General features: G+C 55.3%; 15 protein-coding genes and 2 non-coding genes across 61 annotated transcripts; 9 read left to right on the forward strand and 8 right to left on the reverse strand.

The window, feature by feature from the left end:
• The first annotated feature begins 16624 nt into the window (after positions 1 to 16624).
• On the forward strand, positions 16625 to 39793 carry Tcf3 (transcription factor 3). 6 transcript variants are annotated; one of them, XM_075975467.1, is made up of 18 exons: positions 16625 to 16763; positions 18987 to 19118; positions 21810 to 21882; positions 28180 to 28253; positions 28348 to 28426; positions 29302 to 29369; positions 29847 to 29979; positions 30578 to 30627; positions 31796 to 31898; positions 31974 to 32131; positions 32217 to 32346; positions 32668 to 32726; positions 32821 to 32899; positions 33537 to 33610; positions 33800 to 34085; positions 35240 to 35372; positions 35520 to 35755; positions 39076 to 39793. In XM_075975467.1, exons 2-18 carry the CDS (start codon positions 19047 to 19049, stop codon positions 39216 to 39218), a joined length of 1950 nt encoding a protein of 649 aa, XP_075831582.1. In that variant the 5' UTR covers positions 16625 to 16763; positions 18987 to 19046; the 3' UTR covers positions 39219 to 39793. The 6 variants fall into 6 exon arrangements, with proteins under 6 accessions (XP_075831582.1, XP_075831584.1, XP_075831586.1 ...); XM_075975469.1 differs by lacking the exon at positions 35520 to 35755 and adding an exon at positions 38718 to 38944; XM_075975471.1 differs by lacking the exon at positions 35520 to 35755 and adding an exon at positions 38721 to 38944.
• A 2777-nt stretch (positions 39794 to 42570) lies between these two features.
• On the forward strand, positions 42571 to 46592 carry Uqcr11 (ubiquinol-cytochrome c reductase, complex III subunit XI). 4 transcript variants are annotated; one of them, XR_012910854.1, is made up of 4 exons: positions 42571 to 42726; positions 44808 to 44958; positions 45549 to 45598; positions 46444 to 46592. XR_012910854.1 is itself a non-coding variant. In XM_075975474.1 (3 exons), the coding sequence occupies exons 1-2, from the start codon at positions 42677 to 42679 to the stop codon at positions 44926 to 44928; spliced, it is 171 nt and encodes a 56-aa protein (XP_075831589.1). In that variant the 5' UTR covers positions 42571 to 42676; the 3' UTR covers positions 44929 to 44958; positions 46399 to 46592. The 4 variants fall into 4 exon arrangements, 3 of the variants coding, with proteins under 3 accessions (XP_075831589.1, XP_075831588.1, XP_075831590.1); XM_075975474.1 differs by lacking the exon at positions 45549 to 45598 and having other exon boundaries at positions 46399 to 46592; XM_075975473.1 differs by lacking the exon at positions 45549 to 45598.
• A 2071-nt stretch (positions 46593 to 48663) lies between these two features.
• Positions 48664 to 55591, forward strand: Mbd3 (methyl-CpG binding domain protein 3). Of its 7 annotated transcripts, none has more exons than XM_075975483.1 (7): positions 48664 to 49018; positions 52578 to 52737; positions 52893 to 53114; positions 53514 to 53604; positions 54053 to 54230; positions 54850 to 55050; positions 55130 to 55591. In XM_075975483.1, exons 1-6 carry the CDS (start codon positions 48909 to 48911, stop codon positions 55043 to 55045), a joined length of 957 nt encoding a protein of 318 aa, XP_075831598.1. In that variant the 5' UTR covers positions 48664 to 48908; the 3' UTR covers positions 55046 to 55050; positions 55130 to 55591. The 7 variants fall into 7 exon arrangements, with proteins under 7 accessions (XP_075831598.1, XP_075831599.1, XP_075831591.1 ...); XM_075975484.1 differs by having other exon boundaries at positions 48670 to 48922; positions 52977 to 53114; positions 54865 to 55050; XM_075975476.1 differs by having other exon boundaries at positions 48772 to 49018; positions 54865 to 55050.
• A 4117-nt stretch (positions 55592 to 59708) lies between these two features.
• Mex3d (mex-3 RNA binding family member D) lies at positions 59709 to 66732 on the forward strand. Its single transcript, XM_075975485.1, has 2 exons — positions 59709 to 60800; positions 64622 to 66732. Exons 1-2 carry the CDS (start codon positions 59984 to 59986, stop codon positions 66010 to 66012), a joined length of 2208 nt encoding a protein of 735 aa, XP_075831600.1. The 5' UTR covers positions 59709 to 59983; the 3' UTR covers positions 66013 to 66732.
• A 14269-nt stretch (positions 66733 to 81001) lies between these two features.
• Plk5 (polo like kinase 5 (inactive)) lies at positions 81002 to 98704 on the reverse strand. 4 transcript variants are annotated; one of them, XM_075975486.1, is made up of 16 exons: positions 98525 to 98704; positions 95141 to 95238; positions 87388 to 87495; positions 87086 to 87202; positions 86571 to 86700; positions 86391 to 86478; positions 86209 to 86304; positions 85452 to 85650; positions 85242 to 85368; positions 85022 to 85098; positions 84423 to 84492; positions 84030 to 84107; positions 83610 to 83766; positions 82485 to 82614; positions 82297 to 82407; positions 81003 to 81514 (listed from the first exon to the last, which is right to left on the reverse strand). In XM_075975486.1, exons 1-16 carry the CDS (start codon positions 98697 to 98699, stop codon positions 81320 to 81322), a joined length of 1956 nt encoding a protein of 651 aa, XP_075831601.1. In that variant the 5' UTR covers positions 98700 to 98704; the 3' UTR covers positions 81003 to 81319. The 4 variants fall into 4 exon arrangements, with proteins under 4 accessions (XP_075831602.1, XP_075831601.1, XP_075831603.1 ...); XM_075975487.1 differs by lacking the exons at positions 95141 to 95238; positions 98525 to 98704 and adding an exon at positions 88688 to 88894 and having other exon boundaries at positions 81002 to 81514; XM_075975488.1 differs by lacking the exons at positions 95141 to 95238; positions 98525 to 98704 and adding an exon at positions 88688 to 88883 and having other exon boundaries at positions 87388 to 87611.
• On the forward strand, positions 98041 to 104546 carry Adamtsl5 (ADAMTS like 5). 5 transcript variants are annotated; one of them, XM_075975490.1, is made up of 12 exons: positions 98041 to 98406; positions 100046 to 100239; positions 100333 to 100424; positions 100613 to 100673; positions 100779 to 100887; positions 101813 to 101940; positions 102389 to 102500; positions 102936 to 103022; positions 103107 to 103270; positions 103380 to 103569; positions 103659 to 103730; positions 103877 to 104546. In XM_075975490.1, the coding sequence occupies exons 2-12, from the start codon at positions 100108 to 100110 to the stop codon at positions 104176 to 104178; spliced, it is 1449 nt and encodes a 482-aa protein (XP_075831605.1). In that variant the 5' UTR covers positions 98041 to 98406; positions 100046 to 100107; the 3' UTR covers positions 104179 to 104546. The 5 variants fall into 5 exon arrangements, with proteins under 5 accessions (XP_075831605.1, XP_075831607.1, XP_075831606.1 ...); XM_075975494.1 differs by lacking the exon at positions 98041 to 98406 and adding an exon at positions 98584 to 98769 and having other exon boundaries at positions 100167 to 100239; XM_075975492.1 differs by lacking the exon at positions 100613 to 100673 and having other exon boundaries at positions 100167 to 100239; positions 100330 to 100424.
• Positions 104547 to 109276: 4730 nt separating this feature from the next.
• Reep6 (receptor accessory protein 6) lies at positions 109277 to 114911 on the reverse strand. Of its 2 annotated transcripts, XM_075975495.1 has the most exons (6): positions 114671 to 114911; positions 111620 to 111713; positions 111399 to 111537; positions 110246 to 110414; positions 109683 to 109763; positions 109277 to 109452 (listed from the first exon to the last, which is right to left on the reverse strand). In XM_075975495.1, the coding sequence occupies exons 1-6, from the start codon at positions 114783 to 114785 to the stop codon at positions 109415 to 109417; spliced, it is 636 nt and encodes a 211-aa protein (XP_075831610.1). In that variant the 5' UTR covers positions 114786 to 114911; the 3' UTR covers positions 109277 to 109414. The 2 variants fall into 2 exon arrangements, with proteins under 2 accessions (XP_075831610.1, XP_075831611.1); XM_075975496.1 differs by lacking the exon at positions 109683 to 109763 and having other exon boundaries at positions 114671 to 114909.
• A 397-nt stretch (positions 114912 to 115308) lies between these two features.
• Positions 115309 to 123439, forward strand: Pcsk4 (proprotein convertase subtilisin/kexin type 4). 5 transcript variants are annotated; one of them, XM_075975499.1, is made up of 15 exons: positions 115309 to 115746; positions 116007 to 116111; positions 118402 to 118494; positions 118574 to 118702; positions 118912 to 118988; positions 119085 to 119173; positions 119375 to 119547; positions 119634 to 119846; positions 120763 to 120863; positions 120939 to 121042; positions 121115 to 121232; positions 121455 to 121637; positions 121781 to 121905; positions 122571 to 122693; positions 122819 to 123439. In XM_075975499.1, exons 1-15 carry the CDS (start codon positions 115435 to 115437, stop codon positions 122869 to 122871), a joined length of 1998 nt encoding a protein of 665 aa, XP_075831614.1. In that variant the 5' UTR covers positions 115309 to 115434; the 3' UTR covers positions 122872 to 123439. The 5 variants fall into 5 exon arrangements, with proteins under 5 accessions (XP_075831614.1, XP_075831615.1, XP_075831613.1 ...); XM_075975500.1 differs by having other exon boundaries at positions 115342 to 115746; positions 122571 to 122644; positions 122819 to 123438; XM_075975498.1 differs by having other exon boundaries at positions 115369 to 115746; positions 120939 to 121232; positions 122571 to 122644; positions 122819 to 122995.
• A 2794-nt stretch (positions 123440 to 126233) lies between these two features.
• Positions 126234 to 128355, forward strand: C6H19orf25 (chromosome 6 C19orf25 homolog). The gene is made up of 2 exons (XM_075975508.1): positions 126234 to 126566; positions 127088 to 128355. Exons 1-2 carry the CDS (start codon positions 126437 to 126439, stop codon positions 127285 to 127287), a joined length of 330 nt encoding a protein of 109 aa, XP_075831623.1. The 5' UTR covers positions 126234 to 126436; the 3' UTR covers positions 127288 to 128355.
• Positions 128310 to 148771, reverse strand: Apc2 (APC regulator of Wnt signaling pathway 2). 5 transcript variants are annotated; one of them, XM_075975503.1, is made up of 15 exons: positions 148682 to 148771; positions 143157 to 143315; positions 142955 to 143045; positions 142687 to 142867; positions 141264 to 141372; positions 141051 to 141164; positions 140861 to 140938; positions 140615 to 140713; positions 139764 to 140151; positions 139248 to 139343; positions 138761 to 138900; positions 138351 to 138428; positions 138120 to 138236; positions 137310 to 137524; positions 128310 to 135113 (listed from the first exon to the last, which is right to left on the reverse strand). In XM_075975503.1, exons 1-15 carry the CDS (start codon positions 148733 to 148735, stop codon positions 130118 to 130120), a joined length of 6915 nt encoding a protein of 2304 aa, XP_075831618.1. In that variant the 5' UTR covers positions 148736 to 148771; the 3' UTR covers positions 128310 to 130117. The 5 variants fall into 5 exon arrangements, with proteins under 5 accessions (XP_075831618.1, XP_075831617.1, XP_075831620.1 ...); XM_075975502.1 differs by having other exon boundaries at positions 141051 to 141167; XM_075975505.1 differs by lacking the exon at positions 148682 to 148771 and adding an exon at positions 145853 to 146044.
• Positions 148772 to 150063: 1292 nt separating this feature from the next.
• Rps15 (ribosomal protein S15) lies at positions 150064 to 150877 on the reverse strand. Its single transcript, XM_075975509.1, has 3 exons — positions 150644 to 150877; positions 150291 to 150525; positions 150064 to 150206 (listed from the first exon to the last, which is right to left on the reverse strand). Exons 1-3 carry the CDS (start codon positions 150733 to 150735, stop codon positions 150093 to 150095), a joined length of 441 nt encoding a protein of 146 aa, XP_075831624.1. The 5' UTR covers positions 150736 to 150877; the 3' UTR covers positions 150064 to 150092.
• Positions 150878 to 154513: 3636 nt separating this feature from the next.
• On the reverse strand, positions 154514 to 176703 carry Dazap1 (DAZ associated protein 1). Of its 6 annotated transcripts, none has more exons than XM_075975513.1 (12): positions 176535 to 176703; positions 169094 to 169134; positions 168592 to 168758; positions 168344 to 168409; positions 164917 to 165024; positions 164305 to 164353; positions 161619 to 161701; positions 159513 to 159666; positions 158463 to 158492; positions 158170 to 158310; positions 157391 to 157567; positions 154514 to 155358 (listed from the first exon to the last, which is right to left on the reverse strand). In XM_075975513.1, exons 1-12 carry the CDS (start codon positions 176561 to 176563, stop codon positions 155186 to 155188), a joined length of 1218 nt encoding a protein of 405 aa, XP_075831628.1. In that variant the 5' UTR covers positions 176564 to 176703; the 3' UTR covers positions 154514 to 155185. The 6 variants fall into 6 exon arrangements, with proteins under 6 accessions (XP_075831628.1, XP_075831627.1, XP_075831626.1 ...); XM_075975512.1 differs by having other exon boundaries at positions 154514 to 155361; XM_075975511.1 differs by having other exon boundaries at positions 164917 to 165027.
• Positions 176704 to 181494: 4791 nt separating this feature from the next.
• Positions 181495 to 184049, forward strand: Gamt (guanidinoacetate N-methyltransferase). Its single transcript, XM_075975516.1, has 6 exons — positions 181495 to 181795; positions 182625 to 182770; positions 182858 to 182921; positions 183186 to 183253; positions 183343 to 183453; positions 183764 to 184049. Exons 1-6 carry the CDS (start codon positions 181615 to 181617, stop codon positions 183902 to 183904), a joined length of 711 nt encoding a protein of 236 aa, XP_075831631.1. The 5' UTR covers positions 181495 to 181614; the 3' UTR covers positions 183905 to 184049.
• Positions 184050 to 185400: 1351 nt separating this feature from the next.
• On the reverse strand, positions 185401 to 192004 carry Ndufs7 (NADH:ubiquinone oxidoreductase core subunit S7). Of its 2 annotated transcripts, none has more exons than XM_075975517.1 (8): positions 191892 to 192004; positions 188835 to 188871; positions 188263 to 188331; positions 187971 to 188094; positions 186718 to 186897; positions 186602 to 186648; positions 186044 to 186132; positions 185401 to 185561 (listed from the first exon to the last, which is right to left on the reverse strand). In XM_075975517.1, exons 1-8 carry the CDS (start codon positions 191905 to 191907, stop codon positions 185464 to 185466), a joined length of 660 nt encoding a protein of 219 aa, XP_075831632.1. In that variant the 5' UTR covers positions 191908 to 192004; the 3' UTR covers positions 185401 to 185463. The 2 variants fall into 2 exon arrangements, with proteins under 2 accessions (XP_075831632.1, XP_075831633.1); XM_075975518.1 differs by having other exon boundaries at positions 185401 to 185756.
• A 136-nt stretch (positions 192005 to 192140) lies between these two features.
• Trnan-guu (transfer RNA asparagine (anticodon GUU)) lies at positions 192141 to 192214 on the reverse strand. The gene has a single exon. It is a non-coding gene; the product is annotated as a tRNA-Asn (tRNA).
• A 121-nt stretch (positions 192215 to 192335) lies between these two features.
• Positions 192336 to 192408, forward strand: Trnaf-gaa (transfer RNA phenylalanine (anticodon GAA)). Its single transcript has one exon. It is a non-coding gene; the product is annotated as a tRNA-Phe (tRNA).
• A 3626-nt stretch (positions 192409 to 196034) lies between these two features.
• Pwwp3a (PWWP domain containing 3A, DNA repair factor) lies at positions 196035 to 214762 on the reverse strand. Of its 9 annotated transcripts, none has more exons than XM_075975525.1 (15): positions 214588 to 214701; positions 213247 to 213349; positions 212880 to 212998; positions 212258 to 212343; positions 211241 to 211311; positions 208185 to 208970; positions 207169 to 207273; positions 204672 to 204742; positions 203453 to 203529; positions 202892 to 202952; positions 200866 to 200941; positions 200423 to 200473; positions 199720 to 200156; positions 198510 to 198598; positions 196035 to 196916 (listed from the first exon to the last, which is right to left on the reverse strand). In XM_075975525.1, the coding sequence occupies exons 3-15, from the start codon at positions 212934 to 212936 to the stop codon at positions 196859 to 196861; spliced, it is 2025 nt and encodes a 674-aa protein (XP_075831640.1). In that variant the 5' UTR covers positions 212937 to 212998; positions 213247 to 213349; positions 214588 to 214701; the 3' UTR covers positions 196035 to 196858. The 9 variants fall into 9 exon arrangements, with proteins under 9 accessions (XP_075831640.1, XP_075831641.1, XP_075831642.1 ...); XM_075975526.1 differs by having other exon boundaries at positions 213234 to 213349; positions 214588 to 214698; XM_075975527.1 differs by having other exon boundaries at positions 213234 to 213349; positions 214600 to 214679.
• Positions 214763 to 246539: the final 31777 nt, after the last annotated feature.

Consider the following 246539-nt stretch of genomic DNA (forward strand, 5'->3'; position numbering starts at 1 on the left):
ATCCCTACTCCGTGGGCAGCGGAATAACATATACAGTAGGTGTTTAATCAATGCGAGCTGAGACAAAGGTCACTCTTTTGTTTTCCCTTCCTTCCTTTCATTTTTTGAGGCAGGGTTTCCCTGTGTAGCCCTGGCTGTCCTGGAACTCGCTCTGTAGCCCAGGCTGGTCTCCAACTTAGAGATCCGCCTGCCTCTGCCTCCTGAGTGCTGGGATTAAAGGTGTGCGCCACCACCGCCCATGCCACAGGTTTCTAAGTAGCTCCTACAACTACTTGCCCAGTGGTGAGACATTGCTTGAGAACAAACCCGGACACCTCCATCCTGCTGACATTCCCAAGACACTCCACGGCTCTGTCTGGCCTCACCCTGCTTCCTGAGACCACCCAGGGAGGATTCCCGAAGCCCTGTTGGCTGTCTGATGGGGTGAGAGCTGCCATTGTGAGGCACTGGGGCCCTACTGTTACTGTTACCATTACTATCACTGTCTTTATAAGTTTTTGTTCAAGACAGGGTTTCTCTGTGTATCCTTGGCTGTCCTGGAACTCAGTCTGTAGACCAGGCTGGTCTCAAACTGACAGAGATCCACCTGCCTCTGCCTCCTAGGTGCTGAGATTAAAGGCATGCGCCATCACCACCTGGTTAAAATAAATATTTTTTTTGAAAAATAAATAAATAACAACAGGGCGTGGTGACTGACACCTTTAATCCCAACACTGTAGAGGCAGAGGCAGGCAGATCTCTGAGCTCCAGGACAGTCGGGGTTACACAGAGAAGCTCTGTCTTGAAACAAGAAAGAGGAAAAGAGAGAGAGAGAGAGAGAGAGAGAGAGAGAGAGAGAGAGAGAGAACCCATGGAGCCATGTTCTGAGTGGAGACCACAGTTCTAGGTGTACAAACTCAGGCAGCTGAGGAGACTTCTCTGTGCTGCTGCCCTCACCCCATTGCTCTTTCTCCTCCCCTATGTAGCCCAGGCTAGCTCCTCCTTCAGCCTCACAGGTGTGTCCCTGGCCTCTGTGTCCCTCACCCTGTGTCATCAGAAGCAAAGACAGCCTGGTGGCATGGCACATACCTGTCGTCATCGGAGCCACAGAGAGACCCAGGCTCACGGAATCCGAAGCATCGAATGGATTAAGAGATGGTGTGGGACCTGATCTTCCTGGAAACGCAGACGCACCGCAGGTGTTGTGGAGTGCTGTGACCCACGGTGAAGAAGACCCTGAGGTTGGGGTGAGACAAGCAAGAGAGGACAGGGAGGCAGAAGCTGGCTTAGCCAATGAGAGAGGCTTTTCTCCCCAGGGCACTAGGAAGCCAAAGTGGCTCTGGAACAGGGGAGGGATGAAATCGGATTTTTTTTATATGTAACTATGTAACTATGTAACCTAGGCAGGCCTCGAACCTCTGTATGATTCAGCCTCCTAAGTGGCGTGGCTGGTATTTGCACCGCACCCGGTCAAATTCTTCTGTGTGAGCGCGTGCTTCTGTGTGGGCCACGACCCACACATAAAGGGCAGTGGACGACTTGATTATTGCCACTTTTATGTGAGTTCGAGGACTTGAACTCGGGTTGCCAAGCCTTTACCCTCTGAGCTTTCTGTCACGTGCATGCGTGAAGTGTTCCTGAAAAGGGCGTTGGATCCAGTGGAACCAGGGTCACAGATGGTTGTAAGCTGCCATGTGGGTGCTGGGAACCAAACCTGGGTCTTCTGGGAGTGAAGCCAGTGCTCTTAATCGCCAAGTTGTCTCTCCAGCTCAGCTGCTGTTCTTAAATATCTCCTGGTGACAAACCCACCAGGCAGATGCTTAGATGCCGTCTTCTGCAGCATGCAGGCAGCAGTATGCCTCCCTGGGGCAGGATAGAAGAATGGCCTTGGAGACCACTGAGTCAGATGGGTCATGATGGCTGCCCCAGTCCTCTCCAGACACATACAGTGCCCAGGACGCTGCCCCTGCTGTGGTCTTGGCCTCATTCCCGCACAAGTGGGACATTCAGGTGGGGTATTCCCGCCACCCAACCTGCTTGGTTATCTCTGAAAACACCCCTCGCCTGCATCGCGGCCCCACCACCCGCCTGCCTCCCCTCTCAGACAACATCTTCATTACAGGACCGAGTTGTTTAAATAAATGAATTAATATTGACGAGCCATCAGTGACCTAATAAATGATTAGTTAAGGCACACATACATCACACCGTGGGGATGCCCAGAGCCCTTAATTACTGCTGCGGCGGGGCTAGCAGCCCTGCTAGTGCTCAGCAGTTGGGGTACCCCAGAATCCACTAAGGAGTACCCCTGGGGGGCCCTTAGGGCATGGATAGGAAGTCCACACTACTATCCCATCCTGGATACATCTGCACCAAGTTCAGGACCCATGTGTTGTCATCATGACCCCTCAGCTTAGCCACCTTCCAAGGGACTGATAGGATCTGGTTTACAGGTGAAACCCCTGCCTAAAAACCTTAGTGAGGGGCTGGGGGCGTGGTCAGTTGTCAGGGTGGAGCCCCGCCTAGAATTCCCCAGTGAGGGGCTGGGGGTGTGGTCAGGGTGGAGCCCCGCCTAGAATCCCCAGTGAGGGGCTTGGGGCATGGTCAGGGTGAAGCCCCGCCTAGAATCCCGCCCCCCCGTTAGGGGCTGGGGGCGTGGTCAGGGGGTAGAGCCCCCCCCCCCCACAAGCTAGTGCAAGCCCTGGGTACTTCCTCAACGTCTAATCTCTCTCCGTCTTAAGTACACACCAGAGGAAGAGCCTCCTCCGCATGTGCACAAGATCGCAAACAGCAGGACCCTCTTCTCTCAAACTCTCTGTCCTGCTGCCAAGAACTCAGCTCTTCTTATGCAACAACATAAAATTCCTCCTTCAGGGGCTAGTGCCGTGGCTCACAGAACCATCTGTAACTCCAATCCTAAGGAATTCAGTGCCTCTTTCTAGACAGTACCCTGGGCACCAGGTGTAGTTGTGATTCCTTACATACACACTGGAAAACACCCGGACACATAGTGTTTAGACTCCCTCTTTCAGGAAGCGCTCCCAGACCCCAACTGCCTTGGAGGTTCCAGGTCTTCTCTTCCACAGCCTCTCCTGGTGTTTAAATGGCTCCCTCTTTCATCAGTTGCTGGGGGTCCACTGTGACCTTGGTCTTCCGGATGCTTTAAAAACCGATAGGGCCAGGCAGTGGTGGCGCACACCTTTCTTCCCAGCACCTGGGAGGCAGAGGCAGGCGGATCTCTGTGAGTTCGAGGCCAGCCTGGTGCACAGAGCAACTTCAGGACATGCAGGGGGAGGGGGCTGTGACAGGGGTTTGGGCTCAATGATAGAGCATATGTTTGCCTGGCATGAACAAAGGCCTGAATTCCACGCCAGCACCATAGAAACCACGTGCTGAGGCTGGTCTCTTGTTGGGAGGTGCTTTTCCTTGGAGTCCTCCCGGGTGGGTGGAGGACAGTGTAGAGGCTGCTGACTGGCAGGGGCCCTGATTTCTCCTGAGCCTTCTCTGTCCCTCATTCCTATTCGAGATCCCTGAGTCTGAAGGGGACACAGCGATGGGAAGGGAACGCCTGAGAGGCATACACGTCTTCACAGCTCCGATCCTTGGCTCTCTCCAGTCATTTTGGCTCCAGACATTGGTGGCTGCCCCTAGGAGGCTCTTCCTGGCTGGTGACAGTCCACCAGGAACCCCAGTGAGAGAGTCTGTGAGGGACTGGCACGCAGTTCAGCCTTTGGGTGGGCTAGGAACCTTAGAAAATTGTGGAAGAATTCAGGGTCCCCTTCAGATCTAAAGGGGGGGGCGTCCAAGGCTGGACCAGGACTTGTTGTCCAGCTGCATATAGGGCCTTCCAACCGTCTCACCTAGACAGTGTAGGAGACACACAGAGCCACCTCCCGTAAGGACATCAGTTCCCACCATCCCAGGCACACACAGTCCAACGAGGCCGGAGAATCAAACAATTGTTTGAGGATTGTTCTAATACCCCCGGCTTACCATACACCAAACACCCCATAAAGGCATGCATTAACGCCACTTTCTGGCCAGGCTTCTTTGGAGAAAGAGGCAACCCCTCTCTGCCTCAGTTTTCAAACTAAGGGTCCTGGGGAACATGGGATCTGGGGAGGCCCCCAGAAATGAGCCCCTAGTACCCTGGGGAGCCTTTTACAAGAAGCCATCCTCTTTCCCAGGCCCCCAGGCTGCAGTTCTCAGCCCAATAATCTAATCTTGTTTCCAAGGCTCCGATCAATAACCCCTGGGCAGCGCCAAACCGAGGTTCTTAAAGGGCCAGCAGTCTGCCTGGCTATTGGGGATGGGTCCCTTAGCCTCGGCCAGCAAAAATTGTCCTCCACGGCTCCACCCTCTGGCTACGTGGTCCCAGGCAAGTGGCCTGGCCTATGAGAAATGTCAGGGCCCGTGGGACTCATACTCTGTCTATGAGTCTGCACAAAGGGGGAAACTGAGGGAAGAGGGTGGGCATTACTTTTGTCCCTACCCTGCAGCTTGTGTCTTCCTCACCCCTCATGCCAGGGTCTATACAAGGTCAGGCCTTGTGCTTTTCAGCTCCCTCAACCGAAACCAGGACAGTCCAGACACCTGCCAGCTCCCAAAAGGGACTGCACACCTGCATCCCTGTCCTGGTCTCTGGAGGGACCCTCTGTGCAGAGAGGGAAGGGTAGAAGCTTCCAGGACCAGCAGCTGTGGAAAGTTCTGGAAGCTGAGATGCAATGTTGCTCTAGAGTTGGGCCGATAGAATCTTCTAGAAATAGCAGTGGTAGCCTACTGGGAACAATAATAACAAAATCTTTTGGATTGTTCTAGAAGTATCCACAGTCGTCCGCTTGAGCAATAACAGTGATGGAATCTGCTAGAAGCAGCAGGTCTGTTGACGGCTCAGGAGCCATGGTGTTCCGCTGGCTTCCCAGTGACCCTGTGAACCTGCTCACCCGACAGCAACTGGGATTAAGACTGAGCCTCCCTCCAGCCAGACCACTGTCCACACGGCAAGTGACCAGGCCTGGACATAGAGTCTAGAGGCCAGAGAGGCTGAATGTATGGGGAAACTGAGGCCCCGGGGAGCCACTGAGATGCAGGCACCCTCTGACCCTGCTGACCCCTGACACCCTGGCTGACCACCCACCTCATCATCTTCCAGGTCCAGTGTTGGGGTTGTAAGGATGAGCTGCGGTCGATGGCACAGCTGACCCGGTGGCTGCCGTTACCAAGGAGATGGCCTATGGCCACCAGAGGTGACAGCGGACACGGGAGGAAGAGAATGTGGAGAATGTGGCCAGAACAGGCCGGCCCATATCAAAGCGCCCAGACGGCTCCCTCCCTGTGTGACGCCCGTCACTGAGGACTCTGGGAATGGGCACCCACGCACCTCTGGTGGCCCACTGACCAGATAGAAATGGGTCCCAGTCTGCAGGCTCGGTCCACCAGCAGCTACCCAGAGGCACCCGGGAGATGACGTGCTGCCTGATTTTCTCTGATAGCCTGAACTGCATTCAGCCCAGAAATCCACACAAGGTGTTCTAGATGGAAGGCTAGTGTCCCAGGACCCTGCAGAAGGAGCAGATCCCTCCGCTGGCCCCAAGCCTGGTTCCCTGCTGAAAACCACTCTGTGGCGCTGAGTCAAGTGGATTTCCATTATCACCTCAGCTGCTGAGCGCATTCCGTGGCCAACCATCCTCAGGGTTACTATGCTCACGATCGAGATTATGGTGAGCCAAGACAAGGGACATATGAATCTGTGGGGGAATCTTGGGGCACATGAGCTGAGGTAATGGATGTGCCCACCACACACATAGCGACGTTCCCAGCACAAAGATCGCCCAGCACAGAGGACACGCGGGCATGTACTGTGAGCACGGCTTGACATCCAGGACACAAATGCTGCACAACATGCGTGTGCGGGCACCAACACACGGTGTAAACACAAGGTCGCGTGGCTGTGCGCCCGCCTGTTAAGATACCCTCGAGCGTGGTGAATCCCCATGTGAGCGTCGCTCTCGGCATGCAGGAAGCACGCGTTCACTATCTGAACACGAGAGATCCGAGCCCACGGGCTGCACGGGTGCCTTGGGCACACGGACGAACTGCGTGTGCGTTTCTGAGTGTCGCGCGCCATCTAGTGGCCAGTATCTGAACTGCAGTCAGTTCCATCCGGGGAAGCTGGGGGAGGGAGGTGGTCCCAGTACGACCTCCACCTCCCTCCTGGGGACCTGTGTGTGGCATAAGAGCGGGAAGGAACGGAGTCAAGACTAGGGTCTTCAGGGGTCAAAGGCAGGGCAGACACCGCCTGGGTCTGGGAGGGCTCTGGTTTGGGGGAGTCAGCTTCGTATCACCGAGACTTTCCTGGCCCGCCTCTCCCCTGGAGAGGTGGTAGGTCTCTGACCTGGTTAGTTTTTGTCACCCTGACACAAGCTAGAGTCATTTGGGAGCAGGGACTCTTAGCTGAGGAAAAACAAAAACAAAAACGCGCGCATCATATTGGACCGTGGCCATGTCTTTATCTTGTTGAATGACCGATGTGGGAAGGTCCCGCGGGTCCCGCCCCAGCCGCCCACTGTGGCTCTGGGCTGTGCAGGACAGCAGGCCCAACAAGCCCCGGGAACAGGTCCGTGAGCAGTGTCCTCCGGGGCCTCTGCCTCAGCTTTGCCTTGAAGCTCTGCCCGCCTTCCCTCATGATGGGCTGGAGCTGTGAGCTGAAGTGAACCCTTTCCTCGCAAGCCGCTTTTGTCGTGGCCTTTATCACAGCCACACAAACCCTAAGACAGGATCCCATTCTCAGGGAGCCCATAGCCACGTATGCAGACACCAGGAAGTGTGTTGGGTCAGGATGCAGACAGGAGGGCCTGGATCCTGCTCCATAGCCTCAGTCTACTAAGAGTCCAGGGGACTGGATTACTCTGCAGCCTCAGTGGGTATGGACCAACCTGGACTAAAACGACCCGGGGGGGGGGGGCTTTTCAAAAAGAGTAGGTGTGGAGGCAGGGACAAAGGCCCTGCTGTGTGACTTCCCCTCCAAGGCCTAGGTAGATTTCAAGGGCTTGAGGCTGGGCTGCTGAGGGGCCCCAGACTTCTGTCCTGAATGCAAGAGGTGGGGACACTTGTGGGACATGGGGTCTCCTTGGAAGTGGGACCCCCCAAGGTGTCTCAGATGGGTTCTGAATTCTGCTTCTTAGCTTCCCCAGAGTTGGAGTTTTCAGAAGAGACAGCTTGAAAAATCTTCAGAACTCTAGTTCCCCTGGTGGGAGCACAGGTGGAGATCCCAGAACCAAAATGGGAGGCCGGCCCCTGAGAGCCTCGGGGAAAGTGTGACTGTAGTCCCTGTAGGGCCAGAGACCCCACAACTCCAGGCCGAGCACTTGCAAATTCCTTTGCTGCCCAGCAATCTGCAAACCTGCAAATGAGGCATAATTAAGCTAATTATGCCACACACGCCCCCTCCCCAGGGATTGGCTCTGTTGGCTGTAAGAGCTTAGGGTGTTGCTGTAACGAGATGTGGGATGTAGCTCCCTTTAAGGGGCAGCACCTCACCCCAACCCCTGCCCCACTGTGGGAGCTGAAGTGGGAAAGAGAACTCGTCCCACCTGACTGCGTCCTCCCTGACATTGCCTGGCGTCAGCCCCACCCAGGCTCAGCCTCACCTAGACACAGCTTCCGATGTCTGTGAGGTGACCTATGAGTGTCCCCATGCTTCTCCAAAAGCCAAGAATCAGCCGGGCAGTGGTGACAGTGCACGCCTCTAATCCCAGCACTTGGGAGGCAGAGGCAGACGGATCTCTGTGAGTTCGAGGCCAGCCTGATCTACAGAGCTATTTCCAGGACAGCTAGAACTGTTACACAGAGCAACAGTGTCACAAATAAAAAGAAGAAGAAAGAAAAGAAAAGAAAAGTCATGAACCATAAAGGAGGAACAACCCTGTCCCTTAGCGCAGAGAACATCCTGCAGACACCAGACTCAGATTGCACAAGGTCCAGGAGTTCAAGGTCATCCTTGGCTAGGCTGAGAGTCCAGGCCAGCCTGAACCTGTCTCACGTGAGAGGGTAGGAGAAGCCGCGCCGAGGCCACAGCAGCCCTTTCCATCAGGCCCAGCGCCAGCCACCGACTGCCACTTCGGCTCCCCTCCCCCTTCCGTGGGGGCGGGCGGCCCAGCTGCTGGAGGCCACACACCGCACAGGGCTCTTAGCCCCTGCAGCTGCTGCGCTCCCTGCCTGGGACCCCAAAGTCCACTGTATCCAGAAGCTGGGGCTGTGTGGCCTCCAGATTCATTCTTGAGAGCTTTGATTTCCTCCTCAGTGAAATGGAAGCCTCCATTGTCTTCCTATTCTCCCACTGAGTGCAGGGGCTGCAAAGGGTGCCCAAGCTGCCGGGTAGGAAGTAAAAACAGCAATAAGGGCCAGAGAGAGGGCTTAGCAGGGAGAGGTGCTTGCTGTCAACTCTGATGACCTGAGTTCGATTTCCAGAAATAACCTGGCAGTAGGAAAAAAACATTTCTGCTCATGTTCCATACACATATATAGGTAAAATGAATAATTACATTTTTATTATCTAATAACCCAGCAGGTGGTGCTGGCCAGGGGGTACAAGTGGCAGGGTTGCTTGGGGCCAGAAAATACAAAGGTCCCATGTTCAGCAGAGACCAGGACACCCAAGAATCAGGAAGAGGAAGGACATAGGATCACATACCCTTGGAGAATGACCTTGAACTCCCGACCCTCCTGTCTGTCAGTTTGTTATTTTGAGACAAGGTTACAATCTATTTGTAGTCCAGGCTTGCCCAGAGCTCACGGCAATCCTCCTGCCTCAGCCTATGTCACAGAGTTTATATGCTAAGCTGGGACTTGGAGCTCTACCTGGGGGCCATCTATCCAGGATGTTCAGGAAGGGACCTGGAAATCCCTGTCCCCGTGACAACAGCCAGAGGTCAAGGAGGTCACAGGGATGCAGGGATGATGCATAGAGGTCTGATGTTAGCCTCTCCTTCCATTGCCTTCTCATAAGATTATTTATTTATTTATATGTACATAAAAGTGTTTGCCACTTGAGCACAGTATTCTTGAAGGCCAGAAGAGGGCGCTGTATCCCTGGAAGCTGGATTTACAGCTGGTTATGGGCTGCCTGCTGCAGGGGCTGGGATTAGAACTCAGGTCCTTGGAAGCGCAGCAAGAGTTCTCAGTCACAGAGCATCTCTCCAGCCTCCCAGCCTTCCTAGGCGATCAACAGTGAGACCTGAACCCTGGGTCCTACAGCCCACTTCCTCTTGTGTGGCCACAGGGGCCCTCCCTACACTCACAGGCTTCTAAAGGGACTGCCCCTCCTCAGTCGCCAGGCACCTGCAGCCTCCACAGCCGAGACCAGGACCCCTGTGACTTCCCACAGCCCCGTGACCTGGCTGTCCTGGATTCTGTTTCTTCCTCTGAATGAAAAACCAGCAAAGGCGGGCCACACCTGTGTCCCGTGTCCCCAGCACTTGGGAGGCTGTGGCAGGAGGGTACTGCCTTCCAGACCAGCCTGGGCTACATAGAGAGACCCTGTCTCAAAAAAGGGAGGGGAGGAAGACAGTAAGACGGGGTGTGCAGTCAGTAAACCCTAGTTTCAGCCCCCAACCCCACTGGAAAGCTGACTAGGGCGCTGCACACTTGGGGAACAGGGCCGGAAGGCCCCCAGGCACTTGCTGGCTGTTCAGTCTAGCAGCCCTGAGGAGCTCAGGGCTCAGTAAGAGGTCTAGTCTCAAAAGCCTAAGTTGGAGGTCCTAGGTGAACTGAATTTGGTGGCCGGTGAGAACAGAGGCCCACAGGTTATCTCCTCCCTGCTACACTGACGTGGTGGAGCATGCGCGTGCACACACGTGAATAGTAAAGACTTTTTATTTATCTGTTCATTCATTCATTCTTTACTTACTTAGAGACAAAGTCTCACTATTTAGCCTTGTAGCCCAGGCTACCCAGGAACTCACTCTGCCTCTTGAGTACTGGGATTGAGGGCACATGGTGAATATATATATATAATTTTGTTTTTTTTTTTTTGAGACAGGGTTTATCTGTTTTGGAGCCTGTCCTGGAACTAGCTCTTGTAGACCAGGCTGGCCTAGAACTCAGAGATCTGCCTGCCTCTGCCTCCCGAGTGCTGGGATTAAAGGCGTGCGCCACCACTGCCCGGCCTGAGTGCTGGGATTAAAGGCGTGTACCATGACTGCCTGACCAATTTTTTAAATGTATAAATAAGACGGTGACAATAAAGGAAGCCAACCAATGTTGACCTCTGACCTCTCCAGGCCTCATTGTGCCCAGGTCAGGTCTTCCCAACTGTCATGTCTCTCTAGGTCCTGGTTAGCTACGGTTTGAAACATTAAATGTTTAGTCGTTTTGTTGTTTATTTGAGATAGAGTCCAGCTCTGTAGCCCAGGCTGGCCTGTGACTGGGGATCCCATTGCCTCCGTCAGCCTCCTGAGAGCTGGAACCACAGGGTGAGCTACCTCCGCACCCTCCCCCAGCTCCATCCTCTTTGGTAGATCTGGGTTTGAGCCTTTTTTTTTTCTGCCCTGGCAGAGGGCAAGGAGCCCGAGAATACAGGGAGCTCATCTGACAGCAGACATTTTCAGCCCACCAGTTCTGTATGCGTGCATGTGTGTGTATGTATCTGCATGTGTGTTTGCATGTGTAAGTGTGTGTGTGCATATGTGTGAACTTGTATGTGAGTTGCAAGTGTGTGCATGTGTGAGGTGTGTGCACGTGTGTGTGAGTGTGTTTGTGTGCAGTGTGTGTCTGTGGGTATGTGCACGCACGTGTGTGCAATGTGTGTGTGCACACGTGTGTATATGCACATGCTTCTTGGGTGGCATCCCTTATAAGGGAGCCATCAACCTTATTACTTATTTTTAGCCATTTAAAGGTTTGTTTGTCTACGTCAGACAGAACATCAGTTGAGGTCAGGGGACAATGTGCGGGAATCTGTTACTTCCACTGTGCGGATCCTGGGATTGAACTCAGGTCATCAGGTTTGGCAGTGATCACCCTGACCAGCTGAGCCATCTTGTCAGCCTCCTCGCTGGAATTATAGAACTCTTTGGTGGTGTCATAATAGCAAGATGTCTGCCAGCAACCACAGGAGGGGGGCTGGGAGGCCTCAAGGCAGTGGCAGGGAGAGGTATGAGGCCTGCAGGGGACTGAGGGCTTGGGTGAGAAGGATGTGAGGTTACGGGCACATGGCTGCCTCTTGGTGTTCAGAACTGAACTGAACTAGGGTTGTGAGGGAGGCTGGGAGGCTGGTTACAACAGGGTGACCCGCACTGAAAGGGGACATCGGTCAGTTGGTTGGTTGGTGGTGACCATCGTTGATGACCTCCTGTCACCAGTGGCTCCCAGGCCCTGAGTCTCCATCTTGAATTCAGCTCGCACTGCAGATTTGGGGTGCCTGTGCCCCGTTTACCCCACCACATGGTCTTGGGAACTTTCTTGTTCTCTGTCATTCTTCACCCTGATATCACGGCCACAGTTCTGTTGACATGCGGTCCCTTGGGCCTTTGTGTCCCCAGGATCTTTGAGTAACCCCACAAGTCCTCAGCACTAGGAGGTGGCTGTCAATGACTTCTGACCTTTGCTCTTTGCCCCACAGAACCCATAGCCCAGACACCTCTTCCCTCCTCTGTGTAGGCAGATGAGCCGAGACAAAGAGAATCTGACATAGGAGCCCAGCCCACCCTCAAGCGAGGGACCTGACTGTGGTGCTTGGTGTCCCCACATGAATGGGGATGGTTCGCTTAGTCCCCCAGAATAAGTCCCGAGAAGAAGATGGGTACCCTGATATTGTCCCAAAGCAGATACCCACAGCTCTGCAAGTAGCGGTCAGCAGAGATGTCCCATGGGTTGGTACGTTTCTCGTGCCCTGCTGTGCTTCCCCTGGGGTCACTAGGCTGGACAGTGCTGTGGGGGCTGACGGGGAGGCGCCGGTGTTTGTACATGCAGTCCTGGAATGCGGCAGAACAGGCCCCAGGGGACCTGAGTCAGGGCCTGAGGTAGCTGGCCAGGAGCTAGGCTGCTGTCTTCCTGGGTAGGTGACACCATTCTGAGGTGCATGAGGAGGAGCTGGGGGGCCATGGCAGGGGTCTCCTCAGCCCACCATCAAGATGAACTGGGCTTGGGCTGGAGAGATGGCTCAGAGGTTAAGAGCATTGCCTGCTCAAAGGTCCTGAGTTCAATTCCCAGCAACCACATGGCGGCTCACAACTATCAGTAATGAGGTCTGGTGCCCTCTTCTGGCCTGCAGACATACACACAGACAGAATATTGTATACATAATAAATAAATAAATATTTAAAAAAAAAAGATGAACTGGGTTCAAATTCAAACTGTGTTGGGGTTGGGGTTCACACTGAGGCCAGGGCAGGGTCAAAGGGCGGGACTACAGAGAGGGCTTTGCAGTTAAGTGCATTCATAGCCTTTACAGAGGACCCAATTCAATTCCCAGCCCCGCAGGAAGGCTCACGACCATCTGCAAGGCTAGTTCTGGGAGATCCGATGCCCTTTTTGGACTTCTGAGGGCTCCTATACACACTTGGCGTATATACATACACTACAGAGCGCACATCTCTATAAAAATAAATAAATACTAAGAGAAGAAGAAGAGGAGGAGGAGGAGGAGGAAGACCAGGGATGGGGCAGGGCTGTGCTACGTGGGTAGAGGTCCGACACATGGAGGACACGTGAAGCTTGGGGCTCCATTCCCAGTGCCACGGAAGTCACATATGGTGGCGCACCCGTCGTCAACACCGAGGAGGTAGGGACTGTGGGATCAGGAGCTCAAAGCCACCCTTGGTTACTTCACGAATGACTGTCTAAAATAAAAGGAGAAATCAAGCCCACTCTCCCCGCCGCCGTTCTTCTGAAGAGGCCTCTCTCTCAATCTCTCTCTTTCCTCCCTTTTACCTTTTTTTTCCCCCCAGAACTAGCTCTTGTAGACCGGGCTGGCCTCGAACTCCCTTTTACCCTTCTTAAAAAAAAACAAGGCCAGCCTGTGCTACTGAGATTGTCTCTAAACAAAAGAAAAACTGGGGCTCAGCCTGGTGCGAGGCTTGTGTAGTGTTGGGGACCCACTGTAACCCGCTCCTCATGCAGCCCTCCTGGCTGACCCCTGGCTCCACCTCCGCACCACCAAGCCCTGCTTCCAGTCCTCCCTTTCCCAGGACCCTAAGCCAAGCTCACGCGGGGAGGGTTCAACTCTCCTTCAGATCCACTTTGCCGCCCTCCCACTTTTCCTGTCTTGATTCGGGGCTTTCTCAGACCCTGCCCAAATCCTGGGCGGGGGAAGTCCGGAGTCCAGGGGTCCTTCACCCTACACTAATCCGCAGTTGGCTGCTAGATTCTGCGACCAGATGCCTGGCTTTCTTACATCACCGTGTCAGTAGCTCAGCACCCACTTCTGGGGATGGAGCCCACAGCCCCAGCTCACACAAGCCCTCAAGGCCTTGCTGGGGGATTTTAGGAGACCATGCCCTCATCACCTCGATGGGGGAATTCTAGAGGGGGCTCCACCCTGACCACACCCCCAGTCCCGCATTAGGGGGATTTTGGGCGGGGCTCCACCCTGGCCACACCCCCGATCTTCACTGGGGTCCTCTAAGCAGGAGCTCTCCCGCTGAGCAACACTCCCAGCCTTCTTTTAGCTTTTCAGACTACCATCACCCAGAAGTTCACCAGGCTGCCCTTGAACTTGGGCTTCTTCCTCAGTCTCCAGAGCAGCGGAGCTGAAGGGCCTGCACAGAGGCCCAGCTGCCCAATCTCCTAGTTTGTCTGCCCTCTTCGCTGACTGGAATTTGTCCTTGATGCCAGCGGAGCACTCCACAGGCCTTCGAAAATGACTTTAGATTCCAGGTTGTACACAACAGTTCCTATGGCTGGAATGGGAAGGGTTCCGAGGTAGGTGGACAGGTTCCCCAGCATCCACAGAACAAAAGGCACAGTCAGGAGTGCGGGGGCCTGCAGGCCGTGGGCCGCCCTGCAGGGGCCCTGGCTCCAGCCCCTGGCTGCTTGTCCTCCTGCCAGGGCACACCCAAGCCTCAGGACTGGGCAGAGGTGACAGCCCAGAGAGGGCTCCCCGCCATGGGCTGTTCCACCCTTCCACCCGGTGACTTAGCCCCAAGATGGGCCTCCCGGGGGAAGACAATGGTGGCTTGTGGGTGTCTGGAGAGCTTCCCTACAGGTGTGTGGCCCTGGGGGTGGAGTGGGGACCTCAGTCTCTCTCTAAGGACAATGGACTCACTCTCTGAAGGACCTGATGGCTTGTGATTGGAAGGCGCACCTGGAGCAGTCGAAGTAGGGGGCTTTGGATGACAGGGACTAGAGGGACTACAGCCCCCCCCCCCATGAGGCCCGCGCAAAGCATGCTGCATGCCCTCAAATTCATGGAATCAGGGTTGAGCCACGGGAAGAACTTAAGGCTGCAAGGACAATGATTCAATCAGAGACCCAAGTCCCCAAGCAGGGACACGAGGGAGACCGGGTAGGAACTAGCGGAGTGACACCTTCTATGAGCCCGTGACTGTACCCACCCATTTTCCTTATGGGTAAACCGTGTCCCAGCAAGTAGGATTCTGAGATATGGCAGAAAGAAAAGGATTGGAGCTGGGGCATCAGGCTAAGGCTAAGGAGGCAGAGAGCTCCCTCAGGGTATATGAAGTCCGGGTTTCATCCCAGCTCCGCACAACCAGGTGTGCCCCAGCTTGTAGCATGTGTGGCATGTGTCAGGCATGTGTGGGGCGACAGGAGTTCAGAGTCCCCGGGCAGTGGTGGCGCACGCCTTTAATCCCAGCACTCGGAAGGCCAGAGGTAGGTGGATCTCAGTGAGTTCGAGGCCAGCCTGGTCTACAAGAGTGAGTTCCAGGACAGGCACCAAAACCACAGAGAAACCCTGTCTGGAAAAGAACAACAGCAACAACAAACAGTTCAGATCATCCTTGGCTATGCAGGAAGTTGGAGGCCAGCCTGGCTTACATCAGATCCTTTCTCAGCTCTCTACCCCTGCCAGCCGGGAAAGGATCGGAACCTGGAGTTCTGATTCACAGCAGCCCCTAGACCCGTGTGGTGCTGGGGCACGTCCTTGGTATCTGGACGCCACCCTTCTGGCTTCCTTTGAGCTGTATTCATTGGACTGACATGGGGCACAGCCAGAGCAGAGGCTAGGGAGGAGGGACAGAGGGACATTTCTCTCTAGAGACCTTAGGGGAGGTGGAAAGTGTTTATTCACTCATTACTTCTTGCAGAGCTCTAACTGGTCTGCAACTATAGCTGCCCTCAGACTCAGAGACCCGCCTGCCTAAGCCTCCCCTCCAGAGAGCTGGGATTAAAGGCGTGCGCCACAACACCTTGCTTCATTATTTATTTTATTTTCATTTAAAAATTTTTGTTTTGCTTTCCGAGAGAGGGTTTCTCTGCGTAGCCCTGGCTGTCCCGGAAGCCTCAACTTCAGAAATCTGCCTGCCTCTGCCTCCCAAGTGCTGGGATTAAATGCTTGCGCCACCACGGCCAGCATTTTTTATTATACATATCCCGGAACATCTGTTTTCAAGAGAAGAAAAAGCTGATCCACGTGGGGGTCCCTCAGCAGGAAACAGAATGACCCATAGTTTCCTAACCTCTCATTAAGGATCTGATATCCCCTCCCGACTTTGATATACCCGCTCGCAACACATAAGACCCAGGGTCGACCCTAGAAACGCATATAGAACCCACTCGACGTGGCGGCGCCGGCGGGCATACCAACCAGAAAATAAATTCCAACCTCCGCCCTTCCACCTCCTTCCCCTCGAGAGAGCGTCTCGCGGACTCCTCTCTCTCTCCTTTCTCTCCCTCTCTCCCTCTCTCCCTCTCTCCCTCTCTCCCTCTCTCCCTCTCTCCCTCTCTCCCTCTCTCTCTCTCTCTCTCTCTCTCTCTCTCTCTCTCTCTCTCTCTCTCTCTCTCTCTCTCTCTCTCTCTCTCTCGAGAATCCCGCCTCTGCCGTGGGGGCGGGAATGCAGCCGCGGGTTCATGATGAATGGTGAAAGCCGCTGCCAATCAAAGCTTCCCGTCTGTCCATTGGCTACCTGTGATGGGCCTTCTCGTGCATTCTCATGGTTCTTCCCGCTTGCGTCATGACGCTTTGCTCAGTGTCTGTATTCCACCGCGTAGGAAGATAGTCCCTGAGGCTTTACCGCGGTCTGGTAGATAATACCTCCGCCGGAAGCACTTTAGTATTAGATGCTGGTTGATTCTGGGTGTCATGGTAATCTCTGTGGGTGTTTTGACAGTGGACTGTTGTGAGGTGGTGTATATTAGTGTCGCCTCAAGAGGTAGTGGAGGGATCCGTGGCGTGCATCCGGTCGGGGCGCGGCTGCGGCGGCTCGGGGGAGGTGGCTTTCGGATAGTGGGGGCGTGGCTTCCACGGGGCGTGGCTTCCGCGGGGCGGGGTGGGGGGGCGGAACATGGGTCCCGCCGCAGGAAGATGAGGCTGCTCCGGCGGCTGCGGGCGTAGCGGGCCACCGCGGGCCACCGCCGCGCGCCGCCGCCTCTGCTACGGTCCCTTCCCGCGGGGCCTGGTTTGCGAGAAGCTCGAGAGAGGCCAGGCGACGCGAACGCGAGTGGGGAGAAGGAGGAGGAGGAAGGACGCGCGCCCCCGAGCCCTGCGCGCTCCCGCCGCCCACGCGCGACCCTCGGGGACGCGCCCGCCACCCTTTTGTCCCCGGGGTCCCCGAGGGCGGTGGGCAGCAGGGAGCCCGGTGCACCCGGTGCATGCCCCCGCCCAGCAGGTGAGCGCACGCGGAGGGGCCCCGGGCGCGCGCGTGGGGCGCACGGGGACGCGCTCATGGTGGGGACCCCCCCCCTTCTCTGCTTAGTGCATGGAAAGAAAAAGTTGCCTCCGGGTCTCTGTCGGGTCTGCGGGGAAGCTGGGGATGGGGTGAGCCCCCGGGGGAGAGTTGCACGCGTCCCCCTTACACAGGGCCCAGGGCCCAGCGGCGCATTGTTCTCTGCCTTCAACTTTGCGCGCCTGGAGAGGGGGCGACGTGGAGGGGACGCGCGTACTTGGGAGCAAACTTTGCCCAGGCCTCTTTTGTGACGGTTCTCTTCGAACGGTCACCCAACTTCATCAGATAGGGGTTCGCTAACTCATGGGGAGTTTGGGAGCGGTGTTTCCTTACCATCTACTCTCAACCTCCACCCTCAAAAAGGGGTGCCCCGATCGGAACTGGAGTTAGGAGGGGAGAGAAAGGACCATCTCTTTATTCCAAGCTTAGGGGTGCCCCAACTCGTGGGTATCTTAGGGGAGGTATCCCCTTACCGCCGACCTCCACCCCATCATTTGAAAACATACCTTTTAATCCTGACTGGAGTTTGGAGGGGTGAGGTTTATCCCCCCCCACTCCACAAACTAGGGTTCTCTAACTCTTGGGGATTTTGAGGGAGGTGTCCCTTTCCCACCCACCCTCTGCCAGGGAGGCCCCCCAACCCTGCATTCGAGTTGAAAGTTTGGAAGGAAGAGCAAGGATAATCACTTCGTTAGCTAGGGGTTCCCCAACTCCTGGGGACCTTAGGAGACACCTCTCCCCCCAATACACACTCAGAAATGGGCCCCCTGATTCAAGCTAGAGTTCTGAGGAAAAAAAGAGCAGGTCCTTTTGTCTGCTACAAGAAAGGGACCCCTGGGTACAGAGAAGGTGGGGAGACATGGGGACCCCAACATCGGAACATCTGCTCTGTGTTAATGTGGGGCGCGGCACAGCCTGGGTTTGGAACACAGTGGTGGCCTGCCTTTGAGCCTCAGAGAGCTTCCAGCCTCCCTCCCTCCCTCGCTGCTGGAGTGGGGGGAGGGAGGAAAGGGAGGGTTGTCCCCCATTCTTCCCTCTTAACAATCCAAGAAGTCTCAGGTAGTCTCACTCCACCCTTCCCCACAGTGTTTGTGGTACCTCTCCCCCTGGGGTTACCTAGAAAAATCGGTTTCAAGTACCCCACAAAAAAAAAGTGTGGTTTCGTACAACTTAGAAGAAAAAAAAAGTTAGTTTCACAGTCCTCCAAAAAGGATAAAAAAGAAAAAGAAAAGAAACAGCGGGGGAAGGGGTACTCCACGCTGTTTCATGTGCCCCTGTCTGAGTTGGCAAACAGAAGAATTAGGGTCCTTGAACTTCTGGACTCGGGTCCTCCTCAGCCCCAGAACCTCCTTCTCCATCCACCTTGTGGTTTCTCGGGTCACCCCTGCCTTCTCTCCTTTCTGGGGAACCCTGGGAAAAAGATAATTTCTTTAATGTGTGGTGAGCTACTGGGCTTTCCTCTCCTCCCTGGGCTGTGTTATGGGATGTGGCCTGGCAGGTGGATACTCCCACCCCTGCTGGTGGAACAGAGCCCCCGTACCTAAAGGGGAATCCCAGTTCTTGGCACCCCCTGCCCCCAGGGTGATGTTGGTAAAAGGGTGTTTTCAGACTTTGTTCTGAATAATTCCCAGATATGTCCTGACAGTGAGACAGACTGTTTGGCTTGGTTTTGTCTTTTAACTTTTCTGAATGAGTTTAGGTTTTGGGGGTGAGGGAGAATTTGTGGGTCCCAGGCAAAACATCCATCTGTTCCACCAGTGAAGTCTTGAAGTTTTGCTTTGAATTTGGGGGTGACGGGTTTTGAGTGTTCTGTGACAGCTGCTGAATGAGAAGTTGCCACCAAATTTATGGAGGAGACAGGGCCCAGGCCTTTCTCCCCTCCTTGATGGGGCCCATGGACCCCAGGGGAGTTGATAGGAGTGTTCCCAGCCCCCCAACACTGTTTTAAGATGTGAAACATCATGCTCTGATGAACTTCTGGGAGTGGAGATAGTTCTTATGTGTACCCCCTCTATTGTGGAAGGTTCTGCAGGGGATCCCCCAAAATCCAGGTTGCCTGCTGCCTCCCTCCTGGGCCCCATTGACCCCCCCAGCCCTTGCCTGTAGTCCCTACTTGTCCACGGTCTCATACCTCTCTCCCCACCTGTCTCTGGTGTCACCACACAGGGCTGTTTCTAGGCCTGGGGAACCCACCCCAGTTCCCACGCCTGTGGCCCTGGCCGGACGATGAACCAGTCTCAGAGAATGGCACCTGTGGGCTCCGACAAAGAGCTCAGTGATCTCCTGGACTTCAGCATGGTGAGCTGCCCCCTAATGCCTTCCTCTGCTCCCAGGCTGGAGAGTACTGCCAAAGGGGGAGGGGTGTGTGCCAGTCGGCATGGGGCCCCCAGCTCCCAAAAGTGGGAATGAAGGATTGGGACCCCCCAACAGGCATGGTGACACCCACAAAAGAAATGGACCCACCTACCACTTCAAATGGGGGAACTGAGCCCAGGGAGGAGGTCTCCAGCCTCTCCTCTGCCTTGCTCATTGCAGGAGCCCAGTGTGGTTGTGGGGGGCTGGTGGCCTTGACTATAGTCAGGAAAGTGACCATCAGAGTTAGAAATGGTGAGAATGAGGTCCCAGGCTGTGCTGACCGATGCTGGGAACCTCAGAGACACCCTGTTCCGTTAGCATGTCATCATCAGCCGTGATTGGGGAGAGGTGGGCAGTTCTTGCCAATTCTGTGGAAGTCCTTTCTTTCCAGCTGTGTGAATGCCCAGAGAAATTGCCGGCTGGCAGAAGTCAGAGCACAGAGACACCCAGGAATGAGCTGGTGGGCATCCCCACAACTAGGCCCCTAGCTCAACCGTATATGCAGCAGGCACCTTGTGGGACACTGGGCCTGGGCTTCAGGACCCAGCATCATTTTCTGAGCTTGTGGAGTCTTGCTCTCAGCCCCACCCCCAGGAGCACCACTGTGCCCTGAAAGCTCCTTGGCCGACTTCCGGCCTGAATTCCCCTGCTCCTCCCCACAAGGCACCCAGGCCGCAGAATTATGCCAAAAACAAGCGTGCCCATACCGAAACAGCACCAGGCAGCAGGCCTGCGGAAATGCAGCCGTGGGTACGGAGCCCCCAAGGCTCCGGAAGGCCCTGCCGATATTTTTAAGGTCCATCTTATTTTTGCCTCCCTGGCTGAGTAGGCAGAGGCCCGGTCTGCTTGTTTTTTTTTTTTTTTTTTTCTTTTTTGTTATTGTTAAACTGACAGGTCACGGCCTAGTGGCCCGGAACACACCAGCTTGGGGGTGCAGCTCAGCTTTGTTGGACCCAAGGGAACACCCCAAGCCTCCGGGCCACCTCCTCTTTAGTCCAAAGGACCCAGGGTTTCCCCTGATGTAGGTCAGAGAGCATCCTGAAGCACAGAGGAGAAACTGAGACTGAAGAAGGTAGGAGTCACCAGGCAGGAGTCACCTCTTGTAACAAGTGGCCGTGTTGGGTGGTAGGTTCCTGTTTGGAAGGCTTTGTTTTTGAGCTGGGATCTCATGTAGCATCCAAGTGTTGGGAAGACGGGGTATGTGCCACCTTGTCCTTCATTCTTAACTTTTCTCACGTGTGTGTGTGTCTGTGTATCCCGTTTGTGCCCTTTGCGCTCGGGTCAGAAGAGCAGGGTATCAGATCCCGGAACTGGAGACAGATGCTTGTGAGCCACCATGTGGGTGATGGGAACCGAACTCAGGTCCTCTGGAAGAGCAGCCAGTGTGTTAACCGCTGAGCTGTCCCTCTGCCTTGCCCCTCTTAGGTGTTCTGAGACAGAATCTTACCCTGCAGCTTGTGCTGGCCCCAAACAGAGCCACGCTCCTTGTGTGGTGGGGATAGGGATGGTGGCCCCTGCGCCTTCCCGGCTGTGGGGCTGCACTGTCAGTGCCTCGTTGTCTAGGGAAGGTATAGAGGATGGTGTGGGTAGCCTGGACCTTCTCACCACTCCTGTCTCTTGGGCCCCACACAGGTTGGGGGTTGGCTGTCTGTGCCTTGGAGCCTTTAATATGTAGAGACTGAGCACTCTGGGCATGGAAGAGCTGGGAGGGGTCAGGATCCTGCGAGTAAGAGGCTCCCTCCAAGACCCTCACGCACATGACCAGTTCTGCCACCTAGTGCCCAGTTCCCTCTCCCTATTTGTTTGAGACAAGGTCTCATGTGGCTTCTAACTCCCTATGTAGCCACGGATGACCTTTTCTCCTGCCTCTGCTTCCCAAGTGCTAGGGGGACAACCTCAGTTTCCCCTTAGTAGGGGCTGGGCCACACTTCCTGGCAGTGTGTGTCTCAAGTGGGGGGCCGCCGTGGTGTTTGGGGACTCTTGCCTGGCCACCCTGCTGAACAGAAGCGTGTTGCAGTCATGCTGGGGTGGGAAGAAACACGTGACCTAGAGTAGATGGTTCAGGTGCTGGCATAACCCAAAAAAAAAAAAAAAAAGCTACAGAGAAACCCTTTCTTGAAAAACCAAAAAAAAAAAAAAAAAAACAGACAACAAGATGGCCCTACACTTTTTTTTTTTTTCGAGACAGGGTTTCTCTGTACCTTTTGGAGCCTGTCCTGGAACTCCCTTTGTAGACCAGGCTGGCCTCAAACTCACAGAGATCCGCATGCCTCTGCCTCTGCCTCCCTAGTGCTGGGATTAAAGGCGTGCGCCACCACCGCCCGTACACTTTTTAACCCCAGTACTCAATCAGGAGGCAAAGGCTGTGAGTTCGAGGCCAGCCTTGGCTACACAGCAATTTCCAGGCTAGTCAGGGCTATACAGAGAAATCCTGCCGAGAAATGACATCCAGGATTGGGCTCCCACAAAAACAAATTGTAAGTCATACCCTCTAGCAAGTGGGACCCCATCCCTCCCCTTTAGCCTAGTGTCCTTTCAGCTTCAGAGTTGGCTGCAGTCTTCTGCCACAGGGTCCCCCGTCCCCAGAGCTCCAAGTTCTGCTCTGCCATTCACTGTTCTCCTCTGTCCCCACAGATGTTTCCACTGCCTGTGGCCAACGGGAAGGGCCGGCCTGCCTCCCTGGCCGGATCCCAGTTTGCAGGCTCAGGTAGGACTGAGGGGCGCATCGTCTGTGGGTCGGCCTGTGGACAGTAGCATTTCCTCACACGTGCCCCTCCAGAGTATGGTTGTTATAGAGCCCGTTGGGTTGGGCTGACTGGAGCCTAGGCCTCTAGGCCCACAGTGCGGCCTGGCCTCCCCAAGTAATTGCATTTTGAACATATATTAGGTGCTTGATATGTACATGGCCGAACCTGATTAGAAGGGACGGCAGGGGCTGGGGGCTTCCTAGGACCCAGGACTTGTGAGGTCTCAGATCCCAGCTGGCTGGCTTTTGCTAAGCGAGGGTCCTTCTGGGCCATGTGGAGGGATACATCTGGGAAGCTGGTATGGGTGGTTCTTGCTTACCCCTCCCAAAAGCAAGGCCATCAGTCTTGGTCTTCCCCTCGGCCTGAGGAAGTGGATGGAAGGCCATCTGGGCACTCCTGAAGGCCTGGAAATCCCCACAGGCTCCCGTCACCCCGGAAGCAGCCCCCAGTCCTCAGTGCCCAGGCTTCCGGCCACGATAGGGGGGGTAAGGTCAGGTTGGCAGCTATTGTTAGGGTGGGATGGGCTGCCCTCTTGGCAGCACGGCTCTCCAGAACCTTTTTCCCTGGTTGCCAAGGCCTGCTCTGGGGCCTGGAGGTGACTCCCTGAGGAGGGCACAACTGACACGAATCTCACTGGCAGGCAGGCTCAGCAGGATGGGACCTTGAAGATACCACCCTCTGGTTTCCATGGTTCCCGTGCAGCCCTCTAAGCTCCAGACCTGCTCCCACTCATATGCCCTTGGACCCTCGGGGACCAGGCTTACGTTCAGGCCCTGAGAAGCCTGGCATGTGACCTCTCTGTCCTGGGGACACGATTGTGTGGCCTAGAGCCCAACGTCCACAGGGGATAGAGACCGCATGGGCCATTTGAGGGGACAGCACTTCTATCAGTCTGGACTGCAGGAAGGGTGTTTGCCCTATTCTTGAAGATTGAATACAGGGGGATGGGGTGCATACGGCAGGTCCCCAGCACTGTCGGTACAGGATGGGTGGCAGCTAAGGATCACAGACCTGTCAGTCTCTTGGTGAGTTCCTTCTATGGCTTGAGCCCGCCTGTGTTTGATGAGTTTCTTTTTTCTTGGTAGTGTTTCCTTTTGGAATTACTCTTCACAAGCAATGCTGACTTGCAGTGTCTTTTCACGTAGGAACCTGTGTGATACATGTTGGCTTGCAGATGCTCTTTGCATAGGAAGGGGCTTAGCTTCTAATCTCTCTCTCTCACATCCCTGACCCCACTGCTGCTGCATAGATGGAGTCCTCTTGAAGTGTGCCTCGAGGTGCTCAGGATACATCCCTCCCTTTATTACTGCCTGGCCAGGTGTGAGGTGCACACCTTTAATCTCACCACTCAGGAGGCAGAGGCCAGCCTGGTCTGCACAGGGAACTCCAGGTTTCCAGGGAATGTAGTGAGGTCCTGTCATAAAAACAAAAATCCACCAAGGCTTTAGAAAAATTTCTACCATCATTTCTAAAGCACTGTGTGTTACAGGGTGACTTCAAGAGGTGTTCTTGGAGTTCTGGGTTCTCCCGGGTGCAGAGCATTGAGGCAGTGGTTACCCCGTGGTGGTGATCAGGAGGCTGCAACGTGGGTGCTTTGCCTGCATGTGTATCTGTACCTCATGTCTGTGCCTGGTACCTCTTGTGGCCAGAAGAGGGTGTCAGGTCCCCAGGGTCTGGAGTTGCAGACGGCTGCAGTGGGTGCTGGGAGCTGAACCTGGGGCCTCTGCAAGCTCAGTGCTGTCATATGGCCCAGTGGGTTTATTCTGTTTTATTTGCTGCTGGGGATTGGATCAGGAGTCTCCAAGTGGAGGGCTAGAATTCAGTTGCTGCCAGCCATGGTGGGACAACCCCAGCACTAGGTGAAGGAGGGAGGGGGATGAGCAGTTCAGGTCATTCTCTGCTAGATACAAATGGAAGGCCAGCTTGGGCTTGTGAGTCTCTGTCCCGCCAGCCAGCTCTCAAATAATAACAGGGAGACTTAACTAATTATGAAAGCCTGGCTGATAGCCTAGGTTTGTTCTAGCACATGCTGCTACCCTCTTCCATCTTGTACTTCCTGTTTCCTCCATGGCTTCTGTGGCCTACATTCCTCTGCTTTCTCTGCCCGGAAGTCCCTCCTCTACCTCCTGCTTAGCTATTGGCCGTTCAGCTTTTTATGACACCAGTCAGAGCAACACATCTTCACGCAGCGCAAAAGTATCCCACAGCAGCCTTCCTTCCCAACCTGTGGTGTTTATTTATTTATTTATTTATTTTGGTTTTTTTCGAGACAGGGTTTCTCTGTGGTTTTGGAGCCTGTCCTGGAACTAGCTCTGTAGACCAGGCTGGTCTCGAACTCACAGAGATCCGCCTGCCTCTGCCTCCCGAGTGCTGGGATTAAAGGCGTGTGCCACCACCGCCCGGCTTCCAACCTGTGGTGTTGACTGGTGTTTCCAGAGCTGTCCTGTGCTGTGTTGGTCCCACATAAGACTGGGTCTGCCAAGGTGGTGGCCAATGCCTGTAATCCCAACACTCCAGGGGCAGGGGCAGGGGCAGGGGCAGGGGCAGGAGGATCTCTTGAGTTCAAGACCAATCTGGTCTACAGAGTTTGAGGACAGCCAGGGCTACACTAAGAAACCCTGTCTCAAACTGCAGTGGCTGACCGGTGTCATATTGGGTCTTAGAGAATCCTAGGACGCTTACTGTCACCATGGCAAATACGGTGACCAAAACCAGCGTGGGGAGGACAGTGTTTTGTGTGGCTCATCATGAGGGGCAGGAACCTGGAGGCAGGAGCTGAAGCAGAGGCCGTGAAGGGGGCACAGCTTCCTGGTGGCTGGGGGCTCTCCGTGGCTATTCAACCTGCCTTCCTCCTTGCTTTTCTTGTTGGGTTTTTGTTGTTGTTGTTGAGACAGGGTTTCTCTGTAAGTTAGACTGACTTCGAACTCAGAGACCCACCTGCACTGCCCTGGATGCTGGGATTAAAGGTGTGTACCACCACCGCCCAGCTCCACTGTGTTTACTGAAACAGGGTCTCTACAACTGATGCTCTCCTATCCAGCCAAGCTGGCTGGCCCCTGGGCTCAAGGGATCTTCCTGTCTCTACCTCTCCAGTACTAGTAAGCATCATGCCTGGCTTTTTAGGTGGGTTCTGGGACTCGAACTCAAGTCCTCGTGTTTGTGAAACGCACCTCTGTGTCCTCTCACTGAGACAGCCTGGTCAGTGGGCCAGCCAGTCCCTCAAAGATCAGCCACTCCCACTCAGGAGAAGAATGTGGGAGTGGGAGCCTGTCATCCCAGCACTCAGAAGGGGGCAGGGAGGTTTGTGAGTTCAGGCCAGCTTGGCTATGTGAGCCCCACTCCTCAAAACAGAGCCATCTGTCCCCACCCTGTTTCCAATGTTCCATAGCTGCCTGTAAAGTTGCCTTCCTGCCTCTGTCCCTTTGTCCTTGACTGTCTCCTGGTCTGTTGTATTGATCTTGCTGTGGAATCTTTCTCCTTGGAGAAGAATCGATATTTGCCATCGACTCCTTTCTACTTTCATCTTAATTCCTCTTTGAAAAGTTCTTATCTTTCTCTGCCGGACTTTAGGAGTTTCGGATTCATGTGTTCACTGGTCATTTCGATTTGATGGGGGAGGGTGTGTTAGGATGGAGTCCAGGACCTCAAACATGCTAGGCAGACACAAACTGCCTAGTCTGCCCTCTGCCTGAGTCTTGACTTTGAGGGCCTGTGGGCGTGGTCAGGGTGGAGCCCCATTTAAAATCCCCAGTGAGGAGCTGGAGCCATTGGTGGGGGTGGAGCCCTGCCTAGAATCCCCAATGAGGGGCTGGAGCCATTGGTGGGGGTGGAACTCCGCCTAAAATTCTCAGACATTCTCTCTCTCTCTCTCTCTCTCTCTCTTTTTTTTTTTTTTTTTTGGTTTTTCGAGACAGGGTTTCTCTGTGGCTTTGGAGCCTGTCCTGGAACTAGCTCTGTAGACCAGGCTGGTCTTGAACTCACAGAGATCCGCCTGCCTCTGCCTCCCTAGTGCTGGGATTAAAGGCATGCGCCACCACCGCCCGGCTCTCAGACATTCTCTACTGAGTTTTTTTCTGAGTATATATCATGACCATATTATTCATGCAGCCATATATTTTCTTTTTTGTATTTTGTTTACTTTCACTATTTTCCAATGATGTACGAGTGTGCACATGTATATTCGAGTGCGGTACCCTGGGAAGCGAGAAGCCAGAGGCCTAGAGAAGTGAACTCAGGACCTCTGGAACCACCGAGCCATCTCTCCAGCCCTCGTTTTGGGTCTCTTGAGATGTGTTATAAAGACCAGGCTTGTCTCAAACTTGCTTCTGCTCTCGTGGCTTTGTCTTCCGGCGTTGTGAGTGGAGGTAGTAGGAGGGAAGGCAGGTTCCTTTGTCGTGCTTGCTTGGGCATCGTCCCTGTTGAGTGGACTGTGGAAGTGAGGAAGAAATGGTGGCGATGGGTGAGTTCCACCGTACTGTACACCAGGGCAGGTGATCGTCTCCACGATGGGCCTCATAACGAAAGCCTTGTCATGAATACAGCTGTAGACAGACAGCACATGACCAGGAGAGCCGTGTGCCAGAAAACTTTATTTATAAAAGCAAGTCGGAAGCCAGAGTGTCAACAGTGCTTCAGAAGAATAGAACTCTAAATATGGGCCTTCTTCTAAGTTGTCTGGGTGTCATTGAGCCCGGCTCTGGATGGAGGTAGCCATTTCCTGGTGCTCTTCCGTTAGAATGTTTTAATTAGTGTGTATGAATATTCATGATAGTTATTAAGATGCATAATTTATCAGCTGGGGTGATTTTAATAACTATTAATGGGGTGGGGGAAGGGCTCCCGAGTTTTGTCATTTCCAGAGGGAAGAGACAAGGCTTGTGCTGGAAGATCTTGGGTTCTCGGGGGATCTTTAACATTGCCAAGTTCTGGGATGGGACAATTGTATGCTGAGTTCAGGGGTCACCCAGGCTGGGTCTGGGCTTCCAGAACATCCTGTATGACCCTGGGGTTTATGTTGAATAAGGATTGGTGGGATAGGGGGCTGGAGAGATGGCTCAGTGGTTAAGAGCATTGCCTTCCAAAGGTTCTGAGTTCAATTCCCAGCAACCACATGGTGGCTCACAACCATCTGTAATGAGGTCTGGTGCCCTCTTCTGGCCTGCAGACATACACACAGACAGAATATTGTATATATAATAAATAAATAAATATTTAAAAAAAAAGGATTGGTGGGATCACAACAATGTGGGTGCTGGCTGCCCATCCACCCCAGCCTCACCGGGACAGTGAAAAATTTTGGGGTGTAGACAACCCCAGACTGCACCTGATGCTAGTGGTAGTTCCTGTAGCCCCCGAGGCTGTATCCCAGCCCCCCATTCCCTGCACACTGAAACTTTACCAGGAAACAAGAAGGTGTAATGAGAGGCGAATATTCATGAGGTGGAGAGATTAATATGCATAATCATGCAAATTAACCACAATTAAACCCGATTCTCCAGGGAGGGGATGATGAGCACAGAGGCTCGTAATAAAGTCTCTAGGGTTTGAGAGTTCCTGGTGCAGAGCCTGGGCGGCATTGGGGGCTCATGGAGTACGTGGTGGGGGGGAGGCCCAGGAGGACCCCCAGCCCAGAATGTGGATGTGGACACTTCAGTCCTCCTCTGCCTGTCCATCCAGTTTCACGATAGGGAAACTGAGGCACACTGTGTGACCATGTGGCCAAGTTGGGTGGAATCAAGGCTGGACCCTGTGGTCCCTGTGTGTGGGGATAGCCTAGGGGTCAGGAAGGAGAGTTTGCTGTGGGTGGAGAGGCCGTTAGCTGCTCCTGAGGTGTTGGGGAAGATAAGGGCCCAGCCCTGGTTTACTCCGCCCCTCAGGACAAGGTCCTCTGGGCTCCAGGCTCGTTAACCCCTGTCTCACCACATAAACCCTTGACCTTCCTATGAGGCTGCAGAGCCTGAGCCAGGTGTGCCACTGTCCCTGTCTGACAGTGTCTGCCTTTTCCCACTGAGCTGGTTGGCTCCCAGGAGGAGACCCTGCTTCTCTGCACTTTTGCCAACCTCTCTGACTCAGATGCCCAGTCCTGCACGATCACACACAGACCTGAACAAGAGCCCTGGCTGTGGGATTGAGTCGGCACAGGCTGCGCAGGATGGAGGCGGCTGAGCTCATTGTTGTTAGGCATATCTGGGGGAGGGGGACCCTAAGCCTTCTGAGTCCCCTGAGAACTGGGCTAGGCTTCCCTTTGCCTTCTGCAGGGCTTGAGGACCGTCCCAGCTCAGGCTCCTGGGGCAGCAGTGACCAGAACAGCTCTTCCTTCGACCCCAGCCGGGTGAGACACCTTTGCAAGGCCCAGGTCCCCTGTTTCCCTTCCCTCTGGGACAGCTGTCTCACCCGCACCCCCCCATTCTGCCTGTCTCCCCTAGACTTACAGTGAAGGTGCCCACTTCAGTGAATCACACAGCAGCCTACCTTCTTCCACGTTCCTAGGAGCTGGGCTTGGAGGTGAGTGTGGCCACTCTCTGCACAGTGGGGTGCGGTCACAGTCCTGGCTTCTGCCCCACTTGAGAGTGAGCCTTGCCTGTTTGCTGGGGGGCTACGGAGACCAATCACCGGGCAGTGGGTCAGAAGGCCTGAAAAACCGCGAAGGTTTAACTCAGGAGTGGGATGTTTCTAGAATTCGGAATTGGTCAGCACTGACCCCTGACCCCAGCTCCTTCCACCATGGCCCAACGTGGCCTCTGCAGTTGTGGGGTGCATGTTCCCTTTTGGGCTTCCTTCTCCTGCCTCTTCCTCGGGTGTCCTGCCTGACAGGATGGCAGGGCCAGAGGGCAGTTCCCACAGAGGCCAGCTGTGTCTGTTCCAACCCATCCTGTGTCATCTCCCTCCCCCCCCAGGGTGGACCCTGGGAGCACTGAGTGCTGGCAGGGTCAGCAGCCCTCAGAATCCAACCACTCAGGAGGCTGAAGCAGGATGATTGGGAAGTCAATCAGGGCTGGAGAGATGGCTCAGCAGTTAAGAGTGCTTGTTGCTCTTACAGAGGACCTGGGCTCAGTCCAGGTACCCGTGTGGTGGCACACAGCAACCATAACTCCAGTCCAAGGAATCTTCTAATCCCAAGGAACCCCTCTTCCAGGCACATGCATGGTGCACAGACATACAGACATACACGCAGTCAAAACCCTCAACCCATCTTACACAAAGAAAAAAAAGAACAGAGAAGTTTGTAGATAGTCGGTTCCCCTTGTCCTCCTGTATCTAGGGGGACTGGGCAGCTGGGCTGTCCAGGCAGGGCCCTGCCAGAGACCCACCATGTACAACTCCCCACTGTCTGGGGGACCCTCCTGGGGTCTGTCGTGACTTCCTTCTATCCCTTGCAGGCAAGGGCAGTGAACGGAGCGCCTATGCCACCTTCGGGAGAGAAACCAGTGTTGGAGCACTGAGTCAGGTAAACTGAGGCAGAAGGGCTATCCTGGCCTGATCTCCAAGGTGACCCTTGGAGTTGAGACTGCTGGGGGAGCTGCAGTTGTTAAGCAGCAACCAGGACCAAGCTGTGCACCAACCATGGCCCTGTTCACGTCACCTCTCCAGTCCCCAAGCCGCTCAGTAGCCCTAACCCATGTGAGGAGCACAGTTGGCATTGTACGGGGTATGGTTCTCGTGCCCCAACTTGGCTGCTTACACGAGGCCACTGTCAGCGGGGTTCATACCCCAGCGTGGGCACCTGTGCCCCTGGCGAGAGGTGGCCGTGAGATGGCATGATGGGTAAGGAGAAGGCACGTCGTGGGTGCTGTGTATCGGCGAAACCTGGGGGCTGGCCTTACCCATGTAGCATTGATCTTCACAGCTGAGAGGGTCTTCAGGTGGGGATCAGGCCTGGGTCTAGACATCAGCCCCAGCTTCCTGGTTGCTCATCCCCCCCCAGGCTGCCTTCCTGCCAGGCGAGCTGGGCCTCAGCAACCCTGGACCACTGTCTCCATCTGGTGTCAAGAGCGGCTCCCAGTATTACCCCTCATATCCCAGCAACCCTCGGCGGAGAGCTGCAGACGGTGGCCTGGGTGAGTTGGAGCTGGGGACGTGCATGTGTAAGGGACAATATGATAGGCTGACGCCTAGGCTGGGTGCCGCTGAGCCTCGGTGGCCACAGAGGGCTTCACAGTGGGTGCTTTGATTTGCGCCCACAGGGCATGCTGGTGTCTCTGTGCAGGGCCCCCCCCATCTTAGTCCCAGTGGGTGGGACTCTGGGTTTTTAGATTTGTTTTCTGAAACAGGGTTTCTTGGTGTAGCCCTGGCTAACCTGGAACTCATTCTGTAGACCAGGTTGGCCTTGAACTCAGAGATCTGCCTGTCTCTGCCTCCAGAGAGCTAGGATTAAAGGTGTGCACCACCGCCGCTAGGTTTTTATGGTTGTGTTATGAGTCTGAGAGAGACATACATGGATCTACATAGAAAAGAGAAGACATGATTTCCTGTGTAGATTAGGAGTATGGGGGTCATGGGAGAGGGTAGAAGGGGAGAGCGAAGAAAATACATAGTGCAGTACAAACAGTAAAAGAAAAAATGTTGGAAGTGTGCGCTCCTGGGTCCTGACCCCAGCCTAGTAGTGTCCATAGAAGGACATGTGGGGAGTGTGTCCTCTATTCTTGCTCCCTGCAGATACGCAGCCTAAGAAGGTCCGGAAGGTCCCGCCTGGTCTTCCCTCCTCTGTGAGTATGGGCAGGCCTGGAGCCTATAGTCACCGTGTATGGTGAATTCTCCGTGCCAGAATCTGTGGCCACATCCCATGGGTCACCAGAGGGTTGGCATGTATGGACTGAGCAAGCGTCTGTTCCCCAGGGAAGTCCTTCCTCGGGCCTCATTCCCTCTAGCTTAGGAGTGGTTTTCTGCCTGTAACCTCTAACAGTAGGGTCGGGGGAGGTGATGGGGGATCCATGTGAGCTGGTCCCTCCATGTCCCCCCTGTTCCCAGCCACACCCACCTACCAAGGCTGGAAGTGTTCCCACCCACCGGCTTGGTGTTTGGCTGGTTGTCCACCCTGGCAGATGGCTGTTGGCCCTTGGTGGTTCACGGTGCTATGTGCCTATGATTTAATCACCTTAAGAAAGGCGGTGTGCTGGGTTCTTCAGCCTGGCCGCCTCCCCCAGCACTTGGGAGGTAAGGTCACAAACTGTAGGCTGGCCTGTGCTACACAGTGCACTTTGTATACTAATGCCTCAGGCCCCTGCTTCCTCTGTGTGCCCAGAACCCCGCAGCTTCCTTTGATGTCAGTACTGGGGCCAGCAGTGGTGGAGGGCATAGGTCAGGGCTCCCTAGAAACACACATATTGGGGGAGCAGAACTAAGATCAGAGACTATGACCAATAAAACCCAGTTAAGCTAGGTGGAAGTTAACCCAGCAGCCAGCTTAGACTTGCTGCCTGCTCCCGTGCCAGGGCAGGCATGAACAGCTGATCCCTCCTGAATCCTATGCCAGGGCAGACATGAACAGCTGATCCCTCCCGAGTCCTGTGTCATGGCAGGCATGAGCAACCGATCCCCTCCTGAGTCCTGTGCCAGGGCAGGCATGAGCAACCGATCCCCTCCTGAGTCCTGTCCCAGGGCAGACACTGGTGGCAGGATCCCCCCTCCCCCCACCCACACCCCATTTCTTCAAGCTGTCAGAGTTTCAGCTGTTGCCAGCTGGTCAGGGTTGATGCTGGTATGGTAGGTGGGATTTTGCTTCTGAGAGCAGGGGTCCTATGTTCCCAGAGGAACAGGGAGACTTCCAGCACTGGCTCATGCTAGACAAGAGCTGAGCATGGAGGGGACATTTTGGAGGGTACGGCTGGGGGAGATGGCTCCACACCCTCCTCCAATATTGCCCTCCTTCTGCAGGTGTATCCACCCAGCTCAGGTGACAGCTTCAGCAGGGATGCTATAGCCTACCCCTCTGCCAAGACCCCCAGCAGCACCTACCCTTCCCCCTTCTATGTGGCAGGTGTGTGGGGCTCCCGAGGGCGGGGGGATGCTCTACAGGGCTGGGTCCTTAGGCTCATCTTCCTCCTCCACACAGACAGCAGCCTGCACCCCTCGGCAGAGCTCTGGAGTCCCTCCGGCCAAGCAGGCTTTGGGCCCATGTTAGGAGATGGCTCATCCCCTCTGCCTCTTGCACCAGGCAGCAGTTCTGTGGGCAGCGGTGCCTTTGGGGGCCTCCAGCAGCAGGAACGCATGGTAGGTGCTGTGGTCGGGGGACCTGCCTGCTCCGGCCCACTCCTCGACCATCACCGTGCCCCTCACCTACTAATTGTCCCTTCAGAGCTACCAGCTGCATGGATCTGAGGTCAACGGCACACTACCAGCTGTGTCCAGCTTCTCTGCCGCCCCTGGCACTTACGGTGGCACTTCTGGCCATACGCCTCCTGTGAGCGGGGCAGACAGCCTCATGGGTGAGGTCAAACCCAGTGTTTCCGGGTAGGAGCCAAGAGGCCGCATCAGGGCTCCATGGAGATGAGACACTTGCTGGGCCAGAGCTAGAAAACATGGTCCCCTCCTTGAGGCACCTCAGATTGACCCTGGAATATTAGGAGCAGGCCTCGATGACAAATGGCTCTTCCACTTGACTCTGGGGGAAACCAAGGCAGAGAAGGAACAGGTGTCAGTGTTAGGCAAGACATGACACTGGGGGTGGTGGGTGTCATCAGAGGGAGGGTCCCACCATTCGTAGGATGGAGGCTCCCAGAACAGGACTTACCTGTCTCTCTCAACAGGTACCCGAGGGACTACAGCCAGCAGCTCAGGGGATGCCCTTGGGAAGGCACTGGCCTCGGTAAGCAGGGGCCTGGACTGGTGGTGGCAGAGGGGGACTTTTGGTAGCCTCGTGGTGGTCCTGACTGCCCCTTCCTCTGTCTCCATCACTGCAGATCTACTCCCCAGATCACTCCAGCAATAATTTCTCACCTAGCCCCTCAACGCCTGTGGGTTCACCCCAGGGCCTGCCAGGTGTGTATGGGATGGGCACGGGAACCATGTGTGACCTCAGGGCTGTCCCCAGGCTGGAGTCCTGGCCAGGTAGTGAGAGGTGGCATGAGGGTAAGGTGGGCCTCCACCTGTGATTTGTCCAGTTGTTGACCTCAGGCTCAGCTCTTGTGAGGAACACCACGCCGGGGTGGGTGGTGGCGGTGGCAGGGCATCAACTAGGTGAGATCAGGTGGGAGCCAGGAGCCTCTAGAAGTCCTGGGAGGTAGGAGTTAAAAACAAAACAAAACAAAACAAACGCTCTCCCTGGTGTGGTGGTGCATGCCTTGATCCAGCCACTCAGGAGGCAGAGGCAGGTGGATCTCTGAGTTCAAGGCAGCCTGGTCTACAGAGCGGTCCCACTCCTGTCCTCAGCTGGGCCTGTCTGGTCGCCTCTGGAGCTAACCACCTTCACAGCAGTGGATCCAGGTGTGGAGGGACAGAGAGTAACTGTTTTGTCAGGACTGGCTCCTCTGAGGTCAGGGGTCATGTTCCCCAGGCAGGAAGGAGTTGGGGTTCAAAGATTGAGCGGTGTCTGCAGTGGCTGTGTCGAGCATGTTTGAGTGCATCCAGCCTTGGGTCCCACTGCCTGGGTTCCTTCATGGCTTTCCTTCCCCTCCAGGGACATCACAGTGGCCCCGGGCAGGAGCCCCCAGTGCCTTATCTCCCAGCTACGACGGGGGTCTCCACGGCCTGGTGAGTGTCCCCTCCCTGCTGGCCAGGTATCAAGTGCCAGTCAATCCCATCACCACAGAATTGGAATATGGAGCCCTTCCGGGGGGAGAAGTCACTCAGTGTGCTGCAGGGGCAGCTTCAGGAGGGGCAGGGACGAGTTGCCTGCTGCCTGGCCGGGGCTCAGTGAACCTTCTCTACCCACTCACACAGCAGAGCAAGATGGAGGACCGCTTAGATGAGGCCATCCATGTCCTTCGCAGCCACGCTGTGGGCACCGCTAGTGATCTCCATGGACTTCTGCCTGGCCATGGGGCGCTGACCACAAGCTTCGCGGGCCCCATGCCACTGGGCGGGCGGCACGCGGGCCTGGTCAGTGGAGGCCACCCTGAGGATGGCCTCAACAGCGGTGCCAGTCTTTTGCATAATCACACCAGCCTCCCCAGCCAGCCCAGCTCCCTCCCCGATCTCTCACAGAGGCCGCCTGACTCCTACAGTGGTGAGTCCCAGCGTCCTGGGCTTGATCACCGAGGGAAGGACAGAATTCCTGTCCCTCGAGGCTGGAAGGGTGGCTCAGTCCAACTTAAGCATTCAGTTACAGACCCGAACTGGACACACAGTGGTGTGTCCCTGGGCAGTTAGCCAGCCTCAGGTTCGTGAGAGCCTGTGCCTCAAAACATTGTTCAGTTGGTAGTTCTCACACCTGAGTGTGCACCTTGTAACCCAGCACTGAGGAGCGGGAGGCAGGAGGATCTCTGGGAATGGGGGGGCTCCAAGTTCAGTGAGACTCACCTTGGGATTAAGTGACAAGGGCAGGATACTTGATAGATGTGACTTGTGTGTGCACATGCATGTATGCACACACGTGCACACGCAGACTGTCAGACCCACCAAGGGGCCAAGATTGTCCAGATCCTCATTGTTGCTCGCAAGGTTGGGACTATTGTGTCTGGTTCAGTCTGGGGACACTGAGGCACAGGATGGGGCCCAGGATCCCAGCAGGGCCAGGCTGATTCCTTTGGCAGGGAGGGTGCCTGCTTCTCAGATGAGGGCCTAGGACAGGTGTGGTTTCCATAGTGGGTGTCAGCAGGGTCATGGGGACAGTTCCCTTCTAACAGTTTTAGGGGATATTAGGGCCAGCAGGGCAAAGTTTAGGGCAAGTGGAAGGGAAATGGGATGGTGTCTTAGGGTGACCGTTCTGCTGAGTCCAGGAGCTGACGGAGGGAGGGAGATTCCAGCAAGACTGCAAAGGCCCCAGGGCAGGATGGAGCCTGATGGGTTGGAGGCAGAGCAAGGGGGATGGAGGAGGCCGCTAAGACTACAGCAGGCCAGCATGCAAGGGACCCTGTGGGCTGTGGAGAGCTTTCGGACGGTGGAGGACAGGGCAGAAATGTCCCACTCTGGAGTTCACAGTGCGGGTCTCTGTCTCCGCTGCTGCGTGTGGTGTGGGACTTGATTCTAGTCTGGCTTCAGCATCAGACTAGATCTTGAGTGGGGAGGGAGCCCCTCTAACCTTGGCCTGAGGCAGCAGTCTTGGTGGCTTGTTTTATTTCCATCTTTATTTATGTCCCCACAAATCAGCTGCGCCCTGGCAAAGGGCCCCTCAGGGGAGCTTGGTGGCTGCTGCCACCCCTCATCCCAGGCTTGTTGCAGGACTCGGGAGGGCAGGCGCCACGGCAGGAGTCAGTGAGATCAAGCGTGAGGAGAAGGACGACGAGGAGAATGCATCAGTGGCCGACGCCGAGGAGGACAAGAAGGACCTGAAGGCCCCACGCACGCGCACCAGGTGCCAAACCCCTCCCCTCAGGCCTCGCACACATCACACGCCACACGTGCACATACATCACACGTGCACACAGACCCCAGGAGGCCCCTGCAGGCCACCGCGTCTCCTCACTGTCTCCCTCTGGCCCCTGGCTCCCCTCCCCCATAGCCCAGACGAGGACGAGGACGACCTTCTCCCCCCAGAGCAGAAGGCCGAGCGGGAGAAGGAGCGCCGGGTGGCCAATAATGCCCGCGAGCGCCTGCGGGTCCGCGACATCAATGAGGCCTTTAAGGAGCTGGGCCGCATGTGCCAGCTGCACCTCAGCAGCGAGAAGCCACAGACCAAACTGCTCATCCTGCACCAGGCCGTGGCCGTCATCCTCAGCCTGGAGCAGCAGGTGCGAGGTCAGTGGGCGGCCCGCGCCCTGCGCCTCCGCGATGCTCCCCTCCCTGCTACCCCAGCCAGAGTACAGTGACTGTCCCTCACAACCAACCCGCACACCCTCTGGTCCCGGACACGGTTCTCTGCAGGCTGTTCTCTGTACTGACTTCCAGCGCTGACTGTCCCTGCTCGATTCTCCATGCACCAGTGACCAGCCCTCAGCTTACACCAACTGTCCCCACACCTGCTGACCCCATCCTCACCAACTGACCCCACACCCAGTGACCCCATCCTCACCCACTGCCCCCATCCACACGGACTGACTCCATCCTCCCTGACTCCTCCATCCTCCCTGACTCCTCCATCCTCCCTGACTCCATCCTTACTGATTCCATCCTCCCTGACTCCTCTATCCTCTCTGACTCCATCCTCCCTGACTCCATCCTCCCTGACTCCATCCTCCCTGACTCCATCCTCCCTGACTCCTCCATCCTCCCTGACTCCATCCTCCCTGACTCCATCCTCCCTGACTCCATCCTCACTGACTCCTCCATCCTCACTGACTCCATCCTCCCTGACTCCTCCATCCTCCCTGACTCCATCCTCCCTGACTCCTCCATCCTCCCTGACTCCTCTATCCTCCCTGACTCCTCCATCCTCCCTGACTCCATCCTCACTGACTTCATCCTCACTGACTCCTCCATCCTCACTGACTCCATCCTCCCTGACTCCTCCATCCTCCCTGACTCCATCCTCCCTGACTCCTCCATCCTCCCTGACTCCTCCATCCTCCCTGACTCCATCCTCCCTGACTCCTCCATCCTCCCTGACTCCTCCATCCTCCCTGACTCCATCCTCCCTGACTCCTCCATCCTCACTGACTCCATCCTCACTGACTCCTCCATCCTCCCTGACTCCATCCTCCCTGACTCCTCCATCCTTCCTGACTCCTCCATCCTCCCTGACTCCTCCATCCTCCCTGACTCCTCCATCCTCACTGACTCCTCCATCCTCCCTGACTCCATCCTCCCTGACTCCATCCTCCCTGACTCCATCCTCCCTGACTCCATCCTCCCTGACTCCTCTATCCTCCCTGACTCCATCCTCCCTGACTCCTCCATCCTCCCTGACTCCATCCTCACTGACTCCTCCATCCTCACTGACTCCATCTTCCCTGACTCCTCCATCCTCCCTGACTCCATCCTCCCTGACTCCATCCTCCCTGACTCCTCCATCCTCACTGACTCCTCCATCCTCCCTGACTCCATCCTCCCTGACTCCTCCATCCTCCCTGACTCCTCCATCTTCCCTGACTCCTCCATCCTCCCTGACTCTTCCATCCTCCCTGATTCCATCCTCCCTGACTCCATCCTCCCTGACTCCTCCATCCTCCCTGACTCCATCCTCCCCGACTCCTCAATCCTCACTGAGCCCCCCACTGATAACTCCCCACTGCCCTCACTGACATCACTATGTTTTCCACATCAGCTGTTCCCCGTATGACTGATCTCCACACACTGACTGTTCTCATCCTGACTTGCTCACACCTCGACTGTCCATGCCTGCTGATCCCTCATATGGGTTTTCTCACATGCTGACTCCCCAACACCATTCACCCTCACTGGCACCACCCCAACTGCCCCTGCAGGACTCTGTCCCTGCGTTAATACCCCACCACAGGTGGTTCTTTCCGCTAGTCATCCGGGTTGACTGTCCCCACACTGGCCACCCTCCATCCCTGTCCCTAACGCTCCTTCCCTATAGTGCGTCACCCTGGCTCCACTGGCCTGAGGACTTCTTTCAAATTGTCCCATCCAAGACGCTTGCTGGCCCGGCCTTATCCCAGAGCCTGGCTGTTAGGGGCCAGTGACCCCCACTCCCCAAGGACCCAGAGGTCCCATCCCTGTTCACTTTGCCAGGGACCCAACCCACCTCTCTGAGAGCATCTTCTTCCTGACTCAGTTTCCCCATCCACCTGCCCCAGAGCCGGTGAGGGAGGACTTCAGCTTGGCCCCTTCTGCTTCCTTAACCTGCACTGCCCTGGCTGCCGCCGTTAACACTTTCTCTCCTGCAGCGTGAGCTCTGCCGAGCCGGCTCCACTTTCTCCTTGTTCCAAGGTCTCTGTGTCTGTGGTGGCAGAGCGTGTGGTCCACCCTGTGTCCCACAAGTCCGCCTCATCTGCTCTGTCTCTCATGCTCTTCCCTCTGCCCTGGCTGTCCCCTGCCTTTGCTTGCCACCTGCCGCCCTGCACCTCGCACCTGCCGCCCTGTGGACAGGACTGGCCACACTGCCACCTGGGGCCTTTTGTCCCATAAGGCCCTGCATGGCCTCAGGGGAAGGAAAGGGTTCATTGGGCACACAGCCTCTGTGCCCACATGCAGTTTGGTCTGCGCGCTTGTCCTGAGGTCTGGGGCCACTACTGCCACCCAGAGGGATATGGTCCATCGTGGGCAGCAGGGGCATGAGCCGCAAAGGGCACGTGCTGGCCTTCACAGCCTAGGTGACTGCCGTCTGCACCCCTAGGGGGAGACTGAGGCGTGGGCTCAGCTCAGGCAGGACAGGGTCTCAGCCTTGTGCTCGGGCATTTGGAGCTGCTGCCATGGTGTCCGTCACAGTGGAGATGGGCACTGCTCCTGGCCCAGCTAGGATGGCCATGGCTCTGGGGTGCGGGGCTCAGGCCCGAGTGCTGTTTGTTTCCATGAGCCTTCTAGGCCTCAGCCCAGCCCTGAATCCTGTCACCCAGAGCCACTGCCCTGTCAAGTCCCACCTTCCTCCACATGTGTTAGGGGAGGGTAAGGCCTCTCCTTCCCAGAGTGACCACCCGGCCTCCCAGAGACAGACGCCCTTTGGGGTTGACCACATTGAAGAGCTGCCACCACTCCTTACCACGCACATTCCCCAACACTGGCCGCACCCGTGTCACTCACATTAGCACACAGCGTGCAGCGCCCCCCCCCCTGACGGAGGCTCGGTGCTGTGACCCAGCAGTACGGACGAGGTGCTGTCCCTGGAGGAGAAGGACCTGAGGGACCGGGAGAGGCGCATGGCCAATAACGCACGGGAGCGGGTGCGCGTGCGGGATATTAACGAGGCCTTCCGGGAGCTGGGCCGCATGTGCCAGCTACACCTCAAGTCGGATAAGGCGCAGACCAAGCTGCTGATCCTGCAGCAGGCGGTGCAGGTTATCCTGGGCCTGGAGCAGCAGGTGCGAGGTAGGCTGCGCCCGCCCCATCCTACTCTGCCCTGGCTTGTTGCTGGCCAGGGGTGGCCACAGCACAATCCCAACCCTCCCTGTCTCCAACTGTGGACAGTCTCCCACTGCGCTCTCCTCCACTTCCCCCAGAACGCAACCTGAACCCCAAAGCAGCCTGCTTGAAGCGGCGGGAGGAGGAGAAGGTGTCTGGCGTGGTCGGGGATCCCCAGCTGGCGCTGTCGGCCGCCCACCCTGGCCTGGGTGAGGCTCACAACCCACCCGGGCACCTGTGAGCCAATGCATGGATCTCCGTGGGACCAGGGACCACCACACTCTGCCTGAAGTGCACCAGGCGTGGCGGAGAGCTCCGGATCATCACGGCAGCAGCAAGGCTCCACAGACGCTGCGGGGCCTCGGGGCTCCATGGCCGCCCTGTGTCCTGGCCCCAGGAGCCAAGCTGAGGGGAGCTCTCCCCCATCCATTAACCGAAACTGGAAACAAAAGCAGCATGCTCACTTTTCAGAAAAGAAGAAAGATGCCTTAACTGTGGACGAAGGAAGGATTGGACCACACCCTGGCAGGGGCAGCCGGGGACTGGTTCTGGTTCAGAGCCACCAGCACATCGTGCCTAAGCGTATTTTTTTTTTAAGGAGAATAAAAGAACATTAGTTATCAGATTTTTTTTAATGTAGACAAAACTTAGCAAGAACGAGGCCTTCTGTGTCTTATTACTTTTTTCTTTTAGCTTTCTTTTGCGTATGTTTTGTAAGCAACAAATTTTTGTATAAAAGTCTCCTGTCTATTGCTGTTTCTAGAACTCAGAGTCATGTTCATGGTCTGCAAGGTTATTAAAGTAGCATTTAAAAGACCCAGTGTTGATCAAAGGGTCATCCCGTTCCCGCTGCACGTGAGCCCAGGGCCTATTTGTGCCCGGCGTGTGCTCAGCAGCGGAACCATGGTCTCTGCCTCTCTTCTCAAAGGCTCACACTCCTTCCTCACTGCCCTGAATGCTTGGGTGACGAGTTGTGGGGTCTCTAAAGGGACAGAATTGATAGAGTATTAGTGTGGCTTACGGGCTGTGACCTGGGTTGTCCTAGTCCTGAAGCAGGATGTCTCAGCAGTCCCAATCCAGCGCTGGAGTCGTCAGACTGCCCTGGAATCCTGAAGAAGTGGGCTCTCACCAGGGAAGGAGTGCCTCAGCTGCAGGGTAGACGAACCCGCCAGCGAGAGGGCCAGCAGGCAGAGAGCAAAGGATTCCTTCTGTGCCTTTTATGCAGACTGCCACCAGAAGGTGTGGCCAGGTTAGGGTCCAGTCAAGAGATCTCTCACAGGTGGGCCCAGCTACTAGGGTTAGTTGAGATACAAAGCTACCTGTACTTAGCTGCCATACACACAGCCACAGCTGGCTCTTGGGCAGATGGTGCAGGTTTTGGCTTCCCTATCTCGGTAGAGTGGCCGCAGGTACCCTCCAAAGTGTCTTCACCCATTTTTCAGATCCTGGCATCGTCATTTCTTCCTATCCTAGCCTCTGGGGTGGGGGATGTTGGGACTACCAAGTACCCATTACAACAGTTCACACCTGCTCCATGCTGACTTTGGTCCCTTTGGAAACCCCAAAAATCTCCAATGAGGAAAATTTGTTGGGAACCATGGTAACACCTTGTTATGGTAAACCTTATCCACCACTTTGGCCTGCAGACTCTGCACCTCTGGAACAGCTGGATTGGAGGGAACACAGCCTGGGTCACTGGCAGGCAGTGAGGGCTCATCCAGGTTCCCCTCTGCTGTATGCAGGGCAATCAACCTGTTTTCAGCCCAAACACCCACGAGTCCTGTTGCCCAGCTGCATGACAGCAGAAGAGGGACTGAGGTGGCTCAGTTGGTAATCGGCTAGCGCATGCATGGAGCCCTGGGTTCCCTGACGGCCTGCATAACAGTCGGGATCCCTGAACTGCAGTTAGAGGGCTGTCACTTTATACAGCTGTGGAGTGTTAGAAGAGTCAAATTCCCAGACTGCGTGGCAAGCACCTTACCACTGAGCCCCTCCCTCTACCTTACTGGGTTTGGTTTTGGGGTTTTTGTTTTTGAACCTGGTTCCTCTGTATAACAGCCCAGGCTGTCCTGGAACTCCCTCTGTAGACCAGGCTGGTCTTGAACTCAGAGATTGCCTGCCTCTGCCTCCCTGCTGCTGTGATTAAGGGTGTGCACCACCACCAACCAGCCCAGTGTCTGTCTGTCTGTCTGTCTGTCTGTCTGTCTCTCTCTCTCTCTCTCTCTCTGGTCTTTGGAATGCTCTGTAATCAAGGATAGCCTTGAACTCGACTCCGGATGCGTGCAAGGATTAAAGGCATGGCTACCCAACTTAATTTTTAATTTTTGTTTTAGTTTTAAAGTGTATGGGTTTTTTTTTTTGCTTGTCTGTTCATGTGTGCACCATGTGTGTGCAAACAGCACTGGAGTTCTGAGTGGTTGTCAGCAGGCATATGGGCGCTGGGACCCAAACCTGGGTCCTCTGCAGGAGCAGCTGGTGCACCGAGCCTCCTCTCCTGCCCCCACCTTAGTTTTGGAGACAAGGGCTTTGCCTGAACAGAGTAGCTCAGCGGTGAGCCTTTCCCTTCTATGTCTATGTCCTCCTCGTTCTGGGGTTAACACAGCTGTAGCGAGGCCCACCCCTGAGATCCCAGCACTGTGGGCTAAGGACAGTGGCAGAATAGAATCCACAGCCCCCAGGGAGAACCATGGGAGCTGTGGGATCCAGGAAGGAGTCCAGAGCAGGCCAGGCACCCACGAGCCAGTTGCTAACCACTAGACACACTTAAAAGGTGGGGCCCAAGGGACAAGGGACTGACCTTCTTATGGGTTTCTGTGTCCCTCCATCCAGGTGGGACAGTCTCAAAACGCTTCCTGGGGGATGTGTATCTGAGGATGTTCCCACCTTCCGCCTGGCAGTCTGGCGTGTGGTCAGGGAGCTTACTGAGAAGTTTTGATATGCCCATTCTGGGAGGTCAGCCAGGACAGGAACTTAGGTAGAAAGGGTGACCAACAAGGGCCTGCCTGTGCGCCAACCATGGGAACCCAAGGTGGCCTGTAAGAAATGCCCGAGCAAGTGGAGGGTACCTCAGAGTCTTCGAAGGCACAGTCCAATCTAAGCCTTTCCCCGTGGCGCCTCTGCACAAGTCCCTTACTTGCGTAGCCTGTTTCCTTCGGTTTAAATTGGTGAAGGGCAGGGCTGTGGCTCAATGGTTAGCCTGCTCTTCTAGAAGGCCCTGCCTGTATCGGGCCTGGTGGCACAGGCCCAACACTTAGAAGGTGGAGGCAAGAGGATGAGGAGTTCGAGGCCAGCCCTGGATGTAGGAGCTGAAAAACAGTAGTGTTGTCTTTTGAGACAACGTTTCTCTATGTAGCCATGGCTGGCCTCGAACTCACGGAGATCCTCCCTCCTCTGCCTTCCCAAAGCTGGGATTAGAAGCGTGCGCCACCACCGGTGTGTATTATTAAAGTTATCAAATTAGTACCCGAATCAAATTAGCCCGAAGTCACCCGTCCAGGCTCAGAACCAAGGAGTCCCAAGCATTTTGTTAGACACCCCGCCCACAGAGGCGGGATCTAGCGATGTCCGAGCCCTCCCCGGAAGTAGATATCAATGTCTCCGAACCGACTTGCACCGCCGCCGGAAGAGCTAGGTCCGCACATGCGCAGCGCTCCAGGACAGCTGGAACAGGGTGACCCTGAGTGCTGAGACCCTGCAGCGATGCTGAGCAAGTTTCTGGGCCCACGCTATCGGGAACTGGCCAAGAACTGGTGAGGAGGTCGCCCGCCGTCCCACCCGTGTGCCCTGGGGACATAGGGGGGAAATTACTGGGGCAGCTGAAGACTCCAGGACACAGTGCAGGTGGAGGATATGAGGTCCGCCGGAGATGCTTCGAGCCTCGGTTTCCCCAGCCCGATCTGGGGATCCCTTTGCGGTACGGGTCAGTACCCTGCGCTCCTATGGCTCGGGACTCCGACTTTCAACCTAGCACCTTGCAGCCTTTTGCTGATTTTGGCCTCCGTTCATTCTTTCGTTTATTTATTTATTTTTGAAACAGTGTTACTGTAACCCAAGTTGGCCTGGAACTCCCAGCCACTCACCACCCCCTGAATGTTCTGTTTGTATGTATGTCTATGTAGCCGCGCTGGCGAGAAGAGGGCATCGGATCCCTGGACCCAGAACTAGCCATAGTTGTGAGCACCTTGCTGGTGCTGGGAATCAAACCTGAGTCCTCTGGATGAAAAGTCATCCTTCCGGTCCCTTTTTTTCTTCTTTAAATTTTAGTTTATTTACACTTATATGTATACGCGTGAGTTTCAGCTCGCCTGCAGCTGGAGACGTGGTTCTTCTGCAAGGCAGTGAGCCCTCCCAACCACTGAACCTCCCAGCCCCCACCTCTTGGCTTTTAATTTTTTAAACTTTGGCAACGGTGGCAATGAGATTCAGGACCATAGTGCTGTTGTCAAGCTCACATCCCAGCCCCTTAAAACGACTGTCATCCAAGAGTGTCGGGCCCCAGCTGTGGCTGAGTGGGTGGATCAGCTGTTCAGCAAGCGCGAAGGTCTGTGTTCCAGCCCCACACTGCACACATAGGAGATGGAGGCAGGGGGATGACGGATTCAAGGCCAACCTTGGATACAAAAGATCCTATCCACAGCAACAAAGGGTGTGCATATAAAAGTTATCCAAGTTAATACTACAGTCCCAAAGTCAGCCTTCCAATGTCTCACGCAATTCTGGGGTCTCGGGCCAACCCCAGTACCACAGGCCTGTCCTCCCAGTACTGGGGCTCTGCAGGCAGGAGAACCAGGAATTCATGGCTGTTGTCGGATACATGTGTATTCCAGGCCAGGGAGGGACACATGGAACCCTGTCTCGATAAACAGATGATAGGCAGTTGGTGGATTGACAGGTAGGTAATGGGTGCGTTGATGCCTACAGCGACACCACACCCGACTGTATGGTACTGGTGACCTCAATGGAAGGCAGCACAGATTTTGTGACTGCTACAGGCCGATGTTAGGAATTTTTCCTAACGTGAGTTCTCTGCCAATGCAAATTCCCAATCAAGCCAAATCAAAAGAAGCCAAATTAAGAAATACCCAGGTTTAATGGGAGTCCTGCGCTCTCGGGGGGGGGGGGGGCAAGGGGGAACTGGGAGGCTGCGCCCACCAGGAGGAAGGGAAAGAGACCACGTGTTTCTCCTTTGGGAGCTCACACAGTCTGTGGGAGTGGTCCTGAGCTCTGAGGGGTCAGGACCTTGCATGCTGGGATTTGGAGTCCAGACCAATACAGCTCTCAGGGCTGGGGGCTATGCTCCCAACTTAACAGAGGTACCGTTTGTATCTGAAGCTTGGAGATGACACCTAGGTGTCTTGGTAGGGGACAGGGGAGGGGAGGATTTAGCAGTGTAGCTGGGTGATCTGCATAGTTGAGCTTCATAGGCGATCTCCAAACTCCACGTGGTCCCATTGGGCATAAGCAATTGGACCTGTGTGAACTGGACTCCCAGCAGCCCAGGTCTGTTGTCCAGTACAGAAGGTCTTCTGATGAACCTGCCCCAAATATCCACCTGACCCAGCAAGGGTTCCATAGCCGTCCAGTGCTTAGAACCCAAGTTCTTTTTAATTTGTTTTGTTTGTTTGTTTTGTTTTTATGGTTTCTCTGTATAGCTATGACTTTTGGAGTTTTGGAACCTGCCCTAGAAGACCAGGGCATCCTTGAACTCAGAGATCCACCTGCCTCAGCCTCCCGAGTGCCCTGTAGACAAGCACTGAGAAAGCCCTTGACTGACATCAGCGTGGGGTGTCACGGGAGAAGGGTTCTCGTCTAACTGCCTCTGTCCCTCCAGGATCCCCACTGCCAGCATGTGGGGTGCCATGGGTGCTGTGGGGCTGGTGTGGGCCACAGACTGGCGTTTGATCCTGGACTGGGTACCTTACATCAACGGCAAGTTTAAGAAGGATGATTAGGAAAACCCCGTCACACTCAGGATCTCCCTGGTGAGTCTGAGTGTTGGGCCTGATTGCTGTGGGGTGGGGGTTCTGGGGTAGCCAAGAGGTAGAGCCGGGGATCCCTCAGACCTTCCCACACCTAGGACTCCCTCAGCTGCTGAACTGGCTAGCAGCCTAGCTTGGAGCTGGTGCCCGAGGCTGTCCCTTGCCCCAGGCCTCTTGGGATAGGCTGAGGGTATGCAACATCGAGCCACAGCAAACTGGCTGTTTTGCTTATGTTGAAAGTTTGATGCCCACAAGGCAGTCCTGTGTAGACCACGTGTTTGTGTGTGTGTGTGTGTGTACGTGTACACTTACATGTGTGCACGCACTGGTATGAAGGCCAGGAGTTGAGATGGGAACCGAACCTGAGCCCGCCACTTTGGCTAGGTTATCTGGCCAACCAGGAGCTCCCCGGAATCTGCTTGTCTGGTGCCATCTCTCTCCCAAGTGCTGGGCTACAGGCGTGCACAGCAGTGCCTGGCTTTCATGAGGGACCAGAGATTCGAACTCAGTTCCTCATTCTTGCACGGCAGACTCCTCTCACTGGGCCATCTCCCTGCCCCTCTACGTTTTCAAACTTTTTTCCCCCGAGACAGGGTTTGGAGCCTGTCCTGGCACCTGCTCTGACTACTTCATTTTTTGCAAGGTGTGTATGTGTGCATGCATGTCCACAGAGACCAGAAGAGGACTCCAGTGCCCCTGGCTTGGAGTCCCTGGTGGTTATGAGCTTCTCTGTGGTGCTGGGAACTGTGTGTCATCTGTACCTCACTCTGTGATTGGCTATAGCAGCCAGCCATCTGGGTTTTCTGGCCTGTCAGGTCCACATCCTATGGCAGACGCCTTACCTACTGATCATGTCCCTAGTCCTCCTTCCTTACCTTACAGCTCACCCGATGTCCTCTTCTCCAGGCTCACACCTGCTGTCAGCTCACCCGATGTCGTCCCCTTCCCCAGGCTCACACCTGCTGTCAGCTCACCCGATGTCGTCCCCTTCCCCAGGCTCACACCTGCTGTCAGCTCACCCGATGTCGTCCCCTTCCCCAGGCTCACACCTGCTGTCAGCTCACCCGATGTCGTCCCCTTCCCCAGGCTCACACCTGCTGTCAGCTCACCCGATGTCGTCCCCTTCCCCAGGCTCACACCTGCTGTCAGTTCACCCGATGTCGTCCCCTTCCCCAGGCTCACACCTGCTGTCAGCTCACCTGTTGTCATCCCCTTCCCCAGACTCACACCTGCTGTCAGCTCACCCGATGTCGTCCCCTTCCCCAGGCTCACACCTGCTGTCAGCTCACCCGATGTCCCCTTCCCCAGGCTCACACCTGCTGTCAGCTCACCCGATGTCGTCCCCTTCCCCAGGCTCACACCTGCTGTCAGCTCACCCGATGTCGTCCCCTTCCCCAGGCTCACACCTGCTGTCAGCTCACCTGTTGTCATCCCCTTCCCCAGACTCACACCTGCTGTCAGCTCACCCGATGTCGTCCCCTTCCCCAGGCTCACACCTGCTGTCTCAGGAACAGTTCAGCCTCGTGAAGGATGCTGAGGAAGCTGGACATGGCCAAGTCCCGCAGCTCCCGGGGAGCCTCTGCGCAGATGGACATTTGGGCTGCCTTGATGGGTGTACATTAAACCTTGTTCTCACACCTCTGACGCTCGGTCTTCTCATGCCCTCTGCCTGGTTCCCCCTCGTCTTCAAGGCTTCCCCACATCAAGGGTCCTTTCAGCACCCAGCGTTTAGAGAGCTGGGAGAGTCTTCACTGGCGAGCAGAAATCCTGCCACACTTAAGGAGCTTCTAGATGGAAAAGCACAGTTTGTTATCCGGGGCTGCCCAACAAGTCACTCTCCATTTTAATGGCTTTTAAATTAGTGTTCAGGGCCCCTGTGGTCACCATACCCAACATAGCAGGGCTTCTTCCTTCAGGTTTTGTTTGCTTTTGAAACAGGGTCTTAGGTAGCTTAGGCTGGCCCCAAACTCAATATGTACCCAAGGCTGACCTTAAACTTACCTGACTATCTCCACTTTACAAATGCGGGGATGACAGGTGTAACCCCCATGCCTGCGTTTGTGGGGGTGGAGAATGGCCCCCAGGGCTTCCTGTATGGTAACACAGAACTGAACCGAGGACGCTCCAGTCCTGGCACGATGGTACACATTTTCACCTAAGTATTTTATTTTCTGTGGGTTCCGGATAGAGTGGGCTGTGCACTGACTTTGTCTCAGAGTCCTGAGTACAGTGCACCCACCTGTCTGATACATGGAGAGGCCAGCCTGTGCTACTTGAGACCTGGTCTCAAAAAAGGTGGGTGGTAAAGAGCACTCGTTCTTGTGGGACACCCAACCCCTATTCCCAGCACTTCACGGTGCTCCAGGCTCAGGAGCCCCCTGCCCCCCTGGCCTCTGAGCACCAGACACACATGATGCACAGACGAACATGTAGGCAGAATATCCATACACATAAATCTTTAATAAAAACAACCCACCTAGGCCTGGTGATGCAGGCCTGGCATCCTAGCTGTGCAGGATGCTCAAGCAGGGGGACTGGAGTTAAAGCCAGCTTGAGTGACTTTTGACTTCAGGGGTGGTCAAGCTGTGTCTTCCATGCTTGGAAGGCTGACGTACGATGGGGGGAGTGAGAGCCTGTCCCAAACCAGGCTAGGGACAGGACGAGGCTCTGAGTGTGGTGGCACACACCTGCCATCCCAAGGTCTGTACGGTTGGAAACGCCCTGGGCTACTTATTATTAGTTTAAAAAAAAATGAAGCAGGCAGTAACCTGCTTGCCACGCAAACATGAGAACATTGTCAGCACCCACAGAAAGCCCAGCAGGGAATCTCCCTGGCCAGCCAGTTTAGGCAACGGTGAGCTACAGATTGAGAGACTTGTCTGGGAAAATCAGATGTTTCTGGACAGGCAAAGTACAATTATTTTATTTTTTTGGTTTTTCGAGACAGGGTTTCTCTGTGGTTTTGGAGCCTGTCCTGGAACTAGCTCTTGTAGCCCAGGCTGGTCTCGAACTCACACACAGAGATCTGCCTGCCTCTGCCTCCCAAGTGCTGGGATTAAAGGCGTGCGCCACCACCGCCCGGCTAGTACAATTATTTTTTGAGACAGGGTCTACCTGTCCTGGAACTCACTATGTAGGCCAGGCTAGCCTCAGACTCGCACAGATAGGCCTGACCCTGTTTCCCGAGGGCTGGGATTAAAAGGTGTTCGCTAGCACCACCCGGCAAGAATAAACTTAAAAAACAGTTTTTGGAGCCGGGTGTGGTGGTGCTCGCCTGTCAAACAGTGTAGAGGCTGGGGCAGGAGCCGCAATGTAAGCAGGACTGGATTGGAGTTGCACCAGATCACAGCCACAAAGGCCAGGAGACAGATGGGAGTCCCGCCAAAAGCACACTGCGCAGGTGCAGGCGAGCGCGACCCCAGGACAGCCCGCCTGGCGGAAACGGTTGCAGCGTGGTAGGGACCAGGTGCAGGACGCCTAAGGCGTTCAGAGCGCAAGCGCGGGCACGGTCACGCTGATTGGCTGCCCCCGCCGATTGGTCTAGCGGCCACGGGGCGTGTCCTGCCAATGCGGCTGGGCGGGGCCGGAGGGCGGCTCGGCCCGGAGGCGCCCGGGCTGATCCCATTGGCTTCACCGCCGCGGGGCGGGCCTTGCGAGCGCGTGGGGGCGGGGCCGAGGCTGCGGCTGCGCAGACGCGCCCCACGCGCGGGCGGGTGGGCGGAGCGGCCCCCCTAGCGGGGGCTGGGAAGCGCGGGGAGGGGGCCGAGCGGGTGGCAAAGCCGGCGCGCGCCCGGCTGGGGGCGGAGGGCGGAGGCCCGCGGGTCGGAACAGCCGCGGCGAGCGGCGGTGCCGGCGGAGGGAACCGAGGCGGCGACGAGCCTGGGGGTCGCGACTTGCAGCGGCGGCGGCATCGGCGACGGCGGGCCCGGAGGCGGGCGGAGAGCCGGGGCGCGATGGAGCGGAAGAGGTGGGAGTGCCCGGCGCTCCCGCAGGGCTGGGAAAGGGAAGAAGTGCCCAGGAGGTCGGGGCTGTCGGCCGGCCACAGGGATGTCTTTTACTATAGGTGAATGAGCGCGCCGGCCGCGCAGGGCCCCAACGGGCGCCTCCCAGCGGCCTCTGCGGCGGCCTGGGCGCCCCTACTGCGGGCCGCGGTCTGGGCCGGGCGACGTGCGTGCGAGAGTGCGTCCTACGTGCTAGATGTGCCCAGTGCGCACGCGCCAGCCTGGGCTCGCCGCTCAGTGCGCGTGCGCCCGACCCAGCACCTGCCCTCCTGCTCGTGAGGGCCTCTCCGCGCCGCTGTCACTCAGCGCGTGTGCGCCACGCGGGGCTTTCGCTGACCCAGTACGCGTGCGCGCCGCCCGCGACTGCAGCCTCGCGGTTTCGCGCCCTCCTGTGGCGCGAGCTTTTGTCCTCTGAGGAGTCCGGGACCGTGCTCGCCGGGCTAGGGGCGCCCAGCCCGGGCCATACGCCGCTGGGAAGCAGGGGTGGGAGGGGGCTGGGCTGACCCTTTGACCCTTGAGGGGAATTCGCGGGGACCTTAGCGGGGTTCCGGGGAGCAGGGCGAACTGCTCCAGGTGGCCTGATTCCCCTCAGCTATGTATTTTTGCCTTTTTCTTTCTAAATGCCATTTTTGTGGTTCTTCTAAAGCCGTCTCTTACTCGTTCCCCCAGAAGTGACATCTGCCATAGTGACTTCTGAGTACTGTGAACATTTAGCCTTTGTTGCTTTTGTGTCCAAGACTTTTTTTTTTTTGATGCAGTGTCTAGGTAGTAGTCTACGGAAACCAGGCTGCCTTGCAACACTCAAGGAGGGCAATGCCAGTTGTCCCAATTGCAGCCGGGCAGCCTGCACCTGCTGTTTTCTTCCCTCGGCTTTTTTTTTTTTTTTTTTTTTTTTTTTGCGCGGTAGTGGGCATAGAACCCTGGGCCTCGGGCATGCAACTGGCCCCTTCCCCCATTTCAGTCAGGATTGCATGGGTGCTTTGTGCGGAGACTCAGCCGGCCCCTTGCTCTTGTATAGTCACGGGTTTAGGTAATAGATAAGGTTGAAGCCAGAACCGACTCAGGTTCCCTTTGGGTTGAAATGAAGAAGGCCCTTGGTTCACAAAGGTCTGAGGGGGGCTGCAAATGGTGTCTCCAGGTCACATGTGCATGCGGCCCCGCCCCCTTCTCCCTGACTTGCCCAGCCTTGTTGGAGCTTCCTAAATTTTGTTAACCCCGGGGGGTTCTGTCTTCTGGAGTCCTTCAAGCCACGATCTCAAGTCTGCTACCTTCTTCCTGGAGCACTCAAAATTTTCCTCAGCCTGCAGCCGGCCTCGCCTCTAGAGAGCTGAGCTGTCACCACCTCTGTCTAAAGCACAGAGTGGTGAGAAACATAACTGGTGCTTGTTGGGGCCTGTGGCCCTCCACTTGTGGGAGGTGGTCCAAAGCCACCTTGTCCCCAGGCTGTAGTTATCCTCCTTGTCTCATCCTCCTTTGCCCCAGGATAGCTACAAATGTCATCCAAGTCATTTGTGCATAACATCATCACTGTCACGATTCTGCCCCGTTCCTCACACATAGCCAGACACCATGTGAACTCTTAGGCCTGGTGTTACTGCAGGTCCACACTGCCTGCTAAGGGCAAGCTCGAGCTGCCCGGTCGGTGGGTTCAGTACATTTTCCCTCGGTAAGCTCTCAATAGACTTCTGTGTTGGGATCTGCAGAGCCACGCTCAGAGAGGAACAGTGTGTTACCAGGGCATACCCACATGGGAGGTCGCTGCCACAGCCATTCTGACTTGAGTTTCTTTTGTATTTTTGAGACAGGATCTTGCTGTGTAGCTCAGACTGGTCTGGAACTTGGGGACCCTCCTTCCTCAGCCTCAAATTAGAGGCATGTGCCACCCTGCCTGGTTTGTTGATATGTTTTGACCTGTATGCCAGATTTTGCTCATTAAGAGGCAGTGGGCTTTTAGCATGCTCAGACAGGTGGGGTCACCATCAAATATGATTGTGGAACATTTATCATTTTAAAATGAGTGCAGTCAGGATCAGGAAGCCTTTGCCTTACACTACCCCGTGCTCCCTCCCACCCCTTAAGCAGCTGCCAATCAAAGTCCTGAGCCTGGCTAGGGTCCACAAGGTTGGATCTGAAGCTTGGGACATTATGTGGGCTCAGTGCTAGCTAACCCAGTGGTTTTGGGATTCCAGGCAGTATGGGCTAGGATGCCTCATGCTGGGATTTGCAGACTGGTGACATGCCAAGCCGCTGGCCAGCTGTTGATGCGATTTCCTCACACTGGGGAATCTCTCCTGGCAGAGGATTCCGAGGGCTCTAGGATCCTGAGTTGTCTGGGCAGGACAGTCACATGCATGAGGTTCCCAGCAGACAACACTGTCTGAGCTATAAAGAGTTACAGTGAAATGTAGCAACTGCCTGAGTGCCATGCAGTCCTACCAGAGGCTCCCTGCAGCTGCGGGGCTGAGACTGGTTGGATTCAGAGCTGTGCACACGCTAGTGCGCTGGTGCATGCTCACCACTGTGCCACAGCCAGCCTGTCACCATTCCTGACTTTATTGATAACAAAGATTATGCAACTGTAAGACCAATCCCAGAACATTTCCAGCCCTAACAAATCTACTTGTTCTGGAACGTTCCCTATCCATGGGGTCTCCCACATGGTGTGGCCTTTTATGCCTGAGTATGATGTCCTCAGGGCTCCTGCATATTGTATGTCAAAGCTTTGCTCCTTTTGCTGGCTGAGTAATGCTCCAGCGTGCGGTGAGCTATGCATCTGGGACTACACAGGCTGCCCCCATCTTCTGACTCTGTGAGTGTTTAGCACGGGGTTGGGTGGGATCCAGTTTCCAGAAGACACAGAATTTAGCTGGGGCAGTTAGGGGTTGTCAGACCTACCCCTGTCCAGTGTGCTTGGGCTCAAGAGAGTATGCCCGTTACACGTGTGCCATTCCCACACTTGGGAGTTGAAGGCAGCAAGTTCAAGGCTAGTCTGAAGTACGCAAGACCCTGTCTTAAAGCCGGGTGGTGGTGGCGCACGCCTTTAATCCCAGCACTTGGGAGGCAGAGGCAGGCGGATCTCTGTGAGTTCGAGGCCAGCCTGGTCTACAAGAGCTAGTTCCAGGACAGGTTCCAAAACCACAGGGAAACCCTGTCTCGAAAGACCAAAAAAAAAAAAAAAAAAAGACCCTGTCTTAAAACCAATCAAAAAAAGCTGGGGTTCACTCAGTGTAGTCCTGAAGTCGTGGGTCCTACCTTCAGCAACAGGCGATGGCCACTCAGGAGCTGGAAGCAGCAGGATCAGGAATTCTTGGCTATATATTGAGTTTTGAGGCCAGCCTGGGCTACATGAGACCTGTCCCCAAAATAAGCAAATAAATACATTCCTGTATTGATGATTTCTGGGGAGCAAGAACTGGTTTCTGGCCTAGGCAGCTCCAAGCCCTCAAAGGCCCCTTTGGGCTTTATCACTTTTATTAGCTCAAGGCCCAACTTTTTAGGGCTGTTCTTACTGCTTGCTTTCCTCAAGATCTCTTGAAACCCTGAAGCATGGTGAACACTCCCTCCCAAGGGTGGTGGGTAGAGGGTGGGTCCTGCTCGGGCTGATCAACCTCCCTCCCGCAGCCCCAGCGGGAAGAAGTTCCGCAGCAAGCCACAGCTGGCTCGCTATCTGGGCGGCTCCATGGACCTCAGCACCTTCGACTTCCGCACGGGAAAAATGCTGATGAATAAGATGAATAAGAGCCGCCAGCGCGTGCGCTATGACTCCTCCAACCAGGTCAAGGTGAGGGCGGTGACGTCAGCAGGGCCCCCCCCCCCCCCCCCCGGGTTAGCCACCATCCCCGTCGAGTCAGTACCTCCACTGGCAGAAGCATGGCGCGCATTTGGTTTGGTGGGTGGGAGATCTGCCCGCCTGATCGCCCACCTAACACCATTCAGGCTCTGGCTAAACGCCTCCCTGCCCCCTCCAACCCTCCATGGACCCTGGTCGGAGCTGCCCGCTGCAGAGTCTTCTCCCCCCAGGGCAAGCCTGACCTGAACACCGCACTGCCTGTACGGCAGACTGCTTCCATCTTCAAGCAACCGGTGACAAAGATCACCAACCACCCCAGCAACAAGGTGAAGAGCGACCCACAGAAGGCGGTGGACCAGCCGAGGCAGGTGAGGCTCACCCTTGTAGGAAACCTCGAGTTTTTGTACTAAAGCTCCTCCTTTAGGGGTGGAGGGAGCCAATGATGAGCGAGATAGGCAAGCGCCCTGCCCCAGAGCAACCCCGGCCTCTAGATCGTTCTATTTACTCTTTAGAGAGAACCACAGGCTAGGCATGGTGACCCACACCCTTAGCCCAACACTTGAGAGTCTGTACATTTTAGGGCCGGCAAGAAAGCCTCTTTAAAAAAGACAAAACAAAACAGCGTAATAAAAGCCAAGGCTTCTCTCTGTTTTTCAGGCCTATTTGTAAACACCCCTAGGGCCCCTGAAGGCTGGTCTGGATGGGTGGGGTCACAGGCAGGGCTCCGCCTACCTCTGCTTCCAGTAACCTTGCCTCTCTCCCTAAAGCTGTTCTGGGAGAAGAAACTGAGTGGCTTGAGCGCCTTTGACATCGCGGAGGAGCTTGTCAGAACCATGGACCTGCCCAAGGGCCTGCAGGGTAAGCTGGGGCGGGTAGCCGCTGCCCTCTGGACGTTGATAAAATGGGTGGGTGCCCTGGTAAGGTTTGTTGTTTTGTTTTTTTAAAGATTGTGTGTGTGTGTGCGCGCGCGCGCGGGCGCACGTGCGCATGAGTGCCTGTGCGGGTTTATTTGCACCATATGCATGCATGTAATAACGGAGGCCTGAAGGCATCAGATACCCGGCAACTGGAGATAGTGTGTTGTGAGCGCTGATGTGGGTGCTGCGAAGTACTCCCGGGTCCTCTGGAATAATAATAGTAAGCACTGTGTGCTAGCCATCCCTCTAGACTCTGGGACCCTGGCATGCCTCAGGCTCAGAAGCCTTTGCCTGGGGATACAGGCTTTGGTGGGGCCTCTGGATTGCCTTCTTGTCTTCTGACAGAGGCTAGCCTGTGAGGTGATCCTGCCCACACTATCCTTCCGCAGGGGTGGGCCCGGGCTGCACAGATGAAACGCTGCTGTCCGCCATCGCCAGTGCGCTGCACACCAGCACCCTACCCATCACAGGCCAGCTCTCTGCAGCCGTGGAGAAGAATCCTGGTGTGTGGCTGAACACTGCGCAGCCACTGTGCAAAGCTTTCATGGTGACTGATGACGACATCAGGTAACTGGTGGCCCTTACACCACCACCCCCAATTTTCACAGTTAGTCATGGCGGGGATGCAGGGCAGACCAGCAACTTCCTGGGTTCTCAGGAATGTGCTAGAATGGCTGGGGTCAGGTGGGACCGGGGTAAGACAGTGAGGTTTAATCTTGGCTCAGTAACCATGACTACCACAGGCCTGGGAGAATCAAGAAACTGACAAGCTGGGCGGGGTGGGGCTGGGCCTGAGTACAACCCTCAGGAAGGGTCCGAGGCTTGGCTGGTAATGGCCAGGGAAGTGGAGGACTTTACGTGGCTTTGATCCCCTGGGACAGGACTTCAGGACAAGAGGCCCTGGACCTTGAAGAGCTGGCCTGGGTTTCCTGCCTCACACCAGGGTGGGTCAGGACAGACATGACCCTGTGGAACTAGATTCGGGTCCCATAGTGGCTCCAAGGTCCAGCACTTGCCACTCTGTGTGGACGTGGGCCTACAGCTGACTGTAGCCTGTGGCTTCCACATAGCTTGGATGTGAGAAGCTGAAAATGTTAGACCAGCCGTGGCTTGAGCTGATGGGGAAGCTGTGTGGAGTTTCTGGAAGGGTTGGTGGTGGCACGCCCATGCCCGTGTGCCCTGTCAGAATGTGTGTCCCCAGGAAGCAGGAGGAGCTGGTGCAGCAGGTGCGCAAACGCCTGGAGGAGGCGCTGATGGCCGACATGCTGGCCCACGTGGAGGAGCTGGCCCGTGACGGGGACGCACCACTGGACAAGGCCTGCACCGAGGACGACGAAGATGAAGATGAGGAAGATGACGAACCAGAGCCTGAGCGTGTCTAGCGCAGGTGGTGCAGGACGGGGTGATAGGGTGCCGGCCCTGTTCCCTAGTCAGGCTGCTAATGACTTCCCTTCTGCTGTTTCCAGATGTCCCGGCCAAGTTCAGGTCGCAGATTTCCCTCAGCCTTGCCTGGACCTGGTGGAGGCCAAGCCAGCAGGCAACAAGCCTCCATCTTCTTCCCAGGGCCTTTTCCAGCTGCCGGGTCTCAGTGCAGGGAGCCCCCTGTGGGGCTTGGACTCATTTGCCCCTGTGCTTCCTGGCGAGAAACCCCACACTGAAAACTGAAGGTCGGAGCCCCGCTTGGGAGGTGGCCTCATCGTTACCTTCCTGCGTCCTCACCATAGGAACAGGCCCTGCTTGGCACCAAGGACACCAAGGAGCTACAAGCTTTGTTGGGCACTGGAGGGAGGTTTTGGTTCCTGCCTTTCAACGTCGGATCAGGGTCTAGGCTGCTGCCAGTCTCGGGTTGCTCAGCCTCCCCGAGCTGAGGGCCAGCAAGCAGTCAGGAACTCGGTTTCCTTCAATAAACCTATGGTAGGAGCTTCTCAGCCTCTGACCTCTGACCTCTCACTCCATGAGCCACAGCTCCAACGAGGGTGCCTGGTGAGCCCACAGTGCCCGCTGCTTCTGAGCCTGTGGGGTCACCCATCAGACCCTGCAGCGGTCCTGCAGAGCACACCAGGGTCTCCTCCGGGCTGGACAGCGTCCAAGACTAAGAGCTGGTGCCTCTGCCTGTCCTCACCCACAAGGACCACCCTTCCTGTCACTGGGTTATACCAGGGCAGCCTCCTCCGACAAAGTTGCCACTCTTGTGTGGGTCAAACTTTAGACAGCTCTGGGTTCTCTGGTACTGACTGTAGTGACCTGTGCCACCCCAGAGGACCCGGGGTAAGTTTCCTCCGGGACAGGGACTAGTGCCCCCAGCATCTGTGGGTGGGATGAAGGTGTGGCTTCCCCAAGGCTCCATCCCAGAGAGCCCACTGGCCTGGGGTAGACAACTCTGGAATGCCATTACCCTGCTGCCCCACCAATGAGAGGACTCCCATCTTACCCTCCACTGTGAGACCTGCTTTCCTTGGGCAACTCTGTATCCATCAGATAGGACCAGTCCTGCCCTGGTGACACTGTTCCGCCACAGGACCTAGCCGCCCAAAGAAAGGCACCCTGTGTCTAGGCTCTAAGTCACCGGTGGCCCCAACAGGCCAAGAGACAGTACAACCTCTGGTGGGACACCCTGTGGTGGGTTTTGGGCTAAAGGCCCTCAGGTCCCATGAGAGCAGGGATGGATCCCTGCTCCTAATCTGCAACGTGGTTGAGGGCTCAGCCTGGTGACTAGGTGGTTCAAGGGCACCTCGCTGTCCCAGGAGGTGGGGATGGAGTCTCTGCACCCGAGCAGGTGCATGGAGCACCCTCCAGTCCTTCCCAACTGCACAAGCCATGTGCTGGGAGCTGTGGGGGAAGGGTCATGATGATACGGCCTCTCGTGATGATGGGATATTGTGGAACTACATGGAGGCAGTTAAGTATCTGGTCCTAGGCTTGGGACCCATGTCATCATACTAATCAGAGGGGAGAGATCCTTAACACTGATTCCTGCAGCCATTTTCAAGTGAATCAAAGGACTCTCCAAATTTAGCTTTACTATTATATGTGAAGCCTGAAGTGTCAAGAGCACTCACACGCTCGGAGCCTTGTGTGCTGGCTTCAGCAAGGTGTCCTGCAGGGGGACACACCTTTAATTCCAGGGCACTGGGGTGAAGGTCAAAGGACTGTATTGTGCTGTGTACATAGAGGCCAGAAGAGGGCGCCAGAACCCTAGGGCTGGAGTTGAGATGGTTGTGAGCCACTGTGTGGGTGCAGGGAATTGAACCTGAGTCTACTGGGAAAGCAGCCATTGTTGAGTTAAGAATCATCACCTCTCCAGCTCTCCATATTTAGTTCTTAATTTGGAGATGGGGCAGGGAACCTAGGGCTAAGGGCTTGAGGGGATGTGCTCTCCTGCTGAGACACCACCAACCCCCACCCCAGCCAAGTGCCCAAGCAGGAAGTGCCCAGTTTAGTCAGTTTGTGTTATTTTACTTTATTGGTTTGTTTGTATGTTGTTCATGCTCCGCCCCCTCACTGGTGTGCACCTGGATACAGGTGGCTAGCAGCATTCTGGGGTCATTCCTCGGGTGTCGTCCATCAGATCACTCTCAGAGGCAGGCTGCACAAGCTTCTACATACTGTGTCTTGGGGGTGTCACACACTTTCAAGTACTTCAGACCCCGTGAACACAATCCCACTCCTGGAGTCACTCACACTCCAGACAAACCCCACACTTGAGCCCCACACTGTCCCTTTCTGCCAGCGCTGGGATGTTTGTAGACATATCTCACTCTAGCCCAGGCAGTCTGGAACTCCGAGAGACCCCTGCCCTCCCTCCCTCCCTCCCGAGTGCCACCACACACGCAGTTCACGCTTCAATTTTTTAACTTAAAAAAATGTGTACTTGCCTGAATTTATGTCTTTGTATCATAAGCCAACAGGAGCCCACAGAGGTCCTACGGAGGTCTGACAAGGGCGTTGGTCCCCTGGAAATGGAATTACATGCAGCTGTGAGCTGCTATGTGGGTGCTGGGAACTGGACCTCAGTCCTCTGCAAGAGTAGTAAGCACTCTTACGCAGCAGTCTCCTCTCCAGCCACTCACACCATTGCTCTCTAGCTCAGCTCGGGGTTGAGGCTGGAGCTGCTGACCAGGGATCCGCCTCCCTCCCGGTGCTGGGATTACAAGCAAACTGTGGTAATTTGAAGTCACTTTTGTGTTGTCTCCTCAGTCCCTCTCCCCTAATCTCTTGATTGAGGCGACCCTGGACTCCTGGCATTGTGACACTCTGACTCTTCAGGCTCTCCCCCCACTGCTCACCTCCCTTCCCAGAACATTCTTTCCTCCGTGCTCCATCAGCCCAGATCCAAAGCCCTGGGGGGAGGGCAGAGGTGACCCGCTTGACTGCCAGCATCCCAACGCAGCCTCTGGCTTTGAACACCTGCCAAAGCTGCTGGAAGTTTCTGCCAAGTGAAGAAGCTACAAGGCCAGTAGCTGAGCCCTGGGCGGGGGTGGGGATACACATCAGAGTTAGGAAAAAAAACTTAGTGCTTTTCCCCCAAGGCAGGGTTTCTCTGTGTAGCCCAGGCTGTCCTGGAACTCACAGAGACCCACCTCCCTCTGCCTCCCACCTCCAGAGTTTGAGTGCTGGGATTAGAGGTGTGCACCACCACTGCAGCCCAACATTGATTTCTTAATGTTATTGTTGTTGTTTTTAAATAGGATGTCACTGTGTAGCCCTGGCTGGCCTGGCATTTAAAGGTGCCAGCTTTTTTTTCAGCCTGCCAGCTCTTGACCAAGAGTGAGGTGACATCTGGGCAAGAGACAACACGCTGGAGGTACCAAGATACTCCTCAGGGCTGCAACCTGCACTGTGTTCATGATGGTTATACAAGTAACCGAAAGCCATAGACAGGACGACACACACACAAACAGAGGAGGCCCTGTTGTGGCTGAGGGAGCTGAGGAGCAGGGACCCAAGCAGGTCCATCCTGTTCCTTCAGTTCATCGTGAGAAATCACACAGGAACGCCGAGGTGTGTGCACCAGCTGGGGACAGGATTCCCATCCTGCAGAGTCCAGGCACCTCGGGTAAGAGTGGGTCTCGATGACTGTGGGCAGTGGCTGGTGGGAAGCTACTTACCCCAGAAGCCCCCCCATCCAGGGGATGATGTATAAGTCTGGGGGTATACAGTCCCCTCCATCCCCAAGGAGGATGAGGTGTTAGGACAGGAGACTTGACTTGGGAAAGGACCCTGAGGGGCTGGCCAGGCACCATGGCAAGAGGTGTCCGACCAGGGGCCTGCTCTAGCAGGATACCAGAAGGCAGGGTCATCTAAAGGGTCCCCAGTTCATTAGATGTACTTGGATAGAGGCCCCGGCTCAGGGAATATCAGCTAGAAGTGCCTGGCAGGCAAGAGAAAGGAATGGCCACCCTGTGGCGCAGAGAAAGGTGTCATGACTTTAGGGGTGATATGGGGGACGGGAAGCGCTATGGTACCCCAAACGAGAGAAGTCTCTGAGTTCTGGAGGGCAGAGCAGAGAGGGAAGGACCTTTGCGCTGATAGAGTGAGGTGCGAGAGAGAAAACACCTTGTGTCCGCGAGGTGCTCACTGCCGGCGGGTCCCTAGAGTCCCCAGGCACAGCGGGAGGAATTCTCTGATTTCGAAGGGCGTGGACCGACTTGGGAAGCTAGACACGGGAGAGGAACGCCACACTTTGCGTGCAGAGGAGACTCCATCAGTATCTTAGAGTGGAATGGGCAGGGGGAAACGGTGACTGCGACGTGATCCCGGACAGAGGTGCCAAGGGTGCCTTGGAGCGCACTGGGAGGAGGATGGCGAGGCCAGGGGTGATGGGGAGGGCCCCTGGTGCACACCACCCTCCCCAGACACCTCGGGACGCAAAGACGAGGCTCTGAGTCCTCCCAACTCCGGCGATCCACCTGCGGCGCCACCCGCACGTGCGAGCGCGCTGGGGGGTGGGGAGGAGGTCGAACACGTGACCTCGGGTCCGGTCCGCGCATGCGCAGCGGCGGTGCCCATTGTTGGCCGCGGTGACGTCGCGGGGCGGGGCCGGGGCGGGGCGGCGGGAGGGCGGAGGGAGGGAGGCACGAGCGTCCCGTGCCACCGCCGCCGCCGCGCCCCCGCAGCCGCCGCCGCCGCCGCCGCCTCGGCCGCCCAGGAGCCGCCGTCAGCCCCACCACAGCGCCACCGCCCCGCAGCCCCGCGTCCCCGCAGCATCCCCGCGCCGCCGTCCCCGCCCCGCCGCTGGATGCCGGCGGCCGGCGGCCGAGCTCGCAGACGCGGAGGGCGGCGCGGGCGGCGGCGGCGGCGCGGGCCCGAGCGCTAAAGCCATGCCGGGCTCCAGTGGGCAGCCCGACGCGGGCGGGGCGGGAACCGGGACCACCGCCGGCGACCCTGGGCATCCACACCCTGCACTCGCGGGAGCCGAGGATGCCGCGCCCCGGCCGCCACCCGAGCCCGACGACGCGGCCGCTGCGCTGCGCCTGGCGCTGGACCAGCTGTCCGCGCTCGGGCTGGGGGGTGCGCGCCCCGGAGATGAGGAGGGGACGGCGACGCGCGGCGCGGACGGGGCGGCGGAGCGCGGGGAGGACGGGCCCGCACCCCCCGACGAGCTCGAGACGGCCGTGGCGTCCCCGGTGACTGGTGAGCCCTCGATGGGCGTGGGACCCTCGATGACCGGTGCACACTCGATGGTCCTGGCACCCTCGGTGACTGGTGCACCCTCGATGGCCCTGGCACCGTCGGTGACCAGTGCACCCTCGATGGCCGTTGGATCCTCTGTGACCTGTGCGCCCTGCATGGCTGTGGCACCCTCGGTGACCGTGGCACCTTCGATGGCATTGACACCCTCGGTGACCGTAGCACCCTCAGTGACTGTGGGACACTCGGTGGCCCTGGCACCCACGATGGCCGTGGCTTCCTCTGTAGCCCCTGGCGGGCTACCTCTTCTGGACCCCGACGTGAGCCCCCGGCCATCTCCCCCAGACGTGTTCGCCAGCTTCGCGCCACACCCGGGCGCCCTGGGTCCCTCGACTCTGCTGGCTGAGCAGTTGAACGTGATCGGCAGTCGCAAGAAGAGCGTGAACATGACCGAGTGTGTGCCTGTGCCCAGCTCGGAGCATGTCGCGGAGATCGTGGGTCGTCAGGGTGAGTGGCTGCCGTCGGAGGGGAGGGAGTTGCAGGGTTACTGCTTATCCTCATTGATAGATGCCAGGGGGGTGTGTTTGACGGGGAGGGGGGGAAGGAACAGCTCCTACTCATTCTAATCCTGAGTGGATGTGACCAGGAGACCCCGGGACACGCCCCGCGTGGCTTCTGGGTGGGCCTCGGTAGATTCCTTGGCGCCTTTGTTCAAAGCCGCCGGCTGCTGCAGAAGTTGGGTACAGCCCAAGCTGTGGACACTGCCGCCGCCATTGTCTGGGTTCCTGGGGGCAATCACAGTCGGTGTGCCATAGCTGGGGACACTCTAAAACACAGGCCCCCCAGAAGTGGCAGCCAGGGCTGGGCGGTGGGTGCTCCACCCCCCACCAGCACCATAGACGTGGGGCGGGGCCAGTTCAGATTTGGTAGCCCAGGGAAGGTGCCAGAAGGGTGAGGAGGGATGTGTAATAGCTTAGAAGGTGCACCCCTCATCTCCCTAGGGGTTCAGAATAGGGTGCTGTAGCCTGAGAAAAGAACTCTAACCCTAGGCCGTCCCCTGAGCTTGAGAAACTGGGATTTATAGGACCTCCTGGCTGCAGCGCTCCAGTGGGGTGTAGCCCCTTGGAGCCCATCTTGACATACTGACCCCCAGTAGGCCTAGGGTGTAGGAATCCTAGCTACCCAGAATATAGGGGTCCCTGCTGCAGCACTGGGGAGCTGGGGAGTGTCTCTGTTGTCCTCCCCATTGTTCTCTTTGTTCCAAAGCCAGGCTGAGATTCGCATGGTGACATCAGGCCAGCCTTTGCTCATTGGCCCTTGAGCTACTGGGGCGGGCAGGAGGGTGGTGGGCAGTTCCTGGCCCTTCACACACCCACAGTAGGCTGCGCCCGGCACCCCCGACTGACAGGGGGGTCCACCTGGTTGTAAGAACTTTAGGGTGGGGCTCAGGCATCCCTGGACCCTCTGTAGCCCATGGGGATATGTGTGGTTTGAATTGCAAGGTCAGCTGTCCCCCTCCAGCAGGTGGGGGCACCTCACGACCTCGTTCCCTAGTTACAGGTGGGTGGGGCAGAGCCAGTGTCTTCCTGCCCTTTTGCTCATCCTCTCCGTCCTTTCTGTGCCTGCTGAGAATGGATGTGCTGGGCCTGGGGGCTCATGGCTAGAAGTGGCAAAGGCAGCCTCTGCCACCCCGCGCTGTCTTCCCACATAGTCTTCCTCCTGGTGCGTCTCCCTGACCGTACCGAGACCAGCTTCCCACATTTGTCCAGTGTCTGTAGATTTGTGTGGAAGCCAAGGCTTGTAGTCTTTTGTCCCAGACCTGACTACTGCCTCTTCCTGGAGGTGGGTCCTCCTTACACAGCTGAGCTAGGGGATCAAATCCAGGGCCTCTGTGCTCAGTCCCTACATGTAATTGAGACCCAGATTTTGGGATGTCATGCTGGGGTGCCCCTCCCCCTGACACTAGTGTGTGGTACACAAGTGTGTACTGAGTAAATGGACTCAGACCCCGGGAAGGCACCCTGAATGCCTGAATGTGGAAGGCGATGCCAGCCCCACTTCTGACCAGCGCCCCATCCTCCTTGCTGTGATAAAACATTGACCAACAGCAGCCTGAGAGAAAAAGGTTTGCTTTGATCTTCCAGGAAGGGAAGGCAGGCAGGGCCTGGGGCAGTGACCACGGAGATGCCCCCAGGGCTCTCTCAGCCAGCTTTCTTGTTGTACCCAGGACCACCACCCTAGGGGTGGCTCCACCCACCATGGGCCGGGTCCTCCCCGTCAATCATTCATGGAAATGCCCACAGATCACACCCACAGACCAATCTGATCACTGTGGTTGTCGGTTGAGATCCCACTTCCCAGGTGTGCTTAGCTTGAGTTAACACGTCACCAATCGCCGTCCCCTGCCTGGTTCCTGTTCCTTGGTGTCCCCGTGCCCACCCACAGTGCTCTCCGCGGGGCTGGGTCAGGTGCACGCTCTCCCCCTGGGCACAAAAGATGTTCCCGTACTTGTCCCCACACCTGACCAGAGCAACAGGGACCCAAGGTGTCCCCCTGGCACCATGCTGTTCATAGCCTCAGTCTTTTCAGATGTAGAATGAGTTGGAGGGTATTTGGGGCCACGCCCCTAGTCACTCATGGGGTTGGGGGGAGTCCCCTGAACCAGGACCCAGGCCAGTGTTTGTTATTGCAGTCCCAGCTGTTTGTGTGTTTGTAGTTCAGGCTGACCTCCATCTTGGGGCAGACCTTCCTCAGCCTCAGACTGGTGTGTGCCAACATATCCTGCTCCTTGTACCCTCTTGGTACCTAAGGCTACCATCTGGGCCACGGCATGTGGGCACAGCCAAGGAGTAGCTGCCGACCGGAGTGTGTGTGTGTGTGGGGGGTCCTTTCCTCATTTCCTGCCTCCCCTTCTAGGTTCACATGTCTGTCCCTAGCTGCCACTGTCTCCCTCAGCTCTTTATATAGAACGGTATATGAGCCAGGCTGTTGTCCCGTAAGCCCCTGGTGTTCAAACACCTGAAGTCAGGGACAGAAGACCCTAGGTAGTGGGGTTCCACCACCACACCCAGTCCCTTCCTGCCTTCCAGTGTATAAGAATTGAAGCCATGGCAGCCAGATCAGGGGCAAGCCTGAGGCACTTTGGGGGTCCCATGGAAGAAGACATGTTAGCCAAATAGGGGAAAGAGGCCCTCAACTCCTGACACTGGAAATGGCAGAAAACTCTGGCCACACTTGTGAGAGAGGTGTGACTTCCATAGCTGAGACCCCGTTCTGGTGGCCATGGTGCACACTTGCCAGGGCTTGCTGGGCCCACTGCGGCAGCCTGACGCCCCCTGAGGAGCGCCACCCACGGTGTTCCTGCTCCAGCTCCCAGGTGCGCTGCCCCCAGGGGATTCCCCAGTCTACAACCATAGACAAAGACCTGGACCTTCAGCCAGGCTGTGATGGCCCACGCCTTTAATCCCAGCACTCTGTGAGTTCGAGGCCAGCCTGGTCTACAAGAGCTAGTTCCAGGACAGGCTCCAAAGCTACAGAGAAACCCTGTCTCGAAAAAACAAAAAAACAAAACCCCAAACAAACAAAGACCTGGACCTTCTGGAGTGTCCCAGAGTTAAGGCTCAGGAGTCTGCCATCGGACTGAGACCCTGGTGTTCCCGGTGGCCTGGGACACTCCCATCCTCTGCACCTCAGCCCCCACCCCCACACTGGCGTTAGAGGGTCTGGACCTGATGGTTCTCAGGTTAGCTCAGGCTGGCCTCAGACTCACTGTAGAGCCCCGCTGTGAACTCCTGCCCTCCTCCACTTTAACAATGCCAGAGATGGGACTGAGTGTCGCCAGGCAGCCTGAGCTGGCCTCGAACTCCTGGCAGTCCTCCTGCCTCAGCCTCTCAGAAGTGTGCCACGGCATTGCGATTAGCCCAGTGAGGATGGCGGTAGGCTCCTGACATTACTTCTGAGTCCTGTTATCCTGATTATTGCTTTTCCGCTAAGGCGGGGAGGGACACAGTCAGGCCACAGCTGGTGTGGATTCTGAGGAGGCTACACTCGGTTTCCTTCCTTCATTCATTCCTGGGGAGCAGATTCAAGACAGTGTGGCAGTCAAAGGCGAAGTGGTGGGAGTTGGTTCTCTTCTTCCACCGTATTGGTCTTGGTGATTGGGGTTCCAGGCTTCAGGCATGGTAGCCGACTCGGCTGTAACCCTGCTGCGGTGCTTGCTCTTCTGGCCGATCCTCTGTGCCCAGAGATGGAAATGAGGCTCAGGGTAGGAGGTCTGTGTAGTGTATATACGATGGGCACACCTGGGTCACGTGTCTCCATCTTCCTAGGATGCAAGATCAAGGCCTTGCGCGCCAAGACCAACACCTACATCAAGACGCCAGTACGCGGGGAGGAGCCGGTCTTCATCGTGACGGGGCGCAAGGAGGATGTGGAGATGGCCAAGCGGGAGATCCTGTCAGCCGCTGAGCACTTCTCGCTCATCCGAGCCACGCGCAGCAAGGCAGGCGGGCTGTCGGGGGCCACCCCAGGTCCCCCCAACCTGCCCGGCCAGACCACCATCCAGGTGCGAGTGCCCTACCGCGTGGTGGGGCTGGTGGTGGGGCCCAAGGGTGCCACCATTAAACGGATCCAGCAAAGGACGCACACGTACATCGTGACCCCCGGTCGCGACAAGGAGCCAGTGTTTGCAGTGACCGGGATGCCCGAGAACGTGGACCGAGCTCGGGAGGAGATCGAGGCACACATCACGCTGCGCACCGGCGCCTTCACGGACGCGGGTCCCGACAGTGACTTCCATGCCAATGGTACCGACGTGTGTCTGGACCTTCTGGGAGCTGCAGCCAGCCTCTGGGCCAAGGCACCTCACCCGGGACGGAGGCCCCCCGCCGCCACCAGCAGCCTGCGTGGGGACAGTGCCCTGGGCGCAACCAGCACCCCCGAGCCCTTCTACGTGGGTAGCCGTGGTGGGCCGCCCCTGCCGGACCCGAGTCCCAGCAGCCCCTATGGAGGCTCGGGCAATGGGGGCTTCACGTTTGGTGGGGATGGGCCTGGAGCCCCCACGGGGACAGCCACCCCTGAAGATTGTGATTTTGGTTTTGACTTCCTGGCGCTGGACCTGACTGTGCCTGCCACAGCTACCATTTGGGCACCCTTCGAGCGAGCTGCGCCCCTGCCAGCCTTCAGCAGCTGCCCCGCTGTTAACGGGGCACCCGCGCAACCTAACACAGGCGCGCGGCGCAGCAGCGGGGCCACCACCACACCGCGCCACTCGCCCACGCTGCCTGACCCCGGAGGACTCAGCCTGGAGCTGCCGCTGGCACGTCGAGGCGTCCCGGATCCAGTAGGTGCTGTGCCGTGGCGACCCCCGCAGAGCGCGCTGCCACCCTTCTCGGGCAGCACCACCTTCTCCACGGCCCCCTCTCTGCCCAGCCCCGCCCCGGTGTCCTCCACCCTGGACGCCGGAGCCTCAGAGGGCAACCACAAGCCATCTACCACAGCGGCCAACTCCTCAGCGTCCGCAGCAGCCCCGGGTCCACCCGCCGCAGCCTTGGCTCGCGAATGTGTGGTGTGCGCAGAAGGCGAGGCCATGGCCGCCTTGGTCCCCTGCGGCCACAACCTCTTCTGCATGGATTGTGCTGTCCGCATCTGCGGGAAGAGTGAGCCCGAGTGCCCCGCCTGCCGCACGCCGGCCACCCAAGCCATTCATATCTTTTCCTAGTGCACCCCTACTCGACGGGGGGCCCTGGCTTCCCCGAGCGGGAGGGGGGAGAAGTAGGGAGGGAGAGGGGCCCATGCGTGTCACAAACAGCTTTAACTCCAGCAGCAGTCACCGAAGCCATCGGCTTGCGGCCCAGCAGCAGCGCCTCCGCCTCGCCTCCGTTCTTGACCAGTGACAGTATTGAGTGAGCCGGTGACAATACAACCGGAGAATCCTGTTTGCACTTTTTAATTAAGACATCCCTCCTTGTTTCCGGGGTGATCTTAAAACAAAACAAAAAAAAAATAACACGATATTTACAACTCTCACTGGATTTAACAGTGTGGATTCTTGTAGAAACTTCCAGAAAAAGGCAGGTGGCTTTTTCCCCCAACACACACTCCCTTTTTTTGGGGCAAATATATACCATTTTGTACATCAGCCACGGGGTGGCCAGAGGAGGGTAAGGGGAGGGTATCAAGGGGTGTCCCATCAACAAATTTGTAACTTTTGTTTTATTGTGTTTTTTTTTGTTTTGTTTTTTAAATTAAGACTCAGTGTTGTGGTTTTTTGTTATTGTTTTTTAAAAAAGTTTTTAAAGTTTTTTTTATTGTTATTTTTACTTCATACTTCCTGTGTATATGTAGGGAATTTATATTAGATATACGTACTTTATGGAATAAATTTTAAGAACTAAAATATATTTTATTTTAAATAAAGCAACGAACCTTTAATCTTTGACAGCTAAATCACCGATTATATATTTGCTGAACTGATTTAAGGGTTTAAAAAATTGTATCAAGAGTTTTATTTTTGGACTTGACAGCCTTCTTAATAAAGTTGTTTTCCTATATGTAAGCGCTGGCGTTCACGTGGTGTGGGAGACGGAGACCCTGAGGATAGGGGTGTCGATCTGTGCTTGGCTCCATTGCCCCCCCAGCTGTGAAATCCTGGCTCTCATTCCTGACAGTCTGGAGTGAAGAAATGGAGTTGACCACCAGGCGGTGGTGCACACCTTTAATCCCAGCATCCAGAGGCAGAGGCAGGCAGATCTCGAGTTCAAGGCCAGTCTGGCCCACAGAGCCATTCCAGGACAGTCAGGGCTACACAAAGAAATGTCTCAGAAAACCAATACAACAAAACACTGGTTCTGGCTGCAAGAAGTACTGGTGCATACCTGGTTCTTTGTTGCATAACAACAGGTCCCTTTATGAAGGCAAGCTGCCCCTGGGGGCTACCTGCCTAGTAAGGAAATGGGGGACCCACTGTCCACCTCTGGAACTGCCCTGCCCACCAGGTCAGCCCAGCAGGATGCAGGGAGTGACCAGAGAGTTGGATGGTGCTGGTCAGTGGACCCCACCCGTTTATCTACAAAGAACCTGGCATGCGTGATGTGTGGAGTGGGTGTCATGCAATTCTGACACCAGGCAAGGGCCAGAGAGGGGCCATGGGAAGTGGGCGGGGGAGACAGCACACTTCTGATAACCCAGGATACGGAGTTTGTGACAAGTGAGGACAGCACCAGAGTGCAGCTGGGTGAGCCTATGAGTTTATGGGGTCCCTAACTGGAGCAGAAATGGCTTAAAGACAGGTGCTTCTAGCAGGGCGGTGGTGGTGCACACCTTTAATCCCAGCACTCGGGAGGCAGAGAGATCTCTGTGAGTTCGAGACCAGCCTGGTCTACAAGAGCTAGTTCCAGGACAGGCTCCAAAGCAACAGAGAAACCCTGTCTCGGAAAACAAACAAAGACAGCTCTTCACACAGCCCATTCCAACATGGTGGGAACCGGAACACACTGCACAGCCTGCAGAGTTGCCTGCACCTGATCAAGTCAAACATGCCCTCTCCCCAATTGTTCCCAGCTTCGGGACCCCAAAGTGCCCCAACTTCTGCCTTCTTCCTGGCTGTATTCCAGCTTTTAGTAACTGATACACAGCCGGAGGCAGGGCCCGCAGAGAAGCGTGGCACGCTGAGACACTGCACCTGACACCACCGCCCCGCCCCACCCCGGCATCCTACCCTGGGAGCCAGGAGACTGAGGTGTTTGAATGAAGGCTATCCTTGGCTCTGCCACACACAAAGATAAATCCCAAAACCTTCCACTAGGACCCTATGTCCTAGAGGTGCTTCCCAGAAGCAGTGAAGAACCTGGGGTTCCCTGGGTGGTCATGGCGAGGTCTCAGGTCTGAGTGTCCTTGGGCTCATACCCCATACCTATGGCTTCAGACTTTCCGACTCTCAGTGTTGGCTCCTAATCCTCTGGTCTCAGCCTCCTAAGAGTACTTGGGAGGCTGAGGCAAACAAATCTCTGAGTTTGGGGCCAGCCTGGTCTACAGAGCCAGTTCTAGGACAGCCAGGGCCACACAGAGAAACCCCGTCTCAAAAATTAAAAGAAAAGAGCCGGGCGGTGATGGCGCATGCCTTTAATCCCAGCACTCGGGAGGCAGAGGCAGGCGGATCTCTGTGAGTTCGAGACCAGCCGGGTCTACAAGAGCTAGTTCCAGGACAGGCACCAAAGCCACAGAGAAACCCTGTCTTGAAAAAACCAAAAAAAAAAAAAATTAAAAGAAAGAACCTAGAGGCCATCCTGGCTCAGGATCCCAGATCCTGGGCCGGGGAGATTGGCGTCTGTTGTGCCCCTCGCCACCCAGGAGGCTGAGGCTGGATGTGGGTTGGAGCTGTGCCTAGGTAGAGTGCTTGCCCAGGCTGGCCGGTGCAGGCCCATCATCCCAGCACTCAGGAGGCTGAGACTGGAGCATTAGGAGCCAACAGTGAGAGGTGACACTGGATGTGCCCAAGGACACAGACCGTGGCCTTTGAGATAGCAGAATCAGTCTGTTCTTCCCTGGTGTTTCAGTGACTCCCCTGAGGCTCTCTGTCCCCACAGCCCAGAAAACACCAAAGGCCATGAGGGGGCAGCGGGGAGCGTGGCTGCAGCTGCAGGGTCACCCAGGGGCACAGGACCTGGTTAAACTGCAGAGGGGGTGCATGGGGAGGGAGAGCAGGTAGCCAAGAATCGCCACCATTGGAAAGTGACCTGCAAGAGGCCTAGGGTAAGAAACAGGAGAGGACACAATGGCAGCCGACGACCCGTGGCACACCACTTATGGAGTTTGGGTGTTGGGTGGATCTACCACTAGTCCCACCTTCTTTTCACTTAAATTTAAAGACTGGCTTATTTTATGCACACGCATGTGTGGCTCATAGTGGTTGTTCAGAGGTCACTTACCTGCTGAACCAGCACCTTAGTCTGTTATATTTGTTTGCTTTCTTTTTTTATTCATTTTATTTTGGTTTTTTGAGACAGGGTTTTGCTGTATTTTTAGAGCCTGTCCTGGAACTAGCTCTTGTAGACCAGGCTGGCCTTGAACTCACAGAGATCCATCTGCCTCTGCCTCCCAAGTGCTGGGCTTAAAGGTGTGAGCCACCACCACCCGGCTTATTCATTTTTTTTTAATATTTATTTATTATGTATACCTGCAGGCCAGAAAAGGGCACCAGACCTCATTACAGATGGTTGTGAGCCACCATGTGGTTGCTGGGAATTGAACTCAGGACCTCTGGAAGAGCAGCCGGTGCTCTTAACCTCTGAGCCATCTCTCCAGCCCCCCCCCTTCAAGTTTCCACAAAGCCTTTCTGTGTATGAATGCAGGAAAACCACTTGTGTGCTTGCGGAGATCAGCTGCCATCTTCACCGTCAGTCTTGTTTGCTGCTCTCAGGAAGTCTCCTGTCTCCACTGCTGTCCCAATGTCGGATTCTGAGATTGTGCTCCTGCATCCAGCTTCATGTGGGTTCGAGCTGCGTGGCAGCCAGGCTCTCCCTAAGTGTTCCTCCTCTGACGCTGCACACACGGGTCATCTGGGGAGACAGCCCAGTAGTAAGAGCCCTGGCCGCTCTTGTGGGTTCAATCCCCCAGCACCGTCTGTAATTATAGTTCCAGGGCATCCGACACCCTGTTCTGATCTCAGTGGGCACTGGGCATTCATGTAAACAAAACCACACACATTAAAAAAATAAATAAATCTTAACCCCCAACACTTGGGAAGCAAGTGACTCTGTGCATTCCAGGTCAATTGGGGTGACACAGTGACACCCTAAAAACAAACGAGCCAGGGAAAGACTCGGTGGGTTAGGACACTCAATGCCAAATCCAAAGACTGGCGTTGGATACCCAGGACCCACAGGTGAGGAGGTTACTGCTCCTACAGATTTATCCTCTGTTCCACAGGTGTCACCCCACACACACACATAAATAAGCAAAACTAATAACTTAAAACACTTAGTAACGACTTCAGAAAAGTACCCAGTCTTAGGGCCCAAGAGCATGTCACCTAACAGAGGCGAGGACACACTGCACGGGAGCATCCTTGACCACAAGGGAACAGGAGCCCCCACATGGAATTGTTCTCAGTGGGCCGGGCGGTGGTGGCACACGCCTTTAATCTCAGCATTCGGGAGGCAGAGGCAGGCAGATATCTGTGAGTTGAAAGCCAGCCTGGGCTACAAGAGCTAGTTCCAGGACAGCTAGGACTGTTACACAGGGTAACCCTGTCTCGAATTGCTCTCAGTGGCTAAGGTATAATAAAGCCGGTAAACCACCCTGGTCAGTTATAGGATCCAGCCAGTCTCTGCACCCAGACACTCAGGAGGTGGAGGATCAGGAGTTCAGGTCCAGCCTGGGCTACATAATGAGTTGGCAGGATGACTTGGGTTCCATGAGACCCAGTCTTGTGACATGGGGACATTGGGGATGAGAATATTTGAATTTTTCTTCCTCCCACCGAATCTCTGCCAACAACAAGTCCTTTATTTCTTCTTTATTGTTTTCTTTCTTTCCTTTGGGACGGGGGTTCCTCAGTATAGCCCTGGTTGTCCTGGAACTTGCTCTGTAGACCAGGCTGACCTCCAACTCACAGAGATCCTCCTGCCTCTGCCCCGAGTGCTGGGATTACAGGCGTGCGCCACCACTGCCTGGCTATTTTCATTTCTTCTTCATCTCTAGATATATTTGAAATTTGATCTAGTAATATTGTTTCCTGGTGGAAGTTCCCTAATGTCATGCAGTATCCTTAAACCCACTAAGGCTGCTGCGTCCACTAGGGCTCAAATGTAGTGGGGGAAGCCTTTTGCTCGCTCAGTATACTAATTTCACGATGAATGGTGGAGAAAGACAAATATTTCTCTTGGCCTGTGAGGTGTCAGCCAGGCAACCTGAGTTCAGTCCCCAGGACACCACCGATTTGTGACCGCCCCACAGGCTCCCGCGCGTGCACATACACACAACAACTTATTTATGAGTTCTGTGTTTAAACGCTCACCGCCCAGGGGCCAGCCTGGTGTAAGTGCAAGTTTTAGGACAGCCAGGGCTACACAGAGAAACCCTGTCCCTGGACCAGGTGGCTGTCTTCTGTCGCCCCTGTGTGGCTAGAGCCGCACATAACACCCTGTCCGCAACCACTGATTGCACTTCCAGAACCTGCCGCGAGGTGGCGGCGTCGCCGCGCTGGTCCCACCAAGCAGCCAGGTCCCCAGGGGTTCTCTTGCTACAGACTCTGACAGTGGTAGCCGGAATGGGGTTTTAAAACTTTAATTAAGCCGGGCGGTGGTGGCTCACGTCTTTAATCCCAGCACTCGGGAGGCAGAGGCAGGTGAATCCTTGTGAGTTCAAGGCAGCTTGTTCTACAAGAGCTAGTTCCAGGACAGCGAGGACTGTTACATAGGGAAACACTGTCTCAAAAAACAAACAAAAAAAGGAAACTTTAATTAATTTTTTTTCTTTAGGTAGCATCTCACTATGTAAGTCAGGTTGTCCTGGAACTCTCAGTGTAGAACAGGCATCCACCCGCCCCTGCCTCAAAATGTTGGGATTTAAAATATGTGCCACGCGGGACACTGGTGGTGCACGTCTTTAATCCCAGCACTCGGGAGGCAGAGGCAGGCGGATCTCCGTGAGTTCGAGGCCAGCCTGGTCTACAAAGTAAGTTCCAGGACAGTCAGGGCCACACAGAGAAACCCTGTCTCAAGAAACAAAACAAGCCGGGCGGTGGTGGTGCACGCCTTTAATCCCAGCACTTGGGAGGCAGAGGCAGGCAGATCTCTGGGAGTTCGAGACCAGCCTGGTCTACAAGAGCTAGTTCCAGGACAGGCTCCAAAGCCACAGAGAAACCCTGTCTCGAAAAACCAAAAAAAAAAAAAAAGAAGAAACAAAACAAAACAAAAGAGGTGTGTGCCGCTACGTTCGATTTCAGTCGTAGTTTTCAGTAGGAACGCCTGTGGTTCTGTGTGCTGGATTCCAGACGGAGGGCAAGGGTGATGTGATGGGGTGCCACTCTTATTCTGGCCCTCGGGACTGGCAATTCCAGACCAGCTTCTGCTACTTGATCTAAAAAACAAACACGTAAAACATGGTCTGTCTTGACGGCTCTGGGGGCAGCTAGCAGGTTCCCAGAACCGTTTGACTTGATGGGAGAAAGTTGCTCTTCCCCTCCGTGCACCCTGGGGCACCGTCCTCAAAACAGCAGTAAAATTAATGATTAAAATTAATTAATAAAAAATTTAAAAAATATTTTTTTAAAGATTTACTTATTTATTATGTATTCAGTGTTTCTCTGCATGTATGCCTACACGCCAGAAGAGGGCGCCAGATCTCATTACAGATGGCTGTGAGCCACCATCTGGATGCTGGGAAGTGAACTCAGGACCTCTGGAAGAGCAGCCAGTGCTCTTAACCTCTGAGCCAGCTCTCCAGCCCCTTAGTGAATATTTTTAGTTGTCAAAGGGCCAGGGCTGGAGCTCAGCGGGAGGGCACTTGCCTAGCGGGCACAAAGAAAGCCTTGGTCCCACCCCAACTGTGTGTGGGGACACAGGATGTCCTTCCTTACTGGAGGGATTCTGGGAATCATCAACCTCTATTTACAGAGGGGAAAACAGAGGCATCGAATCCACCCTCTGTCCCCCACAGCCACTAGATGTCTGTAAAACTCTGTGTGTGTGTGTGTGTGTGTGTGTGTGTGTGTGTGTGTAGACAGGGTTTCTCTGTGTATCCCTAGATGTCCTGGAACTCAGATTGTAGACCAGGCTGACAGAGATCCGCCTGCCTCTGCCTCCTGCGTGCTGGGATTAAAGGTGTGCGTCACACCCGGCAAAACTGTCAGTTTTTAAACCTCCCACAGCAAAGACTCAGCTTGCCTTGGCCATTCACAGTTTTATAATCTTACTTTGATTTTACATGTATGCGTGCTTTCCACACATGTATTCCATGTGCAACCTGCATGCAGTACCCGCAGAGGCCAGAAGAGGCATCAGGTCCTCCAGCAGGAACTGGATTTACAGTTGTGAGCTAGCTGTGTGGGTGCTGGGACTTGAACCTGGGTCCTCTGAGCCATCTCACCATGCCCCCCGGGCACTTCATCGATGTGCAGGTCTGCTCCCACAGTCCCCAGTCCATCATTCACACAGAAGGGGTGTTCTTGACCCATGGATTTGATTTTTGAGCTAACTGGGTTGGGCACCATAAACACTATTTCAGGTTACCCTGGGACCTATGGGGTGCTGAGCAGGAAGAACTCTGGTCCTCCACTCTGTGCCAAGTGATCCCTCAGCCACACAGGATCTCCGGGGGCGCCATGACCCCCCAAGTGATGCCTCTGCACCCCATGGTCTGTGGGTGCTGTCTATGTGGAAACCCCATACTGAGTGAGGTGATAAGGGAATGGTTGGGGTCTAATGTGGTCAGAGGGTGAGGGGGAGCCTATGCCATGGTGCATGGAGGTCAACCCGTGGGCGCCGAGTCTTGCCTCCTACCGTGTGGCAGGGAGAGCGACTTCGTATTCTCAACCTTGGAGGGAACATTTGTCACCCTCTGAGGCTTCCTGCTGGCCCAGTATTATTTTGTTTTTAATAATTAATACAGAGTCTCTCGCCCCTGAGCTAAGGGACACCGGTCTGGGTTGTTCCCTTGGGAATCCTGGGCCTACACAGTGTTGAGCAGTGTCCCTGAGTTGTGACAGATCTGACATCCCCAAAACGTTCTTAGGAGTGGAGAAACCCTCTACCTGGGCCACTGGACTTCCAGGGGCTGTTTGTCCCTTCATTTCTTCTTTCTTTCTTTCTTTCTCTTTTCTTTTCTTTTTTCCCTTGAGACAGGGCCTCCCGGTTGTCATGAAATTCAGTCAGTAGACCAGGCTGGCCTTGAACTCAGAGAGATCCACCTGCCTGTTTCCCAGTGCTGGGATTAAAGGCCTGTGCCACCACCTCCCGGGTGTTTCTTTTAAAGATTTACTTATTTTATGTGTATGGCTGCCTTGCCCACATGCATGCCTGGTGCCTGTGGAGGCCGGAGGGGATGTTGTGAGCCTCCGTGTGGGTGCTGGGAATGGAACCCAGGTCTTCTTGTAGAACAGCCTTTGCTCTCACGGCTCCTGAGTGACCTCTGCGTGTGCTGCTAGGAGAACAAGCTACGTGGGTGCCCTGCAGTCTAGGTGCCGAGGCTCGCCCTGCATTCCAGCTGTCTGGGCCCCAGGGCAAAGGAGGCACCTTCTGAAGCCCAGGCTGGCCTCGAACTCACAACCTAGGCCAGAATGACCCTGTGTTCCTGATTCTTCGGCCTCCACTTTGAGTGTGGGGATGGCAGCTTAAGCTATGGCATGCCCCAAGGCCTCCACCCTCAGCTCCCTTGCCCAAGCCTGGACCTAGTGATCCTCCTGCCTCAGCGGCCTGAGTGCTGCTGTGGCAGGTGTGCACCACCACACACTTAGCTTGGTCTCACTGACTCACTGAGGCAGCATCTCGGGATACAGACCTGTGGATCCCCTGATTGATCTTAAACTTGTGGCAGTCATTTCGCAAGCACCACAGGCATGTGCTACCAGGCCCCAGTGGCGGGTGACTGGAGCAGCGAAACACCAGGTGAAACCAGTTTGGGTCAAAATGTCCCTTAGTACCCCTGTGTCCTCCCACACACATGCCAGGTTCTACCCTGCTAGATAGAAAATTCAATTCTGGTTTATTCTAAGCAGACCAAGATAGATTTATGTCCTCATTGAGACTCCGTGATACGAAGGGGAGGGGAGAGGGGAGACAGACCCGTATAGATTACCTGCAGAAAGACATAACCCTGCCAGCTGTGAGTCATGCCTCCGCCCCGCCCCTCACTGGGAATTCTAGGCGGGGCTCTGCCACGACCACGCCCCCGGCCCTCACTGGGGGGGATTCTAGGCGGGGCTCCACCCTGACCACAGATTCCTTTGCTTTCTGAGAGAAGGAGTCTAGGCTATCCAGGCTGGCCTCCTGTCTCTGCTTTTCTAGTAGTAGGATGACTGATCTGTGCCAAGCGTCCCAAATTCACCCCCACTTTCTCTACAGTTTACATAATAAGGAATCCCAGCTTTTAGGGATTTCACACAGCCACTGGCTTTCACGGTTGCTATGGCAGCTTCCACCTGCAGCTGCAGGCCCCTTCCTTGCTCCTGATTGGAGGTGTCACGTGTTTGAAAGCACCAATGAGGTGGTCCAGGGTCACCTGTTGCTCCCAGATTAGAAGGGAGACCTGAGTGTTGGAAACAACAATCTGGTTCTTCATGTTAAGTAGACTCAGGATTTTCTTCAGACACACAAATCTAAGCAGTGTTAGGTGAGACTTAATGAAGGTTTTATTTGTTTTTCAATTTTTTGGTTTGTTTGTTTTTTGAGACAGGGTTTCTCTGTAGCTTTGGAGCCTGTCCTGGAAATAGCTCTGTGGACCAGGCTGGCCTCGAACTCACAGAGATCCGCCTGTCTCTGCCTCCTAAAGCCCTGCGCCACCACCACCCGGCTCGTTTTGTTGTTTTTGAGACAGGGTTTCTCTGTGTAGCCCGGCTGGCCTAGAACACTCTAGCTCTGTAGACCAGGCTGGCCTCAAACTCAGAGATCCCCCTGCCTCCCTACTGCTGGACTAAAGAAGGCCAGTTTTTTGTTTTGTTTTTGAGAGACAGAGTCACATTTTGTCTCCTAGGCTGGTCGAACACTCATAGCAATTCTCCTGCCTCGGGTTCATAAGAGTTGGTGTTATTCTTTTTTTAAAAATGCTGCAAGATCCCCACGGCAGTAGGCAGCAGAAATGCTGTAGGTCCCAAATGGTGGTAGCAGGCCATGTGGTGGCAGGCAGTGGGCCCTGGGAGCAGCCAGTCCCAGGCAGAGACGGCTGCTGGTCCCCAAGCAATGGCTGGTTCCAGGCAATGAGACACATGGCGGGTGGGCAGAAGACAGAAACATGGATAGACACGACATGCAGGGTGAGGTTGAATGTTTATTCGGGGGGTTATGGAGGAGGAAGGGTGAAGGGGGGGACAGAGAGAGAGGGGGGAGAGAGAGAGAGAGAGAGAGAGAGAAGAGGAGAAAGGGACAGAGAAGGGGGGAAGCAGAGAAGTGGGGAGAGAGGCAGAAGCGAAGCTGCCTCTCCGAGAGGAAGATGGAAAAGAGAATGAGCTCAGGCCGGAAGGTGAAGATCAGCCTGCCTCAGCGGATGGGGAGGGGAATGGGTGTGGCTTGTCTCTTAAAGGGACCAAAACCATAACAGTTGGCATTCCAGGCCTTCGTTTTCAGGTCCAGTTAAACAGTGCCGCTTTGTCTTTTCTTCCATCACTCACATTCTCGGTTGCTCATTATTTATTATTGCTGTGTGCCTCCGTGTGAGTGTGGCGGGCAGAAGACAACTCGTGGGCGGTTTCTCTCTATCACGTGTGTCTCAAACTCAGGGCCTCAGTCTCCCCTTACTCACTGAACCATCTTGCCAGCCTAGGGTTTTTTTTTAATTGTTTTTGTTTGTTTGTTTGTGTTTTTGAGGCGAGGTCTTACGCAGCCCAGACCAGCCTGGAACTCAGCTCACTCAGCTCGTGGTTGGGTATGACCTTGAACTTCTGATCTTCCCACTCCCACCTCACCGATGCTGGAACACCAGGCAAGCGTCAGAGCACCTGGGTTAGTAATTTTGTTTCTTGATCTCCCTGCTAACCCCTCCAACGAAAATTCCAGAGTTTCAGTGAGCGGCAGAGTGGGCAAGAGTCCATTTGTTGAAGTTCTTTCTGCCTAGAAACAAATCGTCCTGGGAGGTTAGGAATTAATGTATTCTGTAGTTAGTTTATTTTTAATAAATCACCATTGTGGGCTCGGGGCGTGGGAGATTCTCACAGATTGCTACTGAGCAGACGCCCACGGGCAGATGGAATTTGCACGTTAGGTAGGTCATTTAGCAAGGCAGTCCCTCGGGGAAGCTCACCCTGTTCTGTCCTGTTGTTACCCCGAGACAAGCATTCTGGGTAGACACAAAAGTCTCCAAGTCACCCTAAGCTTGACCTACAGCCACAAAGTCAGATGTGATGGCTCCTTGCTCAGCCCAGCCCTTGGGAACAGTGCTGAGTTTACAGCCAGGACCGTGGTACTAGGTGAGACCTTCAAAGAGGTAGAGGCTGCAGGCGTGGCTGTGTGGAGGGGTGGGGATGCAGGTGTGGCTGTGTGGAGGGGTGGGGCTGCAGGCGTGGCTGTGAGGAGGGGTGGGGCTGCAGGTGTGGCTGGGGTGAGGAGTGATTTCTGCTAGTCCTGGGGACCTGGGCTCCCTAGCCAGGATCCACCTAGTGGCTCACAGCTCCTGTAAATCCAGCTCCAGGGCAGCGGCGCCCCTTCCTGGCCTTTGCAGGTACTGCACGCTTATAGCGTACATTCTCACACATAAACATAAGAATGAAAAGAAATGGATTTGGGCGGGCATGGTGGTGCACATTTTTAATCCCAGCATGCTGAACACAGAGCCAGGAGGATCTCTGCGAGTTCAAGCCAGCCTGGTCTACAGAGGAAGTTCCAGGACGAGAGAGAGAGAGACAGAGAGAGAGAGAGAGACAGAAAGAGAGAGAGACAGAGATGGAGGGAGAGACAGAGATGGAGGGAGAGAGAGACAGAGACAGAGATGGAGGGAGGAAGATTGGGAGAGGAGAGAGGGACAATAGTTTTAACTGAGGGTAAGATGTCAATTCCAATCTGTTTACCACCTAGTCCACTTCAGGAGGGTGTGAAGGGTAAGGTCATGTGATCTAGGCCTGGCCAATGAGCTGTACACTGGGGCCTTGGTGGTGGGCACACAAAAACAGAAGGCCTGGGGGCTAGAGAGATGGTTCAGAGGTTAAGAGCACTGGCTGCTCTTCCAGAGGTCCTGAGTTCAATTCCCAGCAACCACATGGTGGCTCACAACCATCTGTACTGAGATCTGGCGCCCTGCTCTGGCGTGCGGGCATACATCGAGGCAGAATGTTGTATACATAATAAATAAATAAATTTAAAAAAAAACAGGTGTGGTTTTTATTCTCCTAGTCACTGAGCTGTTGGGCTTCCTCTCTCCCTCGCTCTCCTTCTGAGATAGAATCTCGTGTAGCCCAGACTGACCTAGCTCCTGAAGCTGACCTTGGACTCCTGATCCTCCTGCCCCCACCTCCAGGGCACCGAGATGGCAGAGGTGTGGCCCCAGCTGGCAAAGGAACCCAGGGCCTCCACAGGGCAAGGTGAGAGATCTTGTTGTTTTTTTGGTTTTAGCCTTTTCTAGACAAGGTTTCTCTGTGTAGCCCTGGCTGTCCTGGAACTACCTCTGTAGACCAGGTTGGCCTTCCTTGAACTCACAGAGATCCCCCTGCCTCAGCCTCCTGAGAGTGCTGGGATGAAAAGCATGTGCCACCACTGCCTGTGTTTATCCTTATTTTATGGGCGTAAGTGTATCGCCTGCATGTATGTCCTTGCAGTGTCAGCCAATCAGGAGTCCTAAACCTTAGAAATCCCTCACCCTAACTGAGCTTGGGGAACTCAGATCATATCCATGTGTTGGAAACAGAGAGTTCGAACTTGAGTAGAGTAAAGACTCTTTGCTTTTACATATGGGACTTGGTCCCCTTGTTGGTTTTTGGAGGCTCTGTAGATCTGGGCATAACAGTAAGTGCTGGCTTGAAAGATGGGGCGGCAGTGTGGTGGTTCGAAAGAAAGCAGGTACCAGACTGAGAGGCACACTATTTGGAGGAAGTGTGTCACTATGGAGGCTAGCTTTGAAGTCTCATGTATGTTCAAGACAATCCAGTGAGACAGCCTACTTCCGTTGCTTTCTGATCAAGATGTCTGCCTGCACGCTGCCATGCCCCACCATGATGATAATAGACCGAACCCCTGAAACTGTAAGCGAGGCATCCCAGTTAAAGGTTTTCCTTTATAAGTGTTGCCATGGCCACTGCGTTTCTCCACAGCAATAGGAACCTTAACTAAGACAGGCAGGGACACACATGGGAAGAGGGAGAGAGACAGGCGTACAGTTCTTCCCAACAGCAGATGATCCCCGCTCATCCGCACACCGAGGACCACGTGGTCCCGAGCAGGACTGAGGCTCTGAGCACTGCATGGAGGGACCTCCCGGACACTGTGCTCAGTGAGAGGACCAGAGGCAGTAGCCCGCACAGTGTGGGACCCCATGACGGGAAATGATGAGTTGGTGGGGACCATGGGTGCTGGGGTAGAGGAGGAGGAAGCTGGCAGCTGTGTCTACAGAGCTGTGCTGAAGAATCCTCAACCAAAGGGCAGACTGTAGCTCAACAGCGGAACACCTCCCTGGGCTCCACTTTCCTTCTGCTTCTACTGCTCCTCTTCCACACCTCCTTTCTCTCCCATCCCCAGGGCCTCCGACAACCCCACCCTGTTCCATGCAGATCCCTTTCCCCCTCCATTCTATGCCAAGGAAGACATGTGGTCACATGACCTTCATATCCAGAGCACCCATCGCCTTTGCTTGATGAGGCCGCCTGCCTCTGCTCCCCAAGTGCTGGGATTAAAGGCGTGCGCCAGCCGGGTGGTGGTGGCGCACGCCTTTAATCCCAGCACTCGGGAGGCAGAGGCAGGCGGATCTCTGTGAGTTCGAGACCAGCTTGGTCTACAAGAGTTAGTTCCAGGACAGGCTCCAAAACCACAGAGAAACCCTGTCTCAAAGAACCAAAATAAATAAATAGATAGATAGATAGATAGATAGATAGATAGATAGATAGATAGATAGATAGATAAAAAGGCGTGAGCCACCACTGCGCGGCTGGCCCATCAGCTCTTTTAATTCAATCTAACCTGTGTCTCTTCATCTACATTTGCCTCAGTACTTTTCACCTTTCATTTTGAGTCCCACTTTCCTGCTTACACCGTGTCTGTCTGTCTGACTGGCCCCTGATGTCTCTTTTTTCTTCCTGAGCCCAAGTTCCTCCTCCTCCTACTTACTCTGCCTACGTGGAAGTCCTGCCTATACCTCCTCCCTTGCTATTGGCTGTTCAGCTTTTTATTAGGCCAATCAGGGGCCTTAGGCAGGCAAGGTGAAACAGCAACATCTTTACATAATTAGACAAACGCAACATATCTTTGCATAGTTAAAGACAAAACATCTCTGCATCGTTAAACAAATATTCCACAAATTCCAGGCCAGCCTGGGCTACAGGTCACTCTGATTTACAAACAACAACAGCAAAAAGCTGGAGAGACAGCTCAGTAGTTGAGGGCACTTGTTGCTCTGGCAGAGGAGCCAGATTTGAGTCTCAGCACCCACATGGTGACTCACAGCAATCTGTAATTCCAGTTCCAGAGGTGTGGTGTGGGGTCCTGACACCCTCTCCTGGTCTCTACAGATACTAGATGCTCGTGTGATGCCCAAAGGTGCATGCAAGAACATTCATTTACAGAACACAAATGAATCTAAACTAAACAAGCAAAAAGAGATAGACTCCAACTTACAGGAACATGGTTTTTTTTGTTTTGTTTTTTTCGAGACAGGGTTTCTCTGTGGTTTTGGAGCCTGTCCTGGAACTAGCTCTTGTAGACCAGGCTGGTCTCAAACTCACAAAGATCCACCTGCCTCTGCCTCCCGAGTGCTGGGATTAAAGGCATTCACCACTACCGCCCGGCTGGAACATGGTTTTTTTAATGTTTTTATTTTTATTTTTTAAAAAAAATCCAACAGGACCCAACAAAATTCTATCTTAGTCATACCATAAATCTTATTTTATTTTATTTTTGGTTTTTCAAGACAAGGTTTCTCTGTGGCTTTGGAGCCTGTCCTGGAACTAGCTCTTGTAGACCAGGCTGGCCTCGAACTCACAGAGATCTGCCTGCCTCTGCCTCCCAAGTGCTGGGATTAAAGGTGTGTGCCGCCACTGCCCAGTTCATACCATAAATCAAAGACCCCAATGTGTCCACCCTCCATGGACGCCAACTGTAGAGCAGAAGCAGACAGAAGCAGTAGAGCCCAGGTCTCCAGCACCGACATGCAGAGGTTCAGTCAGACCTTCTGACTCATCTGACACTGTGGAGCAGGCATAGCGCATGGCGCAGGTGCTGGTGGATGGCGGGAGTGCAGCCATGACTCCGTAGGACGTCCAGTGAGTAGGAGCTGCCCATACCCGGCCTTCCCAGCTCCCAGAGGGTGAGCAGAAAGCCTTCACCTTCCCCACTCAGCACCAGCTGCGTTTGGGACGTCCTGAGGCTGACCTGGGAGAGAGTGACATTAAGATCACGGTGACCAGAGTCGACCATGCTGGCCCCGGTTCTGACCCTGCGGATGAGCACAAACACTGGTTATAGGATCTGCACCTGTGAGAGTCAAGATTGGAAACTAAGGGTTCCATGAAATCAACAGAAATTGTCTCATCTGGGGATTCCCCCACCCCACCCCTCAACCCAGTACCACAACCTTCCCTTCATTCTCTCCCCTTTTGTTTTAATTTACTATTCGTGTATATTTGTGCATGTGTTTGTCACAGCACATACGGAGCCGTCAGAGGACAACGTGCTGGAGTCTGCTGGGGCTGATCTCGGGCCATCAGGCTTGGAGGCAAGCACCGTTAGCCATGAGCCCCTCGCCTATCCATCCCTGAGTCTCTTTCACTCCTCCTGCTTTCCTTTGACCGGGTAAAAGGCTGGCTTCAAAGTTTCTATGTAGCCAAGGATGATCGTGAACTCTCGAGTCTCTTCACAACATCTCCTGTCTTCTGTCATTCATGCCTCCCTATTCCCAGAGCAGCTGCAGGTTCGAAGGTTCGGGCAGACCCTCAGCAGTGACTCTTCAGGCCACTTGGCTCCATCCCACATCCTCTCTGGTTCTGTGCCCCCTCGACTTCACTGTGCCCAGAGACCCAGGATTCCCTAGGGCAGGGAGGCTGCTGTCTGGCTCTGACTGGGCTGAGGACACAGGATGTGACCTCTGATTCCATATTCTTTCAGAGGTCACACAGTCCTGAATGCTGTCAAAGCCTGGTATCCCGGTCGCTTACCTGCACGGTCCCGTTGCTAAACAACATGACCAGTGCCCGGGAATCGGCAATGAAATTCAGCAGAGAGAAGTCAGGTGAAGCGGGTGCCACAGCCATGGACGCAGTCCCCTCCTGTGGGGACATGCTGGTCAGGGTCCTCCGGATGGACAACTCCCTCTCCTGTTTCTCCTCACACTCCAGGCCCTCACCTCTCTCAGCCGCCTCTGCATATAGCAGTCAAAAAGCCGCAGGACAGCCAGCTTGGCACGCAGCGGGCTGGGGACGTCCCTCAGGGCGAAGGTCCACAGACTCCCTTGGTCAGGTTGGTAGGAGACATGGCTGGGGGCCAGGGACCTGATGAGTCTCTGTCCTGATGACCCATGCTTGGGGGGGGGTCCTCCCTCATAGCTGTACCTCATTGCTACCCAAGCCATCACTGTGTTGCATATAACTCTGGCTGGTGGTCAGTCAGGGCACTGGCCACCCCAGGAGCACCTCTCATAGGCCAACTACATCAGGTTCAGGCTCCTCATCTGTCTCTATAGAAATGGCCACTACCCTCCTGGCCAGCCCAGTGGCCTCTCTGACTGGCTGCCTCTCTCACTCCAAGAACACTATGGTAAAATACCAGTGCTTGGGAGGCGGGCTCAGTAGCAGAGGACACCCCCAAAGTTCTCGGTTCCATTCCCAATGAAAAGAAATAGAAATGAGCCGGGGGGCTAAGGAGATGGTCAGCATGAAAACCTGAGTCGGGGTCCCAGCACCCAGGTAAGAGCCAGGTGGGGTGGCAGAGGCAGGAGGATCCCTGGGACTCACTGGCCAGCCAGCCTAGTGGAAATGAGAACCCCTATGTCAGGAATAGGAGGAATCACAGTGTGAGTCGGTTCCACATTGCTGAACTCAGCCTGACGTGGTCTGACGTCAGCTCCTTTGTGTTCAGAGACATCGTGTTTCCCTGCCTTAAGTAGCCCAGGCTGGCATTGAACTTGCTCTGTAGCTGAGGGTGGCATTGAACTCCTGATCCTCCTGTTCCTAGCTGAGGTGCTGGGATGACAGGCGTGGGCCTTTCACACCCTGGTGGGGAGGGAACCCTGGGCCTTGTGCCTGGCAGGTGAGCGCTCTTGTCTACTGAGCCACCATCTGACTTCTCCAGGAACATGGCTTCCCCAGTGACCCCCTCTCCCACCTCAACTGGTTTTCGTCATGTGGTAAAGAACAGAAAACCAACTCCGTCGTTTGTGTTACCAAGCTCTCCTCCTGGCGGACACCCCATAAACAGGTGATGAGAGGTGGGGTAGAACTGGGTCCCTGGGGATAGGAGTCCCAGCAATTACCCTCCTTGGGGGCGCAGCGCCATGTGGGAGCCATCCCGAAACAGCACGCCACTGCCCCCATCAGACAGTTGGTAGCCAAAGCCGTACTTGAGGGAATAATCCACCCACTTGGGAGCCCAGAGGACAGGCCGCTGCTCCCCTGGGGGTTCCTGGGCAGCTGAGCAGAAGGGGAGAAAAAAGAGCCAGGGTCAGGTACTGGGCTGGGAGGGATAGGATGAGGAGGGGCTGGGCTGGGGAGGGGTAAGATGAGGAGGGGCTGGGCTGGGGAGGAAGGGCCTGGGTGGGGTTTTGCTGGGCTGTGTAGGAGTGGGGTTGTGGCTGTGGCTGTGGCTGTGGAGGGAGCTGAGCTAGGGTGAGGATGCTGTGGGCCTGGGCTAGGCCCTTCAAGGCCCCCTCAGCCTCCACTTCTGGCTGTCCTACCCACAGGTCCTGCATCCAGGCATAGGTGCATTTTCCTGGTTGCCGCCTCCACCTGAAGAGCCCAGCTCCCCTTTGGGTCTGTTAAGACAGAGTCACATCGGTGCCCAGACAGCAGTGAACATCCACCAAAGAGGGGGTCCTCTCCCTCTCCCATCAGCCGGGTCCCACACCTGCCCCCTCCCATCAGCCGGGTCCCCTCCCCCTCCCATCAGCCGGGTCCCACACCTGCCCTCCCGAAAGGTCTCATATCAAACCCTGACTATCACAGGCGTTTGTTAGGTTTTACAGGTGGACACACTGAGGCCAGCCGCGGCTGTGGCCCTCATCAGGACACATGAAGTCCCTATTCCGAGTCCTCGGCATCTGCCCCGGGCGAGGCTCTCTGCTGCTCACCTGCTAGGTTGGTCTGCAGGGTCCCGAGTGTGAGGAGGACCGGACTCTCAGCACAGAGAGGAACCCTGTCCTGAGACAGAGGTGTTTGGAGAGAGCAGAGGTTAATGTACCTCCCATTCTTGAGGGAGCCCCAGAGCCCAGCACCCCACTTTACACAGAGAACAGGTTTCCTCTTCAGACAAAACTTGCCTGCTGCACAAACTCATGTAGCAAGCACTCAACAAATGCAATGAAAACTGAAGTGAGCAGGGTTCCGTGGTCTCCAAAGGCTAGGGTGAGGGACAGCTGGGACTGGAGCTGTAGCAGCCCCAGTGAGAGGGCTGTGGGCGTGGTCAGGTTGGAGCCCCGCCTAGAATCCCCAGTGAGGGGCTGGGGGCGTGGTCAGAGTGGATTTCAGCCTAGAATCCCCAGTAAGGGGCTGTGGGCGTGGTCAGGATGGAGCCCCGTCTAGAAACCCCCAATGAGGGGCGGAGGTGTGACTCAGAGCTGGCAGGGTTCAAGGTCTGGGGTCTCTAGAGTGGAAGGACGCAAGTTGCTTCAGTCCGGGGCTTCAGGAAATTCTAGGCGTTCTTCCCCATAACCCTCACTGAACTGCTCACCCCATTGCTGGACTCCAGGTGGTCAGGTTCCGTCCCTTCTTCTGCAGGGCCTGAAGGCTCTTTTGAGGTAAAGGGACCTGAGGGAAGCACAGGTTTAGAGAACAGTGATGACAATCGCTCCTGCCATCCTCTCCCACCTTGGTCACGCAGGTGGAAGGGAGACAGATACCAGGCCTGAGGCAGGTGAGCGGCTGTGACAGGCTAGGGGACAGCTACTCACAAGGTGACCGGCACTGGGTCAGCAGGAGCTGGCCCACTTTGCGGAACAATCTGCCCAGCTGTGGTGGGAAGGCAAAGCCGGGCGGGCTGTAGCAGGAATGTGGAGGCAGCCGCTCTGGAGTGAAGCCCTTGGGAGTCAGTGAGCTGGGGTCAGCCCTGGATCTAGACGGTCCCTGGTCCCCAGGGGCTCACCCGGGGGACACCCCCTCACCTGAGTAAAGAAATCGTCCTGGAGTACGTGGTCCAGGCTGGGCCGCTCAGCAGGGTCGGGTGCCAGGAGCCGCGCGATGAGGCTGCGGGCGCTGGGAGACAAGTGAGCGGGCTCGGGGTAGTGGCCTTCCAGGATACGTCGGTACATCTCCGACAGGGGCGCCGCAGCGAAGGGGGGCGTGCCCGTCAGCACCGTGTACCTGTGCCGCCGGGGCAGGCGGGCAGAAGTGAGTTCACACCTTTGTCCACACACCTGGCCACGCCCAGACTCCACTGCCCCGGCATCATCCCTACCCAAGACACACTCCACCTGGCTGACCCCCACCTGCGTCACCTCCCCAGTGACCTGCGCGTCACCTCCCCAGGGCTGGCAATGACAACTGTGCACTGCCATGCCTGGCTTGTGTGGTCTGGGGATGGCATCTGGATTTCATGCGTGCTCAGTTTTACCAACTGAACCCTAGCTGCAGCCACACTTGAATTTAAATTGGCACCCAGGATGGGACAAGAAATCCAAGCCTGGACATTAAGGGCCAGGCGCTCACTGGGTGAAGAGGCATGCACTGGGAAAGCAGAGGCAGCAGGATCTCTGTGAGCTCAGAGCTAGTCTGGTCTACAGAGGGAGTGCCTGCTCTAGCTAACATGTGATCATCTGTTGTGTGCATACACACCCACCCCAAGCTCGCTCTCCTTGCCCACACCCGGTTTCCCTGGGGGCCCCCACCACTTCCTCCAGATCCAGTCAGCCTCCCTCTTACATGACGCAGCCCAAAGCCCAAATATCAGACTTGCAGGAGTGTCCGTTGCGGGACACCACCTCAGGAGCCTGGAAGTTTGGGGTTCCGCAGAGCACCCTGGAAGGGAACCATGAGAGAGGTTCAGGAAGGCCGGCCAGGACTTTCTGGCCCCACTCAGGACCACCAAGACCTTCCACCATTACCTGTGGGAGTGACCGGTGGGCCCCACCCGGGCAGCCAGCCCTAGGTCTCCGATCTTCACCTCCATGTTCTTGTTAAGGAAGAAGTTACCTGCCGGTGGGGGGAGCGCGGCATGGGAGCATTGTAGCCCTCAGCCCTTCGCCACCTTCGCAGCACCCCAAAAGTCCCTTCCTCATGCTTACTGGGCTTCAGGTCCCTGTGCACAATGCGATGCTGATGCAGGTAGCGCAGGCCGCTGACCAGTCCCAGAAGGTAATAGCGCACCTCAGGCTCCGTCAGTGTCCTCCGTGCCTTCAGCACGTGAGCCAGGGACTGCGGGCGGGCGGACCGGACACTCAATAGATGGGCTGTGGACACTGTGCGCACACCCGGGCTCAGGGAAACCCCGCTCGGCCAGGGCAAGCACGGCTGAGCTGTGTGGGCCTAGGTGGGGACAGGGGACGCTAGTGACTGGACAGGGGGCAGGAAGACATGGCGTGGGCACAGGGAGACACCGGTAGTTACGGGGACCTAGAGACACAGACAGGACAGACAACAGGCCTGTCTGGCTCTCAGTGGCCTGACCCAGGCCTCACCCCAGTCACCCCCTCAAGCAACAGGGGGCTCAACACAGCTCAACACCACCTGGTTTAACGAACCCAGAGCAGACACACGAAACCCCCCCGCCCCCCCGCCCCCCCACCAGGCCCACGGCTACCTGGCAGCTGCAGTACTCCAACACCATGTACACGTGGTCGCGGTCTGCGAAGTGTGCGTGGAAGGCCACGATGTTGCGATGGCGTAGACGGCTGTGCAGGGCGATCTCACGCTCCACCTGTGTCCCCATGAAGGTCCCTGAGTGGGGTGCAGGCGACAGGCCCCAGGCCTGGCTCGCTCACAAGGAGAGAAGCAGGGCAGCCCTGGGACAGGTTTTGGGCAGGTGTGTGTGTGTCTGTGTGTGTGTATGTGTCTGTGTGTGTGTGTGTGTGTGTGTGTCTGTGTGTGTGATGGCTGGCTCACCTTCCCGCACAGGCGCAGCCGCCCTGCCCCGCCCCTTGGCACCACCTTGAGGGCGAACACCGCACTGGTGGACATGTCTGTGAGCTTGTAGCAACGGCTGAAGGCTCCCTGCAGAGGACAGGAGACAAGATGCAGACAGTGGGCCACACCCAAGACACAGGCCTGCTACAGATTCAGCCAAGGCTCCGCAGCTGTCACACCCGGACACCCCACATCACAGTCCCCTGCCAAAGAGATGAGACCCACAGACTTTGTCAAAGCAGGAGGCTCATGAGCTCTGTTGCACAGGACAGTGAGGGACCCATGACACCCAGAAACACAGCATACATACACACAGCACCCCCCCACAGCATCCACACACACACACAGCATCCACACACACACAGTGTCACACACAGCGTCCATACACACAGCACCCACACACACAGCATACACACACACACACAGCATACACACACACAGCACCCCCCCACAGCATCCACACACACACACACACACAGCATCCACACACACACAGTGTCACACACAGCGTCCATACACACAGCACCCACACACACAGCATCCACACACACACACACACACACACACACACACACACACACACACACACACACAGCATACATACCCAGTACTTCCACCTACAAACACAGCGCCCTCCTACCGCCTCGACACACATCCACAAACAGAACTTCCACACACACCTACAAACAGCATACCCCCACTTGGATCATCCACACACAGCACCCATATACAAACCACCTACACAACCCAGTCAGACACCCCCACAGCAGGTCCACACACAGCTACACGCACAGCACCCAGACTGACAACACCCAGACACACGCACACACAACACACACCCAGACAAACTCTCTGGACACACAACACACAGACTCAGAGCTCAACACCCTCCAGCGCCCTTGGCCACCAAGAGAGCAATCCCCAGTCGCAGCCAGGTAGACAAGTGGGTGCAGGACACAGGCCGCACGCGCTGCTCAGCACCCACCGCGGGGGGAAGTGACAGCCTCGCCATTGTATGTGGAGCACCAGTTGTGCACCCATGGGACACTCAGTGCCCGGCTAACGCGGGCGACGCGCACACGCCCCTCACACGCCCGCAGACAGCGCGCCAAGTGCGGTTCCCACCTCGCCATCTGCCCTGCAGCCCGGACCCCAAACTCAGGGAACCCGAGGCGCCAATCATTGCGCGTTCATTCCCGCCCAGCCCTCGACCCTTCCAGCTCTCCCTCTTCCCGCGTTTTGAACTCGGGTGTGTGTGAGCGCGCGCGGGAACCCCCACCTTGCCGATCAGTTTCCCGCGCCGGTACACGCGCCCTGAGCCCGGGTCGCGCAGGAAGGCGGCCACCATCTGGCGGCTCCGCCGCCGCCTCTGTGAATGGGGCTCCATCTGCTGGGGTGGGCCTGGGCGCACAGCGGGCGCAGGGACTGCGCAACCCACTGCCGCCGGCAACACTGCTGCTCTGGGCCCGCGAGCCGCGGGAGCCGAGCGGGTCTTATTGGAGAGTGGGGGCGGGGCGGGGCGGGGCGGGGCCCGGACGCCCATGGGATCCTGCCAGCGCCAGCAGGTGCTCTGGAGCAAACCCGGAGCCAGGCTCAGTTCTACCGCGCTCCCATCCCTGCGCCTCCTAGGACCTGTTGACAGCACTCGGTTCACCCATTGGGGAAACTGAGGCCCAGTGGACTCGGCTGGTTTATTTGCAGAGAAGCCCGTCCCAGGAGTCTGTCTGGGGTGTATGGAAGACCTGAGGCTGGTGGACCAAGTGCATCTGGCTGGGTCCTCCCTACAAGAGAGAGCGCCGCGGCCTGTGGGACTTCATCAACTTGGGCACTGGGAAGCCACAGCAGGATTCAGAGGGAGGGCAACCTAGAGAGGTTTGGTGACATAGGGACCAAAGACAAAGGGCTGGAAGGCTAAGGGCACAAGTGAAACACCGTGGGGTGGGGTGCCACGGAAGAATGGCAACCAGGATGAGGGGCAGAAGGTGGGCACTGGCTGTGATAGCCGAGTGAGAATTGACCTTTAAGATGGAGGTGGAGGCTTAGATGCGGCTGATAGAAGAGATAGCAAGCTAGCCTGGAGACTCTTCAGAACCTCAGGCAACCCCTCACCCAAGCCAACCCTCCCGTCCAACACCCCTCTCGTGCTGCAAGCAGCCATTTCTGCACCACAAGGATGTGGGTCCCTGGGCACCCCACCGTGTGCTGGCTGGGAGTCCCCTAAGTCCCAAAGCCAGGCAGGCATAGGGCAGGCTGTGAGCCCTGCCATCTGCCTCTAGTATTAATCCCTGAACTTTACATAACACAATAAATGGGGAGGGATTAGCTTGACTCCCAGCGGCTGGATTCAGGTTATGGAATTTTCCAGAGGCAGGATTTAGAATCTAGTCTGGCTCCCTGGCTCGTGCCACCGAGGGGGACAAGAAACATCCCTCGAGTGCTCATATCTAACTGTCCCCCTGGGAGCATTCGGGCATGTATCTTGTGGAAAGTGGTTCATACAAGTTACTGGTGTCTCCTTTGCAGCTGGGGTGAGGGTCCCTGGTCGTCAGCAGCAGCCAGAGAGCCCAGAAGCCCAGATAACAGGAAGCTGGTGTGGGTGGGGGTGGAGAGGGGGTGGCCAGGCACCCAGTTCCCTCTCTCTAGCCCACTCTCTTCCTGGGTCGGCTCAGTCCATCGTGGGCTGAACACCTACTGTATTTGCTGAGTATCTTGCGGTTGGTGGGGTACCTACTTTGTGCCCCAGGTAGCCCAGCCTAGCCCCTGTAAAATGATTCCATGTTTTAAAGCTATAAGGAGGGGCTGGAGAGATGGCTCAGTGGTTAAGAGCATTGCCTGCTCTTCCAAAGGTCCTGAGTTCAATTCCCGGCAACCACATGGTGGCTCACAACCATCTGGAATGAGGTCTGGTGCCCTCTTCTGGCCTGCAGACATACATACAGACAGAATATTGTATACATAATAAATAAATAAATAAATATTTTTTAAAAAGCTACAAGGAGTTGGTTCAAGCACATGGAGGAAGAAAAAAGGGTTGGGGGCGGAGCTTGTGATGGTTGCCTCGGAAGACTGCCAGCCAGAGTTCTATTCCTGGGACCACAGTGAAAGGTGTCCCGTGACCCCCACATACGTGCTGAGCCTGCTCATGTCCACACTCAGAGTTCTATTCCTGGGACCACAGTGAAAGGTGTCCCGTGACCCCCACATACGTGCTGAGCCTGCTCATGTCCACACTCAGATAGACAGTAAAAATGACAAAATTTAAAACACAGTTTGGGGTGCAAGACAAGAGTTACCAGGTTTGTTTTCCTGCTGGGATCTGGTCCCTAAGTTGTGTGCTATTCATGCCAAGTGGCAGACAAGGAGGCTCCTGCAAGCTCAGGGTCTCCCAGCGTGGCTCTCAGGAGGGGCGGACCCCAAATATCTGACAGCTGTATTTTTGTCTCCCGGTTTCCAGCCCCAGGGAGCAGAGACACGCGCTTGGGTGAATGGCTGAGTCCACAGAATAACAGAAACTTCCTAGGGAAGAATGAACGGAGTTGCTGGCCTGGAGCCCTGGAGCGTGCTGATCTGCTGATGTCTCTCTCCCCGCTCCCCTGGCTGCTCCTGTGGTGTCTCTAGCTGAGTCTGCACCTGAGAGCTGGGTGGCCTCCTCCCAGCCTGTGCCCCTCTGAGGAAGGGTACCCCACCTCAGCCTGGTCTAAAACACTTTTGGTTCTCCTGAAAAGCCGCTGACAATGTTAGGAGATGGAGGAATTGTAGGATGGGTTTGGGGGTCTCCTTTGGGGGTGGTGGAAAATGTCTAAGTGAAATTATACCCCAGGATCACTATGCGGTGGTGAACAAAAGATGTGAACTTTGACACGGGTGTGTGCCTCATGCTCATTACAAGGCTACAGGGGTTGTGGTTTCGGCTGCTCAGGGGTTGAGGCAGGAGGATTGTGAGTTCCAAGCTACCTTTGATTACAGTGTGAATTCAAGAGGTAACCTGTGGGGGGCTGGAGAGATGGCTCAGAGGTTAAGAGCACTGGCTGCTCTTCCAGAGGTCCTGAGTTCAATTCCCAGCAACCACATGGTGGCTCACAACCATCTGTACTGAGATCTGGCACCCTCCTCTGGCATGTGGGCATACATGGAGGCAGAATGTTGTATATATAATAAATAAATAAATCTAAAAAAAAAGAGGTAACCTGTGATAACTAAGACCCTGACTCAAAAACTCAAAGAAGCCCACACCTTTAATCCCAGCACTCAGAAGGCAGAAGCAGGTGGATCTCTGAGTTCAAGGCCAACCTGGTCTACAGAGTGAGTTCCAGGACAGCCAGGACTACACAGAGAAACCCTGTCTCAAACAAAACATAACAAAACAAAAATTAAAAACCAATAATAACAAAAAACTCAAAGGGAAAAAAAAGATGGACAGAGACACACACGTGTCCCAGCAGCCAGAAGGACACAGCAGTGTCCACGAAGGCATGACGGACTCATGTGAGGCCCATTCCCACGCTGGAATACTGCGCAGCCAGGAACAGGACTGAGATGACGCCCACGGCACGGGGGGCTCTCGGGGACATGGTAGACCCAGATGCAATGTGGCACTCCAGGACAGGAAGTGCCCAGAGAGAGGAAGTGGGTTTGAGGGTGCTGGAGAGTTTCTATTGCATGGCAACAAGAAAGTTCTGGATATGAAGGGCAGGGACAATTGCACAGACCTGTGAATGAGCCACGCACTAAGAAGAAAAATGCCCGTGTAGTCCAGGGTGGCCTTGAACTCCCAGCCCCCCTGAGTTCTAACTGACAGACACGCACTGCCACACCTGGCAAAAACTGGCCGCCTTTACATTAGGCACTGTCACCGAGCTCCCACAGCCCGCATCTTAGGCCTGACTGTGCTTTTCCTGACCTGAGACAACCCTTCGGACTCAGCAGATCTGTCTGGAGGAGTTTTGGGAAGCTTTGCTCAAAGCGCCTGCTGCAGGTGGAGGGGGTGGCTGCTGCCCGCCATTGCATCTCCCCAGAGATTCTCAGGGCTTGTGTGTGGGTCCCTGAGGTGGCCCAGGCCTCCCAACCGCATGACTGAGGAACGGTGCGCTGTTCCTATCTGGGTTCCACGTGGCTGCACCCGTGAGCTCACAACCACTCACGAAAAATCCCCAGAGACTTGGAGTCCCAAGCACAAGGAGGCAGGAGGGAAGCGACTATCCTGAGCACCCCAAAAACCCCAGGATCTGGGCAAAGTGACCCAGCGTGAGCATGCGTTAGAGGGACACCCGATGCACTGACTGCCCAGGAAGGTGACTTTAGCAGTGGCGGTGGGGACGGGCTGGCAGGAGCCACTCATGTCCCTCCCACATATCACTCTGAGCCCCTCAGATGCAGAGCCTGAAGCAAGGGCTCTGGGCAGAGCCACTCAGCCCTCAGGGCCACTGAGTTTGGAACCCAACTGGGGACTGAAAATATAGGAAACTGAAGAAAGGACCAGAAGGATGGCCTACTTCTGAACCCATCCCCTCCGGCCAGCAGCTCTGCCCTGGATGTCAACTGTTTCCTGTCCAGTTCAGAACTGCCAGGAAGGTCTCGACACTGTGGCACCCTCAGGGTTAAACCAAGTCAGCCCCATGTGTCCCCCACACACCTCTCCTACTCCAGGATTTTTGCACACACACCCAGCCTGTCCTACCCCGCCCGGGCCTTTGCACACACACATACACACACACACACACACCTCTCCTACCCCAGGGTCTTTGCACACACACACAGCCTGTCCTACCCCAGGGTCTTTGCACACCCAGCCTGTCCTACCCCAGGCCTTTGCACACACACCCAGCCTGTCCTACCCTGGGCCTTTGCACACACTGTTGGGTTTCCACAGAGCACTCATGTCTTTCCAGGACAGCCCAGAACCTATGGATAGATGCTGGACACACACTGTGCCCCACCCACACTGGAATAGCATACAGCCACAAACAGGAATGAGGCTCCCTGGCACATGCTGGAGGATCAAGAACAAAATTCCCGGGCTGGAGAGATGGCTCAGCGGTTAAGAGCATTGCCTGCTCTTCCAAAGGTCCTGAGTTCAATTCCCGGCAACCACATGGTGGCTCACAACCATCTGGAATGAGGTCTGGTGCCCTCTTCTGGCCTGCAGACATACACACAGACAGAATATTGTAAACATAATAAATAAATAAATAAATATTTTTTTTTAAAAAAAAGAACAAAATTCCCTGGGCTGAAGAGATGGCTCAGTGGTTAAGAGCACTGGCTGCTCTTCCAGATGACCCGGGTTCAGTTCCCAGCACCCACGTGGCAGCTCTGTTTGCTAGCCCAGATCCAGGATCTGACACCCTACACAGACATAAATGCAGAAAAAGACCAATGCATGTAAAAAAAAATAAGATGAAAAAAAGAAAAATAAACGGGAGGCAGAGGCAGGCGGATCTCTGTGAGATCGAGACCAGCCTGGTCTACAGAGCTAGTTCCAGGACAGGCTCCAAAGCCACAGAGAAACCCTGTCTCGAAAAACCAAAAAAAAAAAAAAGAAAAGAAAGAAAGAAAAGAAAAATAAAGTAAAATTTGAAAAAAAAACCCCAATTCTCTATTCCTGAAATGTCTACTCAGACTTTTTCTTTGTTTTTAAATTTTATAGTCATTGAATTTTTATTTTATTTTAGTTCTGCATATGTCTGGGTATGGGTTGCATGAGCTTGCGGTCACTCATTCCCCTGGATTCCCCCAGAGCTGCTCAACATGGGTACTGGGAACTAAACTCGAGTCCTTTGCAGAAGCAGGAAGCTCTGCGAGTCATCTCTCCCTCTCCCCCACCCCTCTCCTCTCTTTCTCTCAGACAGGCGCTCATTGTGTAGCCTTGACTGTCCTGGAACTCACAGAGATCTGCCTGACCCTGCCCTCCGAGTGCTAGGATAAAGGACTAGAGTCACCACTGCCCAGTCCTGAAGTCTTGCTTACTGCCCCCAAGTGGTTCTACCAGCAGCTTCAAGGTCTGATTTGTCCTTGAGCTGCTCCCCAAGGTCTGAGTCATCCATGTTCCTGCTGACAGGGTTGGTGTCCTCAGAGGACCTGCATCCTTGGTGCCACTGACCAGCAAGTGGGACTCCTGCGGCACAGGCCCCGCCCCGCATCCTTCCTCCTGCCGGACATGACATTGACCTCTAAGCAGGGACATTGATCCCCTCGATGAGCAGGTTTCTGGATATCGGAACTAGCCAGGCTTCGCAGGAGCCATCTGTTTTTGTCTGTGTAGGTCTTTTTGCTAATGGCAGGGAAAGAGCTGAGTTTCAGTATAGACGGGGGTAGGCAGATGATGGGGAAGGAGTAAGCCAGGTATGGAAGCACATGCCCGTGGAAGTGGAGGCATGAAGATTCCCAGTTTAGGGTCAGGGTCATCCTTCACTACAGAAAGAGTCCAAGCCCAACCAGGGCAACTTGAGACCCTGTCTCAAAACAGTGTGTGAGATACACCACTGTAACCCCAGCGCTGGGGGGTGGAGACGGGAGGAGCGGGGCAGGAGGAGCTGGCGGGAGGAGTGGGCTTCCTGGCCAGCCTAGGTGAATCAGCGAGTTCCTCAAGGCAGAGACCCTGTCTGAAAAAGACACGGGGAAGAGCAATCGAGGAAGACGCCTGAAGCCACCTCCAGCCTCCACACGAATGTATACACACACAAGTGAACCCGAAACAATGTTGCCAACACAGAAAGCAATTTAGGCATCCTACCTCAGATCCTGCAGGATCCAGTTTCTGAGACCCTGGCTCTGCCTGCCTGCTCCCTGTAGTTCGCGAATTGACAAAGTGGGAGAGCGCAGTGGCAGCCACTGGGAAAAGTCAAAAGAAACAAAACATTTCCTCCATTACTGAGCACCCAAGAAAGAAGACAGGCGCCCAGAGCTCTCCCATCCCACCCTTGCTCAGGATGGCCTGGACAGTGTGGGTCCTAATTCTGCCCCCTCATGTGCCATGGTGCAGCTGGGAGCCCCGGAGAGCCCTAGTCTGGATCGGGTGATGGGACCTCAGTGTCTTAGGAGGCAGAAGGGAGCATTATGGTAACCAGGTGGTAAGGCACCAGTTCTCAGGGACCTCAGGAGAGTTCTGGTTCCACAGAGCGCCATGAGGTTCCATCTTCCTGATTTTTTTAAATATTTATTTATTTATTATGTATATAATATTCTGTCTGTACGTATGTCTGCAGGCCAGAAGAGGCACCAGACCTCATTCCAGATGGTTGTGAGCCACCATGTGGTTGCCAGGAATTGAACTCAGGACCTTTGGAAGAGCAGGCAATGCTCTTAACCACTGAGCCATCTCTCCAGCCCTTTTTTTGGTTTTTCGAGACAGGGTTTCTCTGTGGTTTTGGAGCCTGTCTTGGAACTAGCTCTTGTAGACCAGGCTGGTCTCGAACTCACACACAGAGATCCGCCTGCCTCTGCCTCCCGAGTGCTGGGATTAAAGGCGTGCGCCACCACCGCCCGGCTCATCTTCCTGATTTATGAGGCACTCTCACTCTGGAGCCTAGGCTGGCTGGGACTCCATGACTTTGAACCCCTGATCCTCCTGTCCACCCTCTGCAGTTCTTGGATGTTAGGTGTGTGTAACCGCTCCTGGCTGTTATGTTGGGGATGACATCCCCCCCTCCCAGGTTTTGCAAGCGCTTACGGGTAAGCCCGACCCCAGAACCCTGTCTTGTGCTGAGACCGAGTTTCATGTAGCCCAGGTTTGTTCAAACATCTTATGTAGCTGAGGATGACCTTAACTCCTGACCCTCTTGTGCAGCCACGCCCACTTGTACCCTCTTGATAAATGTTAAAGTGCTGATGCCAGGGCCCTGAACATACGGATAGCCAAGAGCCGCACTAAATCCTGTCCCCTATCCACACCCCGTCGTGGCAGGGCCTCGGAAATGGGTCCTAGGAGCTTTGAGGATGTGGACCCAGCTGGGTGGGGCCTGTGGAGCTGAGCTGTCCCCAGCAGCAAAATTAAAGGAGCGCTGGCTCACTCATGCGCCCTCTACCGGGCTGAGCCAGGACTGCACGAGGCGCCGCACAGAGCCTGCTCCGTATACACCCTGCAGAGCTTAGCACTTTCTGCATAAGCGCTGGTAGGACCGGTGCCCGCTCTATGGCCTTGCGGGGCTAGGCTTTTGCAGCGCTTTTGCCGCCCGCCTGCTTTACCGCATATAGCGACTGCTGTAGGGACTCAGAGGAAAGAGCCACTCTTCAGGGCAGAGTGCCTGCTGTATACTATCCCTGCGAGGGGATATGCCTGTTGTATGTGTGTGCCATGCTGTACACAGTGCCTGCTGTACGCATAGTGCTTTCTGTCTCCATGTATCATGGGCCATGGTGCCTGATGTGCATCTCCCCTTCAGGCCCGGCTCTGTGCACTCCCTGGAGAGTATAGTTCCTGTTGCGTATGTCCTCTGTAAATCAGCGTTGGTGGTGCTGCCGTCCCCAACACTGTCCCCATCTTTGCTTCACTGAAAGGCCCCTTCCTCTCACATCAGGAATTCAGGACTGTCCCTTATTCTTGTGCTGACCCCAGCTGGGCCACCCCTCTCTGTGGCCCCTGTTCCCGACACTCCATGCCAGGCCTTAACTCTTTTCATCTGGGTGATGGGCATCAGAAGTTGGAGTGATGGCCTGGTGGCCTTCTCCCCTCACTGGGACTGGCTACTTAGCTCACAGCTTTGTGTACACAGTGGCTTGCAAAATGACACTAAGCGGTTATACTTGGCGGCGTTTCCTGTGGCTGGCCCTTGCTGGGCCCTGAAGCAGGTGTATACAGTAGGCTCTGTGCCCTGCATGGAGTAAATACTGCAGGCAGTCTGCGTTTTAGGGAGTGCATACAGCAGGCACTGCGCCCTGAGGGGAAAGTGCCCGGACCCTGGTCAGCCAGGCGGGCTTCCTAGAGGAGGCAAGTTCAGCGTCCAGGAGCAGCGCAGCCCACACAGCAACGACCATCGGAGTGTTGCAGACTTCCTCCCGGCTGCCAGAGGCCGCCACGGAGGGGCTGGGGTTGGTGGAAGCCTCGGAGGATCCAAAAGAAGCTGTCTGGGGAAACTGAGGCGGAGGACTAGAGGCCAGAACCAGGCGCAGGAAGCTGCACTGGCAGCGGGCCTGGAGGGCGGAACCGGGTGGAGCATTGGTGACGGCAGCGCACGGGAATGTGCAACAGGGAGGGTCCCTCCATCCCCAACGGGCATGCGGGGCCTCTTGAGGGGATGTTGGGGACCCGGGTGCAGAGTCTGGTTATACAGGGGAGACGGAGACCAGGGCGGGGGTCTAATTGGGGGTAACAGGAACCAGGGTGGGGAGGCCTAATTGCGGGTGATGGGGACCGATTTGGAGGGTCCCTGGGATGGATGGTTGGGATGAGTCGAGGAGCCTGGGTTGAGCGTGTGATGGGGATGGGGTTGATGAATCTAGTTGCGGGGTGATGCAGACCAGGACCGGGTACTCAGGATGGGAAGTCGCCCTGGTACACACTATCCCACTCAAAGCCCAAGCTCCGCGCGCATTCCCCGGCCCTGAGTGCGGCGCCCGGAATAGCAACCCGGTAACCCCCGCGCACCGCCCCGCAGCTGGACTTCCCAAGGTCATTGGCACCCAGGATACCAGGACCAATGTTGGGCCACGGCGCTGCCTGGCGCTGTCGGTCAGTCCCCTGCCGCAGCTCCAGGCCCAACCCAAACGCCGGTTCCTACCGCACGAGGGCGCCCCAGGCCTGCGCCCTCGGTGACCCTAGTCTGGGCGCGCCTGGGAGGCCCGGTGGGAGGGACCGACTGAGTTCCCAGTCCCGCACCTCGGGGGGCCCCGCTGCTTCCGCCAGTCCCTGGGGCGTCCCAGGGAAGCCTGGACGCCTTGCCTTGGGCTCTGAACAGCCGGTAAATTCCTCTTCTCATCCTGCCAATACCCCGGCTGGTGTGGCGACAATGCAATTGGCTCCTTTCCCTACTTGGGGCGAAAGCAGTGATCCCTAGGATGGCGGTAAGTTTGGGGGTCGCGCTTTCTCTGGGGTGGAACTGAGGCTGAGGACTGGCTTGCCCAGTGACTGCTCCGTCAGTGCAGGAGAGGGGTGTACTGCTCCGGAAAGGGCATAACTGACCTGGATATACGGCCCTCCAAGAGGAGGTTGTGGCCTCTCCCTTCCCGGGCCAGCCCAACCTCTGGGGCCGCAGAGGGAGGGCTCCCAGCTGCCGTCTTGAAGCAACTCCCCAGGGTTTCCAACTTCTACAGCCACCTCGGTCCCCAAGGCGCCCTAAAGGGTGGAATGACAGCATCAGACTGGCTGACAAACGGGGAGAACCTGGCTCCAGCCGGGCTGGGGGACCCCTCCTTCCCCTTCATCAGGTACATGGGCCGTGTGGGCTGAGAAATTGAACTCCTGTGTGCCCTTCAGAGCGCTGGCCCCGACCCCAGAAGGGACTCACGGGGCCTTGGTTCCCGTCCCTCCTGGCTTGTCCTGCCAGGCCCCTATCACGAGGAGGGCGTGGGCCGACAATGACTTCATCCAGTCCCTGTAGATGGGGAAACTGAGGCCTCTACTCAGCCCTACCCGCCCCCTTCCTCTGCAGACCCCCTGGGCATCGCAGCCCACACTCCTGGCAGATGAAACCATGATGTTGGAAGGAGGCCAAATCAGCTTTCCTCTGCCCGCCACAGGGGATCTCCATAGACTATGGGTGTCCCGAATCAGAGAGGTCCCAGGGGCAGAGCTGGGAGGAATGAGCCCCTACTGGCTGCTCCCTCTACAGGGTCTCAGAGACTCAAGGACACTGCACAGACAGGGAAACTGAGGCCTGAGGAAATAGAATGGTTGGCTCCCAGCCACCCAGGAAGTTAGATGAAACTTGCACCACCTAAACACTGTCCTTAAAAGATTCTTCTCATCGTTGGCACTAGGACCAGCTGTGTGCACTGGAACAGAACACGCTAGCCAGGAGTTGTGGGGCATGCCATTTATTTATTCATTTACTTATTTATTTTGTTTTTTCGAGACAGGGTTTCTGTGTGTAACAGCCCTAATTGTCCTGGAACTCGCTCTTGTAGACCAGGCTGGCCTAGAACTCACAGAGATCCACCTGCTTCTGCCTCCCAAGTGCTGGGATTAACGGCTATAAAGTGAGTTCCAGACCAGCCTGGACTACACAACGAGACCCTGTCTCAAACAAAGAGTTGGAAAGATGTTCAGGGTTAAAGACCTCATCCTGTGCTTTAAGAGAACTCACGCTGGGTATCCAGCACCTTGTCAGGCTGCTCACGACTGTAACCAGCTTAATTTAGGGGTCGGTGCTTCTGCCATCTTCGGACACCACACTAGAAGTAAAAATAAATTCTGTTATTTCGTTTTTAAGGACACAGTTTCTCTGTGTAGCCCTGGCTGTCCTGGAACTCGCTCTGTAGACCAGGCTGGCCTCGAACTCACAGAGATCTGCCTGCCTCTGCCTCCTGAGTGCTGGGATTAAAGGCGTGCCCCGTTACAGCCATCTAAAAACAAGATTAATTTTAAAACAAGTAACAACGCATAAAATTTCCTAGTCCCCACTGAGTGCCTGACCTGAGCCAATAATCCCCTCAAGGCTTTCCGGAAATGGGGGCGGGACTGTTGTTACCTCATTCTTTTTAGAGACAAGAGGGCCCAGAGAGGTTTAGCCGCCATCGGGGATCACACAGCCAGCCAGGGCTGAGATGGCAACTCACCCTGGTCCCGCTGATCACCGCCTCTTGGGACTTCTGTGCTCCCTCAGACCCCGCCTCTTCCGGAATCTTCTGCTCCTGTTGTGGACCCTCCTGAGCTGTGATTTGAGGGGTACTGCTCAGGTAGGGGGTGAAGGAGCCCTGGAAGCACACAGGAATGTGGATGGGGGACCCCAGCTCTCCTTCTGGCTGACCCTCCTCTCTGCCCTCAAGTAGGGTCCCGGGGAATGGACGCCCTGGGGGTCATGGAGCAGGTGTTCCAGCTCTTGTGGCCGGGGCGTCTCGGTGCGCAGCCGCCGTTGTGTCCGGTAAATCGGGAGCCCCTCCCTCCGCCCCCCGCCCGGCCGCGCCCTCTTCCTGCCCACACACGCAGTGTGCCCTTTAATCCCGCGGAGCCAGCTGGAATGCGGGTGGGGCTGGTGGGGGCAGGCGATGGGAAGGGGTCCCCGAGAGGGTGGGGGAGTCCTGCTCCGCTCAGAACACCCTTTTCTTCCAGACTTCTCGGGGAGGAACCTTGCTGGGGAGGCAGCCATGAATACCGGGTGTGCCAGCTGCCGGTAAACCCCAGAGTCCGCCCTGAATCTCTCTTGCTTTGTTACACTCACCCCAAATAACCCTCTCGGTGTTGATGGTCTGATCTACCCGTCTATACCCTTTTCCAGGACTGCCCGCCAGGGGCGAAACCCTTCCGAGACCTGCAATGTGCTCTCTACAATGGCCTTCCCGTCCTGGGCACCCAGAAGACCTACCAGTGGGTGCCCTTCCACGGAGGTGAGTAATCTGACTTCCTGGGATTGAAAAGAAACAGAGAACTTTGAAAAGAGTTAAGAAATGCCCACAGAGGCGGGCACTGGAATGGGGTTTTTAAGCATATGTAGAGCTGATGGAAGAAAAAAATGGTCCCTTTTACACAGGATCAAACTCCAGGCTATGGATTGGTTTAGAGTTTTATCCAGAGGCCAACAGTTTTCAGACTGATCCCACTAACAGGAAATGTCGCACAGAGCTGAAAATAGCAGCTTATATAACTGGGTGCCAGGGGCAGCACGCCTCCAGACTGAAGGGAGACAGGCAGCTTCGGCCACCGGAGGGGTGGAGAGCGATAGGACCAGCCTAAAACGGAGAACCTTTCATCAACCCTTGGAGCCCTATCCTGTGCCCAAGGCATCGACTAGGTTGGCCTTGTCTCCGCCTGCCACCAGCCAGCCTGCGGGGCTTATCTGACAGAGAGGGGAAACTGAGGTACACTACAGGCCGGTAGTACAGCCATGCTCTAGGGCTAATAAAGGTAGTTTTATTGGGCTTTAAAGAGAATGAGCGCCAGGAGGGAAGCAGGTTGGGGTACGGAGAAACGGAACCAAGAGGTGTAGGGAAATTTATGGCCGAGAGGTGGTCCTGCATGCCCTTAATTCCAGGACAAGAGAGGAAGAGGCAGGTGGATCCCTGAGTTCGGCCTGGTCTACAGGGCTAGTTCTCCTACAGCCAGGGTTATGTAAAGAGACCCTGTCTCAAAAAAGAAAGAAAAGGCAGAAAGAAAGTACATGACCTGGAGAGGAGGGGATGGAGGTTGGCCATGAAGGGCACAGCGCCTCGGGGAAGGAAGCTGGAGGTGAGGGCTGGGGAGCTACAATGAACTGCGGGTAGGGACTGGCTTTGAGTTGGAGGCCCCGGGCTCACTCATCCCTCCCGTCCTCAGCACCCAACCCGTGTGACCTCAACTGCTTGGCTGAGGGCCATGCCTTCTACCATAGCTTCGGCCGCGTGCTGGATGGCACCCCTTGTACAGCAGGGGCCCAGAGCCTCTGCGTAGCAGGCCATTGTCTGGTGAGGACCCCTTGGCCCCGCCCCACCATGGTATTTCCCTCCAGACTCCGCCTTTATGTGTGACCCCGCCCAGGCGGCCTCCGGCCAATTACATCAGTTCCCGCCCCTACAGACTGCTCCGCCCATCGCTGGGGGGGAGCCTCAGGCTCCGTCAAAGCCCCGCCCATCTGGCTCCAGGCTCCACCCACTCCGCGAGTTACCCGCTCATAGCTCCTCTCTCACAGGCTTTGCTCCTAGGGCCTTCTTTCAGATCCCGCCTTCATGTCCAAGCCCCGCCCACCCCTGACCCCACCCATTCTGCTCAGCTCACACTAGGTCCCTGCCGGCACTTTCTCCAGCCCCGCCTCTGCTTCGCCCTTAGCCCCGCCCACTCGCGACGCCCGCTCCATCTGGCCACGCCCCCTTCCGCAGCCCCGCCCATTCTGACCCAGTGCCCTCGCCCCCGCAGAGCGCTGGCTGTGATGGGCTGCTGGGCTCCGGCGCCGTCGAGGACCGCTGCGGCCTCTGCGGTGGCGCCAACGACTCGTGCCTCTTCGTGCAGCGCGTGTTTCGCGACGCGGGTGACTGCCCCGTCCTGCCTCAGGGCATGCTCTTGAGGAGTAGCGTTGAGAAGGGTGTCCCTTTAACAAGGCGGGCTCCCAGGAGCCAAGGTTCTCGTTGATTGGACATTCGGAGGCCCCGCTCCTCGAGCCTTTCTCCTGATTGGGTCATGTCAAAGCGTCCCACCCTCTCTCGGAAAAAAAAATGCCCTTTTAACCCCTTTCCTGCCTCTTCTCCATTGCTTCTCATTTAATCCGCAACTATCCATCCCTGCTCACATGACTCTGTCACCCAAAGTGCACCTCTCCACTGCGCACCTCAGCTCATCCCTCCCTGTGCACCCCAAAGCATCCCCTGTATACCCCAGTGCGTCCCGCTACTGTGCACCCCTGAGCACACCCGAGCATCCCAGAAAATCCTGCCTTGCTACACCCCCAACCTCCCGCCTGTCCCAGGTGCCTTCGCCGGCTACTGGAACGTGACTCTGATCCCCGAGGGCGCCAGGCACATCCGCGTGGCCCAGAGCAGCCACAACTACCTGGGTACGGTGGGGCATCAGGGGAAACTGAGGCTGGGGTGTGGGGACAGGCAGTTTCCGCGAGCGCAGGCTGACTGCTTCCTTGCAGCGTTAGTGGAGCGCGATGGCCGCTACGTGATCAATGGCGACGGGGTGCCCAGCCCACCTGGCACCTATGAGACCGCGGGTACCCGCGTGGTCTACACCCGCGGCGTGGGTCCTGAGGAGACCTTGCAGGCGTCCGGCCCCACCTCCCAGGAGCTGTTGTTGCAGGTGGGCGGGAGCGGACGGTTTGAGGCGGGACACCGGGGTAGGTTAACTGGGGAGTCAGGGGTCCGAGGGGAGAGCGGGCCGCCAGCTCCCGCGCGCCCTTCCGCTCCAGGTGCTGCTGCGGGAGCCCAACCCAGGAGTGCACTTCGAGTTCTGGCTGCCCCGGGAGCGCTATGGTCCCTTCCAGGCTCAAGCGCAGGCCCTGGGCTGGCCCCTGCGACAGCCTCAGCCCCGGAAGGTGGAGCCTCAACCTGCCGAGAACCCTGTGGTCCAGGAGGCCATCCCTGCTCGGGATGCACCAGGTGAGATGGGGACAGCGGGAGCGGGGTCAGGCAGGAAGTAAGTCCGGTCTGTGTCACTCACAACACCCTCCCCGTCCCCCCCACCGTAGACCCCTGCGGGCCTTGCCCTGACAGCCGGGGCCGTGCACACCGGCTTCTCCACTTCTGCGGCAGCGACTTTGGTGAGACCCCTGACCTTTGTTTGGCTCCTTCTATGACCCAATGACCCTTAACTCCTCCTAGATAGTTGCTCTGACCCTCTCCATTGAACTCAGCTGACCCAAAAGCCTTGAGGGTCCACCTGACCCTTGGTGTCACCTTCGCGCAGTATTCCAGGCCCGTGTGCTGGGCCGCCACCGCCAGGCCCAAGAGACCCGCTATGAGGTGCGTATTCTGCTCATCTACAAAAACCACTCACCGCTGCGCACTCGAGAGTATGTGTGGGCGCCAGGCCACTGTCCTTGCCCATCACTGGCTCCCCATCGAGAGTACCTGTTGGCTGCCAGGCGAGTGGTCAGCCCTGATGGCACACAGGACCGACTACTGCTGCCCCACGCTGGCTATGCTCGGCTCTGGAGTCCTGCAGAGGAGAGCCGAGTTCGCCTGGCTGCCCGGCGCTGTCCAGTATAAACCCCCGGAAGTGGGAGCCTCACCAGATGTCCCTGCGACTCAGGAAAATCTCCCGCCTGGATTATTTTGAGATAGGTTCTCACTGTTTATATAACCTTGGCTGCATAGACCAGACCGGCCTCGAACTCATAGAGGTCCACGTGCCTCTGCCTCTCCAGTGCTAGGATTAAAAGCCGGCCTGCGTCATATCTAAGAACTTTAAGGACCTCCAAGATCCTGGCTACTTCATCAAACGAGTTTGGTCCATTCCTTCTAAAATTACTATTTAACTTTTACAAGAACTTAGAAAAAGAACAAATCCCTTCCCTGTCACTTACCTGCTGTACAGGCTCGGGGACACCCCAGTAAAGTGGCTGTCACTGTGCTCAGACATGCTCAGACACACCCATTCCCATCTTTTCCTGACACCCCCTGCCAGTGTACTGGACCCATTATGAGACCAGCACAGGACGGATGAGGACTGGGAGCACACAAGAGAATCGATGAACCTCCAATCCCGCCCCTCTTCAGGCTTCTCACATCATGGGTGTCTATCCTACAGTCACTCAACAAACCAGCCCTACTGGGGTGTCCCTCTGGGTCCTGTGTCTGTCATATGGTCTTACCTGTCTGGCTGGGATCCAGAGGTCAGCTTTACCCTTGCTCCTCCACAAGAGCTCCTCTGGCCTCTATCCCAAGTCCTCAGTTTTCCCATCTATTAGCTCTCTGTGGACACTTGGCTCTCTGATGAGCATTTATTGAGCACTGACTGTGTGCGGGAGACCCGGCAAGTCCTGGGGAGGCACAGTGCTGTTGTGGGAAAAGCAATGGTCACTTTGTTTGATGGTTATGTGATAGTCTTTTGTGGCACCGGGGTGCAGAGAGCACCAAGAACCTCTCCCACATCCCAGACAGCGTGCAGCCCGGGTCTACAGGGATCTGTTGGCTCCTAGCTCCCCCTGGTGGCGGGACCATGAATTCCCAGGCGGGAAGATGGTCTGCAGGGGCCAGTTCCAGCAGGCCTTGGGGACGTCACACCCACCTATAACGGCTGCCCAACGTGACACTAGAGTCCAGGGCAGGGTCATCTCTGCTCGGGTCCTGGTGCTGAGCCCGGTACACATGACAGCACCGGTAACCCAGGAGTAGTGGGAAGGCATAGGTGGCTGGTATTACTGGTCCACACCAGGAGCGTGAGGCCTGGCTCTTCCCCTGGGTACTGCAGTACTGCCCAGACTGCTGGTTCCAATGACGGACAGGGAACTATCCCCCAAAACGCCGTTCATCTCAAATTTGGCTCTTTGTGGTAATCAATAAAGGGGGATGTTTTAACTTGAAAACATTGAGAGTCATTAGTAAACGAAAATGAAGACCGCAGGAAGATACCTTCGCTGGCCGGGCCTGGGATCCCAGTGGGGAGGCGGGGAATCACCAGGGTCACCTAGGAAGCTTAAGGAGAGCGTCTCAAAATAAAAATGGACAGTCAGGCAGTGGTGGCGCACGCCTTTGACCCCAGCACTCGGGAGGCAGAGGCAGGCAGATCTCTGTGAGTTGGAGGCCAGCCTGGTCCACAGAGCGAGTTCTAGGACAGGCTCCAAAGCTATAGAAAAACTCTGTCTTGAAAAATAAATAAAGTAGATGGAGGGCCTGCCATTGTGGCGCAGATGGTAGAGAGATTGCCTGGCAGGCGTGAGAACCTGCGTTCGAACTCCAGGAGCAGGGAAAAGGCTGTGCAGAGGATCCTGGGGCTGATGGCCGGCTTAGCCAGGCCCATGGCTTCCTAGTTCAGTGAGAGTAAGGTCTCACCTAGCCTAGGCTAGACCCTGGTGTCTAGACCCATACCTGGCTCCTCTGTGGTTTGAATTAACGGGCCAGGTTGAGGAGCAATCAAGCTTCTGGCCTTGACAGGAGGGCCCCTCCTTTCCACTGCCTCATCAATGGCTGACCCGGGTGGGTGGGGCCCACCTCAGAGGGGAGGAGCTATTACCAGTTCCCTTTTGCAGCCCCCCCCATCCCCAACTCTGAGCAACCTGGATTCCCCCACACCCCTACCGGCCCCTACCCACCCAGGCCATACTGTAGTCAGATCCCTTTTTCAAACCAGCTGCTGCAGCCAAGGGGACAGGCATCCGGGGCTGCAGCCAGGGGACAGGCATCCGGGGCTGCAGCCAGGGGACAGGCATCCAGGGCTGCAGCCAGGGGACAGGCACCCGGGGCTGGGGGAGGTTAATTAGAGCAGAAGCTGAAGTCCTCCCCAAGATCTCCAAGTCACTGTAGGTCCTCTGCTCCAGGGACAAGGGCTTTTCATTTTCACTGCTCCTCAAACTTGCCAGGCCCTGTCCCCCTCCCCCACCGTGCCTTGCACCTCTGCCCTGGGACCTTTGGACACCTGCTCCTATGACCCCTGGCAAACAGCAGTCTTCTCAGTCTTACTTCTGCAATGATTTGCTGAAATTTATTTTTATTACCTTTTTTTAAAAAATTCTTAATATGCACATCAGGCTAGCCTGGAACTCACCACATAGTTAGTCCTGGCTGGACTGTAACTGCTATGTAGATCAGGCTGGCTCAGACTCAAAGAGGGCCTCTTGGCTGTGCCTCCTGAGTTTTGGAATTAAGGACCTGTGATACTACACCCCACCCAATACTTCTGAAAAGGTCTCGTGTAGCCCAGGCTAGTTTCAAATTCCCAATGTAGCAAAAGATGACCTTGAACAAACAAATGCATTGAGCCCAGTATCCCAAGTTTCTTACTACCTCCTCCACCATTCGAATGCACCAAGATGGGGGCAAACATTGACTGCTCTAAGATGTTTCATTTTCTGGAAACTGTGTTGGAGGCATAGAGGACACACATCCCTAGCAGAGCCTTGGGAGAGATTGGGTTACACAAGACAAAGTCACCCCAGGAACAACTCGGTGACAGCATTGTGTGCAAATACATTAGGGTTTATGGCTGATCCCACTGTGATTTCTACTGAATATTCCAATTGAAGAGCTAGGGGTGGATAGGCCAGCGAAAATGAGGGGTTTGAGGCATGGTCAGGTTGGAGCCCCGCCTAGAATCCCCAGTGAGGGGCCGGGGGCGTGGCCAGAGATGGAGCAGTGGTCCAATACTCAGAATCCCTGGATACCATCTGAGGACTATGAAAATAAAATCCAATTACCAACTGTCTCGGTCTGTGACCCTGGCTGTCTGCAGGGTGCATCTGGACCTAGCCGGTCCCACACTGGTCCCATGTGCACAGCCCAGCACGCCACCTGCCTAGGCACAAGTATCAGGTGTGGCCAGAGCTGTCCTCTCACCTGCTTGTGGGGAGAGAGAGGAGGGAACAGACTTGGCCCTAAGTCTATGACGGGATGGGGGTGATTGATGTGTGTGTGGCTATGTGGTCCCTACTGAGACATTCCTGCCCGAGGGAGGGAGGGAGGGAGGAGGGAGGCTCAGAGACTAACAGAAGGGCCAGGAGTTATGCTGCCAAGGAGGACCCCAGCTCAGTTCCCAGCATGCACCTTGGCGGCTTCACACCTGCAACTGGTGCCTCTGTCCATTGCCAGCATCTCATGCACAGACATTGGTGGTGGCGCACTCCTTTGATCCCAGCACTTGGGAGGCAGAGGCAGGCGGATCTCTGGGAGTTCGAGGTCAGCCTGGTCTACAAGAATAAGTTCCATGAAGGGAAGGCTCCAAAGCTACACAGAGAAACCCTGTCTCGAAAAAAAATTAAAAATCTCAGAAAACCCTGAGAAAGCTTTCTGGTCTTTTGAACAACAGGGAGAGAACTGGTCACCCTGGCTGGGGTGACTCCCCCCCACTTCTGTAAGTAACACCAATAAACTACACTCCCAGCCAGAGCAGCTGATTGCATGTCTCTGGCCTGTGGCTACCCCCTCATCTGGAGCAAACACTAATAATGTTTTTCCCACACAAGTGGTTCATCACTGTGACCTCAGAACTTGGGTGGCTGAGGTCAGAGACTATGTTCCCAGCCAGCCTGGGCTACACACCAAAACGCTGTCTCAGGGAAGAAGGGAGGACATGGGTTTTCTGCCTGGGCCTAACCACGTGGTTGGGGTTCATTCCCGATAGTCCACCCAGCAGCTGAGCTGACACGCTCGTGAGCCTGAGCCGGTGATTTTATTGCGTGCTTCGGAGGATAGATGGTACACGGGGACCCCAGGTGGTGTTTCATGTGCACCCTGACAGATGTTTGATGGGCTCACATGGGGCTCCCGTGGAATTCATGGGCAGGTTGAACATGTGGGGGCCCAACAAGTGGGTGTTTGACTTGGCACTGTGGCAGATGTCCGACTTTGGTGTGTAGGTGGGCAGTTCTCTTCTGTGGCTCTCAAGGACAGATGTTTGGTGTGACTCTCACGGTGCTCCAGTGGCTCCAGCGGGCAGGTGTCCAGGCATGGCCCTAGTATGCCAGGTGTTGTAAGAGCCAGCAGTGTCTTGGGCAGCGCAGCTGGTAACTCGGCCATTTGCAGGTGATCTCCGTGGTGGACTCGGATATGTACTCCAGAGAGGACTCAGAGTGACAGGGGGCTAGGCGCTCGGGCTCGGGCTCAGGCACCGAGCTGCCGCCTGCCACCTCTGTGGTGTGTTCCTTCGGGTCCTGCTTGTTCTTGGAACCCTCATCCCCGGGCTCGCTGGGGGCCTTGCTGCCAGCCTGGTTAGGATCAGGGGGTGTGCTGGGTGACTGGGCTCTCGGCGAGCTCTGGTTGGAGACGCTGATGGGCTGTGTGGAGGTGGGTGCAGATGCAGCTGCTGTCGCCCGGCCAGCCGGCTGGGCTGACGCCGAGGCCTGAGGGGTCTGCTGGTTGTTCCCCAGGTGCCGGCCCGCTGTCCGAGTAGGTCCTGAGGACCGGCCCGCTGGCTGTGAAGACCCCCCAGAGCGCATGGCCGGTTGAGAGGGCCCCAAGGACGTACTGGGTAGCCGGGTACGCTGTGCAGGCCTGGAAGACATACTGCCCCGGCTGCGATGGCCCCGGGCCTTACTGGGATTCTGGGAGCCACTAACAGAGCCTGTGGCCAGCTGACCCCGGGACGCAGATGCAGAACCTGGGCTGACTGGGGATGGGGACTGCCCATTCATGGTCCTCGATGGGCTTGCTGTTGGCTTGATTGGGCTCGAGGGTCGGCGTTGCTGTTCGGTCTCTGTCTGGGAGTCTGAGGAGGAGTCAGAGAGCTGGGCCTCAGCTGTGTGCTCTTTGTCACTGGCCAGGGGCTCTGTGCCCAGGCTCCCAGGGGATCTCACTTGTGCTTCAGGAGCAGACTCTGACCTGACTTGGCTGTGGAGAGGAAAGGGACAGTGTGAGTGGGGAGATGAGGAGCTGCTGGGAGTGTGTCATCAGCTCCTCTGCAGAGGCAAGCTGCTCACCCCTGCAGACACTGTGCCCAGAGCGCATGCATACACACATCCGTGGGCACCTGCAAACACATGCCCAGGGCAGCATGCGCAACCAAACATAAGCACACTGAATGAACACAACCCTGCACAGCCCCGCCTGCAGTTACGTACGGTCCGGTTCCAGAGCGGCTGGGGGCTCCATTGTTGAGGCTGGGGTGACGAGAGCCCGGCCCCGTGCCAGGGCCTGCAGTACTGGTTCCAGACAGCCAGGGAGAGAGAGGCAGACAGTAAGAGAACAGCAGAGCCAAGCAGGGGTTGGTCGCGATGCAAGACAGGGAATGTAGCCAGAGCCAGGAGGCTCGAGACAGGTGGGCAGAGAGGAGAATCCAGCCATGGGGACAGACGGCAGAGAGAGGGTCAGCTGAGACCCAGGAGCCAGCTGGCCCAGGGTGACACTGTCATGCTTGTCATCCCAGTAATCAGGAAGACGAGAAGATCAGGAAGGTCACACTCTGCTACCTAGTGAGTTGGAGGCTAGCCTGGGCTCCACGAAATAACAGAACTAGCGATGTGTGGTGGCATACACCTTTAATCCTAGCTCTCGGGAGGCCTGGATAGGTGAATCTCTGATTTTAGGCCAGCCTGTTCTACACAGTAAGATTCTGTCTCATAAAACAAATAAACAAATCCAGGATCCAGACCAAGCTCACTGAGCATCCACCCTGAATACACACCGTCCCGGGTTATCCCAGCCGCTATGTCCAATGCCCTTCCGCTGAGATTGTTCACTGCGCTGTCTAGGGCCACGTGGTGTTTTAGAAATAGTGGTCTTATGACGCGATGGTACAGTATTAGAGCCCCGTTCCAGGATCCCGGAGTCATGCAGAATAACAGGAAGGCGCACTGTGTGGAAACACACCACACTGTCATACACAGGGCCCTGCCCCACACGGGACACACCACAGTCACACACAGGGCCGTGCTCCACACGGGACACACCACACTGTCACACACAGGGCCCTGCCCCACACGGGACACACCACAGTCACACACAGGGCCGTGCCCCACACGGGACACACCACAGTCACACACAGGGCCGTGCCCCACACGGGACACACCACAGTCACACACAGGGCCCTGCCCCACACGGGACACACCACACTGTCACACACAGGGCCCTGCCCCACACGGGACACACCACAGTCACACACAGGGCCCTGCCCCACACGGGACACACCACAGTCACACACAGGGCCCTGCCCCACACGGGACACACCACAGTCACACACAGGGCCCTGCCCCACACGGGACACACCACAGTCACACACAGGGCCCTGCCCCACACGGGACACACCACAGTCACACACAGGGCCGTGCCCCACACGGGACACACCACAGTCACACACAGGGCCCTGCCCCACACGGGACACACCACAGTCACACACAGGGCCCTGCCCCACACGGGACACACCACAGTCACACACAGGGCCGTGCCCCACACGGGACACACCACAGTCACACACAGGGCCGTGCCCCACACGGGACACACCACAGTCACACACAGGGCCGTGCCCCACACGGGACACACCACAGTCACACACAGGGCCGTGCCCCACACGGGACACACCACAGTCACACACAGGGCCCTGCCCCACACGGGACACACCACAGTCACACTCAGGGCCCTGCCCCACACGGGACACACCACAATCACACACAGGGCCCTGCCCCACACGGGACACACCACAGTCACACACAGGGCCGTGCCCCACACGGGACACACCACAGTCACACACAGGGCCGTGCCCCACACGAGACACACCACAGTCACACAGGGCCCTGTCCCACTCCTTTGCTGGTCCCTGCCAGAGTTGATGGCCTGCCCACCTTGCCCGCGTAATAGAAAGGGAACCAGAACAGGAGTAGATCGCTGAAGAACTCGATCAGGCCGAACAGGGCGTATACCACCCAGTAGGTTAGCCACACAGTATCGTCTTCCTTGGCTGGGCTCTCGATAGCTTTGACTCTGTTGAAATGGGAATGTGCATGTCTGCTCTCTCCCGGGGAGCCCCCAGGAGCCCCCCCCCCAGGCTGCCCTCCACACTCACGAAGCATATGCGGGGTATACAAATCCGATGACATTGCACAGTAGAGAGGCCCCGTAGCCGAACAGAAGATACAGGCTTAGCAGCGCGAGAGCCCCTGAGGAGACAGCGTGGCCAGCAATGCCTCTGATGCAGCCTGCAGCCCCTCTTCCCTGGGGACACTCTGGGCAGTGCACCCTCGGTCCCATGTCTGCCGCACCTCCCTCATAGGGAGTGCCCCAGAGCGGGCAGGGACCTTGTTCAGCTCCGGGCTAAGGCTCAGTTTTGGTTTTTTCTTCTTCTTTGAGACAGGGTCTCATGATGCAGCCCTGGCTGACCTGCCTGCTTCCACCTCAGCCCTGGGATTAAAACACTCTGCCATGCTGGCTAAGTTTCTGCCTTTTCTGTTTGATTTTTGAGAATGCAGCTAGTTTTGTAGCCCAGGCTGGCTTTGAACTCTGGCTCCTCCTATCTTAGCCTCTGGAATGCTGGGGTAATAGAGTACACAAGGTCATCCTTGGCTACTAGTGAGGTCAGTGCCAGCCTGGGCTATACGATGTCTCAAATCCTACTACCTAAAAAGGTTTGGGGGATGATGTGGTGGGTAAAATGCCTTCTGTGCAAGCATTATGGCTTTGATTTTGGACCGCAGCGCATACCAACAAGACAAAAATGGGCTTGCTGCCGTGCATAGGCCACCTCAGCACTTGGTGGAGGGTAGCGGAGAAAAAGGCTCCTTGAAGGTCATCTGACAATCAATGTTCAGCGAACTTACCATCTCCAGAGAAAATGGAGAGTGGCCAGCCAGAGGGCTCAACAGGTAAAGGCACCTGCCAAGTAATCAGGGACATCTAATCTGATTGTTGGAACAATGGGATGGAAGGAGAAAACTCTCTGTGTGTGTGTGTGTGTGTGTGTGTGTGTGTGTGTGTGTGTGTGTCTGTGTCTGTGTCTGTCTCTCTCTTTCTTGTGCGCGCACTCTAGAAACCCCCAAACAAGCAAGGTTTCAACTGACCAGGACTCTGCACCAGGCTGGATTGTCCACGTGCAGGTATGGCTGGTGCTGATTCCCTGACCATACTGTAGGGAACCTTCTTTTGGCCACTAAGACATTCTCAGCAATGAAGAGCCCGGGGATCCCACGCCATTGCCACTGTGCACTTACTGTTAGAAAGGGCCACGTGAGAAAGTGCTGGGGAACACCTGAGGTCTAATCTACTCCAGAGAAGGCCAGAGGCGGGGCTGAGCTAGAGGGGGTGGAAGGGGTTTGTCTACCAGAGAGGACCTTTGCCCTCAGGGTAGCTGAGCCTGAGCTGTCTCCTCCTTCCTCCCCCAGACTGTTATCTGCTGGGACACAGGCTTCTGGGTCTAAGGTCAGAGAGTCCCTGCCCCTCCTTCCACCTGCTCTGGGTCTTATCCTGGGATCTGAGACTGAACAGCAGGGGAGCCCCAGCTGGCCCCGGCTGACCAGGGTGACCTCCCATCACTGCCCTGAGTCCAGTGGCCTGCTTCATTTAGTGCCTGGGGGCATAGGATGGCCATTTGGGGCAGTTGAAACCTAAGATTTCTCTATTTAGATAAGGGTCCTGAAACAGGAGAGGGATGTCACCCTGTCTCCAGCACTGTTGGGGGAAGGGCTGTCCCAGTGTACTGGTCCCCTCAATCTCTTTAACTGCAACCTCAGCAGGAGGAAGATAACCGTGGAACCAAAGCTATAGGGCAGAGAGAGGAGGCGGTGACCGAGGGCGTGGGACGAGGAGGTGATGGGCAGCTTTCCACCTGTCCTGACTCCTGTGCCTCAGTTTCCTTCCTGATGCTACCCCTCCCAGAGTACTGTGATGCAATTTCCCTAATGATGTGAAAAGCCAGAACAGAGGTCACAGTCTGTACCTGGAACCTGCACAGCGGGACAACAGGCTGTCTCGGGGTGCTGAGTCACCCCAAGAAGCGGGATATCCTGGGATCTGGGCACAGCCATCAGATCCCACACACACTGGGGTGTGGGGGCCCGCCCTCCAGCTGATGGGGCTGTCTGTCTGGAGAAGGGGCTTCGTGACCTGTGACACAAGTCCTTCACACAGACCCCATGGTCTCATGAGTCAGGCTGTGGGATTCTGAAGACATAAAGGGAGCACAGGAAAATCACTTTGGAAAGACACACAGGGGCCCTTACCACACCTGCACAAAGGACCTGGGAATAGAACGGACCTATAATTTGGGTGCTTGGACGGTCCCTCCCTCAGACTCCCCATCCCCAAGATCCCAGCTGGCACCTTATCTCAACAAATATTGACTCAAAGGTATTGTGTTGGGGCAAAGAGGGGGTGCTGGGTCAGTCTTCATGTTCCAGAGATGCATGGGATCATTTCTCCGTGAGAACATTCAAGAAGGGGCTGGGAACGCATAGAGGACTGAGTGGGGGTGCTTCTTGTTTCTCCACCCACACAGGGGCCAGCTAGCCACTGGAAAAACCAGACTTGCAGGGACTTGGGACCTGGCACGCAGGCTGCACGGGAGAGTGCTTCGAGACACTAGGGTGGCCTTTTCCAAAGACCCTGGAGCACAGGCAGGTAAATTAAAGTCCCTCTTCTCCAGAATCTAGAATAAGAACCTGCAGGCAGCTCAGAGTCCCCAGATAACGTCAGGGTCCATGGGAGAACCAGAACATGTTCCCCTTCCATGGATGGCGTCTCAGGACATCTTGGTTTCCTGTTGGAGACCCAGCTGTGCACCCCTTCCCATGCAGGATGGAACCCTAAATCCAGGTTAACCATGGACATGAGGTAGACACTCCTTCCCGGTCTGAGTCTTTATGGCCTTGTGGAGGCCCTCAGGGTCCTGGGATGTGAACCCCTTTCTGGTCAGAGTCCCCAGGACTTCACGACGGACCCGGGATGTGAGTACCTTTTAGGGATACCACAGCTAGGTCTGAGTTTCTAGAACCTCCCATAACTCGTCGGAGACCCAAGACTTCAAGGTGCCCATCCCGGCCATGCACCCTTTCCTGGGATGGAACCCAGGACCTCATGTGCCCGCCGGGGACCCGTGACATGCACCCCTCTCCAGGAGGCTCACCCGCGGCCAGATACCGCTTCTCTACACCGGTCTTGGCTTCGAGCGCTCCGAGCGCTTCGGTGGCAACGTTCTTCTGCTCTAGAAACCGCTCGAAGCGCTGGCGCAGACCGTCCATGGCAGCGGCGGGCCCGGGGCAGGCCACTCAAGCACACCCGCAGCCTCGCGCACCGGCTCCGCCGAGGCCGAACAGCCTTCGACTCCCGCGCGCCCGCCCGCCCCGCCCCCGGCCCGCTACTTTCGGGCTCCGGCCCTGGCTCCTCCTCCGGCCCCCGGCTCTGGCCAATAGGAGGGCAAGGCGGACAAAGGAGGTGGGGCCTGCCCCGTTTCCCCCGCCGCATTGCCCTCTGGCCAGGGCGGAGGCCGGCCGGACCGTGAGGTGGCCGGAGGGGGTGGGGCACCAGGCTGCCGGCGCGTTGATTGGTCAAGAGGATTGACGAAGCGCGGTGAGGTGGGTGGAGCTAGATGAGGAACAGGTGGGCGGGGTCCGGCTAAAGACAGCGCTGAATGGACAGACCAGAGAAGGCGGGGTTTATCACAAAGGAGGCGGGACTACACTGGATAAAACGATGCTGATTGGAAGATGTGCGGAGGCAGGGCTAATTCTCGAAGGAGGGGCGTGGAGGAAAGTGGGCGGGGCCAAATAAAAGGTTGAGGGGGATCCCTGTGATCTTGCAACTGCTCCTTAGGCCAGATGGAGGGGTTGTCCTTGTATAAGTTGGGAAACTGAGGCTCCCGAACGCTTAGGTCTGTGTGGATGTCTCTCCATGTGGGATATTCCCACCCCTCCTGGGTGGGGGCAGAGGGAACCGCAAGGCTCCTTGGGAGCTGAAGGAATCTGGGTTGCTATGGTGTCCGGGATGGGGTGGCTTCCTGAGGCCCCGCCCCCCGCCCCGCCCCCCGCTATGCGGCCCTTCCCAACCGCGCTGTGGCTGGGTCTGGCTTTGGCCCTCCTGGCTGTGGGGTGGGCTTCAGCCCGGGCCCCCATCTATGTCAGCAGCTGGGCCGTGCGGGTGACCAAAGGTTACCAGGAGGCTGAGCGCCTGGCACGTAAATTTGGCTTCGTCAACCTGGGACAGGTGGGTGGGACCTGGATGGATGGGACCTGGGGTGGGGACCTTAAGGACCTCAGATCTAGACATATGGGAGGGGGTTCCCAAGATCTCCCCAGATACGAAGAACGTGTCAGTGTGCCCCCTCAATGTTCAATTCGGGATCCTGCAGCCCTCATCTGGGCACCTCATTGAGGCCTAAAATGCCCCGGAAAGTGCCCTCCATTCTTGGGGACTCTATCAAAGGAGCCAGGTCCCAGCAATGCCTCTGTCCATCACATTCCCAGATCTTCCCTGACGACCAGTATTTCCATCTACGACACCGGGGTGTGGCCCAGCAGTCCCTGACCCCACACTGGGGCCACCGTCTGCGCCTAAAGAAAGAGCCCAAGGTAAGTGAGCCCCTGTTTGCCGTCTCCTAAGGCCAACCAAGCCACCTTCTGTCACTCTCGTTTTTATGAATGACCCGTAGGTTTGTGAAGTGGGACCTGGTTGGGGAAGCCATGAAGCATGGCACCTACCACAACACGGCATTTGTGGGGAGCTCTTACTGAGGGCCCCTGCCCAGCTTCTCAAGGACAGAGCTCTTCTCATGCTGGTCCTTCCCGCTCCAAGCCGTAAGATGTAGGGAAGGAACTGTGCCCAAGAGAAGAGCCTGGAGTGGATGAGTGCGGCGAATCGGGCGCAGAGCCCGTGTGTTTCGGGCGCTCCTCTAGGTCTACCCACATTAGGCCAGTCCTCCACTGGCATTCAAGGAACTGGCACAGAGTTGTGGCAGTGTGCGCCATACACGATTACGAGATACACCGAAGAGGCGTTCGTCTTCAGCACCAGGAGTTGCTGTCCTAGTGCAGTGACAGAAATGCCACAACCAAGGCAGCTTAGAGAAGGAAGAGTTTATTAGAACTTTCGGCATCAGAGGGTGAGTCTGTGCCCACCATGTCGGGGAACATGGCAGCAAGCTAGCAGGCTGGCACACTGGGGCAGTGACTGCTACCTACATCCTTATTCACAAAAGGAGGCAGAGAGAGCCTTCCATCCGCCTCCCAGCGACACTCCTTCTCAAGGCCACACATTTGTAAACTAGCTGTCAGAGCCTGTGGGACCCTTCTCATGAAAATCTCCCCAAGGACTAAGTGTCTTCAGAGGCCAGAAGAGAATAGAGTCAAACGGGAGGATTAGGGCGTTAGGGCGAAGGGACGAGATGAGTTGGATGGGTGGACGGACAGATAGACCAAGTCAGGTTACCCAGGAGAGCGCGGCTCATGAGAGTAAGAAGGAGGTATGAGGAGAGGGGGGCTTGAGCTGGTGTCGGCAGAGCAGCACGTGCAAAGGACCAGAGGGGTGGAGGTGACAGGCTGAGGCTCAGTGGCGGAGCACTTGCTCAACAAGCCGGTTCCATCCATTGCACTTCCACCAGGCGTGGGAGCTCACGCCTGTCATCCCGGCACTAGAGAAATGGAGGCAGGAGGGTCAGGATTTCAAGGCCATCCTCAGCTGGCTACGTGGAGTTCAAGACCAGCCTCAGCTACGTGAGCCCCTACCTCAGGAAACAGACATAGAGAGTGAGAGGGTTCAGAGGACAAGGCGCCTGCTGTCCAGCCTGGCTGAGCTCAGTGCCCAAGATCTACAGAGTAGAAAGACAAAACTGGCTCCCATGGTTTTATAAGATTTACATTTTTTAAATGTGTATTTCTTTTGACTAATGTGTATTAGTGTTTCTCCTGCTTGTCTGTGTACCATGGACAGATGCAGGTGCTGAGGAGGTCAGAAGAGGTCACAAGATCACTTGGAACCTGTCCCAGATGGTTGTGAGCGGCCATGTAGACACTGGAGATTGAACCCCGTCCTCCGCAAGAGCAGCCAGTGCTCTAAATTACTGAGCCATCTTCCAGCCCCAATAATTATTTGGCCTTCACATATGCTCTGGTGCACATATATGTGCACATACACACAGAGGAGAGAGAGGAGGGAAGAGGGAGGGGGAGAGGGAGAGAGGGAGGAAGAGAAAGAGAGGGACGGGGGGGGGAGAGAGGGAGGGAGGAGAGGGAGAGGGGCGAGAAGGAGAGGGGGGAGAGAGAGAGAAGAGAGAGAGAGAGAGAGAGAGAGAGAGAGAGAGAGAGAGAGAGAGAAGGAGAGGGAGAGAGACGGGGGGAGAGGGAGAGAGGAGGAGAGAAAGGGGGAGAGGGGGGAAGAGTGAGGGGGAGAGAGAGAGAACAAATGAAAAACAAGAGAGAACAGACACACGAAGGCAGTGGAAGCTGTTGTGGGGTAGGGGTGTCCTGACCCAGAAACTGTGTTGAGGTGGTGGATTTTCAAAGTTCTGCTGGGTTGGGGGTGACCTCAGCTTCCAACAGGGGATTTCCAGGCCAGCCGTGGCTCTGCAATGTGACCTTGTCTCAAAACAAAAACTAGTGCCGCAGGAGGGAGTCAGCAGGACTCGGCAAGAAGGAGTAGGTGGGGACCAGAAGACCCACACCCATCCCCAGTGGCTTCATGCAGGCATCCTCAGCCTCAGCAGTTTCTGAGAACATGGCTTGAGGAGCATGGGCACCCAAAGAGCAGTTCAAGCCAACATTCCTATCTCTCAGCAAGCACCTCCATGGAGGCTCACAGCCCTCCTGCTGCATCCCACAGCCCTAGAGGTAGTGATGATCCAGCACAGCCCGTGTCCCTCTGCAGGTGCAGTGGTTTGAGCAACAGACCCTGAGGAGGCGGGTGAAGCGCTCCTTGGTGGTGCCCACGGACCCCTGGTTTTCCAAGCAGTGGTACATGGTAAGCACTTGGGCTGGGCCGAGTGGACAGGGGCCAGCTTGAACCCCACTGACCCCAGGTTCATCTTGGTCTGTTTTAGAACAACGAGATACAGCCAGATCTCAACATTCTGAAGGTTTGGAACCAGGGACTGACCGGCCGGGGAGTGGTGGTCTCCATCTTGGATGATGGCATTGAGAAGGACCACCCCGACCTCTGGGCTAATTATGTAAGTACCGGGCTGGGGAGACGGCTCAGAGGTCAGAAGCGTTGGCTGTTCTTTCTAGAGGTGCCCTCTTCTGGCCGGCAGGTGTAATGCAAGCAGAACACTGTATACATAATTATGTGAGCCCTCCAGGGGTCTGGGCAGCGGGGCTGGTCCCCAGATCCAATCAGGTTCACCTCCTTTCCATCTTTCTTTCCCTGCCTGCTCTCCAGGACCCTCTGGCCAGCTATGACTTCAATGACTATGACCCAGACCCCCAGCCTCGCTACACACCCAGCGATGAGAACCGGTAAGCTAGGCGCTGGTGTACCAGGGATTCCCTCGGCCAGTGGAAATGCCACGGTGGGCTGTGACATGGCTACTTTCCTCCTTGCCCTGGAATCAGGCATGGGACCCGCTGCGCTGGGGAGGTGTCTGCCACAGCTAACAATGGCTTCTGTGGTGCTGGTGTGGCCTTCAACGCCAGAATTGGAGGTACCAGGGGTGGAGGCTGGGGGATGTGAGGATAAGCTTGATCAATAGAGGAACGCCACTCCCAACCCTTCCCCCGTTCCCACCACGGGTTGCTGGACAGTGCCAAGCCCCAAGCTGAGCGTGACTAAAAGGTGGCAGGGAGGTAGCCTAGTAGGGCAAGCAGTGTTGGTGCTGGCGCAAGGCCCACGCCCACCCGCGCAGGCGTGCGCATGTTGGACGGCACCATCACGGACATCGTGGAGGCGCAGTCCCTCAGCCTGCAGCCGCAGCACATACACATCTATAGCGCCAGCTGGGGGCCCGAGGATGACGGTCGCACGGTGGACGGACCAGGCATCCTCACTCGGGAGGCCTTCAGGCGTGGCGTGACCAAGGTGCACAGGGAGCGCACCGTGGGCGGAGGGGCCCTAACCCTGAGGTTGAAGGGCTGACTCCTTCTCCGGGGTCACTTCCCACGCAGGGCCGCCAAGGACTGGGTACACTGTTCATCTGGGCCTCGGGAAACGGTGGCCTCCATTACGACAACTGCAATTGTGACGGCTACACCAACAGCATCCACACGCTGTCGGTGGGCAGCACCACGCGGCAGGGTCAAGTGCCCTGGTACAGTGAGGCCTGCGCCTCCACATTTACCACCACCTTCAGCAGCGGAGTGGCCACCGACCCACAGATAGTGAGCACCCAGCCAAGCCCGCAGCAAGGCCCCGCCCCCGTAGAGACCTCACCAGACCCCGCCCCCAGGCTTCAACCTGGCAGATGGTCCACCCACAAGACCTACCCCACACAGGCCTGCCCCTCCCGACCCGGCTCAGGCTCACAGCCCCTCCGACCCCCTCCAAACTAGACGCAACCATGTCGGCCCACTTAGCAACTCCTCTGCCTCCCTGGGCAAGATCCGCGCCAATGCCTCTGCTGGAGTCGGCTCCCTGGTCTCGCACGCCACCGTCACACACGGGGCCTCTGCCCCCTACCCACCTGGTGTCTGCAGTTGTGCTTCCTGCCTCCGCACTTCTGTCCCCCAGACTGAAGTTTCAGAATTTGGCACTTTTTCTTTTCTTGGTGTTTTCGAGTCAGGGTTTCTCTGTGTAACCGCCCTGGCGGTCTTGGAACTCGCTCTGTAGAGCAGGCTGGTCCCGAACTCAGAGTTGACTGTTCTTGCCTCCCAAGGGCTGGGATTAAAGGAGTGCGCCACCACTGCCGGGCTGGTTTTCGCTTGGTTTTTTTTTTTTTTTTTTTTTTTTTTTGAGATGTAGGGCCGTATATCATTATGAACTCAGTGCTCGGTGGTTTTGGAAACTAGTCCTTAGTCCTCAGTACTTGTTAAACCTAGTCATTCATATTCACCATACATGAACCAGGCTAGCCTAAAAGTCCCAGCTACGCCTGCCACAGCTCCACAAGTGCTGGGTTTGAGCGCCTGCATCACTCGGCCCAGCTGGGGCTTTTGGTATCCTTTGAGCTTAGTCCTCGGTGTCTTCATACTTAGCTCAATCTTCAGCACTTTGTGAACTTAGTCCCCAGTACCTTCCAAACAAATCCTCCATCTGGGCCGCCACTGGGCTCAAGATCCTTCTGCTGTCTGTCACCAGGTCACCACGGACCTGCACCACCAGTGTACCGACAAACACACGGGCACCTCGGCCTCCGCCCCGCTGGCCGCTGGCATAATCGCTCTGGCTCTGGAGGCCAAGTAGGTGACCTGGGGCCCCGCCCACCGCCCCGCCCCCACGGGCGGCGCGCGGCTCACCCGCCCTCGCCCCCCCAGCCCGCTCCTGACCTGGAGGGACCTACAGCACCTGGTGGTCCGCGCGTCCAGGCCGGCGCAGCTGCAGGCGGAGGACTGGAGGATCAACGGCGTGGGGCGCCAAGGTGCGGCGGGGCCAGGGAGGGGACTGGGGTGCCGTGCATGCAGGGCGAGTGACGGCTACCCCTCCCGCGCAGTGAGCCACCACTACGGCTACGGGCTGCTGGACGCAGGGCTGCTGGTGGACTTGGCTCGCGTGTGGCTGCCCACGCAGCCACAGAAGAAATGTGCCATTCGGGTGGTGCACACCCCAACGTGAGGGAGGCCCCGCCCCCACCCCGCCCCACTAGGGGAAGCCCCAGCCACGCCCACTGGAGGGAGGCCCCCCACATTCCAAGGAGGCAGGGAGGATGTCCCAAAACCTCAGTTTACCCATCTAAGGGAGGAGAGTGCCCTCAGATCCTTCGACCCCCCACCCCCACCCAGACCCGCCACCGGGCCCATGGCAGGCCCCCAGGACCGTCCTCACCTTACCAGCTCCATCCTGCCTCGGATGCTGGTGAGGAAGAACGTGTCCGCGTGCTCCGATGGCTCGCACCGCCTCATCCGCTCGCTCGAGCACGTGCAGGTCCAGCTGTCACTCTCCTACAGCCGCCGCGGGGACCTGGAGATCTCGCTCACCAGCCCCATGGGCACACGCTCCACGCTCGTGGCCATCAGGTATGAGATCCTCCCAAGGGACCCTGTGGGCTAGTGGAGTCCTGCCTAGCCTCCTGCAGGTGGTACCCTACGAGGGTGGGACTCAGAAGACACGTGTTAGCCACCATCCTTCCTGTCTCTCCCGTGCCACCCTTTGGCCACAGACCCTTGGATATCAGCAGCCAAGGCTACAAGAACTGGATCTTCATGTCCACCCACTACTGGGATGAGGACCCACAGGGCCTGTGGACCCTGGGTCTGGAGAACAAGGGCTACTATTTTAACACAGGTGAGAGAGTGGGCTGTGGCTGCCGGGTTGTGGCTGCAGGGCTGGGGACTCTGTTTTGGTTTACCTACAGCTACAGGTTCCACAACCCAGTGGTTTTCTCAGAGAGTCCATGTAACAGTTACTTTAGCACACAGTAGGTGTTGTTACCTAGAGGATGGTTGAGTCCCAGTCACTGGTACACAGAAGGGCAACGTGGGGGAGGGAGGCTCTGGCCACTGGCACACAGTAGGTGTACTAACATGGGGGAAGTGTGGATCTGGCCATTGATGCATAGTAGGTATAAGGTTTCCTGAAGGAAGTAGATGGTGGTGGGGGTCTGAGCACAGTGACACACAGTAGGTGCAGTCACCTGAGGAAAGGAGGGAAGCCTGGCTATCGATAGACAGTAGGTGTGCAAAAACCTGGAAGAATCACGGGGGTGGTCTGACCAGGGGTAAGTAACAAGTTATTATCTACTGGAGGGGTATAATGAGGTCTGGCCACTAGCACACAGTAGGTGACTCTACCTTGGGAAGCTGGGGAGTCTGGCCACTAGCACACAGTAGGTGGATAGCAGCCAGGCTCAGCTGACTTGGCCCTGGGTGGGAGCCACTGAGACTGGCTACAGAGCCAGGCAGGCCACTGACAGCATGTCCCCCTTGGTGCCCACCGTGACCCCTGCCCAGGAACTCTGTTCTACTACACGTTGCTGCTGTATGGGACGGCCGAGGACATGACAGCGCGGCCTCAGGGCCCCCAGGTGACCAGCCGCACGTGTGTGCAGAGGGACACAGAGGGGCTGCGCCAGGGTGAGTGGCCGCAGCGCATGGTCACTTGTTGGGGGAGGAGGCGCAGCAGCCCCGGGATGGGTGGGCGGGCACTGGCTGTACCTCCAGCTGCAACCTCATCCCTGTCTCCCTTCTGCCCCATACAGGAATTCACGGTTCCTCCACCACCCTGGCCTGGCTCTGCCTCATCTCTAGCTGAGAGTGATGGTGGCTCTACAGCCACACAGAACAGCCAGTGACCGAGGGACAGGCCAGCTGTCACCCTCCTCTTCACCTGCCGAGGCAGCTGACCAGCAACTATGCGAGCTCCAGGGCTCCTCCAAGGCCTGCTACCTCTGGCGGCCATCCCAGCTACCAGTCCTGGGCCATGATGCTGGCCCAGCTGGCCAGGGCCTTCAGGAGACCCCTCTCGGCTTGAGGAAGGCCCACCTACCCTAGGCTAGACACCCCAATGCCCGAGACCCTGAAGGCTGGGGAACCAGAGATGCCTGACTCAAAGAACAGAGGGCGGTACCCAAGGCCCCGCTCCCAGGCTGGAATAGGACCCTGCCCCAGAAGGCCTTGGCAGATCAGCAGCAGCCCACTGCGTGGGCCATGGCTACGCCCAGTGGAAGAGGTGTCTCCTTACGCATTTTGGAGCAGGACAAGGGGTGCAGTGGACAGAGGTCAAACCACAGCCACTAAACATCTGTCCCTTCCTGCCCAGAACCGTCCACAAGCCCCATGTCTGACCTCATAGTTGGCAAATAAAAGTTAAATAGATGTCAAGTTTGTGGTGTTCTTCAGGGTAGGGGGTGCCCAGGGTCACCCAAATAAGACAAGGGCCCCTGGAGGACTACAGAGCCATAAAGGGAGTAAAGAGACTACTCCAGGCCCAGAGACTCCCGGTGGGAGGAGAGAGCCTGGGCCAAAGTACGGCCCACCGCCCATTCCAGTGCCGAGATACAGCACAGCCACAAAGAGCAGACTAGCTGAGATACCACAGCCACGAGCAGACTAGCTGAGATATCACAGCCACGAACAGACTAGCTGAGATATCACACAGCCACAAAGAGCAGACTAGCTGAGATACCACAGCCACGAGCAGACTGGCTGAGATATCACACAGCCACAAAGAGCAGACTAGCTGAGATACGACAGCCACGGGCAGACTGGCTGAGATATCACAGCCACGAGCAGACTAGCTGAGATATCACAGCCACGAGCAGACTGGCTGAGATACCACAGCCACGAGCAGACTAGCTGAGATACCACAGCCACGAGCAGACTAGCTGAGATATCACAGCCACGAGCAGACTAGCTGAGATACCACAGCCACGAGCAGACTAGCTGAGATACGACAGCCACGAGCAGACTAGCTGAGATACCACAGCCACGAGCAGACTAGCTGAGATACCACAGCCACGAGCAGACTAGCTGAGATACCACAGCCACGAGCAGACTAGCTGAGATATCACAGCCACGAGCAGACTAGCTGAGATATCACAGCCACGAGCAGACTAGCTGAGATATCACAGCCACGAGCAGACTAGCTGAGATATCACAGCCACGAGCAGACTAGCTGAGATATCACAGCCACGAGCAGACTAGCTGAGATACCACAGCCACGAGCAGACTAGCTGAGATACCACAGCCACGAGCAGACTGGCTGAGATACCACAGCCACGAGCAGACTGGCTGAGATACCACAGCCACGAGCAGACTGGCTGAGATACCACAGCCACGAGCAGACTAGCTGAGATATCACAGCCACGAGCAGACTAGCTGAGATATCACAGCCACGAGCAGACTAGCTGAGATACCACAGCCATGAGCAGACTGAGATACCACAGCCACGAGCAGACTGGCTGAGATACCACAGCCACGAGCAGACTAGCTGAGATACGACAGCCACGAGCAGACTAGCTGAGATATCACACAGCCACAAAGAGCAGACTAGCTGAGATACCACAGCCACGAGCAGACTAGCTGAGATATCACAGCCACGAGCAGACTAGCTGAGATATCACAGCCACGAGCAGACTAGCTGAGATACCACAGCCACGAGCAGACTAGCTGAGATATCACAGCCACGAGCAGACTAGCTGAGATATCACAGCCACGAGCAGACTAGCTGAGATACGACAGCCACGAGCAGAAGACTAGCTGAGATACCACAGCCACGAGCAGACTGAGATACCACAGCCACGAGCAGACTGGCTGAGATACGACAGCCACAAGCAGACTAGCTGAGATACGACAGCCACGAGCAGACTAGCTGAGATATCACAGCCACGAGCAGACTGAGATACCACAGCCACGAGCAGACTAGCTGAGATATCACAGCCACGAGAAGACTAGCTGAGATATCACAGCCACGAGCAGACTGAGATACGACAGCCACGAGCAGACTAGCTGAGATACGACAGCCACGAGCAGACTAGCTGAGATATCACAGCCACGAGCAGACTAGCTGAGATATCACAGCCACGAGCAGACTAGCTGAGATATCACAGCCACGAGCAGAAGACTAGCTGAGATACCACAGCCACGAGCAGAAGACTAGCTGAGATACCACAGCCACGAGCAGAAGACTAGCTGAGATACTGAAAGACCCCCGAGGTGGGCAGCCTTTCAGACTGGGGAGACCCTCCCAAGGAACAGCGAGACCACTCTTCGGATGCAAACAGCAAGAGGCTTTATTCAGTACACAGGTACCTGGGGCGACTTAGTCTCTCGAAGGACTAGCGCGCCTTCAGGCGGGGGTAGTGGGTTTTTATAGGGTAGGGGAGCGAGAAGCACGGCTACAGAGGCGAGACGCATAGTTACAGGGGTTTAATTGGTCAGTTCATATAAGGCCAGGTTTATCGAGGACAATTTGAGGTTTTACCTAGTAATCAGATAAACTGTCTACTCTGGCTCCATCTAGGGCATGAGCTGCTTCCCCTTGCTTAGTTCCTCATTGCTCGGGGCCTGGTGGCTGACCGCAGACATCCTGCCTAGCCCCTCTGTTGAACTTCCCTGCCCTGGTTTTTGTGTATGTTTGCTCAAAAGTTCAAGCCTTGCAAGAATGGCGTTACTGCTGCTAGCTGCTGTTTATATTGAGTGGGGGTCTTTCAATACCACAGCCACGAGCAGAAGACTAGCTCTTTTCTCCCTTTCTTTCATTGATGTTGGTATGCTGGTTTTTGAGACAGAGTAATTAACTCACTCTAGACCAGCCTGGTCTCGAACTCAGAGACCCGCCTGTCTCTGCCTCCTGAGTACTGGGATTATATGCCTGCGCCACCACTCAGGACAAGGAAACAAGGCCCCTGGAATACGTTACCCTGTGGATAGGCACCACCCAGTATTTATTGAGCGCCCACTATGTACCTGGCAGTGGTTAGTTTCTGCCCAACCAGGGGGACGCGAACTCATGCTCAGCACTCGCGCCTCCTGCCATTCGTAGTCAGGGGAAGCCTTTGATCCTTTTAGACAGCTCTTAGGAACGTCTAGGCCTAGGGCTCTTTAAGACCGGGGAGCGGTTTCCCGAGGAGCGGAGTTGGAGAGGACCGGAAGTTCAAGAACGCAGCGACGCTCAAACAGGAAGCGGAAGTGGTGGCGATTTGGAGTAGGAGTTTTAGGGGGCTCAATTAGCCCGGGTTTAAAGCAAACTCTGAGACCCCGGGAGAGGAGAGAATGGGCCTCGGCACAGGGCCATAACGAGTGCATAGAGGTTCGCAGGGTGGGAAGGCCAAGTGGAGAGCGGACCTGCTGCCAGCGCGCGCTCCTCCGCCTGCAAGATGAACTCCAAAGGCAAGAAACGCGTGGTGCTGCCCACGCGCCCCGCGCCGCCCACGGTGGAGCAGATCCTGGAGGACGTGCGAGGGGCGCCCCCCAACGATCCTGTTTTCACCGCCCTGGCCCCAGAAGGTAGGAGAACGCGAAACTGCGAGGTCCCAGCCTGTCCGAGTCGGGAGCAAACCTGATTGCAGCCAGGCCCCAGGGACGAATCTTTTGCTTCTCTGCTAGCGGCCTCTCTGACTCTGTCATGTGGGGTCACCAGAAGCAAAGGTGAAGGGCCGGCGAACTTGATGACTTAAGCCAACCTAGGAGTCAGGGGCGGGAGGATTGCTTTGGGTTCAAGACCTTGTCTCAAAGGGAAAAAGGAAAAAAGCCCAAGCCCAGTGGCTCCTACGTGGAAATCTGGGGAAACGATACGTGCAGGAGCTGTTTTCTGTGATTCCCCTAGAATCCAGGAACCCAAGCAGTCCTGGGTGGGACATCAAGGGTCCTGTCCTCTGGGTGACTCCGAAGCATGGGGTTTTGTCAGGCCTGTAACTGACTCTATTTTCTAGGGCCTAGACAGGTCTCATGTAGCCCAGGCAGGGCTCCAACAAACTGTGTAGCCAAGGACGACTTCCAACCCCTGACCCACCGTTTCTCCTCTCCAGAACCCCCAGATCTATCTCCAAGGGCTGAGGACCCTGAGGCCCGGCTCGAGCAACTCTACCAACAAAGCCGGGCCTATGTGGCCATGAATGAGAGGCTGCGGCAGGCGGGGGACACACTGAGGCAGAAGTTCGAGGACCTTCGGCAGGCTGATAAGAGGCTAGAACAGGATGTTAGCCAGGTGACCTCAGCCACCTCCTAGAGACGAGGCTACACCTGAGGCCGTCCGTCCAGCGCCGGGCACCTTGGCAGCCTTTGTTCCCTCTTCCATCCTTGATGGCCTCCAAGTTGGGGTGGGACTTACGGACATGGCCACCTCTTCATTCATGGGGGCATCAGCCTGGATGGCGTCTAGGACTTGGCAGAGGTCGGGGCTCAGAACCAACCTGCCCCACAGTGGCCAGCCCTCTGCTCCTACTTCCGCCTCATGTTGGCCTGGGCAGCGACGGTCTCCATCCCCAGCATCTGCAGCAGGCCAGAACCTGTATGTCCAGCCTCACCGTGGTTGACTGCCTCCTGGCTCGGGTCCTGCAGGGTCCTGCTGTCTTGCCTGCTCTCTGGTCTCATCTCCCTGGGGCGGAGGGAACTCGGCTAGGGGGTTTTCACTCTGGGGAGTCCAGGAGTACGGGAGGAGCCCAGAGGCGCGGTGACAGTGCACGGATCCCTGTGGGGGGGGGCTGTGTCCTGCAGGCTCTACTGGACACCCACAGGACCCCTCTGTGGTAGACGTTACCCTCTGGACTGGGGCTTCAGTTGACCTTTCTGACCCGCTGCTCTGGAATGAGCAGGCTTTGTTTTTGGAAAATCAGAGAAAATTCTGTGTCGTTCCCCCCCCCCCCCCCGTGAGCTGGACCCTGGATCACTAGGGCCCAAGTCCACTCCAGCCCCTTTGCGCCTTAGGCGCTGGCCACCCCACATGCTTCCTCACGTCCCAAGATGACTGGGACTGTTTGGCTTGTGACTTATTCCTGCCGTTCCCATTCCTAGTGGTCACAGAGTTTACTCTGGGTTCCCGGATCCCGGCCCCTACAGCTCGTCAGTGGCTGATGTCCAAAAACAAATGGCCAGGTGTGTTTTGGCTGACCCTGACGCGACCTTGGCTCTAGCAACTGTCGGTCCGCAGGGAGCTTGGGCCCCTGCACCAGCAGCGCCTTGTAGCTGCAGTAGAAGGTTCTAGAATGACCTCCCCCATCCAGAGCCCATGTTGACGATTAACAGCCCAAAGCGACTCAATGGCTTGCTTTATTAAAGATGTGAACGAGAACCAGAAGCCAGGCTGGGTTTCCTGCCAGGTTGTCTACATGGGGTGGGGGTCAGTATGTACAGAATATTAACCCTGTAGGACGGGACAGAGGGGGGCAGCGGCAGAGGACAAACCAACCAGGTGTAAGCAGGGGGGTGGCATTGGCCGCCGGACAGTGAAAGACAGGACAGGGGGTGAGGTAATCAGGCGTGTCGCCCTGTTCAAGCACCCAGTGGACCACTGGTCTCCAGCTCAGGGTGCCTGCAGCCATTGCCAGCCTGGAGGACAGCGGACACTCCAGAGGCCAACTGGCCCCGCCCCCTGGCTTTGGTTAACCCTTCAGAAGCCACTGTTCCATGCCAGCTCTTCCTACCCTGGTCTGGATGTTGCTCTGTAGCTTGTGTGTCCCCAACTGTGTGGGGTGGAGAAGGCAAACATGGCCGACAGGGCAGGAGGCTAGAAGAATGATGGGCCTTGCGTGCTGGTGCCATGGGCCAGCCTCTGCTCCACCTGGGGTCTCACAGTGCGTGGTTTACAGGTTCAGTCTGCACATAAGCCCCAGCTGGACATCTGCCTCCTGCTGTGTCCCACCACGGGGGCGCCCTGGGGTGCGTGGTGGGTACCTTGCTGCTTTAGTCGCTCCCTGCCAGTCCCCCACAGAGCCCTGTCCAGCAGGCAAGGTCCTGGGATTGAAGACTTGGTACCTGGTGTTCCCGCTGTGGAGTCGGCCGTAGTGGCGCCCCCTAGTGGTCAGTGTGCCCAGGTGTGATGGCAATGGTGATTGTGGATCTGTCAATCCCCCATAAGGACTTGGGGAGGGACAGCGGCGTCTGTTGTCCTTCCCAGGACCTTCTTAAAACCACATCCCTCAGCAGGGGCTTGAGACCAGCTCAAGGAGCAGTGTCCTTCTCTGGGAGCAATTCCTGCCGATGGCTGTGGTTACAGGTCCCACAGGGGAGAGGTTGTTGGTGCTCTCTGCAGGAAGACACACTGAGCTGAGACCCACAGCCTGGGTCCTCAGAGGCCTGCCTACCTTGCTCTTATCGGCCTCCATCTGCTGGTGGGAAAGCCCCCCATGACAACACTCAGGCCCTCGTGGGTGTTTTCCCGCCTGGATTCCAGACTTGGCAAGCCAGGGATGAGGATCCTACACCCTGACACTTCCATGAGAAGGACCAGGCTCCTCCCCGCGGACGCTGGCTGCCTAGTCCTGCTCCCTTGAGCCCCCAGAGCTGTTCAGCTGGCAGCCAGTGTGTCCTCAGCACTAGTCCCTCCTCTGATAGTGAAGGGACACGGGGCCCACGGGTCCCCAGCGCCACCCTTGGCGATCTCTCCGCAGCCATGATGAAGGAGTGCTTGGTGAGCAGCTTGGCCACGCCCCTCACCCAGCACTCCTCAGCTGCCTCTGGGAAGGCAAACACGCCTGGCAGAGTCCTCATTAACCAATTACCCCAGCACCAATTACAGGCTGGGCCGGGCTGAGGGAGCGCCAGCTGCCAGGATTTCACTACCCTCACCACAGCTCGTGCCCGCCCACCCACTGGGTGCAGCCCAGGGCAGGTCCTGCATAGAGCCTACGGTTTCTGTGCCCTGTGTCTGTCTACAGCTGATCCCCTCAAGCCCCGGGCATAGAAGCAAGGGCTGGCTCTAAGGTGCAGAGATGTGAGCTGGACAGGAGCTCTGAGGGCATAGCTGTGCCTACTCAGGGCATCTGGAGAGCAAGCCCCCGGGAAGCCAGACTGTGCCACAGGGCAAAGAGAGAATGTTCCAGAAGGTTGTCCTACACTCACTACTCCAGGAGGCTGGCTGGAGGGGCTTTCTCCATGGCAGAGTCGCTGGCTTCTGTGGCCACCACCATAGGGCTGGGCACATAGTTGAAGGGGGGAACTCGTGCAGCCCTACTGGGGGACCCATGCCTGCTGGTGGGAAAGCCCCCCATGACAACACTCAGGCCCTCGTGGGTGAAGGGCGCTGAGGCAGGTGGCTTGGTGAGGGCTGGCCCGTCCACATCGCTGCCCAATGGAGCCGCAGGGCCGCTGGACGGAGCCTGAGGGGGGTCCCTGCTTTCCAGGCTGGGCGAAGTGCTGGAGTTGGTCTTAGGGGTGGCAACATCCTCTGTTTGTACCACTGCGTCACTGGTCTTGCGCTGTGGAGTCCCAGCAGGGCCGTCCTCAGGTGATGGACCCCTGAGGGGCAGGGCAGTGGCAGGCAGCGTGCTACGAAGGATGTGGGGGACATCTTCATCTTTGATACGACGCCAGGTGGTCCCAGGTGCAGCCACCCTGGGCAGTGGCCTGGTCTCTCCATCACTTCCCCGGCGAGTGGTATTGGCATGGATGGTGGGCACAGAGACAGCGTTATCTGGCCCGCGGGCGACGCTGATGTGTGGCAGGGACGCATACCGCTTGACTGTCTCAGGCCGCCCAGGAGGTCCCCGTACAGGCAGGCGGGAGGGGCTCTCAGAGCTGGTGCGCCTGGGCGCCCGTGGAGCAAGACCTGGCTTGGCCTGCGCCGCCCTCTGTGGCGCCAGGAGTCGTGGGGACGCGCGCAACTCATCACAGCGAGAGGAGCAGAGGAAGACAGCAGGGAGCGCAGGCCTTCCGCGGCGGGGCGAAGCAGCCTGGGAGGTGGAGGCTGTGGAGTCCGCAGAGGACAGTTCCGATCTGCGGCGACGAAGACCCGGGGATTCCTTGATGAAAGTCAGCTGCCTGCGGAAGCCCGAGCGGTCTGAGGACTCACTGCCACTGGAGCGGGCTGAGGCTAGGCGCACTAGGCTCAGGCGACCACCGCGCACTCCAGAAGCCCCCTCAGTCCCCGTTCTTCCCCTAGGTCCAGGCTCTGGGGATGGCCTGGCCAGTGGTGGCGGCCCTCGCTTGACTGGTCTTTGCATGAATGGGATCCGAACAGGTGACTTCTGGGTCTTGTGTTGCTTAGCCAAAAGGGCCCGGGCCGGTGACTTGGGCACGGGAGACCCTCCAGGGCCAGGCAGAGGCCCTACAGTTGGAGTGGCCAGAGGAGACCTCCTGGGTAGGGGCTGGGACGCTGGCGAAGTCTGTGAGGAGCTTGAGGATGGCGTCTTGATGAGGCGGGCTGGAGGGGTCGCACTCCTTGGTGGCTGGCTCAAGGCTGCCACCTCTGAGATCTTACCTGGCCGGTGGAGGCTCCGTGAACGCTGCTGTCCAGGGCTGGGAGTTTTGGTGGCAGTTTCTGGCTGAGTGGTACCAGATGTTCCCATCTTCTTAGGTGTGGTACAAGGGCCAGAAACTCCTTTGGACTGAGCCCGGGAGGCTGGGCTGGCTGTGTAGATCACCGTCCGTCCCCGGAGCATTCCTGGCTCCCTTGCCATCATTTTCTGGGTACCCTTTGGCTTCTCGGGGCCACTAGGACACCGCGGACTCCCACTGATCTTGGTGGAAGTTGCACCCCGTTTATCTGGACGCCAGACACCCCCAGCCTCCGCCCCAGAGTTTCGCATTTTCCTGGGTTTCGAGGGCTGTAAAGTGGAGCCTGCTGACAGCCCAGACACCAGAGACAAGAGGGAGTCAGACTCAGAAGATGCCTCCAGGCTGGCCTTGGCTGCTGCCTGGTGCAACCACGTGACGATGGAGTTCGCACCCTCTTGGATGGCCTGCCACTCAACACTGTCTAAGTCGGAGGCTGGATCAGAGCCAGGCACCTCCTCACGGCATTTTCGGGGTATCTCAGTGGTTGGCACGTCGGACCGCGCAGCTCTGGGCTTGCGACGTCGCAAGCCAGGTACTTGGGTTCGGCGCCTGGGCAGAGCTAAGCCGACACACCTCTGCGGTAGTTCCTCCTCCGCCCTTGGGCTAGGAGAGCTGTCCCGTTTACTGCCCAGGCCAGGGTCCTTGGTGGCTGCCTGTTCCCAGCCTCGGGGATGGCTGGACGGCTGTTCAGAGGCCTCCAGCTCACTGAGGGAGCTAGCTGAGGAATAGCAGGGTGGAGTCTCATCCACGATTAGTCTGGGCTGAGCCCTCACAGGTGGTGTGGCAGGCTGTGATGCCCTGGATGGGGTCTCCTTCCTGCCTATGGGTTTCTCACGCTTAAGAGCCCGTGGGATGGCAGACACCTGCCGGGGTGGTGGTGCCGTGGCTGGGGGTTCCTCATCAGAGTCATAGAAGCAGTACACGGCTTCCTCTGTGGGTGTTGTGAGGCACAGTGACTGCAGAGCACCGTCCCCACAGGTCCGGGGCTGGCATGAGCCATCCCTGTTGGATCGAGCACTCTGTGACCTGCTGAGGGGTAACTCCAATCGTGCCCGGTTCCTCCCGGCACCTCGGGTGTGCTCCGTACTCTTACCAGCACCTGCTGCTTTGGGCCGGTGCCCACGGACCTGCCGGGCAGGGGCGAGACGGCCTGTGGGTTTCTGCCTTTCTCCAAGCCCTCCCGGCTTGTCCCTGGAGGGTCCCTGTAAGGTCTCATCACTGAGCGACGCAGCACTGGAGAAGTTGACAGGTGTGCCCTCGGCGGAGTCAGTGCCAGAGTCATCGTCCCGAGCCGGGGCCGGCACTAACATGTACACGGGGACTGGCAGGGCGCGGCGACCAGGCACCAAGGCAGAGACCACCTTGCGGAGCCGGGCGGGCATGGCCGCCCCCAGACATTCACGCAGTACCTCCAATTCTTTATCAACTGCTGACCGAGCCCGAGAACCAACGGGTGCTGGGCAATCCATGCGGCAGGCAGCTTCATCCCTCCGATGGTGTCCCCCGCCACCCCCTGCACGCTCTGGGCAGGCTGGTGGCCTCAGGCGCAGTTCCACGTCCTGCTGAACATACAGCTCATGCAGGGCTAGCGCGCTGAGGCTGGAAGCACAGGAGAAGTTCTCGTCCGGCTTCTCCACTGTGAAGCGCACACTGCCTGCATCCAGCTCTGAGGGCGGCTGGCATCGCTCCCGACAGTCTGCGATGTCTAGGAAGCGCTTCACGTAGCTCTCCCACTGCAGGCTGAACTGGCTGGTCTCAGGCTGGCCGGGAGGCGCTGGTGGCGTCTTGCTGCGGCTTGGTGGCATAGTCTGCCCAGGGCTGTCGGGCAGCTCACTGGGACTCACTGTGCCACTGCCCAGCCCACTGCACGGGTCACTGGGGATGGAGCTGGCAATGGAGCGGCTCTCGAAGCTGCCCAGAGAGCTCACAGAACTACAGCGGCTCAGGACCAAGGGTGTCTCCTGGACGCAGTTCTCCGATGAACTGGATGGTGTCGCATCCTCCACCCCAAGACCTCGACTGCACCCCCGGCGGGGGGCTGGGATGGACATGGGCAAAGAGGTAGACTCGGATGCTTGCCACGCCTCATCCAGCTCCGCCTCACCAGGGCCCGTCTCCTCCAGCCCCTCGAGGGATGAATCACTGTCATCGAGGTTCCCAGCTTGGCTGGGGCCAGCATGGCCAGTGGAAGACAGAGAGGACAGTGAGCTGCACCGGGAGAGTGACATTGGCCCATCCTGTGCCACCAGCTTCTGCAGCACCTTGCTAGCCGCGGGCAGCGGAGAGGTCACCAATTTCTCGGGGACTTTGCTCAGGCTTTCTGCAGGTATCCACGCTTGTTTCCAAGCTCCTGGGGAGGCTCCGGGTCCAGCGAGGGGTCTGATACCCGTCCCAGTGGCACCGTCGAGCAGTGGTACATGCTGATAAGTTGGGGATAGTTTGATGGTACACACGCGGGCATCAGCGGCCGCCGTGTCCCGGGCAGGCAGTTCAGCCCGGCTGGACAGGTCCAGGTCCAGCCGGCTGGGCCGAGTCTGCCCGCGCAAGGGATCATCGCGGTGCTCAGCCAATGCAGCCAATGGACAGGGCCGCATGTGTTCCCGGGGACAATAGCCATCGCTAGTGCTACCACTGTTCAGGCTGTCATTGGAGAGGCTGGTGTGGGCCGCCTTGAGCCTCAGCAGAGGGTGTCCCCGGCTGCTGGCCTCACGCCGCCCCCCTTCAGTGCCCCGGCATGGCGAGCAGGACTGGGCACGACCCTCCCTTGGTGCCTCCTGCCCAGGGTCCCCAGAGCTGAGGCTGAAGCTGTCGTCTGATGAGGTGTTCAGGGCAGAGATGTCCTCCACCAGTCGGTCGATCCGAGCCACGGCCAACGCCAGCTTGGCCTTAGCTTTGGCAGCCACAGCTGCCTCCCCACCAGCCTCCTTCTCAGCTTCTAAGCCACCCTGGCGGGCAGGCTGAGTGCGAGCCAGTGCCTGGCCCTGAAGAAAGGGACTGCCAAGGAACATAGATAGCACCGCCTGGCTGGCGGGCTCGGCTGAGGTGGCCGCAGCAGCCAGAGATGGCGCGTCGTCATCATCAAAGCAGCCAGAGTCAGAGGCATAGTCCTGCACCAGCCCATCTAGGTGGCGAAGGGGTGGCAGGGGCTTCTTTGAAGTTGTCTCTACCTCAGGCAGACCCTGCTTCTCCAGGTGGCCCAGCGCATGCGCCAGGCGCCTGGTGTCCAACTCAGCTTCCAGTGCCCTCTGCTTGCGGACATACAGGCTGGGCACGCAGGTGCCCGGGGAGATGGCTGTAGCCGCTGCCTGGTACTTGGCAGGTCGGTGGGCCAGCAGGTTCCGCAGAGCGGCAGCACTACCCATGGCGATCATCTTGTGTTTAGAGTGCACGAGGTTGCGCAGCATGCCCACAGCCCCCAGGTCCCACAGCAGTTCCTGGTCCCGGGGGCTGCGGGCCGACAGGTTCCAGAGTGTGCCACAGGCGTTGCTCACGATGGTCAGGCTGTGCGACGTGAGGTGCTGCAGCAGTGTTTGTAGGCAGTTGTGATCACGGAGCACCTGCCTGGAGGAGCCCAGAGCACAAGGAAGGTGGGCTTGGGTACCCCAGCCCTGTGGAGCCCATCATCCACACCACCACACTGCAAATCAACCCATATCCGCTATAGCCCGAGGTAAGGTCACCAGTGCAGCTCCCAGCTCGGGCACGCTCACCTGCTCTGCCATGCCCACCCTGGCCACCCACACCCCTCGCTCCGCTACACCTGCTTCTACTTCTCTGAGCCTTTAACCAAGTCAGGTCTACCCCTGCCTGTGATGAAGCCAATCCCAATTCTGTGTTGCTAAACTCCTAGGCCTGCCACGCCCACCCTGCCTGCTGTGGCCTAGCCACGCCCACACCCACCTGTCAGGCCCCTGCTCAACCAGGTCTACCTCTATTGCTAGCAGCAGGTAGCCTAGTTACGCCCACCCTGACAGTTACACTTAGCCACACCCCTGTCACGCCTACCATCAGAATGGACCCACTAGATTGGGCGCAAGTTTGAACTTCAGAAAAATGAAATAGCAGTAGCTAAGCATAGCTGCCCCACACTGCGTGTCATGCTCAGTTGTTTGGTTTTGTTTTGAGGAAGGCTCTGAGGAGGCTGAGGCAAACTTTAAAATCAGTTGCTAGCTGGCGCTGCCCTCCCTGTGTCAGGTTCATAGGCGTGTGTCCCGTACCATCATACCTATGTTATTTATTTAGCTTGTTTTTTTTTTTTAAACTTATGGGGCTGGAGAGATGGCTCAGAGGATAAGAGCACTGGCTGCTCTTCCAGAGATCCCAAGTTCAATTCCCAGCAACCACATGGTGGCTCATAACCATCTGTAATCAGGTCTGGTGTCCTCTTCTGGCCCTCAGGAATACATACAGGCAGAATATTGTATATATAATAAATAGATAAATCTTTAAAAACGTACTTGGTCTTATTTTTATTTACTTTTTCTTGTTGATTTGCATTGGTGTTTTGCCTGTATGCGTGAGGGTATTAGAGATCTTGGAGTTACAGACTGTGAGCTGCCATGTGGGTGCTGGGAATTGAACCCAGGGCCTCTGATGAAAGAGCAGTTAGTGCTCTTAACCCCTGAGCCACCTCCCCAGCCCTTACCTGTGGTTTTTGAGACAGGGTTTCTTAGTGTAACTACCCTGGCTGTCCTGGAACTCGCTCTGTAGACCAGGCTGGCCTCGAACTCACAGATCCCCACCTACCTCTGCATCCCGAGTGATGGGATTAAAGGCGTGCGCCACCACCGCCCGGCTAATTAATGATTTTATCACATGTGTAAGGGTGTTTTGCCTGTGTAGAAGTCTGTGCACCATGTGTATGCAATCCCCACCGATACCAGAGAGCCTCGGAACTAAAGTTACAGGTGGTGAGCTGCCCAATCTAATGCTGGGAACTGAACCCAGGTTAGCTCAGAGTACTTACTGAGAAGCACCTAGTACCCAAGCAGATGGTCACAGCTGCTGGGAAGCGAACACAGACCCTCTGCAAGAGCAGCCAGTGGTTTAACTACTGAGTTACTTCTCCAGCACCAACAATACCATTTTAACTTACGCAGTCTAGGGCTGGGTGCTGACTGGTGCACGCCTTTAGTCCCAGCATGTGGGAAGCAGAGACTGGTGGATCTCTGAGTTTGAGGTTAGTCTGGTCTACAGAGTGAGTTCCAGAATAGCCAGGGCTAAAAAGAAACCTTGCCTCAGTGGGGAACAGCTGGCCTCGAACTCACTGAGAACCCCCTGTCTCTGCCTTCCTGGTGCCGGGATTAAAGGTGTGTGCCCTCAGGCCAGGCCTCCCATGTAATCTTCCTGTGCTTTTTTGTAATCCACTTTGTCAACTGGATATGAGCCTAGACACAGCCCAGGTGAGGGACCCCATCAGGTTGGTCTGTGGGAATTTTTTAGATGACGAGGGAGGGCCCAGCCATGGTGAATGGGGCCACCCCTGGGCTTGTGGTCCTGATGTACAAGGAAGCAGGCTGAGCAAGCAGTAGGCAGCACACCTCCATGGTTCCTGCCTCTGCGTCTGCCCTGAGATCCTGTCTTCCCTCAAGGATGGGCAGTGAACCCTCTCATGGTGTTTACCATGGAGTCCTAAGACACCGTGTGTTACATCCTCTTGGTACATATGAGGTAGCAGCTGCCACCTGCAGTCCCCCCCCATGCTATCCCCTACCCCCAACCCTCTGCAAAGCCAGGCAAATCATAGCAGGGACTGACCTGTAGTCCTCTCGGGTGGCAATGAGGCTTGACACATTGCGCAGGATCCCACCACCGCTCTCGATGACTGCCAGGGAGTTCCCTTGGCAACGGTAGGTGAGCGTGCTCACCAGGAAACCCAGTGCACCGTCCACCTGGCAAATGGCTGCCTTGTTCTCCGTGCTGTGCGCAGACAGGTTCCACAGAGCACTAAGCACGCTCTTCAGGGTAGACTCCTGCGATGGGAGGGAAGAATGGTCAACATGAGGGGCCACAAAAGATCAACCGCCAAGCCTGGTGGTGCAGGCCTGTCCTGCACTCTGGAGGCTGAGGCAGGAGGATTGCAAGTTCCAGGACAGCCTGGAATATCTGTAATGTGAATAATATGTTTAAAAGAATGCTCTGAAAGTAGCTCTATGGTAGAGCCCTCCCAGAATCCCCAGTGAGGGGGCTGAGAGCGTGGTCAGGGTGCAGCCCCGCCTAGAATCCCCAGTGAGGGTCAGGGGGCGTGGTCAGGATGAAGCCCTCCTAGAATCCCCAGTGAGGGTCAGGGGGCGTGGTCAGGGTGAAGCCCTCCTAGAATCCCCAGTGAGGGTCAGGGGGCGTGGTCAGGGTGAAGCCCCCCCAAAATCCCCCAGTAAGGGGCTGGGGTTGCTTAGCAGTGAGGTTTCTTGTCTAAGGTATGAATACCACTACTCCAGTCCTCAGCAGTGTGGTTTAGGGCTGGAGGTTTCAGAACTTTAGGATTACCTAATTTTTCCCAGGGTGTCCCATGACGGTGGCTGTGGTGACTTCCTCTGACTTCTCCAATCCCCCGCCACCCATGCTCACCTTGGAGGCCCGCAACACACACTCCATAAGGGCGGTCATGCTGCCGACTTCCCTCAGCACCTTCTTGCTGTTGATGTCGGCCCTCCACGACAGATTACGCAGGATACTGGACACGACCTGGCCCGGGTGGCAGGGGCAGTCACAGAGGACCCAGGGTCCAGGATCCAAAGGCACCCCTCTTCCCACCCACTTTGACCCTGGTGTCACCCACTCCCACCCTGCCCCAGGTACCTGATGAAGCTCCTCACTCTCAGAGGCCAGCTGAGCCACGATGGCTTCCATGCAGCCTCGACGGGCACACAGTGTGGCCTGTTGGGATTGACACGGCACAGTTGCTGTCCTAGCAGCGGCAGCAAAGGACGCCCCTGTTCTTTCTCTCCCTTCCTCATGGGTATGCAGACGAAAGTGATGCCCCATAGGAAGAGGCTGCTGGACTTTGCCAGCCCAGAGGTCTCAAGTCTGCAGACAGTTGTCCTTGCCAGTATACATGTGAGCCCAAGAGAAACTCTTGCCAGCCTCTGCCCCTCTGTATGCCAGAAGTGACTCCCCACCTCCCAGGGCCACATCCAGGCTGGGGTGAAGTGGGGAAAGCCTCAAGAGGACACCTGAGCCCCATCCATCCTCCTCCTTCCCCTGAGAACCTTGTTGGCGACGTCTCCAAAGGTGAGGTTGGTGAGAGTCATGCCAGCATAGCGGCGCAGGGCAAGGTTGAGTGGATCCCGGGTCATCTTATGCATCTCGTAATCCACCTGCAGTAGCTCCGCCACAGCCTGCAGCCCCCCTGTCGGAGGGGAAGGAAGGCAGATGAAGCAGAGAGGACGAGGCTTGTCCAGTGAGGCCTGTCTCTCCATTCTATGTGGACCACTTTCCCAGGTCTTTTGTTTTAATTGGTTTGGTTTTTCAAGACAGGGTTTCTCTGTGTAGCCCTGGCTTTCTGGAACTTGAACTCACAGAGACCCGCCTGCCTCTGCCTCCTGAGGGCTGGGATTAAAGGCGTGCGCCACCACCGCTGCCAGACTTCTTTCCCTGTTCTTATATGGTCCGACCCATGCTCTGTACCATGGCATTTAGAGGGGTCAATCAACCGCTGTGTAAGGCCCAGGAGGGGGTGGGGTGGAGGGAGCTCACCTAGCTCATTCATAGCCCGACGGTATTCCTCATCAAAGGACAGCTTCATCACCGCACAGGTGGCCTGGCAGATCTGAGGTTCGATGGGCACAGGGGCTGTGGGCAGTGGCCAAGTTAGAGTCCCATTCCCGTAGTGATCCCTGAGTTTTCCCTTGCCTCTCCCCGTGCTCTAATGTGTAACGTCACACACTTGCTGAATAATGGTGTCCTATACAGACGTCCACCTCATGGCTGTGGAGCTGCTGCCGCTGTGCTGTAGCACAGGCCTGTTACTTCTTCAGCGCCCTGCCCCGAGCGAAGGCAGGAGAGTCACAAGTTCAAGGCCAGCCTGGACAAATTGGGAGGGCTGGTGGCCTGTCCCAGCAGTACAGTGCTTAGAATCCCCAGTGAGGGGCTGGGGGCGTGGACAGAGGTAGAGAGTATTTTGTGCCTTCCTTTGCCCCACTGTCCCTTGGGCTCAGCTCACGCAGCTGAGAAGGTGCGCATCTGGTTGCTGTGCAGGTGCTTCCCACTCACCGTCTACTGCGCCACCCTCAGTCCCGCTGTTGCGCGCCTGCAGCCAGTCCCAGCAGGTCTCACAGTAGGCTCGTATCTGCTCCAGCACGTGCAGCACACGCATCTCCTTGCGCGCCAGGCCCTGATCGGGCTGGGAGAAAACAATGTTGTGCAGGGCTGCGTTGGCGCGCATGCGTGCATCTTTGGCACCAGGTGCGCCGGGGGTCCCCGCATGTCCCCCAGCTCCGGTCTCAGCGCCATGAAGTATCTGGAGTAACAGTGGCAGACAGCCTGAGCGGCGCATGGCTACACAGCTCTCAGGCGAGCTGGACATGGCCAGCAATGTGCGCGCTGTGTCTTCTTGGTCACGTGTTGCCAACATGGATAGAAGCCAGAACACCACCTCCACCTGCAGGGCAACATGGGATGAGTGCAAAATGGCAGTGGGACCGTGCTCCACCACTGTTGGCAGTTCCCCTTCAAGAGGTGGCCCGGCCCGTGGGCCCGTATGAAGGCTCGGTAGGTAATGGCACTTGCCATCGAATCTGACGGAAGGGGAGAACCGACTCCTGCAAATTGTCTTCTAACCTCATTACATCAAAACATGACCATCCCCCAAGGAGCCCACACTAAGCAGGGCACTTTAGCCCCAGCTAGGAGGAAGCAGAGACAGGCAGATTTAAGTCTGAAACCAGCCTTGTCTACACAGCGAGTTCCAGACCAACCAGGGCTACACTCTGTCCCAGAACAAAGACCTCTCGCCTCACAGAGAGAGAGAGCTTCTGTCCAGGTTGAGTCTCCATCAACCGGGGTTGCCTGGGGACCCTCACCGGACGCCACTGGCAGTCCATGCTCGGATTTTCCCTTCTCACCTTGCTGTTGCCAGGCTGAGGGGTGCCATCCTCTGGGTGCGTGGGGACTTCCGGCTCCTGGTCCCCCTCCACCGACACAGGCTTCACTGCCAGCAGAGCCTGCGGGGAGAACGTGAGGCCTCGGGGTTTCAGTCTACACTGCCCACAGGCTGCAGAACCCTTCCTGGGCACAGAATAGGGGACTGTCACTGAGTCGACAGACATCGGTCATCACCCCTTCGGCCCTAGCTTTGCTTGTCTTGGTACCTGAGGCTCGGTCTGCTGCACCCGGTCCTGGGCCTCCAACAGCTCCTTGTCAATCTGCTCCAGGCGCGAAGCGCGGATCTAGACACCAGAAGGGAAGGCAAGCTTGCTTGCCTGGATGCCTCCACCCCTCCTTGACTCCTCCCATTCAGCCCGCCCTCCACTCCCCGATGCCCGCGTGTGCACTGGGCACCTGCGCGCGCTGCACCATCTCGTCCGAGGTGCCGAAACGCTCTTCCATCAGCGAGCGAATGTGCTGGGCCTCGAACTCCAGCTGCTGCCGGATGAGATCCATCTGCATCGAGAACTGCTGGGAGGGGGCACAGGCTGCGTGAGGCGCATCCGGGGCCTCCCCGTCACACACACCCTGTTCCCCCATCTTCGCTAGGTGCCCCAGGGGTCTCACCGTGTCAACGTGTGGCAGCTCATCCAAACGCTTTGACAGGCCCTGCAGCTGAGAGTAATACCACAGCTTTTCCTTCTCCTCTTTCTCGATCTCGCTCAGCAGGAAGCATCTGGGGTAAGGGTGCGGGGTACCTTCTTATAGGTGACATTCCCAAGGACCCCACCCCCACCCCTACTCCCAGCTCTGAGGTGGGCACTGGAAGAAACTGGATGAGTGGGAGGGGGAAGCTAATTGGAAGTGCAAAACAGCAATCCCTTGTGAGGCTGAGGCATGAGGATCTCTGTGAGTTTGAGGCCAGCCTGGGCTATAAGAGCTACTTCCAAGCTAGCCAAGGCTATGCAGAGAGATCCTGTCTCAATAAATAAAAAGATGAAAAGGAGGGGCTGGAGAGATGGCTCAGTGGTTAAGAGCATTGCCTGCTCTTCCAAAGGTCCTGAGTTCAATTCCTGGCAACCACATGGTGGCTCACAACCATCTGCAATGAGGTCTGGTGCCCTCTTCTGGCCTACAGACATACACACAGACAGAATATTGTATACATAATAAATAAATAAGTATTTTTTAAAAAAAAGATAAAAAGGAAACAAGGCAAAAGGAATTCTAGGAAGACCCAAGAGGCCGCAGGGCTCTGGAGTGCTCACTTCCTCCCGTTCATACATGCCAGCTCTCAGGCCCAGAAGCCTAACTGTCCCCACAGCGCCCTGGAGGCTGGGCCGGGGGATCCTCACTAGCCTGGACCGTATGCTAAGATCCCTCTCTTGGCTAGCGAAGTAGCTAGATGGGTAGGGCATTTGTCACCAAACCTGGCCATCAGAATCTGTCCCTGTGGATCTCCTGGTGTCTGCTGACTACAACACACACGCCATGGTGCTCCCCAAAGAAATAGATATGGTTGGGGGCCAAAAAGAAAGAAAAGAAGCAATCAGCAAAAATCTATCCTGATTTTATGGAGTGGAAATCTGAGGCCGGAGAGTCGCACCTAGCTGACTTAGGTAGAGTTGATTGTCGGCTGCTCATCAGGCAGACCTCAGGCAACCCGGACGGGCTGAGCCCAGGCTCCAGCGCTGCCCCCTCCACTGGCCCTAGGCCCAGAATGTTTGGGCTTCTGTCCTTCCATCAACAAAGGCCTCCTTGAGAATCTCCGGCGTTAGGCCTGATTCTGAGCCCTGACTTTGGACTTGACTCTGTCCCTAGAGACGCCTGTATGTCTCTGACTGGGGTGGTGGTTCTGCCAGGAGCCTTTCCCTTTGCCAGAAATGTCCCCATATCCTCTGTCCTCCTGCTGGGGTCAGCCAGACAGGAATACAGTGGAGATGGGCGTGGATGAGCCAGGAGGTGGGTGTGACTGTATAGCGGCGCGGCCACAAGCCAATGTGCCAATCAGAGGACAGAGATCCCTGGGGCGGATCCTTTCCACTCTCACCGCTCCTGGTCCAGTTCTTCCAGCAAGCGGATGGTGGCCCGGCTCAGCTCCCCGAAACTGTCCTTGGATGGGCCAGAGCCGTGCACTGGGCTTCCCTCTGGAGTCCGGGAGGCAGGCTCCGGGCCCAGGGCTGGGGGCTGGAACTTTAGGTTGTAGAGGCTACTGATGTCAGTCTGAAGAGCTGAAAGGAGGGGCGTCACGGGTGAAGGTCAGCAACCTGCTCCTGCTGTGTCCCCGCGAGCCATGGGACAGTCCCCGACGCACTCACCTTTCAGCTGTTCTAGCACTTCCGTCTGCCCGGAAGACACCAGCACCCGCGCCTCCTGCTCCAGCTTGCCCTGAAGGTGTTTTAGAACTTCCTGCATGGTAGGGAATAGGGCTGTGGCCATCATGGCTGCCCCGAGGACCTCTCTCAGCCTCCCAAGACATCATCAGTGCTTCTGAGCCACGCCCGTCACACAGACCCTCACCTTCATGCCGGAAGTCTCTGTCTCCAGCTTGGAGAGGTGGCTGGAATTATCCCTCAGCTCCTGTCTTAAGTACGTGTTCTCTGCCTTCAAGGCCTCCACCTGCCGTACCAGCTGCTCGTACGATGCCATGGAACTGGTCATCTTCAATTCCTGCAGTGCCTGGGGCCAAGGAAGTCACAAGAGTGGGAGCTGGTGTCCCTCAGAAAGGCCAGGGTCTGAGCCCAGCCCTCTCACCCACCCTAGGGCATGGTTGTCTGGTGTGAACCAGTCACCTGGCCAGCATCTGAGGCAGACAGACACAGAGACAGAGGAAAACTGAAGCTGGGAGTCCTTACAGGGTTGTTCGATACAGACAAGTCTAATAATGGATGAGGGGATGAGCGAGCATCATTTGTGGACACCTGCACTGACAGCCAGCCAGAGGGTCACACAGACATCTGTCACTCTGGAAGTCCAAGTCAGCAGGTGGATGGGCCACCTGGAGGCCATCAGGATCACAGACTGACACAGGAGAAGCTGACAGACAGACAGACAGACGGCAGACAGATGGGACTGATTCCCCCAACAAAGCACAGACTGCCCAGGCTGGCAGACACCTGGGGAGGATGGGTCATTAGCTCATCCAAAACACTGTGAAGGCCAAGGAGCCCCGACTAAGGGAGCTATGGGCAGGAGATAGACCCAAACTCACCATGGTCATCCCAGGGCTTTGAGTCCTAGGCCGGTCCCCCCGAAGCCCCACCTCCCCCTCCATTCACGAAAGACTCTCCAGAGTCTGTTCGTGGCTCAGCAGCCTCTGGCCTGAATGCGGTGCCATCCGGCAGCTGGGCCACAGTCCAGCTCTTTGTGTTCCCGAATGTCCAGCCTCCTCCCTCTGTCCATCTGGCCAGTGCCTCCTCCTTCAGCTTGGCTCTCCCTCCACAGCCATCCCGAACCCCCACAACCCCCTTCCGTCTTTGTTCCCTTCTATCTGTGAAAGCCCCCTCCCTCTGCCTTTGTTTGAGGCCCACCAATGGCGTCTCGTCTCTTTTCCTGCCTCCTCCTCCTCCTCCTTGGGAGCCCCCCTCTTCTTGCCAGCCTTAAGGCTCCATCCCAAATCAACCACACCCACTCTGTTTAGGCGACACCTTCTCCTTTGCTCCCCCCACACCTGAACACACATGATCTAGTACTAATTTCTCCTTTTCTGGAAAGCTCTGCCCACCCTGATGTCACCCAGGGCATGGGTGGAGGGGACCACCAAATCTCTTAGGGTCTCAGTCTCCCACCATCCCATCCTGCCTGGAGGACCGGCTGTGGCCTAGCCATGCCTTCTGGCTTCTTCCTACAACAGAACTAAATCTCAGCTGTTCCTAGGAGAGAAAAACTTGGGTCTAGGGCTAGGGGTTTGGTAAGAGTGGGAAAGGAGGCCGTGTAATCAGAACCCAGACTCTTCCTGCAGAGATGCTCAGAAGCCCAGGTAGTTAGCTGGGCATGGTGGCACACACCTCCATCCCAGCACTTAGGAGGCAGAGGCAGGTGGTCTACAGAGTGAGTTCCAGGACAGCCAGGACTACACAGAGAAACCCTGCCTTGAAAAAACAAACAAAAAAAGAATTCAAGGCTAGTTTAGGCTACATATTGAGTTCATAGTTAGCCTGAGCTACTTAAGACTCTATCTCAAAAGACCAAGCTAAAAGCAAACAAAACAGACCTGTCCTCTCCTTGTGTCTCTGCGTGTCCACTGAAGAGCGGAAGATCTACCCCTGACTGCCCCAAAGGGCCAATGGGAGTTTCCAAGCCAGAAGTGATTTCACCTTGACACAAATTCTACCCATGGATCAAGGCTCACATTTAATCGAGCCCTGCGTTTGAGCCGAAGGCAGCATGCCATGCCCAGCCAGGAGGGGGAGATGAGGCTCTGCAGGAATTGTATAGTGCCCACCCATTGGGATGCTCGTGCTCCACATTTGATGGTTCCCCTCAATGTCACTTATTATCCTGATCCCACAGGGCTACCAGTCCTCCAAGCTGAATCCACCCCACCCTCACCCTTGCACCAGGCCACCCCTCCAGTGTCCTCCTGCTTGCTCCTGCGGAAGGCACAGTCCCCTCCAGAGGAAGCAAGAGGCTCACTGTTGGATTCCATCCTATGGTGTTCAGATGCCTCCCATGGCTCCCTAGTGCCTGCCGGAAAAACCCTAGCACCCTACACGCACACATCCTCAGGGTGCACGAGGCCACCTTTCCTGTGACCCCACACCCTACATAATACTACGGAAAGGAGTCCCACCTACCTCTAACCCCAAGGTGGCCACCTTGGCAGGGGACAGACAGAGAGACAAGTAGTAACTGGATGCAGGTCTCCTGACTCAGAGGGGGAGGCACAGGTGTGGAGGGAGATAGACACCTGGGGGGCGCATCGCCGAACTCCTGACATCCCAACACCCCAACCTTTACAGAGAGGTAAAGAAACAAACTAGAGGCACACAGCAACTCCCCCGGACACACTCCTCTCCATCCCTCACGTACCATCTATGGATCTGGGTGTTGGAGCCCATGAGGGTGTGTGTGTGTAGGACTAGCCATAGAGACTCAGATGCCTGCCTCATCCGGACTCAGTTTCCCCTCAGCTCCTATTCTGCATTTGAGCCAGTACTGACAGGGCGCGGCAGGTCGCGCCCCTGCCCTCCGCCCAGGGGAAGACGCACGCTTACTTGCATCTGGCCTAGCTGTGAGGCCCAGGGCCTCCTTCCTCCTCTTGGCTAGACCTGCAATCCAGACTTGGGGTGTCTAGGTCTCCGGGAATCTCAGCAGCACGAGCAAAGGGGGGGTGTTCCGAAGGGACAAAGCCCGATCCGATCCCGGCCTGGCCAGGTGGTGCGGTGCTGCCGCTCCCGGCCCTGGGCGAGACCACCACGAGCAAGCGGGGGAGGATGCGGGATGCAGGTGCTTGGGCCAATGGCGGCGCGGGAAGACGAGCTGGTGCCATGGCAACAGCCAATAGCAGTCCGGGGCGGGGACCCGTGGTGACCGCGGGGCGTCGGGCCTCCTTAGGGGCTGATGGGGTGGGGGCACTGGGATTGATAAACCCCTATCAAGGGAAAAGGGGTGCTTTGAAGCCAAAACCCCATGCAAAGCATCAAATTGGTAAATATTATGCCAAAATCTTGGAGGAAGGTTACTACTCAATCCACCCACCAGGTGTGGAGATATCAAGGCAGGAAGGACTTGGGACAAGCAAAGTCAGAGTACCCTGAGGTCCTCAATGACCTGGGACTTGGAAGGCTGGGCAGGCATTCTGGGGCCAGATTGACAATCGCATCTTTCACTGTCCCACCACCTGACAGCACCAGGACCTGTGACAATTCCTCCCCGTGTCTCTCTGTCCCTGTTTCTGTCTCACCCCAGGTCTCTATCTCTGACTTCCCAACGTCCAAAGGGTTCCCTTGGGCGCTAACCGTAGAGCCTGGGTTGGAAAGATGACTCAGAAGTCAACAGTGTATATTACTCTTCCTGCAAATACAAGTTCCGTTCCCAACATCCAGGTCCAGTGGCTGCCAGCTCCCACGACTGCCCACACCTGTGTCGTGTGTGAGTGTGTACACACACACTGCCCAGGCCTGGTGTCCGAACAGTCCCTCTGGCTGCCAGCTCCACTCACACAACTTAAGTGTGGTCAGTGCTGAGAGAGGTGGCTATATGGCCTACTGCGGCATTTTCCCATCTGGGGACACAGACAAACCATAGAACTTCTGCCCCTCTGTGGTGAAGGAATCTCAGGGGGTGCCAGGCAAGGCAGGGGAACCCCTCACCCTCCAGTATTTCTAAGCAGGAACAGTTAGCAGGGACCCTAAGGGTCCTCCAGCTGGCTGAGCAGTGGTGGCCTCACTGCTTGGGAGGAGGTGGTAGAGGGGCCCTTGCTGGAGGCAGGGAAGTGGGGAAGGCTTTCTTCATGTCTGTCATCCCAGCACCAAGGCTGAGGCAGGAAGATTACTTGGTGTTTGAGGTCAACCTGTGCTAAGGTGAGACCTATCTCAAAAATAAAAGGGACGAAGCGGCCAGCTTGAAGTCCAGGCATAGCGGTGTCCGTGGAGCACTGGAGGGGGGGTTCGTGGGATTCTGCCAGAGTGAGCCATCAAGGCCAGGAGAGCTGGGAGGGTCCTCATAACTCAGCTCAAAGTTGAACAGGGTGGGGTGGAGTACAGAATACAGAGCCATTTGACTTCCATTCTGCCTCCACCTCCCTGGGTGACCTTGGTGTCTAGCCTGGCTTGTGGTCCTTATAGAATTAACTGTTCAGTTTCTCCAGAACACCACAGTGTGCCAAGTCCTCTCAGGCAAAGCCTGGGGGAAGGGAGACTTTACACTCCCACACGGAGACACTGAGGCTGTGCTAGGAAGGGCACACCGCTTCAATCACACCCGAGCTGCAGCCAGGCCTCTGGAGGGGTTGGGCCTCCTCCTGCCTTCATGGAAGGCTATGGGGACCCCTAGACAGGAACATTCCTCACTCTTTCCTGTCCCGCCCTTGCTGAATGAACTTCTGATGGACTTGGACGCCATGTTACCATGCACTCTAAAGTCCTAAGAGCTGGAATCCAACCCTCAGCCCCAGTCACCAAGAATCCAAGGCCTGACCTTCATGATGGGGAAGACCCTGCACCTAGTGCCCTGTGCCCAGGCTTCCCAGAGGGTTCAATGCACCCTGGGACCCCGATTTGTGACACTGCAGAGGTCACTGGCCCTCCAGAGTCTGACGGCTGTCCTCTTGGCATGCAGCCAGCCTACATACACCCCCAAGTGGGCTCCCCTGGCTGTGGAGTAGGCACAGGGCAGCTACATGACCACAGCTGCCCCTCATTTGAACAGGGCTGTGCTGGGTGACAGAGGCAGCAGATGCTGGAGGGCACTGATGGCCCTCGGCTTCCCTAGGAGGGGGCAGGCTGTGGGCCCAGCCACTCCCCAGACCCCCAGCGCATAAGCACTTCTGTGGCTCAGTCATATGACCTTGGCCAGCTTGATTGTGCCCCAGTTTCCCCTTCGTGGCAGAAGTGCAATCTTAGGAATGTCAGTCTGTGGACACTGAGCAGGTGGGCCCTAGCTCCGTAGTGTCTACGGGGAAACTGAGGCCTAGCAATGTGCAGGGCGTGGTCGGGCCCCGCATTCTGCGCTGGCTGGACCCTGAGCGCGATGTACCCCAGCTTCAGCCCTCTGTCTCCTAACCACTGGTCTCTAGAGGGGAGGAGGGAGAGGAGAGTGAGGGTCTCTAGCACGGAGGGACGCTCCCAAAAGGTCTGCGCCTGCGCAGGACGGGGGAGGGGTCGCTGCAGCACAGGGGAGAGGAGCCCAGCCCCAAACACATGCCCAGGCGGTTTCTTTGGCAACTATCTCCAGAGCAACTATGAAAGACCCCCGACTAGTCAAGCTGGCTTGCTCCAGCCTGGGTGTCTTCACGCTGACCCCAGGGGACGGCTGTTTGCAGTCAGGACCCCACCTGGCTGTACCCACACCCTGGTCTCCGGCCAGGACTCCCTGTACCCTACCTGGTCCCCGAAGAAAGCTGAGTGCAGGAGGCTTAGGAGCCCCAAGAGCCCCATGGAGCTGCGGCTGCTGGACAGCGCGGGCCCCGCCCTTGGCCGCAGGGATGCAGGCGGGAGGCAGGGAGTATTGCGCCTGCGCACAGAAGGGGGGGCGGGGGTGTCACTCCTAAGGGGAGGGGTGACCTGAGACTCTAAAGATGTAAATCAGGGACCCGCTTGCGACAGCGAAAAGGTGCATTCTGACGGGCCTGGAGAGTTCTGAGTATTAGAAACAGTCCAAGGGGCAGTAATTAAAAGAACCGAGATGTGGGGTGAAGCTAGAAAGCGCCACCCTGTGGCTGGGACACTCTGCACCCGTGTGTGGACAAAGTCATTCAACATTTGCTGGGTGCCACTCTGAGAGCTGTGGGAGGGGCGGGCTGAATGGGGACACTGTCCGAGCTGCTGAGCCCGCCATGTATAAACGCGGAACACATACTACAGCTTGACCCTGTAAAATGGACAAACAGGTCTGAACCCCCGGTCTTTGACTACTTAGCAAAAACCGAGCTAAAAGTCCACTGGGTGGTGGAGGCAGAGGCAGGTGGATCGGGGAGTTCGAGGCCAGTCTGCTCTACACAGTTCCTGAATATTCAGGCTACAGAGAAACCGTCTCAATAAACAAAATAGGTAAAAGTCAGGTGGTCAGATGTGGTACACTCGGAGACCGAGACAAGGTTGAGGTTTTGTTCCTTTGATCCAGGCGACCCCGAGTGACGGAGAGACGTGGCAGAGGGGCTGGCGCAGACGTAGACAGAGAAATGGATATGGGAAGTAACGCTGTAAAGACGGGACTGGCCTCTGCCAGGATCTGAACTGGGAGGCAGGCGAGGTAGCCTGCCTCCAAGGAGGAGGGGCCAGGCCTGGGATGCCCCTCTCCCACACACCCAAGAGTCCCTGGTGCCGCTGCGGGCAGGTAGCTCATGCTGCTCTTGCTGAGGACTCCAGGTGATCCCCAACTCTTCAGCCTTCGTGGGCACAGTGGGCAGCTGGAGTCTCCAGTAAACTGAGGTTATGTGGCTGGCTGCTGCTAAGCCAGCAAGTGCATGCCTTTAACCAGCGCTCAGGAGTCCCTCCACTCACAGCGTCTGTCAGAACCCCTTGGGCCCTCTGCCACCTCCCACGCCGCTCTCCAGGAGACCCTGCTCTCCCGGCAGCACTCATCTCAGTTCCTGCTCACTCTCTTGTGGTCCCCGCTTCCCCACGCACCCCCAGCCATCCTGCTCACTCTGCAGCTTGTGTTGTGCCCAACAAGGCAGTCCTGAACGCTGGGCAGCTTAGACGAGCCCCGGAACCGGGGAGGATACCCCGCCCCCCAGGAGCCCCAGAAGAAAGCGGACTCCGAGGACTGAACATGAGTCTTTATTGGCCACAGCTACTTGAGGGGGATGAAGCGTGAGGAGTGGGTGGCACCGATGCCAGGCCGGCCGTGTTTCACAGGCTTGTAGGTGATGGAGAACTCGCCCAGGTAGTGGCCGATCATCTCCGGCTGCAGGTGAGGGTGAGCGGAGTGTGAGCGGCCGGGAGGGAGGAGCCGCCCCACCGCTGCCCCGAGCACCCCTCCTGTGCTCACCTTGATCTCCACCTGGTTGAAGGTCTTGCCGTTGTACACGCCCACCATGCTCCCCACCATCTCGGGCAGGATGATCATGTCCCGCAGGTGGGTCTTCACCACCTCGGGCTTCTCCATGGGCGGCGCCTCCTTCTTGGCCTTTCTCAGGCGCTTGAGCAGCGAGTGCTGCTTCCGCCGCAGGCCGCGGTTGAGGCGTCGCCTCTGCCTGGCGCTGTAGAGCTGCATCAGCTGCTCACTGTGGGGAAAAGGGCCGGGGCGGCTCAGGGCCGGCGCTGGGGACCCTCCCCGGGCGCACACCCCTCCACAGTGGACCCGAGCGTCACTCCGGCTGCCGAAGGCGCCGCGCCGCTTACTAGGACATGTCCAGCAGCTGGTCCAGGTCCACGCCGCGGTAGGTGAACTTGCGGAAGGTCCGCTTCTTCTTCTGCTCCACTTCGGCCTGCATGAGCGCGAGTCGGGGTTAGCGGGCCCCGGAGACCCCGATCAGCGCCCCTGAGGCCTGTGACCCCCGTCCCCGGGCGGATGGCGCCCGATACACCAACACGGAGAACGCCGAGCCCGCGTACTCACCATCTTGGCGGCGACTCGGAAAAGGAAGTGATGGCTGCGACTGCGCAGTTATTGCGAGCTCCGCCGGAAGGCCACGCCCCCAGCCGCACGCCGCTTCCGCTTTCCCAGAGACTCTCCGTCGCCCCCTGCTGCCAGCCCGCGCCAAAGGGGTGTGGTTCCATTTGGGGTTTTGTTTTGTTGTAGTCTATCTGCCGCTCTTTTCTTTCTTTCCCTCTCTCTGTCTCTCACATGTACAAGTTCTCAAGGAGTCCCGGTGCTCTCTAACTCATGGCAATCCTCCTGCTTGACTTTGTATTTTCATTTATTTGTTTATCTTGCTTTTTCAAGGCAGGGTTTCTCTGTGTATCCGCCTGCCTCTGCCTCCAGGATGCTGGGATTAAAGGTGTGCGCCACCACCGCCCGGCTTTGTTTGTTTTCACTTGCGTGGAATGTGTGAGAGACTGTGCTGGTCAGGGGACAAGGCAGAGGAACGAGTTCTCTCTTTCCACCACGTAAATCCCGAGAGTTGACTTCAGGTCACCCAGTGAGCCATCTCCCCACCTACTTCTTTTCTGTTTTGGACAGCGTCTCATGTAGCTCAGGCTGGCCTCAAAGCTGATATGTATTGAGAATGACCTTTTGTTACGCCCAAATCCGCAAAGTCCCCCCAAAACCAACAAAGAGACCGAGTCCCGTATGTAAAAGCAAAGAGCCTTTATTTTATATAAGTTTGCAAACTCCGTCTCTCCATGTGTTCCGCGTATTGGAATAAAGGGAGAGCCCCGAGCTCAGTTAGAATAGGGTTTTATAGTAGTAAAGGTGGGGGCGAGGGGTTTCTGAGGTTCAGGACCCCTGATTGGTTGACATTTGTCTGGGGTGTCCTGTTGACTGTGTGCTGGCAGGTGGTCCTATCTACAGCGGTTGGAACATTAGGCATTTCCTTTGAATGTTCTGCTCTTGGGTGGTGTTCAGGTAATCTGCTTCTGGTTCTTCCTGCGACCAGGTATTTATTGCTTCAGAGTAAACTACTGAGACTCAGGTCTACCTTCCTGCTGACCTATAGAACCCATCTTGGCAGGTGTATACCAAGTTTCCCTTCTGGTAGTCCTGTCCCCACTTCTAGAGTGGTCTGTCCCACCCACCATGCCACCAGCTACAAAAGGGAGGGCTGTTTTTAGTGTTGGCCCTCAGTCAGGCATGATGGCATGTGCCTTTAACGCCATCATACAGAAGGCAGACAGGACAGCCAGGGCTGCAGAAAGACATCCTGTGGGGAGGGGGAACCCCCCTCACTCCATACTAGCAGGCTTCATACTCAGGATCCTTCTGTCAGCCTCCAAGGCTGAGGGAGCCGCTCTCAGGTGCATACTCTGCGACGTATTTGACGGAGGGCAGGACTCTGGCTTCTCTCACAACTCCCACATTTAAATAAAACTTAAATCCAAAGTAAACTACTGGCTTAGTGCACGGCCAGGACTGTTAGCAAAACAAAGGGAACTAGCCCTGGGGGGTGACCAATACCCTTTGTCCCACCTACTTAGTCCTGCAGGTTTGAAGGCAGTTGGGGGGGGCAGGGTCTCTCAGTCAAACCCAGAATTAAAGGCGTGCACCACCACCGCCCCATCTGTGAAACCCTGCCTTAAGACAAATAGGCACACACCTATTATCCCAGCACTCGACGGAGGCAGGTGGATCTCTGAGTTCTAGGTCAGGCAGGGGAGATACTTTAGTGCTTAGGGCCCCTGCTAAGGCAACGTTCAGCGTGAGCTTGGAGGCTGCCTGCAACTCCTCCTGGGAGGTGGAGCCAGACTCCCCACAGCAAGTTGGCAAGCATGATTAGAAAAATTAGCCTCTTCTGGGTTTGACTGAGAGACCCTGCCTAAAACAGTTTTGGTGGCACACGCCTTTAATCCCAGCACCTGAGAGCTAGAAGCAGGTCGATCTCTTGAGTTCCAAGTCAGCCCGGTCTACAGAATGAGTTCCAAGAAACCACGTCACAAAACAAAAAACAAAAGAATCTACAATTAACATAAAAGGAGCAGGTAACTGTAGGAAACAAGAACAAGCACACCTGTGTAAAGAACAAGCAGGGATGGGAGATGCCAGCCTGGGTACAGTGACAGTAAGACAAGGGGACCATGGTGTGGTTGACATGGAGTCCGTGGAAATGGGCCTGCACCCCAAGCCCTGCCTAACTATGCTGTGACAGGGTCTTTCCTGGATATTTAATCACTTTATGTACAGGGTGTGTGTGCACACGTGTTAGTGTACGGGAATGCTGGCCCTGGGGCCACATCACCTGGAGCTGAAGACACACCTGCTGGCCAGAAGAGGGCACCAGATCTCATTACATATGGTTGTGATCTGTCATGTGGTTGCTGGGAATTGAACTCTGGACTTCTGGAAGAGCAGCCAGTTCTCTTAACCACTGAGTCATCTCTCCAGCCCCCCCCCCCCCCGCACCCTTCAGCCACAGACAGATTTGTTATTTGAGACAGGGTTTCTCTGTGTAGCCCTGGCTGTCCTGGAACTCTCGCTCTGTAGACCAGGCTGGCCTCGAACTTACAGATCCACCTGCCACTGCTGGGAGTCAAGGCCTGCACCATGATCACCTGCCACTTAGCTTAATCTTTATCTTGTATGTGTGGGTGTTCTGTCGCATGGACATCTCCGCACCACCTGTGTGTGGTAACCACAGGACCCAAAAGGCCCAAAAATCCCCCCCCCCAGGAAGTTATGGATGGTTGTGAGCTAGCCATGTGGGTGCTGAGGATTGAACCTGGGTCCCTCTACAAGAGGGACAACTGGGGCTGGAGAGATGGCTCAGTGGTTAAGAGCACTGCCTGCTCTTCCAAAGGTCCTGAGTTCAATTCCCAGCAACCACATGGTGGCTCACAACCATCTGTAATGAGGTCTGGTGCCCTCTTCTGGCCTGCAGTGATACAAGCAGACAGAATACTGTATAAATAATAAATAAATATTTGGAAAAAAAAAAGTAAAAGAGGGACAACTGCTCTTAACTGAGGAACCTCCTATATAGCACTACCTAGTTCCTTTGAGACAGGGTCTCACCCAGGTTGGCTTTGAATGGAATTCAGACGTCTGCCTGCCTCTGCCTCCCAGGTGCTGGGATTAAAGGCGTGCACCACCACCGCCCGGCTTCATATTTCTTTTAAAGGTGTACTTAAGGGTGTGGAGAGACAGCCCAGCGGTAGCACCTGGTGCACTTCTAGAAGACCTGGGTTCAATTCTCACCACCCACAAGGAGGCTCTCAGCCATCTCTAACTCCAATCCCAGGCCATTGTGGGACTGTATGCACTGTATGCAGAGGGCAGACTGACACACATTAAGGGAAGATAAACTTAGGGCCAGTAAAAAAGTTCAGAGAGTAATGCACTTCTCACAGATGAAGAACCCAGCAAGCTCTGACATGCCCTCTGACCTCCACAAGCACACCTTGGTATAAGCCCCTCCCCACACCAAAATAAATTGTGGTGGATGTCACATCAAGGCCAAAAATGGGACTCCAAGTAACCAACCCTGTCTCCTGCATTCTGCACTTACCTTTAATGGGGCAGGTCCTGTCAACTGGTACTCACGGGCCCTCCAAAGCGCACAGAGAAGGACAGAGGGAAACAAGCCAGAGTTACAGACACAGCAGACACCACTCAAGTTCTGATCCAAACACGCTGCTTTATTCAAACTGGGTCAAACTGGTCAATGGGAACCTGAGCCCGGCTGAGGGACCTCCAGCAAGGCCATGCCTGCCACCCGTGTGGGGCTCAGGCCACCTGTGACGTCAGCACTGCCACCTGGGCCAGGAGCCCTGTGGCACCTACAGCCACACAAGCCGCTCAAAGCAAGGAATGAACAAAAAACCAAATGCACGCAGTAGTCTATGCCCGTGCCCCAGCCCGCGCCGGCGGGAGCTAGGGCCCCCACTTCCCGCACCCGAACCCTGCTTTAAATTAAAAAATAAGCCAGTATACATCGTAGAAAATTTCTCTTAAAAATCTCACAATTTGTAAATGTATATTTTTTCTTTAACATAAAAGTTTACAATATACGGTAAAACAAAAGGCTCAGGAAAATAATCTCAAAAAGAAAAAAAAAAGAAAAAAGAAAAAGAAACCTGAAATTCTGAATTAAAGCTGAAGGCGTTTTTTAAACCCTGTTGTTGAACCAGTGACGTGTTTTTATTGTGCTGATGGGTCAGAGAAAAGAAATATATTTAAAACCTCAGTCCAGATGCGGCCTTCGCAGCCCCCCCCCCCCCAGGTCGAGTGGTCGTTTATTTTGCTCCGAGTGTGTGATTGTCACGAGTTCACCAGTTCCGGATCCTGCACTAGCGCCGGTAGGGGTGGAAGCCCTGCACGTTGTGGTTCTGCCCGCGTCCGAAGCCGCTGCCACCAGCAGGGGGACCCCCTGAGCCCGGCACCGAGGGGCCCCCATAGGAGGGTGGCTGCTGGCTGGGGTCCGAGAAGCCCTGGCTGAAGCCACTCAAGTCCTGCCCGTAACCTGCTGGGAGAGAGGCTGCTTAGCCTAGGATCAGGGGACAGAGACCCGCCCCATGCTTCTTCCAGAGCATCCATCCCTGTCGCAAGGAGAGGGGGGGCTGGATGTTCAATCCTGGGGTCTGAGGGTGGCCTATCACCCAGTCCCGATGCACCCCACACGTGAAGTCAGAACTGGGGCACTCAAAGAATGCTCAGGCCCTCTCCCCAGGCGATGGTAGCGCCACCTCCCAGTACTCAGGAGGCAGAGGCAGGCGCATCTCTGTGAGTGTGAGGTCAACCTGGTCTACAAGAGCTAGTTCCAGGACAGGCTCCAAAGCTACAGAGAAACCCTGTCTCGAAAGACCAAAACAAAAAACAAAAAAAGAAAAGAAACATAATTAGGCCCACAGAGCAGACACAACCTGAACTGACAGTGTGTCAGAACCAGGACAGCGCAGTTTGTCCAGCCTACCCTCCCAAGAACCCTTTAAGCCAAGCTCCTGGCTCAATGGGGATGACACCATTTCCTGCCTGCGTGGCCAGTGTGCAAAGCCACCTTCATGCAGGCCACTCCATCCAGGGCAGCAGCAAGCAGGACCCAGGCACCACTGGCTCTGGCCTGTGGATGGTTGACCTTAAATGCCCAGAGACAGAGGAAGTAGGAGGAAGGCCACACCTCCCCCACAACAGGCAAGTGAAAGCAACCTGGAGACCTGGCTCAGAGCTCAGCTAGCAGGCACAGTCCTTGGCCACAGCACAGCAGCTCTCGCTCCAGGGGTCAGCTGTGTGACCCAAGCAGGCCAGAGCAGGGGCACAGTCCACGCTGTAACCAACTCCAGTTTTCAGAGAGGATGGCTCTTTCTGGCCTCATGTGGTACACATAAACTCACCCAAACACACAGCAAATAATTCTTAAAAAGAAAATTTCCTTCTATAAAAACAGGAGCAGAGGCTGGGCGGTGGTGGCGCACGCCTTTAATCCCAGCACTGGAGAGGCAGAGGCAGGCGGATCTCTGTGAGTTCGAGACCAGCCTGGTCTACAGAGCTAGTTCCAGGACAGGTTCCAAAGCCACAGAGAAACCCTGTCTCAGGAGAAAAAAAAAAAAAAAGGAGCAGAGGTATATACTTTCAATTCCAGCTCTTGGGAGGCAGGTACATGTCTCTGAGTTTACCAGCCAGGCTACTTAGTTGAGACCTGTCTCAAAACAAAACAAAACCACCAAACAAAAAACAAAAACAGCCCACGAACCTGGGTGTGGTTGAGTTCAAGGCCAACCTGTGCTAGTAGGGTAAAAGGGAAACTCTTACCTCAAAAAACAAACAAACAAACAAAAACCCAAGGGAGGAGGGAGGGCAACACCGCAGTGAGGTGTTTGCTGCCCAACCCGACGATGCGAGCTCCATTCCTAAACACTTGATAAGAGAACCAACTCCAAGGTAGCCCTACTGCCCAGACATGCCATGGTACATGCATGCACACACAACACAAAGCTAAGTCTGAGGCTGTCACTCCAAGTAACACATGCCTAGCCTGTGTAAGAGTGTGGATTCGAACCCAGGACAGAAGCCCACTTGTGTACAGCACAGAAGCCTGGTGAGAAGGGGGCACCTATACCGGGGTGAGACAGGCTGAAGCAGGTCAAAGCCACCTTCCACAGGCACCTGAGTCACCCACCAGAAGGTCCCAGTGCCACAAGAAGCTGACAGTGCAGAAACTGGCCACTCCCTGCCATTGCTGGGTCACTCATCCCACCTGACCAAGGCAAGGCTGGCTCTGGCGCTGGGCCCACAGGTGCACACACGGCACTCAAGTGAGGCCACCCCGACTGCCCACACACCAGAGACTGCTTTGGTGACTGCACCAAAGAGGCTCTTCCAGAAGACAGCTACAGAAGGTAGAGCCCAGGGTAACCCTGACCAAGGCAGGGCTCAACAGACTTCTGGGAGCCCATAGCCCCACAGAGATATAAAATGGAGTACAGCATCCCAGAATCCAGTCTGGTGACCTCTCCTGCTCCTGCCCATCCTGGGAGCGGCCAGCCACACCCACTTACCATACTGACCATAGGGGAAGTCCGGCTGGGCTGTTGGGGGTTTGCTCATGTCAGGGGCTGCCTGAGACGGAGGTGGCGGGAAGGCCAGTGGGGCAGCTCCTGGGGTAGCAGGTGGAGGAGGGACCCCTGGAGGGGCGAACTGATCAGGAGGTGGGGGCGGAGGCCCATAGCCAAAACCTGTAGGGATCAGAGAGAAAGGCATGAACAGCTGGAACAGCTGCAGACCTGAGTACGGGTCCGAGTGGCCACCAAGAACACTAGCAGACATCTCAGCAGGGCAGACTGAGACTAGAGCACCAGGCTAGACTGTACGCAGGCAGGATGCTACAGCTAGCCATCACCAGAGCCAGGGTGCAGCTCCTTGCTGAATGCCTGCCTAGCTCCAAGAGGTCCCAGCCTCCACCCCAGCACCACAAAGAAAACAACTGCTGCGATCACGCCATCAGTCTGCTCAGGAGGTAGGCCTGAGCTGGCTCCATCTTCCAGGTCCAGGCCAGGCTGGACAGGCAAGCTGGCCCCAGGCCAACTGTTCTGCCTAGGGCAATGTGGGCTGTTGGTCTCATTAGTAAATGCCTACTGGGAATAACAGGGATGGCCTGGGTCAGCTCCTTTCCAGAGTTCTACCACACACTGACTGCCCAGTCCCTAGACACCACTGGCCCAAGCCTGCATGCAAGAAACTTCCCATGAACTCAGCCAGCCGTGGGAGACAAATGCAGAGTGTGGCCACTCTACCCAGCAGGATGGGGTGACAGCTGGCATGTTGGGGTAGCACTCACTGAATTGTGGCGGGGCGCCATAGCCCTGTGGGAAGCCCTGTGGTGGGGGGAAGCCTCCAGGCGGTGTAGATACAATGTAGGATGTGAAGGGTGGGGGCGGGGGTGGGGCTCCTCTGCCCGCAGGAGGTGGGCCGTAGCCACCTGCAAAACAGAGTGGGTAAGGATAGGCCAGGTGGGCCGCCTGGGACAGTCCAGATCCAAGTCAAATCCATAGTCTCCTCCCAGCATTAGTCCCCAGTGCACACACAGTGACAATTCTACGGTGTGCACCTGACCCCTTACACTTGACTCACCAATGGCCTGTCCTGCTGGCACCCACATTCCTAGACAGAAAACAAAAAAGAAGGCGTTAGTCTGCCAAAGGAAGCTGCCCAGAAAAGCCTAGGCATGTGCACAAGTTTGTCCAGAGTGAGAAAGGAGGGAAGTCCGTCCATGGCTGGGGTGCTGACCCAATAAGAAAGGAGCAGGAGCCAAACACTAGGTTCACGGTTCTCCACTTACAGCCCATTACCATGCCTGCTCTGCCAGGATAGCCCTGTGCCTCAAAATGTCAGCCAGAGCAAATTCTTCCAAAAGTTACTCTTCTAAGAACAATAAGGAAAACACCATAGACGGAGTCCCTTGGTGTTCAGCACCCAGACACAGTGATCCAATCCTGGCAATACCAGCTAGAGTCTTCCAGATGAAGGCCTCCCCACACCACTGCCAACGGGCACTGTGGCCAGGCACTGGGAGGCTGCACACACTTAGCAGTAGAGGGGATGAACCACCTGCAGGCCCTCAGGAGAGAACACAGGGTGGCCAGGGGCCTGCATCACCCACACAGAGGTTTGGTGGGATGGTTGGTGGATGCCTGTCTTCCTGGCCCTTTGAGACTGAAGCAGGAAAGCTGGAAAGTTCAAGAAGGAAATTGCCCCGCTGGCTATGGTCAGCAGTAAGCAACAATTTAGCCTGTGACTTGAGTTCTAGCACCAAGGGGAAAAAAGTTTCATGTTCTACCTAGGTCAAATAGGAAAATTCTAGAAAATAGAGGGGCCCTCTGTACACTTGGGTACCCCAGGCAGCTACTGCCAGGCTCCTGTGTTTATTGCTGCCAGCTAGGAACTAGGCAGAAGTAGTGACGCACTTGGCCAAAATGACGCCCCATGGCCCTCAAAGGACAACTCGACAACCACCTCAGGTGCCTACCAGCCCTCGAGCCTTCCTGTAGCCTGAGCTCGTGGGCAGCAGCTTCCACGGTGGGGCTAGTCCCACCACTATGGGACAGGGAGGCAGCAACCACTTCCAGGATGCCCTAGTAGGGACAAAACCAGGCCTGTGTCTCAGTGGAGCCCCAGCCTTACCTTGTGGGCCATAACCTTGCTGCCATGTGGGGGGGGGCTGTCCTGCCCAGCCGTTGGCTGCACTGGGTGCCACGCGGCTGCCCCACTGGCTGGCTCCTGGCTGTCCTGGTGCTTGGCTTTTGCTGTCCCGAGGTTCAGCTCGTTTAACCTCCACCTAAATAAATCAAGTACACTTTAGGGAGAAGTCACAGTGGTACCCCTGCCCTTCAGACACCCATGGTGACTTATGACTACACTTAACACCTTATGACTTAAAGTGAGTACTTAATATAAAGCTTACTTAGGCCAGTAGGTTTCTTTCTTTAAAAAAAAAAGGAAAAAAAAAAAGAAAAAAAAGGTTTGCTCTTTAATTTCTTTGTATAAAAAATGTTTCTCAGGTACAGCGGATGCATCTGGAAGATGCCCTGTGCCCCCCACTGCAAGCAGCAGGAGACCAAGAACCCTCGGGAGACAGCCAAGGAGGGGCACTGAGGGGTACCCCGCTTACAAGAGGCATTCTCCTTCCACCCGCCGCCCCCCTTGCATACCTGAGAAACACGCTGGCTTTGATTCAATTATTTAAAATGTCTAGTGGAAGATAAAGACTTACCTTCCCCAGGCTAATGCTTAAAGAATCTCAGTTAACTCAGAGGAATGTCAGAGGGGATGGATGTAAGAGCCTTACGGTACAGCTAACAAAAAGTCAACAAACATGCAATAAAATGGACATAGGGATCAGTAAGCAACCTTCATACTGTGTTTGGCAGCAGCCCAGTCCTGGCTCAGCAGGGAGAGCAGATAGGGACCCTAGCAGAAGCTGATGTCTGACCTACTTAGCCAGGCTGCAAGGGGACCTCACTCCCTTCTGAGGGCTCACTGATGACTCAACAGCCCTACCCAGGCTGCCTGTCACCAGGGCTAGGCCCAGAGGCTCTGGCAGGGTCCTAGGGCAGGAAGGAGCACTCAGCACAGCCCCACCCTCACCCCCTCCAGCACCCAAAGGTGGTCCCAGTGGTGGGAACTTGGTGGGCAGCAGATGCCGTAAGCTGAGGCAGTGAGAGCAGGATCAGAGCTCGGAGTTAACGAGTCCCTGCAGCCCCCGGGGACTTGTCCCGCTTACAGAGCAGTGTGTGCCCAAGGCTGGAGGAACTTGGGCTGCATCTGCTCAGTCTGGAGTTTAAACACCATGCAGGCCCAGCTCCAGGCACCTGGAGTCTGCCAGGGGCTGCAGCGACCAGTAAAGGTCAACTGGGGTCTTAAGGGAAGGGACCTGAGGGTAGGGTGGCACTGCACAGTCCTCTCTAAACTGCAACTGTCCCGGGACCCTCAACCACAGTCACACAGACAGCCCCTCTGCCCTCCAGGCTGCATGCTGGGGTGTCAGAACAGGGCTGTCCCATGTCATCAGTGTCTATCCAGGATGAACAGAGCCTGTAGGCCACAACCTGGGCTGCTGCACGGTCCCAGAACAAGAGATGTCCCTGTCCCTCTGTCCTTGGTTCTAGCACAGGAAGCCACAGGAGTGGCAGGTAGATCTAGTCTCAGAGCTAGGGCCAGACATAGCCAGGGCAATCATGCATGCTAAGGTGGCTAGAGTAGCCTTCATGAGGGCTGGACGAAACCCTGAGCATGCGGCTAGAGAGCTCCGAGGCCTGGGATCTTGGGAGGCCCTGGGCCCGCCCTGCCTACTCTGGCAGCAACACAGTATGAAGATGGAACACCAAAGGTCACTTGACTGCACGTGGTTAAGTGCTATCAGAGCATGTGGCTGGTCCCGGAGTTTCACAGTAAGTGACCCAATAGAAAACCAATCCTTCAGGATGTTTCAGTACGCTCAGTTTGGAGCTGGACCTCGGCCTGTGGAGGTCCCTGCTCATCACATTAAGGTCACTGTTACACAAGGGGCTGGGCCACATCTGAAGGAGTGGTCATGGAAACCGAGCCTGAGGCAACACTAGGGTCTCACTGAAGGCGGCCCACCTCCCAGGGCCCCAACCTCTATCCCATCCCCCCATCCAGGGGCAGTGCTCCAGATGTCCTGCTGGGGAGTACCCACTTTCCAGTGAAACCCCTCATTGCCTAAGGCTTGGCTTGGTCTTAAGGTAAAATAAAACTACAACTACACACTTTTTTGCCCATGATGTCGTGAAAATGCATGTTGACAGCCTGGTCCACTGATTGTTCGTCCTCGAAAGTAATAAATCCAAAACCTAGCCAACGACGAAGAGTGAATCAAGGTAGCAGGGCGTGTGACACAAAACAGGATGATGAACAGTATCAGGGCGGCCACGGGGTCGAACTGGGTTTCAGACAAAGCCTGTGTGCAGAGGGGCCATGGCCCACATGGGACTGGGGACAATGGGTGACATTCACCCTTCTCCGGGCTGAGTGTGGCCACGGGAATCGGGGTGCCTGGGAGGCAATGGAGGACATGTGGTGTGCTCTGGTTTTTCTGAAACCCAGCTTCTCCCCCAAGGTTTGCAATTGGCTTCGCAGCTAGTGCTCACAGCAGCCCCCGCTGTTCTAGGCGGTACCGAGTGAAGTTCCTATAGCGCCTCGCCAGGCTTACCCAACACTGTTGGCTAAGCCGCGGAGTCCTGTGTCTAACAGTCCTACTCCTCTACGCACATATGATATAGGTAAATACAGGTAATACACAAAGATACAGGCCACAACGGGTTCCAGCAGGTCAAATTCTGCTGTCAGCAGCAACAGCAAGAGGCATGGTGTCATTAAAAAAAAAAAAAGGAAAAAAAGAAAAAAAGAAAAAATAAAAAAAAAAAGAAAAAAAATTTCAAAGGAAAAAAAATTTAGCATTTCCCAAACACAAGAAAGTGGCAGTATAAACGAAGTTTGGTTGGTCTGGGCAAGCGCGGTCACCCGGCTAGGGGCAGGAAGGACAGGGCCTTTGGCGCTAGCATCTCAAGCGGCGCTCAGGCCCAGAGACCTCAGGGAACAAAGGGTGTAGGAGGCTCAAGACAGAAGGGCCAAAGGCTCCAAGAGAACTTCACAGCAGAGGCAGAAGGATGAGTGACTAGGGACCCTGGGCAGGACAGAGAGCTGGGAAGGAGTGGCTTGGGACAGTCAGATGGGACACTGCAGCTCAAACAGGGAAACAGCCCTATGTGGACACGGGGGGGAAAGAGATGGAGACAGGAAAATGTGGCTGAGGGACAGAGGTGACATGGGAGAGGAGGGCAGATGGGGCTAGGGGCTCCTGCTGTCCTATACAGACAGTGTCAGGGCACGAGAGAAGCCAGATGGAACGGTAAAGGTAGAGTTTATAGGAGCTGGAGGCTGAAGAGACGAGACCAGGGACAGAGGACAGAGGAGAGTAAAGGGACTACAGACAGGGTGCTTGGGGACCAAGAGATCTGCAAGGACAAGATGGCCTGCTATCTGAAGTCAGCAGACACGGAACAGGAAGGAAGAGGAACACTGAGACCCACCAAGATCCTGGAGGAGCCAGCAAAGCCAAGAAGGAGAAGAGGTGCTATAGGACCCTGCTAACCCAACCACTGCTAGCTGCCACCCACTGGGACACTTCCAAGCCCCCAGGGACACAGGCCCACATGCCAGCCCCAAAGCTCTTGGCCCAGCTCCTGCTGCCCCTCCAGCACAGGCCAGCAACACTAGCTGGGTCTGGCCAGGCCAGGTGAGGGTGGCAGGAGGGTGGCGGCAGCTGTGCCAGCCATGGGCGGGAGCGCCTAGGAGCTGCCCTTAGAGTCCCGCACACCGAGGCTTCACAAAGTCAGAGGAGGCATTTGGAACACAACATAGTGATGAAGACATTTGAAAAGTTGACATTCTCTCAAACGGCGGGAGTGTCTGAAGCCACCGGGCTGGCTGGGTCCAGGCACAGTGCAAGAGGCCGTGGGTCGTGGGGGAGAAGCCGGGGCAGGCTGTCTACAACGCTGTGTCAGAGGCAGCAGCGGGACAAACACACTGAAACTTCGTTTACACCCCACGGGAGCAAAGCCGCTCCGTCCTCTGACTGCGGGCGGGCCTGTACCTGTGTGACTTAACTTAGCACCTGGAGAGAGATCTAGAGAGACATCGTTAATCACAGACAATCACAGAGAGAGGAGACAGCTTACTTAACGGTACCGTATTCTATGATACTACGTACGTCATTAAGCATGTATGTCTACCGTAAATTAAGACTAAGACTTAACAGCTAAACCACACGAGTGAGCAGTGCGTCCTGGACGAGTGGAGGAGGCTCAAATGGCAAACTATGCTCCCGAGTGGTGGCGCCATGGGCGCCTTTGCTGAGGGGACAGGTGAATGGAGACCGTGTGAGCTGAGGGAGTGCAAGGCACGAGGGCTGGGGGAGGTGGAGGTCCTGTACCGTGGAGCACTATGGCCCAAAATAGACACTGAACCAAAAATGTGGGAGACAAACAGCCACAAAAACAAAAGAAGAGCTAGAGAGCGAGGGTGTCACCTGCTCCCTGGCCAGCATGGAATGAGTGCAGGCAGTGAGGGCAAGAGTCTAGGGGTGTTGCTTAGCCTGGCTAGAGCTAGGCAGTGCTCAGTCAGACGCGGGCAACGAGAACAAATGAGGGCTTAGAAGCCCGTGTTCGGAGCCCTTTAAAACCAGACGGTGTGTTGGTATTCATGTGAAGTGGTCAGAACATCCATCCCACAGGGAAGCGGGGACAGAGTGTGATATGAATGGGAAGCATGGATCTGTCTGGCATGTGGCCCAATGGCACTGGCTGTGTAGCATCCGACCCTGGCCTGTCTAGGGCGAGATAGTTTGCCATCTGAGGGGAGGACATGGGTCAGGATGAACAGGTTCAGTTCTTACCTCGAGGTCGCTGCTTCTCTGCATCATAGATCATGACTACCTCGGTGACCTGCGGACAAAGGGTGGATGATGCAGGCACCACAGAGCTATTCAGCCCCAGTTCCAGGAGGTCCCAGGGCACCAGGCAAATGAGAGGCAGCTGTGATCCTGGTTGCATAGCCCAGGAGGGACGAGGTCTGGGAGACACCAGGCAGTCTTCCTGTGCCATGCCCTGCCCTGCCTGATGGACACACACCACCCCAGAGTAATAAGCATTCTCAGGGTCCCCAGGTTACTGTCAAGCCTGCCCGATCACACCTCCGTACAATGCCTAGCAGCTCAGGCTCCTGCAGTCTTATCTGCCCCACAAGGAGCTCCAGTCTCTCTGGCAGAGCTCAAGTGGAATAGTGCCAGGAGGCCAGTGGTTTCCACATCAGAACCCTATGTGGGCACAAGTCCATGTGTCCAGGGGATCTGGTCTCACTAGGGTCAGCTGCCTGACCCCCACAGGCAGCACGCCTCCTAGCCACAGCTAGCTCCCTATTGCCCAGGGCAACACTGATGGGGAGAAGTAAGGGTGGGGGCATGGCAGGGGAGGTGCCCAGGATGGCCAGAGCAGCGCGCAGAGCTCACCACTCCGAACTTCTTGAAGTACTCCCTGAGCTCCGTCTCACCGCAGTTGTGGGGAATGCCCCCCACAAAGATCTTGTTGGATTTGCTGCTGTCGCTCCTGGGTCCTTTCTGCTGTCGAGGAGGAGGAGGGTCAGTGACTTTTGGTGGCCCGCTCCCCCACAGCTTAGCTACCACAAAACCCTTTCCATAGTTTTGTAGGGTTTGTTTTGGATTTTTTGGGTTTTTTTTTGTCTTTGTTTTTCAAGACAAAGCGTCTCTGTAGCCCCAGCTGTCCTGGAACTTGCTTTATAGACCAGGCTGGCCTCAAACTCACTAAGATCCACCTACTTCTGCCTCCCAAGTGCTGGGATTAAAAGTGTACACCACCACTGCCTAGAGCTTGTTGTTCTTTTTGAGATGGTCTCACTATGTAACACAGGCTGGCCTTCAACTCATGGTAGTTCTGCTGCCTTGGGCTGTCCACTGCTGGGACACCAGACGCAGATCATTCGCTCTGTCCCTTGCACAGCTTTTACTTGTTATTATGGAGACAGAGTCTCACCATGCAGTCCTGGTCTACCTGAAACTCAATATGGAGAATGTACAACAGGCTGACCGTAAAGTCAAGAGGTCCACCTGCCTCTGCTTTCCAATAATACTAGGATTAAAAGTATATACCTCTCTATAAGAGCTAGTTCTAGGACAGGCTCCAAAGCTACAGAGAAACCCTGTCTTAAAAAAAAAAGAAAAAGAAGGGGGGGTTGAGAGATGGCTCAGTGGTTAAGAGCACTAGGCTGCTCTTCCAGAGGTCCTGAGTTCAATTCCCACCACCCACACGGTAGATAACAACCATCTATAGTGAAATACGATGCCTTCTTCTGGCACAAAAACATACATGCAGATAGAGTACTCATATACATAAGAACAATAAATAAATAAATATTTTTTTAAAAAGGGAAGTGTGTACCTCCCATCCCCACCTCCACCCACCCCAGCTCAGACGGTGCCTGGTTCAGCTAAGGCAGAGCACAAGCTAGAACTGCACACCACTCTGAGACACAGCACACAGGCACCTGCATGATTTCTCTGGCAGCACATACTTTGCCTTGGAGAACACTGAAAGGAGAAAAATAGCTCCGAGCTATGCTCTGACATCTACCTGCACACTGTGGCATGAACACCCACAGACATACAGCAAATACATGTAATTTAAAAATTAGAATCAGGGGGGCTGGAGAGATAGCATTGCCTGCTCTTCCAAAGGTCCTGAGTTCAATTTCCAGCAACCACATGGTGGCTCACAACCATCTGTAATGAGGTCTGGTGCTTTCTTCTGGTAGGCAGGCATATATGCAGACAGAATATTGTATAAATAATAAATAAATTTAAAAAAATTAGAACCAGGCTGGGCGATGGTGGTGCACGCCTTTAACCCCAGCACTCGAGAGGCAGAGGCAGGCGGACCTCTGTGAGTTCGAGACCAGCCTGGTCTACAGAGCTAATTCCAGGACAGGCTCCAAAGCCACAAAGAAACCCTGTCTCAAAAACAAAAACAAAACAGAAAAAAAAAATTAGAACCAGTAAAAGCAACCACAAAAGACGAAACAAAACAAAACAACAACAACAAAACAAACAAACAAATAAACAAAAAACACCGCAATGTCTGAAGCAGGGGGAATCCCTGTGAGTTTCAGGCCAACCAGAGCTACAGAGGATCATGTCTCAAAAAAATGGTCAGGCAGTGGTGGCACACGCCTTTAATCCCAGCACTCCGAGACACAGAAGCAGGTGGATCTTTGAGTTCCAGAACAGCCAGGGCTATCTCAAAAAACAAACAGGGGGGGGGAGATGAAAACGGCCTACACTGTAGAGATAGTCAGGGGTTTAGCTTTCCTTCTTTCCTTTTTTATTCCAGTGCTTGAGACAGTCCTGGCGCCTTCCACATGCTAGAAAGTGACCATCAATGACCTACACTCCCAGTGCAGATGGGGATTTGGGCAAAGTTAAAAAGCTCAAAGGCAGTCTCAGGGGTACCAGTTGGCCGTGAGAACTTGGAGATACAGGGACTTAGGGAAGTTTAAAGCAGCCAGAGGACATAGCCTGCCCCCCTCTCCTGACCATAGCCCCATGCATGAGGACCCGTGGTTCCATGTGTAAGAACTGCACAGTCCCCGTGGTCCCATGTGTGAAGACTGTACAGTCCCCATGGTCCTAACCACTTTGAGTTAAGAGACTAAACTTAGCTGGCTATGGTCACATAGGCCTATCAGCCTAGCATTCGGAGGGTGAAGCAGGAGGATCCTGGTTCCTGGCTAGCCTGGGCTACATGACATACTAGACTTCAGGGAAGCATATCACTGTGCTAATGACAGTGGGCTGACCCAGGTAAGAAGCTCATATGCTAGGCCAGGCCACACTGAGAAGTTTCAATGTGTAACCTCCAGAACCCCAAGAGGCAGAGCCAGCCAGTCCATGGTGCCCACAGCAGGACACCCCTGCTGAGGTCTCTGTGTGCAAAGCTGTAGCCTAGCAAGCACAGAGCTGTGCTAGGCTTACAACTCTTTTGGAAAATGGCTTTCTTAAAAGAAAAGGTAGCCAGGCGGTGGTGGCACATGCCTTTAATCCCAGCACTCGAGAGGCCGAGGCAGGAGGCTAGCCTGATCTACAGGACAGGTTCCAAAGCTACAGAGAAACCCTGTCTCGAAATCCCAAAAGGAAGGAGTGAAGCTGTCAGCAGTCATAAATTTCCTGGACCTGGAACCCAAAGACTACCTGCCAGAGGGAATGCCTTACTAAGAAAGTGCTGGAGAGATGGTTCAGTGGGTAGGAACACTGGCTGCTCTCCCAGAGGACCCGAGTCTGACCCTGAGCACCCACACAGTGATTCACAACTATCACAACTCCAGTTCTAGAGAATCTGACACCCTCTTCTGGCCTCCTTGGACACCAGGCACTCAAGCATTGCACAGACACACATGCAAACAAGATACCCACGTATTTGTAAAAAATACAAATAAAATTTGAAAGTTATCGAAGAATGGCAGCTCACACCTTAAATTCCAGCTCCTGAGAGGCTGAGACCTTATCACCAAACAAGTGAGCCACTCGCAAAGGCCCCAGGAGCCATGCATAGTGTACGCACAGACTCCTGCACAAGCCACCATTCCTGCCTGTCCAGCAGGCCCATGTGAAAGGGAAGGCTGTCTGCTGCCACGGAGGGAATACCGAGATGCGCAGCCATGTGACCACAAGTGGCAGGCTCCTGCTGCTAAGGGCATGAGCCATCCCACCCTCCTAGGCGGGACTAGTAAGAATCTGTACCCAGCCCAAGATGAAGAGCTCCAACATCCCCTGGAATCCCACTCCCCTTGTGTCGGGGCAGAGCAGAGGACATGGCCACCCACCATCCTCCAGTAGAACCCAAGCACCCAGCCCAACCCAGCCTTACCCAGCCCTCCTTGGGCCGCGTTCGCTCTGGCTGCATCCCCCGAGGTGTGCATGGCTTCGGGTCAATCTGTAGGAAATATCAAGCCAGAGAGGTCAGCAAGAAGTCAATTCTTCTGCAAAGGGCATTGCATTGGCCACTACTGCAAGTACCCACCCCAGAGCTTGTCGCCTCCAGGCCTCTAATACACCCAATCTTCAGCAGCCTGAACCCTGCAGTCAACTATGGGGAGAACCCATGAAGTCACTCACATTCCGGCCATCCAGGGTGTGTGGTCTGCTGGCCAGCACTGTCCCCACACAATTGGGGTCTTTAAACTTGACAAACCCGAAGCCTCGAGATTGGTTGGTGGTTTTATCTTTCATGATGACACAATCCACAACCTCGCCATACTGGGAAAAGTAGCTGCGCAGAGTCTCTGCTCAGAGGCGGGAACAAAAGCACACACGTCTCTAGCTCAGGCATAGACGCAGCACATACGAACATAAAATACACACAAGTGCGCACACAGACACGCCTTTGGAGAGCACCAGCCTCACCCAAGATGCCTGGCAGCCAACTACTAGGGAAGAGGGCATAAGGTATAAGGAGACAACACAGACTCACATGCCAGGCCATCCTGCCTTGTGCTAGCAAGGTGTGGACTAACTGCGGGGCATGGGAGGGCAGGGCTGGAGAAGCAGAGCAAGCTCTGCTGTGGGACACAGACACCAGGGCCAAGACTGTCCATGGTTGGGATGCCACAGCTCCTACCTTGAGTGGTGCTCCAGTCCAGGCCACCCACGAAGAGCTTCCTGCGGGGAGAGGAGGCTCAGGTCAGCTGATCCCTTTAGGGTGTCCCACCCACAGCAGGCCCACAGGCAGAGGGATGTGCTCAGTCACCCTGTGGGGTGCAGAGCTCAGCAGAGGACTTCTAGCACCCACACTATGGCAGACACAAGAAATAACCTTGCTGGCACAGAAACGGCCCTGTCAGAGTCAGTCTACCAGGAAAAGAGCCACTGTGCCCACAGGCAGCTTCTGCTGACACGTCACCTTCGGGAGAGAAGCTGCAGCATAAGCCCAAAAGACAGTCAACTAGAGAAAGACTGATGTTAGGACATGGCTCAACGAAGCCACGGACAACAGTGGCCCCTGAAAGGCCTGGGGACCCATCTGTATGGCCCAGTTTCCAAGGCCAGCTGCACTCAGAGCGACGCAGCAGCAACTGTATCAGATGGCCCATGGCCTCAGCAGAGAGCACTCACCGTCACCTGAGACACTTAGCTCAGGAGCCATGCAACCACTCTCCCCCACTCCCCCACCCCCGTCCAGCAGTCAGGAGAGTCTGCCCCAGTAGCTCTGCTTACTGACCCTAGACAGGACACCTGGGGCAAGTCCCTGAGCAAGAAGGGACCACAGAGCCAGAGCCACCATCATTCCCAGCAAACAAGGCAGAGGTAGGCAGATCTCTGAGTTTGAAAACAACCGAGCGAGTTCCAGGACAGCCAGGGCTGTTACACAGAGAAACCCTGTCTCGAAAAACCAAAACAGAAACCCAAACAAACAAACAAATAACCCTGCTCACCTTGCAGGAAACGCCAGAGCCAGGCTAGAAACCAGAGACATGAGAGCCTCAAGTGGCCCAAGCACTGTTCACAGCCAAGTCCCATAACAGAGGTGCTAGCCATGGCAAAGCATGAGTAACCACACAGGTCCCTCACTTCACAGTGTGGAAGGGGGGCAGCAAGGCTGCTAGCCCACTGCCCTTCTGGGACCAAATCTGTGCAAGGGATCCAGGTTGGGCAATCATGCAGGTGGCTCAGGGCCCAGCCTCATTAACATAAGACCACGTGTCTCCTCAGGCCACAGCCTGGGAAAGGCAAGGTATACCCACTGAAACCAAAACAGAGCAAGCTCAGCTCTCCGACCACACCAGGCTGCCAGCAGGCCTTCCTAACAAAGCAGGAGGCTACTGGGCCAGGAAAAGGAACCGGTCAGGTGGGTCCAGCACCCCCTTGAAGTACTGGGAGAGTGCCAAGCGTGCATCAAAGTCCAGCACAGGAGGCTGTTGCAGAAGGATCAGAAGTTGGAGACCAAATAAGATTTTGTTCGTTTGTTTGTTTTGTTTTTGGAGACAGGGTTTTTCTCTGTGTAGCCCTGGGACTCGCTCTGTAGATTCGCCTGCCTCTGCCTCCTAAGTGCTGGGATTAAAGGCAGACAAGTTTAGAGAGAGAGAGAAGAAAAACCAGCTATGTCACCAGCATAGCTGCATTGTAGATGGAACCTAGGAGTTGTCCCATTGCTGGTGTGGCTATTGTTTCCGGCTATATCTGAGGAAAGCAGGGCTCCTGGCCTGTGCTTTATGCTTTGCTCAGAAGAGCCCATCAGGTGAGACAGGCCCATACTCACAGAGGTTCTAGAAGGCTCCAGGATGCAGGTTTCACTTCCTTTGTGGCTGAACCCACTCTCTATGCCTGGAGTGGAGGGCAAGTATTTAACCAAGTAAGAGAGAGAAAGGAAGGAAAGCCAGACCCTTGGGAGGGCCTGCTGGCCAGCCCCCGAGCCCCGGGAGGCAGCCACTAAGACCCAGGCTGGCTATGGAGGGAAGGTGAAGGCAAATTGCAGATTAAAGGCCAGCAAAGGCCGCACACAACTCTGCCAGGCAGGCTATGGGTGACAGCACTGATCAAGGGGCCTCCAGGGGGAGCTGGTGGACTTGTCACTTATGGGCATCCTGCCATGGTTGGCATCCCGCACCCCACATTCTGCAGCCATCACTTCCTTTAGAGGTTTCTGGCAGCTCGTGGTCAGGCAGCCCCCTGCTGCGCCTTCCCAGACTGGTTCCCCAACTCACCTACAAGGACATGTGACCCCCACTGACAGGAGTGGATGAGAATGTGACTAAGGGGCCTCATTTCTAACAAAGTCTACTGGTGGTTCTACCCTCCCAGATGGCCCTCAGTGTGCATGCACTTGTCTCATGGCCCAAACCACAACCACAACCCCTACAATGGCAGCCCCCGAAAGAAATAGTAGTGTTACAGACACCTACACACCCATGCACGACTCCCATCCCATGTGCCTGCTCATCCTATCTATCCCACCCCTTCCCCAAAGCCACTCAAGCCGGTGACACCGAGACTCTCTCTGAAAAGAGATGGGTTCTCACCAGCCTTTGGGAAGCCAGTTCAAACACACAAGTCAAGCTCACTGCAGGCACCCACAACACAATACCTGCAGCCCCTGAACTGGGGTCAGGGAGCAAAGGCCCTGGCCAGAGGCAGTCCAGCCATGGCCTGCAAATGAAGTGACAACAGAGTCACCCCAACTGCTGCCCTCACACCAGTCTCTCCGAACCTAGAGAACCTTGGACCTTGTAGGCACCATGCAAGCCCAGGACACCCCACCCCGCGAAAACCACCCCAAGACACAGCCCCAGGGCAGAGAAGATATTTATCTTCACTGAGTACTCCAAGACCAATACAAGTATACCCCTCCAATGAATTGTCCCAGAAAGAGCAACCGCAGTTAGCCTACAGCAGTTGCTGGCTGAGGTCTGAGGGTGTCCTCCGGGGTTCAGGGCCAGGCAGCTGGTTCCCCAGGGCAGGGACACTGCACAGTGGGGGCCTTCAGATGGGACACAATATGAATAATGAGCTGGGCCCTGACACTGCATTCCACCTGCCAGTAGTGCCACAAGAAAACAAGATACTCAACCCAATCTCAAATGCCCAGCATCCACATCCAGAAAAGACAGCCAGACCCTCCTCCAGGCCACACACAGACCCAAGTCTTCCTGTGAAGACTTTGTCTCCAGCATGCCCAGTGTGCCTGCCTTTCACTCTTCCCATGATGTACAGCAGTCAGTACAGACACCAGCCACCAGATGGATTTTTCTCCACCACCCTGTCCCATAGGTCTGTCACTGTGGGAGCTGAAGAGCAGAGTGACCTGGGCCACCCTAGGGGACTGCAGGAGCTTCTATCTTTTTTTTTTTTTTTGGTTTTTCGAGACAGGGTTTCTCTGTAGCTTTGGAGCCTGTCTTGGGACTCCCTTTGTAGACCAGGCTGGCCTCGAACTCACAGAGATCCGCCTGCCTCTGTCTCCCGAGTGCTGGGATTACAGGCGTGCGCCACCACCGCCCGGCTTAGGAGCTTCTATCTTAACACGGGCATAGGCCTGACACTCAGGAAACATACTGAACTGGGCCACCTGTGATAGCTCTAGCAAGCAGGCCAACCTCCCCCACTTAACACAATACAGAAAACCAGACTCAGGACGTGGCATGCATGTCTACACTCCCTTCAGAGATTCTAACCCTCTGGGCCAACCAGATGTCTCATCAAGGCACTTGTCACCATGCCTGACAACCTGGAAGGGGCACACACACACACACACCTTGAAAAGATATGCAGGCTGAGAGTGGTGGCACACGCCTTCGATCACAACATTCACTCAGGAGGAAGAGGCAGGAGGATCTCTGAGTCTGAGGCCAGCTTGTTCTACAGACAGTCAGGGCTACACAGAGAAACCCTGTCTTGAAAAATCAAAAATAAATAAATAAATGCAGGCATGGTGGTACACGCCTTTAATCCCAGAATTCAGAAGACAGGCAGGTGGATTTCTCTGTGTCTTTGGCCAGCCTGGTCTACATATCAAAGTTTCAGACCAGCCAAAGCTTTGTACCAGAAAACAAACAAAAATCCACAAGCCCAACTTTGAGGTGACGTGAAGGATGGTCCCTTTGCTATCTTCCCAAGACATGGTCTTGAAGCCACTATCTACCTTCCATCCACCTCCTGGGGAGAGGACAGTTACATCACAGGTCCTGGCTAGCAGTGGCCTTGAGAAAGGATGGGTAGCTCCTACCAGGACCCGGAGCTCCCAGCAAATACACCCACCTACATGGATTGGCTGAACAGGCCAATGAATCCAGGGCAGTGTGTATAGGGAAAGCATAGAAGGACCTCCACACATCTAAAACAGCTCTACCAGCAAGGAGCTCATCAGGGACCTCAGATGTCCACTGCTGATGACCGGCTGCTATGCTTTCTCAGAAACCAACTGAGGGGAGACCCTGATTTGCAATTTTAGTATCTGGCTCTTCACAGATCCAGGCCCTAGGGTAGGTAGGTCCCCAGAACCTAAACAAAAAAGTTTAAAACTTATCAACAAAGGTTGGGTGTGCAGGACACACCTTTAACCCCCAGCACTGAGGAGGCAGAGGCAGGTCCAACTCTTTAGGTTCAAGGCCAGCCTGGACTGTAGTGCACTTCAGGACAGTCAGAGCTAGTAGTGAGACCCTATCTGAGAACCAAAACCAAGCACAAACTGGCCCTCTGGGTAGCTTCCTGGGGACCCACGGAGTCCCAGGCTTGTCCAGTCTAAACACCTAATCCTACTGCCCAGTGAGTCTGTGCGAGGCTGCAGTGGCACAGCAGGGTCTGGTACATCACAATGTCCTGAAGTCTATGCTGTCCCAGGAAAGGCCTGCAGCAGATGGTGGAGCCAGCAACTTCTGACTTGCCTCCCAGGCCCACAGACGCCCTTCAGAGCCCAAGCTATGAGCAGGGTTGCCACAAACCTACAGAGGCACCAGCACAGTGCTCAAGCTCATGGCTGGGGCCCAAGTGCAGCAGCCTCCTTCCTTCAGCTCTGATCCCGGGAAAGAGCCACAGAGGGGCACCCCTTGCTCACTATACCTAAGTCCTCTGTGCCAAGCACACTCAACACCAAAGGCATTAGGCAGTTCACCACCTCCCCAGGAAGCCTGTCCGAGAACAGTCAGATTCTTCCTACAGAGGCAGAGAAATCACGAAGAAACCACGACGCAGGAAGACTGAGAGGAACCAGAGCACCCCAAAGTACAATGTGGGAGACTGTCTCCCAACCCAGGTGGCATAAGCTACGTGTGTAGGAAAATGAACCCACACCATGCCTGACCATGTGCACCAACCCGCCAAGTTCCTGAGCCTGTAGGGGGAGCCTCAGAATGCCACTCAGAGACCCTTGGGCCAGAAAATTGACAAAGCAGTTGAGGAGCAGCATATAAGGCCTACTGGTGAGACCCAAGATGTACCAAACAGGATCCCAAAGGACCTCAGGCTCCTAGATCAGGTCCCTTTAGAATTCAAGATTTGTTTAGACCCCTCAAGCTCTGGTTGATATCAGAGTCCACCAAAGCCCCTGGGGTTCCCTAGTCCCTGAACTCCTCTGTGACCTCCCCGAGTCCCACATCAGGTTCTACAGCTCTAAAAGCTTCCCTCTGGTGGTTCCCTAATCCTTCAGTCTTATTTCTGGGTCTCCTAGCACTCTGCACCGAGCCCCCATATTCTGAGCTACTGTTTGGGCCTATGTGAGATTCCCCATCCATCCAGGCTACTATTTAAGGCTTCCAGGACTCAAGCTCCCTTCATACTCCCCCAGCACCCTGAGTTCTTGTTCTGAGAGTCCTAGCCTGTTTCAGGGGTGAGAAGGTCTTCCTGGCTTTTGGGTTTCTCTTTCAGGGTTCCCAGACCCCCCAGAACCACTGTTTAGAGCCTCCCTCTTATGAGCTCCCTAACACACTGGAGAATCTCTCCGGGGTCCCACAGACCCCATGGACTATCCTTTAGAGTCACTTATCTCCCTAGGTTCCCCTTTGGGGTCTCCCTATACTTTAACCTATTCTTTGGAGTCTCCTTGGTCCCCAAGTTATCATCTGATGTCCCCTCTACCTCCCTGAGCACCACTTTGGAATCCCAACCAAGCTCCTAGAGCTCTTGGTGTCTCCATGACCCTGAGCTCTCATTTGGAGTCTCCCCAGCCTCTCAATTATCCTATGAACAAACAACAACAGATAGAAATTTACAAAAAAAAAGTCTCCTTGAGGCTTTACCTATCCTTCTGGGCCTCCCTGACTTGGGGTGTCCATTTTGGTATCCCCTAGTTTGGCCAGCTACCTTCAGGTCTCCGCAGTTCTTTAGCTATGCCCTGGGCTCTCCTATGGCTACTGCTGGTGGTCTCCCCAGTCTCCTAACTCCTTACCTGTACAATCTCCCCTTAACTGCAATTATGGCTTGTGGTTCCCATAGCACCAAGGATCCTTTTTGGGGTTCCTTCAGCACCTTTATCTATCCTTTGGTATCTAACTCCATAGTTCAACTTATGGGGACCCCTATCTCCAATCTATCCTTTGGAAGGATCCCTCATTCCCCTCAATTTTTCTACAGGAGCTTCCTGGCATCCATCCACTTGACCCTCTTGAGCCCTAGTTCCTGTGTAGGGTCCCTTAGCACCCTGACACCTAATCTATTCTTTGGTGCTCCTGAACTTGGGGGGGGGTGTCTCCCTGACACCCACGATCCACTTAGGTCCCTTCAACACCTGACCTAGCCTTTGGTGTCTATCAGTTCCATGAACTATCATTTGACGGCCTCCCTAATCTCGGAACTCTCATTTGGAGGTTCCCACAATTATCACTGGAGACTTCTTGACCGCCAGAGCTTCACTTAGGAAGCCCTCTAACATCCTGACCTCCCTGCAGTTCTATATAGGTATCCCCAGCACCCTACTGTATCCCTAAGTTATCCCATGGGGTCTCCCTGACTTGTTAGACTTTGGGACCCCTCAGCACCCATAACCTAATTTATGGTGGGGGGTGAATCTCTGACCTCTTATCTATCCTTTGGAGTCTCTCAGCATCCTTAATATATTTTACAGGGTCTCCGTGACCTGTAATCTTTCTTTTACAATTCCCCACTCCCCAGAGTTATCCTACGGGGTTTCTTTGATCTATAATCTACTCTTTGGAGGTCCCTCAGCTTCACGAATTTAATATTTGTGTTCCCAAGGACCCTGGTCCACCTTTGGAGTCTCACTGGCACCTTGGATTTCCTGTGGGGGGGTCTCAGCATCCCTAATTATTCTATAGTGCTTTCCTGACTCCAGGGCTCCTCTTAGGGATCCTCAATACCCTGATTATTATTTCGGGGTCTCTGAGTACGATGAGTTATGCTATGGGGTCCCCCTAACCCGTCCACTATCATTTACGGTTCTTCTGACGCGTGAGTTGTCACCTTGGGTCCCTTCAGTTATCCCTGGGGTGCCTTTGGGGCGCCCCCCAGCACCCCGGCTCTCCCCTTAAGTCCCGGCCCGGCCGGCCCGGCCGGCCCTACCGCCCCGGCTCCCCGGCCTCCCTCGTTATCAGGCTGGCCCGGCCCCGTGTCCTCACCCGATCTCGTCGGCGCCCGCGCTGTTCATGGCGCCCCGTCCCGGCCCGCTGCGCCCCGCTCCTCCGGAAGGTCACCGCTCGTCCCTCCCCGCGGCCGCGGCCCGGATCTGCGCAACGGCGGCGGCGCTGAGCCTCCTCCCTCCGCGCCAACGGTCGCCGCGCGTCCCCGCGCCGCCGCGCCGCCGCCCTGCGCACGCCCGGGCGCGCTCCCGCACGGGGCCTCCTGGGGCGGAGCCAGGGGCGCGCTGCGCGTGCGTGCCTGCCTGAGAAGGAAGACTACAAGGTTCTGCGCCGGCGCCACGGGTACAGCAGAGCCACGCGCTTCCGCCCCGCCGAGTCTACGACTTCTGGGAAATGTAGTCCTCTCGGTCTCTCGCTTTCAGAAGGCGCGCGGAGGGAGCCAGCCACGTGCGTGCGTGCGGGTGCATGTGGAGCCGGGCGCGCCGGAGCGTGCATGGCGCGCGCAGGCGCAATTGCAGATTCCCCTTTCTCCACTCGCGAAACTCGGTCTTGCGTGGGAGCCTGCGAGAAATAAAGTCCGTGTCTGCCCCTCAGGGCTCGATGTAGAACACAGGCTGCACGTTCACGTTAAGAAATGTGTCACTTCCCGGTGTTCCCTTTTCCCAGAAGATGATACAGAGGATGACAGAGACTGACTCACCTGTCCAAGGTCATTTAGTTAAGGCCCGATTGGGTCAAAGTAAAAGTTAATTAAGTTCACTGGCTATGAAAAAAATATCAGTGTCCCCCAGTACCACTAACATGGGCAGACAAACTCACTATTGTCTGTTGGTTATCTTCTCATTAGGATAGTCTATCTCTCCTCAAAGCGAGTTCCAGTACAGCTAGAGAGCTACAAAGTGAGACGCTATGTCAAAAAGGTAAGTAATAATACTAGTAATAATAATACCCACCTCAAAAAGACTATAAAGAGAAGAAAAAGCAGTCAGCCTGACAAAGTGAGACCCTGTCTCAAAAAGGTATATAATAATAATAATAACAACAATACAATAAATAAGCAAACAGGCCAGGCGGTGGTGGCGCATGCCTTTAATCCCAGCACTTGGGAGGCAGAGGCAGGCGATCTCTGTGAGTTCGAGACCAGCCTGGTCTACAAGAGCTAGTTCCTGGACAGGCTCCAAAGCCACAGAGAAACCCTGTCTCGAAAAACCTAAATAAATAAATAAATAAGCAAGCAAACAAATAAAAGGAGGTGATGGCTCAGTTTGTAGAGCACCTGTCCAGACTGACCAAGGCCTGGGTTCTATCCCCAGCACTATATAAACCAGGCATGACAATGCAAGCCTGCAAGATGGAATTCAAGGTCATCCTCAGCTACATGAGACATTCTCAAACAACAACAAAATCAAACAATAAATGCCTCATATGGCCCAAAGTGCTGTTTGTGGCGCCAGATGATGGTAATTTGTAAGTACCCAGATGGAAAATACACCAGGCACAAGAGAAGAGTGGCCCCAGGTGGCAGTGTGAAGCTTCTCTTGGATTATAAAACAGAATAATAACACTTTTGAGGATGGCCTGACTCTGTGTGGGGGATGCAAAATGCAGGGGAAGCAGGACCCTAATACAAGGAAGGTGGGATTGGGGCTCTGATTCATTGTTCTTACAATCCATAGATTGCTGCCCCCACCCCTGGCAAGACAGGGTTTCTCTGTGTAACAGCCCTGGCTGTCCTGGAACTTGATCTGTAGACCAACTTAGCCTGAACTCAGAGATCTGCCTATCTCTACCACCCTAGTGCTGGGATTAAAGGCATGTGCCAATACACCTGGCTTTTTTTTTTTTTAAGACCAAGGTTTAACTAAGTAGGTCTGGCTAGTGTGGAGCTCACAAAGATCTACCTGCCTCTGCCTCTGAGTGCTGAGACTAAAGACATGTTACCATGGCTGCCCCACCTATATATTCTTACAGACTCTTCACAGTTCCACTTGGACAGATTGTCTTTTTACCCTGCCCCCATGCTAGCTATCCCTGTGTACAAAAGGGCCCCCAAATGCTCACAGGCCAACATTAAAACATTTGAAGATAGCACAGTGTGGTGATTACACCTTTAATAATCTCAGCACTTGGGAGACAGAGGCAGGAAGATCTCTGAGTTCCAGGATGGCCAGGGATACACAGAGAAATCATGTCTTGAAACAAACAAATAGAATTGTATCTGGATGTCGGGTCACCCCAACACTCAGGAGGCCAAGGCAAGATCAGCAGCTCCAGGGCAGCCAGAGCTGCAAACTGCGACCCAATCTCAAAAACCAAACCAAAACAAAAAAAACAAAAAACCACGACTTTTCAAAGCATGCCATGACCCTACATGTAGAGGTCAGAGGAAAACATGCAAGAGATGAAACTCAGGTTGTGAGGCCTAAGGGCAAGCATCTTCATAAAGAGAGTATTGTCACCATGTGAGGATTGGTTGAGTGAATAGCACTGGGGACTGGGGGACACAAGGCACAGGATGTGGTCAGAAGGACCAGGTGTGAACCCTTTAAACTAATATATTCTTTAGAGACTAGATACTGGGGCTGGGGCTCAGCAGGAAGAGTGTTTTTCTGGTAGTCACAAAGCCCTGGGCTCCATCCCCAAAATCACGGGTCTTCCCAGCACTTGGGCTAGGAAGATAGGCGGATCTCTGTGAGTTCGAGGCCAGCCTGATCTGAGGTTAATCTGGTCTGCATTGTGAGGTCTGTATCAATAACCAAACCAAACCAAACAAATAATTCATTTCCAGAGCTTGGTGCGGCAGCTCACCCCATAAATAGACTGAAGCGAAAGCTGGAGCTCCCCGGCCGGCCTCAAACTCACAGAGACCCACCTGCCTCTGTCTCCCACCATTAAAGGTGCTCCAGGCCAAAGTTTTTGTTTGGAGACAGAAACTCCCCACGTAGCTCTGGTGAGTCCGGAGTGCTGGCATTGCAAAGCTTCCCATTTCATGTTTTAATGAGGCCACATGAGGTCAGCAGAAGGACCACTCTGAGTAGTGGAGTGTAGAGGCCGGTGTGGGGCTGGAGTGCAGTGGGGAGAGCACAAAGCCCAGACCGGGCATGGCAGAACACACTGGTGATCCTGGCTCTGGGGAGGTAGGACAGCCTTGGCCATGCTTGGCTGTGTGGGAGCTCAAGGCTCTCCGGAGCCACAGGAGAACTGGCTGCTCTTCCAGAGGGCAGGGTTTGATTCCAAGCATCCATTTGGGGCCTTACAACTGCCAGTAACTGAGCTCCAGGGGATGTGATGCCCTCTTCAGGCCTCCCTGGGCATGGCACACAGAGGAGGCACAGAAGAGAAATAGACCCCACACCTATATACTGCACAGCGGTGGCATACAGACACAACACAAGCACACATAAAAAAAATAAAAACAACCCCCCCAAACCCCCAAACAAAATAGAAGCCAGATCATCAGGACTTTTTTTTTCTTTTGATACTGTCAGGGTTCTAACCTGGAGCCCTGATCTTCACTCAGCAGCTCTCCCCGTCTGTACAATGAGGGCATCAGCAGACATCACGGCAGTTCATTCTGAGAGCTAATAGTTTTACTATTCCAGACATTCTTCCAGCATTGCTCAGGAAAGCCATCAGGCAGCTACGCCCCACCAGACCAAGCGTTCTAGGGGTAAAATGAAGCCGGTCAGGAGCAAATGCAGTTTAGAGGGGCAGTGAGAGGGCTTATTGGACCACACCAGGCCAGTGCATGTCTAGACCAGCCGTGATGACCCACACCTTTAATCCCAGCACTTCAGAGATAGAGTCAGGCAGAACTCTGTGAGTTCGAGGCCAGCCTGGTCTACATAGCAAGCTCCTGGCCAGCCGGGGCTATATCGTGAGCTCCTATCTCTAAATAAACAAATAAATACAAATAAAAAATAAACTTGGAGGAGCAGCTAGGAGGACATGTTGGAATCAGCAAGTTTGGCAGCTTCTCCAGACAGGACAGTAAATAGCATCCGCGTGAGCCAGTCAGGCAAATGCAGAAAGTCAGGTCCATGGATCTCAGCCCACTCTTGCAGAAGCCTCGGCGTGCATCTGATGGCATATCACACCCTCCACGGCACTGGCCTGTTCCCAGCAAGTAGGACCCGGCCCTCATGGCTCCTACTTCATGGCTAGACAACTAAGCCCCGCCCAGAGCCGTAGGCCCCGCCCCATCACCGTGCCCCGTCCTCTGCAAAAGGCTGAACTCCACCCAAGCCCCCAAACAAAAACCCTAGTTGCCAGACTCCTTGCTTCCAACCCCAGCCCTCGGCCGAAAGATAGGCCCGGGCAGTTCTACCTAGTCCTAAGCAGGCTAGGCCCTACTCCACCCGTGGAAGCAGGCCACTAGCAGAAGGCTACATTTCATCCTATTTCAGAAACACCTACCCCATGGCTCTTTCCCCATCCGTAGCAAAAGGCTGGATACCACCGCCTCAGCCAGCTGGCCCCGCTCCTAAGCTCTGTCCCTCATACTTAGCAGAAGGGTGACCCCACCCCATCGCTCTGGTCCCGCCCCTAGCAGAAGGCTGGACTGTGCCCTAGCACAGGCTCCATCCTGTATGGCTCCTGCCTGCATTCCTTATAGAAGACTGGATTCTGTCCCAGCCCACAGGCCCCATCCATAGCAAAAGGCTGGACTCCTCCCCTGCCCACCACTGCAAGATCATCCCCAGCCCATAGATCCGCCCCTAACAGAACTTTATTCTTCCAGCCAGCAGCCCCCACCCTAAGCAGAGCCTGCATGCTCCATCTCATCCTCAGGTTCGGACTACCCAGGTCCAGACCAGTAGGAGGGACATCCTCCCAGAGCAAGGCCCCACCCCTTCTGATGGCTCCACCCACCCCAACCCTGGGCCGGACTCCTTCCCCAGGCTCAGCCCTAGCCAGTAGGCCTCGCCCCGCCCGCGTGCTCCGTAATTTGGCGAGACACCCTCAGGGCCTCAGGCCCCGCCCCCGCCCCAGGCTCCGCCCTCCCATCCCAGCACTTGGCTGAACTCTTTCAGGACTCACTGTCACCGCCCCACCCTGCCTTCTGCAGCCCCGCCGCTCCACCGCCCTGTCCTCCCGGCCTAAAGTGCAGAACCTCACCATGAGCTCCTCTGCTGCCAGCCCGCTCTTCGCGCCCGGCGAGGACTGCGGCCCCGCTTGGCGAGCGGCTCCCGCGGCCTATGACGCGTCCGACACGCACCTGCAGATCCTGGGCAAGCCGGTGATGGAGCGTTGGGAGACCCCCTACATGCATGCGCTGGCGGCGATAGCTTCCTCCAGAGGTACCCTGTCCGAGGAAACTGAGGTTGCAGCTCAGGCGTGCGGGAGTTCCCATGCGTGCTCGTGCCTCAGTTTCCTTGCATGGACCTACCCCGGGACCACCTTGGCCAGGAAGGGAGGGTGTTGCCAAAATGTGGACGCACATAAGAGGCGCCTGCCTCCAACTGTAACTTCCTCTCTGCCGAGGGAAAAGACTATTACTCCCCGGGGCTGGCTTGGAGGGTGGGTCTTCCGATCACAGCCCTGAGTGGAACTGAGGGACAGAGTGGAGGGGCTGGGGCTGGTCGGGAGTCTCCCGGACTGTGGCTAAGAATAGCTTGGGAAAACTGAGCAGAGAGGCAGCTGTCTTGGAGCTGTGGTCAAGAACTGCTGGTTGAGAGAGGTTAATTGGTGTTTGGGGCTCCCCAGCCTAAAACAGAGCAGATGGACAGTGAGCCTCAAGTTCACCCCGGGCAGATGGGGACCTAGGGTCAGGTGATGAATGAAACATGGCTTAAGGGGGCTGCAGGTGTCAGGCTTCCAAGCCGGGCTTGTTCCTTGCTAACTCCACAGATAAGGGCCATAGCACAAACAGCAGCGTGGGCAGGGGCTCAGAGTCCAGGGATCCCTGGGACCAGGTCCAAGACAAGAGCTGTGCCTGTCCGAAGCCTCCCAGGCCAGCCACTCTGATTGGCAGCTGTCCAGGGCCCACACTATTGTGTTACTTTGTTCTGTCCACCCACACGGTCCTGCTGGCTGGTTATCCTTGAGGCATGTGACTGGCAGCTGGGCCCCACCCCCATGTTCCCCCCCCCCCAGCCAAGGCAGCCTTCCTGTGTTTTGTACTCCCAGGGGGTCGTGTCCTGGAAGTGGGCTTTGGTATGGCCATTGCGGCCTCCAGGGTGCAACAGGCCCCCATAGAAGAACACTGGATTATTGAGTGCAATGATGGGGTCTTCCAGCGCCTACAAGGCTGGGCCCTGCAACAGCCACACAAGGTACCACTGGGGTGGCAATCTGGGAGTACCCCGAGGTTAGGTGGTCCTGGGGAGCCATTTGACCCCCAATCTTCTTTCCTTTCCAAGGTTGTTCCCTTGAAAGGCCTATGGGAGGAGGTGGCGCCTACACTGCCTGATGGCCACTTTGATGGTGAGAAGGCTCTGTGAGCCCAGCAAAGGGGCCACGCTCCAGGGAAAATGCTGGCCCTCGGTCCTTCTTGGCAACCATTGCACTATTAGATTGGTGGGGCTTGCCGTCAGGTCTGAGTCCCAGGATGCACGTGGTGTAAGGAGAGGTCCTCTATGCACCTCCAGTGTGCACTGGGGACAGACTAGAGAGGGCAGGAATGAGCAGCTGTGGCTGGGTCAGATGAGGTGTGAGAGGCTGTCTGCCAGGCCCGTGTTCTCTCTGCAGGGATCTTATATGACACGTACCCACTGTCTGAGGAGACCTGGCACACTCACCAGTTCAACTTCATAAAGGTGGGGCTATGGGGCCAGGAGTGGTGGGCAGGGCATGGGACACCTCTCTTCCCACAGCCCCTACCCCATCCACTGGCCTCTCTTTGCAGAACCATGCTTTCCGCTTGCTGAAGCCCGGGGGCATCCTCACCTACTGCAACCTCACATCCTGGGGGGAACTGATGAAGTCCAAGTACACAGACATCACCACCATGTTTGAGGTGCGACCACCTGATAGCCCCGAAGCCTGGAGCAGTGACCTTGGGAGTGACTGTGGTTGACCTGTGACTTCAGAGGCCAGAGGTCTTCAGTGGGTCAGGCAGTACTGCGATTTCCCATTGTTTAAGCCTCCCCTGGATCCCCAGTGCCGGTGCGGCCCCACCCACTGCCCTCTACTTGTGTGGCCACACTTAGCTTAGAGATTGACGCTCAGGCTGGAAGTAGGTCTGTGTGATGATGCTTGTCAGGGACTAGAAGCCAAGGTTCTGTCACACCAACCCCCAGTCCTGTCCCATGTGCCCCTCCCTACAGGAGACACAGGTGCCTGCGCTGCAGAAGGCGGGCTTCCGGAGAGAGAACATTCGCACCGAGGTGATGGCACTGGTGCCGCCAGCAGACTGCCGTTACTACGCCTTCCCTGAGATGATCACTCCCCTGGTCACCAAGCACTGAGCGACTGGCCTAGGCTGGAATGAGCGGATATCCTCTTCAGTGCCTTGGTGGGTGGAGTTGTGAGCTCCAGCCTCTCAGCTGTCCCTGAACTGTGACATTCTTGTTGGCCCAGCTACCTTCCCAGAGCTCAGGGATAAAATAAATCCTAACAAAAAGACTGGTGGCTGGACAGTGAGCTGGAGGGAGGGCACATCTGGTTCAGAACATGCAGTTATCCATCACTGTTGTCCCGTTGCCCTGCCCAGACGTGACCAACGAACCATTGTCCATTTTCAGCAGGAAGCCCAGCCCACACCAAGCCAGGACACCTTACTCTGCAAATGTCTGCTATTAAATGTACTATCCAGGTTCACACTGCAGCCCCTGAGAGTGACTGCCTCAGCCTGTAGCCTATACCCAGCTCCTAGAGACCCCTCTGCTCACACCTGCCCTTGCCACAAGAAATCCTCCCCACAGCCCCTTCCCCAGCACTAAGGCCAGGTTCAGCATTTACAGCAGGGAGCAGGCTGTACCTCTGCCTGGAGAGTCCCAACCTTAACAGAGCCTTGTCTTAAAAGCTTGGAGCAGGGCATGTTATGGTGACCTTTAACCCCAGCCCTTGGAAGGCAGAAGCAGAGGGATCTCTTGAGTTCGAGGTCAGTCTGGTCCACAAAGTGAGTTCTAGGACAACCAGGGCTACACAAAGAGACCCTATCTGGTTTTTTTGTTTGTTTGTTTTGGTTTTTCAAGACAGGGTTTCTCTGTGGTTTTGGAGCCTGTCCTGGAACTAGCTCTTGTAGACCAGGCTGGTCTCGAACTCACAGAGATCCGCCTGCCTCTGCCTCCCAAGTGCTGGGATTAAAGGCGTGCGCCACCACCGCCCGGCTGACCGTATCTGTTAAAACACAAAAAAAAACTCCCCTTGGGATGGGCAGGCACCTGCCCCTTCCATGTCCTGGGTTGCCAAGATGTACCACCCCAGCCCATCAGCTAGAAATGCCAGATCCTGGGGCTGGAGAGATGGCTCAGAGGATAAGAGCTCTGGCTGCTCTTCCTGAGGTCCTGAGTTCAATTCTCAGCAACCATATGGTGGCTCACAGCCATCTGTACTGAGACCTGGTGCCCTCTTCTGGCATGGAGAAGTCCAGGCTAGAGGAACAGTGTATACTTTTTAAAGAGAGGAATGTCACATCCCAGGGCCACTGCTGTCACGAGCTGCAGAGTGAAGATCTGCATGGCACAGAGGCTGAGCCATGCAAACAGACCCTAGGCTCCTCCTCCCAGGGCAGACAGCAGGCCAGGGATGTGTCTAGGGGAGTGACTAGCCTGAGCTGCACAGTGGGCAGAAGTCGCAGTCTGAGCCCCAAGGCTTAGGTGTGAGTGCACAAGCCATTGAGACTGAGGGGCCACCAGTTTCCTGCTCCCCTGCAGCAGGGCCAGCAGTCCTTACAGAGGGCACAGGACATGCCCAGTGTGATGCCTCCCCACTGGGCCACAGTCCACACAGAGCGCACACAACAGGACTAGGGTGGGTTTATTCACACTGGGGTTCCGGAGCTGAGCCACTCGGCCTGGCGGCTCTACCTGCGGTACCAGATCTTCAGCTTCTGCTCACGCTTGATTTTCCGCTGCAGCTGCAGGATTCCGTAGAGCAGCGCCTCAGCTGTGGGCGGGCAGCCTGAAGGACACACACGCTGAGACCCCACAGGCCCACATGGAGGACTCTTGGGGTACTCTGGGGTTGACTTTGAAGGGATAAGTGTCCTTGCTGTGTTGGGCCTCTTGATACCCACTCCACACAGAGAAGGGCCCAGGTTGGGACTCTGGTGACCAGCGGGGTCCTCAGGAAGAGTCACTCACAGAAACTGGACCACTGGGTCAGGGAGATGGGCAGTTAGCTTGGGCCAGGGGCATCTTGAGATTCCATGTCCCAGAATGCCAGAGGCCTCAGGAATGCAGCTAGGAGCTGCGCCCCCTCCCCATTTAGCTGGCCCTTGTTGCCCTGCAGGCTGCTGCCAGAGGGCCCTGCTGGGGGCAGTGGCCAGTGAGCACAGAGTAAGACAGACTGGGCAGCGGGGGACCGGGACATCATATCTGTCCTTCTGCCCTACAGGACACATGACACTGTCTGGTGGAGTGGGGCAGGATGGCTGGCCTCACCTGGCACATAGATGTCCACGGGCACAATACGGTCGCAGCCTCGCACCACTGAGTAGGAGTAGTGGTAGTAGCCCCCACCATTGGCACAGCTAGGGAGAGGGTAAGGCGGTTCAGATGCAGGTCCACCCAGCCCACCCCACACCCTTCATCCTGGCCCTGGGAGAGGAGAAAATACAAGGGCCAGACCCTACATTCGGATAAGAACTGGGTTCAGTAAAGGGGGCTTCTAGAACCTTCTGTGGGAAATTGGGATGCAAGTGGCAATGATAATCACATGGAAAAGTGCCCTCAACCAAGCATTTCTGCTGATGGACCTGGGGTGGGACTGTGGGATCTAAGATGGCCTCACAAAAGTCTGGAATTCACTATACAGTAGATGACCTGAAGGTGACAGCCATGTGCCCCTACCTGTGTTACCTGGCACTGGGGATGGAACCCATGTTCCTGCACGCTGGGGTGAATCTCTAACCTAACCGTGGCCCTTTATGTTTTATCGTTTGAAGCAGGATCTCACTATGTAGTTCAAGCTGGCCTCGAGCTCACCGAGCATACACTCACCTCCCCATGGACACCACATAGCGAGGCTCAGGCATCTGGTCGTACACCTAAAAGACACTCAGGTCAGGTGTCTGTGGGGGCTGGGCAGGAGAAGGAACCAAGGAGACCAGGTGTACCTTGCGGAGTGCAGGGGCCATCTTGTTGGTAAGTGTGCCAGCTACAATCATCACGTCGGCCTGACGCGGGCTGGCACGGAACACCACACCAAAGCGGTCCATGTCGTACCGTGGGGCGGCCATGTGCATCATCTCCACTGCGCAGCATGCCAGGCCAAAGGTCATCGGCCACAGGGAGCTCTGTGAGAGCAGGGGCAGGTCACACGTCCGTTCAACACATCCTCCACCTTGTGGGCACAGTGACACTGAGGGCTTGGCAGTCACATAAGGCTAGTGCCTGCTGCAGACCCAGGACTCGGGTGGCCTCTAAGTCAAGCTGCTGTGCTGGGCACCAGGAATACCCTCTTGAAATCCCTGGACTCGCCGGGCGATGGTGGCGCACGCCTTTAATCCCAGCACTCGGGAGGCAGAGGCAGGCGGATCTCTGTGAGTTCGAGACCAGCCTGGTCTACCGAGCTAGCTCCAGGACAGGCTCCAAAGCCGCAGAGAAACCCTGTCTCAAAAAACCAAAAAAAAAAAAAAAAAAAAAAAAAAAAAAAAAAAAGAAATCCCTGGACTCTATCCACAGTGCATAAGCTCCTCGTGGATCTGGCTGCCCTGCGCCTGCATCTGAGACCCGACCGATGTGTCTGGGCTAAAACTGCCCTGTCTCAATAAAAAGGCATTTTTATCAGCTCGTGAGATATCTCAATGAGTAAAGGACTTGCCAGTAAGTCAGAGAACCTGGAATGGGCAAGCTTTGTTAACCAATCATCTTTAAGAGGAGGGACCTAGTTAATGTGTGGCTTGAATTTGATCCCTGGGAGCTGCATGGTAGAAGGAGGGGACCGAGTCCTTCAAGCTGTCCTCTGGCTTCTACACACATGGTATGGTGCACAGGCATGCATAGACACATACTTGACAAAACAGATAAATATAATAAAATGTTCTTTTTTTTTTTTTTTTTTTGGTTTTTCGAGACAGGGTTTCTCTGTGGTTTTGGAGCCTGTCCTGGAACTAGCTCTTGTAGACCAGGCTGGTCTCGAACTCACAGAGATCCGCCTGCCTCTGCCTCCCAAGTGCTGGGATTAAAGGCGTGCGCCACCACCGCCCGGCAATAAAATGTTCTTAAGATGTGCAGGATAGCCAGGACCACACAGAGACAGAGGAGGTCTGCTGAAGGCCGTCATCCAGCCATCCGGAGTGACAGCTGGGCAGGCAGCCGGGCCCTTGGGAAGGAGCCTCAGCAGAGCCCTGATGGGAAGGGGACTTACACGGCGTGCCCAGTTGATGAGGTCATCCAGCTTGGCCACCACATACTCGGCCCGGTTTCTGGGAAGATGGGAGGGCTTGGGAACCACAGCCCCCCCTGCAGCCTTGGTCACAGCAGACTGTGTGCTAAGGAGACAGAGCACATGGCATGGGGGAGAGTTGGCTAGGTGACCCCAGTGTCCTGTCTGGGACACACTAGAGAGGCGAGTTCATAGGGCGGGGCAGGGTGTAGGCAGCACCTGAGTGGAGGGCCTGTAAGACAGCACTGGGACCTCTCCCCAAAGCCTGGATTACCTGCTCGGACCCTCGGTGGCCACACTCTGATGGACTCTGCGCACCTGGGCCACTGTGTCTATGCTGGACCTGTGAACAGGGACAGCGGTGAAAGGCCACCAGGCCCCAAGCAGCCGTTCCTTCCCACTTCCTTGCTCACCCACGGTCCCTGCCTCATCTACGGGCCGTCCTGCTCTCTCAGACACGACCTGTGCTGTGCTCTTTGCATCTGAGAACACCAGCTGGTCAACGGGCTGTCAAATGTCCTCGCCAGGACAGTCCTGAGGTGTTGTGCTAGAAGCCCTTTACCTGTTCCGAGGCAGCCAGCCTGCGGAGGTCCGGGGAAGTGGTCATAGAGAACCTTGCTGGGACAGGCAGTACGTGAGCTATGAGGGCCCCAAGTGTGTGGACAATGCTGTCCCTCCTTGGCCATCGCCCTTCCAGACAGTCCCCACACACCATGTGAGGAGGACACCTGGTCAGCTTTCCTGAACCTGCTGGACACTACAGAGGGGCCCTCCTGGCTCCAAGCCCTGCAGCTCTGTGCTTTGCCCTGACAGCAGGCTGGATCTGTGACAGACAGGCACACTCACCGTAGGCCCAGGATCCGCACACAGAAGAGACCAGGAGCTGGGGAGAGAAGCATAGCAGCTTGGGTCCAGCAGTTTAGTTCTGGGTCACGGCCCTTCCCTGCAAAGCTCCAGCACACTTCCTGAGCCTTGGCTGAGCCTCCCTCTGCCTCCCATGCCTCGCCAGAACCCCAGCCAGCTGCTCCTGAGTAATCTGTCCTACATCTCCACACAGCAGGATGCAGTCCAAGGGCAGCTTTGAGGGTGGGATGGAGCTAGTCATGTGTTGGCCCCTTCGCCCCAGCACCCGGGAATGGGGCCTGTTTGCATGAGCCCCTCCAGAGGCCACTAAGATGTGCCCTGAGGTAGCAGGACTGGGTGTTTTGTGAGGACAGATGTGAATCAGGTCCGAAGATGTACAAATGGCATCCCAGCACTTTGGAGATTGAGACAGGGGGTTGCATGATCTAGAACAGCCTGGCTTACACACTGGAAAAACCCAAACAGTATTAAAGACACACAAACAAACAAAAACCAACCAGGGGTGGGGTGGGGTATACAGAGATTAATACAAGAATAACCTCATGAGGTTATGGGGAGGTGACACTTGTGACACCCTGACCCTGAATTCAGCTTCCAGGACCATAGGGTAAGTTTCTGTCACCTGGAGCTGGGTGTGGAGGTGCACGCCTTTAATCCCAGCACTGAGGAAACACAATTGGAACTCTGTGAGTTCAGGGCCAACCTGGTCTATATAGCAAGTTCCAGTCAGCCAGGGCTACACAGGGAGACCCTGTCTTGGTGGTAAAGAGGGAGGAGGCCTCACCTGAGACGGAGCCCCCCCACAATGACTTGGGGACTATTCTGTCTCTGAACCTGGGCTAGGGTTTACAGCTGCTTTCCATGCTGTCCCTCCTGCCTCAGCTCTCCTCACTTCAACCTTGTTCAGTGATGCTGTTCCCAAGGTCACGACTGTGGCCTGCGGCTTGGACCAAAGGACAAGGACTGCTAGACCTAGACTCCTGTCTGAGGGCACACACCGGCCTTGGTTTCCCAGATGAAAATTTAAGGCTTTGAATAAACTAACAGTGAAGTAAATGCCCTACTAAGTGGTTGGGGTGCCAGCATCAGGCTTTGGTTTTAAGGGCCACAGGGTCTCTCTATGTTGCCCGGGCAAGCTCTCAACTCCGACCTCAAGAGAGCCTTCCGAGCAGCTAGGACTGCAGCAGGTAGCACCAAACCCAGCTTGGACCAGACCTTGTGCTCTCACGCTGCAAATAAGATGTGGGGCCTTGAACATGCTCAGTGAGTGCTTCAATACTGGGTCACATCCCAGGCCTCTGCCTCTTCCCGCTTTCTTTCTCCTGTTTTTAAAGGGTCTCACTGTGCATCCTTGGCTGACCTGGAACTTCCTAGGGAGACCAGGCTGGCCTAGAACTCACAGGGATCCCAGGGATCCTTCTTTTAAAGCAGGGTCTCAGGGTCTAGCCCAGGCTGGGTTGGTTCATCGGCTTCCTCTTGCCTCAGCCTCCACAGGACTAGGTTCATAGCTGTACCCGACAATGCTCTACCGCAAACATCTTCTTTGCTGCCCTAAAGTATTAATGAAAATTAGCTTTTCCTTCAGATCCAACTATGGGTAGGAAAACACAGCAATTGGTAATAAGGTCTATCACCTGTTCATCGGCAAGTGCACAGCCAGTCCTGAGTGAGCTCAGGAAGCAGCAGTCAATGCCATGAACCCACTCCTTCCAGTCCTCACAGTGTCCATGTCACAGTTGGGCTTGGCATACTGCCCAGGTCTGTAACCCCAGCATGAGAGATGGAGGCACAGCACCATTAGTTTGGTATAACCTAGGCCACACAGAAAGACCCATCTTAAAGGAAAACAAAATCACCAGGCCGTGGTGCCACACATCTTTAATCCCAGTACTGAGGAAGCAGAGGCAGGAGGATTTCTGTGAGTTTGCGGTCAGCCTGGTCTACAGAATGAGTTCCAGGACAGCCAAGACAGTTTCAGAGAAACCCTGTCTTCAAAACCAACCAACCAACCAAAAAAATTTCAAGTCCAAATCTGTCATCCTAGCACTTGGGGGGTGGGTGCTGGAGGACCAGGAGTTCAAGGGGGGGGGAATGCTGGAGGACCAGGAGTTGGGGGGGGGATGCTGGAGGACCAGGAGTTGGGGGGGGATGCTGGAGGAACAGGAGTTGGGGGGGGGATGCTGGAGGAACAAGAGTTCAAGGTCAGCCTCCCACACGTGAGATTCTGTCTTAAAAACAAAACGGCTGGCGCTTAAGTTCCGTTGGCAGAGTCCTTGCCTAGCACACACCAAGCCCTTAAGTTACCTCCCAAGTGCCGCAGAAATGGGCACGAGGGTGTATGGTGCACGCCAGTCACCCAGCCCTCAAGGGGTGGAGGCTTCAAGTTCGTCCTCAGGATAAATAGTGAGTTTGAGGCCAACCTAGCCTTCATGAGACCCTGTCTCAAAGCAACAACAGAACCCGGGTGGAGTGAGACCCGACCGCCTGAGATCGCCGGTTCCTGGTGTCAACAGTGCCACCATCTAGGGGTTAAGACGGTCTGCTGAGGGAAACTTATCAAGGGTCGCTCAGCACGCCAGACTGCGTTCGCGGATAATCCCTGTATATAAAGAGAACGGCACCAAGGCTTCCATAGGGAAACCGAGACCATTTGCAATGCTAGAGGCCCTGGCTGGTTGCCCAGGGCTGTGATGGAGGCGCAAGTGCCCGGGTGTGTAGCCTGACTGCCCTGGGTCCGCTCCCAGCCCCGCTCTCTGTGTTTCAAGGACATCAGCGGGCTCCTGCTATCAGTTTCCTGAGGCTGGGAGACAAACGGGCCTCAGCGTCCGACTAGAATCTACCGCAATAACAGGAGGAGGTCCACAGCTGACAGAATGTGTGAAGTGGATTCAAACGCACTTCGGCCCGGTCCCGGACCCCGACATTACCGAGGGCTGAGACGCCAACGTGGCTCCCTGCGGCGCTTGGGCCCCAAGGTCCCCGCTGCCCCAGTTCGCAGCCCAAGGCCGACCCGCTATCCCGAGCTCAAGGCTCACTCACCCGCCAGCGCCACCATCTTGGCCTCGGCCTTCAGACAACCTCTGCGGTCCGTCCTCCAAAGCGTTCCGGGTCTGGTCCTTAGCGCAAATAGGCACTCACGGAAACCGGAACACAGAAGCGGAGTCGTTCCGATGCGTTTACTTTACTGCCTGTGGTCGCGAGCGCGCACTGCGAGCTTCCAGCCTCCTGTGACAGTGAACTGCAACAAAAAAAGGGCTTTTTCAGGAAAAAAAGACACCAAAGCATGTGCGTCCCTGGGTGGGCTCGAACCACCAACCTTTCGGTTAACAGCCGAACGCGCTAACCGATTGCGCCACAGAGACAGCGCTGATGAGGATCCTCTAGCATAGTCCTACAAGGCTTTGTACACGGGCTGTGACGTGCGCTTGTGCACAGTAGCTACACACGGGGCGGAGTCTGGGCAGGAGCAGCGCTAGCCGGCGTGCCGAAATAGCTCAGTTGGGAGAGCGTTAGACTGAAGATCTAAAGGTCCCTGGTTCGATCCCGGGTTTCGGCAGTTGTTTTGCGTTATTTAATGTATCTGGTATTTTTGAGATATTTTTGTTACGTTTTCACCCACAACGCTGAATTTTTCCAATCCGACATTTAATTTTTTAAATTATTTTTAGACGTTAGAGATCAATATAATATTCTTTAAATTGGTAGGGTTAAAGCGATTGAGTATGGAATCTAAAAATTTCAGGGTGCAATATTACACGCCTGTCATTCCAGCACATCAGAGAAGCAGGAAGATTGGCTCGAAGTCAAAAAGCCAATCGTCATAATAGTAATAATAATAATAATAATAATCAATAATAAGAAGAACCATCTGGAGTTCCAGTTCCAAGTCTCTTCTGACCTCTTCAGGCACCAGGTATGCAAGAGGCCAAACCACCTGCACACATAAAATAATATCATAATAATCCCAGCACTCAGGAGAGCTCCGTGAGTTTAAAGCCAGCCTCTCTCTACAGAGCTAGTTCCAGGGCTACACAGAGACACCCTGTCTTGAAAAACCTAAACAAACAAATAAGTTAATTAACTTAAAAAAAATAAGATAAAAAGAATCAAATCCAGGAAGGTGAAGTTCACTCTTCACTATCATGTGGAAGGCTCCGGGTTCCACCCCGGCACCCCGCGACCTGGGCACGGCACGGCACTCCGGCACAGGGGAGATTGTTCTTGGCTACACAGTAGTTTCGAGGCCAGAGGTTGGCCTACGACTCAGCGGATAAAAGCACTTTGCTGCCAAGCCCAAGCTAGACCTCCGGATTCCACAAGATGGCAGTAGAGAACTGATCCTGAACGTTCTCTGCCTTGGTACCAACATCTGCCTTGCACTCACACTCACACACACACACAACCAAAAATAAATAAATCTTAACACTAAACTCAAATTAACGGGAGAGTGTACTGTGTTTACACAATTGTGTCCAGTTCACAAAATGGGTAAACTACAGGAGTTCCGGAGTTTCTATAGGTGACAGCACCCTGGCAAGCTGTGAGGAGGGCAGGCAGAGGTATGGGGGGCGGGGGGGGGGGGGGGGACGCGGTGTGAATGCTGGGGTTGGCCAGGAAAGAGCTATGGTCTGGAAAAAATCTTCTAGGTTCTTTTGTTTTTGAGTCTGAGCTTCACTCTGTAGCCTAGGCTGGCCTTCAAGGTAATCCTCCACCCTCGACTCTACCATGCCCATCTGCAAAGAGAGTTCAGAGGGGTCCTAGGTAGGCCACAGCCAGCTGAGCCGTTCTATATCGTGAGATTCCCCCAGCCCCAGAGCTAAGGCCTCCTGCAGGCTATTCTGGTGCCGCCTGAGCCGCACCCAAACCTTCCGTGACAGCAGCTTGTGTCCTGATAATGTCCAGCTAACCGGAGGCTGTCTCTCTACAGCCGCCCCTCACTGTCTCCCTGGCACCCTTGCGATGTTGGCTCCGCAGGTGAGGGAAACTCAGCATGCGCAGTCCTGTGTGGACTGTAATCTGAGCATGCGCAGTCCTGTGTTGACTGTAATCTGAGGTGGACCTTTGGCAGTGCTGGGGTTAGATGAGGTTATGAGGTCCCCAGCATGGCATCGGTTGACGGCTTCTCAGCGGAACATGGTGGTATCCAACTGGGATCCTGACATTTTTAAGGCTGAAGGAGTAGATCTCTGAGTTTGAGGCCAGGCCTGTCGACATAGCAGGTTCCAGGACAGCCAGGGCTGTAGAGAGACCTTGTCTCAAGAGAAAGGGAGATAGACAGAGTGACTAGGGTGGTAGTCCTGAGAATTCAAGGCTACCTTGTGCTACTTGGTGTTTGAGGCAAACCTGGGACGACAGTGAGATTCTCACTAAATGTGGAAGGGGGCAGCCAGATAACTTAGTAGAAGCACAGGGTGCCCCTCTCTCAAATACACACACACAGACACAGACACACACACAAAACTCAAGCATAAGTTTGCACACACAGGCACACCACACTCAAGCACAAGTTTGCACACGCACGCACACCACACACACGCACAACTCGAGCATAAGTTTGCACACACACACACGCACAATTCAAGCATAAGTTTGCACACAAATGCACACACACCACACTCAAGCGTAAGTTTGCACAGACACACCCACTCCCACACCTACTCATCTCCCTCCCCCCAGCAAATCCTTGGGGAATAGGCAGGGTAGATTGGCGGCAGCAGCAGAGGCTTCATCACTGAAGAAGAGCTCAGCCTTAGTGTGCAGTCCTTGCCCAGCCTCTGCCCACTGCCTACTATTGACCCGATCTGCAGTTACCACGAGCCTGGCAGATGGAGAGGGGTCAGGGGACAACCACGTGGGACAGACAGGTGAGACTTCCCGTTCTCTTAGCATGGCATAGTGTCACGCTCCACAGTTCACTCGCCAGTGAGTCAGGATCCTCACCCATGCCTCTATCCGCTGACCACCTGTCGCCTCTTGAGGGGGTCTGAGTCTTCATTATGTAGGGTCTGGGAGTCAGGTGACATAGGGTTGTGGTCCCTGAGCTAGAGGTGTTGGCACCAGGGAGTCTAGGGATGGGGTTGGAGGCCTCAGAACCACCCCCTCCCAGTGCTGCAGAAGAGAGGCCTCAGGACACCCCATCACAGCAGGGGCAAACAATGTGTTCATCCCTCCACAGGGGCTAGGAAGCCCTGAATAAGAGTCAGAAGGTTGAAGGCTCTGAGCACAGGACACTTAAGAGCCATGGAGGATATGGGGGCACTGGCAAGGCAGGGGTGAGTCCTCTTTGGTTTCTTTTTCTTGACAGCAGGTCAAAACCTGAGGTGTAAGACCCCGAGAGTGGAGGAGAGTGTGGCTACAGGACAAGATGAGACACAGACCGTCAACACCCACAGGACACAGGGCCTTAAGAGGTGCAGGGGATGGGAACACTGCCGGCCCTTCTTTAACTTGTGACCAGGCAGCACTTCTCAGTCAGTACCACACAACTGACCCTCATCTGAGACACAACAGTAAGGCTAAATGGTCAGGACCAGGGCAGTGAGAATCCTGAGACACCACCGGGTAACATACAAGGGCATTTCCTGCAGTTCTGAAAGGCTCCTCACTCCCTGCCAGTCCCGCCCACTTCCCAAAGCCAACAGGAGTCACCGTTAGGTTTTTTTTTGGCTTTTTTGAGACAGGGTTTCTGGAACTAGCTCTTGTAGACCAGGCTGGCCTTGAACTCACAGTTTAATCCCCCTAGTGCTGGGATTAAAGGCGTGTGCCACCACCGCCCAGCTACACAGTTAAGTTTCTTTTGGCCATTTGGCCAAGGCCCCAAAAGCAACAATGTGATAGTTCAATTTGGTTTTGTAGCCTCGAGGTCTGCAGACGGTCTCCATGGAAGCTCAGCTGTCCTAGGCCATCCTGGCAGCACTGTGCTGTCAGATGCAGGTGTCTAGGACCTTTCATCCTGGGGTGGCCACAGTGTGGAGGACACCTGTATGTCGCATATCCAGGAGACACCTGCTGAGCACCCATGGGGCTGTGCAGCTAGGACCATTCATTACAGGCAGTGGCTCTGCCCTTGCCCTTGCCAGACATCCACCGGAGTTCATGAGACACAGCTTCCGCTTCCGCACATCCACCTGAGGCCATGGGGCTCTGGTATCCAGCGTGCTGGCCAGCGCAGCAGGAGCTGCCTTTTTTTTTTTTTAAGATTTATTTATTTATTATATATACAGTATTCTGTCTGCAAGTATCCCCGTGGGCCAGAAGAGGGCACCAGATCTCATTACAGATGGTTGCTGGGAATTGAACTCAGGAAGAGCAGCCCCTGTGCTCTTATCTGCTGAGCCATCTCGCCAGAGCCAGGAGCTGGCTTTTCTTGCTGCCATCCCCACATCCCTCAGCCCCAAAGGTTTCTAGGTGAGGTGGTGGCCATGAGTACAGTGCCAAGGTTTCAGGGCACGGCTGAGTGGGGACAGGAGTATGGGGGACACACAGAGGCTACTGAGCAAACGTGCCCCCACCTCCCAAAGACAGCAGCTGCAGGTTCCCACCTCCTGCTCGCCCGCCACATGAGAGTGGCAGAAAAGATTCCAGAAACTACAGAGAAGAGATAAGCAGAACACGTCAGGGAAACACGACAATGCTCTGGAAGCTGTGTGTTCCAATCAGTCTTTCCAAGTAACACAGGACCTGTCAGTCTCACATGCTGGCCACACTGCAGTGACCATGACACATGTGAGCTCAAACTCATTTATAAACGAAATATTTAAATCAAACAAACAAAAACAAACACACGCACATACACGCACAGAAACTTCCAGAAAGTTCTGTCTGTAGCTGCCAGGAGGTTTCTGGCGTGTCAATGACATTTGATATCCTGGACTCAGTACTGAAGATGCAAGACCCACAGTTCAAAGTCAGCACACTTCTGAGCCTCTTGCTTTTAGTACATTCTTATTCTTGCAGAGCCCTCTGGCAGGGTGTGGAGGGCTCGCTGGCCAGGTGGAGGTTTGGCATCAGCGACGGCGACGGTTCCTCTCCTCCAGGAGTTCATTGTCAAAGATTTCCTTCTCCCTTCAAGAAACAAGAGATGGGCTGATCAGTGGTGGTGCACGCCTTTAATCCCAGCACTCAGGAGGCAGAGGCAGGTAGATCTCTGAGTTCAGGGCCAGCCTGGTCTACAGAGCGAGTTCCAGGACAATTAAAGCTAAACAGATAAACTCTGTCTCAAAAACCAAACAGACAAAAAACATAAAAAACCCTCACCTTTGCCAGGTGAGCTTGGGATAAAACCTAGGGCTTCAAGCAAGAGTTTATGGGTGTTCCACTGAGCAACAGCCCAGGCTGACTTTTTTTTTAATGTGTGTGATAAAAGTCTCACATAGTCCAGGCTGGTCTTGGGCTTACAGCCATCCTCCTGCCTCACTCTGTAGAATGTTATTTCGGGAGCTGAAAGAATGACTCGGGTGTTAGGACAATTTGCTGATTCAGTTCCCAGCACCCACACGGTGGCTCACAAACATTCAGAACTCCAGTTTCAGGGGATCCAGTGCCCCCTTCTGATATCTGCAGGTACCAGGCACACACATAGGCAAAGCACCCATAGTCATAAACATAGACACATCTAAAAATAAAGAGCATTATTTGGGGCATGATGGGGCAGTAAGCACTGGCCTTGTTCATCTCAAGAACCACATCACAAGACAGTGCTGTGGTAGGCCTTGCTTACTAAGTCCATGCACAGACACAAATACACACGCACGCATGCTCACAATATGGAGGCCAGAGAGCCATCAGGCACAAACCCTCCATCTGGGTTTTGGAGATGAAGTCTCCACTGCACTTGGTCCTTGCTGATTAGGCTGCCAGCCTTGATACATGGTATCCTCCTGTCTCTGCCTTCCAGGGCTCAACTATCAAACACAACCACTCCCAGCTTCTTACACAGGCACTGGTGGCAACTTTACTGACTGAATGAGACATCCTCTAGCCTGGACAGCCGGCCTGGACCTCAGGCTCCTCCTCACCTCCCAACGCTGGCATGAGAACAACGGATTAGTGTATTAAGTAAGGCACCTTTGACTGCTGCAGCTGGGGACTGGAAGCATCTTCGAAAGCCCTAGCTGCCATGTCACTCAGGGTCAGAATCTTGAAAATGTCAGGAGCTGCACACTTCCTGGGCAGACCACAGCGGGAGCCTCCTCCACCTAACCTGGCTGCTCGGCCCACGGCCAGCCTGGGGACGCCGACTTACCATTGGGGATAATGGGCCCCAACAAGCCTGGCTGCATGCCCAGCGGGGGATTAGAGGCTCGGGGCCACACATCTCAAGAGTGCTGCGGGCCGACAGGAGAGGCCTCTTCATCCTGCTGCCCTGCTGACGGCTACACTGCCTCTTAATCTAGCTCTGTACCCGCTACCAGCTGCACCAGAGCAGGGGGAGCAGAGTCACATCGCCCCGCACAAGATTATAGAGGTCTCAGGCAGAGGCAGCTCCTGCCCAGCCTCAGGGTCCTGGCTCAGAGAAGAGCCTGCAGACGTGGGCCTTTGTCCAGTCACTGTCCGGCACCTGTCTGCTCACACAGACAGCACCTGCCCCACCTTGTGGAGGAGGCTGAACAGCTGTGTTGCTACAGGGAGAGCACAGCACTCGACAGGGCGGCCTACCGGTAGCTGAGAGTAGGGCCCCGGATGTACTTCTGCTCGGCCGTCTTGTAGTCCACGCACTCCACTGCGGAGATGGCACAGATTATTGCCTGTGGGAGAACGGAAAGGGCCAGGGCTCAGTGGGCAAAGAACTAGCCAGGCATGTTTGAAGCTCTGGGTTTCATTCCCAGCACTATCACATAAATCAGGTGTGTCCAGCCGCCAGGAACGGTGAGGCAGGAGGAGCATCAAGGTCACCTTCAGCTCTCAAGGGCAGCCTTGTCTCAGCTTCCCCAGTTCTGACAGTCAGGGCCTTGGGGAGCTACCATTAGTTTAGGGAGTCACATTGTGGTTTCCGTAAACACATCTTTGTTGTTTGAAATTGTCTCTGCTGGGTATGGTGGTGACATACTCCTTTAATCTCAGCACTTGGGAGGCAGAGGCAGGTAGATCTCTGAGTTCAAGGCCAGCTTGGTCTACAAAGTTAAGTTCCAGGACAGCTAAGGTTACACAAAGAAAACTGATCTGGAAAAACTGAAGGAAAAAGAAAGAAAGAAAGAAAGAAAGAAAGAAAGAAAGAAAGAAAGAAAGAAAGAAAGAAAGAAAGAAAGAGAGAGACAAAGAAAGAGACAAAGAAAGGAAGAAAAGAAAAGGTCTCACTGTGCAGCTTAGGCTGGCCTGGAAGTCAGCATCCTCCTGCCTCAGTAGCTGTGTGATAAGCCTGCACAACCACACATTGGTGACAGGGTCTGTCCTGAGGTTTCCCGTAAGAACGGACAGGGTGTGAAGCTGCTCCCTGTGGGGCGTGCATGCTCAGCAGCTCCTCCACTGGCCCCATGAGGAGCTCCTCTTGTGACTGTCACACCCGACAACGCCCTGAGACAGTCAAAGTCACCCAGTTTTAAGTTACACACTGAAGTAGCCATGGTGACTTCCAGGGGACAGGTCCGTGGAGGTCACCCTGTATTTAGGAGGCTGAGGTAGGTAGGAAGAGCCCCAGTTTGAGGCCAGCCTGGGCAACAAGGCTAGCACACAGCCCCATCACGCATTTATTTTCCGATTTATGTGGACATGTCCCAGCCATAGCAATAAGGCAACATGTCTGTGAGCAGGTCTGTCCGGGGGGCATGGGCTGACAGCTAACTGACCTGCAACTGCTTTTCCTGGAACCCCAACTGGGGACAGAGTACAAAGCCTTGTTAGTGCTGAGGATGGGGGCCCGGGCACCCACCTCAGGCAACAGCACATCCAGGATGAAACGAATGCGGTCCCCGCTGCCATGCGCAGGCACCTCCCCATCCGTGTCTCGGCAGATGCCCTGCAGGTACTCCACCACCTCATCCAGCTGTGCCTCATCCTCCAGGTATGTCTCCACGCATGTCACATACTGGCCAGAGCTCAGAAACGTCTTCAGCCAGCGTGAGGGCTTGCGGCTGTGCAGGATGGCCCGCAGGTGGCTCTCCGCACCCTTGGCTTTTACAATGTATTCCACCAGCTTCTGGTTTGCTCTGTCCCGCGCAGCCCTGGAGCGGTCAGGCAGCACCTTCCTGCATGGCTGCCACTGTCCTGGCCGGCTGTCCGCCGCAGGCTCCTCAGGGTTCCCACTGCCCAGCTGAGGAAACCTGGTCCCCAGGACATCCTGCTGGATGGACTTGCGCACAGGGTAGCCTGCAGGGGAACACACATCAGGAGCTCGCGACACCTTCATCACTCCCCTCTCTGGGGCCAGTTAGATGCCCAGTACTCCTCAGACCCCCGCCTGGCACCAGCCGCCCACCTGACAAGGATGCAGAGCATCCCTGAGGGCAGCTAAGGGCACAGAGTTCTGCTCAGGATGGCACTGGCACTTGCATGCACCAAGGACAACAGGAGATCAGGATGGGCCTTCTCAGGGACCAAAGGCAGACCCCATGGTGAAGAACACTTATACGTACTTATATCAGCAGCATAATATTCCAAGAAAGATCCAGCGAAGGAGCCGCAGCCTGTGGAGGGCACAGGAAAGGGCCACGCTCAGACCTGCACCCTGCCAGGTCCTGTAGCTCAGGGCTTCTCAGGAGCCTTCTGGGCTGTGTTTGACCCTAAGGCAGGTCTGTGGGTGCCAAGTCTGCCCATTGCCCTAGGAAGGAGCTGCCTGGGGTTCAGGGGATGGTCAAGTCACCACACAGAGGCAGTGCTGTGCAGAGGAACTGGGCCTTCAGTCAGGAGGGTTGCACCTGCCCCCACCTTCCACAGAAAAAGTATCGTCACAGGTTAGCCAGGCCAAGACAGGATGTAGGACTGGGACCACATCCACGTCAGCCCCTCCATCCTGCCCTCAGGAGATACCAATGGCGTGGTACACCCCTATACGCTCCCTGGGGTACAGCCCACATACCCAACCGCACACGGTAGTCGGTGATAAGTGACACACACCAGCCGATGGCCTGGGCGAAGTCCTCCTTGGCTCTGTCCTACAAAACCCAACAGCAGGGCACAAGTGGCCGCGGCAGTCCCACAAGCACGGAGCCTTAGTTTCCTGGGCTCAGGCCTGGGCAGGTGCTGTGCAGCCCAGCCCTCTCAGGGGTACGACAGACAAGCCCCTTCAGATGAAGCATCCAGCAAGCCATCGGAGGGACAATCGAGCTTTTCAGTCTAGACAGAGGCTCATGTAGTTCAGGCCTTGTATATAACCAAGCCTGGCCCTAGAACTCCTAATCCTCCTGTCTCAGCTTCTAGCCGGCACCACCCCCCAACTCTCCCAACCAATCACCTTGGGGATGCTGCATCCCATACCCAGATTTGTGTGCATGCTTGCACGTGTGGAGGCAGTGATGGAGGCCAGGTCCTGTACTCAACTGATCTGTCTCTGCTGAGACAGTCTCACTCTGACCTGAGCTTGCCGGACTCAGCCAGACCGTGATGAGACCTAGGGATCCCCAGTGCTGGGGTGACAGTCACGTACCATGCCTTTCCCCTCAAGTGGGCTCTGGAACTCACACTCAGGCCCTCGTCCTGGTTCGTTACCAACTCTGTTAGTGAGGAGACACAGGCCTGGTGCGCACCTGCAGCAAGCCGCACCACCCTCACCTCAGTGCCCACAGCTCCCACTGTCTCCCAATGCCGCCCATCGCCCCACAGCCCGGTGCTTTGGGCTTTGAGTAAATAGAAAAAAGTAAGTGTTCCTGGCCCAGGAGAAAAAGCTCATTCTGGAAGACAAGTTCAAATCCCCTTGTAAAATCAGACGTGGCCATGGAGTGTGAGCCAGCACTCCTATGGTGAGACAGGATGGGAGACACCAAAGTCGGAGAGCCAGCAAGCCTGGGGTACACACAACAACAGAAAACACGGGGCAAGGCCTGACACCCAGGGTTGTCCTCTGACCATCACACACCCTCACAAGCACGAGCGTGCACACAGAACATCCTGACCATCACACACCCTCACAAGCACGAGCGTGCACACAGAACATCCTGACCATCACACACCCTCACAAGCATGAGCGTGCACACAGAAATCCTCTGACCATCACACACCCTCACAAGCATGAGCGTGCACACACGCGCGCACACACAGAAATCCTCTGACCATCACACACCCTCACAAGCACGAGCGGGCACATGCACACACACACAGAACATCCTGACCATCACACACCCTCACAAGCACGAGCGTGCACACACGTGCACACACACAGAACATCCTGACCATCACACACCCTCACAAGCACGAGCGGGCACATGCGCACACACACAGAACATCCTGACCATCACACACCCTCACAAGCATGAGCGGGCACATGCGCACACACACAGAACATCCTGACCATCACACACCCTCACAAGCACGAGCGGGCACATGTGCACACACACAGAACATCCTGACCATCACACACCCTCACAAGCACGAGTGTGCACACACATGCACATACACAGAACATCCTGACCATCACACACCCTCACAAGCACGAGCGTGCACACACGTGCACACACACAACATCCTGACCATCACACACCATCACAAGCACGAGCGTGCACACACGTGCACACACACAGAACATCCTGACCATCCCACACCCTCACAAGCACGAGTGTGCACACACGTGCACACACACAGAACATCCTGACCATCCCACACCCTCACAAGCACGAGTGTGCACACACGTGCACACACACAGAACATCCTGACCATCACACACCCTCACAAGCACGAGCGGGCACATGCACACACACAGAACATCCTGACCATCACACACCCTCACAAGCACGAGCGTGCACACACGTGCACACACACAGAACATCCTGACCATCACACACCCTCACAAGCACGAGCGTGCACACACATGCACACACACAGAACAAAGGTGACAACACCAACACAATGGTTGGCGTGCGGGCACACACAGAGCACAGGCCGCCACCTACCAGCAGTGCGTGCTTTTCCTTACAATCAAAGTGCTTGAGCCTTCGAAGTGAGACGGTGATTCTTGACAGAACAGAGGCCAAGGTCAGCACAGTAGCCTCATCCCAGGGGAGGCACCCCCTCCTCCGAGACTTAACCCTAGTCTGGACTGCAACACCTCCATGGCACTGGGGGCCCAGGTCCCTAGCCCAACCAGCCACCCTCAGGTACACACAGGTGTCTAGAAGTGTCACCTAGAAGATGCCTGAGGCCTCTGAGGCCATTGTGAGAAGGGCAGCAGCTGGGGGTGCAGTTCAATCAAGAAGCGTATTCTGCTGAGGCTTTCCTGCAGTGCAGCACGTGGGAGGGGTAACAGGGAGGGTTGGGAGGGTGCGGGGGGGGGGGTGCAGGTGCGGGGGGTGCGGGGTGGGTGCAGGGTGGGGTGGGGTGGGGTGGGATGGGTGCTGCTCTGTCTGGCTAAGGCACCAAATAGCCAAGTGGATGCTGGACTGTGTCAGAAGCTGCAGTCAGGGTACCACAGAGGTCTCTGCCCCTGCCCAGGCCCTAACCCTTAGAGTACTAACCCTCGGCCCTTAGGGTTCATGTTGCCCTCAATGAACAGCACACTGGCTTTCTTGTCTCTCCGTCGGACACTCTTGACCTGCAGGCAAATTGGAACAGCACAGCATGACTGGGGTGGAGGTGGTGCTTTCCACCTGCACTCCAGGCCTGGGCTTGGCCAGCCTAGTGCTGTGGTGTGACCCAGGCTTCAGGCCCCATTGCTTCCTAGGGCTCTGTGGTATTATGAAGCAGAATCCAGCGATTTGCATTTGGGTCTTGTTTATAAATCTTTTGTTACAAGTGCAGAAGCGCATTGTGTAGAAGCCCAAGGACAACCTCAAACACTGGCCCTTGCCATCTACCTTGCTTGAGACAAGGTCTCTCTGTCAATGCATGCACCAGACTAGTGGACAGAGCGTCTGGAGTTCTCCCGTCTCTGCCTTCCAGCCCACAGAGGACAGCAGACACACTAGAGTCTGGCTAAACTCAGGCCTTCATGCTACTATAAGCACTTCACCCACCGAGCTGGTCCACCTGGCCCACTTTGGTTTTTAGTCTCACATAAACTGGGTGGTGGCACATGCCTTTAATCCCAGCACTTGGGAGGCAGCAGCAGGTGGATCTCTGTGAGTTTGAGGCCAGCCTGGTCTACAAGTTTCAGGACAGGCTCCAAAGTTACAGAGAAACCCTTTATCAAAAAAACAAAAGATCCAAAACAAGACACAAACCACTAAAGTTAGGTGCGAGAATAGCATCTCATGACAGGAGAGCGAGGGGTGATGATGGGGGAGTCTCCACCTAGGGAGGGTTACAGCCCGTGCCTGAATGTATCTAGGGCTGTCCTTGGCAGAGCAAGCTCACCAGCCACATGACAGACCTTCAGTGGGACTGAGACACTTTTTTTTTTATTGTTTTAGATGCAGATCTCATGTAGCCGACGCTGGCTTCTAACAGGCACATACCACCATGCCCACGGCATCATAGGAACTAAATTCAGGGGCCTGGATGGAGGAGACTTGAAGCATCCATTCCTGAAGCTCAGCAGAGCACTCTGCTCACACAAGCTTTCCTGAGGAAATGTGGTGTGAATTCCACTTAGGACACCATGTTAAATGGCACTCATCAAATGACCAGGCCCCGGCTAGAGGGGGCTGTGTGTACCACGTCAGAGCTACCAGTGCTTGAGTCTTCCAGCATTAGCAGAGCCAAACTACTACCTGAGCAGGGGGAATGGGAACTTACCACGGCTGGCCAGAACGGGTATTTTTGGTATTTCAGCCAGACCAGCATCCCTACTTCAAATGATCGTGGTTCTAGGGTTCAAAAGGAAAAGAAGGCTGAGTCAGATACGCCTTAAACAAGTACAGTACAGACATAAAAAAAGAAACCCACGTTCCTCGTGGCATCATTTCAACCCAACTCTAACCTCCTCATCTACCAGGAAACCCAGAGAGCTCACAGAACAGGAGTCTTGAGTACCCATCATGAGCCACGGCCACGGCTGTGTCCCCGTGATAAACAACAGACGACCATCATGAGCCATGGCCATGGCTGTGCCCCAGTGAGAAACGACAGAGACGACCATCATGAGCCATGGCCACGGCTGTGTCCCCAGTGATAAACGACAGAGACGACCATCATGAGCCATGGCCACGGCTGTGTCCCCAGTGATAAACGACAGAGACGACCATCATGAGCCATGGCCACGGCTGTGCCCCAGTGAGAAATGACAGAGACGACCATCATGAGCCATGGCCACGGCTGTGTCCCCATGAGAAACGACAGAGACGACACCAGCAGCAGGATGGATGACTTCTATCCCCAAATCTCCACCTCTAAGTCTAACGTGTTCCCCAAAGCAGACATTAGGATGACTGCATCCACGCAGGCACAGTGCTGCACCGAGTGGAGATTATACAGTCTCATGGCTCCCGGAATAAACTGCCCTCCTGGGAACAGCAAGTTCAAGAAATTGGAGACAGTGCGGTCACAAAAATCAAAAAACAAGATGATTTCAGAGGAAGAAAAGTCATTCTTGCCTGTGGTTTTGAGACAGGGGTCTATGTACACCAGGCTGGCCTGGAACTCAGATCCACATGCCTCTGCCTCCTGTGCTGGAGTGGAGGGTGGCCTTCAGCTTGCAGGGTTCCCTCTGCCTTCACCTGCTTTGCTGCATAAAACTCAACATTTTCTATTCGCCAAGAATTCCAGGAAGGCCAGGCGGTGGTGGTGCACACCTTTAATTCCAGCACTCCGGTGGCAGAGGAGGGCCAATCTCTGTGAGTTCAAGGCCATCCTAGTCTAACAAAAGCCAAAGCTGTTAGATAAAGAAACCCTGTCTCGGGGCTGGAGAGATGGCTCAGCAGTTAAGAGCATTGCCTACTCTTCCAAAGGTCCTGAGTTCAATTCCCAGCAACCACATGGTGGCTCACAACCATCTGTAATGAGGTCTGGTACCCTCTTATGGCCTTCAGGCACACACACAGAAAGAATATTGCATACATAATAAAGAAAAAGAAAGGAAGGAAGGAAGGAAGGAAGGAAGGAAGGAAGGAACCCTGTCTCGAAAAAACCAAAACCAAGCAAATAAAAGAATCCCAGGATGAGGGACTGATGTAGGGATGTAGACTGATAAGGCTTTAGCATCAGGAAAGCTATCAGGAAGTGGAGATACTGACTGCCATGTCTCCCACCATGAAATCCAAAGCTGTAAAGGGCTCACTGGGCCAGCAGGAACTCTGAGGAAGTCACAGCTCATCCAGGAGAGGCTCCAAGCACCTCAAAGACCCTGGCTGGAAACTGGCAATTGTCATGAGCTTGGTCTAGTGGGTTAAGGAAGCCATCAGCTCAAGCCTGGCATGGAAGAACACTAGACACCAAAGATCCTAAGGTCTGGAAGCTGAGGTCTCTCTGTAACCAGTATGCCCTGATCTTCAAATTCACCCAAAGATGAGGATTTCAAGGCATAGCTCACACCAGCACCCAGGCCCTTCTACCATCCTAGATACTCAGTGGGAACTCAGCCTGGGTCCTCAGCAAGAACTTGGCTCCAGGACAGAGGCACACTAAAGGGAACAGGAGGTAAGATGGGGATGGAATCTGTCTGGTCCTCATTAAGAACCCCAGTGTGTTCTGCAGGCGTTACCTGCTCAGGAGGCTGCTGACAGCCCCCCAGCCTGCCCTGTATCATCCGGGCCGCACAGTACAGCATCCCAGGTGCAGGAGACTCAGGAGAGGCTGAGCCGTCCCTGTGCACTCAGCAGCCCTAACCCGCATGTCATTCTCGGCTGCACACCCAATTCATTTCGTACTTCTAGGGAGGATGGACTCAGGTCCCTGGACAAATGGCAAAGGTGGTTCTGCCCAACTGAGGGCAAAAGAGTCTGCGTCTTGCCCAGAAAGGGACAGGACCAACACTGGTTTCCATGCAGGGCTGGCTACCTATCCTAAGCACCATTAGCGAGGAGACAAAGCTCTGGACAGGTGTCGGGTCAGAGAGAGCATAACACCCGAAACAGTGTTAGGTATGGAGGCGCACACCTTTTATCCCAGCACTCTCAAAGCAGAGACAAGGGGATCAAATTGAATTTGGGCCAGCCTGGTCTACACAGCAAGTTCCAGGCTACTTAGAGGTCACCGAGACCCAGTCTAAAAACAAAAACACCACCAGCACCAAACAATAGGATGACTTTACGGAGTGGACCCTCGCCCACAGCTCTCTTGAGTGCAGTGCCCTTACCGTGATACAGAAGGATCCGGGGTGGCTCCTCCTCTTCCTCCTCTTCCTCCTCCAGCAGGGAGTGGATGGACTTGAACCCTGTGAACTCTTCTGAGGACACAGGATCTGCTGAGACAGGGGACACCAATTGATGGCCACCCCTCACCCTGCACAAAGGGCTAGGGACAAAGAACCATCTAGGATAAAGGACGGAGCCACACAGATTCAACAAGGGTGCACCCTGTGTCAGATCTGTGTTTGTCTGTCTTTAAATTCTTCTACATGTACTTGTGTGTCTGTGCATGCGTGTACACATGCACATACGTGCACACACAGAAATCACAACTACTCTGTGGAATCAGACTCAGGTCACCAAGTTTAGTGTCACTGTCTCATCTGCTGAGCCATGTCACGGACCTCTCCTGTTCTGTTTAAATCCTGGGACCAGGGACAAACAAAGGGTCTCCTGCTGGCCAAGCACGTGCTCTAGCTCTAAATGCCAGCCTCAAGTACATGCTAAAGAAAAAAAAAAACAGGAAGAAAAGGGCTATCAAGCGCAGCACTCGGTAACAAAGTGTGGGGACTCCAGGTGGTGAGCCTGACATGTGGCTACACAGAGAATGAGCCCCCAGAACCAAAAGGTGACTGCAAACAAGATACAGTGGAGGGAACTAGCTGCTCGCTGTAGCCCGTGGACAAGCAGAGGGTGGCCTTGTGAAGGCCCCCACTGAGTGCCACTCCACACGAGTCCTGATCCCCCGCCAGAGCTCAGGGAGTCAAGACAGGTTTGGACGGGGCCCAGCCCCTGGCTGTAGCCACACATAGGTTTCAGAAGTACCTCCAGACAGCTCCTGATGCTGGGCTCCTAATCCCCTCACTCACTCGGAATGTGCTTTGGGTGCTCTGCAGGGTCACTAACTGCTACCCCCAGTTCTGCCCGAGCTTCCACTCTCTTCAGACACAAAGAACTATGTAAGAAAAGACAAAGTCACTATACTTCAGGGGGCAGACAGACCCGGGTCCCTGTCCATGGTTACCTTCCTCTGGCTTGTCCTTGTCACTAGACCTGAGCAGCACCATGGTCTCCCCAGGCCAGTTCTGAGGGGAGGGTGCTGCCCCCACAGTTCCAGTTGCCAGCTGCCCGGGGGGTGGGTTCTGGCTTCCATCCAAGCGTGGCCTCTTTGTGGCGCGTCCTCTGCCTCTGTCAGAGGCTGGGAGCAGCCTGCTGCTGCCTGATGGCACAAACGGGTCACAGCCTTTGACCCCGGCACAGGGGTCCTCTTCTGAGGCTTGGGGGAGTAGCCCAGGTGAAGCTGGGGTCATACAGCTGTTTGCCTGTCCCTCGCTCTCGTCAACACTTTCTCCCTTGGAAAGGCAAGATGCTGTTCTGTGGCGCCGGGTAGGTTTCTCTCCCAAATTCCTCCGCCTCTTCTTGGCAGTGTCCTGTTCACAGTCCAGCCGTGATCCAGAACCGTCCTGAGACCCATCTCCAGCAGGGGAAGGCAATGCTGCTCTCAGGGTTCCGTTTTTTGTGAGGCCTATCCTGCGGTCCTCTTCAGCTGCAGGCAGTCCTGGCAGGCTTTGTGGGAGCCACTCCCTTTTGGGTGTGCACTGGGCAGCCACACTGTCACCGTCCTCGCTGCAAAAGGATGGAGAGCGAGCGCCGGGCACCCAAGAGGCGGCATCTGCATGTGGCTTCTCTTCCCTCAGATGGCTTTCAGGACTCAAACTTGTCCTCTCATTCAAGACATCCAGGGCCACTCGCAGGGAGCGTCGATAGGTCAGCTCCTCCAGGGGAGTAGCTGTGACCTCATTCTGAGACGCTGTGGAGACAAAGATCCACATGATGAAGGTGCACAGGTGCCTAGCACTTGTCACTGCAGCCAGTGGCAGCAGACTCCATGACCACGCCAAGTGCCTGGAACCCGTCTTTGCAGAGCCACAGGCAGGCCCGGCACTACTCCTGCCACACGTCCCCCGCAAAAAGAGGACAAAGCCAGGATGTGACGATATATTCACTCTGGGCTATGACTGAACAGCAGCACATACCGGAATGCCCTCAGCCTGACAGGTCAACATGTGCAAAACAGCACTGTGTAGAAACACATCTGAACGTCTTGTACTGTTCATTTGAGGGGAATTGGGACAGCTTCACACTCGCCAAGATAACTGCTTCTGTCTACCACATCCACACTTGTCACCTGCTTAACAAAGACTAACGGGTGCTTCCAAGCAACCCCAACCCTTCGAGCCAGCACTGGGGACACCCTTGTTCTCTACGCAAGGTGGCCAGCCCAGCCTGCAGCTCCCCTGAACAGCTGTGCGCTCCATGAAGGCCTTGCTCTGGCTGTCCTGGGCCTGCCTTGGCTGCTGGAACTCACTCTCTCAACCTGATGGCCAGGAGCCCGACACCAGCTCTGCTGGCTGGTGACTGCCGCTATCGAGGACCCTTGCCGTGGGCACCACTGCCAGGTCTGGAGCGGGGTCAATAAGAAGTCTAGCTCAGCCACAAGAGGAGGTGTGGAGGGGCTGAACTGCGGACCTACACACACAAAGAGGAGTCCCACCCAATACACACTGACTCCCCACTCACAGTACCCGTAAGTGACATGGAGGGGGTGACATGGAATCTGACCACTCTGGCCGTTTTAATTGGCAATTTATGCATATGTACGTATGTATTATATGTGTCTCTCTCTCCTTATGCATGTTATATTCACACATATGCATATCTGGATATTATATGTCTGCTTCTTTCTGTTTTATGTATGCACATGTGTGTCTTTCTTATGTTATATATGCATGTGTGTCTATCTTGTTACATATGCACGTGTGTCTTTGTTGTGTATGCACATGTGTGTCTACCTTGTTATATATGCATGTGTGTCTCTGTTATGTATGCACATGTGTGTCTATCTTATGTTATATATGCACGTGTGTCTCTGTTATGTATGCACATGTGTGTCTATCTTATGTTATATATGCACGTGTGTCTCTGTTATGTATGCACATGTGTGTCTATCTTATGTTACATATGCACGTGTGTCTCTGTTATGTATGCACATGTGTGTCTATCTTATGTTATATATGCACGTGTGTCTCTGTTATGTATGCACATGTGTGTCTATCTTATGTTATATATGCACGTGTGTCTCTGTTATGTATGCACATGTGTGTCTATCTTATGTTACATATGCACGTGTGTCTCTGTTATGTATGCACATGTGTGTCTATCTTATGTTATATATGCACGTGTGTCTCTGTTATGTATGCACATGTGTGTCTATCTTATGTTATATATGCACGTGTGTCTCTGTTATGTATGCACATGTGTGTCTATCTTATGTTACATATGCACGTGTGTCTCTGTTATGAATGCACATGTGTGTCTATCTTATGTTATATATGCACGTGTGTCTCTGTTATGTATGCACATGTGTGTCTATCTTATGTTATATATGCACGTGTGTCTTTGTTATGTATGCACATGTGTGTCTATCTTATGTTATATATGCACGTGTGTCTTTCTGTTCTGTCTGGAACCTGGGTGTGGGGTCCTACAGAGGCTGAGGGAGGAGGACTGCCACCACCTCCAGGCCTGCTCAGGCTGCAATATGAGACTCTACCTCAAAAACTAAGAAACACACACACATCGAAACAAAACAAAAACAAAACCCAACAAAACAAAACAAAAAACCCATAGAAGCAGGGAATGCAGATAGTGGTCGGCTCCCACTGCCAACACTGCCCAAACAAAAAGCCACAAACATAAACAGATAGAGCTGGCTCTGGTGTGGGGGAGTAAGTACCTACCATGCACAAGGCCCTGGGTTCTGTCCCCGGCCCACGTGAATACATCATCACAGCACTGGGGACTCAGAGCTAGGAGGATCGGGAGTTCAGGTCAGCCTCTGCTATACAGTGATTTCAAGACCAACCTGGGCTACGTGAGACCCTGTCTAAAAAAAGGCTAAGGAAAAAAAGCAAACAAATCCATTTTTCCTCCTGTGAGATGCCCCCTAACACAGGGGCGTGGAAAAGATGGACCGGTCGCTGAGGCCCAGCACGGTGGTGGCCTGGCTGGAGCCCTTACCCAGAAAGGTGGCAATATTCTCAATGTGCGATTTCTGCAGCGCCTCCACGGCCGAGCTCTTCACCTGGATCCTGCGGCGAGAAAGAGCTGGTTACTGCCACCAGCCTGCAAACCCAACTATTCAGATGTCCCTCACGACCTTCCACTTACACCAAAAGTCACACTGAAGGAGGGACATGGAGGGACACACTGCCGAGGTGACAAGCACAGCCAACCAGGGTGGAGACGGCCTTTTCTCTCTCACCCTTTTCCTCCCCACTTTTAAGAAAGAAAAGGTTGGCTGGAGTTAAGAGTAAAAATAAATTCAAATTGGGACTTTCATGAGCAAATCCGACTTTCAACTGCACAAATAACTCCTTTGTTAGGTTTTCCGAGTAGCCGCTAATGTCACCGAGAGCTGTTTACAGCCCAGCAGGCGCATTTTAGTTTAAAGGACACTCTTTCCTTTAAACTCAAGCATTCAATTACCTTCCCTGCCGCAGGGAGAGCGGGAGCTGGGGACTCTCAAGTGGTGGCAGGCTCTGAAGATGGTGGCAGGAAGGAGCGGGCCGCGAGACCCAGGAGACGGGCAGCCAGTGGACTCTTCAGAAGCGAGGACTGTAGCAGGGGACTATATGCGTGCCCACACCCACATCGTCCTTGCAGATGGCCCATGAAGGGTGACCAGGTACAGGACAACAGAGTCCCGCCACCCATCCGCTTTGCCGGTATGGAAACGTGTTTTTTCTTAGTGGTGCAGGGGTCTGGCACAGCCAGACCAGAAACAAAACACGCTGGTTCTTGGCAAGAGGGGAGACCCCAGCATGGCTCCCTGGAGGTAATTTCTATTTATTCGCCCTTGAGACCCCTCTCTCTGTAGATCCCTGGACCTCATGTAAGATCTTCAATTCAAAACTGGTATCTGAAAAAACCCACTGTCTTCTCTGCAGGGCTACAAGTGTGGAGATGATGGCCCTGCTTCTCTCCCGTCACTATCATTTGAGAAGCAAAGACAGTATTAAAAACACACACACTTACTTTTCTTTTAGTGAGAGTATTTGAACATCTAGAAATAATTCTTTTTTTCTCTTATTTTTCGCTGAAGTCTCAGTTCTGGCCAAAACCTATGTGTAAAAACAGAATTCTTATTACGAAGACATGCAGGAACAGACATGTGGTACTCCCTTCCCAATGGCCACAGGATTGACCAGACACCTCATTTAAGCTCCTTTGATTCAGGCAGAGAAACTGAGGCACTTGAGCCCATGGCCATCCCAGGTTAGGGCGTGGACTCAGCAGCTCCTGCTAAACTGCCAGAAAGCACCCCTAAAACACCACAGTTATTCCCTGGGGGCTCCTAGCTGGAACTCCCGTTGTCACAGCCTTCTATGCCTTTTTATAGCTGACTTTGGTTATTTTTATTTACTTAGTTTTTCTTTTTCTTTTCCTTAGTGTGAAAATAATTAAAGACAATTCCGGATATAGAGGCTCCTAAGCGCCAGACCAAAACCCTGTGGAGTGAAGGAACCCCGGGAAGCGCGCCAGCAGATCTGGGTGCCAAGCATTCAGGCTCAATCCGAGGGAGCGCAGTCTGATAAAGACTTTATTGTCACCAAAAGTCATTTCTAATTCTACAAATTAAGAGAATAAGGGCTGTCACCTTCGCAGGCCACAATCGCTTCTCCCATCGGCAGAGGACATACTTGGCATCCGTCATGACTTGGAGCTGTGGTAGGAAGGGGGTAGCTACGAGCTACAGGGCCTGACGCCAGAGGTGCCCTGCAACAAAATATGTGTGATAGCTTAGAAAGGCATTTGCTTGCATCCAGTGACATTTGCAACAGGAGCTTCAAGAGCAGAAGCTGGCCTCATACACAGCCTGTAGGAGGAGACTGTTCAGCCAGAACCTGGCCACAAGACAGTCAAAGTCAAGTGCAAGGTCCTAGGACTTGGGGAAGTAGCTGCATTGTTTTCCATAAGTAAAACTCAACAAATCCCCCCTTCAAGGTCGCACCCAGGGCACCCACAGCAGCTGCAGGTCTTCGTTGCAGTCAAAGCTCACAACCCTCCTAGCCTCAAGCCTGACGGGTGACCACAGCACACAGAGGGCACACATGGCTGCCCCGTTCCCTGGAAGGACAGAGACAGATGCAGGCGTTTACAACATGACACCGCTGGCAGACACAGCCAGGGCTGTGGACAGAAATGGAAAGATGGGGGAGGGGGAACCAAAGCAGCAGGAAGGACACCAGGGACAAGGAGGGGACCCGCCAGTAGAAACAAGGGTTTACGTAGAAGAGTTTACAGGAGAAGAGGGTTTCCAGAGGGGTTACGTACAGCAGAGTTGGGGGATTGATTAATACAAAGTTCTCAGCAAGGATGGAAGTTCAGGAAGCAAATAAGGACTTCTAAGCAGGTATGGGAAATCAGATAACAAAAGATGGGGCTCAGGTAGCAGAAGGTTTGGGCAGCAAATATTGGGTTCATAGCAAGGGAGGAGGTTCAAGAAGAATCAGGCAGGAGAGATGGAGTTTGCAGTAATGACTAGGTTCACAGAAGGAAAGCAATACAGGAAGCAAAGATGGGGTTCACATAAGGAACTGAGATCCAGGCTGCAGAAACTGGAGTTCAACAGGAAATGGTGTTTGCAGCAATGAGAGGACAAGCTGTGAGAGGCATAGGGCTCATGGGACTCTACCGAAACTCTAGGTTCAAACAGGGATAGGGTCTGAGCAGGATTTGGGGTTTGAACTGCAAAGAGGGAGTCCCAAAAGAAACAGGGGTTCAGTATGCACAGTGGGGTCCATGCAGGAAATTCCGAGTTCCCAGCAAGAACACAGGTTCAGGCTGCAAAGATGGGATACCAAGCAAGAAATCTGCGTTTCAGGCTGGGGAGGAGGGAGGGGGGTGGTAGAGTAAGAAATGGGTTCACACTGCAGAGGTGGGAAAACTGGGTTAATACGGAGCTTCCAGCAGAAAATTCGGGATCTCAGAAAGGACACAGGTCCAGGCTGCAAAGAGGGCAAAGATTAGGCAGAAAACTCGGGATTCAGGCTGCAGAAGAGGAGATCAGGCCGGAAATACGGGGTTCAGGCTGCAGAAGATGGGGATCAGGCCGGAAATACGGGACTCTCAGGGGGTCGGGGACTCAGGCTACAGAGAAAGGGATTCAGGTAAGAAATACAGGGTTCGCAGCAGGAAACTGGAGGTTCTCGGCACTCGCGGGGCTCGGCTGCACAGGGGCTGCACACGGGCCCTGCGCGCAGAACCGGACGCGGCCCAGCAGGTCCGGCCCAGCCGCCGCCCTTCCCCAGGCTCTCCGCCTGCGCCCCATCTGGCCCTCCCAAGGCCGCAGCGGGCTCACCCACCCCCTAGCCCACCCGACGCGGCGTCCGAGCCTGAGCGACCAGGCCGTGGCGGTCCCAACGGCGGACGCCCGCCCGCCAACCGCCGCCGCCAGCCCACGCGCTCACCGCCTCCACGCAGCGCAGATCCCCGCGGGCTAGGGGCGGGGTCTACCTCGCAGCGGCGCCAGGCCCCGCCCACGCGCCCGCCCAATAGGAGGTGCGTACCTGCGCTTCGGACCCGCCCCCAGACGCTCGCGGCCTCCTGAGGGCCACGCCCCATGGCGTCGACCACGCCCCCACCCGCCTCCCCTCCTTCCCAGCGACTTGTGGCGCGCGCAGGAAGGGCGCCCCCTGCGCCCGAGGCAGGATAAGCCTCGCGGCCGCCCCGACTCCCAGCCCCCACGCTGCTGCCTGGCATCTCCCGGAGTCGACGGCGGCCTCGCTAGGCCACGCCCAATGGTGTAGCCCTGCCCCATCCTTCCCGCAGCCTGCGGTCACGCATGAGTGGTAGAGCAGGCAAGGCCCCTATTCCTGTAGGATTCCCGTCTGTGTGGCACTGTGGGTAGTCAGAGAAAGGGGGTTGCTCCTGCGCCCCTCACAGAACCTTCTAGGACCTCCCAGCTTCTGGGGTGACCTGATTCCCACCGCAGAAAGCACATATTGGAGTGAGGATGGTCGTGTCCACCAGAGTGGGAACAAGATGTGAGGTCCCCGAGTGCCCTCGAGCCAAGCCGGTGACTGAGTGGGAGGGGCTACATCCAGGACCCCCATGGGGGTTGCTAGAGCTGGAAGCTTCCAGTTTGGCTGCCCACCATGAGGCTGTGACTTGAGACACTGATACTGTAAGCAGTTGTTGGTATAAGAAGATTTATATTGCTGGGCGGTGGCGGTGCACGCCTTTAATCCCAGCACTTGGGAGGCAGAGGCAGGCGGATCTCTGTGAGTTCGAGACCAGCCTGGTCTACAAGAGCGAGTTCCAGGACAGGCTCCAAAACCAGAGAAACCCTGTCTCGAAAAACCAAAATAAATAAATAAATAAAAAAGAAGATATATTTTGTTTGCTTGGTTGGTTTTTTGTTCGTTTGTTTTCGAAACAGTTTTTCTGTGTAGCCCTGGCTGTCCTGGAACTCGCTCTGTAGACCAGGCTGGCCTCGAACTCAGAAAAATCTGGCCTGGCGGTGGTGGTGCACGCCTTTAATCCCAGCACTCTGGAGGCAGGGGGTCAGAGGCAGGCGGATCTTTGTGAGTTCAAGGCCAGCCTGGTCTACAAGAGCTAGTTCCAGGACAGGCTCCAAAGCTACAGAGAAACTCTGTCTCAAAAAAACCAAAAGAAAAAGAAAAATCCGCCTGTCTCTGCCTCCGGAGTGCTGGGGTTAAAGGCTGTGCAACCACTGCTTGGCCTTGCTCAAGTTCTTAACTATATTCTCTTGTCTGTTTCCCCAAACCTGCTCACCTGTGTGAAGGTCAGGATCCCCGGGAGACTCCAGTGTTCCTAGCAGCCCTGCAGATGTGTAGAGCAGACCCTGGTCTTGGCCTCTGGTCTTGTTATCAGCCCTGCAGATGTGTGGAGCAGACCCTGGTCTCAGCCGCTGGTCTGGTCATCAGCCCTGCAGATGTGTGGAGCAGACCCTGGTCTCTGGTCATCAGCCCTGCAGATGTGTAGAGCAGACCCTGCCTAGTCTCTGGTCATCAGCCCTGCAGATGTGCGGACCAGACCCTGGTCTCAGCCGCTGGTCTGGTCATCAGCCCTGCAGATGTGTGGACCAGACCCTGGTCTCTGGTCATCAGCCCTGCAGATGTGTGGAGCAGACCCTGGTCTCTGGTCATCAGCCCTGCAGATGTGTGGACCAGACCCTGGTCTCTGGTCATCAGCCCTGCAGATGTGTGGCGCAGACCCTGGTCTCGGTCTCTGGTTATCAGCCCTGCTGGGTCCCCATTGAGTTGTTTATTGTCTAAAACGGCTTTTATTTATCTATTTATCCATCACACATGGAGGAACTAGCTTTGCTGGCCACAGAGGTGAGATGATGGGCCTCTATCCTGAGTTCCATCAGATGGTGACTCTGCCTCCCAAATTTTTCTAGGTCAGGTGTCAAAGTCCCAGAAGCTCAGATGGCAATTCTGGGGTCTCCCAGCAGCACTGGCCAAAGGGAGAGGGGAATTCTCTTGACGTGGTCCCCACATCGTCACTAAGCACTACTGGTCTATTATGTAAGCGTGGAAATGATGTGTGAGCAGGTAAGGTGTGTGTGTGTGTGTGTGTGTGTGTGTGTGAGAGAGAGAGAGAGAGAGAGAGAGAGAGAGAGAGAGAGAGAGAGAGAGAGCAGTGGACGGGATGTGTGTATGTGTGAGTGAGGGTGTGTGTGTGTGTGTGGAGGGTGTGTGTGTGTGAGTGGAGGGTGTGTGTGTGTTTGTGAGTGGAAGGTGTGTGTGTGTGAGTGGAGGGTGTGTGTGTGTTTGTGAGTGGAAGGTGTGTGTGTGTGTGTGAGTGGAGGGTGTGTGTGTGTGTGAGTGGAGGGTATGTGTGTGTGTGTGTGAGTGGAGGGTGTGTGTGTGAGTGGAGGGTGTGTTTGAGCGGTGGAGGTGTGGGCAGAACAGGTCTCTCACAAGGCTGGTTCTGTGGGTTCACACTCCCCAGCCAGGCAGAAGCAGTGAGAACAAGATATGGTGACGCAAGGGATTAGTTAGCCCAGTTCCCAGCTGGCTCGGTCCCCTCCAGCCCAGTCACTAGCTAAGCAACTAACCCATCCACCTAGTAACCTAGTAACCTGTTCATGGTTGATCCACTTATTATCTATTAACCAGTTAGCTTGGTCCCTAGTTAACCCATTCACCTGTTAACCAGTTAACTTGGTTCATAGTTAATCCATTCACCTGCTAACCAGTTAACTTGATCCCTAGTTAACCCATTTACCCATTACTCTTTTCTTTTGTTTCAGTGAACAGATCTGCCAGAGCTGAGCACAAGGTAACCCAGACCTTGATCTCAATTGCTAACAGTTTCCTGTGGGGTCCTCTGAAGACTCCGTGATAGCGGGTGACTGTCCAGCCCCTTGGGAACTGAATCTCCTACATCAGCACTAGTGCCTTGCACACATTTGTGATTGGACATCTGTAAAACTTGAGCAAGGGACCCAGGGCAGAGCAGGTGGGCACTGTAACCCCATCAACATGGTCCGAGTACAATCCAGGGCTAAGCACTGAGGCCGCCTCGGGCGCTCACTGGGTGGGCTGTTCAGTTAACAAGAAGGAAGAGCTGGGGTGACGGCTCAGGAGCTGGGGTGCTAGCTGTGCACACAAGGACCTGGGTTCCATTCCTGCACCCGTGCAGAGCTCCTCAGAGACCAAGGGCAGTGCCTGGAGCTGGCTCACCTGGTGGGAGACCCCGTCTCCAAACATGAGGTGGACACACGGAGATTATCTCCTGGCCTCTGTGCATGGGTATTGGTTCACGCGCACGCACGTGAGCACACACGAGAGAGAGAGAGAGAGAGAGAGAGAGAGAGAGAGAGACAGACACAGAGAGAGAGAGAGAGAGAGAGAGAGAGAGAGAGAGAGAGAGAGCGAGAGAGAGAGCGAGAGAGAGAGAGAGAGAGAGAGAGAGAGAGAGAGAGAGCGAGCACTGAGCGCATGGAGGCATAGAGCTTGGCTAATTGCATACTGCTCTTGCAGAAGACCTGAGTCTGGCTCCCAGCATGCACATCTGGCAGCCAACGGCCGCTGTAACTCTACCTCCAGGGATATGATGCCTCTCTCCTCTTTTGACCTCCACGGCAGCTGCAGACACGTGGTTTGCATGCATACATTCACACACATGCATACACACACACTCACACATTCGCGTGCACGTGCACACACAGAGCCAAGGTAAGAGAAAGCATCCCCTTAGCCACCTGTGGGGTGTAAGTATGCTGGGGCTGCAGTGGCACAGCACACCACAGTGCACACCGCAGTGGCACAGCGCACCACAGTGCACACCGCAGTGGCATGGTGCACCACAGTGCACAGCACACCGCACAGCACACACTGCACAGCACACCACTGCACAGTACACCACTGCACAGCACACACTGCACAGCACACACTGCACAGCACACCACTGCATGGCATACCACTGTACAGCACACCACAGTGCACACCACTGCACTGCACAGCACACACTGCACAGCACAACACAGTGCACACCGCAGTGCACAGCACACCACTGTATAGCACACCACAGTGCACAGCACACACTGCACAGCACACACTGCACAGCACACCACTGCACAGCACACCACTGCACAGCACACCACTGCACAGCACACACTGCACAGCACACACTGCACAGCACACCACTGCACAGCACACACTGCACAGCACACCACCGCACAGCACACACTGCACAGCACACCACCGCACAGCACACCACCGCACAGCACACACTGCACAGCACACCACCGCACAGCACACACTGCACAGCACACCACTGCACAGCACACACTGCACAGCACACCACCGCACAGCACACCACCGCACAGCACACCACCGCACAGCACACACTGCACAGCACACCACTGCACAGCACACCACTGCACAGCACACACTGCACAGCACACACTTCACAGCACACCACTGCACAGCACACCACTGCACAGCACACCACTGCACAGCACACCACTGCACAGCACACACTGCACAGCACACCACTGCACAGCACACACTGCACAGCACACAGTGCACAGCACACCACTGCACAGCACACACTGCACAGCACACCACTGCACAGCACACACTGCACAGCACACCACTGCACAGCACACACTGCACAGCACACACTGCACAGCACACCACTGCACAGCACACACTGCACAGCACACACTGCACAGCACACCACCGCACAGCACACACTGCACAGCACACCACTGCACAGCACACCACTGCACAGCACACACTGCACAGCACACCACCGCACAGCACACACTGCACAGCACACACTGCACAGCACACACTGCACAGCACACACTGCACAGCACACACTTCACAGCACACCACTGCACAGCACACACTGCACAGCACACACTGCACAGCACACCACTGCACATCACACACTGCACAGCACACCACTGCACAGCACACACTGCACAGCACACACTGCACAGCACACACTGCACAGCACACACTGCACAGCACACCACTGCACAGCACACACTGCACAGCACACACTGCACAGCACACCACTGCACAGCACACACTGCACAGCACACACTGCACAGCACACACTTCACAGCACACACTGCACATCACATCACTGCACAGCACACCACTGCACAGCACACACTGCACAGCACACCACTGCACAGCACACACTGCACAGCACACACTGCACAGCACACACTTCACAGCACACACTGCACAGCACACACTTCACAGCACACACTGCACAGCACAGCACTGCACAGCACAGCACTGCACAGCACACCACAGTGCACACCGCAGTGGCACCACCCACAATGGCTCCTTTCTTTCATTTTGGCTTTAGTCTGACAAACGCCTTCACCAATTAAGTTCAGCAAAGCCAGAATTTCTCATTCCTGAAGATTTGCCCTAAGGACAGAATAATTAGTGGCCGAAGCTGGATGGGCAAGGACCACTCACAGAGTACCAAGGCCTGGAAAACATTCCCCTAGTGTGCCAGTTGAGTTCAATGTCGTCCTTAGCTACTTAGTTAAGTTTGAGGCCAGCCTGGGCTAATTGAGACCCTGTCTCAAAACAAAACTTAAAAAAAAAGTAAAATAACATACCCTTAGTTGTCTTTGGTCACTGAGCCTGGGGGTGTTGGTCACCAGCCTTGGCCAGCCTAGCCACACAGATGGGCCACTTCTTACATTGCATCTAATCACCAGTCTGAGGTCCCCTGCTTCCCGGGCCACTGGCCTGCTGCAGGTGCGACTGTCACTCATTCCACTCCGACAGAAGATAGGAGAGGGAATTCATTTCACCAGCTGGCTTCAGAATTCATTTTCTGAGATGCAGCCAGCCTTGTTTAGGAAAATGCCTTAATTAGTCCTGGGGGTGGCAAGAGAGGCCCAGAGGCCAGGAGATGAAAAGGGCCTGCGAAGACACAGCCAGCCTCCTCCACGGGAGAACACAGCGGTGCCTGGCACGGAGCTGGCAAAGCTCTCAGAGGCAGAGACCAGAGATCAAGAGCCAGGGACAGATGGGACATCACAGGACCTTCAGCGGCAGTCTTGAGCCCTGGGGCTGTGGTGCAGGACCGTGAGGCATTGTCTGAGCTGGACCTGCTCATAAAGGGGGCAGAGACAAACAGGAGTCGGGACCCACCAGAGCCCTGCCTGCCTTCCACAAAGGTGGGCATTCAGAAGTCCTGAGTTCCTGAGACACTGCAGGAGTGCCAATAAGTGATCACACAGAAACAGCTCTTGAGTTTGGAGGAGGTGGCAATCCATGTAGGTCCTGCCATCACTGCCTTCCACTCTGTAGTGCGGTGATGACGACTCTTCCTGGAAACCGCGCCTAGTTTACATGGAGCCGAGGATGGACCCCAGGGCTTTGTGAGCGCTAAGCTATCTGCCAAGCGCAGGCTTGCCCATTGCTCTGTGTGGAAGGGGTGTGTGTGTGGAAGAGGTGTGTGTGTGGGAGGGATGTGGGGGGTCCCATTCATTTTTCAAGACAAAGTCTCATGGAACCCAGTGGAACCCAGATTAATCTTAAACTGCTGACCGTCCTGCCTCAGCACTGCTGAGGTGATGGCCATGTGCCACCATGCATGATATCACCATGGTGATAGCATGTGTGTGTGTGTGTGTGCAGGTGTGTGTGTATGTGCAGGTGTGTGTGTATGTGCAGGTGTGTGTGTATTTGTAGATGTGCATGTTTGCAGGTGTGTGTTTGCAGGTGTGTGTGTGCAGGTGTTGTATGTGCAGGTGTGTGTTTGCAGGTGTGCGTGTTTGCAGGTGTGTGTGTGTGTGTATTTGTAGATGTGCGTGTTTGCAGGTGTGTGTGTATTTGCAGGTGTGGTATGTGCAGGTGTGTATGTTTGCAGGTGTGTGTATTTGCAGGTGTGTGTGTTTGCTGTTTTGTGCAGGTTTGTGTGTGTTTGCAGGTGTGTGTGTGTTGGGGGGATTGTTAATTTCTTTTTTTTTTTTTTTTGATTTTTGAGACAGGGTTTCTCTGTGTCTTGGAACTAGCTCTTGTAGACCAGGCTAGCCTTGAACTGGGATTAAAGGCATGCGCCAGCTGCCACCACCACCACCCAGCAAGGGGTTTGTTACTTTTGAGACAGCGTCTCACTATACAGACCAGGCTGGCCTCAAACTCACAGAGATCTACCTGCCTCTGCCTCCCAAGTACTGGGATTAAAAGTGTGGGCAGCCACCACCCACCCAGCTCTCTCTGGCCTTCATATTGCGCATTGACTACGCTGGACCTGCAGTCTTACTGGAAGAACTAAAATAATCAGGGACAGCGGTGCACACTTTTAATCCAGCACTTGGGAGGAAGAGGCAGGCGGATCTCTGGGAGTTCGGATATAGCATGGTCTGCAGAGAAAGTTCCAGGACAGTCAGAGCTACACAGAGAAACCCTGTCTCAAACCCCCACCCCAAGAAAAGTTGTCTTCCTGCCCCAGAGATCTAGATTAGAGGTGGGTCCTCCAACTTCGAATCAAGCAAAAGAAATCCCTCCCAGGAATGCCCCTCAATTTTTGAGTTTTAGCTAATTTCAATCAAGTTGACAACCAAAAACCATCAGCACAGCTTGTGGACATCATTATTAAAATAAGGGCTTCTTTGTCTAGAGTTAGAACCCTCACTCCTAAGGTTACTGACGTAATGAGGGGAATTTGGGCACAGGTATACAAGCAGTGTGGAGCAGAGGCAGAGGCAGCAGTGGACTGGCCACCAGCCAGCTAGCAAATCCAAAGGGCCCAGGAAAGGCTTCATTCCTAATAAGCTGGCCACTTCACTGATGTTTGAGACAATAAGAGGGTCAGTTTCTCTCTGAGACACTGTTAATGATCTGATTTTTTTTTTGTTGTTGTTGTTGTTTTTTTTGATTTTCGAGACAGGGTTTCTCCGTAGCCTTTGGTTCCTGTCCTGGAACTAGCTCTTGTAGACCAGGCTGGCCTCGAACACACAGAGATCCGCCTACCTCTGCCTCCCGAGTGCTGCTGGGATTAAAGGCGTGCGCCACCACCGCCTGGCTGTTACTGATCTGTTTGAGTGGAAACTTGGGTGACGTGGCACAGCAAAGTTGAGGTGCCCTATAAACATGTTCTTGGAGACACGAGAGTCCTTGAGTGATGTCATCAGTTCATCTCCTGAGGAATGACGTGCTTACAGCTAGTTCCCAGAGCACACTGCTCAGTGTGCCTCAGTGCTGGGCAAACAGAGATGATGTGCATCTTCGTGATACTCAGGACATCCTGGAGGGAAGGGCAGGCTGATGGCCGAGGAGGGCCTGAGAGCACAGCCATCCCAACCAACCCTTAGACAAGGTTAGTGTTAGCACTCTTCTAGGCCACCAAGCCTTCGTGTTTCCCTCTTCCATGGAGAAGTGTTGAGATATGGGGACCACAGCCAGTGGGAGGGGTCCATCCCTTCCCCAGCTTTGGAGCCGACTTCTTCGGGACTCCAGCATATTCAGAAGAGCAGTTGAGACACCCAGCCTTGTGGACTGGGCAACCGATGTGTTCTGGGCCTTCCGTCCACAGCCATTCTTGGATTATCTGAACCTCAGCCTCTAGATTATTCTGATAAATCCCCATTCTAGGTATGTAGACCGATTTAGTCTATAAGTTCTGTTACTGTAGAGAACCCTGACCATCACAAAGATATTTCACAATACAGTCACATTGAGGACTGGCAAGATGGTTCCGTGGGTAGAGGCCCAGCCAAATCTGAGGACACAACAAAGTAGAAGAATATCAATTTCATCTGGGCGGTCACGGCACACACCTTTAATCCTGGCACTCAGTTTTGTTTTGTTTCCAGATAGGGTTTCTCTGTAGCTTTGGAGCCTGTCCTGGAACTCGCTCTGTAGTCCAGGTTGGCCTTAAACTCCCAGAGATCCGCCTGCCTCTGCCTCCCGAGTGCTGGGATTAAAGGCATGCGCCACCACCACCCAGCAAGACCCTGCTTTGAAAAACCGAAAGAAAAAGTAAAAAGGCCAGGTGGTGGCGGTGCGTACCTTTAATCCTGGCGCTTAAGGGGTGGCAGCAGAGGCAGGTGGATCTCAGAGTTTGAGGCCAACGTGGTCTACAGATCAAGTGCCAGCACAGCCAAGGCTGCTCAGAGAAACTGTGTCTCAAAAAACAAAAAAAAACCCAACCAACCAAACAAACAAACAAACAAAAAGAAATAAAAAAAATCAATTTCTGTAAATTGTCTCTTGGCATTCACTGTGTCAGGCACACGCCTAACACACACACACACACACACACACACACACACACACGCCTAATACACAGCCTAGAACACACACCTAATACACCTGCACGTGCCTAACATACACGCCTAATACGCACGTGCCTAACACACACATCTAACACATGCATGCTCCTAACACATACTTACGTGCCTAACACACGCACATGCCTAACACACACACATGCCTAACACATGCACACCTAACACACACCTAACACACACACACCTAACACAAGCACGTGCCTAATACATACATGCCTAATACACACACACCTAACACACACACTCCTAACACACACACATACCTAACACATGCATGCCTAATACACACCTAACACACACACTCCTGATGTGGGAGTGTCATATATCAATCTGTTGATTTCATTGGTTAAGTAATAAAGAAACTGCTTGGCCCTGATAAGTTAAAACATAGGTGGGAGGAGTAAACAGAACAGAATGCTGGGAGGAAGAGTAAGTGAGCTCAGAGAGACACCATGCTCCCCTCTCCCGGGCAGATGCATGCCATAAAGCAAGCCGCCAGGTCAGACATGCTGAATCTTTCCCGGTAAGACCGGTGCTACACAGATGATTAGAAATGGGCTAAATTAATATGTGAAAATTAGCCTAGAAGAGGCTAGATAGAAATGGGCCAAGCAGTGTTTAAATGAATACAGTTTGTGTGTTGTTATTTCGGGGCATAAGCTAGCCAGGCGGCCGGGGTGCTGGGGACGCAGCCCCGCTGCTCCTATTACAACACACTCCTAACACACACACACATGCCTAACCCACACACGCCTAATACACATACACGCACCTAACACATACTCACATACCTAACACACATGCACATGCCTAACACACACATGCCTAACAAACACACGCACGCGCCTAACACACACACACGTGCCTAACACACACGCATGTGCCTGACACACACACAAATAAATGTAATAAAAACTTAAGCTTCAAAAGTACAGCAAAACCTTGTCTCAAAAAACAAAAACAAATTTAAAGCAAACAAAGTCATGAGTTCTAAGGGATTGTGTAGGGACTGCACATTATCTCTTTATTTTCTTTCTTTTTTAATTTTCTATACAGAGTCTTGCTAAGTAACCCTGACTGGCATGGAATTCTCTGTGTAGCCCAGGCTGACCTCGAACTCACAGAGACCCACCTGCCTCTGCCTCCTGAGTACTGGGATTAAAGGTGTGTGCCACCACCGCCTGGCTCTAGTTTAACTAAAATCTCTGTTAATGGAGATTGTAAAGCAAGGCAATCTGTGTCTGAGTTTTTTCTTGACATTGTAAAAAATCCTTTGTTCAGACCTAATGCTTGGCGCCCTAGTATAAAAGGTGGGCTCAGAAACTGGCCTTTGTCACAGCCTTACAGAATCCATCTCGGCTGTGGTCTCAACCAGCTGAGAAGCTTTTGTGCCCCATGGAGATTTTTAATTTTTATTTTTTTATTTTTCCTGGATTCTGGTTTTGGGAATAAAGTTTGCTTCTGGTTTATTAGACTTTGGTGGCCTGTCCCCATCTTTGCGTGCCCCCCCCCGCCTCTGCCTCCCTAGGATTGGGATCACAGGTGTGCACCACACCAGGCCATAAAGAGATAGATCTGAACAGAGAGCCCTGGGCTGTCCTTGAAGAACCCTGCTCATCTCCCTGTCCCAAGTGTGCAGAAGACAGCACATTTACCCTCTATCACCTGACCTCGGGCCCCTGGACCTTATATAATAGCCGGGGATACCTGCTGTGTGAGAGGGACAGAGATACCCAGTGCAGTCAGGGTGACGAGGCTCAGGACATCCCCGAGCCACTGGTAACAGCTGTCAGCCAATAGAGGAAGAAGGAGGCTGAGGAGGAGGGTAAGCTTCCTGTGGGGAGTTTGAGGGGGCTGGGCTGCGGGAACAGGGGGGTTGAACATGATTATATTAGAATGGAGTCCTCAAGTGCTGGGGAGAATGCTGGTCTGTCAACTCGGCACTCAGGAGGTCAAGGTCAGACTCAGCAATATAGCAAGTTCAAGGCCAACTTGGGCTACACCACCCTGTCTCAAAAGAAAACAAATTAGCCAAGCTGTGGTGGTGGTGCACATCTTTAATCCCAGCACTTGAGAGGCAGAGGCAGGCGGATCTCTGGGAGCTCGAGGCCAGCCTGGTCTACAAGAGCTAGTTCCAGGACAGCCAAAGATACATAGAGGCCTGTCTCGAAAAACAAAAACAAAAAAAAGACAAAATCTACATCAGATAACAAAAATTGCAGACAAACATCCTCCTTTTCCCCACTCCTACTGTGTGCTTGCCAAGGGCCCGTATTCCCAGCTTGGCAGTGTTTCTAACAAAGGCCTGTGAAAAAACACAGCCCCAAGAGCTAAGCATCCTCCCACAGTGTGGAATGTGTCCCCTCCTGTGACGGAGAGCCAGAAGGATGTGAGGGGCTGAGGGTTGAGGATGAGATGGATGCTCAGAAAGTGACCCTGGCCGCCAAAGCTTCCTTTGAAGGCCGGTGGCTGATTGGAGGAAGAGCCCCAGCAGTCCCCAACCCCAGTACCTCAGAGCTGCCCCATCCAGTCAAGGATTAGGCCCCATCCAGTTTCCATCCCTTTTGCCTTTGATTTATTTTTTTTTAAGTCTTTCATTTTAACTATTAGGCAATTCTGGGAGTGTCATTTACATTTCAAAAAAACACAAAAACCCTCTCCGGCTAGGATTTGTTTTTCATTTTTTTTTTCCTGCTGCCTTGTTCTTCCCTGAGCCTCATCTACCACCACTGCCTGCTTCCTTCAAGGTCCCCTACCACAGCGGCTCACACACTTATTTGTTGGAAGCTCCCTCTGGGCATCCTCCACCTCCAACCAAGACTCTCCTCTTCTGTCTTCCCCAAAAGCTCCTGGAAAGTGACCTTTCCAGGACAGCATCAGCTCGGGAACCCAAGATTCTCAGTCACCCATATCCCACTGGAATTCTATAAGAAAATATACTAGACATAAGAGAATTTTCTATTATTTATTTATTTATTTTTGATAAATAAAGACCTTGTTTGGTGCTTGTAAAGGGTTCACCACAAAGCCTGTCTTGTTTTTGATTCCGAGATAGCCTTTCACTAAGTTGCCCAGGACAGTACAGTCTTGAAGTATCATGGAGCCCCGCCTAGAATCCCCAGTGAGGGGCTGGGGCGTGGTCAGGGAGGAGCCCCGCCTAGAATCCTCAGTGGGGAGCTGGGGGCAGATTTTTCTCTTTTATTTTTTTAGCACAACACAGCTGTGAATGTTTTGTAAACACTCTGTCTGCTTCTTTGCCCCACTCCCTTTGCTCTGTTGTTCGACAGCTTCACACATTCTTCTTTATTTTCTGAGACAGGGTTTCTCTGTGTGTCCCAGGCTGGCCCCAAACTCACAAAGATCCGCCTGCCTCTGCCTCCCGAGTTCTGGGATTAAAGATGTGCGCCACTTGCCAGGCGGTGGTGGCACGTGCCTTTAATTCCAGCACTCGGGAGGCAGAGGCAGGAGGATCTCCGCGAGTTCCAAGACAACCAAGGCTACACAGAGAAACCCTGTTTTAGCAGGCGGTGGGGGTGCACGCCTTTCATCCCAGCACTCCGGAGCTCGCTCTGCGAGTTCAAGGCCAACCTGGACGACAAGAGTTAATTCCAGGACAGGCTCCAAAGCTACACAGAGAAACCCTGCCTCAAAAACCAAAACAAATAAACAAACAAAATAAAACAAACAAACAAAGCTGTCTTTAAAAACAAAACCAACCAACCAACCAACAAACCCAGAACATTTGTTGTTTTTGCTGCAGACCAGGGTTCAGCTCCAGCACCCATGTGGTGAATCACAACAGTCGGGAACTCCAGTTCTGACATTCTCTTAGGCCCGCAAAGTCTCCAGGTATGCACACACAGTCAGACATGCATGAATTAAGAAAAGAAAATCCCTTCACTGTCCAAACAAAGGCATCTCAGAGCTTCCATCTTCACCCCACCCCTGTGGTACCAGGCCTGGACCTATGAAGTGAGCCCCAGACTCTGTAACCTTAGTCCAGGCACGTGCCTGACACCCAGGCTGGCCCCAAGTTCACTCAGAAAGCAAGTCCGGTCCTACTTCCCAGGGAAGCACCATGTGAGGCAACTCTGGGGTGGGGACAGGTTCCCTGGCTTTGTGAGAAAAGCTTGCAGAACTCCCAGGGAGGGGGAGCCCTTTCCTTCCCACCTGGGCTGTGTGGGGCCTGGCCTGATTTATAACCCCAGGGTTCTAAGTCCCATGACTAGGACAGACAGACAGAAGACAGACAGACAGACACACACACACCCTGAAAGTGCGGGGGGGGGGGGTCCAGGGTACAAGGTCGTCCTTGGTTACAAAGGGAATTCAAGGACAATGTGGGATGGAGGAGATCTAGCAACAATGAATAACAAAATAAAACGTGAAGAATGAATGAAAGAAAGAAGGGAGGGGAGGAGGCAGGCTGGAAGAGGGTCGAGCTTTTGGCCCCAAGCCTTAAAACCTGTGTTTGGTCCCAGGGCCCATGTGGTAGGAGAGATCTGACTCTAACAAGTTGTCCTCTGACCTAAGTAAGGTGCGTGGTGGCACACAGACCTTGTCAAGGTTACGAGGGTACATAGCAGGGAGAAAGCAGCCCCTATCAGGACCAGCAGTGCTGCCAGAGCTGGAATACAATTAGGGATACCTGCCACCTCTTGTCAGCTCCTGCCATGACAGTAATACACATACACCTGTGGCCAGGATTCCCCAGGTTCCCAGCCAGGCAGTTAAGTGGCATGGGATTGTTGTCCCCACCGTCTTGACAGCCCAAACATCTGATCTCTGCGCTGAGCTTGGCTTGGCCCAGGACTCCGCCTAGTGTCATGACAGATGGGCCCCAGCCTGGAAGCACCCTGGGCCTCCAGAGGCCTCCCAGGCCCAACAGGTATGTGATGCCCATCACGAGGGGTCGTCCCAGGCTGATGCACTCCACAGCAGATGAGTGATGGAGCATTGATCGCTGCTGGGCCGCCTCTGAGCGCCCATCCATCTCCTGGCCTGCGGCCTGATTATGCATTCGCTGCAGAAGAGGACAGCCGATTACAGGCCTCCTGTTTTATTCATGGAGCCTGACTCCCTGGAACCATTACCGGTTTTTAGCAGGGCCGCCTCGGCTCGCATGTGCAGGGTGCAAAGTGGTCGTTCCCTTCCAACCACACGGCAGAAGAGGAATGAAAACGTATGTAAGCATCATGTGGGCCTGGGAACCACACACAGTTCTAGGGTCTTGATGGAACACAGGACAAAGCCTGGAACTCCAAAGTGAGCAGCAAGCTTCTTATTACGTGTGTGTGTGTGTGTGTGTGTGTGTGTGTGTGTGTGTGTGTGTGTGTGTTCCATGAGACAGGGTTCTCTGTGGAACCTTGTCTGTCCTGGAACTTGCTCTGTAGCGAGTTCTGGCCTCAGACTCACAGAGATACACCTGTCTCTGCCTTCCGAGTGCTGGGATTAAAGGTGTGTGTCACCACCACCCTACTAATATATTTTATATTAAAAAATAATACGAGAGATGACTCAGTGGTTAAGAACACTGGCTGCTCCTTCAGAGGGTCAGAATTCGGATCCCAGCACTCAGGGCTCACAACCACCTTTAACTCCGGCTCCAGGGGGTCTGATGTCATCTATTGTCCCCCAAGGGCACAGACATACACATATACACACAAATAATTTTAATATGCATATGGCACATGCCTTGGTCCCTTATGCATTTGGTGGCAGTTAGCTCCACACTGGCCGGGGAGGTGGCACACCCTGCACAGGAGCGGCAGGGACAAGGACGCTAGCCTGGTCTACATAGTGAAACTGTCTCAAACAGCAGCACCACTCGGTCACACAGTTTGGGATGCTGTGGGGTCTGGGGCCATGTCCTCTGAGGAAGGAAAGGGCGGGTGACCCTGCAGAAGAGGGCCCTCACCACACCCTCCTCTCCAAGTCCTCCAGCCCGGCCCTCAGACACACGTGGGTCAAGCGTGACTGCTCCCTGCTGAGAGCTGTCACCCTAGCCTTGTTGAGGGCAGGTGGGTAGAAAGAAAGCTTACCCAACTGTCTCCCAAAGAGGAAACAAAACCCCAACAAAGACAGCCTGCCTGGAGAAGGCTCAACTCTAGTTCCCATGGCTGCCTAGGGGCAAACAGAAGACGACAGAGGCGGGTTGGCAGAAAACGCGGGTCGACAGGCGACATTGTGCGTGCAGTCTGAGAGCCCAAGGATGTCTGTGGCCATGTCAACCCTGATGTGGGGGAGAATCCAAATCCATAGAAAAACTCAAGGGGGCTTTTGTGAGCTCCTTCCCCATGTCCTCTTAGTCCACCCCAGCCCTCCCCCATTCCTGGGGCCACCCCACTCCAACTGACATCTACAGGCGACTTAAGGGAAGTTTCCCAAAGCTGGACAGGGTCAGTCTGGGACCTGGACTTTTCTGCCAGCCCTAAAATACTTGGAAGAAAAACTCACAGACTGTCTTATTTCTGTCCCTCCAACTGAGCCATAAAAGCCAGAGAAAAGGAGCCACAAGGTCCCAGGTAGGATACAGAATGAAGAAAACACACACCAAGCAGCTGATGATGGACAGAAAGAGGAGAGGACAGGAGAGGAGAGAAGACAACTACAACTCCCAGGGAAAACAAAAGCCTCAAATTGGCCCTATTCACACCTGAGTTTAAATGCCAGCAGACTTTTGGATTTATCAAATCAGATGAGAATTCAAGTTTTCCTAGTGCATCGCTGTGAGCTGTGATGCTCCGGACTCCCAGGATGCTGTCCTGAAGGTCCAAAGTGTTGCACATGTCCTAGACCCCATTATAGGAACTGTCCCTAGCAGAGGGATCACCATGAGCCTCCAGGGCACACATATGGGTGGCATTACCCAACAGGTTTCATAAGGCCAGGAAGGGGAAGAAGGTGACCTCTGTAGTCACAGAGCTGAGGAACACTCACCTAGCACACATGAAACCCAGAGTCCATCCCCAGCACAGCCTAAACTGGGCACAATGGTGCACACTGTCATGGAAGGTGGAGGCAAAAGATCAGGGTGGCTGGGTGGTGGTGGCACACACCTTTAATCCCATCACTCGGGAAGCAGAGGCAGGCAATTTCTGTGAGTTTGAGGCCAACCTGGGCTCCAGGGCGAGTTCCAGAACAGACTCCAAAGCTAAAGAGAAACCCTGTCTCAAACAAACAACAGCAAAAAAGATGAGGGTCATCCTTGGCCAATAGTGAGTTCTAGAGCAATCCGAGCTTCATGAGACATTGTGGGTCTTTTTTGTTTGTTATTGTTATTGTTTTGGTTTTTGGAGACAGGGTTTCTCTGTGGAGCCTAGGCTATACTGGAACTTGCTCTGTAGACCATAATGATCACTATCTCCTAACTCTGTAGACCAGGCTGGCCCCAAACTCACAGAGATCCACCTGCCTCTGCCTCCCAAATGCTGGGATTAAAGGTCTGTGCCACTGCCTAGCCTCCTGGCTTGACCTTATTTTTTTTATTTATAAAACTCTAACTCTAAAGAGAAAAGGCACGATGTCCAAGCAGTGCTAGCTGATAAACAGACCCGAGACCAGCATGTCCAGAGACCATCTCTGCTTCATGCAAAAATTCTTATTTAGGTATTGAGTGTGTGAACCAGGACTGGAGAAAGAGCTCGGCAGGCAAAGCACTTGTTTCCTTCACAGAGGACCCAGATTGGTCCCCAGCACCCTCAGGGACCTGCTTCTTTCTGGTAGCTCACAACTGTGTCTCTGCCTCAGGAAGAGTCGGCGTCCTGTGCTGTGCTCCTGGACTGAGGTGCTGGTCTCCAAAACCTTAGTCCTCCACCCATTCAGTCCTCACAACACGCTGGCCTCGCGAGGCTGCTATCAGGGGAGGGAAGGAGACACCTGGAAACTAGAAGCTTTGGTCTCATGGAAAGTGTAGGGACAGACACAGAGATGGGGACAGACACACAGAGATGGGGACAGACACACAGAGATGGGGACAGACACACAGAGATGGGGACAGACACACAGAGATGGGGACAGACACACAGAGATGGGGACAGACACAGAGATGGGGACAGACACACAGAGATGGGGACAGACACAGAGATGGGGACAGAGACAGAGATGGGGACAGACACAGAGATGGGGACAGACACACAGAGATGGGGACAGAACACAGAGATGGGGACAGACACACAGAGATGGGGACAGACACACAGAGATGGGGACAGACACACAGAGATGGGGACAGAGACACAGAGATGGGGACAGACACACAGAGATGGGGACAGACACAGAGAGATGGGGACAGACACACAGAGATGGGGACAGAGACAGAGATGGGGACAGAGACAGAGATGGGGACAGACACAGAGATGGGGACAGACACAGAGATGGGGACAGAGACACAGAGATGGGGACAGACACACAGAGATGGGGACAGACACACAGAGATGGGGACAGACACACAGAGATGGGGACAGACACACAGAGATGGGGACAGAGACACAGAGATGGGGACAGACACACAGAGATGGGGACAGACACAGAGAGATGGGGACAGACACACAGAGATGGGGACAGAGACAGAGATGGGGACAGAGACAGAGATGGGGACAGACACAGAGATGGGGACAGACACAGAGATGGGGACAGACACACAGAGATGGGGACAGACACACAGAGATGGGGACAGACACACAGAGATGGGGACAGACACACAGAGATGGGGACAGACACACAGAGATGGGGACAGACACAGAGATGGGGACAGACACACAGAGATGGGGACAGACACACAGAGATGGGGACAGACACACAGAGATGGGGACAGACACACAGAGATGGGGACAGAGACACAGAGATGGGGACAGACACAGAGAGATGGGGACAGACACAGAGAGATGGGGACAGACACACAGAGATGGGGACAGAGACAGAGATGGGGACAGAGACAGAGATGGGGACAGACACAGAGATGGGGACAGAGACACAGAGATGGGGACAGACACACAGAGATGGGGACAGACACACAGAGATGGGGACAGACACACAGAGATGGGGACAGACACACAGAGATGGGGACAGAGACACAGAGATGGGGACAGACACACAGAGATGGGGACAGACACAGAGAGATGGGGACAGACACACAGAGATGGGGACAGAGACAGAGATGGGGACAGAGACAGAGATGGGGACAGACACAGAGATGGGGACAGACACAGAGATGGGGACAGACACACAGAGATGGGGACAGACACACAGAGATGGGGACAGACACACAGAGATGGGGACAGACACACAGAGATGGGGACAGACACACAGAGATGGGGACAGACACAGAGATGGGGACAGACACACAGAGATGGGGACAGACACACAGAGATGGGGACAGACACACAGAGATGGGGACAGAGACACAGAGATGGGGACAGACACACAGAGATGGGGACAGACACACAGAGATGGGGACAGACACAGAGATGGGGACAGACACACAGAGATGGGGACAGACACACAGAGATGGGGACAGACACACAGAGATGGGGACAGACACACAGAGATGGGGACAGACACACAGAGATGGGGACAGACACAGAGATGGGGACAGACACAGAGATGGGGACAGACACACAGAGATGGGGACAGACACACAGAGATGGGGACAGAGACAGAGATGGGGACAGAGACAGAGAGATGGGGACAGACACACAGAGATGGGGACAGACACACAGAGATGGAGACAGACACAGAGATGGGGACAGACACACAGAGATGGAGACAGAGACACAGAGATGGGGACAGACACACAGAGATGGGGACAGACACACAGAGATGGGGACAGACACACAGAGATGGGGACAGAGACAGAGACAGAGATGGGGACAGACACACAGAGATGGGGACAGAGACAGAGACACAGAGATGGGGACAGACACACAGAGATGGAGACAGACACACAGAGATGGAGACAGACACAGAGATGGGGACAGACACACAGAGATGGGGACAGACACACAGAGATGGAGACAGAGACAGAGACAGAGATGGGGACAGAGACAGAGATGGAGACAGACACACAGAGATGGGGACAGACACAGAGATAAAAACACAGAAATAGAGACAGAATGAGGCATAGACAAAAGCAGAGAGACTAAGAGAAATAGAGACAGAAAGACAAAGCAGACAGTCCTAGGGCCAGAGAAACCGTGATCCCTCGAGATTGGCCTGTGTCCCCTCTCATTGCCGTGGGCTGGGCCCTTGTGAGATCTGTGAGCACTGTGTTCTCCCCAGGTGTCACAGGCTTCTGGCAGCCAGATGCCACCCAGCCTGGCCCTGTTCAGATCAGGGCCTGCTTGCTTTCAGATGCTCCCACTGTCTCATGCGTGAGCTGCTGGGGAGGTTCTGGTGTTCCAGAAGGATCCATTCATACCCCGACCTCTGGAACCTGTGAATGTCAGCTTAGGAGTTAAGTCTTTGCAGAACCAAGATGTGGTGCGGGTGAAGCAGGGGAGCAGCCACATGGCTGGGCAGCAGCTGTGCATGCAGGGGCTAGGCAGCGGCAAACAAGGTTCCCAATCGTTGGCCTTCGCTTTCTACTATGAGCAGAGCAGGGGCCTCGGGGGGGCTCAAGAGCTCCACATGAGAAACCATTGGTGTCCCTCAGTGGTGGAGGGGATGAGGCCCAGTGCATGGAACCCTTGCCCAGAATCCCTTCTCCAGCTTCAGGCTGGTGTCCTCCCACTCTCTGTCGCCAGCCTCTGGTGCTTACTTACCTGCTGGGGCTCCCTTTGGCCCTCATGACAGTGGCAGTGCTCTTCCAGGTGGCTCAGGAAGCCCAGAGCAGTGGCAGGACTCCAGCTCCAGCACCTCAGGTCCTGCCCCAGGGTCTCTGCTCCGCGCTGGCTGTCTCTTCTGCTGGGTGCTGCCACTTCAAGGGACCTGGCTTTCTGCTCCCTTTCAGTTCCTATGAACTGTCTGCGCTGCCAGAGTCTTCTAGGGCAGACAGACAGACGGCTAGATAGCTGCTCCCTTGTGCAGCTTCCCAAGCTCAGACATCACTTATTTTCTGTTTTTAGTTTGCTGTTCCCAGCTGCCTGCCGGCCAGGATCCCAGCATCTCAGTCTAGCCTCCAGTTAGCTCTCTAGCAGAGGCTGGCCTTGAACTTCTGACCCTCCTGCCCCTGCCTCAGCCTTGCAAGTGCTGGGATGACGGGCCTGAGCCACCAAGGCCTTGGTAGCCTCTCTCTGTGACTGTCTTTGTTTCTGTCTCTGACCAGGACTGGACTGGAGTGTGTTCACCTGGGGCCTGGGCCCGAGGTGCCAACAAAGCCCAAGCTAGGCCCATGATTCCCACACAGCTGCAGGTGACCCTGGCCCAGGGTGTGCGTGTCTGTCTGGTGACATACTTCGTCACCGTTATTTGGGGTTTCAAGTTCAGGAGCGGATGCGGGGGATTGGATTGAAATTCTTCCTCCATGCGGCAACTGCAAAAGCATTGATGCATTGTTTAGATGCAGCTTTCAACTTGCATGGGGGAGGCAGGGGTGAGGATACAGCTGCGGGGTGGGAGAGAAGGTAACCTTTTTGTTTGTTTGTTTGTTTGTTTCCTGCACAAAGGTTAGCCTCAAACTGTTGCTAAAGCAATAACTGGCTGAAAGATGAGGTTTTTAGGAGGAGATGGTCTCAAACCCCCTTGGGAAAATACCCTGGGTGGGTTGGATGGAGATCACTGTGTGGGGGCTCCTGGAGAAAATGTGGGATTCAGAGACCAGGCCTGGGTTGGGTCTGTGGTCCCATCCTGATTCCTGCAAGCCCTGGTTTGTCAGTCTGTGAAATGGTGGGGAGCGGTGAGCTCCCCCGTAGGTGGGTTCCCAGTGCAGGGCTTGGGGACCAGGCAGGTGGCACTGAGGATGAACAGGGTCCAGAGAGACTCAGTTTCTTCTGCCCACTGTCTGTACCTCCTATCCAGACACACACCTCAGACCTGGACCCGTGGTCGAGGAGGGTAGACTGAAAGCGACCCCACTCCGCGAGGGACCACTGGTGCCCGTCTGTAGCGGCCACTTCTACAGTGACGGAGGGCAGAGCTTCTATCTGTTCTTCGTAGTTACCAAATAACGAAAAAATTGTCCATATAAATCTTGGATTGAGGCAAAATTCACACCTCAAATTTAAAATACCTCATGAATTGTATCTATTTTGTTTGTTCGTTTTTCAAGACAGGGTTTTTCTCTGTGTAGCCCCGACTGTCCTCACTCTGTAGACCACACTGGCCTTGAACTCACAGACCTGCCTCTGTCTCCCAAGTGCTGGGATTAAAGGCGTGCACCACCACCACCAGGCAAGAACCCATGTTTTTAAGACAAGAAATAGGGCTGGAGAGATGGCCTACATGCTCTTGATACATACAGACTCCTGTACACACGTGGTTCAGATTTGTACGTTCAGGCACACATATATACACATAAAAATAAATAAATATATTTTAAATGAAGAAAAGAGGCATGATAAATAACTAGGCGTGGTGGTCCACACACGTAATTCCAGCACTCTGGAGGCTGAGGCAGAAGAACAGCTGTGAGTTCCAGGCTCGCCTGGAGAAAGTGGAAAAAAATGAAGACAGGGTAGGGAGTGTCAGTGCTGTGGACAGTTCTAATAGCAGAGTGAATTCTGGCCACCAAAGTGTGGGGACACGTGCCAGTGAGTCGGCCTGGACTGGATCCAGGGACCCGAGTAAGACATCAATGGGAACAGAGTGAGGTCCAGAAGCAGAGGGAGCTTTCTATGCGTGCACCTCACTGCCCACTGCCGGGTGGGAATGTCACACACTGGTACCCGGGATCAAGGCCAGCGTCTAAGAGTCCAGGCTACTTCCCTGGTGACTGAAACATGACTCATTAACAGAGCACTTGCTTGGGCTCAGCAGACATGGCTCGGTGGTTACGGTGCTTGCCCTGAAGCCCAAGGGCTTGAGTTCAAATCCGCAGCAGCCAAGGGAAAAGGCAGGAGCAGTGACGTGTACCTGTAATCCCAGCACTCGGGAAGCAGAGGCAGGCTGATCTCCCTGAGTTCAATCCCTGGGACCCACATGATGGAGAAAGCCGACTTTCCCCAGTTATCCTCTGACCTCCAGCACACCCACCTCCATATGTAAACACACGCTGATAAATAAATAAGTAGATATATTAATGAATATTTAAAAATAGATAAAATTGAGATAAATCTTTAAAAACCCTAAAACAAATGGACACATATATTCCTTCCTGTCTGTGTTCAGTGTCCCTTGGCCAACAGAAACCTTGTCTAGAGATCCTGGTCCTGGGGGGTGGTATGGAAGCCCCGGGCAGAGAGGGCTGGCCCCCCCTAATCATCATTCTTAGCAATCCCTCAAACTCCTAGCTGGTACTCAGGGATCTGGGACCCGGAGGGGCCCGAGGGGCAGTGCTCCTCTGAGGAGACTCCCTGCAGGGCCGGGGCTGGGGACACGCAGATGTACGCACTTGTGACTGTGGCGGTTTGCCCCTTTCTTTTCCTAAAGCGGGAGCCTGTCTGGAGCAGGGGCTGTCTTGACAGCTCAGATTTCATGGCTCTTTCATCACGCTGGCCTTCGGCTGGAAGGAGCCCAGCCCAGCTCACAAAGCCCCTAAGCCCCCCTCCACAGCCGTCCTGTACCCTGTATTCTCCAAGTGGGATCCTTCTCTCTCATTTCCTATTAACTTCAAACGTCGCAATCCTATTACAGCGGGGGTGGGGTGGGATGGAGGGGAGCAGCCTGCTGACCCAGGCAGAGTGGGGAATCCTGGAGACACCCCATGAACAGACACTGGGCACTCGCAAGGCTGTCTCTGGCCTCCGTGTGTGCACGGGCACACACGCCATGTATTCCGCCCACACTCCAGAGCACGACTCAGCCATGGTCAGGCTCAACCCTGACATTGCAACCCTTAGCCCCAAGCACTCCCAAGATGACACACGGGGAGACTCCTGTGGAAAGGCCCGGGGTAGGGACAACTCTGGTTTGATTCTATGATGCGGTCGAGTTCTGGGGTCAAAAAGTGAGGATTCAGGGGAGGCACCCAGAGGTGTTCAGTACATACAAGGGAAACCGGTGAACAAATCCCTTAGGTGCTAATATCCTAGGAAACCCCCACGCGCTAGTAACGAAGGGGACATTTAGGTGCTGAGACAGGGAAGAGAAGCCAGAGCTAATTACAACACAGGAGACCCCAAAATTCCTTTCTGATGCCTCCCTCCCCCTCTTTCTCTCTTTCCAAAATTTATTGAGAAATAAAGAGACAGTTCCCTGCAGCTGAAAAAGGTCTCAAGAATGTGTCTCCACTGGTTTCTGCGAGGGGTCTACAGACGGTGCCAAATAAGTGTGGAAGGAGAGAACGTGGCTGAGGAAGTTCCCGTGGCCTTGATCTCCCACCCCCTCCATTCCACACACCCAGGGCTCCCCGTTCTCACTCAGCTCGGCCTCAGTTTCCCCATCCATGTCTGCTCAACCGCATGGATTTTGGTTCAGCAGTGACTCTGCCGCTCTGGCTGAGGTAGGTTTTCAGGGAACCAGCGCTGGCCCCTAGGCGCCTGGATTCCAGCACAGCACCTTCGCTAGGTCTCCCTTGGCCTCTTCGCTCCACCTAGTGGCCGCTGGAGCTGCAGGCCACACACAGGTCAGGCGAGAGACCTCCTCTTTCCCACTTTCCTTCCTGACTCTTGTCTGGGAAACTGAGGCACTGAGCCACTGGCCCTGTGACAGTCTTCCTTTGTGGCCTCAGTTTCCCCGCTTTGTAAAGTGGGTATAACCAAACAGACAGTTGTGTGGGTGCAGCAAGATGAAGGCTGACCGTCGTCGTACAATAGGCACTCAAATCCTGAGTATTAATATTACTCCATTGACCATACTGAGTATTAATATTACTCCATTGACCAATACAGAGTATTAATATTACCGCCGAGGCTACCGCTCTCCACGCTCCATCACCCTTGTTGTGCTCCTGGTTCTCACCGCCTGGCCCTTCTGAACTCTCTCTGCGAGCACTAGGCTCCTCCCGCCTCTCAGGTACCTCAGGACCTTTGCATGCACGGTTCCCACCCGTAAGAACACCTTTCCTACTGGGCAGTGATGGTGCAGCCTTTAATCCCAGCACTTGGGAGGCAGAGGCAGGCAGATCTCTGTGAGTTTGAGGCCTGGGTTACAAGAGCTAGTTCCAGGATAGCCAGGGCTATAGAGCGAGACCTTGCCACAAAATAAATAAATGAATAAAAATTTAAAGCCATGAGACTGAGTGACAGCAAGGCTGGCTCTGGAGCTGTCCACCCAGGGAAACTGAGGCCCAGAGAGTCCCAGCAATGGCAGAGCTTCCTGCCCCACTGTGCGAGAAGCGGAGAAGCGTGAACCCACATCCTCCCTCGTAGCTCTCCAGGGAAGAGTCCGGCTTCAAGGCATAGACTGGGCCAAATTGAAATTGATCGTGGGGAACAGCTCGGCAGGGTGGAACAGACACGCGACCACAGGGGAGCACGGGTGTGCCAGAGCGTGCGAACACTGGTCTGGTCTGCCCGTGGTGGAGGTAAGCTTGGTGTGCGCGTGCAGGGGTGGGGTGGGTGGGGGAAGCTGCTAGCAGAGCTCTCTGGGGACCCAAAGGGCAGGGAGCAGGCTGTCTGCTGCAGGAAGGGGGAGGACACCCCTCCCAACCATTCATTCATTCATTCATCCATCCGTTCCAGAACTTAGACAATGATTGTCTCTCTGTGTGCATGGCCTGCGGCTCCCCAGCAGCTCTCTACCTTGTGTGTGTTTTTATTTTAAATTATTTATTTATTTTTGAGTTATGGTTTGTCTGTGCAACAGTCCTGGAACTGGCTCTGTAGACCAGGCTGGCCTCGAACTCACAGAGATTCGCCTGCCTCTGCCTCCTGAGTACTGGGATTAAAGGCGCGCCACCACACCTAGGCTCTTAGAAATGTGTGTGTCCTTGGAGGCCAGGAGGGGCTGTCAGCGCCCCTGAAGCTGGAGTCACAGTCGCAAGTTGCCGTGTGGTTGCTGGCCCTGACCCCTGGTGCTGTGCAGCAGAAGCAGCCTGTGCTCTAAGGGCTGCCGAACCTTTGCTCTGTGACTAGTCCTTGACTGTCCACTGACAGCAAAGGAGGAGGTCAGATTGGCAAGCCCTTCCAGGGGAGAGTCTCCTCTCTGCTCAGGGAGACTTCGGATCATTCCCAGAAGTGTGTGTAACACAGGGAAGTCAGATGTCCCAGTCCCCAGAATGACTCAGAGATGGCAAGCCACTGGGGCTGTGACACACAGCTCTCAGGCACCAGGTTCTGCATTGAACCAGAGAATAAGGGCTTTCTTTCTTTTATCTGACTTCGTACCTCAGTTTCCCTGGGCGGCCTCCGAGCCCTGGTGACTAGGCACGTGGCCAAGAGGCAGCCATGTTCCCCTGAAAGCTCTCAGACCCTGACCCGGAAGCCTCCCCTCGGTGCTTGGGCCGAGGGTCGAGCCCCAGATCATCTCCTGAAACCCCTCTTGGGGGACAGCTTCGACTCTGGGATTAGGGGGCCGGGGTCAGGGGTCAACAGCATTTGCCTCGGCTCCATTCAGACCGTGAGGGGATCGGTTCTCCCTGCCATCACGAATTTCCTGAACAAAAGCCCAGTGGAGGGTGTGCGAGGCCGACCGGTGTGTCCTGGGGATGCCCGGGCTCAGGGACATTCCCACAGTCTCCTCCGCCCACGTGACCCGCATTCCACCCTGTGACACAGGGAGAGGGACAGAGGGGAGTGCCCACACAGGTGGGGAAACCGAGGCTGGGAGCCGCCCAGAGGCCATGCAGTCAGGGGATCTCAGCTAAGCGATCCAGGACGCGGTCGCACAATGCACCCAGGACAGGCGGGAGGTGGCGGCCGTTCCAGCCAGTGGACAAAGGCGAGCAGCCCGGGACCCGCGGGGGCGCGTTCCGCTCGTCAGCGCCGGTTCCACTTGAATCCACCCTGGACAGGCCAGAATAATCCCTCCCTGGGCCACTGCTGGGCCGTGACGACTTGAAGGGGGCCCGGTGGCCTGATTGACAGCTGGGGGTGGGGAAGTAGGGGAGCCCAGAGCCCCCCCGACACCCTAAAGCCTTTCTCCACCCCCAGGCGCTTGGAACAGCATGGGGAATCATAGTGGTGACGGTGGGGAAACCGAGTCACAGAGCTTACCCAGGCCTGGACGCTGAGGTCATCCGAGCGGGTGCCCCTGGAGCCCATGAGACATTGTCACCCTGGGCGGGGCTGAGCCCTGGCAATCACTCACCCCTGTTCATTTCTTCTGCATCTGGATTACCAGTTACTGCAGGTGTCTGGGCCTGGGCCAGAAGAGGTGCCGAGATGGAGTCCTAAACAACTAGCCTCAGTTTCCCCAGCCAGCGTCAAAGAGGGCTCCCCCTTCCGATTTCCTATGTATCCAGTAGGGTAGGGACCCCGGGGACAGTAGGCAACTTCAGTCACGGTTGGATGGGGGAGAGGAGAGTGTGGCACATAGAGGCTCCCGCCCAGGGAAGCCTTGGGGTCAGAGAATTCTGGGAGAAATGCCAGAGCCATTTAGAGATCAAAAACCCTCCGGCAGCCTCAATAGAAGCAGGGCATGGTAACCCACACCAGTCATTCCAGCATTGAGACAGGAGGATTGCTGTGAGTTCCAGGATAGCCTGGTCTACAGAGCGAGTTCCAGGACAGCCGGGGCTACACAGAGAAACCCTGTCTCAAAAAAACCAAAATAATAAATAAATAAATAAACAGAAAGCCTGTGAGTCGGCTTGCAGGACTCTTGCTGAGCAACATATGACGCCCCGGGCTCCATCCCCAGGACCACATAAGCCAGGCTTGGTGACACACGCCCGGCACCCCAGCGCTTCGGAGGCTGAGGCAGGAGAATCAGGAGTTCAAAATCATCCTGGACTACTCTCAGAAAACAAACCAAATCAAAAAACAACAAAATATAACATGAAAGGCAAGAGAAACCCCACCAAACAGCCTTCTCTGTCCCGGCTTCCTGCAGCCACCTGCCCCGCACAGTAGTCCCTCAGCTCGCCGTGACCTCCCTGGCCTTTGCTTAACTTCTGCCTGTCTCCACGGTCTTGGGGAAAGGACCCTATGGACGCTATTCATCTGCGATGGTTCCCACTGGCCCTGAGGAGCCTCCTGGGTACCGTCTTCAGCTAGCCAGCTCAGCACTGGCCCTAGCGAACAAACAGTAAGAGATCTTTCACATGATCAATATCTGGAGAGCAGAACACAATGGTGTGCCGTGGACATAACTGAGGTGCGGGGTCCATCTTTATGGAAATGGGGGGAGCGACAGCCCCTGATGGCCTTGGGGAAGGAAGGTGCTCTTTGGCTCTTGCCCCTCTCTCCAGGCCTCAGTTTCCCCAGCTATGGCATCTTCAATGAGAAAATGGATCTCCAGGGACCAATCTGCCCAAAGCCCCCCAGAGCCCACCACCCTAGCCTCAGATCTGCTAATCCCCCAGTCAGCCCTGCACCTTGGTTTCCCTCCCCGTGGCCTAATCCTGGGATTGTCCAGGTCATTAACATTGTACATGGTTTTCAGAAAAGCTTCACTGGGCCCCAGAGCAGCCCTCTCTGGTGATTAGCTGATTCCTAATTAAAAAATCCCCTCCCACCCTCCGCCCTTCCGTGGGCACTGGGGCTGGAAGGACCCCACAGTTGTGTGGGGGCCCTTTGGGGGCCTCCTTGGGCCTGTGCGAGCCTAGGGACAGACTGCAGCAGCAGCTCCCAAGGGCTGGTGATCCGACTAACGCCTCCTTTCTTAGGGAGAACTTGGGACCCAGAATCTCCCTCTCTGTGCAGCTCCCTCACACCTGTCCCAGATCCCTGCAGGGAGGAGAGAGGATGTGGGGAGGTTTACCGAATAGAACCAGGGACAGCCGGGGGCTGAGAAAGTGGGTGATGTCTCCTTGGTCTCCTTGTCCTCTCCTGCTGTCCCCAGTGTTCACTGCCAGGTCCCCAACCAGGCAACTTAATTCTGCCTGTCACCAGGATATGGGCCCGGGTTATTTATCCAGTGTATATATGTATTTTAATTTAAAGATCTGCCAGCCAGCACCACTGGCTCCCGTGGAGTCCCTCCCCCTCCCCCATCGCCTCTGAGAGAGGCCTTGCCTGTTACCAGCCCCATCCCTGGCCTTCCAAGGGGACGTGAACAACAGAGAAGGAAGCCATCACCTCCAGCCGTCCAGTCCCGAGGCGGACAGAGATAGTGCTTGGCCCAGGCCACCCAGGAGGTCCCTTGAGCCGCCCAGCGAGTGTTCCTCACCTCAGGAAGGAACCCTGTGTCCTCAGCCACCTGACCGACAAAATGAAGCTGTTAGATGGGCAGGGTCTTCCATGGTGGGTAGTGAAGGAAGCCAGGCCTCAGCCTGTCCCTCAGTTTCCCCTTATAGCCACAGACATGACTGCTGAGCCACAGGCGTGATAAATGACACTAATGTCGCCCCAGTGTGGGGGGACCCAGCTGTCATTGACACAGGGCTGGAGGGATGGAGATATTTCCTTAACTCTAAGTCAGCAGTGCAGGCAGAAGCTAAGGGGTAGGTGCGGGGCCCACATGGGAACAGCTCCCAATCTGGGGGGTGTCCCTAATCCTGTCAGAACCTCCAGACTAACTGGCCATCCCACGGTGACCCCAGGCTCCCATTTCTGTTGGAGAAAGGGCCCTCAAGGGCTTTTCCATGACAGTGAGCTCCCCAAACTGGCTCTGGCCTGGAGGAGCCCAGGTGCCAGGTGAGAGCTGGCATCTCCAGGGAACCACCCCACCCACCAACCATGAACAGGGTCCCCACATGGAGCCTGGCAATGAGACATCCTTCTTCCCTCAACTGTAAAGTAGGTATACCCTATGTACAGATGGGCAAACTGAGGCCCAGCAGGACAAGCAATCATCTCTCTCTGGGAGAGGCTAGCCCATCAAGCATCAGAAACTAGACATAATTTTGATGTGCTTTTTTTTTTGGTTTTTCTTTTTTTCCCTTTCTTTTTCTTTGTTTCTTTCTTTCTTTCTTTTTTTAAATATTTTATTTATTTTATTATATATACAATATTCTGTCTGTGTGTATGCCTGCAGGCCAGAAGAGAGCACCAGACCTCATTATAGATGGCTGTGAGCCACCATGTGGTTGCTGAAAGTGCTGAGCCATCTCTCCAGTCTTTTTTTTTTGGTTTTTGGAGACAGGGTTTCTCTGTAGCTTTGGAGCCTGTCCTAGAACTCCCTCTGTAGACCAGGCTGGCCTCGAACTCACAGAGATCCACCTGCCTCTGCTTCCCTGTGCTGGGATTAAAGGTGTGCTGGAAGATATTCTTGTACCTAGGAATTAGGCCCACTGTGGGAGCGAGATTGGAGCAGAATTTTAGCCCCCAAATGCAAAATGGAGAAAGGACAGTGGGGGCCAGCATCACAGGCATGGACCCTGAGTGTCTCGGCATCATCCGCCTTATGCCCCTCTCTGCCTGGCTCCATGATCACGGTCTCCTCCCATCGACCAGAGGGGCCCAAGGGAGGCCTCAGTTTCTCCATCTGCACAGGTAGTGGGGCATCTCCACCCTCAACACCCATCCCATTGGCCACACCTCACACAGGGCCAACTGAACATTTCCTCCTCTAGGCCTTCATTTTCCATCCCTGAGGTTAGGAGAGTCTGGGGAGACACTTCCTCTCTCAGGCCTGCTCTGTGTAGAGGGTGGAGGAGGTGGGGAGGGCAGGAAAGGAATCTGACCCTGCATAGCCAGAAGCTTCCCAGGTCTGCATGAGTCTCTGCCCCCCACACACACCCGGCCTCCAGAAAAGCAGAAACACTTGACTAAGTTTTCCTTGGTGACATGGATGGATGGGGGAGCCCCAGAAGCCCTGTCCACCCACTTCCATACTGAACCCCCGAAGCAAAACCCCTCCCACCCTGATGTCTAGTCCCACAGGCCATGTCCCCAACCTCAAATGCTGGTCACCCCCACCCGAGACCAGCATCCCCTAGAGTGAACTGAGGACCCCAGGGCTGCCGGTGTCCCCACAGCCACTCCAGGCAATTGTGTCTAGTTAATTTCCGCCTTGTGTCGTCTTGTGATTCATGATTCCCAATGTCTCTACACTGTGTCCGTGTGTCCCACTGATATCCCAGTGCATCCCGGGACGGTGGAAGGTTCTGCCAGGTACCAAGATGGAGGAGGGCTCTAGTGATGTCTGCACACAGCTGGTGCTCCTCACACACAGGGCGGGCTCTGACCTTGACATGAGAGACCACCTTTTCTATTTATTCACTTTAATTTTTTCATGCAAGGTCTTGTCTTACTACATAGTAAAGGCTGACCTCAAACTTGCCATCCTCCTGCTTCAGCCTCCCCGGTACAATTTGTATTTGATCATGTAGCTTTGTCTGTATAAATATATACAGCATTTATTCCATCAGTCAATGGGCTCTGATTGAGGGGCCACTGTGTACCACGTGCAGGCTAGGTGGCAGGGACAGGGACAGGCTGGGAAGCAGACTGCCCAGGGTCCTCACCCTTGGTGCAGAGTCTAAAAGATGAAAAGAAAGGAAGAAAAGGAAAATCTAGACAAAGGAGAATTAGCTACATAAAGCAAAAATAAATAAATAAACAAGCAAACCAAGCTGGGTGTGCACACACCTGCCGTCCCAGCACTCTGGGGGTGGAGGCAGGAGGACCCAGCGTTCAAGGTCAGCCTGTGCTGTGGGAGATCTCACCTAAAGAAAAAAGAAAAACAGAAAGGCGGGCGTGGCTTTCGCTGAGGGGCTGAGGGAGGTGGATGCTGCTTTCTATTGCGAGCTAAGGGTCCAGAACCATCATCAGGGTCCCTGGTCCCTCGAACCTTTCTGTCCCCATGCCATCACCCCCTGCCCACTGCAGCCACCGAGGTGGCAGTAAAGGGCTGCGGGAGAGAGATTGCTTCTCTCTGGAAGCTTTAGGTGGAAAAGACTCAGACACAGGACAAGCATACTGATGCCACCAGAGCTCCAGGGACTGCAGGGTGTGGTGCTGGGTGTGGGGATGGGGCCCAGGCCACAGCTCAGGGGTGTCCCCAACTTCAGACACACCAGCACCTGCTCTGGGCTGGACAGCAGCAGGAGGTCGAGACCTCAGTTCATCTGTGTCGCTTGGACTGCTGTGTCCCCTCGTCCTGGGCCCTGTGTTATAAACTTGCATGGCCTCAAGCTGCTTTTTTCCATGGATTCTGGGGCTTGAACTCGGGTCCTGGGTGTGCAGCCAGTTTATCCACTGAGCATCTCTCCATTCTATAGCTATACACACTATAGCCCAGGCTGGCCTTGACCTCAGAGATCTCCTGGTGCTGGCCACCAGTCCTGGCTTCTTGCTGATGGTGTTTTTTCCTAACACCCACGGCTATGGCAGTCAGGGTCCCTGGAGCTGGCAGCACCCTGGTCCAAGTGATGAGGGTGGCCTGATGGGGGGGGTCTCTCTGAGCTCTGGCTCATCATCGTCCGTG

Source organism: Microtus pennsylvanicus, chromosome 6, assembly GCF_037038515.1.
Source record: "Microtus pennsylvanicus isolate mMicPen1 chromosome 6, mMicPen1.hap1, whole genome shotgun sequence".
Classification (NCBI taxonomy): domain Eukaryota; kingdom Metazoa; phylum Chordata; class Mammalia; order Rodentia; family Cricetidae; genus Microtus; species Microtus pennsylvanicus.

Excerpts from the sequence above, each read along its gene's own strand:
- Tcf3 (XM_075975467.1), top strand. The coding sequence starts at position 19,047 with ATGAACCAGTCTCAGAGAATGGCACCTGTGGGCTCCGACAAAGAGCTC. Across the intron at positions 28,254-28,347 it reads CTTCCTTCGACCCCAGCCGG|ACTTACAGTGAAGGTGCCCA; the intron begins GTGAGACACCTT and ends TGTCTCCCCTAG. Across the intron at positions 32,347-32,667 it reads CGGGGCAGACAGCCTCATGG|GTACCCGAGGGACTACAGCC; the intron begins GTGAGGTCAAAC and ends CTCTCTCAACAG.
- Uqcr11 (XM_075975474.1), top strand. The coding sequence starts at position 42,677 with ATGCTGAGCAAGTTTCTGGGCCCACGCTATCGGGAACTGGCCAAGAAC. Across the intron at positions 42,727-44,807 it reads CGGGAACTGGCCAAGAACTG|GATCCCCACTGCCAGCATGT; the intron begins GTGAGGAGGTCG and ends CTGTCCCTCCAG.
- Mbd3 (XM_075975483.1), top strand. The coding sequence starts at position 48,909 with ATGGAGCGGAAGAGGTGGGAGTGCCCGGCGCTCCCGCAGGGCTGGGAA. Across the intron at positions 49,019-52,577 it reads AGGGATGTCTTTTACTATAG|CCCCAGCGGGAAGAAGTTCC; the intron begins GTGAATGAGCGC and ends TCCCTCCCGCAG. Across the intron at positions 53,605-54,052 it reads CCTGCCCAAGGGCCTGCAGG|GGGTGGGCCCGGGCTGCACA; the intron begins GTAAGCTGGGGC and ends ATCCTTCCGCAG.
- Mex3d (XM_075975485.1), top strand. The coding sequence starts at position 59,984 with ATGCCGGGCTCCAGTGGGCAGCCCGACGCGGGCGGGGCGGGAACCGGG. Across the intron at positions 60,801-64,621 it reads GGAGATCGTGGGTCGTCAGG|GATGCAAGATCAAGGCCTTG; the intron begins GTGAGTGGCTGC and ends CCATCTTCCTAG.
- Adamtsl5 (XM_075975494.1), top strand. The coding sequence starts at position 98,690 with ATGACAGCATCAGACTGGCTGACAAACGGGGAGAACCTGGCTCCAGCC. Across the intron at positions 98,770-100,166 it reads CCCTCCTTCCCCTTCATCAG|ACCCCGCCTCTTCCGGAATC; the intron begins GTACATGGGCCG and ends GTGCTCCCTCAG. Across the intron at positions 100,240-100,332 it reads ATTTGAGGGGTACTGCTCAG|GGTCCCGGGGAATGGACGCC; the intron begins GTAGGGGGTGAA and ends GCCCTCAAGTAG.
- Plk5 (XM_075975486.1), bottom strand. The coding sequence starts at position 98,699 with ATGCTGTCATTCCACCCTTTAGGGCGCCTTGGGGACCGAGGTGGCTGT. Across the intron at positions 95,239-98,524 it reads TTGGAGGGCCGTATATCCAG|TGGCTGCCACTGCGCTCTCC; the intron begins GTCAGTTATGCC and ends GACTTTTCCCAG. Across the intron at positions 82,615-83,609 it reads GCGCTGCGCCCCCAAGGAGG|CCATGTCTCCTACCAACCTG; the intron begins GTAATTGCTGGG and ends CCTGGCCCCCAG.
- Reep6 (XM_075975495.1), bottom strand. The coding sequence starts at position 114,785 with ATGGACGGTCTGCGCCAGCGCTTCGAGCGGTTTCTAGAGCAGAAGAAC. Across the intron at positions 109,764-110,245 it reads GGCTGGGATAACCCGGGACG|TACTGCAGGCCCTGGCACGG; the intron begins GTGTGTATTCAG and ends GTCTGGAACCAG. Across the intron at positions 109,453-109,682 it reads AGCCGCTCTGGAACCGGACC|CCAAGTCAGGTCAGAGTCTG; the intron begins GTACGTAACTGC and ends TCCTCTCCACAG.
- Pcsk4 (XM_075975497.1), top strand. The coding sequence starts at position 115,435 with ATGTGGGATATTCCCACCCCTCCTGGGTGGGGGCAGAGGGAACCGCAA. Across the intron at positions 119,174-119,374 it reads CTTCAACGCCAGAATTGGAG|GCGTGCGCATGTTGGACGGC; the intron begins GTACCAGGGGTG and ends CCACCCGCGCAG. Across the intron at positions 121,233-121,454 it reads CGGGTGGTGCACACCCCAAC|CTCCATCCTGCCTCGGATGC; the intron begins GTGAGGGAGGCC and ends TCACCTTACCAG.
- C6H19orf25 (XM_075975508.1), top strand. The coding sequence starts at position 126,437 with ATGAACTCCAAAGGCAAGAAACGCGTGGTGCTGCCCACGCGCCCCGCG. Across the intron at positions 126,567-127,087 it reads CACCGCCCTGGCCCCAGAAG|AACCCCCAGATCTATCTCCA; the intron begins GTAGGAGAACGC and ends TCTCCTCTCCAG.
- Apc2 (XM_075975502.1), bottom strand. The coding sequence starts at position 148,735 with ATGGGGCTCTTGGGGCTCCTAAGCCTCCTGCACTCAGCTTTCTTCGGG. Across the intron at positions 138,429-138,760 it reads TTGGAGACGTCGCCAACAAG|GCCACACTGTGTGCCCGTCG; the intron begins GTTCTCAGGGGA and ends CAATCCCAACAG. Across the intron at positions 137,525-138,119 it reads GTGTGTTGCGGGCCTCCAAG|GAGTCTACCCTGAAGAGCGT; the intron begins GTGAGCATGGGT and ends CTCCCATCGCAG.
- Rps15 (XM_075975509.1), bottom strand. The coding sequence starts at position 150,735 with ATGCAGGCCGAAGTGGAGCAGAAGAAGAAGCGGACCTTCCGCAAGTTC. Across the intron at positions 150,526-150,643 it reads CAGCTGCTGGACATGTCCTA|TGAGCAGCTGATGCAGCTCT; the intron begins GTAAGCGGCGCG and ends TTTTCCCCACAG. Across the intron at positions 150,207-150,290 it reads TCAACCAGGTGGAGATCAAG|CCGGAGATGATCGGCCACTA; the intron begins GTGAGCACAGGA and ends CCTCACCTGCAG.
- Dazap1 (XM_075975510.1), bottom strand. The coding sequence starts at position 176,563 with ATGAACAGCGCGGGCGCCGACGAGATCGG. Across the intron at positions 169,135-176,534 it reads GCGGGCGCCGACGAGATCGG|GAAGCTCTTCGTGGGTGGCC; the intron begins GTGAGGACACGG and ends CTCTCCCCGCAG. Across the intron at positions 155,362-157,390 it reads CTTCCCCTATGGTCAGTATG|CAGGTTACGGGCAGGACTTG; the intron begins GTAAGTGGGTGT and ends CCTCTCTCCCAG.
- Gamt (XM_075975516.1), top strand. The coding sequence starts at position 181,615 with ATGAGCTCCTCTGCTGCCAGCCCGCTCTTCGCGCCCGGCGAGGACTGC. Across the intron at positions 181,796-182,624 it reads GGCGATAGCTTCCTCCAGAG|GGGGTCGTGTCCTGGAAGTG; the intron begins GTACCCTGTCCG and ends TTGTACTCCCAG. Across the intron at positions 183,254-183,342 it reads ACCAGTTCAACTTCATAAAG|AACCATGCTTTCCGCTTGCT; the intron begins GTGGGGCTATGG and ends CTCTCTTTGCAG.
- Ndufs7 (XM_075975517.1), bottom strand. Across the intron at positions 186,898-187,970 it reads TCATCAACTGGGCACGCCGT|AGCTCCCTGTGGCCGATGAC; the intron begins GTAAGTCCCCTT and ends CTGCTCTCACAG. Across the intron at positions 186,649-186,717 it reads TGGCCCCTGCACTCCGCAAG|GTGTACGACCAGATGCCTGA; the intron begins GTACACCTGGTC and ends AGTGTCTTTTAG.
- Pwwp3a (XM_075975520.1), bottom strand. The coding sequence starts at position 212,936 with ATGACGGATGCCAAGTATGTCCTCTGCCGATGGGAGAAGCGATTGTGG. Across the intron at positions 211,312-212,257 it reads ATACTCTCACTAAAAGAAAA|GATCCAGGTGAAGAGCTCGG; the intron begins GTAAGTGTGTGT and ends TTCTCGCCGCAG. Across the intron at positions 204,743-207,168 it reads CCGGATCCTTCTGTATCACG|AACCACGATCATTTGAAGTA; the intron begins GTAAGGGCACTG and ends TTTGAACCCTAG.